The following is a 288,358-nucleotide window of genomic DNA, read 5'->3' as shown; positions in this document are numbered from 1 at the left end:
ATTCTATAAATTGGTGCACAGGGAGCAGCAGTTCTATAACGGCATCGGGGTGCCTTGATGCTGTTACAGAATCCTACCACTCATTAGTGGGTCAAAAAAAAAAAAAAGAAGGTGCATCTGCTTATGCAGGCAAAGAATGGTGTGCCTAGATCTATCAATCAATGTGTGTATCTGATACATAAGTACATAAGTAATGCCACACTGGGAAAAGACCATAGGTCCATCGAGCCCAGCATCCTGTCCACGACAGCGGCCAATCCAGGCCAAGGGCACCTGGCGAGCTTCCCAAACGTACAAACATTCTATACGTGTTATTCCTGGAATTGTGGATTTTTCCCAAGTCCATTTAGTAGTGGTTTATGGACTTGTCCTTTAGGAAACCGTCTAACCCCTTTTTAAACTCTGCCAAGCTAACCGCCTTCACCATGTTCTCCGGCAACGAATTCCAGAGTTTAATTATGCGTTGGGTGAAGAAACATTTTCTACTACTACTACTACTACTTATCATTTCTATAGCGCTACCGGACGTACGCAGCGCTTCACACTTGAACATGGAGAGACAGTCCCTGCTCGACCTTTTCTCCGATTTGTTTTAAATTTACTACACTGTAGTTTCATCGCATGCCCCCTAGTCCTAGTATTTTCCTAGCCGCAGCAGCACACTGAGCAGAAGGTTTCAGTGTATTATTGACGACAACACCCAGATCCCTTTCTTGGTCCGTAACTCCTAACATGGAACCTTGCATGACGTAGCTATGATTTGGGTTATTTTTTCCCACATGCATCACCTTGCACTTGCTCACATTAAACGTCATCTGCCATTTAGCCGCCCAGTCTCCCAGTCTCGTAAGGTCCTTCTGTAATTTTTCACAATCCTGTCGCGAGTTAACGACTTTGAATAACTTTGTGTCATCAGCAAATTTAATTACCTCGCTAGTTACTCCCATCTCTAAATCATTTATAAATATGTTAAAAAGCAGCGGTCCCCTCTTTAGAACACGTCTTAAAGGTAGTGGAACAGTATGGAGCAGTGTCCGGATTCTCCCTCAATCTTCAAAATCATGTGCGATGGCGCCGGATGATGACACTTTCCAAGAATGGAGAGGTCAATTCTCGTTTCGTCGGGAAGATGTAGCGCTAAAATATTTGGGGATTTTTATACCCAGAGACTTAACATTATTATACGAGCAAAACATCAAGGTACTCTTGGAGACGACGAAAAAACAGTTGCTGCTGTGGCAGGTCCTACCATTGTCGCTATGGGGAAGGATAGGGTTGTTTAATATGATGGTGGTACCGAAATGGGTGTATGTTTTCCAGCAGCTCCCTCTCTTTCTAACGAAAAGGATGAGAGAAAGTTGGGGAAAATGCTGCAAACATATTTATGGAAAGGGAAACGCCCAAGACTAAAACTCTCTATGATCTCTACCCCTAGAGAATATGGGGGTATGGGAATGCTAGACCTCCGTTCGTTAACAGTAGCGTGTTCTATGCGACACATAAATGATTGGTTCCGAGGCTCCTCGGACTTTTCCTTGACAGCTATAGAGACTTCTATTTTCCCGGAGACCCAGTTCAGTCACCTGTTACACACTGGGGGTAGCTTACCTAAGGCGGCTTTGAAACGCCATCCATTGTTGGGATCTTTGCGAGCGACCTGGAGGTGGCTTTGCTGTCACCATCAGCTTTCAGCTAAAGTAACGCCATACCTCTCAATCTGTAATAATCCGGATTTCCCACCGGGCCAGGGAGTTAGTGTGTTTCAACAATGGGAAAAGAAGGGTATTATATATTTAGTGCACGTTGTAGACGATGAGGGTCAGGTTCGGCCTTTTGCCACCCTGCAGCAACAATATGGGATCCCAGCGAGGCATTTTTTTGCGTATCTCCAATTAAGACATTATGCTAAGACTTTACGTTGGACGGACCTGACGGAGGATGTGTCTGACATTCTCTCCGAGGCTTATACGTTGGGTGCTCAGCTGTGTGTGCCATTAAGATTTCATCACCAGCAGCTAAAGGACACGACTGTGGAGTTGCATTATGCGTCTTTGGCAGCAGACTGGTCCAAAGATTTAAATTGTGAGGTGACAGAGGAGGTGTGCAGAGCATACTTAAAACAATTATATGCGCGGCGTTTGTCAGTAATACAGCGCGAAAAACTATATAGATTCTTGTTAAGACTGCACATCTCTCCACTTCGGGCATTTAAAGCAAAAATTTCCAGCTCAGGGGTCTGCCCAAAATGTGGGGCGGTTATGGCCTCCCTAGGGCATATGTTCTGGCTTTGCCCGCAGGTACAGAGTTTCTGGGGGGCAGTGCTCCAGACTATAGACTTGTGGTGGGGGTGTACTCTTACCTGTGACCCCTTGCTGCTATTTAATAGCTTTAAATTTACAACACAACCTCCGGCTGGGTTTAAGATAGATTCATGCAATTAGCAATTTTTGCGAGTCCATGGCCATCTTGACAGCTTGGATGATGCCCCAGGGTCCGCACATCTGGAGGTGGAGATCACAGTTAATTCACCAAATGAGAATAGATAGGTGTGGGGTGCAAAACATGGATAGTGTCCCGGGCACCCGGTTTAGAGAAATGTGGGAGCCAGTATGGACCACCTTGCCACCTAAAGGGAGAAGTTAACATCTTGAACATTTAAACATCACACATGAAGGGAGGGCGGGTAGGAGGGGAGGTTGGGCGGTATGGGATAGAGGGGGAGAGTTTCAGTGCTGTACTCATTTAGAGAAGGGGGGAGGGGAGGGAACGACTGGAATAACAGAGCAGTCGGCCCTATGCTTTCATTAGCACATTTGGATAGGGGAGTTTGCCCCTGATATTGGGGGCCGTACAAATGCATTTGGTTAGATGGATTGTTAGGGTTCGGCCCCCTCTTGTTCCGTGGTCGGGGAAGTGGGCTGGAGGTTATAAGAACCAAAGCCTCTGGCCTTATGTGCGAAACACTAGAGCACTGGTCCCTCGACTCATAAGGTGTAAATGGTTCCTTAAGTTTCCACTTGTGTTAGTTTGTCATGTTGTCTGCTGAAGTCCTTGTGGGACTGGGGAGAACAGTGACATTATTAGGGGGGTTACACACAGGGGACAGTGGAGGACATGGAGGCCAGGATACTGTTTAAATTATCGGCTGGATTAGCTATACTATGTTAGTTGTTCTGCTCCTATATCCTAGTAGGTTGAGTTGAATGGGTGATAAAGGGAAGGAGGGGGGGGGGGGAGAAATGGAAAAATGCAAATTTTATTGTAATTATTGAGTGTTTTAGTATCTTGGATGCACACATGTTTTGTGTTCCGTGTTGAGACTTGTACCTACAATCTATGTTGTTGTTTACCAATAAAAAGATTTAAACATAATTCCATAAAAAAAAAAAAAACAGCGGTCCTAGCACAGACCCCTGAGGAACCCCACTAACTACCCTTCTCCATTGTGAATACTGCCCATTTAACCCCACTCTCTGTTTCCTATCCTTCAACCAGTTTTTAATCCACAATAGGACATTTCCTCCTATCCCATGACCCTCCAATTTCCTCTGTAGCCTTTCATGAGGTACCTTGTCAAATGCCTTTTGAAAATCCAGATACACAACATCAACCGGCTCCCATTTGTCCACATGTTTGTTTACTCCTTCAAAGAATTGAAGTAAATTGGTCAGGCAAGATTTCCCCACACAAAAGCCGTGCTGAATTGGTCTCAGTAATCCATGTCCTTGGATGTGCTCTGTAATTTTGTTTTTGATAATAGCCTCTACCATTTTCCCCGGCACCGACGTCAGACTCACCAGTCTATAATTTCCTGGATCTCCCCTGGAACCTTTTTTAAAAATCGGCGTTACGTTGGCCACCCTCCAATCTTCCGATACCACTCTCGATTTTAAGGATAAATTGCATATCACTAACAGAAGCTCCACAAGCTCATTTTTCAGTTCTATCAGTACTCTAGGATGAATACCATCCGGTCCAGGAGATTTGCTACTCTTCAGTTTGCTGAACTGCCCCTTTACGTCCTCCAGGTTTACCGTGAAGTCAGTAAGTTTCTCCGACTCGTATGCTTGAAATACCATTTCCGACACCAGTAGTATTCTATGAGATGCATGTGTTGATGAGTGACACTTCCACATCCCGCCCATGCTCCTCCTAGATATACACCCTTTTTCACTTGTGTGCTATGCTACTTACTTGTGAACTTACAGAATAGCTCTTCAGGTAAGTGCATATGTAATTGGCGCCTAGTCTGCATTTACATGCACCAAATAAATGTGGGTATTATTTATATAGAATTGCCCTCAAAGTTTGTATCTGAGAAAATGGAGGGTGTAGTGTCTTGGTTAACATTGCACAGGAAACCGCTGGGATTTGAAGCATGGTCTCCTTACCTGTGCTTTAACCATTAGGCTGTTTATCCCCCTAACCACCTAGTAAAGATAGGATCAGAATAAGAATTACTCAAAAGATGATGTACATGCATCTAGAGAAGGAATGCATATGGTTTTCAACAGTTCATATGAATTACATTTTTGAAGAATTGTCATATTGGTCCAACAGTAGGTTTTACAAATTGTTTCTAAGGATGTAGATTCTGCCCTGTCCCTTAAGGGCAGTACCCAGGGCAGGGTTAAGGCATGTGCTAGGGCCCACATGGTTAGGTGGAGACCCTCTCAGATGTGCTAATTCAGTGGCTCCCAAGACAAATAAGTCAGCCACTGCCAGAAAGAAGAGTGAGTGGGGAAGGAGGTTGTGGGGGAGGGGGGGGGGGGGGGCAGAACCACGATTGCATTGTCCTTCAGTCAGCAGGAGGAGCTGATGAGTAGAACGTGTTACCTGTAGCTTCCTCATCTGTTGGTTTTTTTTCTCCAGACAGAACCAAACAAAGAGGTTTAATGATAGGAGAAGGCATGACATCAAAAAGTTGAAGCTGTCCCACCCCCCGCAGAGCCGCAATATTGTTGGACACCAAACTATCGCCTGCCGCATCCTTGTTGGTAGCATGTATATTTAATCTCGGTTATAAAAACATGCTGGCTTCTGCAGCATATGGGTATACACAGAGGAACCATCAGAATGGAATAACCTTGCATCAGTTAAAGTAGTAATTACTTCTAAATTGTAATCAGTGTGGCATTTCGAGGGGCTGGTTATAGGGACACCTAGCACGTGTTGTTTTGGTGCTGAGATGTTTTCATCTAATAAAGGGCCACCAAAACAAACATCATGTTATAAGAATCAGGTGCTCAACATTCAAAGTTGCACTACCTTCATGCAGAAGTCCAGAGTCAGTCTAAATGTTCCAGTTCTGTTGTATATATTTATTTCTACTTAAAGTCTGTTTGGATATAAATGCATGCAGCACACTAGTAGCTGCCAAGTTCATGCAAAGGTAATTATTTTCAGTGAAAAATAACCCCCCTGTTTACTAAGCCGTGCGGCAATGCCAACACAGCCCATTCAAAATGAACAGGCTGTGTCAGCATTAGCGTACAGCAGCTGCTAGCACAGCTTAGTAAAAAGGGGTAAATCTGTTGGCTATGTGAATATTCCATCACTGTTTCATGATTGCTACCAAGTGTTACATATTTGGGACATTTGCTTAAAACTTTGAGTGGATGGACCGTACAAGTCTTCATCTGCTGATATTTACTATGTTACTGTTGTCTTAATTCATTTATCCAGATCTTACATGCACACGATATTGCTTTCTGACACAAAGGTGAAACCTAAGGGTGGTTGCACAATTAGGCATAAACCCTCGGATTCTATATAGCGTGCCTTGAGATCCGTGCCAAAGTTGGCATAGATTCTATAACAAAGCACGTAACTTAACAAGCTTAACAAGCGCTGCATACGTCTAGTAGCGCTATAGAAATGATAAGTAGTAGTAATGCTGATTATGTTGCTTACAATGATTACAATATTAATATTCATATTGACCTTATTAATTTTCATATTGATCTTGTTAATATTGGGCTATTTTGGGGCTACTTCATGCTACTTTAGGGCTACTTTTCGCCATCTGGCAACTCACAACCCGCCCTCAGAAACAGGAAATCCATGTCAGAAGGGATGAGACTAGCAGAACCATCATTAGCATGGTCTATACCATAGGAGCATACTTGCCAAGCCTCCTGCATTCAGCGGGAGACTCCTGCTTTGGTGGGCTATCTCCCACACTCCTGCCAAAGTGGGAAAGTCTCCTGCTGAGATGAGGAATCGCTGTTTTTCTCACCGCAGCTGCTGCTTCTCCCAATACAGTAGCGGTGGCAAAACAACAACAACAAAAGCAAGCGCGGGGCCACAGCAGCTTTCAGGCATGCACTGTCAGTGGTCCTCTGCCCCCGGAACTCAAAGTTGACATCAGTGGGGGGCACAGGACCAGCAGAACCGATAGTGCATGCCTGAAGGCTGCTGCGGCCCCACGCTTGTTTTTTTTTTCTGTCGCGGCTGCTGCAGAGGTTGCATGAAAACAGGAGGGAGACGGGATGAAATCAAAGTTGAAGCCAATAGGTTAGTCTCTGTTTCCCTTCAAAACAAAGCAAGCAAACCTATGAGCTACTGCATTCACATTGTCGTTCTTTATTGTTGGTAGCATTTTTTAATTTAATCTCACTTATATTTTCAAACATGCTGGCTTGTGAAGTATACAGATGTACACAGAGGAAGTATAATAAGGAAATAACTTTTCATAGGTAGAGTAGTAATTTCTCAGAAATTGTAATCAGTGTGTCATTTGGAGGGGCTGGTTATAGAACAACCTAGCATTGTTATATTTGTTCAGAGATTTTGTTTTCTCATGGTAAAGGGCTTCTAAAACAGAAGTCATATTATGAGAGTCAAGTGTTCAACATTCTGAGTTTCTATCTATTTATGTATGTATTTATTTACTTATTTATATCATTTATACAGAGCTGTCAAGTTACCCATTCCAAGAGGGAGACCTTTTGGCTGATCCTGGTTTTAAACTTACATCCCAAAGCAGTGTAGTATTTGTAGTTCATGATTTTACCCATTGAAATTAGTGCTGCAGGTCCCATAATGCAGGATGAGGTTGGCAAAAATCCAGGACTAGCCAAAAAGTATCCCTCCTGGAATGGGTAACTTGGCAGTTCTGTTTATATCCCACATTAATCATGAATTGGGTTGAAACCTGGGAGCATTTAAAATCTTTTTTTTCCCTATGCCTACATCAAAAGATAATGATGACATGGACAGAGTGGGCGGTGGCAGGGCAGAGTGGGCTTGGCTGAGGCATGTACTAAAATCTCCCTCTCAGAAGTCGGGACCCCTTGGCAGCTCTGTAGGAGCCAACTTTTCGAAATTATTGGGGTGCGAAACCCTATGGAAATGATTTCTCCCTCGATACAGTCATGGAGGTTGTTCAAGCATCCACACTACCCACAGAGCCAGTTCTTATAGAATAGACAATAGTACTGTGTCTCTATGCTGCTTCTTTTTCACTGCAATGCAGTGGGGCTGATGGGATGGTAGTGAGGGGGGGGGGGGGGGGGGTAAGGAAGCTACTGGACCGCTGTCCACAGAGGGGAGGGAGAGAAGCAAGCAAGCTGCTGGATTGGAGGTGGGGCTGGATACCTTTTAGTCCCAACTCTGAATGAAAGGGGCAGGCATGGTGGTAAATAGTAGTTCTGCTTCTCGGTTTGAGTTAGAGATGGGAGGGAAGATCATGTTTGGTGCTGGGGGAGGCTTAGCCTCTTCAAGCTTCTTATATAGAACACTTGTGGGTAGTAGGAGTGAGTCCTGCGCTCATGATCACTTTTACTTATGGGCCCTCTGTTAAGCTGGGCCCAGGTGCCCCTTTTGCCCATAAGTAAAAGCAGCCCTGCATATGAATGCAAATCACTAAATGACAAATTGCTCCCACTGTAAAAAAAAAAATAGAGTTAAAGTTTAGCTCAGATTTGTGCTTTTCCCATAGTGCTGAATCTAGCTCTGTGCTGCTGTAAAGATGCAGAGAAAGAGAGCAAAAGGGGAATCTTTTTCTTTTTACTTTAATTACCATGCACTAATTTCACAATTAGTGTGTGGCCATTACCACGTGAGCCCCTTACCGCCACCTATTTTGTAAGCGGTAGGGGCTCATGTGCTAACCCCTTGCTAATAGGCAGCACACAGCGATTTGCCTGCAGTAATCAATTAGTGCAGGGCATGCCTATTCTCCCCCAGGTAGGTTTAAATACAATTTTTTTTTTTAATGTAATTTGCCTGTATGTGAAGTCTACAAAAAATAAAAAAGGAGCGCCTGAGTGTATGGCAGTAAATGAAGAGTTAGAAATAATAGGCTATTACCAAATTACAGCAAAATGATAGGGTGGATCAAACTGGTGGAGGGGAAACTTGGGAAGCTCTTGCTAATCCCTGCAAATGAACAATAGTAAATAGATCTTCTGTTTGGGATCTGCTGGGTACTTGTGATCCAGACTGGTCATTGTTGAACAGTGGAGACAGGATGCTTGGCTTGATGGACCTTGGTCTGATGGCATGACTTTTCATGTGGTTTTATGACCTATTTGAAACAACAAGAGATAAAACAAACGTACCCAAGGTTGCAAGGCGTGGGGGGGAAGTGATATCCCTAGCACTCAGCACATTTGTTGTAACCATTGGGTCACTCCTTTTCCTTGCTGGAAAGAACAATAGTGCTGTTCAAGGGTGGGATGTGATTTATATTTCTGCCTTTTCATATGTAGGGTTGTAGTTGTTAGAATTCTGGGAATTGGTACTGTTTTGTTGTGATGGGTTTGATATATAGCTATTAGTGCCGCCCCCCCCCCCCCCCCCAATATTTTGTGTTAACTCACAATGTGCACAGTAATGGTGAGGGTTTGTTTCACAATGACTGAGGTGACAAGAGTTTTTGAAAATGTTTGTGTGGTGAGTAGTAAGGGGAAACATCCGAATTCAGCCCAGCCAGCCATTTCAGAGATTACCTTTACCTATTTTCATATGGATTTCTTTTAATTTATTCACAAAAAAATAAACTAGCACAAAAAAACCCACTGACTGAAAAAGAACTCTGCCATTTTATTTTCAATAATTTGTATTGATGATCAACAGTTTAAATAACACAATAACATTCGTTTATAACCTTTAAAACATTTTACCATAGCCATTTGTGTAGATACAAAAGAGTTCAACTGTGTCATCCAAATTTTACTTTTTTCCCCTCCCTCCCACCCAACTCTGCCATTTTTAAAAATTGTTTATTTTTCATAAGAAATCAGGAGGCTGCCATGGTGAGAAGGGCTAGATAATTGTAAGTTAAATTTTGTAGAATGGTGGAGTTATATTTGTGTAATCAAACAATGTGAAGCATCTATAGCCTTAAAGCATCACAATCTTATCATCCCATTGAAATTATTGGGCTCCATTAGATACTTTCTGTTCACATTTTTTGAATAACCAACCATGAAAATGCAGGTTATATTTTTCTTTTCTATTTTATCTTTGAGTTCCACTATTTTGAAGATACACCTTTGATCCTTTCTAAAACTGCATATGCGTCAACTTGCAGCAATGTGTTACCACTCAGCTGAATGGAAACCTTCAGATTCTTTGTATGTTCTCTATTGTTTATAAAACATTTTCTCTTCAATAAAATGTCTTACAAAAAAAATTATTTTTCATACCAGAACAGATGTCAAGGGACAGGAGTTTGTCACTTTTTATTGAATAGACAAATCACTAAGGGGACCTTCCACTAAGTGGCGGTAAGCATTAATAATGTGTGCTTACCGCAGGCTAAAAGGCAGGTACCATGGGACGCGCTCATGCCTCCCTATAAAGTTAACCAAATTTACAGATTTGTAGGAATCTCCTTTTTTGTGCCATTCATTGTTACTGTTCCCAGACCTTCCTATGTACCCAGGGTATTTAAAAGCACACGGTTCCTATGTACATACAAATCTATTTCTCATCTTTTCCTCAGCTCGCAGCACAGATAAGTGTTCCATTTTAAGTAAAGCATGCATTTAGGGGACCTTTTACTAAGTTGCAGTAAAAAGGGCCATGCGCTAGTAGTGGGGGCCATTTTTGCCGCACGCTGAGGCCCTTTTTACCGCAGCAGGTAAAAAGACTGAAAAAATAAATGGCCATGCAGTAAAACTAAACTTACCATGTGGTGGGGAGCACATACCGTCTGGGGCCCTTGGTTTGGCTGGTGGGGGTTAGGGCTCCCGCCAACTGAAGCGTTTGTCCATCGCTGGTCTCCGCCGCATTGCCGCCCTGCTCTTCCCCTCACATCGTGTACATACTCATTTTAGTGAAACTGCACTTGTCCAGCACTGGTCTCCGCCGCATTGCCTGCCCTGCTGTTATCCTCACGTCACATACCTTGTGTACTTGGAGGCAGGAGGGAGGTCTTCTCCCTAATGGCGGCACTCCGCCCCTGCCCGGTGCATCCTGGGATGTACTTTGGCCTCGGGGGGGGGGGGGGACCTAGAGGCAAGAGGGAGTAGAGCTCCCTCCTGCGATTACACAAGGTATGAGGAAGGGGGCAGGTTGGGTGGGATTACCCACCAGGGGCCAATGTTAAATTGGGGGGGGGGGGGTGTCGGTGGGCCCACTGGATCATAAGGGTATTTATTGTGGGGTGGGGAGACAGGGCTCCACTAGACCCCCCAGGAAGTTTTCAGATTTGGGGGAAATCAGGGGGTCGTCTGACCCCCCCCCCCCCCCCCCCCCCCAGGATGTTTCCAAGTTTTGAGGGGGGTCTAATCGTTACTGGCCATACACACAAGAGCTGCAGAGCTTTTGTGGGCATGTGCCAGAAACACTTGGACCCCTTTACCTACCAATGCACAACATTAACAGCATATATATAATTTACACGCTGTTAGTGCTGAGCATTGATCAGTAATTCTGACTCGTAAATAAGCCGGTGTATCTCCGATGCTGTTCCTTACAGCTCTGGAGTTCTCTGCATTGGGCCCTCAGTCTGCTAGCTGGCTAAGTAAGTGGATAAAGCTAGGACAGCCAAAAAGCTTTCCTAACTTTATCCTCTGAGTAAACTGTGCACCTGTCTGAATATTGGCCGGTACTGGTTTAACTTCCAAGTTGCCTCACTAACCCGGATATTCAATGCTGGAGGCCAGACATGCCCTAGCATTGAATATTCTTGATTAATTCAGCCTGCAGCTGTGAGCATCTTATACACTGCTTACTGCTGTGGGCTGAATATCAGCCCCTAAGGGTGAATTTGCATTCCTCTCATTACTTCCTGGTAGAAAGGCGCTAACTTTCTTAAGGGTCGATGCTCAAAATGTAATGCCAGCGCTAGAGGCAATTTTTATTTATTTGTTACATTTGTATCCCACATTTTCCCACCTATTTGTAGGCTCAATGTGGCTTACATAGTACCGGAGAGGCCTTTGTAGGCTCCGGTGTGAACAAATGCAGGGTGATGTGGTAAGATCGAGTTCATGTGGCACAGCCACATTAGGGAATCGGAGAACAGAAGAGTTGTGTTATGTCCATTACGTGCTTTAGTTTGGTTGTGTTGCAGAGATTATTCATTTAAGTTGGATCTGTGGGGTATGCCTTTTTAAACAGGTTAGATTTTAGTGCTTTCTGGAAGTTTAGGTGGTCGTAGTGCGTTCCACAGTTGTGTGCTTACGTAGGAAAAACTAGTTGCGTAAGTTGTTTTGTATTTAAGTCCTTTGCAGCTTGGGTAGTGCAGATTTAGATAGGTTCGTGTTGATTCGGATGTATTTCTAATTGGTAAGTTGATCAAGTCTGTCATGTAACTCGGGGCTTCTCTGTAGATGATTTTGTGAACCAGGGTGCAAATTTTGAAGGCGATGTGTTCTTTGATTGGGAGCCAGTGTAGTTTTTCGTGGAGGGGTTTTACGCTTTCAAATCGTGTTTTACCAAATATAAGCCTAGCTGCCGTGTTTTGAGCGGTCTGAAGTTTCTTTAAGGTTTGTTATTTACATCCTGCATAAATTCCATTGCAGTAATCTAAGTGGCTTAGTACAATTGATTGTATCAGGTTGCGAAATGTTTCCCTTGGGAAGAAATGCTTCACGCGTTTGAGTTTCCACATTGAGTGAAACATTTTCTTTGTTGTGGATGCCACTTGGCTCTCTAGTGTTAAGTTATGGTCCATTGTAATACCGAGGATTTTCAAGCTGTCTGAGATAGGAAGGGTGTGATCTGGGGTGTTGATACATGTGGAGATGTCCGCACTGTGTTGGGATGAGAGGATGAGGCAATGAGTTTTTTCTTTATTGAGTTTTAGTTGAAATGCATTTGCCCATGAATCCATGATGTTCAGGCCGAGCTTGATTTCGTTGGTGATTTCTGTCAATTTGGTTTTGTAATGAATGTATATTGTGACATCGTCTGCATATATGAAAGGGTTAAGGCCTTGGTTGGATAAGGACTTGGCAAGTGGGATAATCATTAAGTTCTGAGCATCAGCCCATTAGAAAGGCTGCAGCTCTGAGCCATCTACTCAGCTGACATGAGTAATCATGCTCAAGAAGATTCAAGCATTTTATTTTTCCCCTTTCTCCAAGGTTATTTTGGTTGGAAGCTGGAGATAGTTTATCATTTCTCTTCCAGAGGCAGGATTGGGGGAAAAAAAAAGGAGACGTCTAGGGATACATCTTTTATTTCAGGGCCACTCTTTTCATAAATATTGACTAGAATTACTGAATGACAGTTGTGTCACCAGACAAAAATAAGATGACTTTAGAATTACTGACATGCCCAGTGCATATTATGGACAGTGGATCTTCAGTGCCCCCTCAGGGGCCGATGCATAAAGCTTACTGAGCTTGCAATGTTTGCCTTAGACTGGTTGTAGCCAGACTAAAACAAACGCTATTTAGTGAGTAATGCAGAAAGGGGTTTTGCATGGCTCTAACTGTGTGCCGTAGCAGTTACCGAGAATCCTATGCAAATGTATTACAAACTCATCAAACATATAAATGACAAGTGACCGAATCACCCGCATATGCGCAGTAGAGACTTCCCTCTCTGTCCTGCCCTCGCGTCAAGATGTGATGACTTCAGAGGGCGTAACAGAGAGGGAAACGGATGCTGCCGCTGGAGCCTGGAGACGAAGGAACATCACCGGCACACCAACCTCCACCCCCCATCCCGACATCGTGCCACCCGCCGCTCCCGTCCCCCTCTGTATCGGGCCCCCTGCACTGACATGACAGCGCCTCTCACCTCCATGTGGAAGCGCTGCAGGCAGCAGCAGAGCGATCTGCTGCTGCCTGCAGCACTTTCACACGGAGGTGAGAGGCGCTCTCATGTCAGTGCAGGGGGCCCGGCATGGAGGGGGGAGGGAGAGGCGGCAAGGAGGGTAGCTGTACAGGGGGGAGGGCAGGGGGAGAGAGGAGGGTTGCTGGACATGGGGAGAGAGCAGGGCAGAGAGAAGGGTTACTGGACATGGGGGGAGGGCAGGGGAGAGAGCAGGGTGGGGGGAGGGCAAGGGAAAGAGGAGGGTTGCTGGATATGGGGGGAGGGCAGGGGAGAGAGGATGGTTGGTGGACGGGGGAGGCCAGGGGATACAGGAGGGCTGCTGGATATGGGGGGGAGGGCAGGGGAGAGAGCAGGGTTGCTGGACATGGATCGGGGGAGGGGAGGGCAGGGGAGAGAGGAGGTTTGCTGTACATGGATGGATGGAGGTGAGAATTATTACATTTTGCAAAACACAAATGTCGCCCGTTTTAATGGGCTTAACGGCTAGTTAGTATTATAATGAGCATTCCGTGCAATGCACAGAAAAGATTACCTGTCGTTTGCACATTACTTTCAGTCAGCTATTTTGAAGGTACGCGATGGCCTTTTCAAAGGTCTTTTTCAAGACCATCTTACCTGATTAATTTTGAAATGTTTAATTAATTAAGATTTTTTTGAGAATTATTTATTCATAAGAATCCTGAAGTAGGCCTTTCAGGCCGAAACACAGCGTTGTGTCAAATCTTTGATCAATAAATTAATGTTTTTATAAGATTGTCCTTCTCGTCTCTGGAGTTCGTGGTCCTTTTCCCACTTCCTTCTTCTTCATTCTGTCCTTTAACATGCTAGATTTTACAGCAGCTATGGAGCTGTTGGAGAGGAGCCCAACACAGGCAGCTGCAAAGACTGCCTGCTTGTGCTCCCTACCTCGCTGCACTTTCCCCCAAAAAATATTCCTGGTGGTACAGTGGACCCCCTTCCCAACCCCCCCTGTGAACTGGAACCAAGAATCCCTGGTGGATCAGTGGAATCCCATCCGCCTCCCCTCAGGCCCCAAAAATACCCTAGTGGTCCAGTGGACCCCCTCTTGAGCCCCCCCTCACTCTAAACAATTCCATGGTGGTCTAGTAACCCTTTCCCCTCCCCATACCTTACAGCGTTGGAGGCAGGAGCAATGCCTACTCCCTCCTGCCTCTGGCCTTGCCCTTCTCAAAAGGGTGGCACCCAGTCCCTGCTCAGTGCATTGCCAGTTTGAGAAAGATGGGCCCAGAGGCTCCTACCCTCTTTCCTCCAACACTTAAAGGTATGGAGTGGGGTAGGAAGGGTGTCAGTAGACCGCCATGGAGTTGTTTAGAGTACTGGTGTGCTTGAGAGGGGGAGGTCCTCTGGATCACCGGGGGGAGGGGGTTGGGCCTGTGGGTCTTGGGGAGAGTTGGGGGGCATCCACTGGACCAGCAGGCGTATTTTGGAAGGGGATGGGAGGGTGGGAGGGGGGATCACTTGACTACCATGGAGGTTTTTGAGTTGCATGGGGGGCTCAAGAGAGGGTCCACAGGACTCTGGTGTACCCCTTCTCGAGTCCCCTCCCTGTGCAACTCATAAAACTCTGTGATGGTCTAGTGTCAGCATTTGACACTTTGAGTTCCAAACAATGACGGATGCACAAACGGGAATCCTTTGTGCATCAGTCACTGTTTGCAGCACTGCTACTTAACTCACCATAGGTCACACTCAAACAGCAGTGCTGCCAGGTGACTCAATTTCTGAAGAGAGATTTTGGCCCCTCATGATTTTTTAATTTACATGTATTGATTAACTATACTTTTAATCTGGCCTTCCAATAGTCCTCACTCCTCATGTTTGAAATTGGCACTTAGCTTACCAAAATGCGACAATTGAGGATGTTAGAAAGCCAAGACTGGCCTGAGAAGTCTCATCCAGAAACTGCATCAATTAGAAGCTTTGAAGCACCAGGAAGCTGACCAACAAACCACAGAGTAAGTAAATTAACACCTGTTGCATGTTAACTATGGTAAATCTTTGTCAAGGCATAATTACTTTATTTTATTGTTCTATGAATGATTTTACAAAGAAGTCACATAATCAAAACAGAAAGATTAATTAAAAAAAGAATACAGAGAAATACATATGAAGGTCATTTTGTAAGGCCTATGTAAATGAGCATTGCACGTAAAACAGCTATTTTACAAAGCCTCTACACATGTAGAACAACAACATGCACCGTTTTAAGTGGATATGCTATGGGTGGGCCAGAAAAGCATGGCAGCAGTGCACATATACTTAAACAAAAATCTGAATGTTGTCATCTACACCTGCTCTGAGGCAGACATATCTGCTAACTATTCATTTAGACTTACTACTACTAATCATATCTATAGTGCTAGTAGACATATGTAGCACTATACACATTATGCGGAGGTATTTTCTTTGTCCTCAGAGGGCTCACAATCTTACTTTTTTGTACCTGGGTAAATGGAGGGTTAGGTAACTTGCCCAAGGTCACAAGGAACTGTAGTGGGACTTGAACCCAGGTTGCCAGGATCAAAGCCTGCTGTACTAACCATTAGGCTACTCCTTACTTTTACTCAGTACTTTTACTCAGTACTTTTAACAGCAACAGCAGCGGCAGCAGCAGCAGCAGCAGCAATGTACATTCACTGCCTGTGCCAGACCCGCTGGCTTTTGTTCCCAGCAACTTCTGCTCACACCAGCTCCATCGACGGACATCTCCTGCCACCCAGTCTTAAAAAAAGAAAACGAAACAGTGAAGCGCCTCTGCCTCGTGTCTCCTCCCCTCTGCAAAGCAAGCAAATCGCCTCATCGGCCCTTCCCTCACTGTGTCCCGCCCTCTGATGTAACTTCCTATTTCAGCGAGGGCGGGACAATGAGGGAAGGGCCGACGAGGCGATTTGCTTGCTTTGCAGAGCGGAGGAGACGTGAGGCGGAGGCGCTCCACTGTTTCGTTTTGTTTATTTAAGACTGGGTGGCAGGAGATGTCCGTCGATGGAGCTGGTGAGCAGAACTTGCTGGGAACAAAGGCAGACTGAACACTGGAGCAGAGGCGTGTATGCACACCCCACGGATGTTGGCTGGGTGGGCCTGGAGGAAAAGTGGCCGTTCAGGCCCGCCTGTGGCTACATCCCTGCAGTGATTAAGGGCAATTTTGCTTATCTCTCTGGTGTGTTTTTTTTTTTTTTTTTAAAGATTTTTTTCACTCGGCTCCTAAAGTGATCTGAAAATGACCTGAACATTTTTCCATGCAAATCCCTTACAGGACAGGCTGATGCCAGTGTAAATCAATGTGCCATCTTCACCAGTCTACTTGCTTCCAGTGCTGCAGCAGCTGTATATTTTATTACCATGGTAGCACTTTTTTTTTTTGTTTACTGTGTGACAAAAGTAATCAATGTAGATAGTCTTGCCAATAAATGCTGGCTTTCACAGCAGAGCAGGGTCCCAGTTCATCTGGGATGCTAGCTGAATACTGTATAAGCAGAGTTGCCACCATGTATGCAGAGAGCTATCAAATTCTAGAAAAGAGCACAGCATCATTTCATAGCCAAGAATAAGTCACTTAAGATGAATGGAAGTCCAATGGCATTATTATGACGTGTAATAAATCCTCTGGGGGTACAGAGAATTATATATATATTATAACTTTTTATTGATTTTCGATACAAAGGACACTCATTGTAAGGTCAAATCAGAATATGACAAATTATACAAGGAAACTGAGACTTTTCCAAAGCATGGTACGTAAATGACGGTGAAAGAATCTCCTCATTGTATAAGTAAAGTGAGTGATCACCACACAAACAGTGCAGAAACCAAAGGCAAAACATATATTTTATTAACATGTCCAGAAAAAAAAATAATTGTTGATTTATAGTTGTAGGCTTTGCTCTGAGTACTGCCCCTCCTAGCTGGCCTCTGACACCCTCCCCCCTTTCAAGGCAGGTCAGTTTACTGTTAATACACTGTAGATTCTTTCATAGGGTGCATCAAGAGTAGAGAAATTAAGGGGAGCAAAAGGTCTCTAGCTTGTATTGGACCAGAAAACATGAGAGAATATAACAATGCTTGTAACAGATAGTGAGAAGAGCATCAGAGCTGTAACTAGGCATTTGAACACTTGAAGGCAGACACCGCAAATCGAAGCATATTTGCGCCTCCTGCACTCCCTCTACCCTGATCGCCAAGCTTTCCTCCCTCTATTCTCCACTTTGATCTTCTTTTGCTCTCTCCTCCCATCCCCACATTCACATCAAGATGGTAGGAATCAGGACCAGATTTATGCATATTCTGCCGGATTCTATATATCGCACCTTAATTGCTGCACGGAAATCAAAGCATATTCTATAACAATGCGCGCAACTTAATTGGTTAACTAGCTAACTAGTGCTGTCAATTGGATGTTAACAAGCAGTTATCAGCACTAATTGCCATTAATTAAGATTTACAAGCACATCTCGCTAAACGTATTGTGTAACGTGGTGCACGTAAATTCTAAGTTATATAGTTGAAAAGCAGGTGAGGCATGGATGTTTCTAAAATCTAGATGGAAAACAAACGAAGCAGATCGCAAAAATAAAACAGTAATTTATTATTAAAACCTGAAGTTATATATACATAAAGAGCCCGACGGCGATTTCAGAGATAAGAGACTGATCGTTTGACATTATGTCAGTACTCTTTTGGCATCTCTGATAGAGCTGTTTTTCTAAATTAATCAAGGTGATCCCCTATGTATGAAATTTCAGTTCATCTCAGCACATAACTAATATTATCAATTAAACTTGTGAGTAAAGGATTGTTGTATAGCACCTGAAGCAGCCCTGTCGGGCGAAACACGGCCTGTGTCGGGCTATTTATGTATATATAACTTCAGGTTTTAATAATAAATTACTATTTTATTTTTGCGATCTGCTTCGTTTGTTTTCCATCTTGGAGCTTGCAGACCGTTTGCCCTTGTGTTTTCTTGGACCCTGTTTCTAAAATCTATGCACATTGTTATAGAATACACCTGCTTTGCACCTAATTTAGGCATCAGGATTTATGCCAAGTAAAATGTGGTGTAAATGGCTGCAACTAAATTTGGTTGTGTGGAGAGGCACTCAGCATATTCTATATACCGCGTGGAAATTTAAGCCTATTCTATAAAATGTAAACATACTTTAGAGAATACACCTAGGCACATTTTTTTTCTGCATGGAATTTTCAGGCACCATTTATAGAACCTAGCCCATTGTGACCTCTAAGCTGTACACAATAGTAACATAGTAGATGACGGCAGAAAAAGACCTGCACGGTCCATCCAGTCTGCCCAACAAGATAACTCATATTTGCTGCTTTTTGTGTATACCCTACTTTGATTTGTACCTGTGCTCTTCAGGGCACAGACCGTATAAGTCTGCCCAGCACTATCCCCGCCTCCCAACCACCTGCCCCTCCTCCCAACCACCGGCTCTGGCACAGACCGTATAAGTCTGCCCAGCACTATCCTCACCTCCCAACCATCAGCCCTGCCTCCCAACCACCGGCTCTGGCACAGACCGTACAAGTCTGCCCAGCACTATCCTCACCTCCCAACCATCAGCCCTGCCTCCCAACCACCGGCTCTGGCACAGACCGTACAAGTCTGTCCAGCACTATCCCCGCCTCCCAACCACCAGTCCCGCTGCCCACCACCGGCTCTGGCACAGACCGTACAAGTCTGTCCAGCACTATCCCTGCCTCCCAACCACCAGCCCCGCCTCCCGATCTTGACTAAGCTCCTGAGGATCCATTCCTTCGGCACAGGATTCCTTTATGCTTATCCCACGCATGTTTGAATTCCGTTACCGTTTTCATTTCCACCACCTCCCGCGGGAGGGCATTCCAAGCATCCACTACTCTCTCCGTGAAAAAATACTTCCTGACATTTTTCTTGAGTCTGCCCCCCTTCAATCTCATTTCATGTCCTCTCGTTCTACCACCTTCCCATCTCCGAAAAAGGTTTGTTTGCGGATTAATACCTTTCAAATATTTGAACGTCTGTATCATATCACCCCTGTTTCTCCTTTCCTCCAGAGTATACATGTTTAGTTCAGCAAGTCTCTCCTCATACGTCTTGTAACGCAAATCCCATACCATTCTCGTAGCTTTTCTTTGCACCGCTTCAATTCTTTTTACATCCTTAACAAGATACGGCCTCCAAAACTGAACACAATACTCCAGGTGGGGCCTCACCAACGACTTATACAGGGGCATCAACACCCCCTTTCTTCTGCTGGTCACACCTCTCTCTATACAGCCTAACAACCTTCTAGCTACGGCCACCGCCTTGTCACACTGTTTCGTCGCCTTCAAATCCTCAGATACTATCACCCCAAGATCCCTTTCTCCGCCCATACCTATCAGACTCTCCCTGCCTAACACATACGTCTCCCGTGGATTTCTATTCCCTAAGTGCATCACTTTGCATTTCTTCGCATTGAATTTTAATTGCCAAACCTTAGACCATTCTTCTAGCTTCCTCAGATCCTTTTTCATTTTTTCCACTCCCTCCTGGGTGTCCACTCTGTTACAGATCTTAGTATCATCCACAAATAGGCAAACTTTACCTTCTAACCCTTCGGCAATGTCACTCACAAATATATTGAACAGAATCGGCCCCAGCACCGATCCCTGAGGCACTCCACTACTCACCTTTCCTTCCTCCGAGCGAATTCCATTCACCACCACCCTCTGGCGTCTGTTCGTCAACCAGTTCCTAATCCAGTTCACCACTTCAGGTCCTATCTTCAGCCCCTCCAGTTTATTTAAGAGCCTCCTGTGGGGAACCGTGTCAAAAGCTTTGCTGAAATCTAAGTAGATTACGTCCATAGCTCGTCCCTGATTCAATTCTCCTGTCACCCAATCAAAGAACTCAATGAGATTCGTTTGGCACGATTTCCCTTTGGTAAAACCATGTTGTCTCGGATCTTGCAACTTATTGGCTTCCAGAAAATTCACTATCCTTTCCTTCAGCATCGCTTCCATTACTTTTCCAATAACTGAAGTGAGGCTTACCGGCCTGTAGTTTCCAGCTTCTTCCCTATCACCACTTTTGTGAAGAAGGACCACCTCCGCCGTTCTCCAATCCCTCGGAACCTCTCCCATATGCAAGGATATATTAAACAACTCTTTAAGAGGACCCGCCAAAACCTCTCTGAGCTCCCTCAATATCCTGGGGTGGATCCCGTCCGGTCCCATGGCTTTGTCCATCTTTAGCTTTTCAAGTTGTTGATACACAATAAACAGCAATTATTTTTTATTTTTGTTACATTTGTATCTCGCGCTTTCCCACTCATGGCAGGCTCAATGCGGCTTACATATTGTATACAGGTACTTATTTGTACTTGGGGCAATGGAGGGTTAAGTGACTTGCCCAGAGTCACAAGGAGCTGCCTGTGCCTGAAGTGGGAATCGAACTCAGTTCTCCAGGACCAAAGTCCACCACCCTAACCACTAGGCCACTCCTCCACAAAAATATAAATAATAATTATATCCACTAACAATGCCCTCAATTATTCAATGTCTCAATTTTTCTCCCCTTTCCCTCCCCTCCCCCCAACTTCACCAAAGATTATAGTATGCCTCCCCTGGGCCCGATGGGGTTCCTTGCAGCCACTGTTCTGAGAGAGACCAATTATTTAACTACCATAAAGATCAAAGTTCAGCAATTCAGTATCCAGCTCCATTCTGTATGCGGCATGGCCATCCACAATGGTTTCATCTGTTGGCGCAGTGGAGTCCATCCCACTCTGTAGTGCTCTAGAATAAATATTGTATATAGAAGGTTCAGCCATTGGGTAGTAACGGATGTTCACTATGCCATTGTAGCAAGATTACTTTTCTTGCTAACAAAAATAGGGGCTCATTTTCAAAAGAGAAAAACATCTAAAAAATGGCATAAAGTGGTATTTGGATGTTTTTTTTGAACTGCGATTTTCTAAACTCAGATTTGAGATGTTTTTCTCTGCAATGCATCCAAATCACAAGGGGGTATGTTGAGGGCGGGATTTGGGCGTTCCCAAAACTTGGACATTTTTTCTGCCATAATGGAACAAAGCCAAAAAGTCCAGATGTTTTGGTCTAGACCTGTTTCAGTCATGCCTAAGTCACAAAAAGGTGCCCTGCCCTAAATAATGAGAAGACCACTGTAGGGATTAAGGCAGGCCTGTCTTTACACCCCTAGTGGTCATTGACCCCATCCTACCCCTCAAAGAGGTGAAAGAAACAGTACATACTAGCCTCTATGACAGCTTCAGATGTTATGGCCAGTCCTAATTAGAGCAGCAAGCAGTAGCTTAGTGGTCAGTGCAGTGCACTGTAGATAAGGGGATCCAGGCCCATATCCCACTCTAGCTGGTACACTTGTGGAAAGTGTGATGCCTACAAAACCCACCAAAAGCCTACTGTACCTACTTATAGGTGACACCTGCAGGCAAAGGGTTATTGTAGCAGTATACGGTTGGGTACAGTAGGTTTTTGGTAAGTTTTGGAGGGCTCACCATACAATATAAGAGGGTAACAGTGATATATTTACTTGGGACCTATGTGAAGGCTGCTGCAGTGCCCCCTAGGGTGCCCTCTGCTGGGATGTCTGTGTGGCCAGTCTACTAAGAATGCTGCCCCCCCCCCACCCCCATATATCCCAGTGGCTTGTTTTTGTGCATTTTTCCCTTGGACGTTTTTTTTTTTTGCTAAAATTATCCTAAAAAATAGATGCACTGAGCGCTAAAACATCTAGCAAATGGCCATTTTTGAAACAAAAAGTTGGACGTTTTTCTGGTTTGAAAATGGATTTAAACGTCCAAAATCTATGTAGTACGGGTCACAAAGACACTGAATTAGATATTCATTGAGTCAAAATCTATGTTATCTCTAGCAGTAAAGCGAATGCTACATACCTGTAGAAGGTATACTCCGAGGACAGCAGGCTGATTGTTCTCACTGATGGGTGACGTCCACGGCAGCCCCTCCAATTGGAATCTTCACTAGCAAAGCCTTTGTTAGCCCTCGCGCGCCGATGCGCACCACGCATGCGCGGCCGTCTTCCCGCCCGAACCGGCTCGTGTTCGTCAGTCCCATATGTAGCAAGACAAAGACAAGGGAAGACACAACTCCAAAGGGGAGGCGGGCGGGTTTGTGAGAACAATCAGCCTGCTGTCCTCGGAGAATACCTTCTACAGGTATGTAGCATTCGCTTTCTCCGAGGACAAGCAGGCTGCTTGTTCTCACTGATGGGGTATCCCTAGCCCCCAGGCTCACTCAAAACAACAACCATGGTCAATTGGGCCTCGCAACGGCGAGGACATAACTGAGATTGACCTAACAATTTTTCCAACTAACTGAGAGTGTAGCCTGGAACAGAAAAAACATGGGCCTCGGGGGGTGGAGTTGGATTCTAAACCCCGAACAGATTCTGAAGCACTGACTGCCCGAACCGACTGTCGCGTCGGGTATCCTGCTGCAGGCAGTAATGAGATGTGAATGTGTGGACAGATGACCACGTCGCAGCTTTGCAAATCTCTTCAATAGAGGCTGACTTCAAGTGGGCTACCGACGCTGCCATGGCTCTAACATTATGAGCCGTGACATGACCCTCAAGAGCCAGCCCAGCCTGGGCGTAAGTGAAGGAAATGCAATCTGCTAGCCAATTGGATATGGTGCGTTTCCCCACAGCCACTCCCCTCCTGTTGGGATCAAAAGAAACAAACAATTGGGCGGACTGTCTGTTGGGCTGTGTCCGCTCCAGATAGAAGGCCAATGCTCTCTTGCAGTCCAATGTGTGCAGCTGACGTTCAGCAGGGCAGGAATGAGGACGGGGAAAGAATGTTGGCAAGACAATTGACTGGTTCAGATGGAACTCCGACACAACCTTTGGCAAGAACTTAGGGTGAGTGCGGAGGACTACTCTGTTATGATGAAATTTGGTGTAAGGGGCCTGGGCTACCAGGGCCTGAAGCTCACTGACTCTACGAGCTGAAGTAACTGCCACCAAGAAAATGACCTTCCAGGTCAAGTACTTCAGATGGCAGGAATTCAGTGGCTCAAAAGGAGGTTTCATCAGCTGGGTGAGAACGACATTGAGATCCCATGACACTGTAGGAGGTTTGACAGGGGGCTTTGACAAAAGCAAACCTCTCATGAAGCGAACAACTAAAGGCTGTCCTGAGATCGGCTTACCTTCCACACGGTAATGGTATGCACTGATTGCACTAAGGTGAACCCTTACAGAGTTGGTCTTGAGACCAGACTCAGACAAGTGCAGAAGGTATTCAAGCAGGGTCTGTGTAGGACAAGAGCGAGGATCTAGGGCCTTGCTGTCACACCAGACGGCAAACCTCCTCCACAGAAAGAAGTAACTTCTCTTAGTGGAATCTTTCCTGGAAGCAAGCAAGATGCGGGAGACACCCTCTGACAGACCCAAAGAGGCAAAGTCTACGCTCTCAACATCCAGGCCGTGAGAGCCAGGGACCGGAGGTTGGGATGCAGAAGCGCCCCTTCGTCCTGTGTGATGAGGGTCGGAAAACACTCCAATCTCCACGGTTCCTCGGAGGACAACTCCAGAAGAAGAGGGAACCAGATCTGACGCGGCCAAAAAGGAGCAATCAGAATCATGGTGCCTCGGTCTTGCTTGAGTTTCAACAAAGTCTTCCCCACCAGAGGTATGGGAGGATAAGCATACAGCAGACCCTCCCCCCAATCCAGGAGGAAGGCATCCGATGCCAGTCTGCCGTGGGCCTGAAGCATGGAACAGAACTGAGGGACTTTGTGGTTGGCTCGAGATGCGAAGAGATCTACCAAGGGGGTGCCCCACACCTGGAAGATCTGTCGCACTACACGGGAATTGAGCGACCACTCGTGAGGTTGCATAATCCTGCTCAACCTGTTGGCCAGACTATTGTTTACGCCTGCCAGATATGTGGCTTGGAGCACCATGCCGTGACGGCGAGCCCAGAGCCACATGCTGACGGCTTCCTGACACAGGGGGCGAGATCCGGTGCCCCCTTGCTTGTTGATGTAATACATGGCAACCTGGTTGTCTGTCTGAATTTGGATAATTTGGTGGGACAGCCGATCTCTGAAAGCCTTCAGAGCGTTCCAGACCTCTCGTAACTCCAGAAGATTGATCTGCAGATCGCGTTCCTGGAGGGACCAGCTTCCTTGGGTGTGAAGCCCATCGACATGAGCCTCCCACCCCAGGAGAGACGCATCCGTGGTCAGCACTTTTTGTGGCTGAGGAATTTGGAAAGGACTTCCCAGAGTCAAATTGGACCAAATCGTCCACCAATACAGGGATTTGAGAAAACTCGTGGACAGGTGGATCACGTCTTCTAGATCCCCAGCAGCCTGAAACCACTGGGAAGCTAGGGTCCATTGGGCAGATCTCATGTGAAGGCGGGCCATGGGAGTCACATGAACTGTGGAGGCCATGTGGCCCAGCAATCTCAACATCTGCCGAGCTGTGATCTGCTGGGACGCTCGCACCCGCGAGACGAGGGACAACAAGTTGTTGGCTCTCGTCTCTGGGAGATAGGCGCGAGCTGTCCGAGAATCCAGCAGAGCTCCTATGAATTCGAGTTTCTGCACTGGGAGAAGGTGGGACTTTGGATAATTTATCACAAACCCCAGTAGCTCCAGGAGGCGAATAGTCATCTGCATGGACTGTAGAGCTCCTGCCTCGGATGTGTTCTTCACCAGCCAATCGTCGAGATATGGGAACACGTGTACCCCCAGTCTGCGAAGTGCCGCTGCTACTACAGCCAAGCACTTCGTGAACACTCTGGGCGCAGAGGCGAGCCCAAAGGGTAGCACACAGTACTGGAAGTGACGTGTGCCCAGCTGAAATCGCAGATACTGTCTGTGAGCTGGCAGTATCGGGATGTGTGTGTAGGCGTCCTTCAAGTCCAGAGAGCATAGCCAATCGTTTTCCTGAATCATGGGGAGAAGGGTGCCCAGGGAAAGCATCCTGAACTTTTCTTTGACCAGATATTTGTTCAGGGCCCTTAGGTCTAGGATGGGACGCATCCCCCCTGTTTTCTTTTCCACAAGGAAGTACCTGGAATAGAATCCCAGCCCTTCTTGCCCGGATGGCATGGGCTCGACCGCATTGGCGCTGAGAAGGGCGGAGAGTTCCTCTGCAAGTACCTGCTTGTGCTGGAAGCTGTAAGACTGAGCTCCCGGTGGACAAGTTGGAGGTTTTGAGGCCAAATTGAGGGTGTATCCTTGCCGGACTATTTGGAGAACCCACTGATCGGAGGTTATGAGAGGCCACCTTTGGTGAAAAGCTTTCAACCTCCCCCCGACCAGCAGGTCGCCCGGCACTGACACTTGGGTGTCGGCTATATTCTGCTGGAGCCAGTCAAAAGCTCGTCCCTTGCTTTTGCTGGGGAGCCGAGGGGCCTTGCTGAGGCGCACGCTGCTGACGAGAGCGAGCGCGCTGGGGCTTAGCCTGGGCCGCAGGCTGTCGAGAAGGAGGATTGTACCTACGCTTACCAGAAGAGTAGGGAACAGTCCTCCTTCCCCCAAAAAATCGTCTACCTGTAGAGGTAGAAGCTGAAGGCTGCCGGCGGGAGAACTTGTCAAAAGCGGTATCCCGCTGGTGGAGCTGCTCTACCACCTGCTCGACTTTTTCTCCAAAAATGTTATCCGCACGGCAAGGCGAGTCCGCAATCCGCTGCTGGAGTCTATTCTCTAGGTCGGAGGCACGCAGCCATGAGAGTCTGCGCATCACCACACCTTGAGCAGCGGCCCTGGACGCAACATCAAAGGTGTCATACACCCCTCTGGCCAGGAATTTTCTGCACGCCTTCAGCTGCCTGACCACCTCCTGAAAAGGCTTGGCTTGCTCAGAGGGGAGCTTATCCACCAAGCCCGCCAACTACCGCACATTATTCCGCATGTGTATGCTCGTGTAGAGCTGGTAAGACTGAATTTTGGCCACGAGCATAGAGGAATGGTAGGCCTTCCTCCCAAAGGAGTCTAAGGTTCTAGAGTCCTTGCCCGGGGGCGCTGAAGCATGCTCCCTAGAACTCTTAGCCTTCTTTAGGGCCAAATCCACAACTCCAGAGTCATGAGGCAACTGAGTGCGCATCAGCTCTGGGTCCCCATGGATCCGGTACTGGGACTCGATCTTCTTGGGAATGTGGGGATTACTTAATGGCTTGGTCCAGTTCGCCAGCAATGTCTTTTTGAGGACATGATGCATGGGTACTGTGGACGCTTCCTTAGGTGGAGAAGGATAGTCCAGGAGCTCAAACATTTCAGCCCTGGGCTCGTCCTCCACAACCACCGGGAAGGGGATGGCCGTAGACATCTCCCGGACAAAGGAAGCGAAAGACAGACTCTCGGGAGGAGAAAGCTGCCTTTCAGGAGAGGGAGTGGGATCAGAAGGAAGGCCATCAGACTCCTCGTCAGAGAAATATCTGATGTCCTCCTCCTCCTCCTCCTCCCACGAGGCCTCACCATTGGTATCAGACACAAGTTCACGGACCTGTGTCTGAAGCCGTGCCCGGCTCGACTCCGTGGAACCACGGCCACGGTGGGAGCGTCGAGAGGTAGACTCCCTCGCCCGCACCGGCGAAGCTCCCTCCGCCGACGTCGTCGGGGAGCCTTCCTGGGAGGCTACCGCAGTCGGTACCACAAGTGGTACCGATGTCGGAGACCTCACCCCGGGCAAGGGGCCAGCCGGCGCCTCACTCGACGGTACCGGTGGCGCAAGCACCCCCGGTACCGGAGGGGAAGGGTGCAACAGCTCTCCCAGGATCTCTGGGAGAACGGCCCGGAGACTCTCGTGCAGAGCGGCTGTGGAGAAAGACATGGAAGCCGATGCAGGTGTCGATGTCAGAGTCTGTTCCGGGCATGGAGGCTGTACCGGGCTGTCCATAGTGGAGCGCATCAACACCTCTTGAACAGAGGGTGAGCGGTCCTCTCGGTGCCGATGCCTGCTGGGTGCCGACTCCCTCGGCGACCCAGAGCTCTCGGTGCCGACGCGGGAAGGGGACCTGGTGTCGATGCTTCTTCGACTTCTTGGGATGAAGCATGTCACTGGAGCTTCCCGGCACCGACGAGGAGGACGTAGAATCCAGCCGTCGCTTCCTCGGGGCCGAGGCCGAAGAAGGTCGGTCTCGGGGGAGCTGTACCACAGGAGCCCTCAGGGTAGGGGAGAGACCCACCCGAAGGCTCACCACCACCAGCAGGGGAATGGACAGCCCTCACCTGCACTCCAGATGAAGCACCACTGTCCAACGACATCAGCAGATGAGGAGGTCCCGGTACCACCGACGCCGACGCAGCCTTCCGATGTCTCAGCCCCGATGCAGAGGGTCGATGCCTCGATACACTCGATGCAATCGCGGCCGAGGATGAAGGTCTGGACGCTGGCGACGTCGATGCACTTGATACTCCCGGTGCCAATGCCGACGAAGAGCCCGAGAACAAAACGTTCCACTGGGCCAATCTCGTTACCTGAGTCCGCTTTTGTAAAAAAGAGCACAGACTACAGGCCTGCGGGCGGTGCCCAGCCCCCAGACACTGAAGACACGACACGTGTCTATCAGTGAGCGAGATTACCCGGGCGCACTGGGTGCACATCTTGAAGCCGCTGGGAGACTTCGATGTCATGGGCGGAAAAATCGCGCCGGCGAGATCAAAACTCGTAATGGCGAAGATGGCACCACAAAAAGGGGAAGAAAAAACTTCGAACCGAGGCCTCAAAGGGGCCTACCCTGACGACGAAAGAAAACTTCACGGGGCAAAAAACTAGAAATATAGGAAGGGGAACAGACCGAAAAGGTCTCCTTTCGAAAGGATTTTTTTTTTTTTCTTAGCGAAGTCCAAAAAAGACACACGAGGTCGGCTTTCGGGGCGCGAACAGCGTAAACACAACCGTACCGAGCGCGGACAACAGAAGACTGACGAACACGAGCCGGTTCGGGCGGGAAGACGGCCGCGCATGCGCGGTGCGCATCGGCGCGCGAGGGCTAGCAAAGGCTTTGCTAGTGAAGATTCCGATTGGAGGGGCTGCCGTGGACGTCACCCATCAGTGAGAACAAGCAACCTGCTTGTCCTCGGAGAAAACATTTTTCAGAGTTCTTTACTGTCCACTGTAGTCCACTATAGCTGAAGTATACCACTAGCAATGACCACAACCACTATGTCCTATCAATGTATCTGTCATTATAGGATAATCAATTTGCTTATAAGATAATATCTCACCTCTAGTACATCCCCTATTATATGCTATCAAAGCAGCCTCCGTGAAACAATCATGAATACTTAACACAGACCAAAAACTTAAGAAATAGAGCTGTAACTAAAGAAATATGTATAGTATAAGGAAAAAAAGCCACTTTTTTGTCCAACCCCCTCATAGGCTGATATTGTAATAAAGCCTCCCTATGTGCGATCTAATGGATCGTCTACAGACTCTATTATTAAAAAAAGCCTATTATAAGGCCAAGCTATAGTGGGACTACCGTGGACAGTAAAGAACTCTGAAAAAAACTTGACTGCTAGAGATAACACAGATCGTGACTCAATGAGTGTTGTTTATCTACTTCAGTGTCCTTGTCACCTGTACTCAGTGGTGTGCTGGAGCTGGCTCATGAGTGCCGGTTGTTGTTGTTGTTTTTTTTTTTTTTTTTTGTATTTTGCGAGCCTGTTGTTGAGCCCGGTGAGCTGAGGCAGGAGCGATCCTCCTACACTCCTGCCTATGCAGTCTTCACTCAGTCATTGTCTCTCTGTATTGAAAGGACTGCCTGGGTCACAAGTTTCAGCAGCAGGAACTCGCAGCAGATATTTTCAGTACGGTTGAGTGGAGACTGCATGGGCAGGAGCGTAGGAGGATCGCTCTTGCTACAGCTGACCGGGCTCAACAACCGGCTTGCAAGTACAAGGCCCTCATGATCAAAAGCAAACTCTGGCGCTAGAGGCTGTTAACGCCATACTAGCGCCAGAGTTTGCAGCCGACCCATGATCAGAGCCCTCGAGCGCCTGAAACAGCGCACTCGAGGGCTCTCAGCGCATGTAGCATGCAAATGCATGCTAAACAGGGCTTCTAGCGCAATTAGCTTGCAAATGCATGCTAATTGGCGCTTAACGCATTCATACCCAATGATCAGCGACCAGTGCGCCAAAGATTGGGTTGCTGGCCGCAGCAAAATCAACGCCAGCTCCGAGCTGGCGTTAGATTTTGCGGATCATTGGGGAGGAATGGTGAGCCCTGTCCAGCATGCAGTTGCATGCTGGCAGGCCCCCCTTCCCCCCCAAGGCAAACGCGAACGGGGGGCTGGAGGTCCGGTGGACCTCCGGTCCCCCCGACGATCCCCCCCATGTTCACGGAGGGCTGGAGATCCGCTGGGTCTCCAGCACCCCCGAACGCACGCCGCCTCCCGAAAAACGCTATCCTACCCTCCCACCCACCCACCGACCGGGGGGGGGGGGGGCTGGAGGATCGGTGGGTCTTCAGCCCCCGAAACCCCCAGAAATCGTTGATTGGCCGCCTCCGGCCAAAGGATCTCCCACTGTGATCCATCGACGGGGGGGGGGGGGGGGGGCTGGAGGTCCAGTGGACCTCCAGCCCACCCCAAATCCTCCCCCCAGCGTTGTCCTGTTCGCGTTTGCCTTGGGGGGGATGCGCTCCCTTACGTGGTCTGTAGCCCCGCTCAGCGCATCCCAGGATGCAATGGGCAGGTCTGGGCGCCGCCATTTTGGGCGTCGACTGACTGGAAGAGGAGGGAGGCAGGCAGGCTGCGTCCCTCTTCCAACAAAAGGTAGGGGGGCCGGGAGGGGGGTGTCACGACACCACAGCACACCACGGACCACCAGGGAATCTAAGGACAATACTGGGGGGAGGATTTGGGGTGGGCTGGAGGTCCACTGGACCTCCAGCCCCCCCCCCCCCCCCCCGTCGATGGATCACAGTGGGAGATCCTTTGGCCGGAGGCGGCCAATCAACGATTTCTGGGGGTTTCGGGGACTGGAGACCCACCGATCCTCCAGCCCCACCCCCCCCCCGTCGGTGGGTGGGAGGGTAGGACAGCGTTTTTCGGGAGGCGGCCACTTAAGGATTGGGTTCGGGGGGGTGGGGATGCTGGAGACCCACCGGACCTCCAGCCCCCCCCCCCCCCGTCGCTGGGTGGGAGGGTGGGAGACGGTTTGCGCGGTGGTGGCGGCCTCGTTGTTCGGCATGCTGTTTGACAGGTTTGGGCGTTTGACAGCCCAGACCTGTCAAACAAGTACGGGAGGATTGCTCAGCACAATTCTCCCGCACTTTAAACATGATAATCAAAGATTATAGCGCTGCTTAGATTTGCATGCATTATCTTTGATCATCGATGCAGAAAAGCCCTGCGCTGTCCCGGCGCTATTTTTAGGGCGCTGTTTGGAACAGCGCAGGGCTTTTGATCATCTGGGCCCAAGTAAGTGACTGTAGTATTAGCCCCTGCTGTCTCACCCATAGTTACCCAAGCCTTAATGTCTTTCTTGTGCTTTCCAGCTATTCAGGTGGTTGGCAACACTGAAAAGGGAAACGTGAAGGAAAGAGCAAGGAACAGCAGGGAAGGGTGTTAATTAATATAAAAATAAAAAACTGGGAAAAGAGAGGTGCTTTCTGGAACATTCAAATATCACCTGTCTGTTCTTTGCTACCGAGAGTCACTAGCATCTCAAGAAAGATATAGTAGAATTGGAAAAGGTGCAGCGAAGGGATGGGACGACTTCCCTATGAAGAAAGGAGGCTAGGGCTTTTCAGCTTGGAGAAGAGACGGCTGAGGAGAGACATGATAGAGGTATATAAAATAATGAGTGGAGTGGAACAGGTGGATGTGAAGCATCTGTTCACGTTTTCCAAAAATACTGGGACTAGGGGGCATGCGATGAAACTACAGTGTAGTAAATTTAAAACAAATCGGAGAAAAGTTTTCTTCACCCAATGCATAATTAAACTCTGGAATTAATTGCCGGAGAACGTGGTGAAGGCAGTTAGCTTAGCAGAGTTTAAAAAGGGGTTAGACGGTTTCCTAAAGGACAAGTCCATAAACCACTACTGAATGGACTTGGGAAAAATCCACAATTCCAGGAATAACATGTATAGAATGTTTTACGTTTGGGAAGCTTGCCAGGTGCCCTTGGCCTGGATTGGCCGCTGTCGTGGACAGGATGCTGGGCTCGATGGACCCTTGGTCTTTTCCCAGTGTGGCATTACTTATGTACTTATGTACTTTAGCATAGGCGCCCCGTATAAGAGGCTTGGGGAGGCTAAGCCACCCCAGCCCAACCGTGACCTTCCTCTGGCTGCTGCCCCCACATACGCAGGGCTGGTGCAGCCCTGAAGCCAGGCAGCTCTCCGATGGTCCCTCCTTCCTTCCCACCCTCAGCTCCCCAACCGGCAGCCCTCCTCTCCATTCCTCCCCCCCCCCCCACATGTGCGTGTTTTAACCCCTTTACTTTCCATGGCAGTGACGTCATTGACGAAGAAAGCACTGCGGGCTCACCTCCGGCTCCAGCTTCTCCCTTCCTTCTTCACACAGTGTCCCGCCTTCTGCGATGATGCATTTCCTGTTTCCGTGAGGGCGGGACACTGTGTGAAGAGGGAAGGGAGAAGCTAGAGGCGAGTCTGTAGTGCCTCCTTCTTCACTGACGGAGAGTAAAATGGTTAAACGTGGGGGGGAGGAAGGAATGGAGAGGAGGGCTGTCGGGGAGCTGAGGGAGGGCAGGGAGAACCGCTGGACGTGGATGGGAGGGCAGGGCAGGGGGAGAGAACAGATTGCTGGACATGGAGAGGAGAGGACAGGGGAGAGAAGGGGAGGGCAGGGGGCGAGAAGAGATCACTAGAGAGGAGGGGAGGGCAGGGGGAGAGAAGAGATTGCTGGAGAGAAGGAGAGGGCAGGGGGAGAGAAGAGATCGCTGGAGAGGAGGGGAGGGCAGGGGAGAGAGGAGAATTGCTGGACATGGATGGAGGGGAGGGCAGGGGAGAGAGGAGAATTGCTGGACATGGATGGAGGGGAGGGCAGGGGAGAATGGAGAGTTGCTGGACATGGATGGAGAGAGGAGATTTGCTGGACATGGATGGATGAATGGGGGCAGGGGAAAGAGGAAATTTGCTGGATATGGGTGGATGGAGGAGAGGGCAGGGGAGAATGGAGAGTTCCTGGATATGGATGGAGGGAAGGGCAGGGGAGAGAGGAGAATTGCTGGACATGGATGGATGGAGGATGGAGGATGGAGGAGGCAGGGGAGAGAGGAAATTTGCTGGATATGGATGGATGGAGGAGACGGCAGAGGAGAGGAGAATTGCTGGACATGGATGGATGAATGGGGGCAGGGAAGAGAGGAAATTTGCAGGATATTGATGCTGGGGAGAATGGAGAGTTGTTGGACATGGATGGATGGAGGAGAGGGAAGTCAGGAAGGAGATGCACATGGATGGAGGGGAAGGGAGAGAGGAGAAATGCTTGACATGGATGGAGGGAAGGGAAGACAGAGGAAGTAGATGCACATGGATGGAGGGGAGGGGAGTGAGAAGAAATGCTGGATATGGATGGAGGGAAATTGCTGAATTTAAGGGCTGGATCGGAACACTTTGAGGGCAGATGTTGAAACTGGAGAAATGATAAGGACAGGGCTACAGATGGTAGACAGGACGCATAAGGACAGGAAGGTGGACATGGTGAGAGAAAAAAATATCAAATGGAAAGAAGACTCTGCATAAAACAGAAGACACTGGGACCAAAGCTAATAGAAAAACTAAATGCTCAGACAGCAAAGGTAAAAAAACATTTTTTATTCAGAATTTATTAATTGGAATATGTCCGCTTTTGGAAATGTGCATCTGTGATATTTTGCATGTAAGTTTCACATTTTCTAGTATTGCTGCATGCTGAGTCTGACTTCTTGAGGTAACTTTCCAGTTCAGTATTTTGCCAACATACCTGTTGTGTCATGTGTTTTTCATGTGTGATCAAGATGCAGTATTCTGCTAGCGTGCAGTATTTACAGCCCTTTTTTTTGTTTGTTTCACTAGGTTGTGTACTGGTGTTTTAGAGCCTGGTGTAATTATAGTGCTGCCTTTCCACGCATAAGGATGTAGCTCGTCCTGTCTTTGGAATTAGTGCTGTTATGGTTTGGAAGGTTATGAGTGTGTTTTTGCACAAGTTTGTGTATAGTGTTTTGCAGTGGAGAGATTGTATGTTGGCCTTACTGAGGTGGCACCAAAACATCAGAAAGGGTGTAGAGCCTAAATCATGACACACTACCTCTTGAAGGATCTACATATGGTCTTTTATAAAAGGAGCTCATTGTGAACACTATCCACCCTAAAATGGGGATTTCTGGCTCTACATGAGAATTGTGATATTATGATCCTTTGTTTCATATTGTTGACGGTCTGCACTTTCCATATGGGTGGTATATTGGTGTATTAGGGTCTGTCCAGTGTAATATTTATGGTACACTAAGGTTCTGTGTGTGTTTTTGCACAAAGTTCTGCATAGTGTTTTGCAGTTGAGCGATTGTGGTTAGTATATGCTTTGAGCAACCATTTTATTCTTTGACATATGATACATATCTAATATCTAAATTTAATAAAAGGTATTGTGACTATTTTATTTTTACTTTTTTTTTTTTTCCGGTGTGTCAGACAGTTATGTATGTAAGCTCCGCCCCTGACCCCACACTCTTTAGCCTCCCCAAACAGGTGGGCCACCGACCACCTATGGTCACTAGCACAGAACAGACCTTTGGCCCCTTACCTTCTGGTGTTACCTTCAGATGCCCCCCCCCCCCCCCCCCCGCCTAAAAAAAAACAAACAAACCAACTAACCACACCAGGAATCTTTTCCTGTGTGTGAAGGGAAGGGTTTCAATAAATTAAACTACATAAATAAGAAATAGAAAACAAAAGCTAAACCAAAAGAAAACATCAGGTTTAAAAGCCAAAGGAGTGGCAGGAAACAGCAGAAATAACCTTAACAAGGTAATTTTATAACAGGTCGTCTATGTGTGATGGCCAAGTAGGTTCCTATTTCAAGCCTGTTTTATACAGAGCATCTAAACATACATCGAAACCATAGGTGCCCAGTATAAGAGGCTTGGACAGGCTAAGCCTCCCCTGCTGTGCTCTGAGAGGTTTAAATTGTTGATTTACCTCCATTCTCACAGCAGGAGCTGCAGTGAAAGCCCTCTAGCAGTTGTAGAAATTGGTTTATGGTTTGTTTATCTTACTGCTGGGAGAGCAGGGGGAGGGGGGGTTGGCTGGGTTGCCAGGGAGATATTTAACGAGGATGACTTCCTGACCTGCACTGAGAACAGATAGCAGCAGAATCGGACAACCAGACGACAAAGGTAGAAAAGATCATTTTATTTTCATTATAGTGTTTGGAATATGTCCACTTTGAGAATCAGGTGCTCAACATTAAACGTTTATATATTTATTTACTTATTTATGGCATTTTATCCCACATTAAACATGAATTAGGGTGTTTTGTGGCTCTACATGAGAATTGTGATATTATGATCCTTTGTTTCATATTGTTGACGGTCTGCATTTTCCATATGGGTGGTATATTGGTGTATTAGGGTCTGTCCAGTGTAATATTTATGGTACAGTAAGGTTCTGTGTGTGTTTTTGCACAAAGTTCTGCATAGTGTTTTGCAGTTGAGCGATTGTGGTTAGTATATGCTTTGAGCAACCATTTTATTCTTTGACATATGATACATATCTAATATCTAAATTTAATAAAAGGTATTGTGACTATTTTATTTTTACTTTTTTTTTTTTCCGGTGTGTCAGACAGTTATGTATGTAAGCTCCGCCCCTGACCCCACACCCTTTAGCCTCCCCAAACAGGTGGGCCACCGACCACCTATGGTCACTAGCACAGAACAGACCTTTGGCCCCTTACCTTCTGGTGTTACCTTCAGATGCCCCCCCCCCCCCGCCTAAAAAAAAACAAACAAACCAACTAACCACACCAGGAATCTTTTCCTGTGTGTGAAGGGAAGGGTTTCAATAAATTAAACTACATAAATAAGAAATAGAAAACAAAAGCTAAACCAAAAGAAAACATCAGGTTTAAAAGCCAAAGGAGTGGCAGGAAACAGCAGAAATAACCTTAACAAGGTAATTTTATAACAGGTCGTCTATGTGTGATGGCCAAGTAGGTTCCTATTTCAAGCCTGTTTTATACAGAGCATCTAAACATACATCGAAACCATAGGTGCCCAGTATAAGAGGCTTGGACAGGCTAAGCCTCCCCTGCTGTGCTCTGAGAGGTTTAAATTGTTGATTTACCTCCATTCTCACAGCAGGAGCTGCAGTGAAAGCCCTCTAGCAGTTGTAGAAATTGGTTTATGGTTTGTTTATCTTACTGCTGGGAGAGCAGGGGGAGGGGGGGTTGGCTGGGTTGCCAGGGAGATATTTAACGAGGATGACTTCCTGACCTGCACTGAGAACAGATAGCAGCAGAATCGGACAACCAGACAACAAAGGTAGAAAACATCATTTTATTTTCATTATAGTGTTTGGAATATGTCCACTTTGAGAATCAGGTGCTCAACATTAAAAGTTTATATATTTATTTACTTATTTATTTATGGCATTTTATCCCACATTAAACATGAATTAGGGTGTTTTGTGGCTCTACATGAGAATTGTGATGATATGATCCCTTGTTTCATATTGTTGACGGTCTGCATTTTCCATATGGGTGGTATATTGGTGTATTAGGGTCTGTCCAGTGTAATATTTATGGTACAGTAAGGTTCTGTGTGTGTTTTTGCACAAAGTTCTGCATAGTGTTTTGCAGTTGAGCGATTGTGGTTAGTATATGCTTTGAGCAACCATTTTATTCTTTGACATATGATACATATCTAATATCTAAATTTAATAAAAGGTATTGTGACTATTTTATTTTTACTTATTTTTTTTTCCGGTGTGTCAGACAGTTATGTATGTAAGCTCCGCCCATGGCCCCACCTCTAACCCCGCCTCCTTTAGCCTCCCCAAACAGTTGGGCCACCGACCGCCTATGATTGAAACAGATTAGACATCTAGATTACACATGCAAACAGTAATTTTACAATGTCGCTATTTGCATCTGTGTACTCAGTATGCAGAAATTTCAGAGGAGCATGGCAGGGGGTGGCTAGGGCTGGGGGACAAGCTGCAGGTGGATGAGAGGGGGAGAAGGGAGAAATGAGGCACATAGAAGGGGATAGAAAGGAGAGGAGAGGAGAGGGGGACATGCTGCTCATGGATGAGAGGGAAAGGAAAGTACATAAGTATATAAGTAATGCCACACTGGGAAAAGACCAAGGGTCCATCGAGCCCAGCAGTGGCGTAGGAAGGGGGGGGCGGTGGGGCGGTCCGCCCCGGGTGCACGCTGCTGGGGGATGTCGGCGCCTCGCTGGTTCCTTGCTCTCTCTGCCCCGGAACAGGTTACTTCCTGTTCCGGGGCAGAGAGAGCAGGGAACCAGCAACGCGCCGACACCCCCCAGCGGCGTGCACTCGGCGGATTGGCTCTCCCGCCCGCCCCTCACTGCCTTCCAGGTATGTTCTCGGGGGGGGAGGGTTACGCTCCGGAGGGGGGAGGGTGCGCCGCGCTGCACCCGGGGGGGGGGTGCGCACCAGTGACCCGCCCCGGGTGTCAGCTGCTCTCGCGAATCCACTGGAGCCCAGCATCCTGTCCACGACAGCAGCCAATCCAGGCCAAGGGCACCTGGCAAGCTTCCCAAACGTACAAACATTCTATACATGTTATTCCTGGAATTGTGGATTTTTCCCAAGTCCATTTAGTAGTGGTTCATGGACTTGTCCTTTAGGAAACCGTCTAACCCCTTTTAAAACTCTGCCAAGCTAACCGCCTTCACCACGTTCTCTGGCAACGAATTCCAGAGTTTAATTATGCATTGGGTGAAGAAAAAGTTTCTCTGATTTGTTTTAAATTTACTACACTGTAGTTTCATCGCATGCCCCCTAGTCCTAGTATTTTTGGAAAGTGTGAACAGACGCTTCACATCCACCTGTTCCTCTCCACTCATTATTTTATATGCCTCTATCATGTCTCCCCTCAGCCGTCTCTTCTCCAAACTGAAAAGCCCTAGCCTCCTTAGTCTTTCTTCATAGGGAAGTCGTTTCATCTCCGCTATGATTTTAGTCGCCCTTCGCTGCACCATTTCCAATTCTACTATATCTTTCTTGAGATGCAGCGACCAGAATTGAACACAATACTCAAGGTGCAGTTGCACCATGGAGCGATACAACGGCATTAGGGGGATAAGCTGCTCATGGATGTTTGCTTTTTTGGAAATGTATATCTTTTCTAATTTTGTATTTAGCAGAGTATGCAAAAAAATAAATTTCTGTTAACTTTTACCAGTATTTTTACTTCATATAGAATCTGGCTTTCTGGAGGGTTCTTCAGTTTTTGTCTGCATGTTGGGCATGACCTCGCTAGAACAACATTTTGTGGATTACACCCTGGGAGCTGCTCTTTGGGCCTCTCTTTCTAATCGGGCATACAAACAGATGTCATCTAACCCATTTATTTCGCATTTACTCTCCCTGTGGAGCTTTTTAAAAACTAATTTGAGGGGCTCCTGTACTCCCTCCTCATTTGTTCATGATATTCAAGAGCCAGACTTTTCATCAGGCATGGGCCGAGCGGTATTTGTTGACTGGGCCCAACATGGTCTTATCAAATTCCGAGATTTCTTAGATGTCGGAGAATTGCACTCCTTTGAGGAACTTCAGGAGTCTCACTGGTTACCCCCCACAGGTCTATTCTCATACTTACAAGTAAAGCACTATATCTCTAGTCAGGGGTGTTTGAGGGTTGAACCAGATGAAACTGAGTATTTAGAAAATCTATGGGCCTCATTGGGAACGCTTAAAGGAACTATTACTCATCTATACCATTTTATTAGGGGAATTGATTTCTCTAAGCATTCTTATATGCGGGCATGGGAAAAAGATCTGGGATGTGAACTGAGTATGAATGAATGGAAGGCGGTATGCCTGGAGGTGAAAAAAAGCTTCCATCTGTGTTCTGATTAAGGAAAATGCATTTAAAGTATTAATTTAATGGTACTATACACCAGATAGGTTAAGAGCTATGTATCTTGGGTCCACTGATTTGTGCTGGAGGTGTGGCACAAACATGGGCACCTTTTCCACATCTGGTGGGGGGGGGGGGGGGGGGGGGGCATGTGGACAGCTTCAAGGGTTCTGGCAGGGAGTTGTGCAATGTTTGTCCTTGCTCCTTGATATTTATTTATTTGGATTTTGCTCATACCTTTTTCAGTAGTAGTTCAAGGTGAGTTGCATTCAGGTATACTGGATATTTCTCTCTCCCAGGAGGCAATGGAGGGTTAAGTGACTTGCCCAAGATCACAAGGAGCAGCAGTGAGATTTGAGCCGGCCACCTCTGGATTGCAAGACTGGTGCTCTAACCACTAGGCCACTCCTCCATTATGTTTCCTTGGGATCCTAAATGGTGTTTACTTGGATGGGGCAATCGCAGAGGCCTGAAATGGCAGCACCGCCTCAAAAGACTATGCTTAGCTGTGGCAAAAAGTGTTATAGTGGCTCATTGGAAGCAAAACAGAGCTAGCTGGGTTTTGAAAATAAAACTTTTGGGGGATCTGGAGAAATTAACAGACCATAGACTGGGGCGATATGATTCCAATGCTGAAGAATGGGTGCATCTGGATCTGTTACTGAGGGGTACTTAAGGGAGTTGGGGGAGGAGGGGTTGGGCCCAGGATCAGATGGGTATAGGCCAGGGGGATATTTTGGAGACTTAACTGGGGGGGGGGGGGGGTGAGTACTCTGAAGAAACCACGGGGTGCTCAGACTCTGGAGTAGCAATAAAGAGGAGGTGGGGTTGGGAAGATACTAAAATGTTCACAGTTTGTTTAGTGGTGGATAACAATTGAAGTTTGTAATGTCTTCATAAACTTTAAATATAAATTTATTGTTAAAACAACAACAACAACAAAGAGTCTCAGAGGTCCACGGTACATGAAAGGGGTATTGTACCAGTTGTACTTTAATTAAAAAATTAGGTAAAAAAAAAAAAAAAACTCCTCACAGCACAGGACTTGACAGTGCCAAAATTCACTCAGACTGCACACCAGAATAGTTAATTGCTGTTTTCTTCACCACTGTGTAAATCCATCACCTTCTTTTAAGTAACACTGGGTTGACTGACAGCTTCTTCCATACATCCCTCTCTGTGCTGCCTCCTGCCTTCCCCTTATCAGCAACAGCTACCACTAACACATTGTGAAACTGGCACAAAAAGCAAAAGCACAATGCTTGCTGTCATGCAGAGTTTTATTGACAGATCTGGTAATAAATAAACAGTTACTCCATACTAAAAGCAACACACAGAATATGCCAGCCATACCACCAGGCAATAATACCAGGGGTTACATGGAAACTGTCACATAACACAAGTTCAAGATTAAATGGCTTTGTACTAGCACTGGTCTGCTGAATCTGGGAACATTTCCATTGAGAGGCACGCCCAGCAGTGTCATCCTGACTGAAGCATGGTGGTACTGCACAGTGCACACCTCCTGCATAGGGCTCAGCAGCTATGAATCTGATTGAATGCACTGTGGAACCTTTGCATCTGTTTTCCCTAGGGCACAACTTCATAAACTTGTCCTTTGTGACCCCCACAGCCAGTTCACTCTCAGCTTATCCACAAAGAGTATGCATGAGATATACCTTGCCTACACTGGATCTGCAGTGTTTGCATATTTATCTTGTGCATCTTCACTGTTAGTGTTCTGATAAGCCAAATGACTGCAGGATTCCCAGGACAGGTTTGGGAAGTCATTATTCTATGGGATGTGCAAGACTGATGAGTTCCAGAAAGCTCTAGGGTCACCCTGTTTCTAATTATGCTAAGAAGGCAGCAGAGAGGAAGTTGTTGCCTAGTGGTTCTGGTCTAGGCCAGTATATTACTCCATATGCTTTGTCATGTGAGACTTTAAGGTACGCTCATCTCTTCACTCGCTATATTAATTAATACGTTCTGAAACATTCACTCACTTAATCTCATTCAAAGTTAGAACATAAGAGCTTTTTCTTAGAGCCATTATGTTACAGAATATGCTTACAAGCAGGGCTGCCGAGAAGGGGGGGGGGAGGGGGGAAGATTCCCTGGGCCTGGCCTCCAAAGGGGGCCCGGCACCGGGGTCTGTCTCTCTCCTGGCTCCTGTGTGTTGGGACCCAGGTGATTGCATTAACACGATAACCCGGATTCCGGCACGCAGGAGAGTGACAGACTGAGGGAGGAGCAGATGCAGGAAGGTAAGGGTGGGGCAGTGGCTGCTCGAGTGGGGGGGGGGGGGGGGGCAGGGGCGGCTGTGGCCCAAGTGGGAGGTGGGGCAACTGCGGTGGCCCTGCTCCGGGCCCGGCTCTGTCTCTCGGCGGCCCTGCTTACAAAGATGTAAATATCATATATTTTTAAAACAAGGATATATCCTGATTCATAGAGTATGGCTATAGGATGTTTGTGAGCAGAATAAAAAAGCCTCTTCCAAAAATAAAAATATTCTTTCCTGCTTATGTGTGTCAATCTTTATCCTTAGCCAGACTGCTTTATCTGTTTGATAATTTAACACTTGCTAAATTACCTCTTATATGAGAAGGACACAGGTATGCAGGAAAGGCAGATTGTTGCAGGGAATGATTTGGAAGGGAAAGATGGGAGATAGCGAGGTAGATGGACAGATGAATGTGCAGTTAGTACAGATATACTGCTTTTGGCCTTCAGTGTCAGCTTGAGTACAACAGGCAATGCAATATTTTACTGAACTTGTGAAATTTGAAGAATACGGAACTCCTGGCTTTCAAGTGTTTCTTTACCTGTAAAGTTAAGTACACGTGAAGGGAAATTCTGTAACTGGGCATCTATGTTTATACCTGTCTTGCAGGAGTAAACACGGAATACTAGCACTTATGTGCATAAGAGTACACTTATCTGTGAAAGTGGCAGCAGGGCACCTAAGTGCTATTCTGACCCGATTCTATATATGACGCCTGAAAAGTCGGAACCAAAAAAATTTCCACCTGAGCGTATTCTATAAATTGCACCTAAATCTAGGCACGGTTTATAGAATATACCTAAGGAGTTTATAGAATGTGCCTAGCAGCCATGCTGGCACCTAAGTTAGGCACGGGGCAGGTATATTCTATAACCCTGTGCATAGTTTTTCAGAATGCCCACAATCTGCCCATTCCACGCCCATAGCCACAGCCCCTTTTCAGTAGCACATATTAGAATACGCTTGGCAAGTAGTGCGTGTAAATTCTATTAATGTTAATTAGTGCTGCTAATTGATTTGTTAACATCTAATTATCAGCACTGATTAGCTCATTAACCAATCAGCTTACGTGCGTTGTTATAGAATATGCTTCAATTTCTGTGCGGAACTCTTTGCGCTATGTACAGAATCCGGGGGATAGCATGTAAATGCAAGAGGGCATTTACATGGGCGGAATGCAGACATGTCTCCCAATTATGTGAATAACTTACAAGAATACTGTATGCCACACACACCCCTGCTGCATTTACACACCCAGGTTATAGCTGGCCTATGACATGTGATTGCAAGGTACACTCATACCGGGTTAAGCTAGTATTCTACAATGGGCATCCAAATGGCAGATGAAATTTAATGTGGACAAATGCAAAGTGATGCACATCCAAAGCATAGTTACCTGAACCTTGGGGATCAGTACCCAAGAAAAGGATCTAGGTGTCGTTGTAGATAATACACTGAAATCTTCTGCTCAGTGTGTGGCAGTGGCCAAAAAAGCAAACAGGATGCTAGGAATTATTAGGAAAGGGATGCAAAATAAGACCAAGAATATTATAATGCCTTTGTATCACGCCATGATGCGACCTCGCCTTGAGTATTGCATTCAGTTCTAGTCGCCATATCTCAAAAAAGATATAGTGGAATTAGAAAAGGTTCATAAGTACATAAGTATTGCCATACTGGAAAAGACCAAAGGTCCATCAAGTCCAGCATCCTGTTTCCAACAGTGGCCAATCCAGGTCACAAATACCTGGCAAGATCCCAAAAAATACAAAACATTTTATACTGCTTATCCCAGAAATAATGGATTTTCCCCAAGTCCATTTAATAACGGTCTATGGACTTTTTCTTTAGGAAGCCGTCCAAACCTTTTTAAAACTCCGCTAAACTAACCACCTTTACCACATTCTCTGGGAACAAATTCCAGAGTTTAATTACATGTTGAGTGAAGAACACTTTTTTTCCGATTTGTTTTTAAATGTACTACATTGTAGCTTAATCGCATGCCCCCCTAGTCCTAGTATTTTTGGAAAGCGTAAACATACGCTTCACATCTACCCGTTCCACTCAACTCATTATTTTATAGACCTCTATCATATCGCCCCTCAGCCGCCTTTTCTCCAAGCTGAAGAGCCCTAGCTGCTTTAGCCTTTCCTCATAGGGAAGTCGTTCCATCCCCTTTATCATTTTCGTCGCCCTTCTCTGCACCTTTTCTAATTCCACTATATCTTTTTTGAGATGCGGTTACCAGAATTGAACACAATATTGGAGGTGCAGTTACACCATGGAGTGATACAAAGGCATTATAACATCCTCATTTTTGTTTTCCATTCCTTTTCTAATAATACCTAACATTCTATATGATTTCTTAGCCGCAGCAGCACACTGAGCAGAAGGTTTCAATGTATCATCAACAACACCACCTAGATCCATTTCTTGGTCTGTGACTTCTAACGTGGAACCTTGCATGACGTAGCTATAATTCAGGTTCCTCTTTCCCACATGCATCACATTCCACTTGTTCACATTAAACATCATCTGCCATTTAGACGCCCAGTCTCGTAAGGTCCTCTTGTAATTTTTCAGAATCTCCCGCGATTTAACGACTTTGAATAACTTTAAATTTGTGTCATCAGCAAATTTAATTACCTCACTAGTTACTCCCATCTCTAGGTCATTTATAAATATGTTAAAAAGCAGCGGTCCCAGCACAGACCCCTGGGGAACCCCACTAACTAACTACCCTTCTCCATTGAGAATACTGACCATTTAACCCTACTCTCTGTTTTCTATCTTTTAACTAGTTTTTAATCCACAATGGAACACTACCTCCTATCCCATAACTCTCCAATTTCCTCTGGAGTCTTTCATGAGGAAGTTTGTCAAACGCCTTCTGAAAATCCAGATACGTAATCTCAACCGGCTCACCTTTAACCACGTTTGTTCACCCCTTCAAAGAAATGTAGTAGATTGGTGAGGCAAGATTTCCCTTCACTAAATCCATGTTGGTTTTGTCTCATTAATCCATGCTTTTGAATATGCTCTGTAATTTTGTTCTTAATAATAGTCTCTACCATTTTGCCCGGCACTGACGTCAGACTCACCGGTCTATAATTTCTCGGATCTCCTCTGAAACCTTTTTTAAAAATCGGCGTTACATTGGCCACCCTCCAATCTTCCGGTACCACGCTCGATTTTAAGGATAAATTACATATTACTAACAATAGCACCGCAAGCTCATTTTTCAGTTCAATCAGTACTCGGGGATGAATACCATCTGGTCCAGGAGATTTGCTACTCTTCAGTTTGTAGAACTGCCCCATTACATCCTCCAGGTTTACAGAGAATTCATTAAGTTTCTCCGATTCGTCAGCTTCGAATACCACTTCTGGCACCGGTATCCCACCCGAATCTTCCTTGGTTTTTGAACACCATCCACGCCTGGTGTAAATTTTTGACCCTCACAGTCGCTCCTCTAAGTTTTTTTTTTTCACTGTTCTTCTCATTTTATCATAGTCTCCTTTTTTAAAGTTAAACACTAACGTCCCCTCCGAAGGGACACCACCTTGTAGGGGTCGAGGGGCTTGTGTGTTTCAATGACTTAGAGGGCTATGCTGAAGGGCTACTCATATCAGACAGGCCTCTGAGGAGAAACCAGACAAAGAGTGTCCCAAACTGGGAGAGTGGTAAGATGGTGAGTGCGTATGCCCATCGGCCCAGCTGCCCTCTGAAGTTTCGTCTTCTTTACATAAATTTCCTCTCTGCAATTGCAGTTACCTTAACTGTGAGAGGAAGGGGACAACCGGCGGTCAGCCGCCGATGGCCAGCGTTTTATCCCCTGAGCAGCAAGTGCGGGGCCGCGCAACGAACTGCCCACAGATGAAAGAGTTGGCGAGTCCTTAGATTAGCGCCGGCGAAGGAGCGTCGATGCTCTTGGACCTGGAAAAACAACTCCATCGCTCCCGAATTATTCAACCACCATGCCTAAAGGAGTGGAGGAGTAAGTTAGAGGTATATGCTGAAATGCAGGATGTTTACAACAGAACCCGAATCGGCGGAACACTCCTAAATGAGTGTGAAGTGCATCATGGGTAAAATATTTGCGAACGGAACAAAGTTGCCAGAGAGTGAAGAAATAGGATTTCATTAAGGAGGAAACATGTGAGGTAAAAGATAACTGGGAGTCAATGAGCACACCTAAGTAGCAGAATGAGGTGACAGGGGTAATGGTTGTTCCAAGAAGCGAGAGAGCTGAAGACGGATACTGATGCTCACCAGTGATCCAACAAGCAACTGTTTTGCTAAGGTTGAGGACCATGCCTCAAGAAGTTAGCCAATTAGATATTACATCTAATTAAGCTTGAAAAGGAGTGATACAAGGAGTAATAGGTACAGTGTAGATGAGTAAAAGAATGACATCAGTGTAGATGTACACAGAGATGCTGAAGCTTTGAAAGATAGTAGCCAAATGGGCTAAGAAACAGATTAAATAACACCACAGAGGAGGGAGTGAAATGCAGACATACATTTACCAACCGTATGGAGGAACGTGATATGCAAGCTATGCTTCAGCTTTTACATAGGTAAACATGTATTATCCCCATAAAATCTTTTCAAGACTGTCCTCCTTGTGTTCAAATCCTAAACAGCAGGAAATCAAGAAACCTGTGTCACAGCTACGTTTGACTCAGGCCCCCCAAAATTGCAGCACTGTTGCTATGACTTGAGGAGATCCCCAACTAAGCCCCACCAGGGGAAGAGATCCTCCTCTGGTGGCCAGACACTCCCTAATGCTCACATTTGGTGGTTCTTTCATGGGCTGCTGCCGTGTCGCCCCTCCCCATGCATGCTTGGTTTTTGCACTTGTGCAAAAACAGCATGTGTGGAGGGGCGGTGGCTTGGCTGTTGAAAGTGCCACAAACCACCAGTGTTGGGGAGTTTCTGGCTGCCGGAGGACTTCTTCCACTGGCGGGATTGGTAATCTCCGTCAGTTTAGATATTAAAGGTTGAGTTGGGAGTCACAGAGGGAGGGGCAGGAGACAGGGCAAAATTTTGTGGCCACTCACATTGGGCCCAGCTTCCATTTCCCATTTTGAAGGCATGGCTTTGCTACTGCAAGAAACATGAAAAGATGAACTCGAAAGAATTACTATGAGAAGAATTATTAATATAAGCACTGGCTCAATTTGTACTTGGCTTCTGAAGAGAAGCTGAACATTATGTCCTTGGCTCTAGCATGTCCACCTTTGCAGCACCACAAATCTTGCTGTCTCCTTGGTCGCCATCCCTTCCAATCCTGCCTGGCTATGTTCCTTTAACTAATCAGTATGTCACTCTCACAATCCTGGTTATAACCTGCACACATTTACTGATTCAGTAACTTATTCTGGTAACATGTTCCAATACTATGATGCCTTTTGTGTTATATAAACAAAATTATTTCTTGCTGCTCTAGGTGCTATCCACTGCCCCATTTCAAAAATCTGCAGTTCTTTTTATAGCAGAACTACCAAGTTACCCATTCCAGGAGGGATACTTTTTGGCTAGTCCTGGATTTTTGCCAACTTCATCCTGCATTATGGGATCTGCAGCACTAATTTCAATGGGTGAAATCATGGACTACAAATACTACACTACTTTGGGATGTAAGTTTAAAACCAGGATCAGCCAAAAGGTCTCCCTCTTGGAATGGGTAACTTGACAGCTCTGTTATGGTGGTGTTCAAGGATGATTAATGTTTTGTCAAAAGCAACAACTAGCAGCAAGGCAGAAAGAAGATTACCAAACAAATTACAATCTGAAGAGAGTTTTTTTTTTAAACAGAGGAAGCTTTGAAAGGTATCCTGTTTTCTAAGGAAACCCACTTATAGAACAATATAGAAAGAGAAGGCACATACTAACAATAATTACTCTTTCTTTTGCACCTGTTACTAACAAGGTGTTTGCATAAATTAAAGTATATGTGAGGCTGAACATTTCTATTTGTTCATTTTCTTTCTTAATTTGAATTAAGCAGTGGCAAGGCAACTACCAAAAAAACACTTGACACAGTATGTGTATTCACCAATCACAAAGCAGGTACTAAACAAAACATCTGTGATGCACTAACCAATGGCAAAGCAGCTTCCATATACTGTGATACTCCCGCAGACTGAGCTGCCATATGATCCTGTTTCCAGTTTTTGAACTTACATCCTAGGGCCATGGGCATGGGGGGGGGGGGGGGGGAGGGTAGGGTTACCATATGTCCAGATTTCCCCAGACATGTCCTCTTTTTGAGGACATGTCCGGGGCGTCTGGCAGGTTTTGCCTGCCCGTCTGTTTGTCTGAATTTCTGGACAAACGGGCGGGCGGGCAGGCAAGAGGCGCCATGGGTCTCCCCTCCCCTTACTTACTATCTGCCTTGGTGGTCTAGTGACCTCTTCGGGGCAGGAAAGAGCCCCCTCTTTCCTGCCCGGAGTGCTGCCTGCCCTTCCCTTGCATCCTTCTGAGTCTCGGCTTGGGATTCAAAATGGCAGCCGAGAGTTGAAGCGGCCTCGTGAGACGTCAACTCTCGGCGGCCATTTTGAATCCTGAGCTGAGACCGAGAAGGATGCAGGGCAAGGCAGTGCTCCGGGCAGGAAAGAGGGGGCTCTTTCCTGCCCTGAAGAGGTCACTAGACCACCAGGGCAGTAGATAGTAAGTAAGGAGAGGGGAGGGGAATATGTGACAAGGGGGAGGGGAGGTGATGGGAGGGGAGGTGACGGGGGGGGGGGCAGAGGAGGGGAATATGTGACCCGGGGGAGGGGAATATGTGACAGGGGCGGGGTGAGAGCGAGAAAGGGCGGGGCGAAGATCAGAAAGGACGTGGTGTGGGAGGGGCAGGGGTGTGGTGTGGGCAGGGCAGGGACGTGACATGTGTCCTCTTTTTTAGAGGACAAAATATGGTAACCCTAGGAAGGTGGTGGGGGCAATTGTTCCAGGACCAGCACTCTAGAGGTCCCATACTGCTATAGTATCTTTGCCCCATCAGTTTGGGAGAGCAAGTGGTGGGGGAGGGAGGTTGATTGCAGTGGGAGTTGTCCACCCTGCTTTCACTGCTATTTCCTGGTTAACTGATAGGCTTTGTAGTTTGTTGCCCCTGTTTCTCTCCCTCCTCCCATCGGGCTGCTTTTCATAGCAGCAACATGTCCAGGAATTTTTCACAGGGGGGGTGCATCTCCTCAACCTGTGCTCCTCCCCCTTCTGTTCCTTCAAATCATTTCCATTCTAGTCTTGCCCGGGCAGTGGCACACATAGGCTTCCTGTGCCAGGACTTTCACTCTGAACCAGTGACGTAGCTAAGGGAGGGGGGCCTGGGCCCCCACATTGGATTTGGGTCCCCCAAGGTCTGCTGGTTTGGCTGGCAAGGGTCCCCAAGTCTGCCAGCAGAAGACTTCCTCTAGTGCTGTTCGCCACCGTGCTGCCTGCCCTACTTCCCCATCCCCATCCCCATGTGCATGCTCGATTTTAGTGAAATTGAGCATGCGCAAAGCTTTGCACATGCTCAATGTCATTAATGCTGCGTCAAACTTTACTTACTTGCGCACACAGTTATGGAACGAACTGCCGCGCAACTTAAAAACGATCTACGAACTAACCAACTTCCGCAAACTACTGAAGACCCATCTCTTTAATAAGGCATACCACAAAGATCAACAAATGTGAACATACACCACTCCTCCACTTATATTCAGAATTGTCTTATAATATTTGCTAGTTATATTACTGTATAACAAAATTCAAAACTTCACTCCTATATAGTTATATTACTATCATGTTTTATCATTATCATGTTACCCAAGCTTCTTCTATAACACTAAATGTATATCTTCTAACGTATTTCCACCATTCATGATGTATTGTAAGCCACATTGAGCCTGCAAAAAGGTGGGAAAATGTGGGATACAAATGCAATAAATAAATAAATAAAACCGAGCATGGTCTCTGGGGGGGGGGAGGGGGGGAGCAGTGTAGGCAGTGAACTGCACTGGAGGAAGTCTTCTGCTGGCAGGGCTTGGGGATCCCTGCCAACCCAAGTATATGAGGTTGCAGCGGGGGAGGTGGGACATGTGCCCCCCCCCCCCCACTTTGAGTTTTGGGCCCCCTCTCCCCCAACAAAAAAAACTGAGGTCTGGCTACACGCTTGCTCTGAACTGTCCAGCTCTTCACAAACTAGGAAGTCGCACCAGAAGGGGCAGGAGTCAGGACAGTTCAGAGTAAGAGAAAGTCCCAGTGCAGGCACAGGTAGCCTATGAGTGCCACTGCTGCTGTCCAAGGGAAGACTGGAGCAGAGGTGATTTGAAGGTTGGGGGGGGGGGGGGGGAGGAGGAGGGATTGCAGAACTTTGCTGGGAAGGGAAATGAGAGAGGTCAAACAGTTTATCTTCATTCTAGATAAACTGTTTGTCAGGGGGTGCATATGCAACACTTGCACCTTGGTTTCTGGCATCCTCTACTATTGCTTTGTGCCTTGAATGAATACGCCACTGTTTCATAGTACCCTGGGATTGTGGCCAGCCACCATCAATCCTGTGTCTTGACAGTTTCTACTACTCCTGCTACAGGCTAGAAATAAAATCTGACACAAGCAGACCCTTGCTCTTTTGAGGCTGTTGGTTCTTAAAGAGACACCACCCCTTACAAAACAGATTTTAGAAACCCCATGGGCTTCCTACCACTGAAGCCGTGGAGGCTGCCAAAAGATAGGTGCAGTGGTTAAAGCACTAGCTACCAAAGTGAAGGTTGCCCTCCATCTCTTCCTCTTTATATTGGGTGGGAGGCAGTAGATCCCTGGGGGCAGATTTGGTAACCCTAGTGGTGTGCAACCTTTTTTGCTACCTTGTATGAATAATCGCTACCTCACTCTTTATGGTGATAACAGATGTTACAGGGTGCAGGGCCTGTGAGCCACTTGGTGCTCATAAGCTTCACAGTGGTCCTACGTTTTGCCTGAGTTTCTGTACTGAAGAAGTGAACAGGCCCATACTCCATGACTGCTGCTGCCCATAAGGTAGGGTCATGGTTGCTGGCTGTGTGGGTGCTTAAACCCCCTCTAATACTGAGTGAACACTTTCACTGTGTCTAGAGTAGGGTGATTTGTTTTGAGTGTAGTACCACCAATCATTACAAAACAGCCTGCCTAGATTTCTGCGAGATAGGTGGTTTGGGTGACATGTTGCTTCAGTGTGCAGCTCTGCTCAGTCCTACACGTTTTCAGCAAAGAATGCAAAGGACCTCTAAGTCTGCCTAAACTAACATACTCATGCTGTGGGTTCATTTTTTCTGTTGGCTCAATAGGTGACAAAGCAAACTGTGGGGTGAAGGGAGAGTGGAAGGATGTAGGAAGAGAAAATGCAGGCTGTGTTGGGGGATGGTAAATTAAAATGGGAAAATTAGGGGAGAATTTGAGTCAGGGCTAGCCAACTTTTATTTGAAGCTTCTACCTCACTGAGAATAATAATAATAAAAATAAGATTATTGTGAGGACTGAACTGATTGATCACAGGCAGAAGGAGGAGGAAGAAAGACAGAAAGCTCCCTATCTTCTGCCCTCACTAATTACTATTCACAGCAAGGCCAGTGTTGCCAGATGGAAAAAATTGTTCACACCCCAAACCGCACAGTCAATTTGCATATGAATGACAATAAATATCAATGAGGCCATTTGCATATGAATGACATCATTAATAAATATTAATGAGGCCATTTGCATACAAATGACACCATTAAGCCTGCCTCCACTGGCCGTGGCAAAACTGAGCCAACCCGTGGCTGACGGCCGTGGGAAAAAACCGCGACGGGGCAAGAAAAAGCCGCTCAAAATCCCGCAACCCGCATGCGGCATGAAAAAGCCGCAGCGGGTCGCGGAAAGGAGCCCAATTGGGCGGGAAACCCGCAGCTCTGGCAACACTGGAGTAAATGTTCATCCACTGGAAGGGGGTGGTAACTATCCATGCTGAGGTGGCGCTGCCTCCCAGATGCTGGCATCCTTGCAAATACATGAGTTACACTCTCTTTCTCACCAACAATCCTGCTTCTCTCTGAGGTCTGTCCTCCATTTACCCAAATGCATCTAGAGAGGCATAAAATAAAAAGACAAGTGAAAATGTTTCCCAAATCCATCCTGGGAACCTTACAGCCAGTTGGTTATGCAAAATTAATATGTGATGGAGACTTCTGGCCATGTATTTGCAAGATGCAATACATCAGGGCATGGGACCTTTACTGTCTATGAAGACGTGGGATAGTATCTGTATTACTCATAAACCTCAGCCTGCGGAATAAGAGCACAGGGATGCACACCACTGGAGATAAACGTTCTTGCATTCTTTGGAGGAGGGAATGGAGATGGTGTAGACATGAAAGATTCCAGAAATATTCCCTCTTGTCCTCTGTTACTGTGCCAAGGTCTGAATAATGTCCTTCAATAACATGGTACCAATCACCATCTTCTCAGTGTTCACAATCAGCTGTGCCATGCCACTTTCCTTTGCTGTGATGGTAACGAGAACAAGGCTGCCACTGCTCACCGTCTTTGCAGCAAACCTGCAAAATGGAAGCAAACCAAACAGCTGTTCAAAACCAGCCTCTCATAGCAGAGCTCAGCAGGTTGCAAATAACACATCTCACACAGTCAGGATACCAGCACACTTCACAACTAGAAGACTTCATAAGCACACGAGGTACAGCCATCTCTGATGTGGAAAGTTTGGTTAACTGTTAACTGTTTTGGAAGCTGATTTGAGAAGGAAAATACCTCTTAGTTAGTGGAGTCCAACAGACTCAAGCTGTGGAGAAACACAGAATCTGAAACCTGTAAGCTTGGACCAGAGGCATAGCCAGGTTTTGAAGTCAGGGGGAGCAGACTTGTGTTAAATAGGCATTGGTTGGTGTCAGCTAGACAGCAGTGCCAGTGCTGTTGCTCAGGTGCAGTGGCTGTGGTCGGCGATGATTTAACAGAGGCTGCCTCTGCTGCATCCCGCCTATGAGGAATACAGGAAGTTACATTAGGAGGCAAGATGCAGTAGAGGTCCCAGGCCAGCTGGAGCAGGCCCCTTAGATTCAAAACTATATAAAGAGGAAAGGTCCCACTGAACTTTCTTTCTGAGTTCTGAGAGAAGAGGACATTTCTCTGGTAAGTGAACACTATTTTGCTTTGTGCTTTGGGAACTTAGATTGGGGTTTAAAGGAGGAATTGTAGGTTAGTGATAGGCAAAATAAAAATATAAAAAAGCAAATTTTATCAACAAATCTCCATAGTTCCCCTTAGTTTTAAAAACTTTGTACCTCAGCATTAACAGATAGACTCTAGCAGGCACTGCAGGATCTAGTTTAGTCTTCCCGCCCACCCCTAGGGCAACTCTTCATTTATAGTCAGTTATTACAGCGCTGCGTAACCCTAGTAGCGCTTTAGAAATGTTAAGTAGTAGTAGTAGTAATTAGGGTAACAAGCAAGGAGTGCTCTTACAGAGTTTTAAATACATTTCATTACCATCTAAGAAGGAAACACTAAATAAATCATACAATATACTATATAAACTAAAAGACATTTTTATCTTAGGCTAATATCCTTAATACTGAAGCAAGTTTTAAATTATTGAAAAACTCAAAAACGTTAAGATGGAGTCAGCAGTCCAGCAGTGAGAGGGGTGCTATCCAGTCTTTTGCATTGAGTGTCACATGTATGATTATCTCCCAGTTGGTGAGATGTCATATGTGTGTGCCCGATGCAAAGAGCTCCCAGAGAACGTGTCCGATATGTCTCCAAGTGCTGCCCGGGAGGTAAGGGTTAGGACAGCTGTTGTAGCTGGTGATTCGATCATTAGGCATATAGATAGCTGGGTGGCTGGTGGACACGAGGATCGCCTGGTGACTTGCCTGCCTAGATAGCTGGGTGGCTGGTGGACATGAGGATCGCCTGGTGACTTGCCTGCCTGGTGTGAAGGTTACGGACCTCATGAGTCACCTAGATAGGATTTTAGATAGTGCTGGAGAGGAGTTGGCTGTCATGTGGGTGCCAATGTCATAGGAAAATGTGGGAGAGAGGTTCTGGAAGCCAAATTTAGACTCTTAGGTAGAAAGCTCAAATCCAGAACCTCTAGGGTACCTTTTCTGAAATGCTACCCGTTCCACGCGCAGGGCCCAAGAGACAGGCAGAGCTCCGGAGTCTCAATGCGTGGATGAGACGATGATGCAGGGAGGAGGGTTTTAGATTTCTTAGGAACTGGGTAACATTCTGGGGAAGGGGGAGCCTATTCCAAAAGGATGGACTCCACCTTAACCAGGTTGGGACCAGGCTGCTAGCATCAGCATTTAAAAAGGAGATAGAGCAGCTTTTAAACTAGAAACGGGGGGGGGGGGGGGGGGGGGGGGGGGGGGGGGGAAGGCCGACAGTCACTCAAAAGCACATGGTTCGGGATAAGGTATATTTCAAAGATATCACCAAAACAAGGAATATAGGGTATAATGATAGTGAGGGTGCAAAAGAGACCATAGTAGATCAGGTGTCCTTAAATAAAAATAAAAAACAGACAACAGATTGCAAATTAATACTGTCAAGTACTGAGCATGATGTAAACAGGAACAACAAACAGTTTGAAATGTCTATATGCGAATGCCAGGAGCCTAAGAAATAAGATGGGAGAGTTAGAATATATTGCACTAAATTAAAAATTAGATATAATAGGCATCTCTGAGACCTGTTGGAAGGAGGATAACCAGTGGGAAACTGTCATACTGGGGTACAAATTATATCGTAATGATAGGGTGGATCGAATTGGTGGAGGGGTAGCATTGTATATTAACGAGAGCCTTGAATAAAACACATTGAAAATTCTGCAGGAAACAAAACACTTCTTGGAATCACTATGGATTGAAATTCCATGTGTAAAGGGGAAAAGGATGGTGATAGGAGTGTACTACCATCCGCCTGGCCAGGATGAACAAACCGATGCAGAAATGTTAAAGGAAATTAGGGATGCAAACAAACTGGGCAACACAATAATAATGGGTGATTTCAATTACCCTGATATTGACTGGGTAAATGTAACATGAGTTTGATTCCCACTTCAGGCACAGGCAGCTCCTTGTGACTCTGGGCAAGTCACTTAACCCTTCATTTCCCCATGTAAGCCGCATTGAGCCTGCCATGAGTGGGAAAGCGCGGGGTACAAATGTAACAAAAAATAATAACATCGGGGCATGCTAGGGAGGTAAAATTTCTTGATGAAATCAAGGACTGCTTTATGGAGTAGCTGGTACAGGAGCCGACGAGAGAAGGAAAAATTCTAGACCTAGTCCTTAGTGGAGCGCATGATCTGGTGCGGGAGGTAATGGTGTTGGGGCCGCTTGATAACAATGATCTTAATATGATCGGATTTGATATTAGCTTCGAAGTATACATAGGAAATCAAATTTGTTAGCGTTTAACTTTAAAAAAGGAGACTATGATATAATGAGAAGAACAATGAAAATAAAAACTTAGAGGAGCGGCTGTGAGGGTCAAAAATTTACATCAGGCGTGGATGCTGTTCAAAAACACCATCCTGGAAGCCCAGGCCAAATATATTCCGCGTATTAAAAAAGGAGGACAGAAGACCAAACGACAGCCGGCATGGTTAAAAAGTGGTTGTTTTAATCACTATGCACTAAGCACGGGTGTTGTGGAAGCATCACAGACCGCGCACTTACTGGAAACAGCTAAGATAAGTGCCAGTATGATTATATATTTTAATTTTTTTATTTATTCCAGCAGTGAGAGTCTCATGCTGTGAGAATTGGAAGGCAAGGAGGGCTAGTGCTATGATGTGTGGCGGCTGTGGTTCTAATCCAGAAACATTTGGTTTAAAGAACACAACAGTATTACTGAGCACTGCAATTTAAAATAAAATAAAAAGTATTTTAGCTATGTAAGTTTTGATTTGATAGTCTGGTATAATTGTTGGAGATAACAACATAATTACCAACACCAGTTTATTATACTTGAAACCCTCATACTTCTACTGAAAATAATAAGAAACAGCATAAGGAATGTCAAGTCAAACGCAAAGTGCTGATAAGGAACGCTAAAAGGGACTTCGAAAAAAAAGGTTGCATTGGAGGCTAAAACACAACAGTAAAATTTTTTTTAGGTATATTAAAAGAAGCCAGCAAAAGAATCGGTTGGACCGCTAGATGACTGAGGAAAAGGGGCGATCAGGGAAGACAAAGCCGTAGCGGAGAGATTAAATGAATTCTTTACTTAGGTGTTCACCGAGAAAGATTTGGGTGCGATAATGGTGCCAGAAATGGAATTTGAAGCTGACGAATCGGAGAAACTTAATGAATTCTCTGTAAACCTGGAGGATGTAATGGGGCAGTTCTACAAACTGAAGAGTAGCAAATCTCCTGGACCAGATGGTATTCATCCCAGAATACTGATGGAATTGAAAAATGAACTTGCGGAGTTATTGTTAGTAATATGTAATTTATTCTTAAAATTGAGCATGGTACCAGAAGATTGGAGGGTGGCCAATGTAACGCCGATTTTTAAAAAAGGTTCTAGAGGAGATCTGGGAAATTATAGGCCAGTGAGTCTGACGTCAGTGCCTGGCAAAATGGTAGAGACCATTATAAAGAACAAAATTATAGAGCATATTCAAAAGCATGGAATAATGAGACAAAGTCAACATGGATTTAGTGAAGGGAAATCTTGCCTCACCAATCTACTACATTTCTTTGAAGGGGTGAACAAACGTGGATAAAGGTGAGCCAGTTGATATTGTGTATCTGGATTTTCAGAAGGTGTGACACAATACCTCATGAAAGACTCCAGAGGAAATTGGAGAGTCATGGGATAGGAGGTAGTGTTCCATTGTGGATTAAAAACTGGTTAAAAGATAGAAAACAGAGAGTAGGGTTCAATGGTCAGTATTCTCAATGGAGAAGGTTAGATAGTGGGGTTCCCCAGGGGTCTGTGCTGGGACCACTGCTTTTTAACATATTTATAAAATGACCTAGAGATGGGATTAACTAGTGAGGTAATTAAATTTGCTGATGACACAAAGTTATTCAAAGTTGTTAAATCGCAAGAGGATTGTGAAAAATTACAAGAGGACTTTACAAGACTGGGAGACTGAGCGTCTAAATGGCAGATGACGTTTAATGTGAGCAAGTGCAAAGTGATGCATGTGGGAAAGAGGAACCCGAATTATAGCTACGTCATGCAAGGTTCCACGTTAGGAGTCACAGACCAAAAAAGGGATCTAAGTGTCGTCATTGATGATACGTTGAAACCTTCTGCTTAGTGTGCTGCTGCGGTTAAGAAAGCAAATAGAATGTTAAGTATTATTAGGAAAGGAATGGAAAACAAAAATGAGGACATTATAATGCCTTTGTATCACGCCATGGTGCGACCGCACCTCGAATATTGTGTTCAATTCTGGTCACCACATCTCAAAAAAGATATAGTGGAATTAGAAAAGGTGCAGAGAAGGGCGACGAAAATGATAAAGGGGATGGGACGACTTACAGTGGGGGAAATAAGTATTTGATCCCTTGCTGATTTTGTAAGTTTGCCCACTGACAAAGACATGAGCAGCCCATAATTGAAGGGTAGGTTATTGGTAACAGTGAGAGATAGCACATCACAAATTAAATCCGGAAAATCACATTGTGGAAAGTATATGAATTTATTTGCATTCTGCAGAGGGAAATAAGTATTTAATCCCTCTGGCAAACAAGACCTAATACTTGGTGGCAAAACCCTTGTTGGCAAGCACAGCGGTCAGACGTCTTCTGTAGTTGATGATGAGGTTTGCACACACGTCAGGAGGAATTTTGGTCCACTCCTCTTTGCAGATCATCTCTAAATCATTAAGAGTTCTGGGCTGTCGCTTGGCAACTCGCATCTTCAGCTCCCTCCATAAGTTTTCAATGGGATTAAGGTCTGGTGACTGGCTAGGCCACTCCATGACCCTAATGTGCTTCTTCCTGAGCCACTCCTTTGTTGCCTTGGCTGTATGTTTTGGGTCATTGTCGTGCTGGAAGACCCAGCCACGACCCATTTTTAAGGCCCTGGCGGAGGGAAGGAGGTTGTCACTCAGAATTGTACGGTACATGGCCCCATCCATTCTCCCATTGATGCGGTGAAGTAGTCCTGTGCCCTTAGCAGAGAAACACCCCCAAAACATAACATTTCCACCTCCATGCTTGACAGTGGGGACGGTGTTCTTTGGGTCATAGGCAGCATTTCTCTTCCTCCAAACACGGCGAGTTGAGTTCATGCCAAAGAGCTCAATTTTTGTCTCATCTGACCACAGCACCTTCTCCCAATCACTCTCGGCATCATCCAGGTGTTCACTGGCAAACTTCAGACGGGCCGTCACATGTGCCTTCCGGAGCAGGGGGACCTTGCGGGCACTGCAGGATTGCAATCCGTTATGTCGTAATGTGTTACCAATGGTTTTCGTGGTGACAGTGGTCCCAGCTGCCTTGAGATCATTGACAAGTTCCCCCCTTGTAGTTGTAGGCTGATTTCTAACCTTCCTCATGATCAAGGATACCCCACGAGGTGAGATTTTGCGTGGAGCCCCAGATCTTTGTCGATTGACAGTCATTTTGTACTTCTTCCATTTTCTTACTATGGCACCAACAGTTGTCTCCTTCTCGCCCAGCGTCTTACTAATGGTTTTGCAGCCCATTCCAGCCTTGTGCAGGTGTATGATCTTGTCCCTGACATCCTTAGACAGCTCCTTGCTCTTGGCCATTTTGTAGAGGTTAGAGTCTGACTGATTCACTGAGTCTGTGGACAGGTGTCTTTCATACAGGTGACCATTGCCGACAGCTGTCTGTCATGCAGGTAACGAGTTGATTTGGAGCATCTACCTGGTCTGTAGGGGCCAGATCTCTTACTGGTTGGTGGGGGATCAAATACTTATTTCCCTCTGCAGAATGCAAATAAATTCATATACTTTCCACAATGTGATTTTCCGGATTTAATTTGTGATGTGCTATCTCTCACTGTTACCAATAACCTACCCTTCAATTATGGGCTGCTCATGTCTTTGTCAGTGGGCAAACTTACAAAATCAGCAAGGGATCAAATACTTATTTCCCCCACTGTACCTATGAGGAAAGGCTAAAGCGGCTAGGGCTCTTCAGCTTGGAGAAAAGGCGGCTGAGGGGAGATATAATAGAGGTCTATAAAATAATAAGTGGAGTGGAATGGGTAGACGTGAAGCGTCTGTTTACGCTTTCCAAAAATACTAGGACTAGGGGGCATGCGATGAAGCTACAAAGTAGTAAACATGCGTGGGATAAACATAAAGGAATCCTGTTCAGAAGAAATGGATCCTCAGGAGCTTAGCCGAGATTGGGTGGCAGAGCTGGTGGTGGGAGGCAGGGCTGGTGGTTGGGAGGCGGGGATAGTGCTGGCCAGACTTATACGGTCTGTGCCAGAGCCGGTGGTGGGAGGCGGGGATAGTGTTGGGCAGACTTATACGGTCTGTGCCAGAGCCGGTGGTGGGAGGCGGGGCTGGTGGTTGGGAGGCGGGGATAGTGCTGGGCAGAGTTGTACGGTCTGTGCCCTGAAAATGACAGTTACAAATCAAGTTAAGATATACACAAAAACTAGCACATATGAATTTGTCTTGTTGGGCAGACTGGATGGACCGTGCGGGTCTTTTTCTGCTGTCATCTACTATGTTACTATGTTAAAATGAATCAGAGAAAATTTTCTTCACTCAACGTGTAATTCAACTCTGGGATTCGTTGCCAGAAAAAGTGGTAAAGGCGGTTAGCTTACCAGAGTTTAAAAAAGGTTTGGACAGATTCCTAAAAGTCCATAGACCATTATTAAATTGGACTTGGGGAAAATATTTCTGGGATAAGCAGCATAAAATGTTTTGTACTTTTCTGGGGATCTTGCCAGGTATTTGTGACCTGGATTGGCCACTGTTGGAAACAGGATGCTGGGCTTGATGGACCTTTGGTCTGCCCCAGTATGGCAATACTTATGTACTTATGTAAGTACCATCAGATGAATATTACTCTTTAAGAGCATAACACACATTGAGGGGCATAATTGAACGAAAACGCCTATCTCCATGGGCGTTTATCTCCGAGAACGGGTCCGTGAAGGGGTGGACCGAACCGTATTTTGGGAAAAAATAGACGCCCATGTTTTATTCAACAATGTGTGAGCTGGGCGTTTTTGTTTTTCAGCGATAATGGAAAATGAAAGCGCCCAGCTCAAAAACGAATAAATCCAAGACATTTATTCGTGGGAGGGGCCAGGATTCGTAGTGCACTGGTCCCCCTCACATGCCAGGACATCAACCGGGCACCCTAGGGGGCACTTTTACAAAACCAAAAAAACAGGTAAAAGAGCTCCCAGGTGCATAGCACCCTTCCCTTGTGTGTTGAGCCCCCCAAATCCCCCTCAAAACCCACTGCCCACAAGTCTACACCATTACTATAGCCCTAAGGGGTGAAGGGGGGCACCTACATGTGGGTACAGTGGGTTTGGGGGGCTTGGATGACTAATAAGCATTAAGCAGCACAATTGTAACAGGTAGGGGGGATGGGCCTGGGTCCACCTGCCTGAAGTCCACTGCACCCCCTAACAACTCCTCCAGTGACCGGCATACTGCTGCCAGGGAGCTGGGTATGACATTTGAGGGTGAAAATAAAAAGTTGTGAAACATCATTTTTTTGTGGTGGGAGGGGGTTAGTGACCACTGGGGGAGTCAGGGGAGGTCATCCCCGATTCCCTCCAGTGGTCATCTGGTCATTTAGGGCACTTTTTGGGGCCTTATTCGTGAAAAAACAGGGTCCAGGAAAAGTGTCCTAAATTCTAGCTAAAAACGCATACTTTTTTCCCATTATCGGTGAAATGCGCCCATCTTTGTTCGGCAGATAACCACGCCCCAGTTCCGCCTTCGCCACACCTCTGACACGCCCCCATCAACTTTGTCCGCATCCGCGACGGAGTGCAGTTGAAAACGTCCAAAAATCGGCTTTCGATTATACCGCTTTATTCGTTTTTGTGAGATAAACGTCCATCTCCCGATTTAGGTCGGAACTTGGGCGTTTTTCTCGTTCGATTATAAGCAGGATTATCATGCAATGTGCAAGTTACTAAATCAGCCCCTTAGACTGTAAACTCTCTAGAGAGAGGAAATAATGAAGATAGTTACCTGTGGCAGGTATTCTATGAGGACAGCAGGCTTTATATTCTCACAAGTGGGTGACGCCGACTCTCAAGATGCACTCCACTGCACGTGCGCGATTGCCTTCCCACCCGCCGCAAGAACGCGATCGCCTCAGTTTAGTACAATAAGAAAAAATAAAGTAAAAATAACAAAGGATACAACTCCAAGGGGAGGTGGGAGGGACTGTCTGTCTGACTGAGTACAATTTGGTGTTACAACCGATATCTGAAAGACTTTCGAGCGTACCAGATTGCCTGGAGCTCCAGGAGATTGATCCGAAGATTTGTTTCCTGGGAGGACCAAACTCCTTGAGTGTGAAGCCCATCTACAAGAGCTCCACATCCCAGGAGAGATGCATCCGTCATCAGCACTTTTTATGGAGGAATTTGGAAGTCCCAGATTCAAAATGGATCGAATGGTCTACCACTGAAGAGAGCATACAAACTCTGGGTATGCACTGCCAGAGAATACAGTAAAAGCAGTTCGCTTAGTGGAGTTTAAAAAAAGGTTTGGATATCTTCCTAAAAGAAAAGTCCATAAGTCATTATTAAGATGAACTTGAGAAAATCCACTGCTTATTCCTAGGATAAGCAGCATAAAATGTATTGTACTCTTTTGGGATCTTGCCAGGTACTTGTAACCTGAATTGGCCACTGTTGGAAACAGGATACTGGGCTTGATGGACCTTCGGTCTGTCCCAGTATGGCAACGCTTATTTTCTAATGTATCAAGCCCCAAACTCCCTGTGGGTTGATACCACTGAGAAGCCAGGGTCCATTGAGTAGATCTCTCATGTGAAGGCATGCCATGGGTGTAACATACACTGTAAAGTCCATGTGGCCCACAATCTCAACATTTACCAAGCTGTGACCTGCTGAGGATCACGAATCTTGGATGCGAGTGAGACAAGATTGTCTGCTCTCGTCTCCAGGAGTTAGGCTCAAACCGTCTGTGTGTCGAGCAGGGCTCCTATGAACTCCAGTCACTGGAAAGGGTAGAGATGGGACTTGGGGTAGTTTAAAACAAACTCTAGTAGCTCGAGCACCCGAATAGTCATCCTCATGGACTCCTGAGCACCCTCCTCCGAAGTGCTCTTCACCAGCCAATCGTCAAGATACAGGAACACATAGATTCCCAGTCTGTGTAACGCGAAGCCAAAAGGCAACAACACGCAGTACTGAAATTAATGTGTCCCCAGTCGAAATCAAAGATACTTCCAATGGGCTGAAAGTATCGGGCTGTGAGTATATGCATCCTTTAAATCCAGAGAGCATAGCCAATCATTTTTCTGAGTCATTGGAGAAGGGTACCCAGGGAAACCATCCTGAACTTTTCTCGGACTAGGAATTTGTTCAGAGCCCTTAGGTCTAGCTTAGGTCTAGGATGGGATGCATCCCCCCTGTTTTCTTCTGAACAAGTACCTGGAATAGAAACCCTGCCCTTCCTTCTCTGATGGGTTTGACCACATGGGCCTTCAGAAGGGTGGAAAGTTCCTTTGCAAGTACCTGCCTGTACTGAGAGCTGAATGAATGAGCTATTGGTAGGAAATTTATAGGTCTGAGATGCCAACTGAGGGCGTATCCATGATGGACTATTTGAAGAACCCACCGGTCGGAGTTTATAAGAGGCCACCTTTGGTGAAAAAATTTTAGCCTCCCCCCCCCCCCCCCCACCAGCAAGTTGTCTGGCAAGGACACTTTTATTGCAACTATGCTCTGCTGGAGCCAGTCAAAAGCTCATCCCTTGCTTTGCCTGGGGAGCAGGGGCCTTGGGCGCACACTGTTGATGTGAACGAGTGTGCTGGGATAATTTAAAACATGGCAAAATTACAAAAAAATTAAAGGACGGAGGTTCCAACAACAGGAACACAATAAATTAAGAAAGAAAAAAAATAGCCGAAAGGCACAAAAACAGCTCTCTAGGACCGAGCGATGTGAGGAGACAGTAAAAAAATACGCATTCTCACTGTGGAAAAAGGAGACCACATTCTCGTGGTGGGCGGGAAGGCACTTGCACATGCATGGTGGAGCACATCTCGCACTCCACAAAGCTCTGATTTAGCTTTGGTAAATTCCAAATCGGGCGACGTGGGTCGGCGTCAGCCACTTATGAGAATTATAAGCCTGCTTGTCCTCGGAGAAACCTAAAATACCTACTACACCTGATGTAATTTGCCTTGGGCTATCAATGAAAAGGTGTGAGCTAAACCCCCCCAAAATAAAGAAAGAATTAAATAGGAGGGAAAAAAGTGGAAGTGGGGGAAGATATGAGGTAAAGAAAACAGAAAAGTATGGAAGAAGGAATTCAGGATATTGGGAGAGGAGGGGCTTCCTTGACAGAGAGCCAAAATTAGTAATTTCAATATCACCTCAAGTACTTACTATAGAGGGTCTATGGTGGGTTTTGCCACTATGCAACCCAATTATATTTCAATGGGACAAACCCATTTATCCCTGCCTGAGCTAACTGAAATATGCATTTTGCAGCATGGAAAAAAAATTCAGCTGCCTGAATCTTTTCTTTTTTGGGAGCTTATGTGGCTCTGCTTTTCTCCAGAATTAAATTACATTCTGACTCTAGTGAATGGGGCTCTCTGGTTTGATATAGAATTTTTCACATTAAGGTGACTATCCTGCGGATAAGACCTGGATTTGCCACTACCAGGGCACTGGGCTCAAAAGACGTACTCTTCCCCATCCCAGTGGAACTTGCGCCCAAGAATCTGAGTAGCAATGTTCCACTGGGCCTGCTCCTTTTAAGGTATCAGAGGCCTGTGGGCCAACAATATCTGAAGCACTTGAAAACAGAATGGCAATCGATCTACCCCACCACCTGGGGAAGATATAATGAGATGCCGCTGTGCAGGCTGAGCACTGCTTGTGTGAATGTGCCAGCAGAAGAGGAGACACCTCTTTCACTGTGGGGTGTATTCAGAAGAAAACACTTCCTTAAGATGTCTTGCATCTTTGGAACCCTACTGGTCGCCCAGCAGCTATACAGTGAACTGGTAGTTAGGGGTCCTGGATCCTCCTCTGTTGATGCCTATTGGCTAGCAGAAGAACACATTTGTACCTGGCTCTGGAGGCAAGGTTGCCAGGTGGGCAGTTTTACCGCCCAAGTGGGCGGGTTTTCGCCAGCAGCGGCGGGAAAATTTCGCTGGCCGCGGGATGCGGTTTTTTGGGCGGTTTTCCTGTCGCCACTGTGCGAGTTCGGCGGTTTTTTCTGGGGCTTCTATTGGTCCAATTCGGTCCAATAGAAGCTTTTCCGGGGCTTCTATTGGTCCAAATTGGACCAAAAGAAGCCTTTCAGGGGCGGGGTTGACGTCAGGGATGACGTAGTGGGCGGGGCTAGTGATGTGGGAGGCGGGGTTCGGTGACGAGGAAGACGGGGATTGGCTACGGGTGGTTTTTGGGCGGGTTTACGGCTGTTTCGGGCTGGGAAAATTTTTTCCCAGCTGGCAACCCTGTCTGGAGGAAGTGTTGTCTGTTTCTCTGCCAAAGGGATAGTGATGCAATGGTTGGGTTAGGTGGGAGAGGGAAGAATTATGAGGAACCTCTCCCCCTTACTCAGGCAGCAGTGTAATTTATTTATGACATTTATAACCCACTTAAAACAAAGCGGGGATACATGCAAAACACACACTCAAAAAAACATTAAAAGTACACATTACAGTAATAAACAGTACAAAACAATACTGTAATTAACTTTAAAAACCTGGTCACTATAAATGTGCTAAACTGCAGATGCAGATATCAGGCAACAATCGAATATATTCTGGCAAGTGGTTCCATCCCTCATAGCCAGCAAACAGGAAAGCATATATCTAGTTGGGGCAGATTCTGACTGAGCTGGACACCCAAAGGTGAAAACTGTGAGGCAGTTTAACCCCCCAAAAGCAGTGGCGTAGCTATGGGGGGCCTGGGCCCCCACCAAATTGGTTCTGGGGTCCCCAACCCCCGCCAGCTAAAGTGTTTGTCTCAGTGCATTTTGCTAGCGAAAAAGGTGCCGGTACTCAAATGCTGGGCTACCCATAAGGGGTGGGGTGATTACTGGGGGACCCACCCCACAATAGCCAAGCCCCCTGCAACCAGTCACAGAATCTATGACAAGGCAGAATTGGTGTGTAGCCTGAGCTCTTTCATTAAAACTTGGGGACCATGGGTCAATTTTAGTAGACAATGGAAAAGGTGCCGGTACTCAGTACCCCCAAGTACCCCCTCAAAAAAAGCCCTGGTTTTTGTCTTGTGCTGGTCTCACATTGCCTGGCACCCTGTCCTGTTTTCAGTTGCTGTGCACGCTCGTTTTAATGAAGCAGTGTCTGGAGGGCGGCGGTAGTGGCTGTGGGGAGGGGGGGCGGAAGTGGCAACGGGAGGGCAGCTGCAGGGAGGTGGGCCAAAATGTGCCCCCCTCCCGTCGAGCTCTTACTACACCCATGCCCAAAAATACTGAGGGACTAAGGATTTATTGTACCCTAAAAATTGAGCCATATGAAGAAATACCAAGATACCTTGTTCAATGAACAACAGCTAAAACTAACTTTCCAGAAAGAAATTATTTCAGTGCATCAACTGTTAGAAACTCAAAACAAACTGAAACATTTTGCGAACAGAATTTGTTAATGCAGGCACAGAAACTTTCCTTCTTTGGGTCTTAGTGTTTACCAGTGTGCCCATCTTGGAAGTACTGAACAAATTTGCAAGGCCTGAACAGTAGAGAAGCTATTGTCCAAATTTTGGAAACTCATGGAAATAAGTATTTTAAACCAGAACTGCCTAAGCCTGTATCCAAGCACCCCTGATGTCTGGCACTATATTCAGGAATCCGTGCCCCAAACCAATTTTTCTGAGTGGAGGACTAGCCTAGTGGTTAGTGCAGTGGACTTGATCCTGGGCAAATGGGTTTGATTCCCACTGCAGATCCTTGTGATGCTGGGCAAGTCAGGTAACCCTCCATTGCCCCAGGTACAAATAAGTACCTGTATATACTATGTAAACCACTTTGAATGTAGTTGCAAAAACCACATAAATGCAGTATATCAAGTCCCATTCCCTTTGGTGCCACTATAAAGGCCTTATCAACAAACAGGAATTAAATTTTAACTGAAATATAGCAGGGCTATATTTCTGGGGGAAGGGGAATGTATTTGTTTTCAGACTTCAGAACAGGGACAGGGTTGCCAGGTGGAAAAAGTTTTCCCCACCCAAACAAGCCCAAAACCAGTCCAAAACCCGCCCAAAGTCAAACCCCGCCCCTGACACCCCCACCCCCGCCGTCATCAACCTTGCCCCCGCCGTCATCGACCCTGCCTCTTCCGTCACCGGCCCCGCCTCCCCCGTCATCGGCTCAGCCCAGAACGTCACTAACCCCGCCCAAAACGTCACTAACCCCGCCCAAAACGTCACTAACCCCGCCCCCGCGGCCCGAAAAACCACTAAAAAAACCGCCGAAAGACCCCAAAACAAACCCAAAAAACCGCAACCCGCCGCGGGCAAAAATTGCCCGCGGCGTGTCGCGGAAAACCGCCCAATTGGGCGGGAAAACCGCCCACCTGCCAACACTGAACAGGGAGTGTCCTGCTCCAGCCCCTCCCTTCTAGGCAAGCTGCAGGGAAGAGGAGGGGAGGGAGTGAGCCTGGAGCACAAAACAATCATTCTGCTCTCTAATCTAGCTCTTCTGCTCATGTTGCTCCTGCCCCTTCCCCCTTCACAGTTCCACTTCCTATTTGTCTAAAATTAAGCCCTGGCAGTCAGAGTAGAGAAGGTGGTCACCTCAAGAAGAAAGGACAGAAAGAGTCAGGCAGGGAGAGTCCTGCACCATGCAGAAAGAGTCAGGCAGGGAGATTCCTGCCATGCAGTTTAAGAGACCTAACAAAACTAAATAATTCATAACATTTCTTTTTTTAACATTACACTCTTCAAAAGCAGAATGCATACATTCAATATTTTGATGTATGGTCCACAATAATAAGAAAAACAAATTCACACTGCAATAAGTTACCTCAAACCATCTGGAGATGTAGTCAAAATGTGCGGATCCCTGTGTAATGTGGAATGAAAAAAATGGAGAAGCCATGAATAAGGATGAAAGGGCATCAGAGGGCTCTAATGGGTCCAAAGTGAGCATAGATCCAGTCACATGTGTGTGTGTGGTGGTGGTGGGGGGAGGTAAGGGCATAATGTACAAATTTATACAGCACACAAATTCTGGGCTTTTTAAATTCAATCCAGTTTTCCTTATTGAATGGAAAAGTCGTGATGAAATGGGGGAAGAAGTGGTGATAGTGTTAAAGACAAGACTGTAGTGAGCTATAATTATGCCTCCCCCCCCCCCCCCCCACCACTGCTGGGAGCAACTTTTGCACCCCTCCATATTTGCATCCTGTGTGGCTGCACTGTTTGCATAGTCCTTGGTATGGTTGGAGATTTGGCTATTTTTTTTGGGGGGGGGGGAGGGGGGGAAGAGGAGAAGCATAGGTAATCTTTAACAAATTCCATTCCCCTGACAGACACACAGAGAAAGATATCATGACCCAATGTCAGGCAGAACTTGAGGTCATGGAGTCTCTCAATCCAGTTGTATTGTTTAAATCACAGTTGATTATTAATCAAGCAGTCTCTCCCTCTTTCTCTCTTTCCACTTACAATGACTCTTTAAATAATACTATTATCCTTCAAAAATATATATCAATACAGGCAGTGTTAGGTTTCATCATTTTCATTTTACCACAATAAATGATAAAAGCACTATATGATGAAATAAGTTCCACATTCACCTTGATCTCACATCTGATGACAAAATTAGAACCCCCCCAAAACATTTAACTATAAATGTCAGAAAAAAGCTGCAATCATAATCCCACCCTTCAAGATCAATGAGTGATTTAAACTGAAAGCTAAACCAAAATGAGCAAATGGGAACTGAAGATTTGTACATGTTAGGGCAGCTCCTGCTCCACCCATGTTTTGGAAAGTGAAGGAACACAATCCTGCCTGTGCCCTAGTTTCCTCACCTGTACTCACTGTCACCTCCACAGGGGACGCGGCTCAAGTTTGCTGTGGAGGTCACCCGCTGGACGATGGCATGATCACTGAGGCACTTGAATGGCAGAGTCAGCTTTTCCATGATCTCATTCATTCCTGTCAGTTTTCCTGTAAAAGGTAGCACAAGAACCGGGGATGGCACCAATCTCTGCACTGGGCTGCAATGCAGAAGATATCAGTTGCTCATTTTTCCTCACGTTTACCATCTTTTTCTGGACAGCAAGCCCTCCAGTTCGCCTAATTTCTAGGATCAGATCCAGGTGCCACTCTGAGCAGGGGGGGTCCCCTAGCATGATCATCACGGGTCACACCCAGTTGGATTTTCAGGAAGTCCACCATGAATATGCAAGAGGTCTATCTACATACAACAGAGACAGTGCAGGAAAACAGATCTAATGGATATTCATTGTCAATATCATGAAACCAGACTGGTTTGTGGATGTCAAGGACTGGATTTGGGGACCCCAGCTATAGAAAATTCACATTATTTCACACTCCTTTCCAACTCCATGTGTAATATTTTCCTTGTTTACCACCCTTATCTAACACCTGGTACTCTATTTTATCTGTTAGCTGCACTGAAGGAGGGCTATTATCAGCTGGCCAATTTACATGAATCAGGTTCTATTTATTTGCGCAATTGGCTTTTTTTAAGTTGTCCTCAAAACTGGGAAATAAGATATCCATTTTACACTCCTCAGCACTCACCCTGCTCTTTCTTGAACTCATTTTCACTCATGAAAATCGGTGCCATAAGTTCTCCAACTGGTGGCTGAATGGACACATAGAACTGTCGAGTATGGGTGCTGGAAGAGGACAAAATAATACAGTTAGCTTAGCAGGGTTTAAAAAAGGTTTGGATACTTTCCTAAAAGAAAAGTCTATAAGCCATTAAGATGAACGTGGGGAAATCCCCTGCTTATTTCTAGGATAAGCAGCATAAAGTCTGTTTTTACTATTCTGGGATCTTGCCAGGTACTTGTGACCTTGATCGGCCACTGTTGGGGAACAGGATACTGGACTTGATGGACCTTTGGTCTATCCCAATATGGCAACGCTTATGTTATTATTTATTTGTTACATTTGTACCCCACATTTTCCCACCTTATTTGCAGGCTCAATGTGGCTTACATAGCGCCGTGGGGGCGAAAGTCTCCTCCGGTGAAGAAACAAATATAGAGTGATGTTATTTTAAATGAAATAGATATGTACAGACACATTAGGGAAACATAGAGAGGGAAGTTATATAAAGCGAATGCTACATACCTGTAGAAGGTATTCTCCGAGGACAGCAGGCTGATTGTTCTCACTGATGGGTGACGTCCACGGCAGCCCCTCCAATCGGAAACTTCTCTAGCAAAGTCCTTTGCTAGTCCTCGCGCGCACCGCGCATGCGCGGCCGTCTTCCCGCCCGAAACCGGCTCGAGCCGGCCAGTCCAGTATGTAGCAAGACAATACACTTCAAGGGAAGACACAACTCCAAAGGGGAGGCGGGCGGGTTTGTGAGAACAATCAGCCTGCTGTCCTCGGAGAATACCTTCTACAGGTATGTAGCATTCGCTTTCTCCGAGGACAAGCAGGCTGCTTGTTCTCACTGATGGGGTATCCCTAGCCCCCAGGCTCACTCAAAACAACAACCATGGTCAATTGGGCCTCGCAACGGCGAGGACATAACTGAGATTGACCTAAAAAATTTACCAACTAACTGAGAGTGCAGCCTGGAACAGAACAAACAGGGCCCTCGGGGGGTGGAGTTGGATCCTAAAGCCCAAACAGGTTCTGAAGAACTGACTGCCCGAACCGACTGTCGCGTCGGGTATCCTGCTGCAGGCAGTAATGAGATGTGAATGTGTGGACAGATGACCACGTCGCAGCTTTGCAAATTTCTTCAATGGAGGCTGACTTCAAGTGGGCTACCGACGCAGCCATGGCTCTAACATTATGAGCCATGACATGACCCTCAAGAGCCAGCCCCGCCTGGGCGTAAGTGAAGGAAATGCAATCTGCTAGCAAATTGGATATGGTGCGTTTCCCTACAGCCACTCCCCTCCTATTGGGATCAAAAGAAACAAACAATTGGGCGGACTGTCTGTGGGGCTGTGTCCGCTCCAGGTAGAAGGCCAATGCTCTCTTGCAGTCCAATGTGTGCAGCTGACGTTCAGCAGGGCAGGAATGAGGACGGGGAAAGAATGTTGGCAAGACAATTGACTGGTTCAGATGGAACTCCGACACGACCTTTGGCAAGAACTTAGGGTGAGTGCGGAGGACTACTCTGTTATGATGAAATTTGGTGTAAGGGGCCTGGGCTACCAGGGCCTGAAGCTCACTGACTCTACGAGCTGAAGTAACTGCCACCAAGAAAATGACCTTCCAGGTCAAGTACTTCAGATGGCAGGAATTCAGTGGCTCAAAAGGAGGTTTCATCAGCTGGGTGAGAACGACATTGAGATCCCATGACACTGTAGGAGGCTTGACAGGGGGCTTTGACAAAAGCAAACCTCTCATGAAGCGAACAACTAAAGGCTGTCCTGAGATCGGCTTACCTTCCACATGGTAATGGTATGCACTGATTGCGCTAAGGTGAACTCTTACAGAGTTGGTCTTAAGACCAGACTCAGACAAGTGCAGAAGGTATTCAAGCAGGGTCTGTGTAGGACAAGAGCGAGGAGCTAGGGCCTTGCTGTCACACCAGACGGCAAACCTCCTCCACAGAAAGAAGTAACTCCTCTTAGTGGAATCTTTCCTGGAAGCAAGCAAGACGCGGGAGACACCCTCTGACAGACCCAAAGAGGCAAAGTCTACGCTCTCAACATCCAGGCCGTGAGAGCCAGGGACCGGAGGCTGGGATGCAGAAGAGCCCCTTCGTCCTGCGTGGTGAGGGTTGGAAAACACTCCAATCTCCACGGTTCTTCGGAGGATAACTCCAGAAGAAGAGGGAACCAGATCTGACGCGGCCAAAAAGGAGCAATCAGAATCATGGTGCCTCGGTCTTGCTTGAGTTTCAACAAAGTCTTCCCCACCAGAGGAATGGGAGGATAAGCATACAGCAGGCCCTCCCCCCAATCCAGGAGGAAGGCATCCGATGCCAGTCTGCCGGGGGCCTGCAGCCTGGAACAGAACTGAGGGACTTTGTGGTTCACTCGAGATGCGAAGAGATCCACCAAGGGGGTGCCCCAAGCTTGGAAGATCTGGCGCACCACTCTGGAGTTGAGCGACCACTCGTGAGGTTGCATAATCCGGCTCAGTCTGTCGGCCAGACTGTTGTTTACGCCTGCCAGATATGTGGCTTGGAGCACCATGCCGAGACGGCGAGCCCAGAGCCACATGCTGACGGCTTCCTGACACAGGGGGCGAGATCCGGTGCCCCCCTGCTTGTTGATATAGTACATGGCAACCTGGTTGTCTGTCTGAATTTGGATAATTTGGTGGGACAGCCGATCTCTGAAAGCCTTCAGAGCGTTCCAGATCGCTCGCAACTCCAGGAGATTGATCTGTAGACCGCGTTCCTGGAGGGACCAGCTTCCTTGGGTGTGAAGCCCATCGACATGAGCTCCCCATCCCAGGAGAGACGCATCCGTTGTCAGCACTTTTTGTGGCTGAGGAATTTGGAAAGGACGTCCCAGAGTCAAATTGGACCAGATTGTCCACCAATACAGGGATTCGAGAAAACTCGTGGACAGGTGGATCACGTCTTCTAGACCCCCAGCAGCCTGATACCACTGGGAGGCTAGGGTCCATTGAGCAGATCTCATGTGAAGGCGGGCCATGGGAGTCACATGAACTGTGGAGGCCATGTGGCCCAGCAACCTCAACATCTGCCGAGCTGTGATCTGCTGGGACGCTCGCACCCGCGAGACGAGGGACAACAAGTTGTTGGCCCTCGTCTCTGGGAGATAGGCGCGAGCCGTCCGAGAATCCAGCAGAGCTCCTATGAATTCGAGTTTCTGCACTGGGAGAAGATGGGACTTTGGATAATTTATCGCAAACCCCAGTAGCTCCAGGAGGCGAATAGTCATCTGCATGGACTGCAGGGCTCCTGCCTCGGATGTGTTCTTCACCAGCCAATCGTCGAGATATGGGAACACATGCACCCCCAGCCTGCGAAGTGCCGCTGCTACTACAGCTAGGCACTTTGTGAACACCCTGGGCGCAGAGGCGAGCCCAAAGGGTAGCACACAGTACTGGAAGTGGCGTGTGCCCAACTGAAATCGCAGATACTGTCTGTGAGCTGGCAGTATCGGGATGTGTGTGTAGGCATCCTTTAAGTCCAGAGAGCATAGCCAATCGTTTTGCTGAATCATGGGGAGAAGGGTGCCCAGGGAAAGCATCCTGAACTTTTCTTTTACGAGATATTTGTTCAGGGCCCTTAGGTCTAGGATGGGACGCATCCCCCCTGTTTTCTTTTCCACAAGGAAGTACCTGGAATAGAATCCCAGCCCTTCTTGCCCGGATGGCACGGGCTCGACCGCATTGGCGCTGAGAAGGGCGGAGAGTTCCTCTGCAAGTACCTGCTTGTGCTGGAAGCTGTAGGATTGAGCTCCCGGTGGACAATTTGGAGGTTTTGAGGCCAAATTGAGGGTGTATCCTTGCCGGACTATTTGCAGAACCCACTGATCGGAGGTTATGAGAGGCCACCTTTGGTGAAAAGCTTTCAACCTCCCCCCGACCGGCAGGTCGCCCGGCACTGACACTTGGATGTCGGCTATGCTCTGCTGGAGCCAGTCAAAAGCTCGCCCCTTGCTTTTGCTGGGGAGCCGCGGGGCCCTGCTGAGGCGCACGCTGCTGACAAGAGCGAGCGCGCTGGGGCTTAGCCTGGGCCGCAGGCTGTCGAGAAGGAGGATTGTACCTACGCTTACCAGAAGCATAGGGAACAGTCTTCCTTCCCCCAAAAAATCTTCTACCTGTAGAAGTAGATGCTGAAGGCTGCCGGCGGGAGAACTTGTCGAATGCGGTGTCCCGCTGGTGGAGAGACTCTACCACCTGCTCGACTTTCTCTCCAAAAATGTTGTCCGCACGGCAAGGCGAGTCCGCAATCCGCTGCTGGAGTCTATTCTCCAGGTCGGCGGCACGCAGCCATGAGAGCCTGCGCATCACCACACCTTGAGCAGCGGCCCTGGACGCAACATCAAAGGTGTCATACACCCCTCTGGCCAGGAATTTTCTGCACGCCTTCAGCTGCCTGACCACCTCCTGAAAAGGCTTGGCCTGCTCGGGGGGGAGAGCATCAACCAAGCCCGCCAATTGCCGCACATTGTTCCGCATGTGTATGCTCGTGTAGAGCTGGTAAGACTGGATTTTGGCCACGAGCATAGAGGAATGGTAGGCCTTCCTCCCAAAGGAGTCTAAGGTTCTAGAGTCTTTGCCCGGGGGCGCCGAAGCATGCTCTCTAGAACTCTTAGCCTTCTTTAGGGCCAGATCCACAACTCCAGAATCATGAGGCAACTGGGTGCGCATCAGATCTGGGTCCCCATGGATCCGGTACTGGGACTCGATCTTCTTGGGGATGTGGGGATTAGTTAGAGGTTTTGTCCAGTTCGCAAGCAATGTCTTTTTGAGGACATGGTGCAAGGGAACAGTGGACGCTTCCTTAGGTGGAGAAGGATAGTCCAGGAACTCAAACATTTCAGCCCTGGGCTCGTCCTCCACAACCACCGGGAAGGGGATGGCCGTAGACATCTCCCGGACAAAGGAAGCGAAAGACAGACTCTCAGGAGGAGAAAGCTGTCTTTCAGGAGAGGGAGTGGGATCAGAAGGAAGACCCTCAGACTCCTCGTCAGAGAAATATCTGGGGTCTTCCTCTTCCTCCCACGAGGCCTCACCCTCGGTGTCAGACACAAGTTCACGAACCTGTGTCTGCAACCTCGCCCGGCTCGACTCGGTGGAGCCACGTCCACGATGGGGGCGTCGAGAGGTAGACTCCCTCGCCCGCATCGGCGAAGCTCCCTCCGCCGACGTAGTCGGGGAGCCCTCCTGGGAGGTGGCCGCAGTCGGCACCGCACGCGGTACCGACGTCGGGGACCTCACCCCGGGCGATGGGCCAGCCGGCGCCACGCTCGACGGTACCGGAGGCGCAAGCACCGCCGGTACCGGAGGGGTAGGGTGCAACAGCTCTCCCAGAATCTCTGGGAGAACGGCCCGGAGGCTCTCGTTCAGAGCGGCTGCAGAGAAAGGCAAAGAGGTCGATGCAGGCGTCGACGTCAGAACCTGTTCCGGGCGAGGAGGCTGTTCCGGGCTGTCCAGAGTGGAGCGCATCGACACCTCCTGAACAGAGGGTGAGCGGTCCTCTCGGTGCCGATGCCTGCTGGGTGCCGACTCCCTCGGCGACCCAGAGCTCTCGGTGCCGACGCGGGGAGGCGACCGGTGTCGATGCTTCTTCGATTTCTTCCGAAGCATGTCACCGGAGCTCCCCGGCACCGACGAGGAGGACGTAGAATCCAGCCGTCGCTTCCTCGGGGCCGAGGCCGAAGGAGGTCGGTCTCGGGGGGGCTGTACCGCAGGAGCCCTCAGGGTAGGAGGAGACCCACCCGAAGGCTCACCGCCACCAGCAGGGGAATGGACAGCCCTCACCTGCACTCCTGACGATGCACCACCGTCCGACGACATCAGCAGACGAGGTCCCGGTACCACCGACGTCGATGCAGCTATCCGATGTCTCGGCGCCGATGCAGAGGCCCGATGCCTCGATGCACTCGATGCAGGGGCGGCCGAGGAAGATGGTCTGGACGCTGATGACGTCGATGCACTCGAAGATCCTGGTGCCGATGCCGACGAAGAGCCCGAGAACAACACGTTCCACTGGGCTAATCTCGCTACCTGAGTCCGCCTTTGAAGCAGGGAACACAGACTACAGTTCTGAGGGCGGTGCTCGGCCCCCAGACACTGAAGACACGACGAGTGTCGATCAGTGAGCGAGATAACCCGGGCGCACTGGGTGCACTTCTTGAAGCCGCTGGAAGGCTTCGATGTCATGGGCCGAAAAATCACGCCGGCGAAATCAAAGTCCGAAATGACGGAAAAAGAGCACCAAAAGATTTAAAGGGAGAAAATCTCGACCGAGGCCGAAAGAGGCCTACCCCGACGACGAAAGAAAACTTATCGGGGCAAAAAGCTGGAAGTACGGGAAGGGTAACACGAAAACCGGAGCACTTCCCGACACTTTAAAAGACTTTTCCGAAGAAAAAAACACGTCAAAAATAACTTTGGACGCGCGAGGTCGACTTTCCGGGGCTCGACACGGCGAAACACGACCGTACCGAGTGCGGACAAAAGAAGACTGGCCGGCTCGAGCCGGTTTCGGACGGGAAGACGGCCGCGCATGCGCGGTGCGCGCGAGGACTAGCAAAGGACTTTGCTAGAGAAGTTTCCGATTGGAGGGGCTGCCGTGGACGTCACCCATCAGTGAGAACAAGCAGCCTGCTTGTCCTCGGAGAAAGTTCATTAAGTTCATAACAAATTTGGGTTTCTTTGAATTACTGGATTCAGGTAATTAAGTTGGGTCCTTAGGATATGCCTTTTCAAACAGGAATGCTTATGTTCTTATGTTTTTAGGTGTTGCCACTTTAAACGCAATCCGAGAAGGGAATGGTTTTCTAATCTGGACCAGGCAGGTTCAATGGCCTGTTGCCTCAGTGGCCCTATTGCTTCAAGTAGTCAGAATATGAGAACCAGCGTAGTTCTGCTTAATGAACTAGATGGAGGAACAGCTTACCACAGCTGGAAGTTGGCTGCCTGGGTAGAGTCACAGAAGTCAATGCCCATTATTACTGTGGCACTTTCGCCAGATGCCAGAGATTCTAAGAGGAAAAAAGACATATAGAGTGAGAGGCACATTCCATCTATGAATATGTCATGAGAATAAACAGCTCGATAACAGGTCTGGTCATTTGTGTGCTATTCCCAAGTACATTCTAGCGCAGGGCTTCCCAAACTCATTCTGTGATTCCATAGTCAGCTGGTTTCAGGACAATCTGAGTGAATATGCTGCTGGGTCTCCAATGTATGAAGATTGTAGATAACCGTCACAAATTGGCTGCAGTGAAAAACAGGTTCAGGCTTTCTAGCAAACTAGGCCTGTAACTCAGACCTGATATTTCACTGGATTTCAGCAAATACAAGAAATGTGACAGTCTGATTAAGCTAATGAAGCTTCGCAGAGTTACAAAGTTGGCAAGGATTGTGTAACATACAGCTGGACATAGGCATTTTGAGAAACTTTGATAAGAGATAATTGGGCAAAGATAAGGCCAGGCGTAGAAAAGTTGAATTTAGAGGGGGGGCTGAGCGAAGCTTGGAGATAAGCAAACTCACTAAGGTTGAAACTTGGTCATAATTGGATGGGAGATAAGCAAACTCACTAAGGTTGAAACTTGGTCATAATTGGATGTATGTGCCAATTATGATGAAACTGAGGTGGCCAAATGTATAGGCTGACAGAAAATAATGGTAGAAGGAAAGTATAAATACTGGCAATTTGTTAAGTCAGTCGGAGAATACAGTAAACTGTGAAGGCACCTGTTGTGTGTCACAGAGTGCTGCTCTCCCAATATGAGAAATGAAATGACTGATATATGCACTTTGATGGTCTTATGTTAATCCTGTTTTTGGTGAGTAATTAATAAACTGCTTTGAGAGCTAATTTCTCATATTCACCTAATCCCAGTGTCCTTCTGATTATTGACGAGGTCTCATAATTAATTATATATATACAAGATTTATGTCCTGTATATTCATGGTGGGTATCCTGAAACCTGACTGGCTGTGTGATCCCCAGAACAGACATGAGCCGTAACACAAGCATGACACCACTAGCGTAAAGCTCTATCAAAGAGCATGCTAAAATTCAGCATTGTGATTAGATGGGTGATTTACAAGGATTCAACTATAGAACCAATTATGCCTTTTTAAATTGCCATCCTTTTTAGGTGCATTATGCAGAGAGCAGAAGAAGTTGCTACTGAGGCTTTGTCTGTTTGTCTGTCTGTCCATTTGCATGCATGTGTTTGTTCATGTGTTGATAGACAGACACTCAATGAGTTAGGGCAGGATCCAAGAACTGCAGAGGTAGTGGGGAACCCAGGTTCTATCAGCCCAAGAAGGGAAGAATTCATAGCTGAGGCTGAGGGTGGAAGGTAGGCCAGGGCCTGACACCAGAAGAACAGGAGGACCAGTCCGGGAAGAAGAAGAGGAGGGCTGAACAGGAAGGAGGACAGAGAGGAGGAGAGGAGTCAGAGCTGTAGGGAGTGACAGGTAGGGGGTAAACAAACAAACATGAAACTCATAAGACATTCCTCTGTACTCCTTCAATATACATTTTGTACAACTGGCCTCCTCAGACACACACACCCTAATCCCTCCAAACACATACAGTGGTGGAAATAAGTATTTGATCCCTTGCTGATTTTGTAAGTTTGCCCACTGACAAAGACATGAGCAGCCCATAATTGAAGGGTAGGTTATTGGTAACAGTGAGAGATAGCACATCACAAATTAAATCCGGAAAATCACATTGTGGAAAGTATATGAATTTATTTGCATTCTGCAGAGGGAAATAAGTATTTAATCCCTCTGGCAAACAAGACCTAATACTTGGTGGCAAAACCCTTGTTGGCAAGCACAGCGGTCAGACGTCTTCTGTAGTTGATGATGAGGTTTGCACACATGTCAGGAGGAATTTTGGTCCACTCCTCTTTGCAGATCATCTCTAAATCATTAAGAGTTCTGGGCTGTCGCTTGGCAACTCGCAGCTTCAGCTCCCTCCATAAGTTTTCAATGGGATTAAGGTCTGGTGACTGGCTAGGCCACTCCATGACCCTAATGTGCTTCTTCCTGAGCCACTCCTTTGTTGCCTTGGCTGTATGTTTTGGGTCATTGTCGTGCTGGAAGACCCAGCCACGACCCATTTTTAAGGCCCTGGCGGAGGGAAGGAGGTTGTCACTCAGAATTGTACGGTACATGGCCCCATCCATTCTCCCATTGATGCGGTGAAGTAGTCCTGTGCCCTTAGCAGAGAAACACCCCCAAAACATAACATTTCCACCTCCATGCTTGACAGTGGGGACGGTGTTCTTTGGGTCATAGGCAGCATTTCTCTTCCTCCAAACACGGCGAGTTGAGTTCATGCCAAAGAGCTCAATTTTTGTCTCATCTGACCACAGCACCTTCTCCCAATCACTCTCGGCATCATCCAGGTGTTCACTGGCAAACTTCAGATGGGCCGTCACATGTGCCTTCCGGAGCAGGGGGACCTTGCGGGCACTGCAGGATTGCAATCCGTTATGTCGTAATGTGTTACCAATGGTTTTCGTGGTGACAGTGGTCCCAGCTGCCTTGAGATCATTGACAAGTTCCCCCCTTGTAGTTGTAGGCTGATTTCTAACCTTCCTCATGATCAAGGATACCCCACGAGGTGAGATTTTGCGTGGAGCCCCAGATCTTTGTCGATTGACAGTCATTTTGTACTTCTTCCATTTTCTTACTATGGCACCAACAGTTGTCTCCTTCTCGCCCAGCGTCTTACTGATGGTTTTGTAGCCCATTCCAGCCTTGTGCAGGTGTATGATCTTGTCCCTGACATCCTTAGACAGCTCCTTGCTCTTGGCCATTTTGTAGAGGTTAGAGTCTGACTGATTCACTGAGTCTGTGGACAGGTGTCTTTCATACAGGTGACCATTGCCGACAGCTGTCTGTCATGCAGGTAACGAGTTGATTTGGAGCATCTACCTGGTCTGTAGGGGCCAGATCTCTTACTGGTTGGTGGGGGATCAAATACTTATTTCCCTCTGCAGAATGCAAATAAATTCATATACTTTCCACAATGTGATTTTCCGGATTTAATTTGTGATGTGCTATCTCTCACTGTTACCAATAACCTACCCTTCAATTATGGGCTGCTCATGTCTTTGTCAGTGGGCAAACTTACAAAATCAGCAAGGGATCAAATACTTATTTCCACCACTGTATATGCCCCCCCCCCCCCCCCAAAAAAAACAAAAAACACTAACGCTCCACAGTTATCGCCTCACGCTGCTGAATCAGGTGGACATGTCTGAGTCTGCCAATGAAGGAAGGGAAAATGCGCCATTGTGTCAGATTTGTAAGTCTGCATTTCCAACCTGGTAAGCCTTTAAATGCTCCCACTGCAGCCAAGTTCCTGCAGATCCATTAGAACAGGATTTTAGTGGCTGAGAGGGTTGTTTAAATGTTCCACAGCAGTCTGCAATCTCTAATCCCCGGAGGGTGCACTATTACAGCATAGTCATTCTTTTCAGACACAGATTAGAGCAGCAAGTATTTCCCCAGAAGAGCTAAAGTCGCTCTTGCTAACATCTACTAGGATATAGACGCACATATATTAATCATGAATTCACTTCAAATCTTCCTGCCACAAAGCTTCACAAAGTCTTCTATATTAATTATAAGAAAAGACCAAAAACAAACTCTCCAAAAACCAAACAACCCCCCCTCCCCAGTTTGTTGGATTATTTCTGTCTAAATTCCATAAGCAGTAGAATGAGGTGGTCCACTGGCAACATGTCCCTGTCAATTTTTTTGCCCAGCATTGCATCAGCAACTAGAGAGCTTTGCAGCAGGGGTCAGTTTGGTTGGCCCCTCCAGCCATGGCCGCCAAGAGGGGGGGTCAAGATTCCCTGGGCCCGGCCTCCGGGGGGTGGGCGCTGCCGGTAAGCTTCTTCCTGCCTGCTTCTGGGTCTCTCTCTGCTCCTGTGTGCCAGGGAGGACCTGGATGATTGTATTAACGTGATAACCCGGGTGACCTGGGTTATCGCATTAATGCAATCATCCGGGTCCTTCTGGCACACAGAAGCAGAGAGACAGACTGAGGGAGGAGCAGTCAGACACAGGAAGGTAAGGGGCAGCCTGACTGGGAGAGGGGGGGGGGGGGTCGCAGTGTGGTGGCACAGGTGGGAGGGGGGCGGTGGTCCTGCTCCAGGCCCGGCTGTGTCTCTCGGCAGCCCTGCCTCCAGCCAAAATGTTAATTCTATTGCCCGTGCTAAATTATGTGACAAATAAGTTGGAATCCTTTGCAGAACTTCCCAACTCCAATACCCTGGCATGCACCTATCTATAGACAGAAATTGTTAACAAAGAGGGCTGGATCAGTGTCTCAGTGCTGTGTGCTGCCATGTGGAGGGGCCCTGGTTGGATTCCTAGACCAGGTCTTCTCTGTCCCAGGTTAGCCAGGGCTGGGGATACTGCAAAGACTGCATTCACGGCTCCTGCTGCAGCTGGATTTAGAGCCCATGATATATAGAGTTCCTGATGAAGCTCTGGCACATAGCTCCTATCCCCAGGATCATGGCTGCAAAGATCAGATTGGTAAAAGTAAGAGGGAGAGTTTCTCAAAACAGGGGGGAAATCCCTGGCTAGGTATACAGGAAGGCTCAGGATCCTACCTAAGGGAAAAAGAGAAAACTCTGGGGGGAAAAAGAAATGTTTACAGAAGAGGATAAGTAGAGCGGCAATGCTTCCCTGAGTTTAAAACACATAAACATGAACAACAGAGACAAAAGAAAACAAAAACATTAATCACAGCATCTGCTCGAGGCTGCAGACAGAGAAACGCAGTCCAGAAATCCAAGTGTGACTCAGGGAAAACAATGCTGCTGCAGTGAAAGGAAAACACAAGGCACCTGTCATGTGCCAGCCAGTGCAAGAAGAGCTGCCAATTCACCCAGACACATTGCACCAGCTCTGGGTTTATAATTTTCTCCTTACCCCCGACCCACCCCACTCTGCCCCAACTTCCTATTTCGCTACCTTCTGAGAACTGCGGTCTCAAATTCTTTTCCAGTCCTATGCCACATGGAAAAAATCTTGATGAACTTGGTCCTCAGTGTATGCAGCTTTGCCTTCCTCTTACAAAATTGGAAAGAGGGTCTTAGACATGCTTTAACAGTAGCAAAGAATAAACCCTAAGGTAGGGAGTTGGGCATCAACATCAGCTTTTTAAAAAAACAGACTACAATCAGTAGGCCTTTTTTTCACTAAGCACATAAATTCAGGTTTCTAAAACATGGGCTGCTATGGTCGGAAAAAAATGTAGGCACTCTTTCTTTACACAGTTGACCCTAACTTTGGTTCCTAAATCTATTCAAATGAACTGTAGGCCTAAACTTTGATGTAACTCTATAGGAAACCATATCCTGCCCTCAACTACATCAGAAAGTGCAACAGGACTTCACTCAACTATGAAAACAGAAGAAGGAGAACCATGATAAATATCAGAGACCAAACATTATTGTAATTGATGACAGTGGGTTGGAGGGGGGGGGGGGGGGCAGAGAAGAAAGGTCTTGCTGGGGAATATAAGAAAAACAAAGCCCCCCCTCCCTAGCATACACAGATCTTTTATCCCGAGTGAAGGTGTATGTAAAATGTAGCTTTTCTATATTGTTTTCAGGGCCGTGCCTAGGGTCTCTGGCGCCCCCCCTTCAGACTATCAGTTGGCGGTGGTGGCGCCCCTCCCGCCCCCCCCTCCCCCCCGTGAAAATGATCGCTCACCACTTGCCACACTGACAGGAATTGTCAGCAATATTCTTAGAAACAAATTGCTATACATTGCAAAATAAGATAGCAGATGTAAATTCTCAAAGTGGACATATTCCAAACACTAAAATGAAAATAAAATGCTTTTTTTCTACCTTTGTTGTCTGGTGACTTTCTTTTTCTGATCATGCTGACCCAGTATCTGATTCTGCTGCTATCTGTCCTCTTAACTCCGTTTCCAGGGCTTCCTTTCCATTTATTTCTTTCCTTTCCTCCTTTCTTCTTCATTTCTGGTCCTCAGCTTCTGCCTGTTTTCTTCATCCATGTGCAGTTTTTCTCCATTCTTCCTTTCCCTCATTTCATCTCCTTCATCTCTCTTCCCTCCCCTCTATGTCCAGCAATTTCTCCTCTCTCCCTGAGCCCTGCCCTCCCATCCATGCTCCTCTGTCCCCTCCATTCATCCCTATTCAGCAATTCCCCTCTCTCCCTGAGCCCTGCCCTCCCATCCATGCTCCTCTGTCCCCTCCATTCATCCCTAATTCCCTATCCAGCAATTCCCCTCTCTCCCTGAGCCCTGCCCCTCCCATCCATGCTCCTCTGTCACCCTCCATTAATCCCTATCCAGCAATTGCCCTCTCTCCCTTCCATGACCCCCCCTCGCATTCATGCTCCTCTCTCCCCTGTCCTCCCGCTCCCATCATGTCCCAGTTGGCCTGGCCCGCCCTCTTCTCCCCTCCCCCTTCGCATCCATGCTCGTCTCTCCCCTACCCTCCCGCTCCCATGTCCCAGTTGGCCTGGCCCGCCCTCTTCTCCCCCCCCCCTTCGCATCCATGCTCCTCTCTCCCCTGCCCTCCCGCTCCCATTGTTCAACTGCCCGCCCTCTTCTCTCCCCCCAACATCCCTTTTCTTTTTTTCTTTTTAAATTTACCTCCGTGGCGGTCCAGCAGCGCAGCGTCAGTGGAGGCGGGGCTCCCGACGTCTCTAGCCTTCCCTTCGCTGTGTTCCGCCTTCTTCTGACGTCTTGATGTCAGAAGAAGGCGGAACACAGCGAAGGGAAGGCTAGAGACGTCGGGAGCGCCGCCTCCTTCACTGACGCTGCGTTGCTGGACCGCCACGGAGGTAAATTTAAAAAGAAAAAAAAAGAAAAGGGATGTTTGGGGGGGAGAAGAGGGCGGGCAGTTGAACAATGGGAGCGGGAGGGCGAGCGAGGTGAGCATGATGCGGCGGCGCCCCCCAGAGGGTGGTGCCCACCTGCCATGCTTACCCCGCTTACCGTGTTGGCACGGCCCTGATTGTTTTAATAAAATGTGATTGTCTCTGGGAAAAGGTGACTAAAGTTGTAGATCCAAAATGTTGAGAATGACCAATTTGTTTTTCATGGGTCCATAAGCAGTCTCAAAAAATTACGTTTGAACTTCTGTAACTATTTTATGTTTTCACATAAAAGGATGGGGTTTGGACTGTTGTATTACAAATTGTTTGCTCTACCAGAATTTATTAAAAACTCATTTGTTTGTTTCTGGTGACTTTAGTCAGAGTTTCTCAGACATGGTCACAAATATGAATTTTCATTTTTTTATATGCTTTCTGAGTGGGTAACTAGCACACTGCTTTCCAACTATGGCAGTCTTGAATTTTATTAGCCCCGTTTCCAGTGCAGCGACTGGAGTGCCCCAAGTGAAAGAGAAGGGGGGCTCTGATCAGTCCAGTGAGCAGCTCTACAAGGGCAGAAAGTCAAATAAAAGCAGTTAGGAGGCCTTGCTTTCACACAACAGCTCAAGGGTCACTGGGAAATGAGGACAGGAGTGTGAGGCCCCCTGTCTTACTCATCTTTGCCTTGGTCTGTAGTCTGCGGGTGCTTACCAATCTCCTTGAACTCATGGATCTTCATCCCAGATTGAAGCTTCGGCTCACTGATCCGCACATTTTTCACCTCCGAATCTGTGTTGTTGGAGAATTGGATCTGAACTGCGACCATGTGTGGGTCAGGAATGAAGGGCTGACGACTGAAGAAATATTCCACAGAGAGGCCCTCACCTGTCATCCGGTGCAGTAATTCATATGTCTTCACAGTGCTGAATATAGGGCTGATTATCTGGAGTCAGGGGTAGAGGGGGACAGACAGAGATGGGGGGGGGGGGGGGGGGGGAAGGGTAAAAAATGGAGATGGAGGATAAACAGGTCGTTGGGAGTAAGGAGATAGAGAGAAAAGGGACAGATAAGGGAGTTTGGGTACAGGCAGAGGGAAGGTGAAAAAGAGAGTGAGAAACTATTATAAAACTATTAGAGGAGGGAACCTATTAGTGCAAAAAAGGAGTTGCAAAATACACAGACTCTTAAGTGTATGTAGTTTATGGTTGTTGCTAATATATGTGTTTTATTGGTGTGGATATCTAAATCTATATCTATCTACTGTGATTGAATTGAGGCTGATAGCCCAGTGTGTGGGTTGTAGTGAGACAACACTGTGGAGAAATATGTCCTCAAAGCAAGGCCAGCTAATGACCACCAATATAACATTATAGGTGATAGTTATGGTGCCTATTTTAAGCCTGCTTTTCTTTGCAGAATAGTAGTGCAAGCAGCAGAGAACACACATACATCTTGGCATGACCACTTACACCAGCCCTATAGCTGGTATAAATGCCCATGCCTAGATGTTTATTTATTTTTATTTAAAACTTTATATACTACTTACCTTTCGAAAGACCTAAGCATGAATGCTTGTAAATTATACTGTTATATAATTTATGTTATACATGTGCACTGTGCTCAAACTTTGCCCATGTGTATGCATAGGGCCGCTGAGGGGGGGGGGGGGGGGGGCGGCAAACTTCTTCTTGCTGCCTGCTTCTAGGTCTGTCCTCCCCTGCTCCTGTGTACCTCCCAGGACCCGGATGATTGCATTAGCGCGATATCACGTTAATACAGTCATCCGGGTCCTGACTCCCGGCACGGAGAGGAGCAGGAGAGGACAGACCGTGGGAGAAGGCATGCAGGAAGCAGCTTGCCAGCGCTGGGCCCAGGCTCCTACTTGGAAGCAAAGGTAGAAAGGTAAGGGGGCGAGCAGGAGCAACAGTGCAAGTGTGTGTGTGTGTGTGTGTGGGGTGGCTCGAGTGGGGGGAGCGCCATGAGTGGGGGGGGGGGGGGGGGGCGGCTTGCGGCAGTCTGGTTCTCCCCCCGGGCCCGGCTCTGTCTCTCGGCAGCCCTGTGTATTCCCACTGGCAAAGTACCTGCCAGCAAAGCAGTCAATAGTCAGAGGTCATTTGCATATGTGAATACACACTTACACATGTAAATGATTAGAGTACCACCATTTACAAGCATTGCTGCTGCCTAAATTAGGTGTCTTCTTATAGAACCCCTCCATCCCCAACCCATGTGCTTGATATAAGAATCTGAAGAGACTGACTGACACTATTAGGGGATGACCAAATTTCGGTTTCAATTTCAGCTTTTGCACCAAAACTGGTCTAAAAATCAAATTCAGCCTTGCTTTGTTTTCAGCTGAAAAGGCCAATAAATTTTTGGCTGAAACTGAAACTCCCCCCTCCCCCCGGCAACCAAAAGCAGGCCTCCCTGTCCAGGCTTACCTTACAAACCCTGGTGGTCTAGTGGCCTTGTCAAGGCAGGAGCAATCCCCAGTAACTCCTGCCTATGCCGGCTCCACAGTCAAAATGGCTTCTATGAATTCTGATGAGGCCATTAGATCACCAGGGTTTGTAAGTTAGGCCTGGGGGGGGGGGGGGGGGGGCTACAGATGGGAGCCCTTTTTTTTTTTTTGGGGGGGGGGGGGGGAGTGTGATGCCGGAGATAGGCCCATTTTTGTTCAGGAAGAATGGAATGAGGCCAGAGTGGGGTCCAGTTTTTTTTTTTTGGGGGGGGGGGGAGGGATGTGATTTTTGTTTTCAACTAAAACTGCACAGCAAATTTCAGCTGCAGATTTGGTTTTGGCCAACCACTGGAACAATAAGGCAGTGCCTAAGGGCCCACAGCAGAAGGGGGAGGAGGAGCAAAGAAGAAGTGAGGCAGTGGGCATAATTATATAGATATATAAGAAATTTTATTTCAACTTTTCACCCTGCAAGTGAAGGAATGCCAGCTGGATTTAATTACTTAGAAAGTCTAGCTTTGGCTAAGCTAAAGGTTAAAAAGGTCAGAGAGAGAAACTTTCTTTGACCCCTTGTGAGTGATGGAGGGTTAAGGCTAGTTCAAAGATATTACCTTACCACTTACCACATACATCTGTATACTATTATGAACAAGGCATGAGCCAGACATACTGTAGTTTAAAAGTAGGCTGAATGCTGTTTAAATAATTCTAGATATTCTTGATATGTAGATTTTGTTATAAGGAATTCTGATTTCTGTGTATTTTAGAATATGTCTTATAAGGATGCTTATTTTAGAATATGTTTTATTCTGTGTAATTCTATGTAGAATATTTGTTCAACTCTCTGCCTTACTTTCCAAGTAAGATTGTAGTTGAAAAGGTCAGCATCTGGTTTGACTTAGCTACAGTCCTGGCTAGGTGAAAGAGGTCAGAAAAAGTCAACTTACTTCCTTGATGGATTATAGCAAAATGTAGCATTAAGCAAGAATATCCCTTAGCCCCTAAATGAACCCAGTTTAAGCTATAGTTGAGAAATTAATCATAATAAGAACATGCAGGAGTTCTGGTGCCATATTGTCTAGCTTGAGGGGCCCCAGGTCATAGGTCAGTTTGAGAAATATCAAACCTATGTAACTGATATTTTTAAAGTAATGTATAGAGATGATTGGCTGAGGCAAGGTAACCAATCTATTCTTTACCATCTGGAAAGTAAGGGGGGCTAGGAGGGGCTTAGGACTGTATATAAGTGAGAGCAGAAGCAGCTTACGTCAGAAGGAACAGACAGAAGAAAGAGAGCTGAAGGAAGACAGACAGCAGAAGAAGAGAAGAAGCTGAGACAGAAGCCATAACATCCAGAGAGCTGAGAAAGGGAAGAAGAGAGCTAGAACTGATGTCCTACTTTGTTTGCTGGCAAATAAAGAAGATTTCTCCCTCATTCTGGTGTGTGCTGTTTGACTCCTGAAGTACCACAGATTCTGCTAACAATAGGGGTAATTCATGCATCAATTCCTGCAACAATTCTTGGTGGCAGCGGTGGGATCCCGGACCCTGCATCAATCTCTGGCACCCAACTGACTGAGGAACATTAGCCGGGTATGTATTCTGTATTCTGTATTGTAATCCTAGCTAGGAAACTGTAAACCAGCCCCTCAAAATTTGAGGGAAGGGGAGTCTGATCAACTCTCAGCGAAGGCCTTAGTAGCTTCTAGTCGTGGGGACTAGCAGCGAAACCGCTAGAGCTTATCTGTATCTGAGAAATCTGAAATTGTTGGGTGGGATTTTCTGTATGGAATGTGTGTGATGCTTGAATGTTAAATGAGTGCGGACTTCTTATAGCTGCGTTTCCAGTTAACGCGAGTTCAACTGGCCAGCGACGGAAGGAAGCGATTGTTGTCTGTCTACCATTTTGTCTCTGGATCTGTGGACCCCTTACCACAAATCCAAAAATTCCCTCCCTTTGTGTGTTGTAACTGTAAGCATTATGGGAGGGACATCATCTAGAAAAATTGATACTCCCCTAGATTGTATGCTTAACAATTTCAAGAAAGGATTTTTAATTAATGATTATGGACAGACTTTAAGCTCAAGTACTCTAAGAACCTTGTGTGAAGTTGAGTGGCCATCTATGGGAGTGGGGTGGCCCCCTAGTGGCAGCTTAGATATTGAAGTAATCCGGAAGGTCTACAGCATAGTTGTAGGAGAACCAGAATATCTTGAACAACTCCCCTATATAGATTCCTGGGACAGCCTTGTGACTGACCCTCCCTCTTGGTTGAAAACTTATATGGGATCCCCAGTAAAATTCATGTTGGGCCGCGTTCAAAGAAAGATTAGAAAATCTAAACTGGAAGAAGGAAAGAGCCCCAGGAAGCCTACCACCCAATCGGTGGCTTCCGCCCCTACCCTGTCCGAAAAACCCATACTTTCTGATGACCCCTCAGATCTTGAGCCACCACCTTATGGCCCATTGTTGGGGTTCCGTGCCACCCCTAGAGATCCACGCCGTCCAGCCCAAGCCTCTCCAGTACAGGCTTCCCCGGATAGTTCCTCCTCTTCTGTGCCACATCCTAGGGTGGACTTTTCACCCAGCCTCTACCCTTCTGTGCCACATCCTTCCCTGTTAACCTCCCAAGACCCGCTTTGGGCTGCACCCCCTGACTCCTCAACTCCAGACAGCCCAGCCTTTCCTTCTAATACCCCTCCCTACTCATCAGGGGCCCGGCATCCCTTTCAATGGACTGAATCACCTGTGACCACCTCTCAGTCTATGAGTACCCCTCCCCATCCCTCAGGGTTTCAACACACCTCCACTGAATGGGTTAGACCTGCTGCAATCACCTTTGAGCATGATAGGAGGGTAGCTCCTAGCTCTACCTCAGGTTCCATTCCCACCTCCTCGAGAGTTCTGCCCCTCCGTCAGGTAACCACCACTCGACCGGATCCTAATAATGAGGGTCAGGTTATACAGGCACAGGCCTACCAGTATGTACCCTTCACAACCACCGATCTCCTGAATTGGAAGACGCATTACCCCTCTTATACTGAAAAGCCTCAGGCAGTGGTGGACCTAGTGGCTAGCATTATGGCCACCCATAACCCAACTTGGACTGATTGTCAACAACTTCTCCTGACCCTCTTCACAACTGAGGAGAGGCGGAAGATTTTACAAAATGCTGAGGCCATCACGCGAGCGCGTGTCCCCGAGGGGACACAGGACCCAGAGCAATGGGTTAGAACTCGGTTTCCTCGCGCAGCTCCAGTTTGGGATCCAAATAATGGGCAGCACTATGAACTGTTGTCTGGCTATTGCCGGGACTTGCTGGAAGGTATGAGGAAAGGCATAAAGAGGCCCATTAATCTGGCAAAGGTCTCTGAAATTCTCCAAGGGGCAACTGAATCCCCTGGGGCCTTTTTAGAGCGACTAATTGAAGCCTACAGAACATACACCCCATTTGACCCTGAGGCACTAGAAAACCAGAGAATGGTGAATAGTGCATTGGTGGCCCAGAGTATGCCAGATATCCGGAAGAAGTTGCAGCGTCAGGAGGGATTCGCAGGGATGAATACCACCCAGCTAATTGAGATCGCAACCAAGGTTTTCATTAATAGGGATCAGGAGGTGCGCCGAGAGGCTGACCGGAAGATGCAGAAGGCCGACCTTTTAGCGGCAGCCATTACTAATTCCACCCTTAACCGAGGTCGACCTCTAGCTAATGGGAAGCCAAAGTGGGACCCCGGACCACCAGCCAGGCCCCGAGATTCCTTCAATCAATCCTGGCCACGAGGGGAGAATCCCAGACCAAGATTGGAGAGGGATCAGTGTGCCTACTGTAAGGAAAGAGGGCACTGGAAAGATGAATGCCCCCAGAGGCGCCAGGGACTGAGAAGGGGACCAGGAGATCGAGGAAGCCGAGGCCGAGTTCGAGAGGGGAGGTATGAGCCTCCTGAATCTGACATCATTGGGATAGCCGAGATGGCAGAATGGGACGAATAGGACAGACCGGGTTCCTACAAACTGGGCTCCCAGGAACCTATGGTCAAGTTAACTATAGGGAGCCGCTCAATTCCATTCATGATTGATACAGGAGCTGAACATTCTGTTGTGACGGAGCGATTAGCGCCTGTGTCTGGAAAAACTGTCCGAGTGGTGGGAGCCACGGGGGTGCAGAACCGGAGGCCCTTCCTGACGACCCGTAGATGCCAATTAGGCTCACACACAGTCACTCATGAATTCTTGTATATGCCAGACTGTCCAATCCCTTTGTTAGGCCGGGACCTGCCGTCCAAGCTTAGGGCCCAAATTTCCTTTGACTCTGATGGCCAGACTTCAGTCTCCTTTCGGCCCCCGACATCTAGCCCTAAGGGTATATTGAGTTTCTGCTGCCCCCTTGAAGAAGAATGGCGGCTGCATCAGTCGCAGGGCCAAGTTGACCTACCCCTGGCTGATAGTTTCCAGGTCAGTGGGGTATGGGCAGAAGATAATCCCCCAGGGTTGGCCCGAAATATTCCTCCTGTCCATGTAGACTTACTTCCAAGTGCCCGGCCAATCCATCTTCGTCAATACCCAATTCCCCGAAAGGCTCTGGAAGGGATTCAAGCACATCTGAATCGTTTGTTATCCCATGGAATTATTCGACCTTGCCAGTCTCCATGGAATACGCCACTGTTGCCAGTTCAGAAGCCAGGGACTGAGGACTACCGGCCAGTCCAAGACTTACGAGTGGTCAACAAATCCACTATCTCATTACACCCTGTAGTGCCTAATCCATATGTCCTGCTGGGATTGATACCTTCTGGAGCTACCCATTTCACGACACTAGATCTAAAAGATGCCTTCTTTTGTATTCGGGAGGCCCCCGCCAGTCAACTGCTTTTTGCCTTTCAATGGGAAAACCCAGTAACAGGAAGGAAGCTTCAGTATACATGGACCCGCCTGCCACAGGGGTTCAAGAACTCCCCCACCATTTTTGGGACTGCCCTAGGGCAAGACCTTAAGACTTTTAAATCTGAGCCTTCCAAGCGAGTTTTACTCCAGTATGTAGATGACCTCCTGATTGCAGCAGTGACCCAGGAAGAGTGTTTTGAGGCTACCAGAGAATTGCTGGAGCTACTCTTGGATGCGGGTTATAAGGTCTCACGCTCAAAGGCCCAACTTTGTCAGTCAGAAGTGAAGTATCTGGGCTTCTGCATTTCCCAGGGAAGTCGGAGACTGGATGTCAGTAGGAAGCAAGCGGTTGCTGCAATTCCCCAACCCAAGTCCAGAAGGGAAGTTAGGGAATTTCTGGGAGCAGCCGGATTTTGCAGAATTTGGATTCCAAATTTTGCATTGATGGCGAAACCCCTTTACCAGGCCACAAAGGGGGGTGAAAAGGAACCATTTGAATGGGGATCTACTGCTCAACAATCCTTCATTGCCATAAAGAAAGCCCTACTCCAAGCCCCTGCGTTAGGCCTTCCTGATGTGGAGAAACCTTTCTCACTGTATGTCCATGAGCGACAGGGGGTTGCTCTGGGTGTGCTGACCCAGATGATGGGATCCTGGCAGAGGCCTGTTGCATACCTGTCTAAACAGCTGGATGGAGTGGCTAAAGGATGGCCAGCCTGCATGAGGGCCATTGCAGCAACAGCCTTACTGGTCCAGGAAGCTGATAAGTTGACCTTGGGGCAAGAACTGGTTGTTAAAGTCCCCCACGCAGTTCTCACCCTCATGGAGTATAAGGGCAACCACTGGTTTACAAATAACCGTATGGTTAAGTACCAAGCCAGTTTGTGTGAGAATCCACGGATACACCTGGAAACAGTGGCTACATTCAATCCTGCCACTCTTTTGCCAGCATCTGAGGGACCACCGGATCATGACTGTATCCAAACCATGGATGAAGTGTACTCCAGTCGACCAGATCTTAAAGATGTTCCGTGGAGGGACCCAGATGTAATTTATTTCACAGATGGAAGCAGTTACGTGGAGAACTCCAAGCGATTGGCAGGCTATGCTGTGGTGACAGAGGACAAGGTGATAGAAGCAAGGGCCCTGCCCCAAGGAACTTCAGCCCAGAAAGCAGAACTTGTGGCCCTCATACGAGCTCTGGAGCTAGCAGCAGGACTGGTGACCAACATTTATACTGATTCCAAGTATGCCTTCACAACTCTACACGCTCATGGAGCTTTGTATAAGGAAAAGGGACTCATAAATGCCGCAGGCCAACCTGTTAAGTATGGACCTGAAATACTTCAGTTGCTAGAGGCTGTTTGGGCCCCTAAAAAGGTAGCTGTCATTCACTGCAGGGGACATCAAAGGATAGATACTCCAGTGGCCCGAGAGAATCGCCATGCTGATTGGGTGGCCAAGGAAGCTGCTCGAGGACCCCCAGCAAGTACTGTGACTCCCCTGTTCCAAATTCGACTGCAAGAATGGACGCCTATGTACACTCAAACGGAAGAGAAATGGGCTCAAGAGGAAGGTGCAGTAAGGAGACCTGATGGTTGGTTACATCTCCCTGATACCAGAGTTCTGGTGCCACGCCACCTAGCTTGGCCTGTAGTGTCTCAAGCTCATGACCTATCACACTTAGGGAAAACAGCACTAGCCCGCCTACTCAGTCGAGTAGTGGTGCTGGAGGGATTGGATAGTCTGGTTGCCACTGCCTCTGCCCGATGTACTCTCTGTGCTCAGAATAATGCTCGTCAGGGACCCCGTATTCCACCAGGAGTTCAGTCTAGAGGACTAACACCCTTTGAGTCCCTAGTTATAGACTTCACAGAAATGCCCAGGAGCGGTAGGCTCCGATACCTCTTGGTCATGGTCTGTACCTTTTCTGGGTGGGTGGAAGCATATCCTACAGTCACTGAGAAAGCCACAGAAGCAGCTCGAGCCCTCCTTAGGGATGTCATCCCCAGGTATGGACTGCCCCTTGCCATAGGTTCAGATAATGGTCCCGCCTTTGTTGAAGCCACACTTCAGGCCCTGTCCCGCGCATTGCGCATTACCTGGAAATTGCATTGTGCCTATCGTCCCCAGAGTTCAGGGCAGGTTGAGCGGGCAAACAGAACCTTGAAAAATAGCCTAGCAAAGATTTGTCAGGAAACCCAACTGAAATGGCCACAGGCACTGCCATTAGCCCTCTTCCGCCTCCGATGCACCCCAACTAAAGGAACAGCCCTCTCTCCCTTTGAAATTGTGTATGGGAAGCCCCCAGCCATTTTGCAGGGAATTAAGGGAGACATAGGGATTTTAGGGTCTGCCCAGGTGCAGGAGCAGGTAGCCCTCTTGGGCAGGATAATTTCTGAGCTTCAGTCTTACGTGAGAGAAATAAACCCTGTCCCCTTCCAGGCTCAGGTACATTCCTTCCTGCCAGGGGATAGAGTTTGGGTGAAAGACTGGAGGCTCCAGCCTTTGGGGCCCCGATGGAAAGGACCTTTTACTGTTTTGCTTTCTACCCCTACAGCTGTGAAGGTCGCAGGGATAACTCCATGGGTCCATTGGTCTCGAATTAAGTCTGCTGACCAGACTGAGCCCAGCACGGATCAGACGGAGCCTAAACAGTGGAGAGCTGAAAGTGATCCAGCGGAGCCATTGAAGTTGCGCTTGACCCGAACCAAAGAATCTACTAGCTGAAAAGAAGGGTCAACTGCATACTGCAGGAGCTGCTGAACTTCGGCTTCATACTGAGATTCTTTCTTGCCTGATTCTGGCTTTCTTGGAATTTGAGAGCTTGATCCTTGTCAGTTGAGGGTCTATCCCAACTGGTATAAGAACTCAAAGACTGAGAACATTATATTAGAGTAATCTGTGATTAGCATAGACTGTTGGAATATTATTGCTTGATTAGTTTACTGTATTTGTTTTAGATTAGGAAGAAAGAAAATGTTAGTAGTTTGGATGCTTTTGTTGTTTTCTACTCCTTGCCTCCTTTTTCCTAATACCCCAACTCGCTCTAACCTTTGGTTACACTCAGTCCAGGAACTAATTAGCCAGGCAAAGATTACTTCCCCTTGTATTGTGTGTTCCCGATTTTCTCCTTATACTACAGATGTCCCAGCTGTTCCTGTCCCTGTGCAGCTCCCAGCTCTTATACCTCCCTACTTTTCGAGTTCAGGCCCTTGGAGCCAGGATTATACTTGGTGGTCCTTTTATAATGCTACTTCCCCCTCTGAATCTTCTCTAAGGCCAGTCTTTACGTCTCCCTATCCAGCTTCCGGAGTGTTTTGTCTAACAAGAAACATCTCAACTGTTCTTCCCATTCCCTGTAACTATACTAATGTTCTCCCAGAAAAAGGGGAATCTGTGTGGATAGTGTCTTCAGGTACTCCTATGTGCCCTACTACCGTACCTGCAGATTATGATCCAGGTGATTATCTGGCTCCTAACCGTACTATTGAGAAGACTATAGTGTCCCGGCCTATTTTCTACTTTCATAAGTCCCCGGGGTATGAAAGGTTTATAACACATGAGCAGCTTGTCACAATTGGGGATTGGCACCTATGGTGTGCAAAGTCTCCATTTCCTCTTCGTTCCCCCTGGGATAGGGGCTCGCATTATGGGCATCCTAAGCACCTTGTCTATCCTGTGCCAACATTTATTGGGAACTTTCCTCACCCTCTCCTTGGTCATTACTGGCTCTGTGATAATGTCCTCCATATGATTCTTCCCCCCACATATGATTTTTGTGTATTGGTAACCTTGAATTATTTTCCTAAAGTTATTCCTCTCCTCAAACCACTATCCCCGCACCGCTCTAAGCGAGAGGCCTTGTCCTTACCCTCCTCCGTTGCCACAGAGGATGAGGCGATTGAATTAGCCCTCCAGTATATCAATTCTACTTATCCTCTGACTAAAAAGAGACTTGTAGCCCTTTCTGCTACGGCCTGGATTCCAATTGGGGGCCCGGTAGCGGGTATTACTGAACTAGGCATGGCTACCCGGAGACTTCAGTCTCTACTCCATGTTTTAGTTCATGAGCTGAACGTGGTAGTCAATGCATTGCAGGATCAAATTAATGAATTAAGTATAGTTTCTCGGTATAACCGTATGGGTCTTGACTATCTCTTTGCAGCCCAGGGTGGCCTCTGCACAGTGCTAAATTCTTCAGAGTGCTGTACTATTGTCATAAATAGGACGCATGTAGTTAGGCATGCTATGGATAAAGTCCTACAGTTGGCCAGCCTTAATGTGGAGGATTACCGAGGAGGATTAGACCTTACCTCCTGGTGGTGGTCATTGACCTCATGGATACGTCCCTTGTTCATTTCCCTAATAGTCTTAGTTTTAGCAGGGTTGTTGTTTTGTTTCCTGGCCTCATGTGCTTCGGCAGTATGCCGTCGGACCTTAACAAGTAGGGTAATGGTGATTCACAAGCCTATTCCTAGTTAGGATCACTATAATCTCCAGAGTTTGAGTTGTGAGACTTATCTCTGCATAAGCTGATTTTAGTCTCAAAGGGGGGAATGAGGCAGTGGGCATAATTATATAGATATATAAGAAATTTTATTTCAACTTTTCACCCTGCAAGTGAAGGAATGCCAGCTGGATTTAATTACTTAGAAAGTCTAGCTTTGGCTAAGCTAAAGGTTAAAAAGGTCAGAGAGAGAAACTTTCTTTGACCCCTTGTGAGTGATGGAGGGTTAAGGCTAGTTCAAAGATATTACCTTACCACATACATCTGTATACTATTATGAACAAGGCATGAGCCAAACATACTGTAGTTTAAAAGTAGGCTGAATGCTGTTTAAATAATTCTAGATATTCTTGATATGTAGATTTTGTTATAAGGAATTCTGATTTCTGTGTATTTTAGAATATGTCTTATAAGGATGCTTATTTTAGAATATGTTTTATTCTGTGTAATTCTATGTAGAATATTTGTTCAACTCTCTGTAGTTGAAAGGGTCAGCATCTGGTTTGACTTAGCTACAGTCCTGGCTAGGTGAAAGAGGTCAGAAAAAGTCAACTTACTTCCTTGATGGATTATAGCAAAATGTAGCATTAAGCAAGAATATCCCTTAGCCCCTAAATGAACCCAGTTTAAGCTATAGTTGAGAAATTAATCATAATAAGAACATGCAGGAGTTCTGGTGCCATATTGTCTAGCTTGAGGGGCCCCAGGTCATAGGTCAGTTTGAGAAATATCAAACCTATGTAACTGATATTTTTAAAGTAATGTATAGAGATGATTGGCTGAGGCAAGGTAACCAATCTATTCTTTACCATCTGGAAAGTAAGGGGGGCTAGGAGGGGCTTAGGACTGTATATAAGTGAGAGCAGAAGCAGCTTACGTCAGAAGGAACAGACAGAAGAAAGAGAGCTGAAGGAAGACAGACAGCAGAAGAAGAGAAGAAGCTAAGACAGAAGCCATAACATCCAGAGAGCTGAGAAAGGGAAGAAGAGAGCTAGAACTGATGTCCTACTTTGTTTGCTGGCAAATAAAGAAGATTTCTCCCTCATTCTGGTGTGTGCTGTTTGACTCCTGAAGTACCACAGATTCTGCTAACAATAGGGGTAATTCATGCATCAATTCCTGCAACAGAAGTAGTACTGGAACAAAAATGTGAAGAATAATTCTATAAAGGAGCACCTATATTTAAGTACCTATTTGGAGCCTATTCTATAAAGGAAAGTAGGCCTTTATATAATACTTGTGTAACTGAGTATACACACACCATATGTGTTTAGGCATGACCACTTACGCCATACAGCTGGTGTATATGCTCGCATCTAGATTGGGGAGATGCATATGTAATTTTACTATTCTATAAGTTATGCACATGTGCACCCACCCACACTTCACCCAGACTCCACCCATGTGAGCGCCCACCAGCAAAGCTATAGTATTGTCATTTACATGCATATATCTGTTCACCTATACACATTCATGACTAAAGTAGCAGCATTTACGCATGTACATGCTTCTTAAATCTAAGCAGCAAGAAGGGCCAAACAGTCAGCATGGTTAAAAGGTGAGGTGAAAGAGACTATTAGAGACAAAAAAAATCTTAAAAAAAAAAAAAAAAAGGAAAAAGGATCCAAATGAGCAAAATAAGAAACAGCATAAACACTGGCAAGTTAGATGCAAAGCACTGATAAGAAGACTAAAAGATAATCTGAAAAGAAGTTTTACATAGAAGCAAAAACTCATAGTATAGACTTTTTTTCAGGTACATTAAAAGCAGAAAGTCTCCGAGAGAGACCATTAGAGGCATTAGGGATGACAAGGCCATGACAGAGAGACTAAATTAATTTTTGCTTCAGTCTTTATTGAGGAGGATGTAAGTGAACTACTCACACCTGACATGATATTTAAAGGTGATGATACAGATGAACTGAAACAAATCTCTGTGAGCCTGGAAGATATAATAGGCCTAACCGACAAGCTAAAGAGCAGTAAATCACCTGGACCAGACAGTACACACCCCAAAGAATTCAAAAATAAAATTGCAGATCTATTATTAGTAATCTGTAATCTATAATTAAAGTTGTCTATGGTGCCTGAAGATTGGAAAGTGGCCAATGTAATGCCAATTTTTAAAAAAGGTTGCAGGGGTCATCTAGAAAATTAGAGACTGGTGAGCTTGACATTCACGATGGGCCGACAGTCGCTCAAAAGCGCATGGTTCGAGATAAGGTATCTTGCAAAAATACCTCACAAACAGGGAAGATAGGGTTTCTGGATAGTGAGGTTGCACAACAGACCGTGGTAGGCGAGGTGCCCTTAAATACAACTAAAGATCAGACAAAAGATGGCAAATCAGTAGTGTCCAGTACTAAGCATCATGCAAATAGGAACAACAAACATACTCTGAAATGTCTATATGTAAATGCTAGGAGTCTAAGAAATAAGATGGAAGAGTTGGAATATATTGCACTAAATGAAAAATTGGATATAATAGGCATTACAGAGACCTGGTGGAAGGAGGATAACCAGTGGGACACTGTCATACTGGGGTACAAAGTATATCGTAGTGATAGGGTGGATCGGACTGGTGGAGGGGTAGCATTGTATATTAATAAGAGCCTTGACTCAGATATATTACAAATTCAGCAGCACACAAATCACACCTTTGAATCATTGTGGGTTGAAATTCCATGTATAAAAGGGAAAAGGACGGTGATAGGAGTGTACTACCGTCCGCCTCGCCAGGATGAGCAGGTAGACGCAGAAATGATAAAATAAATCAGAGACGCAAACAAAACGGGCAATGTGATAATAATGGGTGACTTCAATTATCCAAATATAGACTGGGTAAATGTAACATCGGGACACGCTAGAGAGGTACAATTCCTTGATGAAATCAAGGACAGCTTTATGGAGCAGCTGGTGCAGGAGCCGACGAGAGAAGGAAAAATTCTAGACTTGGTCCTTAGTGGAGCGCATGATCTGGTGAGGGTCGTTATGGTACTGGGGCCGCTTGATAACAGTGATCATAATATGATCCGTTTTAATATCAACCTTGAAGTAACTATACACAGGAAGTCAAATACGTTAGCGTTTAACTTTAAAAAAGGAGACTATGATAAAATGAGAAGAACGGTGGAAAAAAACTTAGGGGGACAACTGAGAGGGTAAATATTGTACAACAGGCATGGACGCTGTTCAAGAATACCATCCTGGAGGCCCAGGCCAAACATATTCCACTAATCTATATATATAAAAGGCAAGACCAACGTTCTATGAAGCCTCCAGCCGGAAGTGTGAAGCGCCAGAGATATCCGGTTTCCCCATGAGTGAAGGAAAACAGCACAGCACGAAATCCCTCTCTCTGTAACAGTGAAGGACTCAGAGGGGGAGGGGAGAGAGATGCCCTCACTCTCTCTGTAACACAAACACAGAACAGCAGGAAACTTAACACTGAAGGACTGGACTCCAAGGGGGGAGGGGGAGGGAGAGAGAGAGAGGCCAGAGGGCAGGGACACACACTCCCACATGCACACTCTGAAGAAAACCTTGCTAGCCCCCCCCCCCCCCCCCCGTTTCATTTGCATCAGAAACGGGGCTTTTTTACTAGTTAGAAAAGAAAGACGGAACTCCAAAAGACAGCCGGCCTGGTTGAAAAGTGAGGTGAAAGAAGCTATTAGGGCTAAAAGAAATGCCTTCAGAAAATGGAAGAAGGAACCGTCTGAAAATAACAAGAAGCAGCATTAGGAGTGTCAAAGCAAATGCAAGGTGCAGATAAAGAAGGCCAAGAGGGATTACAAAAAAAAGATAGCCATTAGAGGCAAAAAAACATAGTAAAAATTTTTTTTCGGTATATTAAAAGCAGGAAGCCGGCAAAGAATCGGTTGGGCCGCTGGATGACCGAGGGGTAAAAGGGGGTGATCAAGGAAGACAAAGACATAGCGGAGAGATTGCATGAATTCTTTGCTTTGGTCTTCACCGAGGAAGATTTGGGTGGGATACCGGTGTCGGAAATGTTATTTCAAGGCGGACGAGTCAGAGAAACATTACTGACTTCACAGTAACCTGGAGGACGTAATGGGGCAGTTCAGCAAACTGAAGAGTAGCAAATCTCCTGGACCGGATGGTATTCATCCTAGAGTACTGACAGAACTGAAAAATTAGCTTGCGGAGCTACTGCTAGTGATATGCAATTTATCCTTAAAATCGAGCGTGGTACTGGAAGATTGGAGGGTGGCCAATGTAACACCCATTTTTAAAAAGGTTCCAGGAGAGATCTGGGAATTATAGACCTGTGAGTCTGACGTCGGTGCCGGGGAAAATGGTAGAGGCTATTATTAAAAACAAAATTACAGAGCACATCCAAGGACATGGATTACTGAGACGATTCAGCACGGCTTTTGTGTGGGGAAATCTTGCTTGACCATAGTAACATAGTAGATGACGGCAGAAAAAGACCTGCACGGTCCATCCAGTCTGCCCACAAGATAACTCATATGTGCTAATTTTGTGTATACCCTACTTTGATTTGTACCTGTGTTCTTCAGGGCACAGACCGTATAAGTCTGCCCAGCACTATCCCTGCCTCCCAACCACCAGCCCCCGCCTCCCAACCCACTGACTCTGGCACAGACTGTTTAAGTCTGCCCAGCACTATCCCCGCCTCCCAACCACCAGCCCCGCCTCCCACCACCGGCTCTGGCACAGGACCGTATAAGTCTGCCCAGCACTATCCCTGCCTCCCAACCACCAGTCCCGCTTCCCACCACCAGCTCTGGCACAGACCGTATAAGTCTGCCCAGCACTATCCCCGCATCCCAACCACCAGCCCCGCCTCCCGATCTTGACTAAGCTCCTGAGGATCCAATTTACTTCAATTCTTTGCTTCAAACCTTCTGCTCAGTGTGCTGAAAGCGAATAGAATGTTGGGTATTATTAGGAAAGGTATGGAAAACAGGTGTGAGGATGTTACAATGCCGTTATATTGCTCCATGGTGCGACCACACCTTGAGTATTGTGTTCAATTCTGGCCGCCGCATCTCAAGAAAGATATAGTGGAACTGGAAAAGGTGCAGCGAAGGGCGACCTAAAATGATAGCGGGGATGGGACGACTTTCTATGAAGAAAGACTAAGGAGGCTAGGGCTTTTCAGCTTGGAGAAGAGACGGCCTGATGGGAGACATGATAGAGGTATATAAAATAATGAGTGGAGTGGAACAGGTGGATGTGAAGCGTCTGTTCACGCTTTCCAAAAATACTAGGACTAGGAGGCATGTGATGAAACTACAGTGTAGTAAATTTAAAACAAATCGGAGAGGAAAATTTTTCTTCACCCAACGCGTAATAAACTCTGGAATTCCTTGCTGGAGAACGTGGTGAAGGCGGTTTAGCTTGGCAGAGTTTTAAAAGGGGTTAGACGGTTTCCTAAAGGACGTCCATAAACCGCTACTAAATGGACTTGGGAAAAATTCACAAATTCCAGGAATAACATGTATAGAATGTACGTTTGGGAAGCTTGCCAGGTGCCCTTGGCCTGGATTGGCCGCTGTCATGGATAGGATGCTGGGCCTCGATGGACCCTTGGTCTTTTCCAGTGTGGCATTACTTATACGTAAAATGGCAGAGACTATTGTGAAGAACAAAATTACTGAATACATAAACAGAGTCAATGTGGATTTTGCTGAGGAAACTCTTGCCTCACCAACTTGCTAAATATTTTTAAGGCATGAATAAACATGTGGATAAAGGTGTGTGGAGGGGCATTTTCGATATGACCTCTAAGTCCGACTTTGCACAAAATGTCCAAAAATCCAAATAGGAAATAAGGTAATTTTTGAAAAAAGAAAAATGTCTTTTTTTTTTTAATACTGTTTCGAGCAAGGTTTTATCATTTGGATATTTTGTTTCTTGGTCCATTTTAGAAAAAAAAACTTGAATAAGTGCAAAACATAGAGATTCATAACACTGGGGATGTAGGAGGAGCCAGCATTTTCCTCCCAAACATCCCAGGTGAACAATGGGGCACCCTAGAGGGCACTTCCATGCACTTCCATAAAAATGCTCCCACATGCTCATCTCCTTTGCTCCCTTATCTTTGTCCTCTGAGCCCTCCAAACCCACTGTCCCCCCCCCTCACAATAGCCCTTAAGGTGAGGGGGGCACCTATGTGTGGGTATATTAGGGTTTTGGTGACTTTGGAGGGGTTCACTGTTTCCACCACAAGTGTGACAGTAGAGGGAGATAGGAACCTGGGTCCCCCACTGTGTACTGCACTGACCCACTACACTACTCCAGGGACCGCATGCTGCTGTAATAGACCGCACCTTGAGTACTGTGTTCAATTCTGGTCACCACATCTCAAGAAAGATATAGTGGCCAGCTACTGTTCTGGGCTCTAATTGGCCCAGGAGCTCAAATTCAGTCTAGAAATACTGGAGTTTTCTCCAGTCTCAGTTTGGAAGTAGAGAGATAAAGATCTCTTTACTGAGAACCTGTGAGCAGCTATATCTCCTGTACTTCCCAGGCACTATCCAGGTAGTGATAAAATGTTTAGTTTTATAATTGATCCTTATTCAGTTACCTAGTTGCCTGTTATTTTCCATCTGTTTTTTTTTATAGTTCAGTGTTCAATATTTTTTTATGACAATAAACCTTTTTTAGTTTATTGCCTCTGCTTGTCTGGATTGACTAAGAATCCTGGTGGTTTGTGTGTTGGGTCTGTGAGTGCTTTATAGGAACTGTTGGACCACTGGGAGTGTGGCCCCAGTAACCTAGAAATCACCAGGGATAACCTGAGAGCGGGAGACTCGCCCAGAGGCAGTTGAGACCCAGTTGGTAGGAGGAGGGTGCTAGTATAGAGCACATGCCCAGATGCAGGCGAACCTGAGCTGTGCTGGAGATAGACCCTCTAAGTGGCTGAAGGGTTAGCCCCAGGAGAGTGGCTAGGTGTTTCGTGACACAGTCTGTATGAGTATCCTGCTTATTTATTTTCTTTAATCCCATGTGATTTATTGAGTTGAGTAACTCTTTTGTAAACAATTTACTAAAGATGGGCTCCTCACCTATTGATATCGGTAGAATAGTACTGACCCCTCTTCCCAAGGCATCTAATTTGGATCTTTCACTACTTGCTAGCTTTAGACCTGTAGTCAATATTCTTTTTTTTACAAAATGAATTGAGATCCTTGTAAATAAACAATTTGCAGCTTATCTGGACAGATTCTCATGTTTGGATTTCGTCTGGCACACAGTACAGAAACTTTATCATTAGTTCTTATATCCTATGTAAAAAGACAGTTATGTATGGGATATCAAACTATTCTACTCCAATTTGATATCTCAGGAGCTTTTGATGCCATAGATCATGGCCTGTTACTGAACAAGTTGAGCTAGATTGGCCTAACTGGCTCAGTCTTTTAACTGGTTCCATGAATTTTTGACTAACCGGAGTTATTGTGTTAGGAAAAACAATATTTATTCTCGGTACTGGTCTCCGGGATGTGGCATTCTGCAAGGATCACTGCTTTCCCCCATACTTTTCAATCTGTTTATATCTTCATTGGGTTCTATCGAATTAAAAACAGAAGAGTTGCTCCTTTCCTATGCATATGACATTTTTTGTTTGTTTCCAGTAGCCAATACTTTCTCTGATACTATTAAGAAATTAATCTCCTGTATGCAGGAGGTCTGTGATTGGGCATTGAGTAACAAATTAAAGTTAAATACTAATAAAACAAAAATCTTATTGTCCGTAATAGCATTGCTCTTCTATCGTGTAATTCCTTTCCGATCGAGGATAAGTCTCGTGTGCTGGGTGTGATTCTTGATTCAACTTTAGATTCAGAACCTCAGATTAACCACTTCTGGCAGAAGACATTTTTTAAGATAAGACAGTAAACTTCATTTGCTATGCTAGTACAGATGTTGATAATATCCTATACAGCCTATTGCAACATTTTATATTTGTGTCTTTCTTCTAAACTGATGAATAAACTGCAGATTATCCAGGATACTTTAGCAAGGTTGATTTATACACTCATAACATTTGATAATGTCTCATCCTATTTGGGCTCTTTACACTGGCTACCGATACAAATTCTGTTCAAAGCTTTATCTTTATTATTCCAAGTGGTGTACGGCTTGACTTCTAAATTATTTTGTGGCCTACTACAAATATCTTTGTTTAGGTCTTCACCCCCAATTGTGCCATTCCTTAATTTTTCAACCCCCCATGTGTTAGGGGTGTTTGGTTTCTGTGCATATTCAATACCCTCTATTTCTTCTTCACAATCCCTTCATGGAAGAGTTTACCAGCTTGGATATGAGATTCTTCTTATTTAACTTTTCAAAGAAAGTTAAAGACTTTTTATTTGACAAAGGTTATTGACCTAGGTTTGTGGGTTACCATGGTTTATTGTATCATGTTTCTTATTTGCCAATATATATTTTTTAGCTGCTTTGAACCGCGTTGAACCCGAAAGGAGATTTAAGAACATAAGCGTTGCCATACTGGGACAAACCGAAGGTCCATCAAGCTCAGCATCCTGTTTCCAACAGTGGCCAATCCAGGTTACAAGTACCTAGCAAGGTCCCAAAACAGTACAATACAATTTATGCTGCTTATTCTAGAAATTAGATTTTCCCCAAGTCCATCTTAATAATGGCTTATGAACTTTTCTTTTAGGAACTTATCCAAACATTTTTTAAACCCTGCTAAGCTAACTGCTTTTACCACATTCACATGAATTTCACAGTTAATTACACGTTGAGGTGAAAAAAATATTTTCTCCAATTTGTTTTAAATTTAAAACTTTGTAGCTTCATTGTATGCCCCTTAGTCCTAGTAGTTTTGGAAGAGTAAACAAGGAATTCATGTCTACCGTTCCACTCCACTCATTATTTTATAGACCTCTATCATGTCTCCCTCAGCCATCTTTCTCCAAGCTGAAGAGACCTAGCCGCTTTAGCCTCTCTTCATAGGGAAGTTGTCCCATTCTCTTTATAATTTTTGTCGCCCTTCTCTGTACCTTTTCTAATTCCACTATATCTTTTTTGAGATGTGGTGACCAGAATTGCACATTGTATTCAAGGTGTAGTCGCACCATGGAGTGATACAAAGGCATTATAATGTTGCAGGAATGAGATAGGAATTTGGTGATACTTCAGGAGTCAGACAGCACACACCAGATGAGAGAGTAATCTCTTTATTTGCCAGCAAACAAAGCAGGACATCGCATTAAGTCTCTTCTTCTCTTTCTCTCAGCCTCTGTGTCTTTCTCTCAGCTCTCTGTGTCTTCTCCTTCTTCTATCTGTTCCTTCTGTCCTTCTCTTTCTTCTGAGCTCCTTCTGACATAAACTGCTTCTGCTCCTACTTAAATAGGGTCCTAAGCCCTCCTCCTAGCCTAGCCCCCTTTACTCCCAATTGGTTAAGGAATAGATTGGTCACCTTGCCTCAACCAATCATTACTTTTGAAATATCAGTTACATAGGTTTGGTATTCCTCAAACTGACCTCTAACCTGGGGCCCCTCAAGCCAAACAATATGGCACTAGAACTCTTATCTTCTCATCATGATTGATTTCTCATCTATAGCTTAAATTGCTTACTGGACTCTGGCATTCATTAAAGGGGTCAAAGGCTAATCTTATTTAATAGCATACGGCTATGGTCTGTTATTTCTTTCAGGAGGCCAGTCCTACACTTAGCTTATAATTAATCAAGGAGAAGAGAGCTAACTAGCCCTGACCTCGTTCACCTATCAGCTTATACATTGAATCAGCCAGAACTGCAGATAAGTCAAAACACATGTTTGACCTCTTCACTGCAGTCCTTGCAAATACAGCAGAGAGTAACATTAGATTTAAAAAGGTATTCTACATTAACTACACAGAATCAGTATTTCTTATAAGACATATTCTAAATATCAAAAATGTAAAATACTAATCTATTGCCTCTCTCTAAACAGTATTTCTTCTAAGCATTTTATAACTAATCCTAACAAACCGCCTGCTATATACCGGCTCTATAGAATACATGTGTTTGCTTAGCATCCATCACTCACAAGGTGAAAGAAATTCTGTCTCTGACCTTTCTAACCCAGCCGGCAAACGTAAATAACCTAAACCAGATAACATTCCTTCACTTGCTAGCAGAACTGAGAATTAAAATAATATCTGAGCACCTTTAAAACAAAATTAACCCTTCATATGGATTTCTCAGAATTATTCAATTTCTTGTTGCTCACTGCCTCATTCCCCCCTTTGAGACTAAAATCAGCTTATGCAGAGATAGTCTCACAACTCAGACTCTGGAGATTATAGTGGTCCTAACTAGGAATAACATTTTCTTTCTTCCTAATCTAAAACAAATACAGCAAACTAATTAAGGCATAATATTTCAACAGTCTGTGCTAATCACAGATTACTCTCATATAGTGTTCTCAGTCTTTGAGTTTCTTATACCAGTTGGGATAGACCCTCAACTGATAAGGATCAAGCTTTCAAATTCCAAGAAAGCCGACCAGATCAGCAAGAAAGAGTCTCAGTATGAGCCGAAGTTCAGCCGCTCCTGCAGTATGCAGTTGACCCTTCTTTTCAGCTAGTAGATTCTTGGTTCGGGGTCAAGCGCAACTTCAATGGCTCCGCTGGATCACTTTCTGCTCTCCACTGTTGAGGCTCCGTCTGATCCTTGCTGGGCTCAGTCTGGTCAGCAGACTTAATTCGAGACCAATGGACCCAGGGAGTAATCCCTGCGACCATCCACAGCTGCAGGGGTAGAAAGCAAAACAGTAAAAAGGTCCTTTCCACCGGGGCCCCAAAGGCTGGAGCTTCCAGTCTTTCACCCAAACTCTATCCCCTGGCAGGAAGGAATGTACCTGAGCCTGAGAGGGGACAGGGTTTATTTCTCTCACATAAGAACTGAAGCTCAGAAATTATCTTACCCAGGAGGGCTACCTGCTCCTGCACCTGGGCAGAACCCTAAATCCCTATGTCTCCCTTAATTCCCTGTAAAATGGCTGGGGGCTTCCCATACACAATTTCAAAGGAGAAAGGGCTGTTCCTTTAGTTGGAGTGCATCGGAGGCGGAAGAGGGCTAGTGGCAGTGCTGTGGCCATTTCAATTGGGTTTCCTGACAATCTTTGCTAGGCTATTTTTCAAGGTTTCTGTTTGCCCGCTCACCTGCCCTGAACTCTGGGACGGTAGGACCAATGCAAATTCCAGGTAATGCGCAATGCTGCGGGACAGGGCCTGAAGTGTAGCTTCAACAAAGGCGGGACCATTATATGAACCTATGGCAAGGGCAGTCCAATACCTGGGGATGACATCCCTAAGGAGGGCTCGAGCTACTTCTGTGGCTTTCCAGTGACTGTAGGATATGCTTCCACCCACCCAGAAAAGGTACAGACCATGACTAAGAGGTATCGGAACCTACCACTCCTGGGCATTTCTGTGAAGTCTATAACTAGGGACTCAAAGGGTGTTAGTCCTCTAGACTGAACTCCTGGTGGAATACGGGGTCCTGGCGGGCATTATTCTGGGCACAAAGAGTACATCGGCAGAGGCAGTGGCAACCAGACTATCCAATCCTTCAGCACCACTACTCGATTGAGTAGGCGGGCTAGTGCGTTTTCCCTAAGTGTGATAGGTCATGAGCTTGAGACAGCTACAGGCCAAGCTAGGTGGCGTGGCACCAGAACTCTGGTTATCAGGGAGATGTAACCAACCATCAGGTCTCTTACTTGCACCTTCTTCTTGAGCCCATTTCTCTTCCACTTGGGTATATATAGGTGTCCATTCTTGCAGTCGGATTTGGAACAGGGGAGTCACAGTACTTGCTAGGGGTCCTCGAGCAGCTTCCTTGGCCACCCGATCAGCATGGCGATTCCCTCGGGCCACTGGAGTATCTATTCTTGGTGTCCCCTGCAATGAATGACAGCTACCTTCTTAGGGGCCCACACAGCCTCTAGGCAGCTGAAGTATTTCAGGTCCATACTTAACAGGTTGGCCTGCAGCATTTATGAGTCCCTTTTCCTTATACAAAGCTCCATGAGCATGTAGAGTTGTGAAGGCATATTTGGAATCAGTATAAATGTTGGTTACCAGTCCTGCTGCTAACTCCAGAGCTCGTATGAGGGCCACAAGTTCTGCTTTCTGGGCTGAAGTTCCTTGGGCAGGGCCCTTGCTTCTATCACCTTGTCTTCTGTCACACAGCATAGCCTGCCAGTCGCTTGGAGTTCTCCACATAACTACTTCCATCTGTGAAATAAATTACATCTGGGTCCCTCCATGGAACATCTTTAAGATCTGGTCGACTGGAATACACTTCATCCATGGTTTGGATACAGTCATTTCCGGTGGTCCCTCAGATGCTGGCAAAAGAGTGGCAGGATTGAATGTAGCCACTGTTTCCAGGTGTATCCGTGGATTCTCACACAAACTAGCTTGGTACTTAACCATGCGGTTATTTGTAAACCAGTGGTTGCCCTTATACTCCATGAGGGTAAGAACTGCGTGGGGGACTTTAACAACCAGTTCTTGCCCCAAGGTCAACTTATCAGCTTCCTGGACCAGTAAGGCTGTTGCTGCAATGGCCCTCATGCAGGCTGGCCATCCTTTAGCCACTCCATCCAGCTGTTTAGACAGGTATGCAACAGGCCTCTGCCAGGATCCCATCATCTGGGTCAGCACACCCAGAGCAACCCCCTGTCTCTCATGGACATACAATGAGAAAGGTTTCTCCACATCAGGAAGGCCTAACGCAGGGGCTTGGAGTAGGGCTTTCTTTATGGCAATGAAAGATTGTTGAGCAGTAGATCCCCATTCAAATGGTTCCCTTTTCACCCCCCTTTGTGGCTTGGTATAGGGGTTTCGCCATCAATGCAAAATTTGGAATCCAAATTCTGCAGAATCCAGCTGCTCCCAGAAATTCCCTAACTTCCCTTCTGGGACTTGGGTGGGGGAATTGCAGCTACTGCTTGCTTCCTACTAGCATCCAATCTCCGACTTCCCTGGGAAATGCAAAAGCCCAGATACGTCACTTCTGACTGACAAGTTGGGCCTTTGAGCGTGAGACCTTATAGCCTGCATCCAAGAGTAGCTCCAGCAATTCTCTAGTAGCCTCAAAACACTCTTCCTGGTCACTGCTGCAATAGGAGGTCATCTACATACTGGAGTAAAACTCGCCTGGAAGGCTCAGATTTAAAGTCTTAAGGTCTTGTCCTAGGGCTGTCCCAAAAATAGTGGGGGAATCTTGAACCCCTGTGGCAGGCGGGTCCATGTATACTGAAGCTTCCTTCCTGTTACTTGGGTTTTTCCCATTGAAAGGCAAAAAGCAATTGACTGGCGGGGGCCACCCGAATACAAAAGAAGGCATCTTTTAGGTCTAGTGTCGTGAAATGGGTAGCTCCAGAAGGTATCAATCCTAGCAGGGACATATGGATTAGGCACTACAGGGTGTAATGAAATAGTGGAATTTGTTGACCACTCGTAAGTCTTGGACTGGCCGGTAGTCCTCAGTCCCTGGCTTCTGAACTGGCAATAGTGGCTTATTCCATGGAGACTGGCAAGGACGAATAATTCCATGGGATAACAGACGATTTCAAATGTGCTTGAATCCCTTCCAGAGCCTTTCTGGGAATTGGGTATTGGCGCAGATGGATTGGCCGGGCACTTGGAAGTAAATCTACATGTACAGGAGGAATATTTCGGGCCAACCCTGGGGGATTATCTTCTGCCCCATACCCCTCTGACCTGAAAGCTGTCTGCCAGGGGTAGGTCAACCTTGGCCCTGCGACTGATGCAGCCGCCATTCTTCTTCAAGAGGGCAACAGAAACTCAGTATACCCTTAGGGCTGGATGTTGGGGGCCGAAAGGAGACTGAAGTCTGGCCATCAGAGTCAAAGGAAATTTGGGCCCTAAGCTTGGACAGCAGGTCTCGACCTAACAAAGGGATTGGACAGTCTGGCATATACAAGAATTCATGAGTGACTATGTGTGAGCCCAATTGGCATCTACGGGTTGTCAGGAAGGGCCTCCGGTTCTGCACCCCCGTGGCACCCACCACTCGGACAGTTTTTCCAGACACAGGCGCTAATCGCTCCGTCACAACAGAATGTTCAGCTCCTGTATCAATTCATGAATGGAATTGAGCGGCTCCCTATAGTTAACTTGACCATAGGTTCCTGGGAGGCCCAGTTGTAGGAACCCGGTCTGTCCTATTCGTCCCATTCTGCCATCTCGGCTATCCCGATGGATGTCAGATTCAGGAGGCTCATATCTTCCCTCTCGAACTCGGCCTCGGCTTCCTCGATCTCCTGGTCCCCTTCTCAGTCCCTGGCGCCTCTGGGGGCATTCATCTTTCCAGTGCCCTCTTTCCTTACAATAGGCACACTGATCCTTCTCCAATCTTGGTCTGGGGATTCTCCCCCCTTGCCGGGATTGATTGAAGGAATCTCGGGGCCTGGCTGGTGGTCCGGGTCCCACTTGGCTTCCCATTAGCTAGAGGTCGACCTCGATTAAGAGTGGAATTAGTAATGGCTGCCGCTAAAAGGTCGGCCTTCTTCTGCATCTCTCCGGTCAGCCTCCGCGCACCTCCTGATCTCTATTAATGAAAACCTTGGTTGCGATCTCAATTAGCTGGGTGGTATCATCCCTGCGAATCCCTCCTGACGCTGCAACTTCTTCCGGATATCTGGCATACTCTGGGCCACCAATGCGCTATTCACCATTCCTCTGGTTTTCTTTGGGCTTCAGGTGTCAAATGGGGTGTATGGTTCTGTAGGCTTCAATTAGTCGCTCTAGAAGGGCCCCAGGGGATTCAGTTGCCCCTTGGAGAATTTCAGAGACCTTTGCCAGATTAATGGGCCTCTTTATGCCTTTCCTCATACCTTCCAGTAAGTCCCGGCAATAGCCAGACAACAGTTCATAGTGCTGCCCATCATTTGGATCCCAATCTGGAGCTGCGCGAGGAAACCGAGCTCTAACCCATCCCTCTGGGTCCTGTGTCCCCCCGGGGACACGCTCTCGCGTGATGGCCTCAGCATTTTGCAAAATCTTCCGCCTCTCCTCAGTTGTGAAGAGGGTCAGGAGAAGTTGTTGACAATCAGTCCAGGTTGGGTTATGGGTGGCCATAATGCTAGTCACTAGGTCCACCACTGCCTGAGGCTTTTCAGTATAAGAGGGATAATGCGTCTTCCAATTCAGGAGATCGGTGGTTGTGAAGGGTACATACTGATAGGCCTGTGCCTGTATAACCTGACCCTGATTATTAGGATCCGGTCGAGTGGTAGTTACCTGACGAAGTGGCAGAACTCTCGAGGAGGTGGGAATGGAACCTGAGGTAGAGCTAGTGAGCTACCCTCCTATCATGCTCAAAGGTAATTGCAGCGGTCTAACCCATTCAGTAGAGGTAGGTTGAAATCCTGAGGGATGGGGAGGGGTACTCATAGACTGAGAGGTGGCTCACAGGTGAGTCAGTCCATTGAAAGGGATGCCGGGCCCCTGATGAGTGGGTAGGGGTATTAGAAGGAGAGGCTGGGCTGTCGGGAGTTGAGGAGTCAGGGAGTGGAACCAAAACGGGTCTTCAGAGGTTAACAGGAGAGGATTGGCACAGAAGGGTAGAGGCCAGGTGAAAAGTCCAACCTAGGGTGTGGCAGGTTTGGCACAGGAGGGGAAGAACTATCCGAGAAGCCTGTGCTGGAGAGGCTTGGGCTGGGCGGCGTGGATCTCTGGGGGTAGCACGGAACCCCAACAATGGGCCATAAGGTGGTGGCTCAAGATCTGAGGGGTCATCAGAGAGTATGGGTTTCTCAGACAGGGTAGGGGCGGAAGCCACCGATTGGGTGGTAGGCTTCCTAGGGGCTCTTTCCCTCTTCTAGTTTAGATTTTTCTAATCTTTCTTTGAACACGGCCTAACATGAATTTTACTGGGGAATCCCATATAAGTTTCAACCAAGAGGGAGGGTCAGTCACAAGGCTGTCCCAGGAATCTATATAAGGGAGTTGTTCAGAATATTCTGGTCCTCCTACTACTATGCTGTAGACCTTCCGGATTACTTTCAATATCTAAGCTGCCACTAGGGGGCCACCCCCACTCCCATAGATGGCCACTCAACTTCACACAAGGTTCTTAAAGTACTTGAGCTTAAAGTCTGTCCATAATCATTAATTAAAAGGCCTTTTTTGAAATTTCTAAGCATACAATCTAGGGGGGTAGCAATTGTTCTAGATGATATCCCACCCATAATGCTTACAGTTACAACACACAAAGAGGGAAGGAGTTTTTGAGAATGCAGTAAGGGGTCTGCACTCTTCTAACATTCAAGCATCACACATTCCATACAGAAAATCCCACCCAACAATTTCAATTTCTCAGATACAGATAAGCTCAAGCGTTTTCGCTTCTAGTCCCCGCGACTAGAAGGTACTAGGGCCTTCGCTGAGAATTGATCAGATTCTCCTTCCCTCTTTCTTGAGGGGCTGGTTTACAACTTCCTAGCTAGGATTACAATACAAAATACAGAATACATACCCGGCGAATGTTCTCCAGTCAGTTGGGTGCTGGGATTAATGCAGGATTTATCCCACCGCTGCCACCAAGAATTGTTGCAGGAATTGAGATAGGAATTTGTGATACTTCAGGAGTCAGACAGCACACACCAGAATGAGAGAGTAATCTTCTTTATTTGCCAGCAAACAAAGCAGGACATCAGCATTAAGTCTCTTCTTCTCTTTCTCTCAGCTCTCTGTGTCTTTCTCTCAGCTCTCTGTGTCTTCTCCTTCTTCTATCTGTTCCTTCTGTCCTTCTCTTTCTTCTGAGCTCCTTCTGACATAAACTGCTTCTGCTCCTACTTAAATAGGGTCCTAAGCCCTCCTCCTAGCCTAGCCCCCTTTACTCCCAATTGGTTAAGGAATAGATTGGTCACCTTGCCTCAACCAATCATTACTTTTGAAATATCAGTTACATAGGTTTGGTATTCCTCAAACTGACCTCTAACCTGGGGCCCCTCAAGCCAACAATATGGCACTAGAACTCTTATCTTCTCATCATGATTGATTTCTCATCTATAGCTTAAATTGCTTACTGGACTCTGGCATTCATTAAAGGGGTCAAAGGCTAATCTTATTTAATAGCATACGGCTATGGTCTGTTATTTCTTTCAGGAGGCCAGTCCTACACTTAGCTTATAATTAATCAAGGAGAAGAGAGCTAACTAGCCCTGACCTCGTTCACCTATCAGCTTATACATTGAATCAGCCAGAACTGCAGATAAGTCAAAACACATGTTGACCTCTTCACTGCAGTCCTTGCAAATACAGCAGAGAGTAACATTAGATTTAAAAAGGTATTCTACATTTAACTACACAGAATCAGTATTTCTTATAAGACATATTCTAAATATCAAAACTTGTAAATACTAATCTATTGCCTCTCTCTAAACAGTATTTCTTCTAAGCATTTTAAACTAATCCTAAACAAACAGCCTGCTATATACCGGCTCATAATAGAATACATGTGTTTGCTTAGCAATCCATCACTCACAAGGTTGAAAGAAATTCCTGTCTCTGACCTTTCTAACCCAGCCCGGCAAACGTAAATAACCTAAACCAGATAACATTCCTTCACTTGCTAGCAGAACTGAGAATTTAAAATAATATCTGAGCACCTTTAAACAAAATTAACCCTTCATATGATTTCTCAGAATTATTCAATTTCTTTTGCTCACTGCCTCAATAACATCCTCATTTTTATTTTCCATTCTTTTCCTAATAATGCCTAACATTCTATTTGCTTTCTTCACTATCGCTGCATACTGAGCAGAGGGTTTCAACGCATCATCAACGATGACGCCTAGATCCCTTTCCTGGTGACTGCTAATGTGGAACTTTGCATTACATAGCTATAGTTTGGGTTCTTCTTTCCCACATGCATCACTTTGCACATGGTTGCATTAAACGTCATCTGCCATTTGGAAGCCCAGTCTTGTAAGGTCCTCTTGTAGTTTTTTCACAATCCTCTTGCGATTTAACAACTTTGAATAACTTTGTATGGTTGGCAAATTTAATTACCTCACTAGTTACTCCCATCTCTAGATCATCTCTATATATAAAAGGCACGTTCTAATTGAAGCCTCCAGCCGGAAACTTGAGGTGGCATAGATATCCGGTTTAGCAAGTACACAAAGGAAAAGAGAGTCGTAAAACAAGCAGAGAGCTCCTTGCAAGTCAAGCAATTAACTCTGCCCTGGGTGATTAACAAGGTCAGCTGAAGTGCACAGCTCCTTGCAACTAAAACAATTAACTCCTCCCAGAGTCTTAGGAGCTTGCCTTTACTCACCCACCCTGCTGTCATTGCCATACACTGTAAACCAAACAAACCTAGCAGCTTCTCCACATTGTCGTTTTTAAATTGTTGCTCCATCAGAAACAAGTCTACAGCTGTTTCAACTGGGAGGGAAGGCGGCCCTGGAACTGGGACGGTGGGGACTCTGAAACTCTGAGGGGTGGGGGGACCCTGAAACTCGGACGCACCCTGGGACTGGGAGGGAGGGAGGGGATGACCCTGGAACTGGGAGGGAGGGGGGAGGGGGACCCTGCAACTGGCAGGGAGGTGGGAGTGATGGGCCCCTGGCACACACTCTGATTCTCATTCCCTCTCTCTCAAACAGTCAATCTCACACACACACTCTCTCTCTCTCTCTCTCAAACATACACACTCCGAGGAAAACCTTGCTAGCGCCCGTTCATTTGTCAGAAACGGGCCTTTTTTACTAGTTTATAAATATGTTAAAAAGCAGCGGTCGCAGCACAGACCCCTGGGGAACCCCACTATCTACCCTTCTCCACTGAGAATACTGACCATTGAACACTTCTCTCTATTTTCTATCTTTTAACCATTTTTTAAATTCACAATAGAGCACTATCTCCTATCCCATGACCCTCCAATTTCCTCTGGAGTACTTTATGAGGTACTTTGTCAAATGCCTTTTGAAAATCTAGGTACACAATATCCACTGGCTCACCTTTATCCACGTTTGTTTAGCCCTTTAAAGAAATGTAGCAGATTAGTGAAGCAAGATTTCCCTTCACTAAATCCATGTTGGCTTTGTCTCATTAGGCCATGCTTATGAGTATTGTCTACCCCAGCACAGCTCAGGTCTGCCTACACCTGCCGCCTGTGCTCTACACTAACACCCTCCTCCCACCAACTGGGTCCCAACCACATCTGGGCGAGTCTCCCGCTCTCAATTTATCCCCAGTGATTTCTAAGTTACTGCAGCCACACTCCTAGTTGTCCCACATTTCCCAGAAAGCACTCACAGACCCAACACACAAACCACCTGGATTCTTCATCAATCCAGACAAGAGGCAATAAACTGAAAATTTAAAAATTGAACAATGAACAAAAAAATGTGCAATCAGCAAACAACAACAGGTAACTGAAATATGGCAATTATAACACTAACTAAACATTTGTTTACTTTCTAAAAAGTACCTGGGAAGATCAGTAAGTATAGCTGCTTACCAGTTATCAAATATAACTGTTTTTTTTTTTACAGGGCTTCAGCAAAGAGCTCTCTCTTTCTCTCTTCTCCCGGGCTGAAACTGGAGCAAAAGCCAGTACAATCCAAAAGAAATGAGCTCCTGGGCCAATCAGAGCCCACAACGTTTCAAAAATAGCTGGTTACACCACTACAGGCATTTTCTTTATCTGTGTGCTAACTAGGAACGGTCATTCCTCTGTAACAGTTTTAAACATAAACATGCACCACCTGCTGGCCAAACTAGAGAAACACAATTCAAGAAAGATTCAATACAATTTACAGGCTTAAAAACACACTGTTCTGAAGCTGTGCTGAAAGAAGACAACTGGACACAGATCACAAGACCTTGCAGGATAAACACCATGACTCCACCTGCCCTCGAACTGAAGAACCAACATTGCAGCCCTGGAAGTGGAGGAGGTGAGAGCATCCCAGAGAGAGGAAGAATCAGCGCTCAAAATCTTCAAAGTTGCTGGATCAGTGATCACTAAGAGGTAAAAGGTAGTGGTGGTTGGCAATTCTCTTCTGAGGGGTACAGAGGTGTCCATCTACAGACCAGACATGATGTTCCGGAAGGTATGTTGTCGTCAGGTGCCAAAATTCAAGATGTTACAGAGAGCTTGCCAAGACTCATCAAGCCTAATGACTATTAACAATGCTGCTCATCTATGCTGGCACAAATGATACTGCTAGGCACCCCTCCAAATGTATGAAAAATGACTTAATATCTCTGGGAGAGAGGGTGAAGCAGAATAGTGCACAGGTGGTGTTCTCGTCGATCCTCCCTGTTGAGGGTATAGGCCAAGGCAGGGAAGCGTGCATCCTGGAGATGAATATGTGGCTGCATAGATGGTGTCATAAATATGACAGATGGTATATATAATATGTAAATAGCTTTGATTGTAACCACAGAAAGGTGGTATATCAAGTCCCATTCCCTTCCTGGACCCTGGGATGCTTTTCCAAAGGCTGCTGAGCAGAGATGGTGTCCATCTATCAAAGAAGGGAAGACACATCTTCAGCAGCAGACTGGCTAACCTACTGAAGAGGGCTTTAAACTAGAATTGTTGGGGCAGGGTGATCAAAGTCCTAGGTAAGTACAAGCCCTCAGGTAAGTGAAGCATTAAATACCTCTACACAAATGGGGAAAAGGGGCAATATCTGGAAAGCAGTATATACTAATGCCTGAAGTACGGGAAATAAGGTTTCAGATCTTGAGGCTGTGTTGGGTTGATTTGGATTTAGTGGAGATCACTAATTGGGTTTCTGCCAGGTACTTGTGACCTGGATTGGCCACTGTTGGAAGCAGGATATTGGACTAGATGGACCACAGGTCTGACCCAATGGTCCAACTATAATCTGTTCAGGAAAGACAGGTTAGGTCAAAAGGGAGGGGTGTGTTATTATATGTTAAAGGTAATATTAAAGCCACACAATTGCAGGCCCTAAAGGGTAAGGAAGAGGCACTGTGGGTCAATCTGGAAAGAAGGAATGGCAAATGTATTTACACTGGTGTGATATACAGGCCTCCTTCACAGACAGAAGAAATAGACAGAGATTTAATTGAAGATATTCAAAGTATAGCTGTGAAAGGGGAAGTACTACTAATAGGTGATTTTAATAGGTCAGATGTTGATTGGGCATCCCTATTGCAGGGTCTTTTAAAAAGGGAGATCCTAGATTCTCTATAGAGGGAACTATTGCAGCAGTTGGTAATGGAACCCTTGAGGGATGGGGCCATACTGGACTTAGTGCTTAGTTTTTCTGATGTCATAGTAGGTGATCATCTGGCATCCAGTGATCCCGGATGGTTTAATATTAAGATAAGTGTGGAGAGGGTTCATTCAAAAGTGAAGGTTCTAGACTTCAAAAAAACTAACTTTGTTCAGATGGGGAATTACCTCAAGGAATTGTTGTCTGGATGGGAACATCTGGAAGAAGCTGGAAAGCAGTGGGCAAAACTGAAAGAAGATATTGTAAGGGTGGGTTTTCAAGCCTGTCAGTTGTAATAAATAATTTCATGATGTGTATTTCTCCTAATTGGCCAGCAGATGGTATTTGTTTTCAGTGTTAAAGCTGTTGCAGAGAAGATTACTTTTTCAATTTAGTCTTGTAAAAAGGGAAAGGGAAATGGGACTTGATATACTGCCTTTCTGAGGTTTTTGCAACTACATTCAAAGCGGTTTACATATATTCAGGTGCTTATTTTCTACCAGGGGCAATGGAGGGTTAAGTGACTTGCCCAGAGTCACAAGGAGCTGCAGTGGGAACTTGCAGTACCATTGGCCAGATACTTTCAAAGTTGGTGCTCTGGTCTCTGATTGGTCCTGGGGTTCAAATCTAGCCAGGAGGTACTGGATTTCAAGGTTGCCAGGTGGGCGGTTTTCCGCAACCCGCTGCGGGAAATTTTTGTCTGCTGCGGGTCGCGGTTTTTGGGCTATTTTGGGGGGGTTTGTGCGGTTTTTCGGGCCACGGGAGCGGGGCTGATGACGGCGGGGGCGGGGTTGATGATGGCGGGGATGTGAACTTTTTGGGCGGGTTTGGGGACTGGGTAATTGGCAACACTGCTGGATTTTTCTTTAGTCTCAGTGTGGGGGTACAGAGCAGAAACATCTCTGTCCTGAGACCCTGTTCAGACTTGTGAGCAGATAATTGCCTGAAACTCCCCAGGTGCTACCTAGGTGGTAACAAGTATTAGATAGTTTTAATATTGATCCTTGTTCTGGTTATCTGTTATTGCTTGCTGTACTTTTTCACCTGGTTTTTCAAATGTTCACTGTTTTACTATAACAATAAACCTATTAGTTTATTGGCTCTGTTGTCCTAGACTGACTAAGAATCCTGGTGGTTGATGTGTTGGGTCTGTGAGTGTTTTCCAGGAACTGTGGGACCCCTGAGAGAGTGGCCCTACTACCTAGAAATCACCAGGGAATAACTTGAGAGTGGGAGACTAGCCCTGGGGCAAGCGGGACATAGTCAGTGGGAGGAGGGTGCAGTATAGAGCACATGCCCAGGTGCTGGCGGGACCTCCTGGTGGCCCCAGGGTTAACCCCAGGTGGGCGCCAGGAGTTTTGCGATAAAGGGCAACAAACCTTTTTTGAAAGGAAAGTAAATAAAAGTAAGAGGAAAAGGAGGCTGCTTTGGTTCTCAAATGTAGTAGTGAAAAAGAGGTTTGCCTTTATAAACTACAAGAGATCGCAGAAAGAAGAAGTCAGGTGACAATATCTGGAAAAGTTAGGAGAAGCTGGTAAAATAAGAAAACAAAGATGCAAATGGAAGAAAAAATAGCCAATATAGTAAAATGGTTGAACAAGACATTTTTTTTTAGATATGATTGTGATTGGAGGAAGTGGAAAAGTGGCATTGTGAGACTCAGAGGTGAAGGGAGAAATATGTAGAAGCTGATAAAGATAAGGCGGAATTACTTAACAATTATTTCTGTTCTGTGTTCACAGCTGAAGGGCCGGGAGCAGGACCACAGAAGACAAACACAAATAGAAATGGAGGAGTGGTAGTCCTTGAATAATTTTCAGAGGACTGTGTTTGCGAGGAGCTGGCTAAACTAAAGGTGGACAAAGCAATGAGACTGGATGGCATACATCCTAGGGTGCTGAAGGAACTTAGGGATGTTCTAGCAGCTCTGCTGGTTGACCTTTTCAATGCTTCTCTAGAGTTGGGGAGTGGTCCCAGAGGACTAGAGAAGAACAGATAAGGTCCGCAAAAGCAGAAGTAAGGAAGATGTTGGGAACTGTAGGCCAGTAAGGCTGACTTCTGTGGTAAGTAAATTAATGGAAATGCTTTTAAAACAGAGAACAGTAAAGTTGTTGGAATCCAATGGATTACAGGTCCTGATGCAACATGGTTTCCATAGGAGTAGGTTTTGTCAGACAAATCTGATTAATTTCTTTGACTGATTGACCAGAGAGTTGGATCGAGGGAGAGCACTAGATGTGGTGTATTTAGATTTTAGCAAAGCCTTTAACACAGTTCCGCTTAGACGACTAACAAATTAACTGAATGCCCTTGGTATGGGCCCTAAAGTGACTGACTGGGTTAGGAACTGGTTGAGTGGAAGGTGACAGAGGGTACTGCTAAATGGAGTTTATTCTGAGGAAAAGGATGTTACCAGTGGTGTGCTACAAGTTTTGGCTCTTGGGCTGTTTTTTAAAACATTTTTGTAAGCGATTTTACTGAAGGGCTGTTCAGTAAGTTTTGCCTCTTTGTGGATGATAGCAAAATCTGCAATAGGGTAGAAACCCCTGATGGTGTGGATAACATGAGGAAAGTGAAGCTAGAGGAATGGTCTGGAATTTGGCAGCTAAGGTTTAATGCTAAAAAATGCAGGGTAATGCATTTGGGGTGAAGAACTTTTGTGCATGAAAGAGGAGCGGGATTTGGGCGTGATGATTTTAAGGAGGCCAAACAGGTAGAAAATATGATGGCAATATGAAGGATGCTTTTGCACATAAGGAGAGGAATGGCCAGTAGGTAAAAGGAGGTGATAATGCCCCTATATAAGACTCTGGTGAGACATCATTTAGAATATTGTGTACAGTTCTGGAGTTCAAAAAGATATAAACAGGATGCAGTTGGTCCAGAGGGTGACTACGAAAAATGGTCAGTGATCTTTGTCATAAAGTGTATGGGGACAGACTTAAAAGATCTCACTGGCCAATATACAGCACTATTTAACCGGACAGAACAACTCCTGGCCAGTTAAATAGCGCTTAACTGGCTCAGCACTAATATTCAGTGCAAGATAGCCTGTTATCTCTGATGAATATTAGCGCTTACAGCACATCAGCTAACCGGCTATATTGTGCAATATAACCGGCTAGCTGCAAATATTCAGCACTTTGCCAGCTAAGTTTAGTGGCCAAACGGACAGCCTAATAGCAGTCCTATCTTTGGCCACTATAAACTTAACTAACCAGCGCTGAATATAACTTGACTGGTTAACTTAATCCATTCAAAAAAAACCTGGATATTCAATGGTCACTGGAAACAGCCCGGCATTGAATATCTGGACTCAGCGTCGATAACTGGACTTAGCCTGCCTGCCTCCCGCGGGCAGAATATCGTCTAGTGAATATGTATACTTTGGAAGAAAGGCAGGAGAGGGGAGATATGATAGAAACATTAAAATACCTTCATGGCACAAATGCACAGGAGGTGAGTCTCTTTCAACTGAAAGGAAGCTCCGGAATGAGGGGGCAGAAAATGAAGGTGAGTAACCTGAGGAAATACTTCACGGAAAAGGTGGTGAATTCATGGAATGGCCTCTCAGTGGAAATGGTGAAGACGAAAACAGTATCTGAATTCAAGAGAGCTTGGGATAAGTACATAGGATCTCTACGGGAGTGACAGGGAGAATAGATGGCATGGATGGGCAGACTGGGTAGGCCATATTGTCTTTTATCTGTTTACATTTTTCTCTGTATCTCAGACTCTGTTGCCACTCTGTTCTCTAGGTCCTCTGTTTGTCTGCAAACTCCAGCTGCATTTATCCATCCATTTCTCCAGCTCATTCAGCTAATCTGCATGCTCCTTCACTTCCTCCATCCTCCACTCCATCTCTGTCACTTCATGTTGGAGCTCAGCCATCAGGTCAGTGATCTCCTTTTTTTATGCCAGCCAGGTCCCACCTCAACTCACAGAATCAGGCTCCCATTTTGCCCTGCAGCCCCCAATCTGACTCACTGTCCTTGGAGGGAACAGGCGCTGCTGCCCACAGGCGATAGCTCTCAGGTTAAAGCAGACATTGCTACCATCTTTCTTTGCTCACTGGGCAGAGTTCTGGCTCCTTTGAAAGAGAATTCCCCTGTCTTTTTCTGCATGGTCATCCTCCCCTGGTTTTCAAGGTTTCAACAACTGCCTCAAATTCTGCCCAGGGATGAGTGAGTTTTTCCAGGAGAAAACCTATTGTTTAGCCTTGCGCTGCCGTCTCGAGGGGCATCACTTCTTCCTCCTCACAGAATTAATTTTAATGAACTATATTCTAAAGTGTGTGCACCTCAAGGATCTGTTTATAATTATTTGCCACTAGAAGAAAGTATCTCAACTGAAAATACTGCAAGAAGCACCTTCTAGAACCAAGTTTTTCATCACAGACGCGAATGATTTATTATTTTTTTTCAAATAACAGAACTATAAAATACCTTATTTATTTATTTATTTGGATATAGCTCACACATTTTTCAGTAGTAGCTCAAGGTGAGTTACATTCAGGTACAATAGGTATTTCTGTCCCTGGAGGGCTTGCAATCTAATTTTGAACCAGAAGCTATGGAGGGTTGAGTACTTGTCCAAGATCACAAGCAGTAGCAGTGGGATTTGTATCAGGATTTGCTGGTTGATAGCCTGGGGCTATAACCACTACTCCATATCTTAATTTTCCAATTTAGTTAACAGCACCTTATATTCAGTTGTACTAAATGTATCAAAATGGCATATTTTGGAAAGGAGTGACCATTGTTTTCTGATTAATTCAGTCATCACCACTCTCATGACAGAAACAGGGAGATTGATGTCTCACTCATCAAGGTCTTCATTTATACAAGCCACTGAAACTTAGCCTAGACTTACTGCTACAGCACTGAGAATAGCTCAGGCTACAGACAAAGTTCATGATTTTTTTATTTGGATTTTGCTCCTTTTCAGTAGTAGCTCAAGGTGAGTTACATTCAGGCACTGGGTATTTCCCTGTCCCTGGAGGACTCACAATCTAAGTTTGTACCTGAGGCAATGGAGGGTTAAGTGACTTGCCCAAGATCACAAGGAGTAGAAGTGGGATTTGAACCAGCCACCTCTGGATGTCAAGACCAGTGCTCTAACCGCTAGGCCACTTCTCCACTCCAATGAACTGGAGCTGTGTTCATGTGATACACCTGCACACTAACCACTCTCTTTTTGATTACATGGACTTATCAGATGGAGGAAGCTTATGACTGTATACAAAACATGCTTTTTATAGGTTTGCAGGAATTTTTGAGATGCTAGGAAATACTTTTTACTTACGGAAGGAGTTAATGAAGTGTCAGTCAGGGACAGTCCCTCTAAGTCAGTCACCAGGCTGGCAGAGACGATGCTGCTGGGCGATACAGGCAGGGTAGTGGGCGTTATAACTACAAAAGCAAAGTGGTGAGTCAATAGTATGGTGTATTCTTTCACCTTGCCTCTTTCAAGCACCTTTCCACCACTACCTCAGCAACTCAGTTTCCCCTTCCTAACTGCAGGCTGGATGGAAGTCTCTGCTGAAGCTCAACCCCCTCAGTAATACTCTCGGGCCAGCTTCCCTCCCTCCATGAACACTGTTAAATCGTTCAACTGAAGTTCCGCTTCCTCAGCATGTCAACTCAGTGTTCTAAATGAGCACTGAAGCAGTCTTATTTTTGCCAAGTGAATTAAGGCAAGAACATAGACACAATTCTTATACATAATTCAGCTGACAGTGTAAACCACTCAAATCATTATTTTTGGGTAGATTTCTCATGCTAGTCCTGAAGGAATTAAAAGTTCTCTCCTACCATTGTCAAGCTAAGCAATCTGAGATGCTGCTATACAGATCCTTATCAAAAACCCCCATTTTGGTACCATGCCTTTTCTTACTAAAATGTGTGAAAATGTAAGAAGTGAAATAGATTAGGACAGATAAATAAGGAAACTAGAGACCCTAATATTGTCCTCGTCTCCCCTCATCCCATTATTATTTACTATGGATGGCATTGAGCAAGCAGATTGCTGCTCTGGGTGGGGGGAGGAGCTGGGGGGTGTTGAAGAAGGTTAAAGCTCTGTCCTTCAGCCATGAAATGACTTTGATTAAATTACAAGTAAGCACATTTATACAGACTGCTTAAGTAGAGGAGTGTGGAAGCCGTGTTAGTCCACTCTTAAGGTTATCAATAGAAATCAAACAAAATAAAACATGGAAAAGAAAATAAGATGATACCTTTTTTATTGGACATAACTTAATACATTTCTTGATTAGCTTTCGAAGGTTGCCCTTCTTCGTCAGATCGGAAATAAGCAAATGTGCTAGCTGACAGTGTATATAAGTGAAAACATTCAAGCATTACTATGACAGTCTGACAGGGTGGGAGGATGGGGGTGGGTAGGAGGTATGCATGGGGACATCAAAGCATATCATTGATATTCTAACAGGATGGGTGTGGATAGGTGAGGAGTGGGGTGATCAACAGAGAAATACAGCTTTATGGTTTATAATGGGCTAGGAACCCCAGATTCCTTGTTAAGTCCTTTCTGTTGGGTGTTAAAATATTCAATCATTCTGACTTCAAAGGTCTTACGTTCTTGTATGGTTTTAAAGTTACCTTTCAGGATTCTCACTGTGAAGTCACTGGTACAGTGTCCTGGTCCTGTAAAATGCTGACCAACAGGGGTGGGAGCCCTACTGGCACCAGTATTGCTCATGTGATGTCTATGTAAATTGAATCTTGTCTTAAGCATCTGGCCTGTTTCTCCAATATAGCATCCTTCGTTACATTTTTTACACTGAATGATATATACCACATTGGAAGATGAGCAAGTGAAAGATTCCTGTCGCGGCCCTGAGGTCACTCGGGTGGAGGTGAGCTCTCGAGTTCTCCCGAGCTCTATGAGGCCCAGGAAATAACCGCGCACCCCGAATCTTCACCTGCGGCGACCACCGTTCACCGAGGGTTGAGCCCTCAGCTGCGGGCGGCCAGCAGGACTGCTGGAACCACGGGGCGACGGCTGGCCTGGCTGGCTGTGGGTACAGAGTCTTTGGTAACGTGGCTTAACCGGACGGTTCGCTGACAACAGGAACAAACGCAGTCTTGGAACTAGCTAGCAGGACGGCTAGCAGTCATGAGGAACAAACACAGTCTTGGAAACAGCTAGCGGGGCGGCTAGCTGGCTTGAGGGACAAACGCAGTCTTGGAAATAGCTAGCAGGACGGCTAGCCGGCTTGAGAACAAAACACGGTCTTGGGAGGGGCTAGCAGGACGGCTAGCAGGCTTGAGATCCAAACACAGTCTTGGAAGGGGCTAGCAGGACGGCTAGCAGACTTGAGAACAAACACCAGTCTGGGAAATGGCTAGCAGGACGGCTAGCAGACTTGAGAACAAAACACAGTCTTGGAAATGGCTAGCAGGACGGCTAGCAGACTTGAGAACAAAACACAGTCTTGGAAATGGCTAGCAGGACGGCTAGCAGACTTGAGAACAAAACACAGTCTTGGAAATGGCTAGCAGGACGGCTAGCAGGCTTGAGATCCAAACACAGTCTTGGAAGGAGCTAGCAGGACGGCTGGCAGACACGAGGCATGAACACCGTCTTGGAAACCGCTAGCTCGAGGGCTTCGAACAAGGAAACGGAAGCATCGGTTCCCCTCCGTGCTTCCGTTTAAATCCCCCGCTTGTTCTGGCTGGGGAACCGCTGGGCAATCCTCTCCGCCCCAGCCGGTAACGGGGACCGGATTGGTCCCTCTGTCCATGGGCGGAGGTTCCTCTGACGATGCGCCAATCCGGCGCAAGTGGGCGGAGCCTCCTCGCTGGTCCTGCCACAGCAAGGAGGACGCTGACGCCGGCGCCGCCATCTTGTCCGGCGGATCCCTTTCCCCGAGACCGGCGCTAGTTCCCCTGGGTCGCCGGCCTCGGGGCAACCAGCCGTCGCGGCGATCCTCGGGGCAACCTTCCCCCGTCGGCCCGCGCTCCCCGGACGCCCCAGCCCCCCGCTCCGATTCGCGGGGCGCCAGGTAAGGGCCCGGAACGGGACAGTACCCTCCCCGGAAGACCCCCTCCTCCGGGGCCCGGGTTTGGACGGATATTGGGCGTGGAAGGCTTTGACCAGTTCTGGAGCATGAACATTAGACACGAGCTCCCAGGAATTATCTTCGGGACCAAACGATTTCCAGGATAGTAAATAATACAGTCTTCCCCGCCGCCACTTGGAATCGAGGATCTCTTCTACCTCAAACTCCGGGTCCGGCGCCACCTGGAGATCCCTCTCCGGGGCTGGCGGCGGGTGCCACCTGGATTCCCGAAACCTCTTCAGTAGCGAGATATGGAAGGCATTATGTACTCGTAGAGTGGCGGGTAACCGCAATCGATAAGTTACTGCCCCAATTCGTTCTTGGATGGCATAGGGTCCCACGTATCGCTGTCCCAGTCTTCGGGAAGATCCTCGGAGTCTCAGATGTTTCGTGCTTAGCCATACTTTCTGTCCTGGTTGGAGCACGGGGGCGGGCCGCCGATGGCGGTCAGCAAATCGCTTGTCCTTGGTCGCGGTCTTCTGTAATTGCTCCCTAGTCATCCTCCAGACCTCTTGTAGGTCGGCTACAACTTGGTCCCCAGCCGGGATCATGGCGGTAGTCGGGAACGGCCCTGGAAGCCGTGGATGTCGGCCATATACCAAGAAGAACGGGGACTGTCCTGAGGATGAGTGGTCACTTTGGTTATAAGCGAACTCGGCCCATGAAAGTAGAGAAGCCCAGTTATCCTGTCGTTGGTTGACAAAGGCTCTTAAAAACCCTTTCAGAGTTTGGTTTATCCTCTCAACCATGCCATTGGTTTGAGGATGGTAAGCGGATGAAAAATGATTCTCCACCCCCAAGGCCTTGCATAAAGCCTCTCCAAAAGCGGGAGGTAAATTGGGGCCCCCGGTCACTGATGATCCGAGTGGCAGTCCATGTAGTCGAAAGATGTGATGAATGAATGCTTGAGCTAACGAGGCGGCCGTCGGAATGTTAGTGAAGGGAACAAAATGAGCCATTTTCGAGAACCGATCTATCACTACCCAGATCACAGTATGGCCCTGGGAACGAGGTAAGTCAGTGATAAAGTCCATGGATATCTCCGACCAGGGGCTGGTCGGTATGGGCATAGGTTGTAGGTCTCCCACGGGGGGGTCCTCCTACTGGCTTGGTTCGGGCACATACCGGGCACGAGGTAACAAATTGGAGGATATCTTGTCTCATCTGTGGCCATCGATACTGTCTCGCGATGAACCGGAGTGTCTTATGATACCCAAAGTGCCCGGCCCACCTAGACGAGTGTCCCCATTGCAGAACCCTCTTCCGATCCGTGGCCGCCACGAATCTCGGGACTTGGGCAACCTCCCCGGTGGCTGCACTGAGACACGCAGGGTCTAACATAGGATGAGTCTCCTTCGTCTCTTCTGGTACTTCAAAGGCCCGGGAGAGTGCATCTGCCGGGGTATTCTGGGAGGCCGCCCGGAACACTAGTTGAAAATGGAACCTAGCAAAGAATAATGACCACCGGGCCTGTCGGGGATTCAGTCGCTGAGCCTCTTGGAGGTATAGGAGGTTCTTATGATCAGTGATGACCGTGAACCGGTGTTCCGCTCCTTCCAGTAAATGTCTCCATTCTTGCAGTGCTAATTTCAGGGCCAAGAGTTCCCTATCCCCAACCGTATAATTTCGCTCGGCTGGCGAGAATTTACGTGAAAAGAAGGAGCATGGTTGGCGCCGGCCTTCGGGGTTGATCTGAGAAATGACCGCGCCGGCCCCTAGAGCGGATGCGTCCACCTCTACCGTAAAAGGCTTCTCAGGATCGGGAATCAGCAGAATAGACGCGGACTCAAAGGCCTCCTTGATTTGACGAAAAGCCGTTTGCGCTTCTGGCGGCCAATCCCTGACCCTTGCGTCCTTACGGGTGAGCGCCGTCAGCGGGGTTGTCAAGCGAGAATACTGGGGGATAAATTGGCGATAATAATTGGCGAAGCCCAGGAATCGTTGTAAGGCCTTCAGGCTCTTCGGCTGAGGCCATTCTCGAATGGCTTGGAGCTTGTCTGGTTCCATCCGTAACCCCCCTGGAAGCAAGATATGCCCCAAAAATGGTAAAGACCGCTGATGGAAGGCGCACTTACTCAGCTTCGCAAATAGATGGGCTTGCCGTAGGCGGTACAGTACTGCGCGTACATGGCCCGGGTGCTCCTTGGGGTCCTTAGAGTAAATTAAGATGTCGTCCAGATATACAATCACTGTGGAATTGAGTAATTCTTCTAATACACAATTGATAAGCCGTTGAAACACCGCAGGGGCATTACAGAGACCGAATGGCATTACCCGATATTCAAAATGCCCCTCATAGGTATTGAAGGCCGTCTTCCATTCATCCCCTGCCCGGATTCGTACTAGATTGTAGGCTCCCCGCAAATCTAACTTCGTGAAGATCTGGGCTCCTTGCAGTCTGTCCAAGAGCTCGGGAATGAGTGGTAACGGGAACCGATCCTTCACGGTGATGGCATTTAATCCCCGATAGTCAATACAGGGTCTCAGGGTTCCATCCTTCTTGGTAACAAAAAAGAACCCCGCCCCGGCTGGGGAAGTAGACGGCTGAATGAACCCTTTCCGTAGATTCTCATGGATATACTCTCGCATAGCCTTGACCTCTCCTCGAGACAGTTTGTACGGGCGGCCCCGTGGAGGTACCGTATCTGTCTTCAGATTAATAGCACAGTCAAAAGACCTGTGCGGGGGTAATACCTCCGCCTCCTTGGGACTAAACACATCAGAAAAATCTCTATAGTCCCTAGGCAGGGAGCCCAGTTCACTTGGTCCTTCCTCGGGCAACAAATTTAAGGCCGGACAGCTGCCAGGCCGACCCTTACAACAAGTCTCTTGACAGGAATTGCCCCACGCTTGAATCTTTCTCCCGGTCCAGTCAATAACCGGGTTGTGGTATCGTAACCATGGCAATCCCAGAACCACCGGGTGGATGGTCCGAGACAATACCAAGAATTCAGCCTCCTCCCGATGACCCTCCCCCACTTGCAGACCCAACATAGGAGTAATCTCAGTGACCGGCTGAGGAAGGGTAGTTCCCTGGATAGAAGTTATCCGGAGCATAGGTCTCCGGGGGAGCGTGGGCCAGCCCATTTGCTGTAGCAGTTCGAGCCCAATAAAATTCCCCCCCGACCCCGAGTCCACCAGGGCTCGGGTCTGGACCGTGGCCTCCTGCCACTGTAAGGTCACTGGTAAGATGAGCAAGGTGTCTGGTAGGGGAGCGGAGTGCCCCAAGAACCCTCCCCTCAGGGTGCCTTGGGGAACGCATTTCCCGGCCGGATGGAACACGTCCGGAGGAAATGCCCAGCCTGCCCACAATAGAAGCACAGTCCCTTAGACTGTCGTTGCTGTCGTTCGGCGGGAGTCAGCCGTTGCCGGCCCATTACCATGGGCTCCTCTCCGGGCTCCGTAGCGTCCCGGTTCACCTGACGAGGGGCCGGTCCTTTGCTCGTCTTGGAGGAACCTCGTATCCACTTCTGCCGCTCCGCACGGTCTCTGGCTCGCTCCTGGAATCGAGTGTCCACCCGGATACAGAGTGAGATGAGGGCATCCAAGGATCCGGGGATCTCCCGTCCGGCTAATTCATCCTTGATCCGTTCGTGTAATCCCTCCATAAAAATGGCCGTCAAGGACTCCGGATTCCAACGCAGCTCCGCGGCTAAGGTCCGAAACCGGATGGCATAGTCGGCCACAGTACCCTCTCCCTGATGAATTCGGAGCAGCTCCGATGCCACAGAGGAGGGTCTTCCCGGAATGTCAAACACCATCCGGAACCGGCGCTGAAATTCGCTATAATCCTCCAAAATGGGATCATGTTGTTCGTCCAGAGGGACCACCCAATCCCGGGCCTTATCTTCACAAAGGCCCATAATGTAGCCTACCTTACTTTGATCCGAAGCAAAAGCCTCCGGTTGCATCCGGAAGGCCAGATTACACTGATGGAGAAACCCTCGACAACCTCCCGGGTTCCCATCGTATCGTGCCGGCTCAGGGAACCGAGGTCCCACGCGGAACCCTCCCATACGGGGAGCGGCTGCGGCCTCTTGGACCGCAGCGGCCTGGTTCTGTACCTGAAGCGTGGATAGTTGCGAACATACATTCTGGAGAGCCCCCGACAGGGCATTAAGCTGTTCCTGTTGCTGCTGGAGAACCTTAGCCAGGTCCCGTAGATCAGGGTGCGTCGGTGAGCTCATGGCTTCCGTTTTCTGTCGCGGCCCTGAGGTCACTCGGGTGGAGGTGAGCTCTCGAGTTCTCCCGAGCTCTATGAGGCCCAGGAAATAACCGCGCACCCCGAATCTTCACCTGCGGCGACCACCGTTCACCGAGGGTTGAGCCCTCAGCTGCGGGCGGCCAGCAGGACTGCTGGAACCACGGGGCGACGGCTGGCCTGGCTGGCTGTGGGTACAGAGTCTTTGGTAACGTGGCTTAACCGGACGGTTCGCTGACAACAGGAACAAACGCAGTCTTGGAACTAGCTAGCAGGACGGCTAGCAGTCATGAGGAACAACACAGTCTTGGAAACAGCTAGCGGGGCGGCTAGCTGGCTTTGAGGGACAAACGCAGTCTTGGAATAGCTAGCAGGACGGCTAGCCGGCTTGAGAACAAAACACGGTCTTGGGAGGGGCTAGCAGACGGCTAGCAGGCTTGAGATCCAAACACAGTCTTGGAAGGGGCTAGCAGGACGGCTAGCAGACTTGAGAACAAACACACGTCTGGGAAATGGCTAGCAGGACGGCTAGCAGACTTGAGAAACAAAACACAGTCTTGGAAATGGCTAGCAGGACGGCTAGCAGACTTGAGAACAAAACACAGTCTGGAAATGGCTAGCAGGACGGCTAGCAGACTGAGAACAAAACACAGTCTTGGAAATGACTAGCAGGACGGCTAGCAGGCTTGAGATCCAAACACAGTCTTGGAAGGAGCTAGCAGGAAGGCTGGCAGACACGAGGCATAACACCGTCTTGGAAACCGCTAGCTCGAGGGCTTCGAACAAGAAACGGAAGCATCGGTTCCCCTCCGTGCTTCCGTTTAAATCCCCCCGCTTGTTCTGGCTGGGGAACCGCTGGGCCAATCCTCTCCGCCCCAGCCGGTAACGGGGACCGGATTGGTCCCTCTGTCCAATGGGCGGAGTTCCTCTGACGATGCGCCAATTCCGGCGCAAGTGGGCGGAGCCTCCTCGCTGGTCCTGCCACAGCGAGGAGGACGCTGACGCCGGCGCCGCCATCTTGTCCGGCGGATCCCTTTCCCCGAGACCGGCGCTAGTTCCCCTGGTCGCCGGCCTCGGGGCAACCAGCCGTCGCGGCGATCCTCGGGGCAACCTTCCCCCGTCGGCCCGCGCTCCCCGGACGCCCCAGCCCCCCGCTCCGATTCGCGGGGCGCCAGGTAAGGGCCCGGAACGGGACAATTCCTTTATGTTGAATATCTTTCCTTTGTGGATGACTGTGGGGTCCTGTGAAATGTTTTGGCATAGTTTGCAACTGGATAAATTACAGGGAAGTGTGCCCTTCTGTTCCTTTTCAGTCTGTGATGGAAGTTTACTTCTGACACCAAACAGACCGGAATACAGTCTTTAAACAAAAGAACACTTATTTCACCCCACAGGAGGGACAAAACTACAAGCTGGATAATTACATAGAAAGTTTCAGACATAGGGTGAAATCCCAACTTTCCAACAAACAAAAGAGAATCCTGTACAATCTTACCCCACCAGAAAGAGCGACCATAAGAACCCTACAAACTAACGAACGCATTATCATCAAACCTGCAGACAAGGAGGCGCAGTGGTAATTATGGACATACAAAAATACATTGAAGAGGGGCACAGACAGCTCTCAGACAATAAATACTACAGGAAACTAACTGAGGACCCCACACAGGATTACACAAAACAGCTGAAAGACCTTATCAAAACATTTCCTACACAAGCGCAACCTCACCTGAAGAAACTCATACCAAACCAGCCTTCTGTGGGCACATTCTACATGCTACCCAAGATCCACAAACGGGAACCTGGCAGACCAATCATATCAGGTTTGGCACAATCACAGAAGAAATATCTGGATTCATAGAGGGAATTCTGAAACCTCTCGTACACAAACTAACAGCTTCATACAAGACACCACAGACTTTCTAATAAATTGAAAAATATCAAGCAACTACCACCTAACACCCTTCTGGTCATGATGGATGTAGAATCACTATACAGCAACATTCCACATGCAGATGGCATAGCTGCATGTGGAAGACTCCTAAAAAAATCCACACTGGACCATCAATACTCACCAGAAACTATTACAAAATAATCAAATTCATTTTAACTCACAACTACTTCCGCTTTAACAATGATATCTATCTACAAATAATGGGCACTGCGATGGGCACCAGGACAGCACTCCAATATGCCAACCTTTTTATGGCTGAGCTGGAAGAGTACTCCCAGAACTGGACTGGACCACAAGTGACATTAACGGAGGCAGCTTTATTAGTAGCAAAAAACACAAGCTAAAAGAGTAGCCAAATTGCACAGAAAGGAAAACAGGCAGCCTAGCTATACATCTAACCTAGCTGAAGCAAGGCAAACATAAAATAAGGTAAGTAGAACAGCCTAGCTGTATAGGGAAATCCAACATAAGCAGCCTAGCTGCGCATCTCACTACTAGCGGAAACAATGCAAAGCATAAGTATACAGTAAAGGTAAAACAGAACAGCCTAGATGTATAGGGAAATCAAACATAAGTAGCCTAGCTGCGCATCTCAATACTAACAGAGCAATGCAAACATATGGCATACAGTAGAACAAAATAGACTAGGCAAAGGGCCCTCCCTAGCAGGACAAGACAATACTTGGCTGACAGAGGTAACATCGCAAGTGGTTAAGGAAAGGGGTCATTCTGTATTACACTCAGATGAGCCGCTGAACAATCGTGGCAGAGCTCCCTCAAAACCAGAATGGAGCAGAAGCAAAACAAAAGGAAAAAGAAAGAGTTTCTTGAGGACCTGCACCACAGGTCCAGAGCGGGTCACTCCCGCTCACAGGCCTAAGACAAGCAAACAGTCACTGAGGTGCCTGAGCTGGATGCTCCAAAGGCAAGCAAGATAAAGCACAAAGCCCGAGCCAACGCTCCCAAAGCAAGCAAGGTGAAGAAGCCAAACCTGAGCCAATGCTCCAAGGCAGAAGACTAAACGGCCTAGCACAGCAACCAAGGGCCAGGAACAGCCCACACAGACCCCTCCGCACTCCAAGCACTGCTTCCCTCGTCCAGAGATGCCTCGAGACATGGCCTCAGCTGCTGCACCTGCAGCACTCCCCGTCATCCAGCCCAGATTCCCAAACACAGCACAAAGCCATTTGTGTCATACAGCGACTAAGGACTCACAGTGGGCGACTGGAATCTCAACTGAGGCATGGGAGGCTCTGGACTCACAACGCCTGGCAGCAGGCTTCACTGCACCCAAGCAAAGGTGAAAGCTGTAGGCAGAGCTTATACACCTCAGGACTACCAAGCTTGAAAGCAGACTTCACAGGAACACAGCATAAGGTGAAAGCTGTAGGCAAAGCTTTTACTCCTCAGGACTACCAAGCTTGAAAGCAGGCTTCACAGGAACACAGCATAAGGTGAAGCTGTAGGCAAAGCTTTTACTTCTCAGGACATAAGTGTTGCCATACTGGACAGACCAAGGTCCATCAAGCCCAGCATCCTGTTTCCAACAGTGGCCAATCCAGGTCACAAGCACCTGGCAAGATCCTAAAAAGTGCAAAACATTTTATACTGCTTATCCCAGAAATAGTGGATTTTCCCCATTTATAACGGTCTATGGGCTTTTCCTTTAGGAAGCCGTCCAAACCTTTTTTAAACTCTGCTAAGCTAACTACCTTTACCACATTCTCTGGCAACGAATTCCAGAGTTTAATTACATGTTGAGTGAAGAAAACCTTTCTCCAATTCGTTTTAAATTTACTACATTGTAGCCTCTTAGTCCTAGTATTTTAGGAAAGCGTAAACAGATGCTTCACTTCTACCCATTCAACTCCACTTATTATTTTATAGATCTCTATCATATCTCCCCTCAGCCGCCTTTTCTCCAAGCTGAAGAGCCCTAGCCACTTTAGCCTTTCCTCATAGGGAAGTTGTCCCATCCCCTTTATTATTTTCGTCGCCCTTCTCTGCACCTTTTATAATTCCACTATATCTTTTTTGAGCTGTGGCGACCAGAATTGAATACAATATTCGAGGTGCGGTCGCACCATGGCGTGATACAAAGGCATTATAATGTCCTCATTTTGTTTTCCATTCCTTTCATAATAATACCCAACATTCTATTGCTTTCTTAGCCACAGCAGCACACTGAGCAGAAGGTTTCAAAGTATCATCGACGATGCCTAGATCCCCTTCTTGGTCTGTGACTCCTAATGTGGAACCTTGCATGACGTAGCTATAATTCGGGTTCCTCTTTCCCACATGCATCACTTTGCACTTGCTCACATTAAACGTCATCTGCCATTTAGACACCCAGTCTCGTAAGGTCCTCTTGTAATTTTTCACAATCCTCCTGCGATTTAATGACTTTGAATAACTTTGTGTCATCAGCAAATTTAATTACCTCACTAGTTAATCCCATCTCTAGGTCATTATAAATATATTAAAAAGCAGCGGTCCCAGCACGGACCCCTGGGGAACCCACTAACTACCCTTCTCCATTGAGAATACTGACCATTTAACCCTACTCTCTGTTTTCTATCTTTTAACCAGTTTTTAATCTGCAATAGAACACTACCTCCTATCCCATGACTCTCCAATTTCCTCTGTAGCCTTTCATGAGGCACCTTGTCAAACGCCTTTTGAAAATCCAGATACTTATAAACTTTCGTTCTAACCATTCAGCAACGTCTCTCACAAATATATTAAACAAAATCAGCCCCAGCACCGGCCCCTGAGGCACTTCACTGCTCACCTTCCTTCCTCTGAGGGACTGTATCAACGACTTTGTTGAAATCCAGGCAGATACATTTAGCGCATGTCCAATTCTTTTGTCACCCAGTCAAAGAAGTAAATCAAATTTGTTTGGCAGGATTTTCCTTTGGTAAAGCCATGTTGCCTCAGACCCTGTAGTCTGGTGGCTTCTAACAAGTTAACTATCTGTTCCTTCAACAGTGACTCCATTATTTTTCCTACCACCGACTTGAGGATTACCGGCCTGTAGTTTCCCATTTTTGTGAAGAGGAACTACATCAGCTCATCTCTAGTCCTACAGAACCTCTCCTGTCTCTAAAGATCTATTAAATAAATCCTTAAGACTTCTCTGAGCAGGAGGCAGGTGTTTTGCAACTGAAAGGAAGCTCTGGAATGAGAAGGCATAAAATGAAGTTGAAGGGGGATAGATTGAAAAAGTAATCTAAGGAAATACTTCTTTACGGAAAGGGTGGTGGACGTGTGGAGGTAGTGGAGATGAGGACTGTATCTGAATTCAGGAAAGCAAGGGACAGGCATGTGGCATTAGAGGGATAAAACTTGTTCCTGTCCCCGCCCCGTGGATCTGTCTCCATCCCTGCCCCGTCCCTGCAGGTTCCATCCCCGCCCCATCCCGTGGGTGCTGTTCTCATCTGCAGAGGCCTTGAACACTTATGATTTTATATTTAAATCTTTTTATTAAAGTATGAAAATGAATAATATTCATGTTCAACTGTTGTGTATAAATAACAAATAGAAAAGAATAATAACAATGAGCAACTATAATAAACCCTCCCCCCCCCCCACCCTCTACCCTTCCAACCTCAAAAATAACTGACTTCTACTGCTCCAAGGAATCCTAATCCACCCTGTTAAAATGTCCAGGGATACAAATACAACCTGTTCTGTATGCCTTAGAGGGGAGAAATATGCCTTATAAAGCACTGTTAGTGGATGAATAAGAGTCATCAACAATCTCAGGATTCAGTCTAGCTCTCCTGTCTTCTACAGTCCCTCCTGCAATAGAAGATGTCTTCTTAGAAGATGTGCTGGAAGCAGGATGTACAGGATCCCCCAAGCAATTTGGCTAGCTATGGCCAGCACATTTGCTTGTTTTTTCCAAAAAATAAAAATATTGTCGTCTGCATCAATCAAACATAAATAACAGTCCAGTTCATTAACAGGCTTCAAAGTAGAAAGTGACACGGGGACAAAGTTTGTCTCCGTCCTCACTTGCTCTGTCCCCATCCCCACCCCGTCCCTGTGAGATCTGACCCCACCCCATCCCTGCGAGAGCTTCCCCGCCCCATCCTCATCCCACGATTACCACGGGTCCCCGTCACCGTGTCATTCTCTATGTGGATCTCTTAGGGTGATGAAGAGATAGCAGATGATATGGATGAGCCATATGATCTTTATCTACTGTCATTTTCACTGTTCCTATGTTTTTATATAGTTTGGGTTGCTCAAATTAAATTTCAAATTCCATACATGATTATATTCCAGCAGTTTTGAGGTCTTTACACTTATTACGTTCAAAGCATTTGAACCTATAGATTTTTACGATTGGCCCATCAGCTTTTGTAGTTGGTTTCCTCACATTTATGCTTACAATATACTCATGAACGAGCATTTGCTTACATCAGACCTCATTTGTGGTACTCATTAACCTTATATATTCGTTTAGAAACCAATTACTTGAAATTTTGTAAAAGGATTAAATTTTGGCTGTTTCCAGTGTGGATAGATCTCATTAGCACTGAATCTGAAACATTCTGGCTAAACCAGGCAGGGGAGAGAGGAGGGTTGCTGGACATGGATGGATGGAGGGGAGGGCAGGGGAAAGAGGAGAGTTTCGGGACATGGATGGAGGGGAGGGCAGGAGAAATTCTGGACATAGATGGAGGGGAGGGAAGACAGGAAGGAGATGCACATGGATGGAGGGGAAGGGAGAGAGAGAAGAAATGCTGGACATGGATGGAGGAGAGGGAAGGGTGAGGAAGAAATGCTGGACACGGAGGGAAGAGAGGTTCTTATCTCTCCCAGCGTACCTTTAGTGTATACTCTAGTGGAACAGACTTCCTGAGCCGGTACATCAAGCTCCATCTCTGGCCGTCTTCAATCTAACCTAAAAGCCCACCTTTTTGATTCTGCTTTTAACTCCTAATCCTTATTCACTTATTCAGAACCCTTATTTTATCATCCTTACTTTTTTTTTCTTTATTAGGTTTTAACATATCATAATATTCATTTATAAATGATAATACACAAACTATGCAATATTATATACAGCAAAAGAAAAATCATCCTTACTTTAATATTCCCTTATCTCTTATTTGTCCTGTTTGTCTGTCCTAATTAGATTGTAAGCTCTGTTGAGCAGGGACTGTCTCTTCATTTTCAAGTGTTCAGTGCTGCGTACGTCTAGTAGTGCTATAGAAATGATAAGTAGTAGTAGTACAGTGACCCCATACATCACTGACTGGAACTGCAGGTAATTTTAGTAGGTTAAGAAGGAGGAACAGATCACAGAAGAGCAAGGCACGGATGTCGTCGACAACGACCGTGACTTGGAGAGGTTAAGGCATGACCTCTCATGAATCTCCCAGTGAATGCTGTCCCCCTCCCCCTCCCTCGCCCCTGAAAGTGAAACTAGAAAGGAATATCAGATTCTATGACAGCAGCAGATATTATGACCATTCTGAACAAAGCAGAAAATAGGTCTGAAGAATAGCCTGGCAGTCAGTGCAGTGGACAGTAAACCAGGGGGCCCAGGTTCAATTCCCACTTCAGCTCTCTTTTATTTTTTCCTTTAAATTGTGAGCCCTCCAAAAACAGACATATATCTACTGTACCTAAATATTTATGGCACCTGCAAGCCTGAAGGCTACTGAGGTGGTGTACAGTCAGGTACAGTAGGTATTTCCCTGTTCCTGGAGAGTTCAGCATTTAAAATAAATGTGATGTAGGGGGCTATGAACCCAAATGCCCTGGTTTACAGTCTACTGCACTGACTGGTAGGCTGCCACTGTGCTCTGCAAGGACGTCTGTGTGGATATTTCTATAAAAATGCTGCCAGACAGATATCCTTGTCCTTGTATTTTCAGTATTCATTATTTGGATGCTTCAGCTGGTAAAATGGCTGTTCATTTTGGAAGTTTTCGTGTACTTTCAAACAAGAAACTCCAACATATTTTCTGTTCGAAAATCCCTGTGAGATGGACATTTTGTTTTGGACGTTAAGAGTAGGACATCCCAATTCTGACTTGGATGTCCTTTCAAAAATGCCCTCCATGTGTCTTTGTAAAATAGGCTGGAAATAGGCAACTGGTATAAAGTTTTACCCTCCAAAAGTAAAGTGAAACTGTGGAAGGCTGACTATGTTGTTGATCAGATTCCACTGTCTGTCCTTGTCGGTAGCTTTCTCAGACTCAGTCTGAGACGGAAATGACAGCAGCATGCACACAGCTATCCTAGCTAACTCTTATCTCATCCAGGGAATGAGTCACATTTGTGCTCATCCCCACATGACTCAAAAACAGATATAAACAAAATTGTATCTATCTGAACTAGGATCCTTAGCCACATCTTTGGTTTCTAAAATTGCAAAATGCCTTTGCAATTATGTACAGCCAAAATGAAACCATGCCACCATGCTGGAGACTGAGCTGGTGTCCAGGTATAAAATTGCATCTCCCAGCATTAATGGGGTTGAGGATTGTTGTAGAGAGTGTGGGTTCATTCCTGTGCATGTTTGGATTTTCATGAGTAAAGCACTGTGGAAATGGCTTTAAAAATGACTCTCATAACAAAATCTTCATGGACACTTCAGTACCATGGACAGATAATACATGTACTAAAAGCTTGAATGTTGCGGTTCGATATTCAACTGCTGTGGTCAGCATTTCTATAAACACTGGTTGCGACAGTCAAAAAAATATCTGAAGATTCAGCACCACAATCCAGATAGTGGCTGGCATGGAATATCGAGATAAAGCAGTAGGCACCAGAACATATCAAAGTAGTGGCAACATTCAGACAACTATCCGGATAACTTAGGACACTTATCTAACTAAATTATCTGGATATGTTATCTGGATAGCAGACTGAATATTGCCACTATCTGGATAAGTTCTGGGACTGCTATGACTCCACCTATGCTCTGCCCCACCCAACTACATATAGAGAGATTCTATTACTGTGCACCTCCTATTAGGTATGCTGATGTTAAGTCTATAATAGCATCTGTGCACCAAGATGTTATTACAGAATCAAATATAATAATTTGCTCCTCCAACGTTCAAATGAGGCTACCTGCGTTCGTAACCATCTCCTGACGTCACTCTCCGACAGTAGAAGCCTGCGTGCCTGATGTCAGGAGATGTTACTGTGGTCGCCTCTGTCTCGCTATCTTTGGACTCTGCATCGCTGCCGCTCTCCTTCGCAACCCCACGTCCCTCTCGCTTCCTGCTCAGGTATCGATGCCGGTCGTTCCATCTTCGCTTACCAAGTCAGTGTTACGGCTGCCGCCAGCAGCGGTAAAAGGCGTGCAGCCTAGGCCCTTTTCTCTCTCTCAGCTGTGGTCCCACCCTTGCGGAAACAGGAAATGAGGGCGGACCACAGCTGAGAGAGAGAAAAGGGCCAAGACTGCACAACTTTTACGGCTGCTGGCGGCTGCAGTAACCCCAACGAGGTAAGTCACGATGACTTTCAAACTTCGTAGAGAGGGGGCCTGGAACTGGAAAGGAGGGAGGAAGGGAGGGACGACGACCCTGGAACTGGGAGGGAGGGGGGACCCTGGAACTGGAGGGAGAAAGGAGGAGGGAAGGAGAGAGGGAAGGGGGACCCTGGAACTTGGAGGGAGGGGACGACCCTGGAACTCAAAGGGAGGGAGGGAGGGAGGGGTTTGGCACACACTCTCAATCTCACAGACACACTTGCACCCAGTCTCACTCTCTCTCTGTCACACACACATACACACTCGCACATTCACTCTCTCACACAGTCACTCTCACACACAATTTCTCAAACATACACACTCCGAGGAAAACCTTGCTAGCGCCCGTTTCATTTCTTTCAGAAATGGGCTTTTTTTACTAGTACTAGCATAAGTTGGCAACAATACACCTACATTTACACTAGGTCTATGGCTGGAACCTAAATGCAACACTGACACATGTACTCCATAGTATTCTGCAAGTTCAATGCTCAAATATCAGTGCCACCTATGTCCGCCCATGCCCCTCCCCTACAAATGCCTCCCTGATAATTATGTGCTAAACCATTTTAGCACATCTCTATATAATAATTGGTCACTCTGCCTCCCTGGATGGCTGGCTGGGTTCAAAACAGCATGCAAATGAGCTGATGTCAGCTCGCCTCCAGCGTTCCCTTCCCTCTGTGTCCCGCCCTTGCGGAAAGACGAAATGACGTCAGAGGAGGGTGGGACACTGAGAGGGAAGGCTGGAGGTGACATGAGCCGAGCCTGCTGCTGCTGTGACTTGAGGTAACATGAATAGCTTAAAGGCAGGGTGGCAGGAAGGAGAAAAGGGCAGAGGAGGGGAGAATCATAGGTATATGGATGGGAGGGGAGAGTCACTGGCCATGGAAGGGAGGGGAGAATCGCTGGACATGGATGGGAGGGCAGGGTAGGGCAGAGGAGAATCGCTGGACATGGATGGGAGGGGAGAGAAGGGGAGAATCGCTGGATGGGATGGGATGAGAGGGGAGAATCGCGAAACACGGATGGCAGGGCAGGGCAGAGGAGAATTGCTGGACATGGATGGATGGGAGAGCAGGGCAGAGGAAAATCGCTGGACATGGATTGGATGGGATGGGAGGGGAGAATCGCTGGACATGGAGGGGAGGGCAGAATCACGGGACATGGAGGGGAGGGAAGGGCAGAGGAGAATCGCTGGACATGGATTGGATTGGATGTGAGGGGAGGGCAGGGCAGAGGAGAATCGCTGGACATGGATGAGAGGGGAGAATCGCTGGACATGGAGGGGAGGGCCAGGGGAGAGAGGAGAAATCGCTTAGACGAGAGCCTTCCTAGGGCCCGTTTCATTTTTCACGAAACGGGCTTTGTTGCTTGTAATTGTAGAATACTGGTTAGGTGTGTCACTGCCATTTACGTGTGTTAGTGCACATTTACCTGCGTGAATGGAAGTATTCCATACATTTTAGTGCACAAATGGCACTTAAATTTAGCCAGCATTTTACAGAATGAGGGGGGGAGGAGGGAGGAGTGCAATAGCCGTCTAATGATATTCAGAGACATTATCTAGAGAGTGCTGAATATCCCGGTCAACAGCATTTATCCAGATAGGAAGTGCTGTTATCTGGAGAAGTGTTTTTGAATATGGACCCCATCAGCATTTTGGAAGCGTTTCTAGGCCAGGCTAACAGTGCTTACCTCGGAGGTAATATTCAGCAAAGTCAGTCGGCATTGCAATTTAAATGGTGATCTCAGCATTTACATGAATACAGATAGTTAGCAATGGTGCATATATGTATTGGCCACTGACTGCGGCCATCACCATCCATTTTGGCCATGTGATAGCAGCCTACTTTATAAAAGAACCTAAGTTTTATTATTGAATACTAGTGGAACCCGGTATCAATGCACCTAACATCTAGGTATCTGCACTTGCGCTAGCCATACAGCTGGTGCAGTGGCATACCAAGGGGGGGTGGGGGCGGTCCGCCCCGGGTGCACGGCGCTGGGGGGGTGCCGTGCGCCTGTTGGCCGAGTCTGCTCGTTCCTTCCCCGCTGCTCTCTCTGCGCGGAACAGGTTACTTCCTGTTCCGGGGCAGAGGGAGCAGCAGGGAACAAGCGGACTTGGAGCAGACAGGCGCGTGGCACCCCCCAGCAGGTAAAAATGCACCCGGGGGGGGGGGGGGTTCGCGCTGCACCCGGGGGGGGGGGGTAATTTCCCCGGGGGGGGGGGGGGCGCATCAGCCAGCCTAGGAATGCCACTGAGCTGATGTAAGTGCACGCCTAACTATGGCACGGATGCACTTAATTTACAGTATTGTGTACGTCAGGGGCATATCTGAGGTTCAGCGGTAGGGGGGGGCAGGTGCTAGTGTGAGGGGGCACATTATAGCCCCCCCCCCCCGGCCGACGACGACGTACAATGTGCTGCGACGTCAGACTCCGTCCGAAACTGGAAGGGAAGGGATGCAGCTTTTAACAGCACAGCACGAGGAAGAAAACTTAAACAAGACCTTGGCTGGGCTGGTGGGGGTTGGGTCCCCCGCCAGCTAAAGTAAGAGGCACCGGCAGGCAGGAGGAAGCGGACCTCGGCGGGGGTAGGTGACGGCGGGGGAGGGTTGACGGCGGTAGGGGGGGTCCAGGGCGAAATCTGAGGGGGCCCAGGCCCCTGTGGCCCCACACAGATACGCCCCTGGTGTACGTTACATGAGTAATGTGAGAGTCCTGGCTATGTCCCACCCATGCTGAGTCCCTGTGTATACTCCTCTTGAAAACACACACTATGGGGCTCATTTTCACAAGAAAATATGCCCAAAAAGTGTCACAAAGCAGCATTTGCGAGGGAGGATGGGGGGGGATGAGAGGGGGTATGGGGGGGGGGGGGAATGACTTATGGAACTTGTCTACTTAAATGTACCTTTGAATGTTGTGGGAGCTCTTTGCTCCAGAATGCTGTTGACATGGTTGTTTAATAAAATTTATAAATTGCAAAAAAAAAAGCAGCATTTGCATGAATTTCTTCTCAAAACATACAAATTGGTATTTTCAAAACGTATTTTGCAGATGTTTATCTATGCAATTTATATTGGGGGGGGGGGGGCGTGTGTTGGGGGGGGGGGGATTAGGGCATTCCTAACACTTGGATGTTTTTCTTCCATAATGGAACAAAACAAAAAAGGTCCAGGGCTAAAGCTAAGGAGTTTTGAGCTACAGTGCCCTAAATGACCAGATGACCACTGGAGGAATAAAGGAATGACCCACCCTTACTCTCTCAGTAGTCACTGACCCCCTCCCACCTCCACAGATGTGAAAGAAACATACCAGCGTCTGACAGTTTCAGATGTTATGGCCAGTCCTATTAGGGCAGCAAGAAGGTCCCTGGATTAGTCTAGTGGTCGGTGCAGTGCACTGTGGAGAAGGGGACCCAGACCCATAAATGTTACACTTATGGTGGGAAGTGTCAGCCCCCCCAAAACCCACCAAACACATACTGAACCTACATATAGGTGACACCTGCAGGCATAAGGGCTATTGTAGTGGTGTACAGTTAGGTACAGTAGGTTTTTGGTGGGTTTTGGAGGGCTCCCCATATAATATAAGGAGCTAACGGTGAGATGTGTATCTGCAACCTTTTATGTGAAGTCCACTGCAGCACCTTCTAGGGTGCTCTGCTGAGATGTCTGTGTGGTCAGTCTGTTAAGAATGCTGCCCCCCCCCCCCCATACATCCCAATGGCTTGTTTTTGTGCATTTTTCCCTTGGATGTTTTGTTTTCTTTCCGAAAATGGTAAAAGATAGAAGCGCTGAGCACAAAAACATCTAGCAAATGAACATTTTTGAAACAAAAAGTTGGGCGTTTTTTTGCAAAATGTCCAAAATCGAATTTAGACATCATATCAAAAATGCCCCCTTTTGTCTAGCCTGGAATCCATTTTCTATTCTCTCTGTTAGCTAACAGTTCCAGTGAGCTACTTACAGTCATCCAGGTCCAGCAAGGATATTTCCTTGGTAGATTTCTTGGCAGGTTTGGGGTCAGGTTTTGTGGTGGGAGGCTGAAAGAGAAAACCAAACTAGATTCAGCGATGAGCTAGAATGGTCCAGAAGCCTGGCGTGTACAGCAGGCATTGCTAGGCAGTGAATGTTCTTAGTGTTTTAGTTAAGTTCAAGGTCTGAGCTGGGAGCTTTTTGGTCTTTTAGCATCCCAAGGCCCTTACACTACAGCATCTATTCCTGCCGACTGATGTTCTTTTCTGCAGCTGAGTATCATGGGAGACATGATGCAGTATGACCATAGACAAAGTGAGAGCATTTAACCTCCAGTTGAAAAGTTTTCAGGACACTATTACTATTATTTATCATTTCTATAATGCTAACCATGGGTGGACTGACAGTGATCTGGGCCCCTGGGCACTAAGGGTCATGGGCCTAACCACCTTTTAAAAGAAATTAAACTAGATGGAAGCTAAGAGAGAGTGGGCTCTCGAGTACTGCCCTATTATTCTGATAGTCAGTCCACCCTTGGCGCTAATACAATATTAGCACTGTACACAAACACATAGGAGCTGGGAACCTGAAGACTCATTGCCAGTCTTTTCTGTGACCCTGTACAAATTATTTAACCTTCTTGTACTAATAATTTACCCTGGCAGAACCTTGTTGGGGGCAGGATGACAGTATTCCTGTGAGGTAGTTTACACAGTGCTGTTTATGCTGACGGTGCAATACAATTAATTATATTATTATCTGGAATGGGGCAATGTGGGTTATTTGGATCTCACTAGACTGTGCTAATGATGTGCTGGGACATGATGCATACAGAGAAATCTATTAGGTAAGGTGCAGGACAGGAATATGTGATTGCTCTCCAGCTGTCTGCGAGCAGGACATCTGGATGGCCCAGGAGCACTGCTCTCTTCTAGGCCACCTGGAAGGAGCCAGGGACCCTGCAACAGTTGGATGCTGAGTTGTTCCTGGGTACAACCAAAGAACCAAGAGGAAGACATTCACACTCCTAAACCATGGTCTATAGGTCGTGCAACTCCTGTCATGCGCCCTCCATTTAAAAATGTTAGGGGCAATATACTGCCCACAGCAATCAGCATGTTTTATATCCAGATATTTAGTGCTGGGACATACCTGCATACTGGCACTGAATATTCGGGTATTATACTGTCCTAACTTTATCCGGATAGTTACCTGGTGAGTGGACTGCAAATCACCATTAACAAGGTAACTCCTGGTTCTATCCAGTCTTCATTCCCGGACTGCTGCAGCAATGCCTGGATACTCAGTGGCATGATCTAGTTAAGTGCCGCTGAATATTCGGGTTTGCCCTGGTCAATGCAATTTAAGCAAGTATTTATTTGTTTATTTACTTATTTCTGCATTTGTACGCCACATATTCCAATCAAGTTGTCGGTTCAATGTGGCTTACAGTTTACTTCTGTTACACATGTTACATTGCTGCTTGGAGATGACGCATGTCTTATTTGGTTTCAGCCAGTGGTCGAACATCTTGGTGGGTTGGTTAGGGTTCATGTTGAACTATGTGGGTTCGTTGAAGAAGAATTTTCTAAAGAAGTGGGCTTTCAGGTGTTTTAGAAAATTTATGTAGTCATTTGTGTGTCCAAGGTTCTCGGTATTGTGTTCCATATCTTGGAGCAAATGTATGTGAAGCTGGATGAGTATGAAGATTTGTATTTTAGGCCTTGACATCTGTGAAAGTGTAAGGTGAGGTAGGTTCTTGCGCTTTTGGTAGCATTGCGTATGAGTAAGTCTATAAGGTTTGACATGTATTTAGGTACAAGACTGGAGTGGAGGAGTGGCCTAGTGGTTAGGGTGGTGGACTTTGGTCCTGGGGAACTGAGTTCGATTCCCACTTCAGGCACAGGCAGCTCCTTGTGATTCTGGGCAAGTCGCTTAACCCTCCATTGCCCCATGTAAGCCGCATTGAGCTTGCCATGAGTGGGAAAGCGCGGGGTACAAATGTAACAAAAAAAAAAAAAGATTATACTATAGGTCAGAGCGCATATCTTGAAGGATATTCATGCTTTGATGGGTAGCCAGTGAAGGCTTTGGAACAGTCAGCACACATATTGGTTTCTGTGACAGGAGAGCAGGATTGGCAGCCATCCACTCAGACTTTCAAGATATCCCCTAACTGTATGTAAAATTCTCACATATGGTCCTTAGGGATATCCTGAAATCCCGAGTGGAATGGTGTCTATAGGAACTGGAGGTTACTGATCATTATTTCCATTGCTTTCAATGGAAGTAAAATTTGGAGTGGCTCAATCTGTCCTCTTTTTTTCTGGAGCCATATGGTAACCAAATAGGTCACATGCCCCACTTTTAGTACATTTTCGTTCAGCAGGTCACATATAGCGATTCCACTGACTCTAAATGGTATTATTTGTCTAAGGTTTCATCACCTACATGTACAGACATACAAGTTGCAGTAAGATGGAATGTGTTCTGATGTACCAAGGTTTGTACTGATATATCTCACAAGTTGCTTGTATACATGATCCTTTGTTTGAAATTGATATTTACAGGACTAGTAAGGAGAAATTAAACTTTTCTTGCTAATGTTCACTCCTTGTGTACCTCCAGATTAGTCCAGATGCATGGGTTTACGTTCTTCTACTGGCAAATGATGACCAGAAACCACTGGTTTGATGACATCACTCTACATAAAGTCCTATGCAGTCCACAGCCAACCAGTATTTCTGTAACAAAGCAACATAGCATATTCCCTCACAAAAAAAAAAAACAAGAGGGCAAAGGAACCACTGAGCCATAAAGGAACAATAGGGCAAAGGAACTGACTCATAAAATAGCCCACTGAGTAATAGCCATCTAAGGTACCACTCCATCACTTGAGGCCAGCAAGACTAAAACCCCTCTACTTCACAACAACTGAAAAAAGCAACTCACAAACCATTTCAAATATTTGCAGGATGTGCAGCCCAAGGACAGGTTCTGGACTAGTCTAGAGAGACTCAAGGAAGGAAAATTAGCAGGTAAGATCTAATTTCTCCTTTGTTCCTCTAGGCCAGTCCAGATACATGTGACTTACCAAAGCAGTATCTACAGAGAGTGAGACCTAGACAAGCCTGCTTCCAACATGCTTGCTCCAAAGGTTGTGTCCTGCTGAGTCTGAACATCCAACCTGTAATGTTGAACAAAGGAATGCAAAGATAACCAAGTGACCATCCTACAAATAACTTGTGGCAGAATCAGCCAGTTCTCTGCCCATAACAAAGCTTGTGCCCTAGTTCAGTGAGCTCTCAAACCTGACAGCACCATCCTCCCATGAACCACATACACTGAAGCAATTACTTCCTTAACACAGCATGCCATTGACACTTAGACATTGCCTTGCTCTTCCTAGAACCACTGAACAACATGAACAGGAGGGCCAATCTGCCTCTTCAAATAAATTCTCAAGACCCATCCAGTTAGCGCAGATCCTCCCCAAGGAACTGCAACTGTCCACCACCAGAAGTACAGGCAGAGAGACTGACTGATTCATGTGAAAGGAAGACATAACATTTTTATGAAATGAGGGAACTAGCCAAGTCATCACTCTCTCCTTGGTCATCACTAGGAAAAGCTCCTAACACAAAAGAATCTGAATCTGTAATATCCTTCTAGCTGAACTAGAAACACTGGGGTTGATAGTCAGCCCACGGCAGTAAGTGGCTTGTAAACTGCTCAAAGCTGAGGGCTGAATTATCCAAGGATATTCAATGCTAGAGTGTGTCCAGTGTCCAGCCTGCGGCACTAGATATCCAGGTTTGTGTGGCAACCCAGAAGTTAACTGGGCACCAGCCAATATTGAGACTCGGTTGATAAAGTTAGGACATCTTTCAGCTGTCCTAACTTTATCTGCTCACTTAACTTTGTTAGTGGAATGAATATTGCTTTTCTTGCCTGGTTAAACCTTTTTGAATATCAAACTCATTGTCTTCACGGTAACATTCTTCAAGGATGTCTCCCACAGCAGCTCAAGGGATGCTATGGCCAGTGTTGTAAAAACAAGATTAAGATCCCAAGGAAGAATAACTAGGTTGTGAGGGGGGGCAGATGCCTTAGGCCCCTTAGAAACTGCCATATCTGAATGGGCTGCCATGGGATGACCAAGCACTGGCCCCTTGTAATAGATGAACCTCAGGAAGTTTAGAGCTAAACCCCTATTGACCCCATCTTGCAGAAAGGCCAAAATGTCCAAAAGACTGAAGCAGACTGATATTAGTTCCTTGCCCCATGTCTTAACAATCCTTTCCACTTGGACAAATGCCTGAGAAGATGATTTCTTCCTGTTTTGCAACAGGCCCTTTGATTCCAAGAACAGCAATGGGTTCCCCACTTTCAGTCTCATGAGGTCCCCATACCACAGACTTCTGGATCAGTTTGGCGCCATTAATACCACTGAACACACATGACTCTTCACTTTTTGAAGCACTCTAACCACTATGGGAAAAAGCATACAGTACAGCAGACCTTCCAAAGGCTTGCACCACAATATGAATCCCTTCTAACTGATATTCTTTTCTGTAGCAGAAAAACCTGGGTACTTTGACATTTTTACCATTTGCCATCAAGTCCAAGACTGGGGATCCCCATGCCTGGATGATGATTTCAAAGGCTGTGTCTGCTAACCTCCACTCTCCTGGGTCTAGTGTGTTCCTGTTCAGAAAATCTGCTAGTACATTCTCTACCCATGCTACATGGGACATTGACAGTGCCACCAAGTGCCCAGTTCAGAAGTGAACTCACTTTCTCTGCTTCATACTGACTCCTGATGCTGCCTTGATGATTGACATATGCCACTGCCATCATGTTGTCTGACAAAATTCAAACAGCTTTGTTCTGTATGAGTGGGAAGCACCCCTGAAGTAACATAGTAACATAGTAGATGACGGCAGAAAAAGACCTGCACGGTCCGGACACTCACCTCCAGGCAACTGATGAACCACATCACTTCCTCTGATGACCACTGACCCTAGGCCACCTCGCTCAGACAATGGGTCCACAAATTGCTCAGACACACATCTGTTGTTACTAGAGCCCATTCTACACATCAGGTTGGCATTTCACAACCACTAAGCTAGACTGGACCTCAATTCCCCCTGGAAGGGTAAAGCCACTTAAAGATCCTGGGAAGTTTACTAAGTGATATTTTCAAAGCCACATCTTCTAACCAGTTTTTGAGCCACAGCAGTTGGTATACTGCACTACCATTGCCATGTTCTTTGCTGAAGCCTGGATAAGATTATACAAGTGCTGGACAGAAGTGTGGATCTGTTCTCCATTTCTTCAATTCTCCACATTTTCAATCCTTCATATAACTCACCATTTTGTCTCATTAGGTCCACTACTTGGCTCCCCTATGCAGCAAAGGTCTCTCCCTGTTCATTGATGTGGATGTCTGCCTCTTCCACTATCCATCTCAGTTCTACAATGTAGACTTGCAAATTAGCTACCAGTCTAGTCATTTCACCAAGGAAGGCTGCAATGTCTTTTCTCAGATCTTTAAATGGGGAACTGGCTCCTCTATAACCACCCTCATGGTAACTTCCTGATTGCTTCCATTTTCAGCACTCAAACACATGATTTCCTCTGACACCGTGTTTGACAATTCCCTGCTCTCTGCGAGCTGCCCGAATAGGAGAACTCTTATTGGACTGTTTCTTCTTCCTGGTCATCACTGCTTATGGCTGGATAGGTAGAGACCTAAGGATTCTCAAGGGGGAGTGTGAAAATGGACCTGGGGTGCTCAGCAAACTTGTTCTTTTTTAGTGAATCAAGCAGAGCTAGGGGTCCAGGCGGCCATACTGGTTCATGATATAATTTCTGTGATAATGTTTTTAATCATTCTGTGGACAGGGAAGGACTTGGTTTGGCTTCCTGATCTTTTTCAGCAAAGGGGTCCTCTGTGGCTCCGCCTTCACCAGATGCTCCTCACTAATTATCAGCACTGAAAACACATGCAATATCAGGAACACCAACTTATAACTATGAAAAATGTGGACCACCATTGTGTCCTTACCTGGACAGGTCTCTAGATGCCTTCCCAAGTCATACCAGTGAGTCTAATGAGTCCAGGAAACCTGAATTATCCAGTTCTTCCATGGCCAACTTAAGCCTCTTCATGGCACAAGGGATTTCCCTAGGTTGCACATCTGAAGGCTGGATGCTCATAGGTGCTGTTATCAGCAGGCTCTTTTTTTTAGATAGAAGGCCATGTGCATAAGGAGTGCAATCTCTGGGTAAAACTCATCCTCTTCCCAGGATCCTTGCCAGAGTTGGCTACCACAAATAAGTTTATACTGTGTGCACCCACTGGACTCATTACTGGGGGGGGGGGGGTCCTCTACATCAAAGGGCTCCTGGGCTGACCCAGACAACATAGTGGTCATTCCCATTAAAACATCAAAAACACTCTTTGTTCGACGCTCCTCCTCACACACGCAGTATTGGGCCATTTGATCTGAACGAGAAATGGTGCAGTAGGCTGCACAGCCATGCCTTGTGCTGCCATTAACTCTGTTGCCCACACCAGTGAACTCTGGTCTGACTATCCTTCCCCCTCCACCTTGCTCCCCACAGTCTCTGGCATTAGACAGCATCTGTTTTCTTTTTCTTTTTTAAAAATTAGCCAGCCATAAGGGAAATCTACTTTGGTTTCCTCCCAAGAGTACAGGAGGGGGACAGAGGGCACCACAGGCAATATCCTCCAACCAGTTACTGGAGTGAAGGAAGGACCTAGTACCACTGGGGTTTGCGCTCCCGGGCTCTAGGAAATTGCCCAGCCAAATCCAGCCATCTTGTCCCTGTATGTCCTTCTCTCTCTCTCTTTTTAATATATATATTACATCAACTTGGGGCCCTTACTTTCTACACAAAAGGACAACCTTGGCCCAGTACCTGACGCAGACTAACTTGGATCAGTTCTGGTCTGCAGAGGGATATTTCACCACCACCTGCTGCAGACTGAGAAATACAGGCTGGCTGTGGTCTGTACAGGACCATATATAGGGAGATCATGTCATCAAAATAGTGATTCTCAGCCTTCATCTGATGGTAGGGCTCTGTAAACCCAAGCATCTAGACTGATCTGGAGGGATAAACAAGAAAAACAAGCTGAAAATAATACACCTGCAACAAGCATGTGATCAATCCCTCTGCAAATCTGTGATCCTTGCACTGGCTTTAGCTAGCTTTGTGATCAGCTACAGAAACTGGGTGGAGGTAAAGGGGCAGGGTGCAATACTGAGCTAAAAAGGAGAGAAGAGAGCAGAAGTCATGCTAGTACAGGGAAATAAAACCATTTAGAAACACAGCAGGTACAACAAATAAAGACACATATGAGAAAGCCTTTAACTGATGATAAAATTCAGAAAGGTAAAGATGAGAGAAGGAAAGCAGAAAGCTGTATTCATGTAAGAACATAGCCAGGAAAACGCGCTCCAAGTTGGCTGCACTGATTAGAACAACAGTTTGGGACTGGAAGATCCAGATTCAAATTCCACCCTACCACCTTTCCAAGATAACAAAGATAATATCCTTCACAGTCACTGTAAAATTTGCATGCAGTAGGAAAAGACTGTAGCCAGGCTGATAGATGGGGAATTTGCTTACAGCTCAGGGTAGTGACAAAGCAATATAAACTGAAACTGAATCTTCAAGACTGGTTCATCCTTCACAGCCAGTTCCTGATAAATTACTGCTGAGCATCTCTTGCTTTGTTTTGTATATCCTTGTTGCTCCACTACGACTGTAAACAAATGTGACCCACTGAGCAAAAAGGTATCAAAAGTAGGATATGCGACTTATTTATACCGCAAGATAGAGGGATACCAATTGCATAATCCTGCAAAATTTCAGCTTCAGGTATGGACTAATTACATCTTTAAAAAATGAGAAATGTTTATCAATAAAAAAGAAATTAACTCCAGAAATCACATTCTTCACTTTAAGTACCTGCAGTTTTTAGGCTGTAGAACATGAAAAAGCATCAAAGTTGTGTGCTGTGTTTTCAAAATGGCTGCCGAGACTGCCTGCGATAGTCTTGTGGGTTTCGACAGTCTCACAAGACTGCCTTAGGGAATATCGGCAGCCATTTTTTAAAAAACACGGTGGCACTGGAGAGTATAGTGGCAGCGGCCATAGACCACCAGGGCCCGTGAGGGCTGTAGTGTGCAGCAGTGGCTGTGGTGGGCAACTGAGCAGAGCCCCTGGGTCCCCTAGAGCCTCTGGGCCCTCGGGCACTGCCCAGTTGCCCAAATGGTCAGCCGCCTCTGTTACTAGCCCTATAATATACAAAACTTCAAAAAATGAAAGTTGCCCCTCTAAACTTTTATAGCCTTTATCTCTATTATTTGTAACCCCCCACTTTCGGTACCCTTTTGCTCAGCAGGTCACAAATATTGGCTGCTTCAGCATGGAACACCATAGCCCAAATACATTTTGGGTCAATATTAAAATCCCACAGTCAGGACTGGATTCTGTAAATGGTGCTCAAATTTGGGCACCGGAAAAAATCGGCATGGAACACCGTCCTACAAAAGAGTGCTGCAAGTTGAGTGCTCTTTATAGAATAGCACTTAGAACCCATTCCCATGGCCAAATTTGGGTGCTGGCATTTATGCCAGCTGAAACCTGGTGTAAATGCCAGCGCCCAGCTCTTGGCATTTGGGTGTGAGAATGGCGATATTCTATAACTCCACACACACATTGTTGGAATGCCCCTACCATGCCCCTGGCCATGCCCCCTCTTGAGATGCACGTTAGGGGAGTTAGGCGTGTGGGGTTACAGAATAGTATGCAGGAAGATGCATGTGTAAAATCTAATTAATGCCAATTAACTGCAATAATTGATTAACATCAGTTTATTGTTAGTTAATGGCCTGTCAGCTAATTAATTTGCACGTGCATTTTTGATTCATTTGCAAATTTCGGCACACAAATTTGGGCGCCATATATAGAATCTGGGTGTTAATGTAATTTTAAGCACAGCCATGGTGTTTCACTATGCTCCGTATATTCAGTGTGGCTATCTAGATAGTGAATGGCACAGATTTACATAGAGAGTGATGACTGCTACTGGCTCCACAGAAAACAGTAATATTCAGCTGCTATTCATATAGCTATGTGGGTTGTTAGGACAGCCTTTTTGTTGGCCTAAATTTATCGGCATAGCAAAACAGATAGAGCACAATTCTATAAAGCATGTTAAAAGCTAGGTGCCAAAAATCTGAGCATTAAGCTGCTAGCATTCTATAATGGCAAATTGTGTACCAAAAAGAAAAAAAAAAGAAGGAAAACGTCCTCCCCGAATGAGATGAGCCACAAGACAAAAAAAAAAAAAAAAGAAAAGTGGAGTCCACAAGGAGATATGGGAACCAGGAAACACTTTATTACCAGCATTCAATCAGGACCAGACACAGCTGTGTTTCGGCATAAACATATGCCTCTATCAGGGGTCACTAGATTAACTTTCTTATGATATCAAAAACTACTGATGATTTGATCCTGTTCCACATTATGTCTTTGATCCACCTCTGGAAAGAATACTGACACACTCGCGTCTTCAGTACATCTTTCACAGTCATGATAAAATACTAACGTAAGTCAGCAATTACATGCCAACGTTTATGTGCACCCACTTATGCCAAGTCAACAGCAGGCATAAATGTGCGCCTAACGTGGCATCCTGCAACAGTACTCTATAAGTTGCATGTGTTCCTGGTGACACACCCCTGGCCCACCAATGCCCTTCCCACTTGAACAACCTTCCCCTACAGTTACTTGCTGCAACACGTACCTGCTGTTTCACACCCTATTTTGGTGCATAACTGCTGTTGTGGCATGAAATTACGTGTCAAATTGACACCCAGCTTTTGGAGTACTATATAGAAGGAGGGGTATAGTGGCTGAATACTGCCAACTATCTGTAGTTAGGTGAAATATTTTTGCTTTGCCCTTGCTCCACTCCAGTTTTATCTGGATAGTGACTAGGTGGGCTGTAAAAATATTAATGGATAGGGCGCTTATGTGTATAGTGCCTGCCACTATATGATTAAGTGCTTTTAAATATCCAGCCCTTTCTTTTCCAAATTGATGCAAAGAAAAAAACATTCACAAAGCTAAAACAAAATGGATGCACTGAGTGAATTACAGTAATTACACTGGGGTAATTAGCTCTACATAGTTTTCAGAGATGTTCTCATTCAGGCATCCTTAACAGATAAGTACCTGTATATATGAAAACCGCTTTGAATGTAGTTGCAAAATACCACAGAGAGGCAGTATATCAAGTCCCATTTCCCTTTCCTTTTCTAAAACAGCTCAAGCCACAGGGATGGCCCTCCCATCCCATTTTCAGTGCTCTTCACTTTCAAATAAGAAGTACTCTTCAGCAAAATTAAAACCCAGAGGATTAATGCTCAATCCAACCTCTCTGCACCCATTGGTGGTTTCTAAACTATAATAACCAGAAAGCACTGTGACTTTAGCTTCACTTGCATGATACTGAGGGGCCCTTTTACTAAGGTGGCTGAAAAATGGACAAGGATAATTGGTCCCAGGTTAACAGCCTTTTAGGGTCTTTGTTCATTCTTGCCACTATTAAAACTTCCATAGTTCAAAGACACCCCTTCCATACCACCAATGAAGGAGCAGAAGAGGATTTCCAATGCCGAGCTAGGACCCTTCTAGCTGCTAGGTAGTATAAGCCACGCAGACTATTGTAACGGAATCTATGTGGGATGCAAAGAACAAATCATAAAGAAACTTCAAACCACCCAAAACACAGCAGCACAGCTTTTATATGGAAAAACAGGTTTTGACAGCGCCAAACCACTTCAAGAAAAACTGCACTGGCTTCCAATTAAGGAACGTATTTCATTCAAAATCTGTATGACAGTTCACAAAATCATCTACGGCAAGGCACCGGGATACATGACAGACCTCATCGACCTACCACCCAGAAACACCATAAAATCAGCAAGATCATACCTAAACCTCCATTACCCAAGCAGCAAAGGACTCAAATACAAATCCACCTATGCTTCCAGCTTTTCCTACCTGAGCGCACAATTGTGGAACGCACTACCAAAAGTAGTAAAAACAACACTCGACCACATGAATTTCTGGAAAGCACTAAAAACAGAACTATTCAGAAGGCCATACCCCACCGACCCAACATAAAAAACCTGGACATCTGAGACACAACTTAACCAAAGATCGTAACAGACATATCCTAACTCTACCTTTCCCTCTCTAAGTTCTCCCCAATTGTCTTTACCATACATGTATCTCACTCTACCATAATATCACCTTGATATTAATCACAACTTGTATTTGTTCATACCAAATTCGGTTAACGCCGATTACAGTACCATGTAAGCCACATTGAGCCTGCAAAAAGGTGGGAAAATGTGGGATACAAATGCAATAAATAAATGAGTTTGAAGCCTCATAGAGGAATAATTCCCTCCTACCCCAAGCAAACAAGAGGGGATCTAAAGTAAAGGGTTGCTTGAAAATTAATGACATCTCATGTGCTATCATCTCCCATAACACTTGTGGAGCTGGGCATGCCCACCAGAGATGAAATAGGGAACCTATTCCCCCACAAGCCTCTTCAGCATTTGTCAGATGAAGTCAGCTTCATCTTATATAATTTAGCTGGAGAGAGGTGCCATCGCATGAGAACTTTAATATTAACTTCTTTAATGCTGGCAGATACTGAAAACTTGTGAGTGGTCATTAAAATATCTTTTCATTGAGAATCAAAGTATCCCGCTCCCAAGCTAACATGTAGGGAATTTTTAGAAACATGTGGAAACTCATATAGCATAAATAGAGGAAATGAGTTTTCTAGGCCTGGGGTGTAATAAAACTTCCAAATAATTTCACAGGCGTGAAATACAGCCATTTGATGTATGTTCTGGGAATAACCTGCTTTCATCCAGACCTGGCTGGTTGAAAGCAGAGTACCATTGGCTGAACTATGCCCCACAGGATTCACTATCCTGCACCAACCAAGACAAGGGAAGTGGGGTGGAGGGATAGCAGTCCTGATCAGTGAGACAATCAAATTGCGCAGAATCTCCATCCTCCCACCTGTCTGAGTCAGAATGCCTGCTAATCCAGCTGGGAGACAAGGAACCAATGTGGCTGCTTGTGGTCTACAGAGCACCTCACAACATCACATCATCTGTGCAAGAACTGCTGAATCTGCTGACTGAGGTAACCCTGAGCTACCATAGGTTACTGATCATGGGAGACTTTAACTTACACATCGAAACTCCAGACATCACTACTGCTGCCTTCCTTGATACGATGGCAGCTCTAGGATTCATTCAGGCGATCAATTCTCTAACCCATGAAAAGGGCTATTGGTGTTCTGCAAAAGGGTTGACATCTTGGAACACAAGGCTGGTGGCATAGAGATTAACACCCCTATCATGGACTGATCATTTCTTAATCAAATTTTCTATTAAGGACTACATAAAACAGATGGGCCCAATCAAAGTTTGGAAGGAAATCTGAGACATGAGAAATCTAACTGCTAAAAACTTGTCCTATCCCCATGTGGATCAAAAGATGATGACAGTGTCAGAACAGATTGATATCTGGAATGCATAGCAATGGCATTAGAAAAAAATAGCCCCTCTAAAGAAGGTCCTATGCTCCACAAACAAATGTTCCCCATGGTTCTCCCCAGAACTGTGGAACCTTAAGTGTCAAGGATGTCAACTTGAAAGAAAATGGAGAAAATCTCATCTAGATGAAGACAGGCTCAACTGTAAGAAACACATGACAATGTACTGCCAGGCTGTAACAACAGCCAGAAAACAATATTTTTCTCAACACATACAACAAGCTGCAAATTCAACCAAGCAGCTATTCAAAATAGTAAACAGCCTACTGCAAACCCCACAACAGAACCAGCCTTCCCAGTTACAACTAACCAGCAATGATTTTGCTACCAAAATTAAAGGTCTCCTTTGGGACCTACAGACAGTCCCATCAAAGCTCCTACCAGTTAATGAACAGAACATTCCCTCTTCCCCACCATGCACAGCCATCTGGGACTCATTCAACCACACAGAGGAAGCTCTTGAAAATATCCTGAAAGGTCTATGGCCCACAATCTGCCCTCTTGATCTCTGCCCCGCAAAGACCGTAAAATGAGTGAGCACAGGCCTCATTGAAGGGAACACTAAAATTGTTAACTCCTCTCTTATGGAAGAAAAGCTGCCAACAACACTAAAAAGAGCTGTGGTATGCCCCCTATTAAAAAAGAGCTCACTGGACCAGGACAAGCTCAAAAACTACCCACTAGTCTCTAACATTCCTTTCCCAGCAAAACTTATAGAATGGACAGTCTGCAGTCAACTCAACAACTGGAAAACTGAAAGTAATTTGATAGACCCATATCAATGTGGCTTTAGACCTGGGTATGAAACAGAGATGGTTCGTGTGTCACTTCTTGATAATCTGCACAGAAACCATGAAAGGGATCTGCCTTGATAATAGTGTTGCTCGGCAGCCTTCAACACCGTGGATCATAATATCATGCTTACAAGACCGGCAGAAACAGGTATCAGTGCCACAGTATTTACTTGGTTCAAATTCAATATGTCAGATTGACAACAATCAGTTCTGTTCAGCAACAGCACATCATCACCTTGGGCACTGGACTGTGAGGTGCCACAGGGATCCATACTGTCTCCCATTTTATTTAATATCTACCTCAAGCCTCTGGTTGAACGGCTTCAGTCAATGGACACTAAGAGGCTTATTTTCAAAGCACTTAGCCTCCCAAAGTTCCATAGAAACCTATGGAACTTAGCCTCCCAAAGTGCTTTGAAAATATGCCTCAAAATTCTACATCGGTGCTGATGATGTGCAACTACTCATATCCATTGAACAAGATCTACTCACAGCTCTGAGTAAACTGACTGCCTGTCTAACTGCAACTCAGGAATGGGCAAATAACAAACTTTGCCTAAACCCAAATAAAAGAGAGATTCTTTGGGTACCAAACACAAGTGGACAAATACCTGACTTCAAAATACCTTTTGGGAAGTATGAACTCCCCTTAAAAGGTCAGGAATCTTGGGATACTGCTAAACTCATCACTCACTCTGATCTCGCAAGTTCAAACAGCCGCTACTGTCATGCCCTGTACACTGGCCAAACCAAAAGAGTTTGTATCAGCTCCAACTAATTCAGAATGCTGCAGTATGACTGATAGAAGGCTGTCACCACATCACACCCTTCCTGCAAAAGCTACACTGGCTACCAGTACCATACAGGGCTAAATTTAAAACTGTATGTTTAATTTTCAAGGTCCTCAGACAAAATGGGCCAGAATATTTACAGAATAAGCCCTTTACACACCTTTAAGACCTCTAAGGTCCTCTAAAGTATCATCACTATCTGTACCTTTGTCAAAAGAAATTGTACATGTGATATCCTCCAGCGAGCTTTCTCAGGAGTAGCCCCCACGCTCTGGAATTTATTCCCAGAGGGGCTACATATAACAACTCGAGACTACCTCTCCTTCAGGAAGCAGATGAAAGCCTGGCTCTTCTCCCAAGCCTTTAATACATAGGGTGACTGACTATACACTCATTCTGCACCTGGACTAGCTTGCTACACACACTGTAACTTAGATCAGTTCCTTATCTCTTGCTTAACTATATAACGAATTTGCCTTGAGTTTAACTATCAAATTTTCCCAACTTACTCTGTACCAAGCATCTTGTTCCCATCATATATCTGCTCTTAGCACCTTAGCTATATGGTAAGCCATATTGTAGAAAATCTTTAGCATCATATCTATGTTAGTTGAATGTTCTAATGCATGCTTATTAGGTGTATCATTAGTATTATGCTAACATTGTATTATCTCCCTAGTATTTGAACTGCAGTGCTGTTAAATGTGTATATTTTTGATACTGTTTCAAGGTAGTTCTATTATTAGGTTTCAATTTACTGTTTTCAAGTTTACCTCACTTATTGCATTTGTTTATTCTTGGTTATTTTACTATTGTTATTCTGTTAACAAAATTACAAGTTGTATGTTAAACTGTACTTACTGTATTTACCGTATTTTTCGGACTATAAGACGCACCGGACCATAAGACGCACCTAGGTTTTAGAGGAGGGAAATAGGAAAAAAAAAATTTTCCTCTTTCCCTCCTCTAAAACCTAGGTGCTCCGGTGCGTCTTGTCCGGGTTTTGGACCTCCGTCCCGTACTTACAGGATTCCGTGTTCCCTGGTGGTCTAGTGACGTCGGGGCAGGAAAGAGCCCCTTCTTTCCTGCCCATCGCGCTGCTCTCCGTGCTTCTCAATGCTTTCCGACGGTCTCGGCGAGATTCAAAATGCATTTTGAATCTCGCCGAGACCGTCGGAAAGCATTGAGAAGCACGGAGAGCAGCGCGATGGGCAGGAAAGAGGGGGCTCTTTCCTGCCCCGACGTCACTAGACCACCAGGGAACATGGAATCCTGTAAGTACGGAACGGAGGTCAAAAAACGCTACCTTCGGACTATAAGACGCACCCCCCATTTTCCTCCCAAATTTTGGGGGAAAAAAGTGCGTCTTATAGTCCGAAAAATACGGTATTTATTTGTAACATTTGTATCCCGCATTTCCCCCACATATTCATAGTATACCACCTTGGGTTAATAAATACCAATAAATAAAATAAATAAATAACCACAACTCCTCCAACTTATTCAGTGGCCTACCCCATATAGTAGACCATAACTTTTAAGTCACAAAGTGGCAAATCCTTAAATAATTATAAAATTCACAGTGAGGTATACCAAACTCTGCCTTAACATAATAACATAGTAGATGACGGCAGAAAAAGACCTGCATGGTCCATCCAGTCTGCCCAACAAGATAAACTCATATGTGTATACCTTACCTTGATTTGTACCTGCCTTTTTCAGGGCACAGACCGTACAAGTCTGCCCAGCAGTATTTCCCACCTCCAACCACCAGTCCCGCCTTCCATCACCGGCTCTGGCACAGACCGTATAAGTCTGCCCTCCACTATCCTCGCCTCCCAACCACCAACCTCTCTTCCCCCACCTGCTCCGCCACCCAATTTTGGCTAAGCTTCTGAGATTGTAAGCTCTTTGAGCAGGGACTGTCTTTCTTCTATGTTTGTGCAGCGCTTTGTACGCCTTGTAGCGCTATAGAAATGCTAAATAGTAGTAGTAGTAGGATCCATTCCTACTGCACAGGATTCCTTTATGCATATCCCACGCATGTTTGAATTCCGTTACCGTTTTCATCTCCACCACCTCCCGCGGGAGGGCATTCCAAGCATCCACCACCCTCTCCATGAAAAAATACTTCCTGACATCTTTTTTGAGTCTGCCCCCCTTCAATCTCATTTCATGTCCTCTTGTTCTACCGCCTTCCACTCTGCCTTAAGTTGCATAAAAGATTTCATATGTCCTTGCTCCATTAACTGATAACAAAAATCAACTCCATAAGCATCCTATCTCACTTTTGTTTCTGGTCCTATTATCCCACCCCCTCCCTATGCACCAATTCCCAATTAAAAGGGGTGAGCAGTGAATTAGCATCTCCCTGGATCTCTATATCGCTATCCCACACCCTCCACCATGTAATTAAAACATGCTTAGTGTATGGGTTAGGAATCTTCACCTCCCCCTCCTCTGTTGTTCTTTCGTAGCCCAGTAAATAGCAAAGATTAATGGGACCCAATAATGTGTGTTCCATATACATTTATCGTTTCTATCTCATCCCCAATTGACTGTCCCATATACGACGGATTTATGCAGCTTCATAATAGGCCTTCATGTCGGGGACACCTAAGCCTCCCTCCGTTTTATGTTTGCAGAGGTGATGGAGAGCAAAACGAGCAGGCTTCCTCTTCCAGATAAAGCGTGTAATATCTCTTTGCCACTGCTTGGGAATATAAATAGGAAGGGCATGAAATAGAGGAGTGGCCTAATGGTTAGAGCACCAGGCTTGCCATCCAGAGGTGACCGTTTCAAATCCCACTGCTGCCCCTTGTAATCTTGGGCAAGTCACTTAACCCTCCATTGCCTCAGGTACCAACTTAGATTGTGAGCCCTCCAAGGACAGGGAAATACCCAGTGTACCTAAATGTAACTCACCTTGAGCTACCACTGGAAAGGTGTGAGCAAAATCCAAATAAATATAAATATCTAGCTAATATATTCATCTTTACAGCTCCCATTTTACTACTCTGTAAGGGCCCATGTTAGTGGCACAGCACATAAATGTAAGGGGGACGTTCACATGGATGACCCATAAGGGCATGGGCAGGGCTGCTACTTAGAGTGAAGGAGTAGCCTAATGGTTAGTACAGTGGCTGAGAACCAGAAGAACTGGGATCAATTCCCACTGCTGCAACTTGTGACTGTGGGAAGTCACTTAACCATCCACTGCTCCAGGTACAAAATAAAATACCTGCATATAATATGTAAACTGCTTTGATTGTAACCATAGAAAGGTGGTATATCAAATTCCATCCCCTTTTATATATGCAATATAGAATACAGTAACTTACGCGCACCCTTGCACTCTGCTTGCAGTTACACCAGCGCCTAAATGTTAGGTGTGTCGATACCAGTTATAATTATATTCCATAATGGAATCTAGGTGCCCAGATGCTGTTACAGAATAGGCTTTCACCGTGTGGCAGTGAGATACCTAAAAGGAGGCACCAAGTTATAGAATTTCTCCATAGCGTTTGCAAAGAAACATTTAAGGGAGGCGTCAAACTTGTGGGACAAGATTTTGCGGTCTGATGAGACCACATTGGAACTCTTTCGTCTCAATGCTAAGCGATAAGTGTGGCATAAAACAAACACCGCACATCAGCCTGCTAACACCATCCCTATGGTGAAGCATGCTGGTAGCACATTATGTTGTGGGGATGCTTTGCAGCAGTTAGGACAAGGAGGCTTTTGAAGATCGAGGGAAAGATGGATAGTGCAAGACCTATTCCATCCTGCCACAAATCTGGGCCTGGGGAGAAAATTCACCTTTCAGCAGAACAATGATCCAAACACAATGCAACAATGGGGTGACACAGCAAGAATAGTAGGACAGTCAATGCCCAGACCTGAATACAATAGAAGATCTGCTGCAAGCCTTGAAGGCTACAGTCCACAGATTATATCCAGCCAACCTGAAATAGTCTCAGCTATTCAACCAATGAGAATGGGCAAACACTGCACCATCCTGCTGTGCAAAGCTGGTAGACATTTACCCCAAATGACTCATGGCTGTTTTTGCTAAAAAAAAAGGGGCTTACACCAAGTATTAAGTTGTGTGAAGACTTATGCAGTCAAGGTATTTTGGTTTCTTACTCCTAATTACTTTTAGAATATTTCTACAATTGTCCTTACATGTTGAAAGTGTAGAATATGTTGTGGAGATCAGTGAAACAAACTCTGACTTTAATGTATTGTGACCTGTATTTTATAGACTGTAAAATATGAAAAATGTGCAAGATTAAAGACTTTTACAGGGCACTTTATGTCTTGTAATATTGCTGCCTTATTTGCACCCTAGACTAGGCTGCATATTTGGAGAACAATTTTGAAAGTGATTTACTTGGGTGTATTGGCTTGTCTGAAAATTGCACTAATTTAATGCAGCTAAAAGGAGGCATGAGGGGACATGTTTAGGATAGACTCTGAAAACAATTGATATAAAATGGATTTTCACATTTATGTGTACTGCTTTCTAGCAAGCATCTATAGGTCCTTTACACTCATTGCAAATTTAGGGGAAGGTCATGCATGCACCCTTACTGATTACAAGCCCCCCCCCCCCAATATTCAGTACTATTTAACCAGTTGGAAGTGGCCACTGACTGATTAAATAGTGTTTTTGCGGCTATTGTCAATATTCAGCGGGAGATAACTGGTTATCTCCCACTGAATATTCACGATTAGTGCTTACCACTAAACCAGCTATGTTGCGTGACTTATCCGGTTAGGCGCAGATATTCAGCGCCAGACTGAATAAGGTTAGTGGTTAAATCAGACTACATAAATAGCAGTCCTATCTTTAACCACTATAACTTAACAGGTCAGCCGCTGAATATTGGCTTAACCGGTTAAGTGTTTCTTTTATTGCTCAGAGAATCTTCAGTTTTTCACTAGAAATCAGTGAAAACTCACAAACAGGCTGTGGTCCTTCAGTGCTTTTTGGTGTTATTGCCTCTAAATATCACCTGGCTCAGCAGCCCCACCATTCCCTTTGCTTGTCCTCATCTCACCGTTTTCTTTTTCTTCATCTCACACTCTGGCTCTTCTTCCTCAGACTCAGACTCCGATTCGGAGGAGCTGCTCTCAGTGCTGCTGCCTTCTTCGGACGATGACTTGGAAATCACCTTCCCTTTGGACTTCCTCTTTGTCAGCTTTTTCTCATCATCATCCTCACTCTGTTCACTGCCAGAATGAGAAGCCTCAGTTTAAAACATTCTTGTTCTTTGCTTTCCTCTTTTATTTTAACTTTGTTCACTTGAGTTTTTAACAGCAATTAAACTGCTCATACATTTGCATCTGAAGTAAATGTCTCAGGTGGTATAAGAGTCCTTCCACTGTATCCACTGTCTCATGTGGCTTAAGGGTGTCATTTTGTGGTCTCATGCGATATAATAGAGTTATCATGCCCAGGCTGAGGTAACCAGGCATGCTTAGATTAACTTCTAGCATCCTCCCCATGTCCTTAATGCAGATAATCACCTCTTATATCTTAAGAAATATCCTTGCCCCTATTACCAAACAACAAATCTCAAAGTGTAGCAGCAACTGTGCAATGAGGTACCTTCAGACGTGGAGGGGCATTTTCAATATAATGTCTAAGTCCGACTTTGGACGTTTTGCTCAAAACGTCCAAAATCCGAATAGCAAATATATCTTTTTTTTTTTTTCTCCGAAAATGGCCACTTGCTAGATGTTTTTGTGCTCTGTGCATTTATCTTTTTGGTTCATTTTCGAATGAAAATAAGGCCAAGTTAAAAAGGCACAAAATCAAGCCATTTGGATGTAGAAGGAGCCAGCATTCTTAGTAGACTGTCCATACAGACATCCCAGCAGAGCAGTGGGGCAGCCTAGGGGGCACTGCAGTGGACTTCCCCTAAAAGCTCCCAGTTACACATCTCACCATTGCTCCCTTATATTGTATAGTGAGCCCTCCAAAACCTACCAAAAGCCTACTGTACCCAACTGTACACCACCACTACAATAGCCCTTATGGCTGCAGGTGTCACCTATATGTGGGTACAGTAGGTTTTTGATGGGTTTTGGAGGGCTCATACTTTCTACCACATGTAACAGTTAGGGTAGATTGTGAGCCTGGGTCCCCTTCTCCATACTGAACCGCACCAACCACTAAGCTATTCCAGGGACCTACTTGCTGCTCTAATAGGACTGGCTATAACATCTGAGGCTGTCATAGAGGCTGGTATGTACTATTTCTTCTACATTTTTGGGTGGGAGGGTTGGGAGGGGTCAGTGACCACTGAGGGAGTGGGGGGGCATTATTCCTTTAATCCTCCAGCGGTCCTCTGGTCATTTAGGGCACTTTTTTGGGGCTTAGTCGTTATTAAAACAAATCTAACTCAAAACATTTTAGTTTTAGTCTTTGACGTTTTCATTTTGTTCCATTATGGCTGAAAAACATCCAGGTCTTAGGAATGCCCAAACCCCGACATGCTCCCTTGAGATCTGGATGCACTGCAGATGAACATATAAAAATGTCTGGAAAATGGGTTTTTTAAATACTGATTTGGACATTTTGGTGAGAAAAATGTTCAAATGCTGCTTTATGCGTCTTTTTAGATGTTCTTCTCTTTCGAAAATGAGCCCCAAAGTAGAGAGTTGCACGGGGATAGAAATCTTACTCATCCCCGCTGGAATCTTACCCATCCCCGCAAGAATTTAACCTGTCTCCACCCAGTCCCGCAAGAATTTAATGGTACTAAAAAAAAATTCTGGTTGGCTCTCTCAGTCTCTCTCTCTCTGAGTTTGAGCCGTAGCACTGCAGTCTAGGAAGGAATGGAAGTTGGAACTTGAAGCACTCTGGTGCGCACAAGTAAGACTTGTCTCTGATTCACTGGCACTGTGTGCTAAGAGGTTGCCACATACATACAGAAGTAGGTCAGGTGACATCTGATGCTTGTGCCTGTGTCAGAGCTGAGGTCTGCGCATCAGTCCAGGAGCAGAGAGGATTAAAAGTAACATAGTAAGTGACAGCAAATAAAAACCTGAATGGTCCATCCAGTCTGCCCAATAGTCACACTCATTATCAATTCATGATTAAATCAACAATGAACATGATATTATATACTTGATTGTCTTTCTTTGGCATTTCTGGGACATAGACCATAGAAGCCCGCCCGGCCCTATCCTTATGCGCCAACTGCTGGAGTTGCCATCGAAGCCCACTCCAGCCTATTCGTCTTCTCATTTGGGGGACACAGATCGTAAAAGTCTGTCCAGCACTGTCTTCGTGTTCCAGCCACTAAAGTTGCTGTCTAAGCTCATTCCAGCCCATTCTAAACCAGATTGCCATATACAGGACACAGACCATACAAGTTTGCCTGGTATCGGCCTTAGTTCATCAGAGCCGGAGTCGCCATCTAAGTGTCACTCAATACATCCACACACATGCAGCCATTTAAGTTTAGGTTTTTCATAACTTCTATTTTCTAATTAGAATTAGAGATCCTTTGTTTTCATCCCACGCCTTTTTGAATTCCATCACCATTTGTGTCTCTACCACCTCCATAATGGAGACTTTCCGCATCTGTGCTGTTAAAGCACAGAGAAGAAGGAGGAGGAGACAGCACTCAAAGTTGGTACTTGGCAGGTGAGAGGATGGAGAAAGTGCAGCATACACTTCCATGGGAACCCCACAGGAATTGTTTCTGTCCCCATGGGAACCCCGCAGGAACTGCTTCCATCCCCATGGGATGCCCGCAGAACTGCTTCCGTACCTGCTGGAATCATGTGGGTTCCATGGGACGCTTGCGAACCCCATTCCCATGCAGGTCTCTACCTCAAAGTCAGTTTGTATAAATACTAAAGAAATCTAGGAGGCAAATCAGAGCATGCAAGAGAAAATCACAGAATTATGGCGTTATTTTACTTGGGTTGTAGATTTGAGAAATGCTTTAGGAAGTGGTGTGCTGGGAAATTTTTAACAGCAGGCTCTCTCTCTCTGGGTGAAGCCAGCCCTGCAATTTGGGGGGGGGGAGTGCATTCCTCTCTTCCTCCCCTCCCCATGCAGGCATGCTAAGCATACGTTTGCTGGCAGGGATGCCGACTCCCACTAGCCAAATAAATGGACTGCTGCCGATCCCCACTGCTTGTTTCTGGCTCTTGAGCAGCATGCTGGGACTTCTTGTGAATATTAGGTACAGCCGTGGTGGGCACTGATTCTTTGGGCAACCTTCAAAGTATTTTCCATTTGAAAACTATTTTCAGGACTACAGCTAACAAGCACCCACTGGTTTTGCACCAGTGCAGACAGCTGGCAAATTGCCCCCCAAAAGCACGATTAAGTATAAATATGGTACTTCAACAAGCCTTCTAATCTCCTAAACTTCCTGCAGTCTTTTAAGCACAAATCATACAGTACATCACGTGACTCCAGTGATACACACATTTCAAAAGTAAACAACAACTTCTACAGAGTACATCCAAAATTTTATTTTCCAATTTCCATCTTCCAAAATTTCAGACAGCAGATATACAGATCAGCAGGACCCAAAGCACGCCAAAACAAGTAAAATCAGAAACAACACAGTTTGTACCAAATTGTTCAACTACCCTTAGGCTTTACCTTTGGGTTTAAAACCATGTGTATGTAAGGTCTGGATAAAGAAATTAAAACAATCAAAGTTTAAAGCAAATGCCCATAATATGTAATACGTGGTGTAGCAATACTTAAACAATGATGGAATATTCAACATAGCAGGCAGCCGAAGCCAACAGATTTTTTTTTCACCTACTGCACATCCACATCTCTCCGCAGCAGCAGCATCCCGGCATCTGCCTGCCCGTCGCTGAAGCTGTCCCTCCCCGTTGTACTTTACAGGCATCCCTGGCGCCTGTAATGATTCATTATTGCTGCATGTGCCAGCCCTGCAGGCTTACATCAGCCATATTCCACCAAAGGAAACAGGAAATGAAGTCAGCGAGGGCAGGACCCGGCCAATGGAAGCCTGCGGGGCTGGCACAGGCAGCAATAATGAATCACTGCAGATGCCAGGGATGCCTTTAAGGTACACGAGGGAGGGATGGGGTTCAGTGACAGGTAGGCAGATGCTGGGACACTGCGGAGGAGGAGAGATGTTGATGTGGGGTGCTGACACTGGGTGGACCTGAGCCAAGAATGCAGGCCCACCCGTAGCTACGCCATTGTTATATCCTAGAGAAATTGAAAGGGAAATTTAAGGAAAACTCCGCTGAGATGCTACCTACCTTTCTACACTCTCTAGAGTCACTTTGCGAGGACCCTCCTTTCTTTTCTTTCTCTTTTCCTCTTTCTCAGACTCAGATTGGTCTCCACTATCTTCCTCCTCTTCTTCTTCCTCTTCCTCTTCTTCACTTCCGGACCCCGAGTCACTCTCACTGCCACTCTCACTCTCCGATTCACTGACAGTTTCTGGTTCTGAAGAGCAGAAGACATGCAAGCTTTCAGAAGTGTGAGATTGAGCCATTTCTATCATAAACAGAGATTTTACTATTCAAATGGTAGCAGGAAAAGGGATGGCACAAGGCCAGGAAGATATCCATGCTGACAGATTCCCTTCAATGCAAGTCAGCATGATTATACACCACTCAGCTTAGCATTTCAGCTCTGTTAAAAAATGTATGAACTAAAATGTATTGTAACCATTAGTGGTATTCCTACAGCAGGTCTAAAATTATTAAAGGTGGAGTTGGGGGGGGGGGGGAGGGCTATGGCAAGCACAGTGTTATTTTCATAGGCAATATTCTCTTTTCTTTCTTCCACTGGTCCTTACTGTGATTTGATGAACCTAAGCAAGAGTGACCCCACTGTTCCCTGCTTCCTGAAGATTAGTAGGAAGTTTTCTTAATAGGGTCACTGGCGAGACACCACCCCACTATGATGACAGTCAATCCTTTCATTAGGCAAAGTAATTCACCTCTGTAAGGTATCCCTACCTAGAGGGCCTCCAAGAGACGAGAGATCAACCCAGCATAGGCATTTACACCAAGTTTTACTTGGTGTAAATGCCTGTGACTAAATTTAGTCATGCAGGCGGGCGCTAGGTGTATTCTATGAACCGTGCCTAACTTTAGATGTAGTTTATAGAATACGCCTAGGCTTATTTTTTTTTGCACCAATTTTTAAGGCGCCATATATAGAATCTAGCCCTGAATGTGCATAAGATAGATTTGCATACAATGAGTCTTCAATATCAGTAAATCTATCTCATGCACATTCATGGTGGTGATCCTGAAAACCCAAATGGCTAGGTGTGTCTCCAAGACAAGGTTGAAAAGCACTCCCATAATTTGTAACTTCAGGGCCATTATACTAACACATGACAGTTAAGTGAACACATGGTATTATAAAAGTGGTCAATATTTGAGCGGGTGAGAAACTGTGTGTCTTATTTGGTATTTTGCATGTGTACTTTAGAGAGTCAAACTACAGTGCAAAATGTATGAACAACATGGTAACAAGCTAAGAATCATGAGAATCAGCTTTGTACTTATGTTAACAAAGTTACATTTTATACATGAAAACAAATTTAAAGAGGAGCTATTGCCATGCAATCGCAATTGGACTTCAGTGAGGCGTAGGGGTTATGGGTTCGATATTCAAAGAAAAGGGTGAACTGCACGTACTCTATGAAGGGCAAAGAAAGCAGAACGGAGAACAGAGTCAATCTGAGGTTTAAATGTAAGACCAGAATCAAAGGTGACACCCAAGATTCTGACCAAATCCCTAAGCGAAAGGGAGAGTCATTGAGTAGGGGCGGAGAGGACAGACCATGTCCAGGGCACGGGAAAAAGACTGCTTCACATTTAGCTACATTGAGAAATAGAATGTTGTTTGCTAGCCAGGTGGATACTTGAGATAAACAGACATTAAGACGTTGAATGGAGGAGGAATCCGAGATCTTAGAGAAAATTTGAATGTCTTCGGCATAGCAGAATGGAGTGCAAGCATTATTCTGAATGACAGTGAGAAGAGGTGCAAGGAAGATGTTGAACAGAGTTGGTGGCAATATAAAACCTTGAGGTACACCAGGAGCAAAGGGGTGGAGAAATGGTGAAAGGAAAGTCGATAAGAACAATCAGAAATAACTACTGAACCAATAAAGAACAGAGGTAAAAATGCCTATTGAGCGCAGTCATTGGAGGAGAAGAGTGTGGTCAACAAAGTCAAATGCAGGTGATAAACCAAGAGGGACAATGATAACTGAAGTGTGCTGGTCTAGTGAAGTACGAATGACGTCATACAGTGCCAGAAGGAGTATTTCAGTGTTATGGTTTGTTGATAAACCCAACTGATAACTACTACTACTACTACATACGAGAATGGTATGGGATTTGCGTTACAAGACGTATGAGGAGAGACTTGCTGAACTAAACATGTATACTCTGGAGGAAAGGAGAAACAGGGGTGATATGATACAGACGTTCAAATATTTGAAAGGTATTAATCCGCAACGAACCTTTTCCGGAGATGCGAAGGTGGTAGAACGAGAGGACATGAAATGAGATTGAAGGGGGGCAGACTCAAGAAAAATGACAGAAAGTATTTTTTCACGGAGAGAATAGTGGATGCTTGGAATGCCCTCCCGCGGGAGGTGGTGGAAATGAAAACGGTAACGGAATTCAAACATGCGTGGGATAAGCATAAAGGAATCCTGTGCAGAAGGAATGGATCCTCAAGAGCTTAGTCGAGATCAGGTGGCAGAGCCAGTGGTGGGAGGCGGGGATAGTGCTGGGCAGACTTATACGGTCTGTGCCAGAGCCGGTGGTGGGAGATGGGACTGGTGGTTGGGAGGCGGGGATAGTGCTGGGCAGACTTATACGGTCTGTGCCCTGAAGAGCACAGGTACAAATCAAAGTAGGGTATACACAAAAAGTAGCACATATGAGTTATCTTGTTGGGCAGACTGGATGGACCGTGCAGGTCTTTTTCTGCCGTCATCTACTATGTTACTATGTTACTATTTAACATTTCTATATAAGGGTGCAGAACGTTGCTTTGTTCAATGTGATCGACTAGTTGACTGTAACAAGCTTCTCTAGGGCTTTGGAAAAGAAAGGAAGATTGGAAATGGAGCAGAAGATAGCTGGGAGAATGAGGTCTAGAGTGGAATATTTTAGCAGGGGGCGGACAACAGCATGTTTCCAGGGGTGTGGTACTATACCTTCAGACAGGGAGGAGGAACGAATGGGTAAAAGGTGGAGAATAATATCCTGGGAAAGAAATTTAGAGATAAAAGCAAGCCAGAGGTCTGCTCCAGATGATAACAGGAGACAAGTTGTTGTGACAGGGAGTGAGCAGTTGGCAGGTTAAAGGATGACCAAGGAAGAGACAGGGAAGAAGAGAGGGAGAAGCAACAGGAGGGGATGGGGAGGGGGAGGAGAAGAGGGGGGATCCACTAGGAAGGGTGGGGAGGGGGAAGGGGAAGAGGTTAGTGGGGGGAAGAGAGAAGCTCAAAGAAGGTCAGTCTTGGATTGCCATACGGAAGTATTTAGGTCTGGGGGCGGGGGAGGTTAAAGTCTCCTAGAAGTAGGAAGGGGTGGAACAGAGTGGAACATTCTGAGACGAATGCTGAGAGTTCATCAATGGAGGAGGAGGATGGGGGGGGGGGGTGATATAGTAGTGTGGCAAAGTAGTGAATAGTGCGGGAGGAAATACGGAGTAGAAGAGCCTCTGAGATATCAAGCGGTTTAATATTAAAGACAATAGTCTGAAGGGAAGACTGAAAGAAGCAAGCTATCCCACCTTCTCTGCGGAAGGGACAGGGGACAGGGAACATGGGAGGGGGAGAGGGAGGAGAAGAGGGTGGATTCACTAGGAAGGGTGGAGAGGGGGAAGGGGAAGAGGAGAGTGGGGGGAGGAGAGAAGCTCGAAGCAGATCAGTCTTGGATTGCCATGTGGAAGCATTTCGGTCTGGGGGAGGAGGTTAAAGTCTCCTAGAAATAGAAGAAGGTGGAACAATCTGAGATGAACGCTGAGAGTTCATCGATGGAGAAGGAGGATGGGGAGGAGGAGGGGTGATATAGTAGTGTGGCAAAGTAGTGAATAGTGCTCTTGCTTGAGCAGATCCCCGGCAGTGGAGCGATTCTTACACATTGCCTGCCGCTAAGCCAAAAGCCTCCTTTCTGCGACTTCTCTCCCGCCGTCTAGTCAGAAACAGGAAGTTGCGACACAGAAGAAAGGAGGCTTCTGAATTAGTGGCAGGCAGCATGTGGGAATAGTTGCTGCTGCTGCCACTGCCGGGAAACCCTTTCACGCAAGAGTGATGCTTAAGGGAGGGAGGGAGATGCAGGACCGCGGGAGCCCAGCCTGCTCCCTTCTGTGCCAGATGTTAAAGGTGTAGCACTGCTGGGTGGACCTGAGCCCAAACTGGGTGGGCCCTGGCTCAAGCAGGCCCAACCGTGGCTACACCTCTGCTGGCAGAGTCAAGGTTTATGCACATATTTCATAAAACATGCAAATGCTTTACACACTAACATTTACGCCTGCTCCCAACATCACCCTTCCCAGAACCAGGGCTTAATTTCTTGGGGAGCAGCCAGGAACGCAGTTCTGTCATTTCTTTTCAGACTCCAGAGCAGCAGGGGATGTTTTGCTTCATCCCCTCTCTCCAGGGCCGCTGAGAGACAAAGTCAGGCCCGGGGCAAACACCCCCCCTCCCCCCGGGCCTGCCCTACTTACTTGTCCTGCTCCTGTCACTGTGCGTGGCAAAATTCTCCAGGGCCTGGCATGGGTCTCCTGTTCTCCTTGGACAGAGTATCTTGCAGCCACACAAATGAAGTGACTCTCCCGCAACGTCACTGACCCGGACCAATACCAAAGCATTAAGCTTAAAAAGCTATCACAATACGCATGCGTGCAGATTCCCGCTCTAGTCCACACTGTATACCATCAGGTAAGAACCACCCCTTTTCAGTTTATTTCTTTCCGCGCTGACGGTCAGACCCGCTGACTCAATATTCTCCTCACAGTGCAGTTTTCTCACAATTATTTTTATTTTATTTTTAAATATTTTTTCTTTATTTTTTTTCTTCTTCACAATTTCCTCCTTTGTTAAATAATTAAATTTAGCAGCTCTTCTCTTCCCTGTCATGTCAGCAAAGAAACAGGGTTTCAATCGATGCAAAGACTGTAATAGTACAATGTCTAACTCAGATCTTCACGATCAGTGTGCTCGCTGTCTGGGGAAAGCACACTTAGATTCCAACTGTGACAAGTGTGCTAGCATGCTCCCTCGAACACAAAAAATCAGAGATCTTAAAATGAAAGCCGTCGTCAACGAATTACCTCATCAGACGTCTTCTAAACAGCTTGGTAAGAAAGCTACAAGCAAAAGAAAGCACTCCGACGAACCTTTCTGGTAAAAGTTCGGATGGTGCAGTTTCCTTCATGAATCAGCAGCCTGTTTAGCAGCTGTTGATCTCTCCTCAGTCTCTGCCACCACAACTTACAACTGTTGGTGCTGAGACTCAGATTCAGGACACGCCCCTCATATCTCATCCATCGGGGCTGACAAAATCTCCTGCTAAAGGAGCTAGAATGCTCACAGATCTTCAGCACGGCACCGAATCTCCTCACTCTCATCGGCACCGATCTGACTCTTCACTGCCTTATCGTCACAGAGCTCAGGCTCATCAGCATCATCATTCTCAGCACCGAAGGAGCTCTTCTCCTACTCGTTGACAACGACAGAGCACCTCCCATTCTCATCATACCTGAGCTGGCTCCTCCCACTCATCATCATCATCGAGTTAGCTCCTCCCCTTTCATTAGAACCAATCTAGCTCCTCCCTTTCTCACCAGCACAATGCTTCTTCTCAGCAGTTTTATGGCTCCTCTTCTCCTTCTCATACTCAAATCACTCCAAATCAGATACCATCTCTCTCTCCAGAAGGCAGGCAGGATTTCAACAATCAAATTGTCTCCTAGGCATAAATCTGGGGCTTTAGGCACAATGCCTACCGACAATGTCTCCTCTTCTTTTCAAGTGTCACACTCTAATCAAGATATTCTCTATCTCCTTCGTGATTTTTTTATTAAAAAATCAGAACCAGCAGTATCACCAGCAGCACTTGACTTCTCAAGTACCTTCAGACTCGGCAGCTGCCTTCTCACGTTCTGGTCCTTCTTCATCTCATAGGAAACATTCATGGTCAGTGTCTACATCAGAATCCATGGCAGCAGAAGTTTTTTCGGACTATGAATCTTCTCCTATACATTCTCAGGGTCACTCTAGGTGTTCTTCTCCTGATACCCACTCTGATCACGATGCGGGCACTCCGGGTTTACCTTCAGACCCCTCTCCTCCGCAACCATCTAAATCATCTCAACCTGAGGATATTTCTTATCCAAAATTTCTCCTAAAGTTGGTATCAGCTTTGGAAATTCATTCAACTTCTCAACGATCAAGGAAGCTACAAGCTCTTCGCTACAAGGAAGCACCAAAAGAGATAATAGAATTGCCATTACATGATGTTCTTGTAGATCAACATAAACTCATTTGATCTACAGCTTTCTCATCTACGCCAACAAAAAAAAGAGTCTAGATACAAAATACACTTTGGGATTTGGTAAGCCTCAGTTATCTCATCAATCCATAGTAGTGCATTCAGCCATGCGTAAGCATGAGAGCTCACAGGACCATTCTAATTTTCCTCCAACTAAGGAAATGAAGCTCATGGACTTATTAGGCAAGAACATGTATCAAAGTGCCATGCTTAATGCCCGGATAGGGCTTCATATTTTTCACTATACAGACTATCAATTCACCATAATGGCCAATTTATCTAAAGCGGTTGATTCTTTCCCAGCTACAATGCAACCTCAACTGCGACCATTACTCCAAAACCTGGAAGAATGTGCAACTAATTTAATCAGAGCTGCCCACAACTCCTTATGCTACTTCAGTTAGAGGTGCTGCGGTGGGCATTTCCACGAGACATTTGGCTTGGTTAAAAGCGTCAGGTCTACGCGAAGATGTTCACAATCGTGCAGCTGATGCTCCTTGTACAGGAGACAATCTCTTTGGTGACAGGGTTAAAGACATTATCGATAACATCAAACAGGATGGCACAACTCTAGATACTTTAGAAGATGACAATTTCAACTAGCCTAGATCTTCTTTTCAACGTTCATCATATGTCACTTCTAAAAAGAGATACAATTCTCGTAAACCATTCCCTTTCAATAGGTACAACTCTAACTACAAATACAACAATAAGCCAAATAGGCCTCAGCAATCAAAGAAGTCCCTCTAATTACCGACCCATCTCCCTCCTTCCTTTTCTCTCCAAATTACTTGAGCGTGCTGTTCACCGCCGCTGCCTTGATTTTCTCTCCTCACATGCTATTCTTGACCCACTACAATCTGGTTTTCGCCCTCTCCACTCAACCGAAACTGCGCTTACTAAAGTCTCCAATGACCTATTACTGGCTAAATCCAGAGGTCAATATTCCATCTTCATTCTTCTTGATCTTTCCGCTGCTTTTGACACTGTCGATCACAGCATACTTCTCGATACCCTGTCCTCACTTGGATTCCAGGGCTCTGTCCTTTCCTGGTTCTCTTCCTACCTCTCCCTCCGCACCTTTAGTGTTCACTCTGGAGGATCCTCTTCTACTTCTATCCCTCTGCCTGTCGGCGTACCTCAGGGTTCTGTTCTTGGTCCCCTCCTCTTTTCTATCTACACTTCTTCCCTTGGTTCATTAATCTCATCCCATGGCTTTTCCTACCATCTCTATGCTGATGACTCCCAAATCTACCTTTCTACCCCTGATATCTCACCTTGCATCCAAACCAAAGTTTCAGCGTGCTTGTCTGACATTGCTGTCTGGATGTCTCAACGCCACCTGAAATTAAATATGACCAAAACCGAGCTTCTCATTTTCCCCCACAAACCCACCTCCCCGCTCCCCCCGTTTTCTATTTCTGTTGATGGCTCTCTCATTCTCCCTGTCTCCTCAGCTCAAAACCTTGGGGTCATCTTTGACTCTTCTCTCTCCTTCTCTGCTCATATCCAGCAGATTGCCAAGACCTGTCGTTTCTTTCTTTACAACATCCGTAAAATCCGCCCCTTTCTTTCCGAGCACTCTACCAAAACCCTCATCCACACCCTTGTCACCTCTCGTTTAGACTACTGCAATCTGCTTCTTGCTGGCCTCCCACTTAGTCACCTCTCCCCCCTCCAGTCGGTTCAAAACTCTGCTGCCCGTCTCGTCTTCCGCCAGGGTTGCTTTACTCATACTACCCCTCTCCTCAAGACCCTTCACTGGCTCCCTATCCGTTTTCGCATCCTGTTCAAACTTCTTCTACTAACCTATAAATGTACTCACTCTGCTGCTCCCCAGTCTCTCTCCACACTCGTCCTTCCCTACACCCCTTCCCGTGCACTCCGCTCCATGGATAAATCCTTATCATCTGTTCCCTTCTCCACTACTGCCAACTCCAGACTTTGCGCCTTCTGTCTCGCTGCACCCTACGCCTGGAATAAACTTCCTGAGCCCCTACGTCTTGCCCCATCCTTGGCCACCTTTAAATCTAGACTGAAAGCCCACCTCTTTAACATTGCTTTTGACTCGTAACCACTTGTAACCACTCGCCTCCACCTACCCTCCTCTCTTCCTTCCCAATCACATTAATTGATTTGATTTGCTTACTTTATTTATTTTTTTTGTCTATTAGATTGTAAGCTCTTTGAGCAGGGACTGTCTTTCTTCTATGTTTGTGCAGCGCTGCGTACGCCTTGTAGCGCTATAGAAATGCTAAATAGTAGTAGTAGTAGTAGTAGTAAGTCAAACAGCCAAAGGAGAACACCTAAACCAGCACCCACTATGGCACCTAAACCCTTATCTTCTTTTTGACCCGGCAGTTGCAACAGAGCTACCAGTTGGTGGCTGTCTTCAATTTTTCGCTCCTCAGTGGTCCCTTGTAACATCAGACAAATGGGTCCTTTCGACTGTGCATCAGGGATACCGTCTTCACTTTGCGAATCCTCTACCTCACACACGCATTGCCACCTCACAGGTTCCTTCCTGTCACCTTCATCTCCTTCAGGAAGAAATCAACCTTCTCCTGCAAATCAATGCAATCGAACCGGTCCAGGAATCTCACCGGAACACAGGATTTTATTCCAGATTCTTTCTTATTCCAAAAAAGAACAGCAGCCTACGCTCTATTCTAGATTTACGATCCCTAAACAAATTTATCAAAAAAGAAAAATTCAGAATGACAACTCTTCAAATGATTCTTACACTTATAGATCAAAATGCCTGGCTAGTGTCTCTCGACCTTCAAGACGCATATTTACACATTCCTATTTACCATTCGTCCAGAAGGTATCTTCGTTTTCAATTGGATTCTCGCCATTACCAATTTCGTGTTCTCCTGTTCAGCCTCTCTTCAGTGCCGAGGGTGTTCACGAAATGTGTTGTCACGATCATAGCCCATCTTCCCCAACAGGGAATAACGATGTCCCCTTATCTAGATGATTGGCTCATCTCATCAACAACTGCTCAAGATGCTCTGCAAGCACTGCAGAAGATCACCTTTCTCCTCAAGATTCTCGGCTTTCTCATCAACTCAGAGAAATCTCAACTCCTTCCAGTTCAAAGGCTCGAGTTCATAGAAGCAGTTATTCATACATCTCAGAAGCTAGCTTATTTGCATCTCAGCAGAGCCACACAAATTCACATTCTCATTTCTCACCTGAATCAAGTATCGTTCACCACGGCTTGAACATTATTGATCCTTCTGGGTCATATGGTAGCTAGTACCTTTAGCTGGACTACATATGAGGCCTTTACAGTGGCACCTGAGGGACCAATGGATCCAAGCCCTTACTCACAGTCTAAAAACTCTACAATGGTGGACTCACAACCCGCATCTCCTTCAAGGTATGCTGTTTCATCCTGCTCTACCTTCCATTTACCTAACCACCGATGCATCCAAACAGGCTTGGGGAGCACACATGAACTCTTACAAGGTCTTTGGACTCCCAAAGAAACAACCTACAGTATCAATCTCCTGGCACTCCGGCCAATCAAGTTGGCTCTTCACGCGTTTCACACTCACCTCTCTCATCAGTAGATTCATGTTCAAACGGACAATCAGGTTTGCAATGTTCAACAAGCAAGGAGGTACCGGTTCTCGAAAGCTGTGCAGGGAAGCTCTACATATCTGGCATATGATCTTAAGTCTCCAGTCCACAATCTCAGCATCCTACCTGCTCAGGGTGCAGAATGCCCTAGCGGATTCACTCAGCAGGAAGTTCAAACCATACGAGTGGTCACTCAAGACCATTGTTACGCACGCTCTCTTCAGCAAGTGGGATCAGCCTTCATCGACCTGTTTGAGGCCCCTCTCAACACCAAATGTCAGAAATTTTGCTCAAAGTTTCCCAGTCTGAACAGAATAGCAGAGGATGCTGTCCAAATTCCATGGACAGAAGGCCTTCTCTATGCCTTTCCTCCAATTCCACTCATTTCCAAAATGCTCCAGAAGATGAAATCAGAAAGTTTGTCTCTTTTATTGATAGCTCCTTACTGGCCAAGACAAGCATGGTTCACGTTTCTCCTAAACCTCACTTTGCGGCCCCCGCTTCCACTGGAACCAGATCTGATAACACAACAACAAGGCAGTCTTCTTCACACAGACACTGCATCTCTTTCCGCCTCACAGCTTGGCTGATCGGTCCCAATTGAACATGATATTCTCACACGGTGCTCTCAGAGTTCTCCTCGCCTCTAGGAAGGACTCCACTCTGAAATCGTACAGAGCAAAATGGAAGCGTTTCTCCAGCTGGTGTTCACGTTCTCATCTCCACCCTGACACGGCTCCTATGTCTCGTGTCTTAGATTATCTTCTCCATCTTTTGGAATCAGGGCTGTCATACTCCTCGATAAGACTTCATTTGTCAGCTCTCTCGGTGTTCCATGACCCGGTGGATGATTTGACCCTCATGCAACATCCTATTTCAAAAAGTTTCCTTAAAGGATTCATGCACCTCTAGCCTCCCATTCGTTCACCAACACCACCATGGGACCTTAATTTAGTACTCAATGCGCTTATGACTTCTCCTTTTGAGCCACTTCACAGCACAGAACTCAAATACCTTACTTGGAAAACACTGCTCTTAGTAACTTTGACTTCAGCACGATGTATTGGTGAGATACAGGCTCTCGTCCAGATCATAGTACTTCCAACCTTTTATCCTCCTCCACATGTTTCTGAGGATCATAGGAGGTTTCATACTCTAGACTGTCTGAGGGCTCTAACCACTTATCTGGATAGAACCAAATCAAAAATAGATCCTCTCAATTATTTCTGTCACTTCGGTCTACTCTCCAACCGCAACCAGTGACGAAAGCAACTCTGTCTCAGTGGATTGCCAATTGTATCACCTTATGTTATCAGCTTGCATAGGCATCTAATCCCTAAAACATTCCTCGTGTCACAGCACATAATCTCAGGGCCATGGCGGCCACAAGGGCTCACTTGCAAAGAACTCCTTTACAGGACAATTGTAGAGCAGCTACGTGATCAACTGTGTACACTTTTGTGAAACATTATTGCATCGATACAGCTTCATCCACTGATGCAGCTTTTGGTCATGCTGTCCTTTCTTCTGTAATCTGAGGCGTCAACTACCACCTCCTCCTCACACAGGTACCAATTATTTTTTCTTCTATTGTTATTTTCAATAGACATATATATGTTTCTTAATTTGTTACCTGTGTAGCTTGGGAGTCTTCATTTGTGTGGCTGCAAGATACTCTGTCCAGGGAGAAATAAAAGTTGCCTACCTTTAACGGTAGTTCTCCTTGGACAGATGATCTTGCAGCTACACAGTCTCTCCCAACCCTCCCTTGAGTTGCCACTAGCTATTATATCAAACTGAAAAGGGGCAGTTCTTACCTGATGGTATATAGTGTGGACTAGAGCAGGAATCTGAAAGCACGCGTACTGTGATAGCTTTTTAAGCTTAATGCTTTGGTATTGGTCCGGGTCAGTGACGTCGCGAGAGAGTCACTTCATTTGTGTGGCTACAAGATCATCTGTCCAAGGAGAACTACCGTTACAGGTAGGCAACTTTTATTTCCTGTGCACAGCAGCGCCACAGAACAGAGTCCTTCCTTCCTTCCTGCCACGTCCAAAGAGGCTGTTTGGACGCAGCAGGAAGGAAGTACTCTGCGGCGCTGCTGCGCACAGGAACAGGAGAGCAATGCTAGTGCTGGGTGGGCCACCCTTGGATGCTGGGCCCTGGGGAATTTTGCCCCACCCCCCTCTTGGCGGCCCTGCCTCTCTCCTAGGCAGCCTTAAGGGAAGAGGAGGGAAAGGGGTGAGACTGGAGCAGAACAGAGAACAGTCGCTCTGAAGCCAGCTCCTTTTCTTCTGCCGCTCTTGCCATTGGCCCATTCATCCCCCCCACCCTCCCAGCTCCACAGATCTAATTCCTTTTTGTCTACAAATTAAGCTCTGCCCAGAGCAGTCTTGTCACAGCACATAGTTTGGTCAGGTAGAAAGAATGTATCAGGCCACAGATGAAACCACATGGGTAAAAGTACATACTGACCGTTCTTCGAGTTTGTGTGGTGTCAAAGCCTATTGTTTGCTTTGACTGTAGTTGCTCTTTGCTGGCTCCCAGAAGCTGCCACCCCAGGCACCACCTAGTTTGCCTGATGGCCATGAAAAGGCATGGTTTATGGTTTATTAGGTATTTTCTATACCACCGTCTGCAATTCACATCAAGACAAATAATTTTCAATGAAGAGTGGACTAGTGGCAGGAATTTTCATTATCAAAACAGAGAGACATGTCTTACCACTGTCTGCTGATTCTGTGGGTCCAGACTCCCCTTCTGAATCGGAGTAAAATGGTTTCTCTACTTTCTCTTTCCTTTTCTCCCTACTCGTGCACTTGGTCCATTCTGGCACCTGTTCAAGAAGGAACATGAGAGGGGAAATCTCAATAAGCCGAGCTAGAGCAGCAAATCTAGAGAGCAAATGTGACAGAGGTTCTGATGACCTCGCAAATCTTATAGAGAATACTTTAACAGCAGCATTTCTCAGTGATACAAATGAAGCAGACAAAAAAAGGGACCCTCTCCCCTGTCTCCAATTATTATTTGAAAACACAATAACACATAGATTAAAATGAGACAAAGACAAATTCTTTGACACTGATACAGCCCTGTCTGAGGTAGATCTATAAGAGGGAACCACTGGTACTGCAAAGCAGATAGAGGTTATTTTTCTTAAATTCATATGGCATTACTGCTAAAATACTCTCTCCCCCTCCTCCCACCATGCGCCTCTCCTCAGTCCCAATCAAATATGAACCAGGAAGGATTTGAGTTTAAAAGCTGATCAGCTTTAAAATGCTGAGCATAAGGGAAGTGAAAAGTGAACTGCACAAGTAGTTCAAAAGAGCTCATATGGCTGGAAAATGACTCCCTGGCTATGAACATAGACCCCCCCTCCCCCCACTCCACAGGATGCTAATGATAAAAAGAGTTTTTGTACCCTCCCCTATCAGGCACCAACATGTTCACAGGTTCAATTTCTCCATTTCTTCAATTTCTCCAGCTTTACGTTTCTCATTCTGTTCTATGGCTGTGACAACAGTTGTCTGCAAACTGTACTTTGCTCTGTAAGAAAGCCCTCCCTACTGTAATACTGGAGGATCTCAGTCTGGTCTCACTCTGCATTAATGTATCCACGAGAAACCCTCTTGTGAGGATAAGATTGGTGCTTTCTTCAGATTAGTCTTCGTCAAGATTCTGCACCTCTTTCATTAGAATTTCAGGGCTCAATGTGAGATACAGTTCTAAGGGACACCATTATTAAGGTTGACTCTCTTTGCACTATTTACATCACTAGTTGATGGTCCAGCCCCTGGTATCATCCCAGACTCCACCTTCTAAAGTGTCATGCACTGTAGGTAGAAAGGCGCTGAAGGAAACAGAGGTCTGGTTCAGTGGCATTCTTTGGACGGCTGTCAGCCAGGGCGGTTCACCGCTGCTTACCCCCCCTTTCCCGGGTTCAGTGTTGTCCGTTAGCCCCCCCCCCCCCAGGTGTACCACAACACCCTCCATGTATGCAGCATGACAGTTCCCCCGGCGCATCACCGTTCCCCCCTCCCCGGCACATCACCTCCAATTCTTCTTACCTGCAGGGGTGCTGGTAGCATCCGTGTAGCTGTTGACTCCGCACGTTCCCTGCTCCCTCTGCCCTGGAACAGGAAGTAACAGCAGAGGGAGCAGGGAACCGGCGGAGCCAACACCCGCATGGCTGCTCCCTGCACCCCTCCTGCAGCATGCACCTGGGGCGGACCACCCTCACCACCTCGCCCTCAGTATGCCACTGGTCTGCTTCCAACCTAGCTAGAAGTAAGAACCTCATTACACCGTATAGTTCTGCTGTAAACTGATTAGTAGTAAAGTGATTCACTCTACTAGTCCTCCTATTAAAACACTACCTGTCGATATTCAAAAAATTTTAACTGGTCAGAAACTGCTGCTGACTGGTTAAATCACTTGTTCGTGGCTATCTGCTAATTTTCAGTTGTACTTAAGCGGTTTATTGCCGCTGAAAATTAGCAATTAGCGCCTACATGAAAGCCAGCTATTTTGGGGGCATTCTGGGGGAAGAGTGAGCACTTGGCCAGTTAAGTGTCGATATTCAGCTCTTCACCAGCCAGAGTAACCACATAAATGGGATCACATAAAACACAGTCTTATCTTTATGTGGCAACCCATGGCTGCTTAAGTTCTGAATATCAACTTAAGCGGCCCTGTGTTAGCCGGTGCCGCATAAACCGTATATTCTGTACTGAAGCCCGGACATGGCCCGGCATTGAATATCTGGGAACAATGCTGACGGCCGGTAAAATGCTCACCGCCGCTGGCTGAATATTTACCCCTATGGTTTATGACTTCACGTACAAACTTGTCCACTCAGACACCCTCCAGTTTCACAGCCAATATTTTGGCATCTGTGTCTCGGGACAAAGTTTCTTCATATCGTTCTGCTCCTGGCTTCAGTGGTAAGATGTATCAGACTTTAAATTCAGTACCATCAAGTTTTTTTTATTACATTCAATATTACAACTTCATTATCAGTAGAAAGGACTTTATTGTCAATAAAGGTCATTTCATCCCTAGCTGATCCTGTACCCTCTGTACCAGAAGCGTAGCCAGGTTGAGGGCGCGGGGGAGCAGAGAGTGGACTGCTGACAGAGCATATTTTAAACATGACAGATTGAGTGACAAATAGGTGCCGTCGCCATTGGAAGTCCATTTGGGGGAGCGGCTGCTCCCCTGGTGACCCACCTAGCTATGCCTCTGCTCTGTACTAGTGAGGGATTTGCTACTGGAACGTCTTCCTTTTTCACCACTATGATAACTACTAGCCTTCTTAGAGAGTATTTTCCCTCATCCTGGATAGAAACTAGAGTTCATCACCCTTTCACAGTACCAAAACAGTTATTCAAGGTATATCCTATTCCATTCCTGTGAGTTTGGATGTTGGTAGGGATGTCTATCTCGTATCACTTGATACGAGTGCTGCTTTTGGCTTAGTTGGTCACGTCCTCTACCATCTTCACTTTTCTCACCAGCTCTTTCCAATTTGTTTTAAGACTTGGCTTCTTATACAGGCTTTTGGAGTACCAGATTAATAGAGTTCACCAGCAACCCCTCTTTCCTTTTGCTCCCCTTTCTATTATATGAATGTTTTTATCTCCCCTCCCCCAGTTCCTTTTCCCTTCCTGTTTTCTCTCTATCCCTCTCAGTGTTATTGAATTTACTTTCCTATTGAAAAATTGGAGTTCCTTTCCTTTTTCCTGAAAATTCTGTAGTATGTACACTGCTCTACGCTGCATAGTCTGGCAGAGCGGCACAGTAAGCACTATTAAACTATAAACCATTAGAAACTCTAATTTAGTGCCTATGGATGTCACCTGCTTTATGTATGCAGATGTCATTCAGGTGCTGTACATTTGGGACAAACAAGACCCGATTTCAGTTATGCCTTTGAATCAGTGTCTAGATTCTGTCTCTGATTGGCCTAGAGGTTGCAAGCTTGTCAGGGTGTCTACATTCCCTCACAGTCATAGAGACATTCAGGAAGGAGCGAAGGAAGCAGGAGCCATAAGCTAAGAATCAGAGCCAGATCCATTGGGAAGCTGTAAAACAGGTTTTTGTCATTGAACCACAAAATCCACCACAGAGGAAACAGCTAGGGGAAAGATTTCACCTGAGCCCAAAAGGAAAGTCCTCTAGTCCTCCAATAGAGATGCAAGGCAGCGGTCTCTGGGGAGCTTAAAGGAGGAGTCAACTGCATTATAAGAAGCAGCAGTGTAGAGCAGAGCTCAGTCTTCTGGATCTCAACTTGAAGTTACAACCTTTGAGATAAGGTATGGACTTTTTTGTTCAGTTTTTTCTCTCTCTGGATAATTTTTGCCAGACTACTGTGGACTACCAGATTACTTTTTTTTTGTTGAGCATTTATTTGTTTGGGATCAGTTTTAAGGACAAGTTGTTTTCCTGCTGGTGGGAGGAGGTGGTCGCTGAAGGCAAAGCTACATGGGAGGTGGACAGGCTGGAACAAGACCTGACCCAGCTGGATAGATCTGTTTTCTTTTGTGTACCCTCAGTGGAGGGAGAGAGAAGAAGAAAGAAGGGCAATTTCCTAGTGGCATTAAAAAAAAAAAAAAAATATATATATATATATATATAGATAGATAGATATTCATAGTAAACCATTTGAAACTTTACTGGACCTTAGTCTACTGAACTGAACCTCAGAAGGAGGTTGTGGGGTGGGGGGGGGGGGGGGGGGCGAGGCCCACCATTAGTCCTAGTTACAGGATGCCGGACACTCGGCCTACACCATTGGGTAGGTGGTGATGGTACCAAAGGCACTCGGCCTACACCATGAGGTAGGTGGCAACAGGACCACAGGCACTTGGCCTATACTACTGGGTAGGCGGTGACAGGGCCATGGGCTTCCAACTGATGACTCAATTTTCAAACAGTTTGCCACAATAGAGTAAGATAATAATTTTTCAGAAGAGAGGCCTGTGGTGTTGTTTTTTTTTTTAATTCCAACTGAATTGTGTTTCTACAGCACATGCAGGGTTTCAGAATAAGTACACCGCAGGCTGCTGGAGAATTGTGAACATGTTTCACCTAGCACCATGGGCACTTGCTTTGTTCCCCAATAGCTGCACCCACAAATTCTACCACTGTTTAGCTGTCAGTTCCTGCGATGTGAGAACTAACGTGGCCCTGGTAACTCCATCTCTACTGGTCTGGAGCCCCATCAGGTAAATTTCAGAAAGCAGAAATGTCACACAGAAGGGAAAGGAATGAGAGAGGAGCTAAAGGCAACACCGCAAGCACACAAAAGACACCTCTTTCCATTCTCCCAGCAGTCCAATGCGCCCCTCACTGGGGACGATCACTTCCTCCTCCTGCAAACAGTGGATGGGAAAAAAAACATCTGTGTTCAAAATGGAAATGTGACATGCTATCCTAGCCTCTTCCCTCCCCCCCCCCCAAAGAAATCACATGATAGTCCTTGCAGAAGCCAGGTCTCTAGCCAAATAACTGCATTCAGCCAAAGAAAGAATACTCAAAAGAGCAGGGGGGAATTTTCACTGCCAAATTTGACTACAGAGGGCTGTTGATCTCATATAATGCATATAAGAATATATTATAAAATGTCAGAACAGAGGGCAATTAAATTAAAAGTCTATTTCTGCATCTTAAGAAATACAGTAAAGTCCTTCCTGCTGCTTTTTCTCTGTTTCTCCTGTTTCCCAGGACTGCTAATCATGCTATAAGAAAGCCCTCCCTTCTGCAGGACTTCAACAGACAAATCAACCATCCAACCACTAAAGTTTTTCATTGCCTACATGAACACACATTTGACACAGTAAGGCGTCTCTTCTTATCTAAAACAGGAAACTTTGGGGCCTTTTTAATAAACTGTGTTAAGCTCTAATGCAGGCTTAGCATTGGAAAAATGGCCTAACGCAGGCTGTGCTAAAGTGTTGTACATTAGTTTTGTCATTTGCATATACTAAGGGCTAGATTCTATATATGTCACTTGAAAAATCCGCATGGTAAAAAAACCCGCCTAGGCGTATTCTCTAAAGTATGCCTAAATTTTATAGACTTGGCTTAAATTTCTGCACAATATGCCAAGCGTTTCTCCACATGACCAAATTTGGTCGCATCCATTTAGGCCCATGTTTTACTTGGCACAAATCCCGACACTTAAATTAGGTGCCGAGCAGGTGTATTCTCTAATAATGCACATAGAGTGTAGAAATGCCCACACCCCACCCATTCCACACCCATAACCATGCCCCTTTTTCAACTATACGACTTGGAATTTATGCGTATCACATTACAGAATACACTTAGCGAGTTGTATGCATAAATCTTAATTAATGCCAATTAGTGCTAATTGTTTAACATCCAATTAACAGCACTGATCAGCTAGTTAACCAATTAAGTTACGTGCATTGTTACAGAATACGCTTTGATTTCCGTGTGGAAATTAAGGTGTGATATATAGAATTTGGGGGGGGGGTAAGTGTGTGGTATTTATTTTTAGTTTTTTTGGAGGGGGCATTTCAGGGGTGGACAGTAGGCACGGAAGCACTGATCAGCCAGTGCACTGCCAGTACCACGACGCTAACTGGTTAGTATGTCCACAACGTGGGGTCCCTTAGTGCCTGCTGCTGCATTCATTTTTTTAAAATGGCCACATGCTAGTGCTAACATTAGCGTACGGAGAGGAATTTAACAAATAGAACAAAAGCCCTATTTAACAGCCATGCTAGAAAAGAGCTTAGTGTGCAAGAAAGTCCCATGTTAGGATGCGCTAAGCCCATTGTGTCAGGGAAAGTTTTTTTCACCTTTTATGCTTTAAAAATATTAAGGTGAAAAGTCATGAGAGTTTAACTGAGGAGGAGAGGCTCTTGCCCAGTTAAACCACGCTCAGCTGGCTGGCCACCAATATTCAGTGGCACTTAACCAACCATTTCCTAATTGGATAGGTTAGGGACAATCCAGGAGCAGAGGCAGTACTTAGCCGGTTAGTGGTGATATTCAGTCTTCTAACCAGCTAAGCAACTGCATTGAGTTAGGTTAGAAAAAAAGTTTTCCTAACATTATTCACTGATTTAACCAGGTACTAGTGTGAATATTGGCCAATGCCTGGTTAACTTCCAGGTCAGAGCACATACATGGATATTAAATGCCAGGAACCACGTTTGCCTTGGCATTGAATATCTGGGGTTAGCTCAGCCCATGGCTGGGAGTGGCTTACAAGGTACTTAACCATGCGCTGAATATTACCCCCATGTATGGAGCTAGGTTCAATTTCTAGCTCAGGTCTCATTTCTAGGCTTTTCTGGGGCTAGGGATGCTGTGGAGATGGTGTTCACAGTCCCTGCTGGGGATGGAGTTTCAGGGACACCTAGTGGCTTGTTCAGGGCCTTGACTGCAGGGTTTCAGAATGAGCCCTGGTGCATGGCTCCAAGCTGAGCACTTTCACGCCAGTAACTAATTCAGTGAGCTGAGAGAGGATATAAAATTGAAGGAAAAATCCTTGGTTACTTGTGAATGAACGATCATAGCCAGAGCAGGAGGAAACATTTGGTCAATACTGCAGAAGAACTAGGCTGGTCAGTTTTCACAAATTGTTTTTTGGAACATATTGGAACTTGTGTAATGGGAATTAGAGACAAATGATGACGCTGGCTTATGATCATGGTGCACTTGCAAAGACGTGCAAATTTAAGCAACATACTACTACTACTAATCATTTCTTTAGTGCTACTAACGTATGCAGCCCTGTACACATTATATGCAGGTACTTTTTCTGTCCCTAGAGAGCTCACAATCTAAGTTTTTGTACTTGGGGCAATGGAGGATTAAGGGGTCCCTTTTACAAAGGTGCGCTGAAAAATAGCTTGCGGTAGTGTAGGTGTGGGTTTTGGGTGTGCGCCGATCCATTTTTTAGCGTGCCTGTAAAAAAGGCTTCCTTTTTATTTTGGCCGAAAATAGATGTGCGGCAAAATCAAAATTGCTGCATGTCCATTTTGGGTCTGAGATCTTACCACCAGCCATAGACCTAGCGGTAAAGAATCTGGGTGGTAATGACCTATGTGTGTCAAATGCCACTTGGCACGCATCCGTTATGCACACCAGAAAATAAAAATAGTTTTTCAGACGCAAATAGTGGACGTGCGCCAAAATTGAAATTACTGCAAAGGCCATTCGGTAACCAGGCGGTAACTCCAATTTGGCGCATGTAGGCGCCTACATGGCTTAGTAAAAGGGGCCCTTAGTGACTTGTCCAAGGTCACAAGGAGCTGCAGTGGGAATTGAACCCAGATTACCAGGATCAAAGCCCGCTGCATTAACCATTTGGCTACTCCCCCACCTGCTGAGTAGTATGCACGCTGCAAAACTGCAAACATTAGCCACTGCAAAATGGGTTGCCAAGGCTTTCATGTAAAGGTTTCAAATGTACAGTGAAAATAGCTAGACTTCAAACCCCCCCCCCCCCCCAAAAAAAAAAATGTGATTAAGCCTCTCTCTTCGCTGAACCCTACTGGGAAATTCAACACCCTGAAGATTTCACCAGAAAGTTTTTGCACGTTTCCCTATAAATTCATCAATATTTTCAAAATTTCCCTGAATCTAAGAGCTTGACTATTGCTGTCTGGTTATTAGACAGGTCAGTTTCTGCCTCTGATTTTAAAGTTTACCCGTCCTGTTCTATGGCTGCGATACCGGTTAATTAGTCTGTATTCGGTACCTTGCTCTGAATACTCTGGTAGTGGAGTGAGCCACAGATCCTCATAATTATGATAATAAAGGGGCTAACGTTTCTTAATGTGCCTCATTCCTAGGCACAGAAAGCATAACACGAAAGCAAGCTCGTGTCCGATGTTCTTATCTGATACTGGGGTCACCACACGCACAGTTTCCTTCACCTCCACATTCCGCACAGATGGGTCTGGCGCCTCTTCCGGCCAGCCTGGGAGCTCCTGATACCCGAGAGCTTTAGAGTTCAGCAGATGGGAGAGTGAACCAAGCTGGAAGTGATCCCGGTCTTTTAGAATGGGGAGGGGAACAGACAGAGAAATCATTAAAAGGAAAGCTAATAAATGAATAAATATGTCACTGTTCCACACATGTAAAGCAAAGTCATTTCACTGCATCCACTGTAATTATATACTGATAATTCTGCCTTATGTTTAGAAACAGGTGGGACAAATTACTAAAATAATGACAGGTAGAGTAATAGATATTAAAATGTAAAGGATTTTTGCATTAGCCCCTGTAGAATTTACTCATTTATCTGTAACCCTACCTCAGTGCAGATCCTTTCATATGACATATATCCATTCAGTATCCATCCAACCACCATCATCATTCTCCATTTACCATCCCTGTGCCTGTGCACTCCGTTTACCAGCCAACCTCCCAGCTATATCAGTACTTTTGTCCTATAGCCACTTCATCCATTCATCATTTACACTAGACAGTCGTTTGCTCTTTGACATTCTTCATACATCCACTTAATCTTTCTCATCTTTTTTATTCCAATTCCTAATCTTCTACACCATCCATCCGTATCCTATTAAATTACATATTATCTATGTATTCGTTATACTTTATTTAACTTATTTATATTCAGGCACAGACCCTTCATTATTAATCCACCTATCATGCATTCATCTGTACTGTTATATATTTGCCACAAGCTCTCTTGTTCAGTCACATTGTTTCTCTGTACCTTTGAAAGAAGATTCTAGAATGGGTGCCGGCTTCTGTGCCAGGAAGAGTTTCTTGGCATACTTATTCAGTGCACCACTCTTCTCAGTTGGGACAATAAGCTGCCGGATGAAACGCGTCCGATCTCTGATGTCATAATTCTGGTCATACTTGGCCAGGTTTAATACGTACTGGGTAAGAAGCTTGGTCTGAGTTAAAGAAGAATGGCAGAAAGCAGGAAAGGCAGTGAGTGTGGGTGAGGTCAGAATCGAACAGGGCAAGTACTGAGCTGAAATAGATCAACCCTACTAGGACAATGTCTCAGATGTATGTTCTTATAGTGAGCACTTTCAGTTGGTATGTCAGAGATTCATGAGCTTTTTACAGCCCCCAGATATGAGTTCCAGCACTGGCTATGGTCCACAAGAGATTTCTCTGAAAGCTCAGTGCTGTGAAGACAGTCTCAAGGTGTGCATGCAAGCTATATGATGGAAGAATTCCTGATTCCCAAATGAAATCTATTGGAATAAATTAGCATTGTGGAGGACAAGATGAAAAAATAATAATTTATATCCACTACAAGAACAAAATTACATAAAAAGAATTGCCACACTGGGTCAAATCAAAGGTCCATCAATCTCAGATACCGTTTTCAATAGTGGCCAACCCAGGTCACAAGTACCTGCAGGTCTTGCAGGATACCAAAAAGAAGTAAGATTTGGGGGCCCAGTACCCAAAGGATTTATGCTGCTAACTCTGAGAGTTATGCTCATAAATTGGCCTCTTTGAAAAATTTACTAGAGCTGAGTGCATAAATTTATACTCAGAATTTCACTATGACCATTTAAATACTTTGAATATTGACCCCCTAAACTTAGGAGCATAAAACGTGGGTGGCAAGAGGGGCAGGTTTATGATGGGAAAAAGTTAGAGGTTTAGCACTGATTTTCAGCACTAGCCCTGGGATTCTATATATGGTGCCTTAATTTCCACACGAAATCAAAGTGTATTCTATAACAATGTGCATAACTTAATTGGTTAACTAGCTAATCAGCGCTGTTAATTGGATGTTAACAAGCAATTATCAGCACTAATTGGCTTTGAGATTTACACACACAACTCGCTAAGTATATTCTATAACCTGGTGTGCCTAAATTTTAAGTTGATTAGTTGAAAAGGGGGTGTGGCCATGGGTGGGGTGTGGGTCTTTCTAAAATCTATGAGCATTATTATAGACTACACCCAATCTGCGCCTAATTGAGGCGTCTGGATTTACACCAAATAAAATGTGGCCTAAATGGATGCGACCAAATTTGGTCGCTTGGGGAGCCGCTCGGCATATTCTATATAACGTGCAGAAATATAAGCTGATTCTATAAAATGTAGAATACGCCTAGGTGTATTTTTTTTATGCGCAGATTTTTCAGGCACCATATATAGAATCTATCCTTAGGCTCATAAATTAGGCTCATAAATCTAGGTGAATGAATGATAGTAGAAAGTTTACAACCATAATTTTAAGCTTCTAAATTAAGATGAATTTTCAGCTGAAAACTTATCCTTCTAAGTTTCTCTGAAAATAGCCCACAAATTTAGGATCATAACTTAGGAGTATAAATTTAGGAGATCAGCTTTTTTTTTTTAAATTGTGTTTCATGCTATTTACCCCCAAGTCTATCTGAAAATGGTTTATGGACTTTTCCTTCAGGAATTTGGCCAAACATTTTTTAAAGCCAGCTACACTAACTGCTTTTACTATATCATATGGCAACACATTCCAGAACTTAAGTATGAATCAAGTGAATAACTATTTTTTCCAATTTCTTTTAAAGGTACTACTTAGCCACTACATGTTGTGTCCCCTAATCTATGTCCTTTTTGCAAGAGTGTACAACCAATTCACACTTATGTCATCCACTTCACTCAGGATTCTTCAGACCCTTATCATATCGCCCCTCAGCCATCTCTTCTCCAAGATAAAGAGCCCTAACCTCTTTAGCCTTTCCTCAGAGTTCTTCCACCCTCTTTATCATTTTGTTTGCCCTTCTCCAAACTTTTTCTTAAGTGACCAGAATTGCACAGAACCCTCAAGGTCCAGTTGCATCATGGCACAATTTAGGTGTTATCTAGTCTTGCTTTTATCACTCTGGTGCATATAACTGTGAAAGACATAAATGAAGCATTTGAAAAAGAATTGCTGTGCATCATCATCTGACCCTGTGCTGGAAATGAGAAGCATAAATCAGTTCCCAACATAACTCAGCACAAGTAACCTCCACACTGTTTTCACCTGTCGCACTCTCTTTACCTGTTTGGAGTTGGTCAGGTAGAGTTTGGCTGCGAGATTGATGATCTGAAGCTTCACAATGTCTTCTTCATTGGTGAAGGACTTGGCCATCTTCCGCAGGACATCAGGGGCAATCTTTGGAACATGCTCACAGTATTCTCCAATCAACCAGAGGATGCTAGCCCGAGCCATTGGCACCTGGACATACACAGCGACAAAGAAAGAAAAGAAAAAGAATCTTTTAGGCCATGCTTCTTTCATTCTATAGCAGCAGCCAGGAAAACTTTTTAACTCAAGACCACTCTGGCCACTGTGGTTAATTATCGGGCCCTTAATATTTACTAAACCACCCTTCAAACAGTTTACAAAAGAAAACTAAGGCTACAATCACAACAGAATAAAAGCAAACACACTTTATAATAGCATAAATACAGTAGGGATGATCACAGAATCAACAAACTGCCAACACAACACAACTGTGCTCTAGCCTCCTTCAGCTCTCAGCCAGCCTAACTCATGATTGCCAGTTCATAATAATACATTTTTAGACCCTACTGGAATTTCTTGTATTATGTTTCAAGCTATAGCGAAGGAATCAGGAAGAAAAATGCCAGGCATCTTGTAATGTCGAGTTGAGCTTGAGGTACTGTAGGACTAGAAAGAATATTTAAGAGATAATCCCAGCTCCACCAATGCTGTCCTTCCAACAACCACCTAATCTGAAACAAAACTTAGTAAAAAGCCAATTCCCAATAGAAGTCAAAAAAAGAAGAGAATGGCACATGTCCCTGGAATATACCAAGCTTCATACTGTGCCAGTTCATATCACAGGACCCCACACAGGCTTATTTTTGAAAGAGAAGGGCGCCCATCTTTCGACACAAATCGGGAGATGAGCGTCCTTCTCTCAGGGTCGCCGAAATTGGCATAATCGAAAGCCAATTTTGGGCGTCCCCAACTGCTTCCAGTCGTGGGGACGACCAAAGTTCCCGGGGGCGTGTCTGAGGCATAGCGAAGGCAGGACTGGGGCATGCCTAACAGATGGGCATCCTCGAGCGATAATGGAAAAAAGAAGGGTGTCCCTGACGAGCACTTGGCCGACTTTACTTGGTCCATTTTTTCTTACGACCAAGCCTCAAAAAGGTGCGTGAACTGACCAGATGACCACCGGAGGGAATCGGGGATGACCTCCCCTGACTCCCCCAGTGGTGAATAACCCCCTCCCACCCTGAAAAAAACAACTTTAAAAACTTTTTTTGCCAGCCTGAAATGTCATACTCAGGTCCATCGCAGCAGTATGCAGGTCCCTGGGAGGGGAGGTATGTGTGTGTGTCAGCAGAGGCATAGCGAAGGCGTGGACGTCCTTTGAAACATTTTGGACATCCTGAACTGCCCCCCCCCCCCACAGGGACGGCCAAATTTCAAGGGAGTGGAGTGGAATAGAGTGGAGGAGTTGCCTAGTGGTTAGAGCACTGGTCTTGCAATCCAGAGGTGGCCAGTTTAAATCCAACTGCTGCTACTTGTGATCCAAAATCCAAATAAATAAATAACAGGGGTGTTTGAGGCATAGCAAAGGCATGGATGTCCTTCTCACAGAAACATCCACATTTTGGACGTCCTCAACTGCCATCGTTGGGATGAAGGCATAGCAAAGGACGTCCTCAACTGCCGTTGCAGGGACGGAGGCATAGCGAAGGACGTCCTTCACCCATACTCTAAAAAAAAAAAAAAAAAAAAAAAAAAAAGACGGCCCTGACAAGCACTTGGACGTTTTCACCTGGACTTGTATTTTTCTAAGGTTGTAGATGGCAATTTATTTAAGGTTGTAGACGGCTTTGGCATGTGCAGAGCAGCCACGCATAATGCTTGGCTGCCATGCACTGGCTTTTCCTCCTTAGGAAGGAAATCATGTGCAAATGAGCTAACAGTGAGCAGCTCATTTGCATGCGATTTCCTTCATGCATGCCCGTTCCTTTCCGAATCGCTAAGGGATCAGTAAGGGAAGGGCTTTTTCCGTTCACTTAGTGCATCAGTTAGTCCACTTCAGTGCTGTCCTGGCATGTCAGGGGGACCAGTGCACTACGAATGCTGGCGCCTCCCACAACCAAATGACTTGGATTTTGTCGTTTCTGAGATGGACGTCCTCGGTTTCCATTATTGCCGAAAACCGGGGACGACCATCTCTAAGGTCGACTATCTCAACATTTATGTCGACCATCTCTAAGGTTGACCTAAATGCTGAGATTTGGGCGTCCCAGACCGTATTAGCAAAACGAAAGATGGACGTCCATCTTGTTTCAATAATACGGGTTTCCCCGCCCCTTCACGGGGGGCGTCCTGCAAGGACACCCCATTCGATTATGCCCCTCACAGTCACTCACATGGGAAAAGCATTCAGCATAAGGAGATCCTACACATGCTCAGCTTCAAATGTGGTATATATCATTCAATGCAAATAGTGTGAAGAAGGATGCTCTATTGGAGAGATAAGCCAGATGCTCAAGACAAGAGTCAACCGCCACAAATATCACATTAAACACCATAATGCCAACCAGGATGTCACTTCTGTGGGACGAACTTTACAAAACCAGTACACCGCATCAATAACTTTATGGTGAGAATAATAAAAGGAAATTTTAAGACGATCCACGAACATAAGAACCTTTGAAGCCAAAATTTTGACACCCACCAGACATGACTTAACAAAGATCTGGGCTTCCTATCACATGATAAGCCATAAAACTATATTGCTTATCATGTGATCACCCATCTATCTCTCCCTGTTTCTCATCCCCTCCTACCTCTTCATGTGAGACTGTCATTGAAATGCTTTTATGTTTTACTTATATATTCTAATATTTGTCGACATTTGCTAATTTCTGATCAGAAGAAGGTATTGCCTTTGAAGGCGAATAAAAAAAATTTATTAAGTTAGCCCAATAAAAATATCTTCTTTTCTTTTCTTTGTTTTGTTTTATTTCTATTTATTAGCTGTTGGTAGTGTAACCAGCCCACCCCTATCAAAAATACTTCTGTAAAAACGTATAATTCAACATTATATCTTAGTAGCAATAACACAACTTCCTTCCACTGTCTGGCACATTATGAAATAAAAAAACCCTGTAAAAAGCTGTCATACTATAACTCTACTAACTGCCAAGATTCACACAGCAACAACCCTACCTTGAAAAGGCAGATCCGAAAATATTACAGCAGGCCCTATACACCTCTTATTGAGAAAATACAGCAAGCCAGAATGCTACGGATTCTGATACAGGCTGACCGAACTTTGGTTTTGGTCTTGGATTTGGCACCAAAACTGACATGAAATCCAGGATCAGATTTCTGTCGAAAATCTCTCCCCCCCATACCCCCCACAATCACTCTCTGCTACCACCGCAGAAAACAGGGCGTGCCACCCACCGCCTGTGCCCCCCCTCCCCCCGGCAGAGACCTGGCCCCCAAGCTGCCCGACCACCCTGTAGGTCCTCCCCAGGCTTACCTTAACAAAACCTGGTGGTCTAGTGGCCTCTTCAAGGGCATGAACAGAGCTCACTCATTCTTGCCCGCTGCTGCCGCTGAATCAAAATAGCTGCCAAGACTTCCTGCGGCATCTTTGCAAGCATGCCAATCTCAAAATGGCAACTGAGACCTCCCTCGGAAGTCTCGGTAGCCAACTTGATTCAACAGTGGAAGTGGCAGGAACAAGTGAGCTCTGTTCCTGTTCCCAAAAAGACCACTAGATTACCAGGGTTTGTTAAGATGGGCCCAGGGAGGGCCTACAGGGTGGTCAAGCAACCCAGAGGGCAGGTCTCTGTTGGGGGGGGGGGGGGGGGTTAGGGCAGCGATGCAACCCGTTTTCTGCAGGGTGGAGATGAGCGTGAGCAGTGGTGTGTGTTTTCTTCTGGGAGGGCGAATGGGGAGAGCAAGTCATTTTCGATTTTGGTTACGGATGAAACCAAGCTGTGAATTTCGACCACGGATTCGATTTCGGCTGGAACCAAAACCACTAGATTTGGTCGGCCTCTAGATTCCAACACAGAGAGTAACACCAGAAATGATGGAATAACCTAGTACTGTGCTAATCAAACTTTAAGTAGCCACAACACCATTACTGTGGCCACATAAAGCATATGGTCCCCAGAGTCTCAGGCTGATGACGTTTCTATTGGCAGTCCTGCAGGTCGCGACTCCAAACATGGGTTTTGCAACCCTATTTGGGGTTGTGAACTACAATTTGTGAAGCTTTGACCTATTGGTATGTTCGTTCTCAGTTTAAAAAAAGCACTGAAAAATGTTTATTTTTGCAGGCATATTCTTAAAGAGTTACTTTTTAAAGTGATTTCAGTAGGTTGCATTGTTAAGTCTTTTTTTTTTGTTATGTATTGTTTTAATCTGTATATGTATGAATTGTAAGCCACTTAGTTTTTTCTTATAGGTGGGGTATACATTTAAAAAATAAATACAGATTAGAACAGCAATGTAAGGAATAGGAAAAGCCAGGGTTCAAATCCTACTGTCACTCCTTGTGGCCTGAAGTGTTTTGGACTCCCCTCTCAACCACCCCCAAGCCCCAAACAGGATAGGTGCCTCTCCCTCCATCCCCCCCCCAAAAGAAAAGGCCCTATCCTGGACTCCCCCAACCCCCCTCAAGCCTACCTTACAAATCCCTGGTAGTATATGGGTTGGTGGAGCAGGATGTGTGTGTGTGGGGGGGGGGGGGGCTATCTTTCAAATCCCTGATGGTTGGGGAGGGGTCAGATGGGAATGGCAGGGAAGTCAGGTGGGAGGGAGGGGATGCTGATCCTCTTTGGAGTGGCTGGGTGCGAAGAGGACAGAATAGGGGGGTTGGGGTCAGGGGGGAGGGCTGGCCATTAGTAGCTAACCTGATATTCAGCCCATTAGCTCACCGGCTGGTTGATTCCAGAGCCTGCACAAAGGCGGATATTTAGTGCTGGAACCAACATAGGTGCCGGAACTAAAAAATGGGTCCTAATTCACTGATTTTTTTAACCACTGTGGAGGTCTTCTTTTTTTATAAATGCCAGCCACGGCAGTTCAATATCAGGCCAAAAGTATTTCTCATTACCTGGATGTTGTCAGTGAGTTTTGCCATATGTTTGATTATCTCACTGTGCTGGGATGGCTGCATCTGTAGAAGTTTCTTAATGACGACCACAGATTCTGCCACGACCAGTTCTACAGGAGACAGAATACAGCAGCGTAACTGCCATGTCAGGGCATTTGGATACATAGCAGTAAAAAGGTCAGTAAAAAACAAAATATGAGGTGATACCTTTTCACCGGAGAAAGAAACACTTATAGGAAGAGAAGATTTGCCATGCTGGGTCTTTTTTTTATTTATTTATCACTTTTCAAAATACAATCAAGCAATAAATGCAACTTGTACAGAAAAGCCATATGAATAAGAATAAAGAGAGAATAAAATTTCAGAATAAAAGGCAAGTAATACAATAAGGAAATTTTTCCTCAAATACATACAGCTAAAGTCCTCAATATTATATTAGGATCCAAGAGAAGAATAAGGGCGAATTCACATAACTAGAAAGAAAAATTATTTATTTATTTATTACATTTGTATCCCGCACAATTCCCACTCATCGCAAGCTCTATGCGGCTTACATAGTAACAAATCACAAAATCATGAAGTTAACAAAACCACAAAATTATGAAGTTAATAAAATCATGAAGTTAACAATGATTTGAAGTATTATATAAAAATAAAACATAATTAGACTAAGGTAGGTAATAAGGAGTGGAGATTTAGAAGATATAGCTAGCTAGTCTGAGTACAGATCTCCTATATCAGAGCTAAATCCCAGAGGTTACACCAGAACAGTCCCATGGAGGAGGAATTTATTCAGTCCGTTTACCAGCTATAAACTTAGACAAATGAACAGGGTAAAAAAAAACCAACCCAAAACATACTTAGCAGATTGAAATTTAATTACACATTTACATGGAAAGTTTAGGAAAAATAATGCCCCCAACTGCACAACTCCAGGCTTCAGCAACAGGAACTGCGTCCTCTTTCTTTGTGTCTCCCTGGCCAGATCAGGAAACATAGAAACTTGAGTCACCGTATCAATGTGGAAGCAGAACATTGCTCAGATAAAGAAGATTAAGTCTGAAACATTCGATCTATCAACCTCTAATTCTGGGAGCTCAGCATTTAACTGTTGTGATACTCTTTTTTTTCTGTTGGCAAATAATAAACCTGAACCAAAGGTGGAAAATTAGCTTCAGGAGCCATCCACACTTGACGTAAATAACTTTTAAACATTTCCTTTGCTGAGACTGCAGGAGTTTTAGGAAAGTTCAAAACATGTAAATTACAACTCTGAGCTGTATTTTCCAGAGTCTTATTTCTTAATTTTAAAGCAGCTAAATCCTTAATCATTCCATTTGTACATTTTTCATAGAAGAAAGATTAACATCCAATTCTTTTAGCTGATCTAGTTCAGACTTTAATTCCAACACTTGACTCTCCAATTTATCAGTTACATAGAATACATAGGAGTGGAGGAGTGGCCTAGTTAGGGTGGTGGACTTTGGTCCTGGGGAACTGAGGAACTGAGTTTGATTCTCACCTCAGCCACAGGCAGCTCCTTGTGACTCTGGGCAAGTCACTTAACCCTCCATTGCCCCATGTAAGCCGCATGGAGCCTGCCATGAGTGGGAAAGTGCGGGGTACAAATGTAACAAAAATAAAAATAAATAAAAAAAATACATGTTTTCAAATGGTAATTTCCCTTCTGATAAGGGTGACATTATACTTACTCCAACACTGTTCATATTAAGACAGACAGAATCTGGTCCTCCTTCAAAATACCAACAACCCACTCAGTCAAAACATTACTAAAAAAAATACACACATGCCAACTGTCTACTAGATGGCTGTCCCAACTACTTAATGAGAAACCCACCAGACTGGTTCATCAAACGTTTCACTGAACACATAGAATACATGTTCTCAAATGGTCAGTTCCCCTCAAATAAGGGCAAGATCATACTCACACCAATCCCTAAAATGCCACCAGTAAGATCAGTGACCTTACAAATTATAGACCAGTGGCTTCAATACCACTACTGACCAAAATGATAGAGGGCCTAGTAGTACAACAATTAATGGAATATTTGGCACACTTCTCACTGGTCTATAGCTCTCAATCAGGCTTCAGGCCAAAATACAGCACAGAGACAGTCATAACCACATTGATAACAAGATGCAGAAGATTGATATGCCAAGGTCAGAAACTTCTACTACTATAATTTGACATGTTGAGCACTTTCGGTGTAGTAGACCACACTAATGACCCTGCTAGACAATATGGGAATCAGTGGTACAGTAGCAGCCTGGATAACTGGATTCTTAAGGACCAGAACATATCTAGATGGCCAACCAATTTTCCGCCTCATGGACCCCTGAATGTGGGGTACCACAAGGCTCCCCAATATCACCTACACTATTCAACATCATGATAGCACCAATCTGGAAGAAAATAAAAAGCATGGGATTTAACTCAAACACATCCTTTCTATGTGTTCAGTAAAGCATTCAATGAACCATTCTGGTGGATTTTTCATCATATAATTAGGGCAGCTATCGAACAGACAATTTGCATGTGCATATTTTGTTAATAATGCTTTGACTGAGCTGATTGTAGGTATTTTAAAGGAGGACCAGATCCTATCTGCCTTGATATGATCATTGTTGGTTTCACACTCATATAAGTAGAGAGATGTGGTAGCCGTGTTAGTCCACTTTTACAGGTAATCAATAGAAATAGAATAAAATAAAACATAGAAAAGAAAATAAGATGATACCTTTTTTAGTGGACTAACTTAATACATTTTTGATTAGCTTTCGAAGGTAGCCCTGCTGTACTATGGTTGTGTCCTTCAAAAGGCTTGCGTTAAACTGTTGATTTGTGTATATATATATTTTTTCTTGTTCTTTCCCCCTTGAAAGAGACTGGTTGCAAGTTAATTTATTTCCTGATAATCAGTTTTTTGTATTGTTGAGTTTGCTTTTGCTTATTGTTTTAAACTTTCACCTGGCCTACTATCTGCTAGTAGGTCTCTTACCATCTCTGTTGGACAGAAGCTGGACCAATCCATTCAGGCAGGTATCTCGGACTCTTCCGATGTTGGTTGCACAGCGCCCAATGGCCTGGATAGTTGCAGCTACAAAATCCTTATCCATACTTCGAATGTATGTCTACAGACACAGAAATGTGATGGAGAGTTGAGGTATGAAAACAAGAAAGCGAAGTGAATGACCAAGGTGGACATTATGGGGTATAGATAAGAAAGAGAACCTAGAACACTGTAAGAAGTACTAGACTAACACATGTGGAGGGTAATTTTGCCACCCCAAGACACACAAAAACAGGGAGTCATTATACCACAGTGAATCAAAATTGAAGCACAGAGAAAAAGAGCCTAATCTCAAATCATCAAGACGCGCAGATGCTCTCAGTTAGTAGTTAAAAACTCAGAGCAGGCTAAAGGTTTCAGGATGAAGGGCACTGACATTAACATCAGAGGGTTTATCTGGATAAAGCAGGGAATGGCATTATAAGAAGGAGAGGCAATCTGACTCCTCAAGGGCCATCAACAGGTCTGGTCTTGTCTTCAGGATAATCAAAATCTGCCTTATCGGCTTGTTTATATGAGCTGTTGCTAGTCTATGGAAGAAATGAATCAAATGAAATAAACATCAAAATTGGAGTACTGCAAAATATCAGGGTGACCTGAAGCCAGGAGCAACTGAGAGATAACATAACCTCTTCTTCAAATGGTCATTTTGTACTATTGTGTGGAGACCCTTTGGCGGTTTAGCATTTCCAGTGCAAATGGTGGCTTCAAATTTCCTATAGCAATCAATCAAACAGAAATAGAACAACATACTACTGATATTATGTCCTCCAGTAATACTCTGAATCCTTTGGAAGAAGGCAAGCAACATCAAATAGCACAAAATAGGTGTTCTAATCAAACCCTGAGAAGGGAATTGCAGACAAAGCCCTCCCATGACTGACAGCCCGATGCACTCTGAACCCCCCCCCCCCCTTACTATCCCTTTCTTTTTATGTCAACCATGACATCTCTACAGTACCTGGAACTCTCGAAGAATGGTGGAAATGTTGGTTTCATTAGCCAGATTAGTGAGAACCTCTAGCTGTGAAGAACAACAGAGGGAAGTTTGTTAGTCACATGGACAAGAAGGGCTGGCAACTGTAGTTAGAGAAAGGATACACACACAAATATATGTACAAATGTTTCACACATGCTGCATTTTATTATTTCAGTAAAAGAGGAAAAGTGGGTTATGGATGCATTGAAAGTACAACTTCCTTTGTTCTTCACCAGTTTAAACAAAAATTGTACATGAAAAAGATTTATAACAGCAACTTCAATTGTACACAAAATATATTAAAAAAAATCTAGGGTACTACTATCACAGATTGCTAGTTTAGGCATTTCACAGGCACGAATATGATAATACCCCCACACTGACATAAAATCTAAATATCATTCCATGAAAGTAGCAAAATGTTGACAGGTGTACATCATCTGCCTACTTTGGGGAGATGCGGAAGCAAAGGATAAGGAAATCATATTGGTAGTGCGGAAGGGAACAAATTCCGCATTATTAGCGCTATAACATTTGGGACGGTACTTCCCCCTTCATGCCCACTCTGAACTATGCAGATAACTACTTTTTGGAGCAAAGAAATACAATAGAGTATCACAACTACTTTCTAGGGAGCACTGGCTACCTGTGAATTACCAAATACCATTCATGATTTTGGCCCTAGCTCATAGGGCCTTTTATACTTGTCTCATCAACCCCCCTCCCATTTCTGTACATTTCTCTCATTCCTTATGCACTGTCCTCATCTTTGTGCTCCTCTCAACAACATGTGTTAGCAGTTCCTACCTACCGACAATTTTGCTTGGTTTCAGTATGTCATTCTTGTTTTCAAGTTGTTGCAGCCATGCTCTAGAATAGTCTACCATTCAGTGTTTACTCAGAGGCTTCATACAGCAGATTTAAAGTAGCACTTAAAATTTATTACTATACTCAGGCTTTTCCTTGTGAATGATTCTGGGGTTCTTTGCCTCTGTTGTGGTTTAGATATTTCTTTGCACCAGACTTTGTGTATTGCACACCCCTCTACCTGGTGTCTCCACATATTTCTTTAAATAACTGTGTTTACACGGTGCATTAAGAATAAATTGTAACTTCTTCCGTTTTGTTGATCCCTTTGCCTTTGTTCCTTTTCTTGTTTGTCCCTTACCCTTTGCTATGTAAACTGCTTAGATAATTTCCTCGCTGAATATCCTAACTGCAAAGGGCTAAAATACAAATCCACATACGCGACCAGCTTCTCATACATCTGCACGCAGCTATGGAATGCACTACCGAAGGCCATAAAAACAACGCAAGATCTAACCATCTTCAGAAGGCTAATGAAAACAGATCTCTTCAAGAAGGCATACCATAAATATCCATCTTAATTCAATAATAACACTACACACGATCTATACAAGACCGAAATTTTATCACATGACAAACACTACCACCCTAAACCTTACGTAAAACGATGACCTAATGTAGATTATAATTCAAGTTATTATTCAGGAACCTTCATGCAACACCATAATGTATTCTTCTTTACCATGAATGTACACACATGATATATATATATATATATATACACCATGATATACTCCATATATGTGATGTTCCATGTATGTTACCATGTATGTATGTACCTTAACGCAATACCATCTGTAATTATGTTAACTGGAAATGGCAACCGCCATTACGGCAAATGTAAGCCACATTGCGCCTGCAAATTGGTGGGAAAATGTGGGATACAAATGCTACAAATAAATAAATAAAAATAAATAAATAAAATGATAAATTATACCTGTGAAAATACTGCATGGGGTGGAGTTTTCAAGAAGATTTCAGTTTAAAACCTCTCATGTTTTTGGAGTTGGAATTAAGCTCTCTGAGGTAAAGACTCTCCACTGGCCTGGCTTATGGAACTTGAACTGATGAGTCAAGGGCTGAAATGGGATAGATTTCGGCAGTGCTGGAAGCCGACTACTTAAAACTAGTTTAATTATAGTTACTTTACTAAAAAAGTAGTTTAGCTACCTGATTAACTACATTTTTCATGTAGTAGTTTAACTACACGAGACAACTACTGCAAAAGTAGTTAACTTGCAGTTAATTACTTCAATAGTATTTTAATTTGCTTTAAAATCCATTGCACAGCCATTGCACACAGGAAGAAATGTGTTTAATGTTTAAAAACAGATGCTCTGATATTCAGTTGGTGGTGGTCAGCATTTTTTTTAAAACGCTATCATTGCTGGCTAACTTATCCCCCGATAGTCAGTGCCGGGCCATGGCCGGGCACTGGCACTGAATATCATGGATTTTTGGGGGGGCAGACTGGGCGCCTGGCACTTATGCAGGCCCAGCCCATATTCAGCCAGGGCCACATAAAAGTGGAATATCGCTGGTTAGCAGCTAATGGATAGCCGGTTATATCGGCCAATATAACTGGCTATCTGCAGATTTTTAGTCCCAATTGAGCGGCTGTATTTGGCCACGTGAATAGGTGGGAGATCTTTGGCCTGTTTAAACATAATCAGCTAAGTCGACTTAGCCAGTTATGTTCACGCTGGCCAAAACTTAAGCAGATATTCAATGCCTGTCACCGGAAATGGTCTGGGATTGAATATCCGGGTTTAGCGCTGACCGCGGGAGTTAGACAGGCTAACTCCTGTGGTCTCAATATCGGCCCTTCAGTTTCTAAATGGATAAGTTTAGTGGTCAAATATTAACTACTAAAAAGGTTAGCCAGTTAGAACTAAATATTGGCATAACTGGTTAACTTTTTAGCAGTTAAAAAAATTTCAGATATTCAATGCTGATGAAGATGATGCTTGAAGTGATATTTGCCACTGATCTGTCGTACACAGAATTTATTTATTTTGTTTTATTTATTTCCACAGTTTATATCCTGCACTATCCATCGTACTAGGTGTCATACAAAGCAACATACATAGGTCCCCTTTTACAAAGCCGTGCTAGCAGCTGCCAGTACGGTAATGCTGACATAGCCCATTCAGAGTGGGATGTCGGCATTGTCATGCAGCTTTGTAAAAAGGGGGGAGGATAATTATCACATAATATTGCAAGAATAATAAAAATGATAACAGGTTAACATATATACCAAACACCATCGCTCCTTCATTACCTAACAAATAAATAAATAAATAAATACAACCAACCTCAGCAGTCATGCTACCCTAAAAGCCTGTTGAAACAAATGTGTCTTTAACAATTTACGGAATTGTAGATAATGTCTCATATGATGCAGTCCCTTTGGAAGTGTGTTCCATAATTTAAAACCTTCTACGGAGAACATTCTTTGTTTACAATCTCCAAACGTATATGTTTAAATGATGGAACACCCAATAAAAGTTTCTCAGCCAAACGCAGGGGCCTAGGAGAATGGTAAATCCTTAAAGAGGCTGCCAAAGAAGAATTTATAGTTCGCTACAAAATTGTTTTCATCCAGTTTATCACTTTTCAATCTCAGTTTCTCATAAAATCCCCTCACTACTAAACTATTCATTCTGGCTTATTTAAACAGTAACTGATTCCTAAATCAACAAAAAACCCCACTAGTTATGCCATAACACAAAAGAAATGTCCCCAATGCAGTTTCTCATTTTATTATCCAATCACAGACTAGTACTTCCTTCCTAGACATTCAATCATTGTACAGTTTCTCACTTTATCCAATCATAATGCAGTTTCTATTTTATCCAATCCCAGTGCTGTTTCTCATTTTATCCAATCATAGTACTTCATTCCTATCCATCTAGTCACAGTCAGTGTTGCCAGGGGGGCGGTTTTACTGCCCAATTGGGCGGTTTTCCGCGACCCGCCGCGGGAAATTTTTGCCCGCGGCGGGTTGCGGTTTTTTGGGCTTTTTTTTTTTATTTTGGGCGGTTTTTCGGCGGGTATTTCGGCCGCGGGGGGCGGGGTTAGTGACGTTTTGGGCGGAGTTACTGACGTTCTGGGCGGGGTTACTGACGTTCTGGGCGGGGCCGATGACGGGGGAGGCGAGGCCGGTGACGGGGGAGGCGGGGCCGATGACGGCGGGGGCAGGGTTGATGACGATGGGGGCGGGGTGATGACGCGGGGGTGGGGGTGTCAGGGGCGGGGTTTGAGTTTGGGCAGGTTTTGGGCTGTTTTTAGGCTGGATTGGGTGGGAAAAAAATTTTCCACCTGGCAACCCTGGTCACAGTACAATTTCTCATTTTATCCAATCATTTGGTCCAGAACCAAAGACATTGGATCACTACTACTACTACTACTACTATTTAGCATTTCTATAGCGCTACAAGGCATACGCAGCGCTGCACAAACATAGAAAAAAGACAGTCCCTGCTCAAGGAGCTTACAATCTAATAGACAAAAAATAAATAAAGTAAGCAAATCAAATCAATTAATGTGAACGGGAAGGAAGAGAGGAGGGTAGGTGGAGGCGAGTGGTTACGAGTCAAAAGCAATGTTAAAGAGGTGGGCTTTCAGTCTAGATTTAAAGGTGGCCAAGGATGGGGCAAGACGTAGGGGCTCAGGAAGTTTATTCCAGGCGTAGGGTGCAGCGAGACAGAAGGCGCGAAGTCTGGAGTTGGCAGTAGTGGAGAAGGGAACAGATAAGAAGGATTTATCCATGGAGCGGAGTGCACGGGAAGGGATGTAGGGAAGGACGAGTGTGGAGAGATACTGGGGAGCAGCAGAGTGAGTACATTTATAGGTTAGTAGAAGAAGTTTGAACAGGATGCGAAAACGGATAGGGAGCCAGTGAAGGGTCTTGAGGAGAGGGGTAGTATGAGTAAAGCGATCCTGGCGGAAGATGAGACGGGCAGCAGAGTTTTGAACCGACTGGAGAGGGGAGAGGTGACTAAGTGGGAGGCCAGCAAGAAGCAGATTGCAGTAGTCTAAACGAGAGGTGACAAGGGTGTGGATGAGGGTTTTGGTAGAGTGCTCGGAAAGAAAGGGGTGGATTTTACGGATGTTGTAAAGAAAGAAACGACAGGTCTTGACAGTCTGCTGGATATGAGCAGAGAAGGAGAGAGAGGAGTCAAAGATGACCCCAAGAGAACTGTACTAGCTGGGGTGTTCGTAAGTTAGTAAGGGGGCCTTTTACTAAAGCTTAGCTCGAGTTATCTGCAGCAGGGCCCATTTTATTCCTATGGGCCCTGCTGCAGATAACTCGAGCTAAGTTTTAGTAAAAGACCCCCTAAGCAGGCAATGCAGAAGAACTTAAAAACACAACTGAGATTTTAGGATGTTAACTACTTAAAATGTAGTTAAACTACTTAAAGGCCCCTTTATTAAGCCTTGGTAAAAAGTGGCCTACGCTAGTTTTGGCGCATGCTGGGCCATTTTTTACTGTAGTGAGAAAAAGGCCTTTTTTAAAATGGGCCAGTAAATGGCCGTGCGTTAATATTAAAATTAGCGCGCAGTTATTTAGTGTCTGAACCCTTACCGCCACCTAATTAGAAGGTAGTAAGGACTTGCACGCTACTCGTACAGTAATTGGGCTACGAGCAGCAATGTGGCCATGCTGCCAATTACTGTCGGAAACACCCCAGCAGTAGAAAATAGAATATTTTCTAACAAGGGAAACTGCATGCCAACTTCGGAACTACCCCCGGGTGCCCACGCTACCCTGGGGGTAGGGTTGATTTGGCACGTGATACTCGCGTAGTAGCTGGTAGCCCTATCACAATTTAGTAAAAGGGCCCCTTAGTAATTAGCTACTTAAAATGTAGTTTAACTACCAACTATTTTTGACTAGTTAAACTTTTTGGATTAACTACTGGATTAACTACTGAAAAGCACAAAGTAGTTAACTGCTGCTCAGCACTGTATTTCACCATCTTCACTTCAAATATTTTTTGAACAGCTGTAGGCTAGAGCTGAGATGCTCAGCTATCCAAGTTAGAAACTGGCCATCACTGACTGGGTGATCTTCATCATGATATGCAGCCTCCAGGCTACTTTGAAAGAAAATCAATAGGCTGCAAAGCCTGACCTCTTTCAAATGGCCTTCTTCTGATTAATATTTTGTTTGCACTGATTCAGTGGGAAGTAAAATTGACTTGTATAATTTAAAATAACCACGTACCACAAGTAAAAAGCTCCTGACACTGAGCAGGTGATGAGGGCAGATCACTGCCTACCCAACAGAATCTCAATGGCTCTGAATACCGAGTGATGGCATTTTGTTGTAACCATATGATATATCCTACACAGAACTGTGCAATGACAATACATATGGAATTATTCTTCCCAGCATCTCTGATACAGGTGCAGCCCTGGAATAGCCTGGGATGCTGCAAGCCAGGATTAAGGTGACCTAGAAAGTTGCAAGAGGGCCCGGGACCTAAAAGGCAGTTGATGCTGCAGGTCTGCATGCAGAATAAGGTATACTGAACTAGAGGAGCTACAGCAGAGCAGAACTGCATGAATATGAGTCAGGACTCGGTGCATAGGAAGAGCAGTGGGGGATCCCACAGTCCATTTGCATGCAGGCTCATGTTTGGTGGGAAGGTCTAGAAAATGACTGGCTACCTGCAACTTGTCTGAATTTCAGCAATCAACCTCTTGGCTTCACTAACATTTAAAAAAAAATCATAAACTTTAAAGACTATACAATGTAATAAACATACCTTCAAAACTTTAATCTGTGTCGGGTCAGTGGATCTAATGTAAAAGCTCTTCAAATAAGGCTCAAACATTCCCTTAATAAATGGAAAGTGAAAAACACCAGTTATGCACTTATTACAGAACATTTTGAACTGCATTCGGTTCAGCTCTCTTTACTGATTTTTCGTTATGTACAGTGTTGGTGTACTTGGCACTGCTCACCAGGATTACTAGCAGAACATCACACATTACAAAAACATGGAAAAGAAAACATCTCAACAAGTAGGTCAGGATGGCCCTAGAGAGGGTAATTTCAAACAGATCTAGTCACATTAAAAATGTTTGAAAAATGTCTCTTTCCCCATGTAGGTAAAAGTCCATGAATTGTGAGACAGTTTTCCTCTTAAAAGTACCCAAAGTGCTGCCATCTTCCCAACCTGCTTACAGATAAACCAAAGAATGTCACATACAGGAGGAGGTGATGAGCAGGACAAACTGGCATTAATTTTCAAAGGATATGAACGTCTCAAAATGCTTGAAATGTTCAAATCTCGATTTTGCAAAGGCAAAATAGAGATGTCAAACACTGCAGTATGTCCAAATAGCAAAGGGGTGTGTTCTGGGCAGAACTAGGAAGGGTCTGAAATCGTCCAACAGCGATTACCAAAGGGGAAGAAATGTCCATGTCTAAAAGGAAGGAAGTCCTTATTGAAACCTGTTTCAGGAACATCCAGATTACAGAAATGAGCTCTGATTGAGCAGCTGTCCACTGGAGGGATTAAGGCAAGGCACCTCCTTAATCCCCCAGTGGTTGCTGTCCTTTTTCCTCTCCCTTGAAAGTGACACTGGAAGGGGATAACAGGCTGTATGACAGCTACAGGTATTATGGGCATTCTTTAAAAAACAGGAAGTAGGTCTGGGGAGTAACTAGCTTAGTGGTTAGTACAGTGGACTGTAAACCAAGGGACCGAGGTTCAACTCCTACTTTAAGTCTCTTTTTTTTTTTTTTTTTAATTTTGAGCCCTCCAGAAACAGCTGATTCTACTTAACTAGGGGCCTCTTTTAGAAAGCCGTGTAAGCAATTCCTGTGCGGTAAATGGGAGGAAGCCCACTCAATTCCTATGGGCTTACTCTCATTTGCTGCGCGGCTTGGTGAAAGAAGCCCTATGTCTGACTGAATAATTGGTCCCACTGTACCTCATGTGGTACATGTGTAGGCATTCTTGGGAGAGGGGAATGAATGCAGCCAGTGTGGCACTAGCATTTATGCATGTGTTTTATAAAGTATATACACAGGGGTCAATATTCAGTTGCACTTAGTGTTTTGCTGACCGTTGCTGGTGTTATGCCCAGAAATTCAATGCTGGGCCATATCTGGGCTTTGGCATTGAATTTTCAGGTTTGTAGAGCTGGCTAAAACATAACTGGTTAAGTGCGATATTCAGCACTTAACCAGCTATGGAGCACTGCATAAAGATAGGGCTGACTTTTATGTGGTCCTGTTTATTCAGTTAACTGGCCAAGTGCTGACTCCACCTCCTGAATGCCTCTAAAATAGCCACTTTTGAGATAGGCGTTAACTGGACACTTTCAGCAGCAGTAACCAGGGCTGCAGAGGGGGGGGGGGGGGGGGGGGGGGGGGCAAAATTCCCCAGGCCTGGGTGCCAGCAAGGTTTCAAGGGAGCAGAAACTTCTTCCTGCCTGTCTGCTTCCAGGTCTGTCTCTTTCCTGCTCCTGTGTGCCAGAACCCGACAAACAGCAGCAGGAGACAACAGATGGAGGGAAGAGCAGACACAGGAAGGTGAGGGGGTGGGGGCCCAAGTGTGGGTGGGTGGGCGTGGTGCGGCCCAGGTAGGGGGATGGTCCTGCCCCAGGCCCAGCTGTGTTGGTGGCCCTGGCAATAACCAATTAACTGCCACTGAAAATGATCAGTTAGCCCCGAACAATCAATTTAACCAGCCAGGAGTCATTTCTGGCTGGTTAAATCGCTTTGAATATTGACCCGATAAGTGCCAGTTCGTACTAGCACACACACATACACACACACACACACACACACACACAACATTTGTCCTGCTTCAGGCCTGGTATAACTTTGTGCAGCAAATTTTGGGGTTGCTATTTTATAAAACATTGATGCATATGTTGCCCAGCATATGAACTTATGGTGGCAATTCTATAAACGGGTGTTTCCTTTTAGGCACCCTAATGCCACCCAGGGAGCCCCTACTCTATAATGGCATCTGGGCACCCCCTTTAAATTATAAAGTTACACCCTTTACATGTGCTTCTTATTTTTCTGTGGCTTCCCTTTTCTTAATGTTTTTCTGCCTACCTCTGGGGGATAATTGGGCGAGGGACAGAACTGACCTGGTTTACTATGGGGTTCATCCCCTTCCAGTTACCCATAATGCTTATTCAGGTCAGTGCCTTGTCTGTCACAGTTAAAAATAAATGTTTGATTACAATCATCACATGTACTGTCATGAAAAAGAAGCAAACGACCAGGAGGAAAACTTACATCAGTGTCTATCACAGGATATTACTTAAGGACTACCAGTCAAAGGGTTCAAAATATGAGCTCCACAGTGCCTGGGACTTATGTGCTCATCCTAACAGCCTTAAAGAAGATACAGTCTGGCTACCCTAGAACAAATTGTTTTAATTGTTATGGGGTAATTTTATAAAGGTATTTTCACATGTATATGAAAGTATACACATGTTCCAATCCTGAGGCGACTTCAGCACATCCATTTTCTGGAAGGTTTTTCTATGCAGCCACTTTAACTGTTAGAAAAGTAAATCTAGGCCTTTGTAATCATGAGGGATGGAGAAAATTCCCTCAGTACCCAGTGGAATACCATACTCTCAAACACCCCATCCTTGAACAAAACAGATAAAGAAAGAAGAAAGGGCATGTAGTGAACATGACCAGCCACTCACCCTGCGCTTGATGGACATCGTGGCCACGTTCTGTAGCACCACATACTGCACTTCGCTGCCCAGAGAAAGAGAGAGAACAGGAGTGTGAGGACAGGGAACAGAAACTGGTGCAGAAAACTCGGTTACTGTGAACAGGGCAGATAAGGCATTTTTTAAAGCAAAACAATATGAACATGAGTAAAGGTAAAAAGAGGGGATCTGGATTTAGCTCACACTTTTCTCAGTAGTTCAAGGTGAGTTATATTCAGTAACAGGTGTCTCCAGAGGCTCACAATATAAGATTGTCCCTGAGGGGAGGGAAGGTTAAATGATTTGCCCAAACTCACTAGAAGTGCCCGTGGGGTTTGAACTGTGGCTTTTCTTCTTCTTGGTCTGCTGCTTTATTAGGCTACTCCTCCATATTTCGTTTGGCTCCACAAGTTATATGAAAAGACTGGAATCTGCAGCAGGTTTAAAATGAATTGTAAAGGAAGCAAAGGGCAGCTCCTAGGAGCAGACTGCACCTGAGAGCTTCAGGCCATTCATGTTTCTGTCAGCATCCAGCTGTACAGAGCCAGACCTGCCAAATCTCCTGCCTTCAGCGGGAGACTCCTGCTTTCATGGGCCACCTTCTGTACTTCCGCTGGGGAACCAAGAACTCCCATGCAGCAGCCTCCCTCTCCATCAGCATCAGGAGATGCGTTAATAAGACATCATCTTCTTCTGCTGTGGTACTAGCCTTGCAATAAGAGCTGCAAAATCTCACAGCTCTTATCATATCGCTTCTTATCTCTTATCATATCGCTTCTTCCTTTCCCCAGGTCCCTGTCATTTCAGTCGCAGAGGAGTGGCCTAGTGGTTAGGGTGGTGGACTTTGATCCTGAGGAACTGAGTTCAATTCCCGGCCCAGGCAGCTCCTTGTAACTTTGGGCAAGTCACTTAACCCTCCATTGCCTGCCGCATTGAGCCTGCCATGAGTGGGAAAAAGTGCGGGGTACAAATAAAAAAAAAAAAAAAATATATATATATCATTCCTCACATACAGAGCTACTCCGCCACCTTTACGACCCTCTCTATCCTTCCTAAATAGATTATAGCCTGGTATGTTTGCATCCCATTCATGGGAACCATTTAGCCACGTCTCTGTGATTGCAACAACATCCAAGTCTGCCTCAAACATCAGGGCCTGAAGGTCATGAACTTTATTGCTTAGATGGAAAGCGATGACCACAAATGCTCGCAGTCTAAGCAATAAAGTTCATGACCTTCAGGCCCTGATGTTGGAAGCAGACTTGGATGTTGTTGCAATCACAGAGACGTGGCTAAATGGTTCCCATGAATGGGATGCAAACATACCAGGCTATAATCTATTTAGGAAGGATAGAGAGGGTCGTAAAGGTGGAGGAGTAGCTCTGTATGTGAGGAATGATATCACTGCAACTGAAATGACAGGGACCTGGGGAAAGGAAGAAGCGATATGGATCACCTTAAAAAGAGATGATAGAGCCTCTGTCCACGTGGGTGTTGTCTACAGACCTCTGACACAATTGGAGGAATTAGATAAAGACCTGATCGCAGATATTCAAAAGTTGGGAAGCAAGAGAGAGGTGCTGTTGCTGGGAGATTTCAATCTGCCAGATGTAGATTGGAAGGTTCTGTCTGCGGAATCGGAAAGAAGTAGAGGGATCGTGGATGCTTTCCAAAGTGTTTTGCTCAGACAAATGGTGATGGAACCCACGAGGGAGGGAGCGACACTGGATCTGGTGCTCACAAATGGGGATAGCGTGTCAAATATCCGAGTGGGTGCCCACCTGGGCAGCAGTGACCATCAAACGGTTTGGTTTGATATAACAGCTAAAGTGGAGAGCGACCACTCAAAACTCAAAGTCCTGGATTTCAAGCGTGCTGACTTTAGTAAAATGGGGGAATACCTGAGGAAGGAGATGATGGGCTGGGAGGAAGTACGAGAAGTGGAAGGACAGTGGTCCAGGCTGAAAGAAGCTATAAATAGGGCCACAAACCTTTATGTAAGGAAAGTAAATAAAAGCAAGAGAAAAAGGAAACCGATATGGTTCTCCAAGCAAGTGGTTGAGAAAATAAAGGCTAAAGAGTTGGCGTTCCAGAAATACAGAAAAACTCAAGAAAAGGAACACATGGAGGAATACTGGATGAAAATGAAAGAAGCCAAGAGAGAGATACGACTGGCAAAAGCACAAGAACAAATGGCTAGAAATGTAAGGAGGGGTGACAAAAATTTCTTCAGGTATATTAGTGAAAGGAGAATGACTAAAAAGGGAATTGTGAGACTAAAAGATACTGCAAACCGTTATGTGAAAAATGAAGAAAAAGCAAATTTGCTAAATAGATACTTTTGTTCTGTTTTCACAGAGGAAAATCCTGGAGAAGGACCGTGATGGACTGGAAATAGTACAATTGAGAATGAAGAGGATAGAGCACCATTCACGGAAGAAAGTGTGTATCAATAACTTGAAAAGCTAAAGGTAGACAAAGCCGTGGGACCGGATGGGATCCACCACAGGATATTGAGGGAGCTCAGAGAGGTTTTGGCGGGTCCTCTTAAAGATTTGTTTAATATATCCTTGCAGACGGGAAAGGTTCCGAGGGATTGGAGAACGGCAGAGGTGGTCCCTCTTCACAAAAGTGGTGATAGGGAAGAAGCTGGAAACTACAGGCCGGTAAGCCTCGCTTCGGTTATTGGAAAAGTAATGGAAGCGATGCTGAAGGAAAGGATAGTGAATTTCCTGGAAGCCAATAAGTTGCAAGATCCGAGACAACATGGTTTTACGAAAGGGAAATCGTGCCAAACGAATCTCATTGAGTTCTTTGATTGGGTGACAGGAGAATTGAATCAGGGACGAGCTATGGACGTAATCTACTTAGATTTCAGGAAAGCTTTTGACACGGTTCCCCACAGGAGGCTCTTAAATAAACTAGAGGGGCTGAAGATAGGACCTGAAGTAGTGAACTGGATTAGAAACTGGTTGACGAACAGACGCCAGAGGGTGGTGGTGAATGAAATTCGCTCGGAGGAGGGAAAGGTGAGTAGTGGAGTGCCTCAGGGATCGGTGCTGGGGCCGATTCTGTTCAATATATTTGTGAGTGACATTGCCGAAGGGTTAGAAGGTAAAGTTTGCCTATTTGCGGATGATACTAAGATCTGTAACAGAGTGGACACCCGGGAGGGAGTGGAAAACATGAAAAAGGATCTGAGGAAGCTAGAAGAATGGTCTAAGGTTTGGCAATTAAAATTCAATGCGAAGAAATGCAAAGTGATGCACTTAGGGAACAGAAATCCACGGGAGACGTATGTGTTAGGCGGGGAGAGTCTGATAGGTACGGGCGGAGAGAGGGATCTTGGGGTGATAGTATCTGAGGATTTGAAGGCGATGAAACAGTGTGACAAGGCGGTGGCTGTAGCTAGAAGGTTGTTAGGCTGTATAGAGAGAGGTGTGACCAGCAGAAGAAAGGGGGTGTTGATGCCCCTGTATAAGTCATTGGTGAGGCCCCACCTGGAGTATTGTGTTCAGTTTTGGAGGCCGTATCTTGTTAAGGATGTAAAAAGAATTGAAGCGGTGCAAAGAAAAGCTACGAGAATGGTATGGGATTTGCGTTACAAGACGTATGAGGAGAGACTTGCTGAACTAAACATGTATACTCTGGAGGAAAGGAGAAACAGGGGTGATATGATACAGACGTTCAAATATTTGAAAGGTATTAATCCGCAAACGAACCTTTTCTGTAGATGGGAAGATGGTAGAATGAGAGGACATGAAATGAGATTGAAGGGGGGCAGACTCAAGAAAAATGTCAGGAAGTATTTTTTCACGGAGAGAGTAGTGGATGCTTGGAATGCCCTCCCGCGGGAGGTGGTGGAAATGAAAACGGTAACGGAATTCAAACATGCGTGGGATAAGCATAAAGGAATCTTGTGCCGAAGGAATGGATCCTCAGGAGCTTAGTCGAGATCGGGAGGTGGGGCTGGTGGTTGGGAGGCGGGGATAGTGCTGGGCAGACTTATACGGTCTGTGCCAGAGCCGGTGGTGGGAAGCGGGACTGGTGGTTGGGAGGCGGGGATAGTGCTGGACAGACTTGTATGGTCTGTGCCAGAGCCGGTGGTTGGGAGGCAGGGCTGGTGGTTGGGAGGTGAGGATAGTGCTGGGCAGACTTATACGGTCTGTGCCAGAGCCGGTGGTTGGGAGGAGGGGCTGGTGGTTGGGAGGCGGGGATAGTGCTGGGCAGACTTATACGGTCTGTGCCCTGAAGAGCACAGATACAAATCAAAGTAGGGTATACACAAAAAGCAGCAAATATGAGTTAACTTGTTGGGCAGACTGGATGGACCGTGCAGGTCTTTTGCTGCCGTCACCTACTATGTTACTATGTTACTATGAGGCCGGTCCCACGGCAACAGGAGATGATATTCTTGGTGCCATGGCAATGGAATTGATGTGTGCCAAGGGATGGAGCAAGGAGGTGGAGTGGGTGGGGATGGGGTGGGGCTGGGGGGCGTGTCATAAATCTCCCTGCCAAGGGAGCCTGATATTTATCAGGCCCCCTTGGCAGCTCTGCAGAGCAATGTTTAGCAGTACACATTTGTTCTTATTTCAGCATTTCTACAGCTTTACAAAAAATAATAATGTACAGGTAGTATAAGTCTCTTTGCTAGAGAGCTTATGGTCTGGCAAAACAGGAGAAAAAGTGACTTGCTCAATGTCACAAGGAGTAACCCCTTTCCTATTTTCCAGGATGATACTCTAACCTGTGGCCACTCCCCCTTCCTTGCCCAACAGACCTTTAAGGAGCCTTTTTATTAAGGTAAAAAGTGGCCTGCGCTGGTTTTGACGTGTGAAATTGGTGCATGCTGGGCCATTTTTTACCGCAACAGGTAAAAAGGCCTTTTTGAAAATAGGGAAGTAAATGGCTGTGCGATAATATTAAAAGTAGTGCGTGGCTATGTATTGCCGGAGCCTTTACCGCCACCTATTTACTTGGCAGTAAGGGCTTATGCGTTACTTGGGCAGTAATCAGACAGCATGCTGTAATGCAGCCACGCTGCTGATTACTGCTGGGAACACCCCCTGCGATAGAAAAATATTTTCTACTGTTGGAAGCAGCACGCACAAACTTCGGAATTACTGCCAGGTGCCTGCCCTACTGTGGCTTAGTAAAAGGGCCCCTAAGTAAATGTAACAAAAATAAAAATAAAATAAAAAAATCTTGTCCAGCTTTGTTCCAGTTTTGTCCCAGCTATTTTCCTACCTTGAAAATACTGCATTGCTTTCATCGAGAAGCCTGCAGTTGTTGCCTCTCTGTCTTTAGTGGATAAATGATCTCACGTCACGTGGCCTGTAGGCAGCTTTCTGCAGCTGTTACATCTTCTTGGAATTCACATATAAGGGGTCATTCAATAGGACTGGCCAATGGCTATTTTTAATTCTCTCCTCCAGCACTATGAAAAGCTGAAGGCTCTAGCTTGTTGCTGAAAAGGGATGAATCAACCAGTCCTTCCACTCTTCACATTTACTATGGGGTCCTTTTACTAAGGCGCGCTGAAAAATGGCTTGTGGTAGTGTAGGCGCAGGTTTTGGGTGCGCACCGATCCATTTTTTAGCATGCCTGTAAAAAAGACCTTTTTTATTTTTGCCGAAAATGGACGTGCGGCAAAGAATCCGGGTGGTAATGACCTATGTGCATCAAATTCCACTTGGCACACGTCCATTATGTGCGCCCAAAAATAAAAAATATATTTCAGATGTGCGTATCAGGCACATGCCTATTTCAGACCATGCGTATCGGACCATGCGTATCGGACGCATGCCAAAAATGAAATTACCGCAAAAGCCATGCGGCAGTAGGGCGGTACCTTCATTTTGGCACACGTAGACACTTACACGGCTTAGTAAAAGGGCTCCTAAGAAAAAAGGTCTATGAAAGCCTGTAGCATGCTGAAAATGGAAGAACATCATAGCACTGATGAGTCCTATACTGCTGAGGTTGGACTCTATGCTAGGTGTATGGAGCATCTGTACAATGGAGGTAATCTCCTACTGCTTTCCAAACAGCACTTAAATGATCCTCATATATTAAACAGGATTGAATATACATATTTATTTATTACATTTGTATCCCACATTTTCCCACCTATTTGCAGGCTCAATGTGGCTTACATAGTACCGTAAAGACGTTTGCCAAATCCGGTAGAGAAACAAATACAAGTTGATGTTGTGGTCGAATAAGGTTTATGTGTGTCAGACTCAATAGGAATCGAAGAGAGGAAGGGTTATGTAGTGTCCATTACGAGCTTTGGTTTTGCTGTATTGCAGGCTTCAGGCACCTATGTTGGGTCGGTAGGGTATGCCTTTTTGAACAGGGTGGTTTTTAGTGATTTCTTGAAATTTAGATGGTCGTAGGTTGTTTTCACAGCTCTTGGCAGTGCATTCCATAGTGGTGTGCTTATATAGGAGAAGCTGGAAGCATAAATTGATTTGTATTTGAGTCCTTTGCAATTTGGTAGTGGAGGTTTAGATATGTTCGTGATGATCCAAATATGTTTCTGGTTGGTAGGTCTATGAGGTCTGTCATGTATCCTGGGGCTTCGCCGTAGATGATTTTATGGACCAGTGTGCAAATTTTGAAGGTAATACGTTCTTTGATTGGGAGCCAATGCAGTTTTTCTCGGAGGGGTTTGGCACTTTCAAATCAAGTTTTTCCAAATATGAGCCTGGCTGCTGTGTTTTGAGCGGTCTGGAGTTTCTTTGTGAGTTGTTCTTTATATCCCACATAAATTCCATTGCAGTAGTCTGCATGGCTTAGTACCATTGATTGTATTAGGTTGCAAAATGTTTCCCTCGGGAAGAATGGTTTCACTCATTTAAGTTTCCACATTGAGTGGAACATTTTCTTAATTGTGGAGTTCACTTGGCTCTCGAGTGTAAGGTTACAGTCGATTGTAACGCCGAGTATTTTCAGGCTATCTAAGCTATACATATAGGGCCAGATTCTATATATGGTGCCTGAAAAATCCATGCAGTAAACATTTCTGTCTAATTGTATTCTATAAGTGGTGCCTAGATTTAGATGCGGTATATAGAATATGCCTAATTGATATCACTTTGCCTAAAATTACATGCATCCATTTATACTAATAAAAACGTGGCGTAAATCCCAGCAGGTAGATTTACGTGCACTGGGTCATATTCTATAACAATGTGCATAAGTTTTAGAATGCCTATGAAACACCCATTTCCCTGCCCATAACCACGCCCTTTTTTGGCTGTGCGCATTAAAATTTAGGCACAGTGCGCTACAGAATACACTTAGGTATTTGTGCGCGTAAATTCTAATTATTGCCAATTAGTGCTTATTATTGCTTGTTAAGTGCTATTAACAACACTGATTAGCTTGTTAAGCCAATTAAGTTATGCGCATTGTTATAGAATCAATCTGGATTTTGGTGCGGAATTCCAGGCAGGCTAAACAGAATCAGGGGAATATGGGTAAATTCTATATAGGTTGTTAAAAGTTAGGCGCCATAAAACCGGGTGCTAAAGCTAGTATTCTATAATGGCAGAACTGCATGCTAAATCTTTGTTTTACTGTGAGTTTAAATGGTCTAAACCTTTTTTTATTCCATCTTCATGCCATATAGGGAACCTCTGTGTTTATACCACACCTTTTTGAATTCAGTCACTGTTTTCAACCCCATCACTTCCCATGGCAGACCATTCCAGGTATCTACCTCTCTTTCTGTGAAAAAGCATTTCCTTATATTGCTTTAAAATTTTCCATCTTGCAACTTCATTTTGTGTTCTCTAGTTCTATAACCTCTCTGTTTTTTGGAGAAACATTGTTTTGTTCCTTACTATCTTTCAAGAATTTAAATGTCTGTGTCATATCTCCCCTGTCCTTCCTCTCCTCCAGGGAATACATATTCAAGTCTAAAAGGCAATTCTATAAGCTGGTGCTTAGATTTAAACCCAAACAACAAGGAAGGATCCCCTACGGAAACAATATATATGCCAAAAAAGTAGGGAAGGGATGTAGGAGAACTAATAATCAGTAGGACTCCAGATATAGGTAAACAAAAAGTTTTTATTGCCAGAAGGTAGATACAATTCGGCAACAATATGCCTGCCTCAGGAGTCAAAGTATCTGTGAAACTGTTGCCATCTTTCCACAAAAATTATAGGTATATATATATATATATATATATATATATATATATATATAGCAGAAAAACTGCTATGGTAATATATTTGAATCACTGCACAAATAGTCAAAATCTTGCCACAAGAACGTGGGAAAGCCTAAATTTAGACACCAATAGTGCACCCAGTTTATAGAATATTACTGCTTATGCATGTGATTGGCGCTAATAATTGGCAGTTATCTGTGCAAATGTTAGGCACTATTCTATAAACTGGACTGTTATTTATGTTGGAGTTATGCAGATGACGGTATTTTGATTTTTTGAGAAAACACACAAACATGCTGGCCACAAGTAGCAAAATTTACAAGGAGGATCCTGTACATTCCTGCTACCAGAACATCTTCTAAGAAGACATCTTCTACTGCAGGAAGGACTGTGGAAGACAGGAGAGCTAGACTGAATCCTCAGATTGTTGATGACTTATTCATCCACAGATTAAAAAATCATAACACTGCTTCATAGGGCATATTTCTCTCCCGCTAGGGCATACAGAGCCGATTGTATTTTATACCCCTGAACATTTTAACAGGGTGGATTAGGATTCCTTGGGGTAGTAGAAGTCAGCTATTGTTGGAGTTGGAAGGGTAGAGGATAGTGGTGGTGGTGGTGTGTGTGGGGGGGTTATTATAGTTGCTCGTTGTTATTATTGTTTTCTATTTGTGATTTATAAACAGTTGCACAGCATATTGGTCCTTAATATACTTTAATAAAAAGATTTAAATATAAAATCATAAGTGAGGCTTCTGCAGATGAGGACAGAGCCCGAGGGGATGGGGCGGGGACGGAGATAGAACCTGCGGGGATGGTGTGGAGACAGAAACAACCCACAGGGATAAACTTTGTCCCCGTGTCATCCTGTACTTGAGATCTAACTTTATCCACTTACTTAACCAGTTAGCGGACTGAATATCACTGCTAACTGGTTAAGTAGTGGCTCTGCACAAGTCACTTAACCCTCCATTGCCCCAGGTACAAATAAGAACCCGTTTATAATATGTGAGCCAGCCAGTAATTCTGAATTTGGTGCACACCAAATCCCACAGTAGAAAATAATTTTCAATTTTCTACCGCAGGCCACTTACCCAGCGGTAAACAGCAGTTGGTGTGCGCTACCTGCTTACCATGCAGGTAGCGCATGAGACCTTACCGCTAGGTCAATGGGTGGTGGTAAGGTCTCAGGCCAAAAATGGACGCATGCTGTTTTCAATTTTAGCACACATCCATTTTCCGGCCCCTTAAAAAAATGCCCTTTTTCCAAGACACGATAAAAAATGACTCAGCGCGCAGGCCAATTTTTACCGTGGCTTAGTAAAAGGACCCCGAAATGATTCCAAGAAAACAGAAAAAGAAAGAAATGAAAGTGAAGCAGAAAAAATGAGAGACAAGAATCCTGTTTGCAAACCTGTGGCTCCTCAGTAGACGCACCAAAGCCTTTGCGATCACTCCAACCTCTGCTTTGGGGGCCAAGTGGAAATACAGCTGTGCCACTGCCATGACTACCTGTGCGGGTGCAGGAGAATATCATATGTTAACATCCAGAGAGGCTGTTAAACCCAATGTTCAAATATTAGGTCCTATATATGCACTTCCTTTATAAAATAGGGAATACATATGTGGCCAAAACTTAGGAAATTATAATACAGGTCTCATACTGATGCAAAGTTTAAATAAAATGTTAATTCTGATGGAGTTAACTGTATGTACGATGTTTTAATTTGTGTTGTTTGCTAATATCTTTGGGCAAATAATAATAATAATAATATTGAGATTTAAGATGCTAGTATAGCTTGCAGAGTCTTGCAAAATGCTTTGTAAAACATAAATGTCACAATACCTAGCACCTAAATAAAATATGGATATTCAGTGCCACAATCCAGATACCGAGCAGCACTGAATGTCCGAGTATAGCGGAGAGTGCTGCCGCCATCTGGATAGTGGCGATATTTAAATCACTGTCCGGATAGCTAACCCGATAAAGTATGGACTGCAATTTTTCTGCTCTAACTTTATCTGGAGAGTTTGCTGGATAGTGCTCTGAATCTTCCTGCTTTCTGGCTAAGTGCCAGCTCTGCCCAAGCATCACCCAGGCACTATTCAGATAGTGCTGATCTGGTCTGTAAAGATATTAGGTAGCACTATCTGGACAGGGCAGTGGAACTCTGTAAGGATATTCAACAGCGCTATCCAGATAGTGCAGAGGCGGCCATTTATCCAGATACATGGCTTGTATACTGAAAAAACTGCTTTCTTCTATGTATTTTGATATTTTTATTTTTAATTTGCTTTATTATAGACTGGTAAGCCTGACGTTGGTGCCAGGCAAAATAGTGGAAACTATTATAAAGAATAAAATGATAGAACACGTAGACAAACATGGTTTAATGGGACCGAGTCGGCATGGGTTCAGCCGAGGGAAGTCTTGCCTCACCAACTTGCTTCATTTATTTGAAGGTTTGAATAAACATGTAGATAAAGGTGAGCCGGTTGATGTAGTGTATCTAGATTTTCAGAAAGCTTTTGATAAAGTTCCTCATGAGGGACTCCTGAGAAAATTAAAGAGTCACGGGATAGGAGGCAAGGTTCTGGTGTGGATTAGGAATTGGTTATTGGACAGGAAACAGAGGGTAGAGTTAAATGGTCATTTTTCTCAATGGAAAAGAGTGAACAGTGGAGTTCCGCAGGGATCTGTACTGAGACCGGTACTATTTAACGTATTTATAAATGATATGGAAATCGGAACGACGAGCAAGGTGATCAGAGTTGCATATGATACAAAACTATTCAAGGTTGTTAAAACACATGCGGACTGTAAAATATTGCAGGAAGACCTTAGGAAATTGGAAGACTGGGCGTCCAAATGGCAGATGAAATTTAATGTGGACAAATGCAAGGTAATGCACATTGGAAAGAATAATCCGAATCATAGTTACTTGATGCTAGGGTCCACCTTGGGGGTCAGTGCTCAAGAAAAAGATCTGGGTGTCATTGTAGATAATACACTGAAAACTTCTGCTCAGTGGGTGGTGGCAGCCGAAAAAGCAAACAGGATGCTAGGAATTATTAGGAAAGGGATGGTGAATAAGACCGAAAATACTATAATGCCTTTGTATCACTCCATGGTGCATCTGCACCTTGAGTATTGCATTCAGTTCTGGTCACCGTATCTCAAAGAAATATAGCAGAATTAGAAAAGGTTCAAAGAAGAGCGACCAAAATGATAAAGGGGATGGAACTCCTCTTGTATGAGGAAAGGCTAAAGAGGTTAGGACTCTTCAGTCTGGAAAAGAGACGGATGAGGGGAAATATGACTGAGGTTTACAAAATCCTGAGTGGTATGGAAAAAGTAGATCGATTTTTTTACTCATTTCAAAATTACAAAGACTAGGGGACACTCGAAGTTACATGGAAATAGTTTTAAAACAAATAAGAGGAAATTGTTTTTCACTCAACGAATAAATAAGCTCTGGAACTCTTTGCCAGAGGAGGTGGTAACAGTGATTAGCATATCTGGGTTTAAAAAAGGTTTGGACAAATTCCTGGAGGAAAAGTCCATAGTCTGCTATTGAGACAGACATGGGAAACAACTGCTTTCCCAGGAATCTGTAGTAGGGAGTGTTGCCATAATTTAGATTTCTGCCAGGTACTTGTGACCTGGCTTGGCCATTGTTTGAAAAACAGGATACTGGGCTAGATGGACTCCTATGGTCTTATGGTTCTCAACTCGGTCATCGGAATGCATCCAGCCATACTACAAGTCATACAGCCATACCAAGTCTTCAAGATATCCACAATGCATATGCATGAAATAAATTTGCATGCATTGTGTCCATTGTATATGAATTTATCTAATGCATATTCATTGTGGATATCCTGAAAACCTGACTGACAGCTGTGTCTTAGGACTGGGTTGAGAACTACTGGTTTAATATATACAGTACAAGGAAAGGCAATGTAACAAGTTAATAGACTTAACTAAACTTTTCATAGGAGGGCATGTCTTCTAACCTATAGTTAAAGACTTCCAGGCACAGTGTCATGCTGATAGCAGGCTACATGAAAGGAAAGGATCTTACTGCAGCATTCCTGCTCTGCAGGAGGGGCTTGGTGTTGCGCAGAAGTAGCCGATGGTCTGGATCCATCACGTATGGTTTCCGCTTTACCACAGAGGCAGCCTCTGTTTTCTCCTCTTTAGAGTCATCTTCATCAGAACCATAGAAAGCTTTCTCAGGGTTCTCCTCCAGGAGAGATTCCTGCACAAAAATGATAAAGGAGTTTAAATAGTGAGAAAGAGATAGAGATAGAACTAGTGGGCGCTGTAAGTCAGGATACTGGCAGAATGAGAAAGTGAAGGTGGTGGTGGTGGTGGTTAGGGCAGGGGCAACCCGACCACTAGGCAGACTAGGTGTCCATTTAGGACAGCACAATTTGTGAGTTGGCACTGTGGGGCTATAGCCGGACCAATGTTTTCTGTGCCTCTGTGATGCCAGAACCAAACCATCATGGATTCACTACAGCAAAACACTCTGGACTGAAGACATTAGAGAACTGAGTGTAAATTACGAAAGAGATGTTGCTCTTTACTTTTCTGCAGTGAATGTTCAGTGAAGCAGACACCTGAGGCCTTCTCAGCCTCAATACTAGCTGTAAAGACCTTGAAGGTACAACAGTGTTATCATCATTTTCAACCAGCACTGGTACCCCAGCATTCCTCATTTGAATTCTCTCATCACTGAATATGTTGTGCATCTGACTTGCATGTGATAGCAAATGTCTAATTTGCTCTGCTAACATTGGTGAGCTCCAACCAAACCAATCACAGAAACTGTTTCCAGTGTTCAGACATTTGCATACAACACAGATAAAAGAAGACTGAAACTACTAATTGCCTGCTGAGACAAAGACTTTTTGCCATTGTATTTTCCACAGGCTTTTGTACAAGACACTGTGGTGCATCCTGTGTGTCAGCAGAGGCATAAGCGAAGGCGTGGACGTCCTTCTTTCAAACATTTTGGATGTCCTGAACTGCCCCCCCCCCCCCCACAGGGACGGCCAAATTTCAAGGGAGTGGAGTGGAGGAGTGGCCTAGTGGTTAGAGCACTAGTCTTGCAATCCAGAGCTGGCTGGTTCAAATCCCACTGCTGCTACTTATGATCCAAAATCCAAATAAATAAAGGGGGTGTCAGAGGCATAGCAGGCAAGTTAATTAACCTTCCACTTCCCCAGGTGCCACTTGGTTGTACCACAGAATGGTAGTATATCAAGAATCAAATAAAATAGCTCATCATCCTGAGAACAGGGTTGGCTGTAGCCTGCATAAGAAATAAATTATGCCTCACTATGCGGCAGCTGCCTTCCTGGGAACAGACCTGGAGTTGGTGTTATGACTGTCACAAATGGTTGTATAGCTGTTACTTTATTTTCTTTTTGGCTTTGTGGTTAGTTAGAGGAATTTTCCTTTGGTCTTGGAAGTGTGAATCAGGCTTTCTGATACCTTGCTTTAGGACCTTTTAGGGGAAATTTATTAGATGTTATAGTTAAAAGTTTGTAACAAAACTACTAAAAAACCATAACCACCTTATGCGTTTGTTATGTCACAATAAACCAATAAGTGCACAGAACCTCTCTCTCAGCCTTCTTTTGCTAGTTCTTATTGCTAGTGAATGGTGAACCCAAGACAAGAACAAGTGTAAATATTCCCTAGGTATAGCCACACCTCCCTACAGCACCAGTGATGCAGTCAGTGACTAAAACTCAGATTCAGTGCAGCTGGCACAGGGCCTTGAGAATATGCACATGCAGTGGCAAGTGGTTCACTTACCATACAGATAAATTAGTCACCAAGGGTGATAAAAGAAAGGGCAGCATACGATGTACAAGTAACGCCTTACCACACAGCCATTTCTTTTCTAAAAAAAAACCCAGCCTTTTATCTGCTGTGTCAAAAACACACGACGATGCCACTGCAGGCCCCCTTTTACCACAGTTTGGTAAAAGGGACCCTAAGTGTGATATTCAGCATTTAACTGGCTATGGGGCACCACATACAGACAGGACTGACTTTTATGCGGTTACCTTGGCCGGTTAAATGCTGAATATTGGCACTTAACTGGCCAAGTGCCAACACCACTCTTGGAATACCCCCAAAATAGCTGGTTTTCAGTTAAGCACTAACCAGACATTCTTAGCAGCACTAACTGGTTAAGTGCCACTGAAAATGAATGGTTAGCCTTAAACAGGCGATATAACTGGCCAGGAGCTGTTTCTGACTAGTTTAATCGCTTTGACTATCAACCCATATTCGGTTTATATAGAATATACACATTTTGCTAGAGTTTGAAAAAGGTTTTTTTTAATGTCTGTGAAGTTATTCTATCTGTACTTCAGGAAGCAGGTGAAAGCTTGGCTTTTCAACCTGGCCTTTAATGGAAAAAGTAACCAACTTGTTAGTCTCATTCACACACACGATTGACACGGGCTGCACATACTGCAGCAAGACATGTTTATTCACTCCTACCCTAGCTGAGATAATATTTAACTATATCTCTGATCTTATGTGCACCTTTCTTTAAATTAACTCAACTTACTTTCTATCCCCTCTTACTCTCTTACCTATCTATATGTTAACCATCTCTCTGACCTCATGGGCAACTTTATTTAGTCACCTTACTTTCTAACTCCTCTTACTCTCTTACCTATCTATGGGGTCCTTTTCCAAAGGTGTGCTGAAAAATGGCCTGCGGTAGTATAGGCGTGGGTTTTGGGCGCACGCAGAATCATTTTTCAGCGCACCTGTAAAAAAGGCCCTTTTTTTGCCGAAAGTGGAAGTGCGGCAAAATCAAAATTGCCGTGTGTCCATTTTGGGTGTGAGACCTTACCGCCAGCCATAGACCTAGCGGTAAAGAATTTGGGCGCTAATGACCTACGAGCGTCAGCTACGCATACCAGAAAATAAAAAATATTTTTCAGACACGCATAGCGGACATATGCCAAAATAGAAATTACCGCAAGGGCCACGTGGTAACCGGGCAGTAATTCCAATTTGGCGCACGTTGGGCGTGCGTAGGCACCTACATGGCTTAGTAAAAGGGGCCCTTTATGTTCCATTTTTGCTTATATCCTACACTGTCAATTAAAATGTTCTATTACGGGTCACGTGACGCGATGAGCGGGAGAAGACGCTAAGTGCGCAGCTCCTGCCTTCCTTTAGATTCTTTATCAAAAATTCGTCCTAAAAATTGGATACAATACCCCACAAACGAAGGTAAACGAAGAGTGTTTAAAAGGAGAAAAGTTTAATACCACTTTGGAGGAGAATGATATCTAAGATTACCAGAAAAGACAGAGAAAAGACCCGGCCGCCCGACGACAAGATGGCGGCTCCGGCGAGCCCGGGGACATCAGCGGTGGGATCCGCGTGGGCAGCCGAGATTGTTGGGGAAGTTACTCAGGCATTGGAAGCCATACTGGAGAAAAAGCTGGGAGCGCTGGATAACAAACTGGAACAACTACATAATAGCGTAACGCAAATACAATTGGACATGGGACAATATCAACAACGGGCAAGTGATACGGAAGATCGTGTGGACAATGTGGAAACAGAAGTAAGTCGCTTACAAAAGCTAATCACTACTTACACTGATAAAATCGAAGACCTCGAAAATAGATCGAGGCGCAACAATCTTCGCCTCGTGGGGCTTGCTGAAGATCTAGGAGAGCGAGACCTGGCCAAATACCTTGAGACATGGCTTACCAAAGAACTACAGCTACCGATTGCGCTGGGCCCGCTGCGAATTGAAAGAGCGCATCGGCTGGGCCTTAAACAGGGAGCAGAAGGGCGGCCCAGGGTAGTTATATGTCGCATACTTAATTTTGCCCACAAGGTAGCCATTTTGCAGGCGATGAGAGGCGGAAAAGATCTACACAGCGGCAATAGGAAAGTATTATGTTTTCAAGATTACTCTGCCGCGGTAGCGGCGCAACGAAAGAAATTTTCCCCAGTGTGCTCGGAGCTGATACAGCGAAAAGTTAGATTTGCATTGATGTATCAAGCGAAACTGCGAGTAACCCATCAAACGGGAAATAAAATATTTACCACAGCAGAGGAGGCGAAAGAGTTCCTAGATCAACTGGAAGGAGAAAACTGAAGCGCTACTAAGCTCACACGAAGAACATATAAAACTAGAAGAGATAAATAACCAATGCACCAATTGGTGGCACTAAGCTCAAGAAATATCAACAGAAGGACAATAATAATTAATAGTACTTTCACCCTGAAGTTGAGACTGTGTTAAACCAACATAGCAGAACAGATATGGGTGTAAACAGTGGAAAACATCAGTAGAAAGAATAAAACACAGAATTCAACTAAGAACTTGGTCCCAATGGATGACTCTACACTATAAGGGAAGCTGAGCTTACAAAAAATGATACAGTAAGACTGAACTGAAATACAGACTGAGCAATTTTGAAGAGGAACCATGAAACCCATCTAAACTTACTAACTTAACCACAACAAATATCTTGATTCAATCTGACAGCAGTTAATACAGAGATGAAGAAAGGTATGATGAACAAATTGGTCAAGCTGTACTGTTGCTACTATTAAACTGAGCGCAGAATCTTGGATTCAAGATAGGTATAACTCTTGTGGAAATAGTAAGACATAAGAAGCAACTTTAAAGAGAGCTATAAAGAGGATGTTGGGGCTTAGTTGGAAGGACCCACAACATGAACGTGGGACTATAATTGAAATAGAGGATAATGTTATAACTATAGAAGCCCTGGGTTACAAATGAAGTTGTCTCATGGCAGGAACGGGACATAGATGATGAAACACTGATCTGGCCGGTGGAAACCACATAAGTTTATGAGGATGATCATCATAGACTTACTGAACTAACCTAATAACAGATAATACAAGGATGAAGAGAAGAATGTTGAGTAATTATAAAACACTGCATTGATATTTATGTTAATTTGCACTGTATGGTTAAAGTTTAAAATGTGTTAGTAATCGATAGAGGGGTCAAAAACATGATTCATCAGCGAGTTAATATATAGAGGGAAACAGTAGGACGAATATACTGCATATAAATGAGAACAGGGAGGAAAAAAAGGGAAAGGCGTCGAAGGTGACCTAATTCCAATAGGAATAGAAGGGGATAGAAGGGGGGGAGAGGGGATTCACAGGGGAAGGGAAGGGATAGGGGAGGGGAGGAGGAAGGGAGGTTACAGGAGACATTACCAGACAACACGAGGGATACCTGAAAAGAAAGATAGACTATTTGCTCGATTATTTGAACAAGGGGGGGGGGGGGGGCTGGAGGCTGGGCTGGCTCCTCTTGGACATCAAGATCATGTAAATATGGAGATGGAAGGTCAAAACAGATACACTAATTAAGGTTATTACATGGAATGTTGGGGGCATCCCTTCGCCCATAAAAAGATCAAAAATCTTAAGACACCTCCAAAGGCTTAGGGCTGACATAGAGGCTCATTTTCAAAGCACTTAGCCTCCCAAGTTCCATAGAAACCTATGGAACTTAGCCTCCCAAAGTGCTTTGAAAATATGCCTCATAGCCTTTTTACAAGAGACACATTTAACTGCAGAAGAACATACTAAATTGAATAAATGGTGGGTGGGGGAATGTATGTCAACAGCAGCGGTGGGGAGAAAAAGGGGAGTAGCAATTCTAATTAGAAAAGGAATAGCAAACCACATTCATAAGATAATCCAGGATCCTGAGGGACGATATGTGTTAGCTATTGTCACAATTAATAGACAAAAACTCTTACTGGGCAGTATATACGCCCCAAATGTCCTAGATATTAAATTTTACAAAAAACTAGTGGCAAAAATAGCACGCTTAGAATCAATACCAATAATACTGGGAGGAGATTTTAATATGACCTGGGACCCACAAATAGACCGATCGCACCCTCCGGCAACAACCCACCGAACACAAACTAGAGGACTACCTGAATTATGCACCACACTAGATCTCACAGATATATGGAGGACGTTGCATCCTGGGATCAGAGAATATACACATATGTCAAGAGCTCATGGTACCTCTTCCAGGATTGACTACCTATTAACATCAAGCACATTATTTCCCACAATTAGAGACGCTGATATAGGACCGTGCGTTATCTCGGATCATGCGACGGTACATATGAATTGGATGGGGGGAGGGGAAGAAGAGAAATTTCGGGGGTGGACGTTCCCAACGTATTTAGTAAATAATGTGAGATTTCGAGAACATTTACAAACGAAATGGGCAGAGTATAAACATTTTAATGAGGACACAGTACCAACTTCAACTAGTTTTTGGGAAGCCGCAAAGGTGGTCTTGCGGGGAGAAACTATCAGTTTTACTACCCAATACAAGCGTGCAAGAGATAGGGAAATCCTGCGATTGGAGAAACAATTGAGAGAAGCGAATAGACATTATAGCTTAAATCCTTGCCCTCGGCTTAGACAGGAGATATTAGAAATACAGGCGGCTTTTAACTCCTTACTACACGATAGGGAAGTGAAATCCCAAACATATTATAGATTCCAATTGTATAAATTTGGGAATAAGGGAGGGAAACTTCTGGCAAGAGCTATTGCTCCTAGATACGCTTCCAGAAATATCACTAGTATAAAAACACAAGAGGGAAATCTGATACATTCTAATAAAGGAATTAGACAGGAATTTAAAACATATTATCACACTTATATAGCTCCACAGAACAAGAAGGGTTATCAGGCACGCAATATCTTCAAAACCTTACGATCCCACAGATAAATGAACATGACCGCAATCTATTGAACGCGGAGATTAGTGAGGATGAGATCACATGGGCTATAGGACATAGCAAGATGGGTAAAGCGCCAGGTCCCGATGGATACAAAGCAGAATTTTATAAATTAATGGGAGAGTCGATTGTACCTACATTAACTAAAGTGTTTAAAGAATGGATATCAAATGGTACATTACCTGAACATTTAAATCTAGCGCGTATAATTGTGTTTCCAAAGCCCAATTGAGATGCGCAACTAGTAACATCGTATCGCCCTATATCGCTTATTAACCATGAAGCAAAATTATTCGCAAAAATTTTAGCAAATAGACTAGGCTGTATTCTACCAAAAATAATCCATGAAGCTCAAGTTGGCTTTGTGCAGGGTAGGTCGGTTGCTAAGAATCTTAGACGAATTTTGACATCATTGGAATATTTAGAGCACACTAATGAACAAGCTCTAATGATTAGTTTCGACGCTGAAAAGGCGTTCGATAAAGTGGAATGGTCTTTCTTATATGAGGTGATGGAGGGATATGGTATAAAAGGAGAGTTTGTACAGGCGATTAAAGCTTTATATGCAGACCCTCTAGCACAGGTAATGGTCAATGGAAACTTATCTGAGGTAATTCATATAGGCAGGGGAACGAGACAAGGCTGTCCGTTATCGCCCTTACTATTTGCACTATATTTAGACCCTCTAATTAGGGATATTCAAGAATGCCCAGCAGTGCCTGGAGTGGACATACAACATCAGCAGTTCAAAATGGCTGCATTTGCAGATGATTTGCTAATTATTTTAAAGAACCCAAGAGAAGCGCTGGGTAATGTATTAGAGATTTTTAGGGAGTTTGGAGACTACTCGGGATTCACGCTAAACCTTGACAAATCAGAGGCCTTAGCTATAAATACAGATGCCCATAGTCTGTGGCCCATAGATTTCCCTTTAAGCGGGCAACTAAATCTTTTAAATATTTAGGCATTCTATTACCGGTAAATACAAGAGATCTATATGATTTAAATGTTAGCAAACTCAAAGAGCAGACCATGCACCAGTTAAATTCTTGGCAAAACCTTATGATATCTTTGACAGGGAGGATATGTTTAACAAGGATGGTGATAATGCCGAGGTGGCTGTATGTTTTACAGGTTCTACCACTAAAACTCAAGCAGACTGACATAAAATACTTTTATAAAATTCTGAGAAAATTCTGTTGGGCTGGGAAAAGGGCCAAACTTCAATTGAAATTCCTGCTAGGAGGGTGGAGACAAGGGGGAATGGGGATTCCAAATATTAAATACTACAATATGGCTTGCTTGCTAAGACAGGTTAGAGATTGGGTAATGAATACATCGGATCATACACCACTTGAGTATGAGACAGTGTACTTCGCCCCATATAATTATCTAGCGTTATTACATACCCAGAATAAGATACTCCCCCATAGATTTAAACATAGTGTCTTACTCCAGCCTACCATGGAAGCGTGGAGATATATAGGGAAACTTCTGGGGGGAGACCCCTTTAATACCGAGCTATTAACTATTAGGGGCAACCCGATGTTTATACCGGGGATGGAGAATCAAACTTTTGTCACATGGGAAAGAAACGGCATAGCGATCATGCAGGATATATTGGGGGTTGATGGGCATATTAAAGCAGTAACACAAATGCAAACTAATGCACAATGGAGGGATCATTTTGCGCATAGCCAACTCACGCATTATGTGCGCACACTAAATACAGATGAGATTAAGAAACACTTAGGTGAGAAAATTAGAAAATTCTTCGAAGAAATAGCTGAGGGGGTGCCGTCAATATCCAGTATACATCTGAAATTGTGGGGACTGATGCCTGAGAGAGAGTTTAGTCAACTCCGTCAGAAATGGGAAATAGATATAGGCAGAGCATTGACAGGTTGGAATATTGTAAAACAAATACAGGATATACCCAGAATAGTAGGAGGGGCTAACCTTAGGGAATGTGCGTTTCGCATATTGCATAGGGCTTATTTTACCCAGACACGATTATACAAGTCAGGGGGCATCCATACCGCTACCTGCCTGAAATGTCAGAGGGCAGATAATACGCTATATCATGCGATATGGGCTTGCCCTGCAATAAAAAAACTACTGGAGACACATAGCTGTATTTCTATCTACAACTGTCAATTGTGATATAGCATTGAACCCTTTATGTCTAGTGCTAGATAAACATGACGCCTTTCCCAGGCTAAACAAAGATAAATTGGTGCTATGCCGCAAAACATGTCTCATTGCCAAGAAATGCATAATGCAGCACTGGACCTCTGCACACCCTCCGACTTTCTGGCATTGGCGGAACCAGGTACACCAATTGCTTACTTGGGAAGCGAGAGAGGCAAAAGGGACATACAAGCGTAAAGAGCGCTTTCTAAAAATCTGGGGGTGTTATCTGGAAGGGATGACTCACAGAGGGAGAAGTCGAATTCTTAACACTCTGTAATATTTTTTTTTTTGGGTGTCAATTGTGATAACAGAAGACTCATTTATAGGTAAATAGGGGGGGAGGGGGGATCTTATGATCAAGATGTGATATTGGTTATAATATATAACCGAAACTGGAGGATAACAAATGAAAACACATAAGACATTGGAGGTTGATACTATTATACTTTATTATGTAAATGATGTTACTCCTTTCTTTTGTCAATAATATCACAATAATATATCAGCTTGTTGGAGGGGAGGAATGGGGAAGGGAGGGAGGGGAGAAAGGGGAACATGGGGGGGGGGGGGGAAATTATTACAAAAATGTTGTCGATGATATATTTAGTTGACTGCGATGTATATATACTCATTTGGTGTTGTATAATGGTCTGTTATTACGATAATACAATAAAAAAGTTGAAACATAAAATGTTCTATTACATATTGTGTTGACATTGTAAGTAGTATATATTATACAATACTTTGAATATTTTTACTGCTGTAATTGTCTATTGCTTATGTTTGATTTATTCTTATTGTACACCGCCATGAGTGAATTCCTTCAAAAAGGCAGTAAATAAATCCTAATAAGTAAATAAAATAAATAAATATTCACCTCATGGTTGTGGCTATACAACCAATAAGCTGGGGCTGTGAGGCTTTTTCTGCTATTTTTTGTTAAGAGACGTTTGCATATAATAAATTATTTTGGGTCTTTTTCTGATGTGAAGCTTGTTTTGTTTTTGTTTGTGGCAATTGCGTTTTTGCCAGGACTTGAGGAACTCGTATACGGAGCTGTATTGTGAACTCTCTGTGCAAGTTACATTGATGATGTAGACTGGTATGCGGCATGGCCACAGAGGTATGGGGTGATCCTGTAAGAATGGTGGCTTTTCAAGTTATGCCCAGCAGCCCAGATCTCTACAGGACCTTCAGATCCTCATTTTCATCAGCACCGAATGAATGGTGGAGAGGATTTGGGGTAAAAAATGAAGGCGGGAGCAGGCATGGTCTTCTAGTCCTAAAACAGAACTAATGCTTCAGCCATACAAACAAAACAGCAAAAGTAGAGGCTGACAAATGTACAAACCAATAGGGAGATAATATCAAAAACAGTTTATTCAGAATATTCATATCAAGGACCCGATATGAATATTCTGAATAAACTGTTTTTGATATTATCTCCCTATTGGTTTGTACATTTGTCAGCCTCTACTTTTGCTGTTTTGTTTTGATTTTCCGTGGAGGCTCTTCCTGTTTTTTTTTTTGGACTTGCTCAGCCATACAAACTGCATCAGTCACCCAATAATAACATTTACATACTTACTGCAGTTAACACATGGTGCAAAGGAAGTACATTCAACATGTTCAAATATCAAGGTTACCTATCAAGTGCTTATGATTTCCTCATATGTTTTCTTTTCCTCATATTTTTACTCACATTTTGGTTGGGGTTGAGAAACTGAGTACGTGCATAACGGGTCAGCATGTTGATAATCACCACCTGGCCCCATTCCTCTACGTCAATAAGCAGATTGCAAAGTTTCCGATAGTTCTTGTGAATCAGGTCGATTCGTTCAGGACAGACCTCTTCAAAAGCCATCACAACACTGCCAGCCACAAGCTGAGAGGAAGGGGAGAATTGAAGAGAAAGCAGAAGAGAAAAAAAAGAGAGAGAGAACGCAGAGTATAAGAGGGAGAAAAGCAACAAGAGAATAATAATGTGAGGTAGACAGAGAACAGAGTATGAGGGGGATGCAAGAAGAGCAAAAAAGGAAAAAAAAGCAATATATAAGAAGAAGCAAAGAGAAAAGAGATAGAAGAGGAAACGTAAGGAGAAGAAAGAAAAAAAGCAGAGAGAAAGGATGAGGAAAAAGGTAACGGAGAAAGACCGTGAAGGAGATGGAAAAAATTTAAGAAAGTGTTGAAAGAAAGATCATTGACAACAAAGTGATCACAAGAAAAAGGGAGAATAGAGTTAAAAAAAAAAAAGAAAAAAAAAAGAGAGAAAGAGATGAAAAAGATTGTATAAGATAGATTTAAAGGTACATATAACACACATTCTCATAGGTTAGTTTATTTAGGGCCCCTTTTACCAAGCTGCGGTAAAAGGGGCCTGTGGTAGCATTGGTGCTTCTTTTGGACTCGCGTTGAGGAGCCCTTTTACCACAGCAGGTAAAAGGCTGGGTTTTTTAAAAAAAGGAAATGTCTCTGCGCTAATCACAGGAATTAGTGTGTGGCCATTTCTGGGGGGAGCCCTTACCTGCACTAACCCAGCAGTAACCAGACAGTGTGCGGCACTGCACAATTACCGCCGGGTAAACCCCGGCACTACAAAAATATAAAATATTTTGTAGCACAGAAATGGTGCTCATTGGGGGTGGAAACTACTGCTGGGCTCCTGCAGTAGCCCGGTGGTACTTCCAAATTGGCATGCGGCAAGCCCAATGACACACGGCAAGCTCTTTGTAAAAGGGCCCCTTAAACATTTTTCTTTTCCACCTTTCCAAAAATTATCTGAAAGTGAGCACAACAGAACCCAAAATAAAAGCAAAAAATAATTAAATAAATAAACTAAACATAGACAACAAATAAAAACTATGCAAAATGTAAGAATCTACAACTAATACATTTTCTAAAACCTGATAAAATGTATGCTACTGAAAAGTTCAAGGAATATATTTTGGAGGTGTTAAATGTTCCATTTGAAACTGTTCCACTGGTGACTAGAGCTTTCTATTTTTCTTCACTTAAGGAGTCTAAAACTAAGGAACAGTTTGAGTAATTGATTTTATGTAATTACTGTTTATAAATGTTTAACTTTGTTTAGCTGAACATTGTCCTGAACATTAATTTGCTTGGGTGAGTTATAAATTCATTATAGTTTAAGGATTAAGGCTACCCTTGTGACTCTGATTGTGAAATTTATTTTGGAGCCAGAGACTAGATTCTGAGGTTGTTTTTCAGGTACAAGAAAGAACTATTCATACATTTGAAAATTAGGATTTTTCCCAATATGGCAAAGACTACCTAAAACAAAAGGCAACAATTCTTACATGTGGTGCAATTTTATTTGTAGTTTCATGTAAGTGCTGTGTTAAATATCATAAAGTAATGTAGCTGGTTTTTCAATTCAATTAACTTTCTTCTGGAGGGATGTCAATTCAGGAGGCTGCCCCATTTAGGGGGCATTAGTTGTTAACATCTTTGCTGGTAGAAAGATTAAGGGGTCCTTTTACCAAAGGTGCGCTAAAAATGGCCTGCGCTGGTGTAGATGCGTGTAATGGACGCGCGCAGGTCCATTTTTCAGCACGCCTGCAAAAAAGGCCTTTTTTTATTGCTGAAAATGGATGTGTGGCAAAATAAAAATCAGCGTGCACCCATTTTGGGCCTGACACCTTACTTGCCACCCACTGACTTAGCTGTAAAGTCTCACGCATTAACCAGGCGGTAATTGTCACCAAGCATACACTGTTAGCGCCACGTGGTAGAAAACAGAAATTATTTTCTGCCGCGTGTTTTGGACGCGAGTAGAAATTAGAATTACCACCAGGGGCATGCGGTAGTTCTAATTTGACACGCGTTGGCGCCTACGCATCTTAGTAAAAGGGCCCCTAAGTGCTGTGTTAGCTTGAGTTTATCTCCTCCCTTTCCTGTGTTTGGTAAAAAGGCCCCATAGACTTTAACAAACCTGACTACGGTAAAAAGTGGCTTCAGCGAGTGCTTATGCAGGTCCTTCGCACATGCTAACCCCATTTCTCCTGCATGAGTAAAATGGCCAAATTTCTGCTTTTTTTTCTATTAATGGCCAACGCTAATTTTCCCATTAGCACATTAGCTTCTACCATCACCCATTATGTAGGCGGTAAGGGCTCACGTGCTAACCTCGCGCTAACTGGTTAGTGCATGACAATGTAGCTGCGCTAACCAATTAGTGTAGAACACGCCTACTCTCTGCCCCTAGTGGTAAAAAATAAAGTCTATTTTCTTAGCATGCGGGTGGCGCGTGCTGATGCCAAAATTATTGCAGGATGCCTGAGCACACCCCGCAGTAAAGGCATTTTAAGTTGCAGCATGCACACAATAGTGCTTAGTGCAGCTTAGTAAAAGGACTCCTATATTTCTTTAATTTCTAGGTTGCTTTGTCCTCACTCAAATGGGGGACTTCAGAGTGTATTTTTAATCCTCTTGGATGTTATTTCTCTTTTTATTGTATTTTTTCTAGCTCTCTATATATGTAAATGCATAAGAAGAATTTAAATACCCCCCCCCCCCAAATCCCTAAAGTAATTATAAATGATAATAAGAACAATAAAACACAGAACAGATAATAAATGATAGTAATTAATTTTTTCTCACTAAGTGTACATGGGTCTGATGGTGGCTCTAGGAACATTGATTTTTTTTTTTTCTTGCAGGGTCTGTATAATTAGAGTTTACACATGGAATTCTAGGCAGCTACTGCCTCATAAGCATCTGACCTGCTGGGGACTCCTGGACCTGAGCACTTGGAGGAGGCCTAGATGTGATTTGCATTACACTTTGCATAAAATGAGTGGATATGATTTTTCTTGTAGTGTCTTATGGGATCTTTGAACATTTAACTCCTAAAGTCACTGAAAGTAGTTTCTAATCTTGCTTGAATATAAAACAGCCATTGGTATGAATGTACAACACAACACTATGGGGTCCTTTTATTAAGCTGCGGCAAAAAGTGGGCGTGCGTAGACACTTATGCGGCTTAGTAAAAGGGGCCCTATATAAGGTCCCGCTTAGCGTTACACACCAAAGATTCTGCTTCTACAGTGATGCATACAGAGGGAAATAAAACCCTGCTTCTATACTGAGGGATGTAAGACCCTGCTTCTATAGTGCTACATATGGACGGATATCAGATCCATTGGGTTGCTGATACAGAGATACAGTACTCTGTTTCCACAGTACAATGTAGAGAAGTACAAAAGAGCCAAACACACCAAGAAGTGTTCCCTATGAAGGAAGATGCTGCCCCTTCCCTACTCCATAGTGTTACATACAGAGAAGTACGAGACACTCTTCACCCAGGTTGTTCATTGAGAGTACAGTATGCCCTGACTCCTGGTGTTTATGCAAAGACAGAGATGTTCCAGCCTTCCTGGTGTTAATAAGCAAACCAACATCAGTGCTGGTTCCAAGTTTCACTCACCGTAGTTTTATCAGACAGTAATTTTTCTATCACTTCAATGAGTTGATCCTTTTGATCGGCGTCCAAACTGCAATAGAATAAATCATTTCAGGAAGGTCTTCCCAAGTCCACTGTTAATCCAAAGGGCATGATATGTAACCACTAGACCGTCAGCAGTATAAGGCACACCTAAGGAAACGTGTCCTACTGTGGACTGCTTCTCTGTTAGACTGAGGTCTATTCCATCCCCCCCTTCCCCACCCACACACACCTTTTTACGTTCCGCACTGGCTTCTAGGATTTTCTTTCTGGATAAGTTCATTATGTCTCATGAAGAGCACAGACAAAGAGGAATTTTTCCATTGTCTAAGGCAGAGAGGTAGAGGTGAGCAACAACGGTCCTCTAGGGCCACAACCCAGTTGGGTTTTCAAGATTTCCACAACAAATATGCATTGGTTTTCATGTATTGCTTCCATTGCATACAAACAGATCTCATGCATATTCATTGTGGAAAGCTTGAAAACCCGACTAGGTTGTGACCCTCGAAGACTGCTGTTGCCCACCTGTGGTCTAAGGAATTCCAGAGTCTCCAGTGCGGGGGCATAGCCAGACCTCTGCGGGAGGGGGGGTCCAGAGTCCAACGTGTGTATGTGTGTGGGGTACATTTTAGGCCGCCTCCCCCAGCCACCGCCACTTCCGACCCCCCCCCCCTCCACCGCCACTGCCGCAAGGTACCTTTGCTGGTGGGGGTGCCCAACCCCCGCCTGCCGAAGCCTTCTTCAGCGCCGGACTCCGGTGTGCCGCGATCACTGATCTGTGCTTTCTGGAGTCCTGACGTCCTAACCTGTAAGCTCCTTTAAGTGAAACTGAACATACTCAGTTTCACTTAAAGGAACGTGCAGGCACGCCGCGTTCGCTGATCTGTGCTTTTTTCCTCCTGACGTCGATGTCAGGAGGAAGAAAGCACAGATTAGCGAATGCAGCGCGCCTGCACGTTCCTTTTAGTTAAAATTGAGCATGCTCAGTTTCACTTAAAAGGAACGTGCAGGACGGCACGACTCAAGAAAGCACAGATCAGCAAACGTGGTGCACCGGAGACCGGTGCTGAAGGAGGCTTCAGCTGGTGGGGGTTTGGGACCCCCGCCAGCAAAACCAGGGTCCCAGGCCCCCGTGGCCCCACCTAGCTACGCCCCTGCTCTAGTGTTCCAGATATCTTTCAGGGCTTATATCCTTTGCTCATTTCAGAGAATGAGGAAATATTTTTTGTGACGATTGTCCTGTAAGGTTGATTGTACTCAAGTTTCTGAAGCCACAAGCTCTCTGGTACAGATTATAGTGTGGATGCTGGCTTTCTTTACCTGTACAGTTTTGGTATGGCATGAGCAGCTGTCTTGCGGACATAGGGGGACATATCAGAAGCAGCCTCTTTGATTGCCAACATCATAATTGGTACAATGATGGGCACACGAATGCTGGAGAGGACACGGAGGGCACTAGCACGGATCAGCTGGTTAGGATCCTACAAATGAAAAATGAGAAGTCATTCTACTCTGGAATTAGTAGGCTCATATCATTCATTGGCCTCTACCTAGGCTTTGAGTTTGGAAACAAGCAAGCAATCACTGCTGTGATGGAGGGCCGTGAACAGTGCATGAAGTGTCCAAAAGTGAGGCACAGGATCATATGGAAACCAATTTTCAAAGCAATTTCCATTGGTAAAAAGTGTTTTACCCTGTCTGAAAATCACCCATCTTCAATGTGGTTAATTGTGAATGGGTCCAATATTCAGCTGGCAGCGATCAGCGATTTGCTGACCGCCACCAGCGTTAAACCTGGAAATTCAATGTCGGGCCATGTCTAGGGTTTCAGAGATGGCTAAAGGCATAGCGCACTTAACCGGCTATGGGTTACTGCATAAAGATAGGACTGACTTTTATGCTGTACTATTTACGCGGTTAATCTGGTCGGTTAAGTGTGGAATATCTGCACTTAACCGGTCAAGTGCAGACTCTGCCCCCAGAACACCCCAAAATAACTGGTATTCAGTTTGGCGCTAACCAGTTATTTTCAGCGCCACTAATTCAGCTAAAAATTAGTGGTTAAGGAAAGGGGACTTGATATACTGCCTTTCTGAGGTTTTTGCAACTACATTCAAAGCGGTTTACATATATTCAGATACTTATTTTGTACCAGGGGCAATGGAGGGTTAAGTGACTTGCCCAGAGTCACAAGGAGCTGCAGTGGGAATCGAACTCAGTTCCTCAGAATCAAAGTCCACGGCACTAACCACTAGGCTACTCCTCCACTCCCCGAACAGGCAATTTAACCAGTCAGGAGCCATTTCTGGCCAGCTAAATCACTTTGAATGTCGACTCTAATGTTATTCCACAACACCCAGACTTTGAATCATTGGGAGAAGATGTTCCCAGTGGCTTGTTCAGATTGTGGAAAGAAAAGTACATGCACAGATGGCAGTTTCAAAGTCATACAAAATTCTACCCATACAAGTAACAGTGTACACTTGCACTTTCAGAACTGGGGCAAAGCTTGTAGGTAAACTCTATTCATGGCCTTTGTCTCAATGAGGACAGTTTGAAAATCCTCTCCCCATCCCCCATGACTTGTACTGTATTAGACAGTGGCAGCGCTGCGACTGGAACCCAGGAGTCTCAATGCTTCCTGTTAACATCTTATCCAAACAAAATCAGCACCATAAATAAATACTGGACAAACTCATAACTCATAAAATAAACTTATTTAACACATATAATGCTTGAACCTTTTCATTTCATGTAAGAGGTTTCTAATTTCTGTTCAAATTTCAAGTCAGTAAGTACAACAACAAATTATCCAGAGATAAGGAGTCCATGATTTTACCATACAAAGTAAAGAAGCAAACTGGATGGGTCTTTTACCATCATTGTTTTTATCTTATATTCAGTAACATTTTCAATATGCACTATAATACATTACAAAGCCCATACATGCTGAGAAAAGACCAAATTGAATACATTTATCTGATGTCTCATTCTATGTTTCTGTGACTTCTGGGTTACAGGTTTGAATCTAACTCAGATAATTAGTGCCTGACGCCCAGCTACACTAACTCCACAGAAAAAGCCTTTCCCTTACTGATCCCTGGTTGCTGCTTAGCGATTCTGAAAAAAAAAGGACATGCATGAAGGAAATCCCTGCTCGCTGTTAGCTCATTTGCATGCGATTTCCTTCCTGGGGGGGGGGGGGGGGGGGGGGGGGGGGAAGCCAGTTGGTCAACTGAGCATGGGCAGAGCAGCCAAGTGTTAAGTGGGGCTGTTCTGTGCATGCCCAAAGACGGCTTCATACATGCAGACAAGCTGCGTATATAATAGCCGTCTACAGCCTCCAATAAATTGCCACAGAAGTACCGGTTATGCTTCTTCCATTAAAGAAAAAAAGCAGAAGTGCCTGCCAATCAAAGCGCACTTAGCTGTTACTGGTGTCAGCTAAACGCACTGTGATTGGCTGAGAGAGACCTGGGTGTCCCTTGGATCTTTGCTCTCTCCCTCTCTACCTCTGTGTAAGGGGGAAAGTTCTCTCTCTTTCCAGGGTCCCACTCTCTCTTCCTTTGCTGCACAATTCCAAAGATGGCTTCATACATGCAGACAAGCTGCGTATATAATAGCCATCTACAGCCTCCAATAAATTGCCACAGAAGTGCCTGTTATGCTTCTTGCATTTAAAAAAAAGCAGAAGTGCCTGCCATCACAGCGCGTTTAGCTGTCACTGGTGTCATCTAAACGCGATGTGATTGCCTGGGAGAGACTTGGGTCTACCTCGATCTTTGATCTCTCGCTACCTCTGCGTACAAGGGGGAAAGTTCTCTCTCTTTCCAGGATCCCTCTCTCTCTCCCTCTGCTGCACAATTCCGCATTTTTCTGTGTGACTGCTGAAAAAGCTGGAAAAGCAGCAGCTTCCAGGTCGCTCTCATGCCCAGCAAAACCAAAGTATAATCTGGTAGACGATGGCCATCGGGAGGAGCAAGAAGTGGCAGATCAACCACTTCCTTGCACCAGCAACAGCTCACAGCAGCCCCAGCCAGGCATTAACGAAAGGTGCAGACCTCCCGTTAGGTTTTCCATGGTAAAGGTAGGGACTACTTTTGTGCATAGGGTTGGAAAAACGGCTGTGCATCACCTTGCATGCACATTATAATACTAATTAGCTCATTATAATAGCTTTTAGATCATCTGCATTCCGTTTTCGTTAGCTGCTACTGTGACAGGAAAATGGCTCGAAGAACCCTTTTGTGCATGTCTCATTTTACTACTTGCTCGCTAATCCGGCTAGAACTGGTTTAAAACCACATTGCTGGCTTGTTAGGTTTAGTGCATCTGGCTCTGAGAGTTGTTACTATCTACTAGCCTGACAATTCAGTGGCCTTTGTGGTGTCAGCTCCTCTCTCAGTAGACACATGTCCATACCTGCTACATTACGCTTGCTACTTACTGAAGGAGTGAAAGGGTATGGACAAAGCTCCCTGACCTGAGAGGTGATGTCTCCAAAGCATGGCTGAGGCTTGTTGGTGGAGAAGCCTGTGAAAAGTTGAGCTGCTAGTCCCCAATGCTGTACCTGTTCTATGACCTAACACAGGACGTCTGTTACCAACCTGGTTCCTTGGCACAAGAAATCAACTGCACATGCAGAGTTGCAAGAATTTGCAATGTCTGACCTTCAATCCTCGCTGGAAGGTGGAGATAGAGAGGAGCGCCAGGTCCTGCTGTTCTTCTGCGTATCGGACTAGGTAGACATACACCAGTTTTTTAACCTGTTATGACAGATGACAAGGCAGTGTAGGAAACAAGCATCAGAGTAACCTGCATTAGAGTCTCATCAGTATTTGAATAATACATTTACATAGTAACATAGTAGATGACGGCAGAAAAAGACCTGCACGGTCCATCCAGTCTGCCCAACAAGATAACTCATATGTGCTACTTTTTGTGTATACCTTACCTTGATTTGTATCTGTCATTTTCATGGCACAGACCGTATAAGTCTGCCCAGCACTAGCCCCGCCTCCCAACCACCAGCCCCTTGATTTGTATCTGTCTTTTTCAGGGCACAGACCGTATAAGTCTGCCCAGCCCTAACCCCGCCTCCCAACCACCAGCCCCGCCTCTGCTCCTTATTTACCCATTCCACCTCACTTAAATACTGCCAGTTTGTCAAACATCATTCAAAACAGTTAATGTGGCCTAAAAATACATAAAACACACTAGAACACCACAATACCCTTTGCGCCATCTGCTAACATCATTTATAGGGGTAAATTCAATATAGGTCAGTAAAAATTAGGCACAAAAAAACAGGGCATTAAGCTATTACTCTATAACTGCAGAGTTGTGAGCCAAATCTGTTATAGGATGCTAGCGTGAGTCTGCAGTTATGCGGCAAACTTTAGGTGCGACCACCTACACCAAGTCTATGGCTTGTGTGAATGGTTACGCCTAAATATGGCAGTTGGGCGTATAAATACAACTATCCTATAAAGTGCGCACAAGAATAGTCAGAACACCCCTGACACGCCCATGCCCCTCCCACATTAACACTCCCTTTGCATTTGCACACAAGTTAGGTGCCTTGTATATTTATTTATTTATTTAACACATTTATATCCCACATTTTCCCACTTAGTTGCAGGCTCAATGTGGCTTACACAATATCGGAAAATATTATTCTTATAGAATAAGAACATAAGTCTGTTACATACGCAACTGCAAATTAGTGTCAATTGTTTAGTGCCAATTAGTTAATTATGTTATGTGCAAAACTGGCCCTATTCTATAACTATATGTCCACTTAGGCAGTACATAAATTCAATTAGGCAACTTAACTTATAGTAGACTTCTGCTCGACAGAGTGCCTCCGTTTCACATGCGCTTCCTCAGCAGCTGTCAACCAACCGCATGCCATGTTAGTGAAATGGTGAAGGCGGCTTAAGGGCAGCAAATGTGGCAGCAGTTGGTTGACGGCTCCTGAGAAAGCGCATGTGTACTGCCTAAGTGAATATAAACTTTATAAAAAGCGGAACAGTAATAAATTTATAGGAGTGGGAGAAACCAAAATTTGAAGAAGCAAAGAAAAAAATAGTAAAATTATTAATATAATATTGGAAAAAATTACATAGATGAAGAAGGGAGGTTTTTCTCACTAATGAAGAAGCAGCTCAGTCTTTAACAAAAATGTTTACTGGGTTGAGCATCTGAAGTCTTTTCCTCCCATCAAGTATGAGATTGAAAGAATGTCAGTGTGAAAGTAGCTTGCATTTATTATAGTGGGATTGTACCAAAAAAGTAAGTCAGACAGCTACATACAGATTAATATCTAGCCATCTACATTTAGCTGAAAATCATCCTAAAGATAAGTGGCTAAAATTAGCTGGTTATCTTACTCATTCAGGGGCCAATGATCAAATTCCTCGTGCTGTTCCGAACAGAACTGAAAAATTAACACTGGAACAGTGCACTACCCAATGATAAAAACTAATAGCATGCAAAATTAAGTGCGCTATTAGTTTTGATCATGGGGGTACTTCTGCGGGAGGACTGTGCCTGGCCATGCACCTGAGGCACAATCTTCTTACAGAACAATTGTTTGTCAGGTCCAGGCTGTCAAAAAAAAAAAAAGCCTGGAGCTTTTAAACAGACCAGGCTGGAGGTACCCCCCTCCCCTGCAAGCAAGGAGCTACAGGTTTGGTGGACCCCCAGCCCCCCTAACCCCTCAGGACAAGTTTCCCTGGTGGCCCAGTGGATTGTATTGATGCACCAGGCGGGGCACCCCCATTTTGAGGGTGGCACTCCAGGAGGAGTACTACTCCCTCTTCTGCTTCTAAAGGTATGGGGGGGGGGTGTTTGGGGGGCACTAGACTACCAGGGTGGGGGGGTAGGGGTAGGGTTGCCCACTGTGCCACCAGGGAAAGTTTTTTTGGTGTCAGGGGGTTAGGGGGAAGGCGGTCCACTGGACCTCCAGCCCCCTGTGTCCGGGGGGGGGGGGGGGGGGGTAGTTCACTGGGCCACTAGGGAAACTTGTCTGGGGGGGGGGGGGGGAAGGGGGGATGGAGGCCTACCAGATCTCCAGCTGTTGGGTGAGTAGGGGTGGGATGGGGAGGATTGTTAGCATGCAGCAGCATGCTGAACAGGGCTCCTTATTCTTCCCTAATCCTCTGCAAACCTTAACACCAGCTCTGAGCTGGCTTAGGCTTTGCCATGGGCGAAATGCTCTTGTTTGGCATTCTGGTCACTGAGCACTGGAGAGGAATAGTTAATGCCCTGTTTCACACGCATGCCAGCTCTATCATGGGGCAGTAGAAAAAGCGGGCACTAATAGCCTCTAGCGCCTATATTTGCTTCTGATCATCGGCCTACCAGAGGACAATTATATAACAGAGTGCTAGAATTAGGCATCCAGAGTGCAAGTGGTAGGAGCCTATTTTATGTCCCGCCTATGCTCCTCTTTGTGTACATTCCTCTTGTAAATACATGCTATATAATTTAAGTGGGTATTCGCAGAATAGTGCTTAGGCAGAATTTTGGCATGTACACAGAAACTGGTGTAAGTACGAGTGCCTAGGTGCAGGAGGGACACATGTAGTTTACAGTATACTGTAAGCTGGAGCCCTGTCTATGTCCTGCCCATGCTGCACCCTTCTTGTAAATACAAGCCATATAAGTTAAGCGGGTATTTGCAGAATAGTGCTTAAGACAGTGTTCTTCAATACCAGGTGGCCCTCCTATTGTCTTCCTGTTTTTTTTTTTTATGCTACTCTGCCTTTCTACTCATGCTAAGGACAGAAAGGGGAAAGTGAATGGGGGAACAGCTGTACGATTGAAGGACAAGGCATTTCTCAATAGACAAAAGAGAATGCATTTGGAAATGCTCACAACCTTGAGGATATCCCCCAATGAAGTTTGAAGGTGGGGAAGGATGTCAATGATACACGCTAGTCAGCAGTTTCGTGACCCGACAAGGGAAGATATTTGGCAGCTCTCCGTCAGCTCATTAGAATCCATAGTGGTCCCAACTTAAAATTTATAGAAGATCACTGGCTTAGGTGGTACACTGGCATCTATGAACAAAGGTGTGCACATACGTTATTATTCTCAACATTTATGTGCCAAACTGCACACGAAAATGCTAACACCTAGATTATAGAACTTCCTTCTCAATGGATTATGGGAATATTTCTCTCTCAGCATCTTGGACATCTAACTTCAGGCAACCATCTAAGTGGACAACTCTGAAGATGGGATTTTCTTCAGACATTTAATTTCAATTAAAGTTGTCTTCATCTACTTAATGATAATAGACTAATACTTCCCAACCTCTCGAGAGCAAAATGGGAATCAATCAGGAATAATACATTTTACTTCCTGGCACCTGCACTTTGGAATTCCCTACCTCAACATCTTCAATTGGAGAGATCGTAAATCACCTTTCACGCTTCCTTAAAGACGCATCTTTTTCAAGTAGCATTTATTAACTCCTAGGGAATTTCTTTTTTTCCTGCCTGTGGGAATGGGGGACACAGTTATGAGGGGCAGAGGAATCATAATCAAGTATGAATGACCCTTGTTTACTACCTTCTCTGGATTGACTAGAGTTTTCCTATTGTTTTATATGGAGTTCTTTTTAAATTTTCTTTTATTTTACCTGTAAACTGCTTTGACTTGTTTGACAAATTAAGTGGTATATCAAGATTTTAATAAATGATAAAAAAATAAACCATAAGTAGAAAATGGATGGTATAAGATAAAAGTTAAATGACTACATGTGTGCTGATGTGTTGAGTGGTGCTTAAATGGGGACTCCAGCTATGAGGAACTAAGGCCCAGTGCCAGGCAGACTTTTACAGTCTGTATCCTGTATATGGCAACACAGATTAAGATGTACTAAAGTGGGCTTTGATGGCAACTGCATTAGTTGGAATATAAGGACAGTGCTGGGCGGACTTCTATGGTCTGTGTCCCAAAAATGGCAAAGAAAGACCAGGATCAAGTATTTTTACACCACATTAATTATTGGTTTAATCATGAATTGATAATGAGTGTGACTACTATTGCTGGGCAGACTGGTCTTTATCTGTCATTATTTATTATATTATTATGTTACTATGCTCAAAGTCTTATTAATTCCTGCATAGCCTCTGCCAGAATTATTTGGGGGCAATCTTAAAACTGTGTGCACTGGGACAAAGGCTATGAGTATGTCTTCTCAAAGAGAGCAGACCTGTGCTATATTTTGAAATCTGTACAGGTTCAGGGTACTCACGGAAGTTCACACCTGCCTTTACTCATGGAAGATGCAATGTAGTTCTTTTCTGGTCTAAGCTACTAAGAAAATGCTTCCTCTAAATGTAATATACTAAAAGTCTCCATTGTGGAGCAACAATCGGCTGCATCAAGGGAGGGCAGTTTTCAGAACACCATTTTATGCAGGTATAAATGGTTTGGACATTGTCCTTCCCAGGATAGCCTTCTCGAGTCATCTCTCCTTCTTTCCTCCCACTTGAGGAATAAATCAGAACTCCTGCCACACCCTACACACTGTGTTTCGCTGTAATGTATCTTCAGGGGTAGTGACTTTAGCTTGCTTATTACTATATTCTAATTATACATGCTGACCGACCCTGGAGGAATACTCGCTGGGACTGGGAGAAAATGGCGACCAGGCGTCTCTCGACGTCATATCAAGTGGGAGGAAAGAAGGAGAGATGACTCGAGAAGGATAACTGGAAGATAAATGGAAGAACAGCTAAGATATAATAACAAATTAACTTTGATGGAACAGGAATTTAAATTAAGTTGGAAAAGTTGGAACTCGCTTTGAATGCTCAATTCAACAAATGAGAATTGAGGAAATATAGTGATGGTGTATAGCCAATCACAAACAGATAAATGGAACCACACAATCTTTGTGATTGAATTTTTGTCATTGAAGACATTCGAGGGCTATTACACTAGTGCACTTAAGGGGAATAACGGAATTGTAAAGATGTGCATTTTGAGTTGATATGTTAAAATATTACCAGAAAACCGAAGCTGGTGATTTAATTGGAGTTTAAGAGCTAATGAGGGTAGAGCATTAAGAGAGACAACCGTGTACAACATAGCTGGTAGGAAGGAGTGTGAGCACTGAATGAATGTGGTGAGGTTAGGGCCAGAGAGTTTTAGAGAAATGTCATTGATGTATAAAACTTAATTTTTCTAAAGTGTATGTCTAATAAAGAAGTTTGATATTATATATATATATATATATATATATATATATATACATACTACTACTACTTATCATTTCTATAGCGCTACCAGACGTACGAAGCGCTTCACACTTGAACATGGAGAGACAGTCCCTGCTCAATAGAGCTTACAATCTAATTATGACAGACAGACAGGACAAGTAAGGGATAAGGGTTAGGACAGACAGGACATATCAGGGATAGGGGACAGTTGAAGGTTTAGGTTTAGGAGTTAAAAGCAGCATCAAAGAGGTGGGTTTTTAGCCTAGATTTGAAGATGGCCAGAGATGAGGCTTGGCGTACCAGCTCAGGAAGTTTTTTTTTTTTTTTTTTTTTGTTCAATCATTTTTATTAATTTTTAAATAACAAAAAGAAAGGAAATTAAGTACCAGAGACTTAATAATAGTTTAACAAGTTTGATTATGTACACTGACTTGTAGAAGAATTATAGACATTGTTTACATCAACTCTAGGATCCCTGATTCTGTTTCATTACAGGTATTGTATATCTATAGGAATAAGTATATTACTAAATGTTAGAGGTGGAGATAAGAAATTATATATATATATATATATATATATGTAATTAGTACCCATTTATATTTGCATAGATTATAATAATTAATATTAACTGGATGAGTAATCGAGTATAGGAGACCAGGTTTTATTGAATGCTAAAAGGGAGCCGCATTTCTCTGCAGCAGCTTTTTCATATTTAGCGTAAAGACATACTGTATTCCACCACATATCATAAGATAACTTCGTAAAGTCCTTCCAATTTTGACATATCAGTTTAAAGCAACTTGAATCAATATATGTAATAATTTGGCTATTTGAGGTTGTATTACCGTGTTTAAACCAAATTCTCCCGTGATTATGATTTTGTATGTTAGAGAGATCTTAAAATCTAGAATATGGGAAATAGTGTCCTCTATACGAGACCAATACTCATCCAGTATAGGACAATTGTAAATTAAGTGGTCTAAAGTACCTACATGGTTGTTACAAGACCAGCATCTATTTGAGACTTCTTTAGATATTTTGGAAAGTTTGTAAGGTGTCCACATAGCTCTATGCAAGATGTAGAATGATGATTGGGTAAGAGCAGATGATTTTGAGGATTTATATAGTAATGTCCAGATTTTTTCCCATTGTTCTGCAGTTATTTGAGAATTGAGTTCTTTGTTCCAAATGTTTTGTAAGGCTGAAGGAGAGTGAGAAGAGTGTTCTTGGAAGATTTTGTACCATTTAGATGCCGTTTTCTTCCCATTAGACAACTGATGACATAATGTTAGACAACTTGGAGTTTCGTCCTTTAATGAGTTAATATCGAAGTTTGAAGGAATGCAGTGTTTTAGTTGTAGCCATTGAAAGTAGCAGTGATTATGTAAATTATACTTTGCCTGTAGTGTAGAAAAAGGTAGCCACTTGTGATTATCCAATAGTTGATGTAGAAACCATATTTTTGCTTCAATCCATTTAGGCCAAGCAAAACACATTCCATTAATTTTTAGTTTTGGATTATTCCAAAGTTGTATCTTAGTGGTCGAATGGATAGAGATTTTAACACATGAGTCCAATGTGTTGAAAGATGATTGAGAAGCGAATATGATGGGATTATAATCCGAATTGTGTACTGAAGACCATGGTAAGAGAGGTGTTGGGGTTGCTTTAAAGATCTTTGCTTCCCATTTTATCCAAAGTGGGTCAGTATGTTCTTCTTTTGAGGTTATCCATAAAGAACTTTGTCTTAGTAAGAAAGCCTTATGGTAGTCCAAAAAATTAGGAAAATTAACACCACCATTGTGTTTGGGGAGTTTAAGATATTTCAGTGCAATACGAGGAGGTTTATTAGACCACAAAAACTTTGACAATATTTTTTCCATATTTTTATAAGTACTGGCATGTAACATAACCGGTAACATACTTAAAATATAATTCACTTTCGGTGCTATCATCATCTTTATGGTGTCTAATCTACCCCACCAAGAAAGTTTAAGTGGAGACCATTTATTAGTCATATCCTTCACACAATTCAAAAGGTATGTAGAGTTGAGGTTGATAGTTTCATTAATATTGGATCCAAATAATACACCCAGATATTTCAGGCACGTGGGCGACCATTTAAAATGGGACATTGTGAATTGGTATGATCTAGAGGCCGTGTTTAATGGTAACATTTCTGTTTTAGTGGGGTTTAGTTTGTATCCAGATATTCATGAGTAATTGTTAATTACATCTAGGATGTGAGGGATGGATGAAGGAGTAGTATATATTAATAAATCGTCAGCATATGCAGAAAGTTGGCTGTAATATTTTCCAATTCTACACCTTTAATATGATCAGACTGTAAGATAGTTAAAAGTAAAGGTTCTAGAGCAATATTAAATAGTAATGGGGAAAGAGGGCATCCTTGTCTTGTACCTCTTGTCGGCCGAAAAGGAGGGGAATATTGACCATTAATAAACAATTTGTTAGATGGACAGGTATATAATACTTTTATCAAATTAATTGCGTTTTGTGTGAAACCAAACCACTTTAAGGTTTGAAACATATATAGCCATTCTACGCGGTCGAAAGCCTTTTCAGCGTCAAGACCTATGGCCACATATGAAGTGTTTGATTTTTTATTCTAGGCATACGGTGCAGCAAGATAGAAGGAACGGAGTATGGAGTTAGCGGTGGAGGAGAAGGGTGCAGATAAGAGAGATTTGCCCAGTGAGCAGAGTTCCCGGGGAGGAGTGTAGGGAGAGATGAGAGTGGCATCAGTGGCACTGGTAGAGATTACATATTTTTATATACACTCAACCATGTTTGAATTATAATTAAACAAGTTATTATGTTTGATAACCATGGTTTTCAATATTTTATGTGCTATTATGGATTGGTGGTGGTTAAATACATTTTTTTCTGAATAAATTTGGTCCTATTGAATTAGCAGAGGTGCACAGAGGCATTTTCACTGACAGAACACCATCTTTAGCAAAGACGCCCTCACTAACAAGAGTTACTTTGTTTTGGCTCCACTGTTTGGAACAGAACAGCACAACTCACAACACTGTCGTGCTCTCCGAGCCCCAAGCTACAAGATTAGCCAAGCAGCACAGGTAAGAACTGTCCTATTAAGTCAGATCAAGGGTCCATCTAGCCAGTCCAGGTCACAAGTACCTGGCAGAGACCCCAAAAGCAGCAAGATTCCATGCTACTTACCCAGGGATAAACAATGACTTTCTCAAAATCTACTCTAATAACTGTTTATGGACTTTTCCTCCAGAGACAGATGACTTTCTAGGCTGAGAGATTTCTGTTTACAGTGAAAGTAAGCTGTCATCTGCAGGCCATGGTAGCCCTGGTTTTACACCCTCTGGTGTCTATGGACTTATAGTTATTTTTAAGGAAATGGCCTCTACCCAGTTTTTAACTAGATGCAGATGGGCAAAGGGATATACCAGAATCTTGATAATCAGAGGTAGAAGCTTATTGTGGTTATTGTAGAAGTAGCTTCACATGTAAATAGCAGCATTTAAGTAGTAGATCACATACTTGTGTAAACAGATTTCAGAAAGCTGCTATGTGCACAATTATTTATGGATACATTTATACCCCACATTATCCCGAACATACTCGAGCTCAATGTAAATAAACAACAGAAAAGGTTTACAAAGCCATAAACACAATATCAAATATAGATCATTGATGGCCATTTGCAATCTAAGATACTCCATCAATGGATAGAAACCTCTTAAAAAGGAGAGTTTTCAGTTTTTTACAAAATACCAAGTAATCAGGCTGACCCCTTGATTACCATTGGCAGTGAATTCCACCACTCAGCACCCAGGTATCTAAAGTCAGCAGAGTGAACTGATTTATAACGCACTCTCTTGCAATCTGGAAGATGAAGTCTAAGGTAGTTTCCCACTTCTTCCCTGTCTCCACTTTTGTGAAGAGGGACCACAACCACTCATTACCAATCCCACGGAAACCTCTCCCGTCTCTACTGCTAACATGGAGCTGGGTATGACATTAAAATTAAATGTTTTTTAATTTGTTTTTTTTTGGGTGGGAGGGGGATGGTGACCACTGGGGGAGTAAGGGGAGGTCATCACCAAATCCCTCCGGTGGCCATCTGGTCAGTTTGGGCACCTTTTTGAGCTTGGTCTTGAAAAAAAAAAGGGACCAAGTCGGCCAAATGCTCGTCAGGGACGCCCTTCTTTTTTCCATTATCGGCCGAGGATGCCCATCTGTTAACCACGCCCCCATCCCGCCTTCGGTACACTGCCAACACGCCCCCGTGAACTTTGATCGTCCCCGCGACAGAAAGTAGCTGAGGAACGGCCAAGTCGGCTTTCAATTATGCCGATTTGGGCGACCTTGAGAGAAGGCCGCCCATCTCCCGATTTGTGTCGAAAGATGGGCGCCCTTCTCTTTCAAAAATGAGCTGGATAGGCTTCCTGTTTCTCTTGTTTTTGTTTACTTTCCTTGCGTAAAGATCAGTCGCTATATTTATAGCAGCCTTTAGCTTTGACCACTGATTTTCCACTTCTCCTATGCCTTCCCACGCCAACAGCTCCTTCTTCAGGTATTCCTCTATTTTATCGAAATTAATACATCTGAAATCCAGTACTTTGAGTTTTGTGCGTCTGCTCTCTGTCTTTGCCTTATATCAAACCATATCGTGTGCTAATCACTATTACATAGGTGGGCACCCACCCAGATACTGGAAACACTTCCATTCATAAGCACTAAATCCAGCATCAACCCTTCCCTCGTGGGTTCCGTCACCATTTGTCTGAGCAAGGCACTTTGACAGGCGTCCACAATCTCTCTACTTCTTTCCAAATCAGCAGATGGGACGTTCCAATCCACATCAGACAAGTTCAAATCTCCCAACAGTAGCACCTCCCCTTTCAGACCAATCTTTTGAATATCTTCTATCAATGGGACACTGCTACTTGTTTGAGATGCAAGCGGGACAGGGAGTTATGGCTTCATTCATTCCTTGAATGTCTTGTTTGTGGAGTCATGTATTCTAGGCCATAGCTGGGGTTTTGGGAAGAGCTCCATCATATTCTTTCATGCTGCTGTTATTGGGAGACTGATGAAGACCGGCATCGAGAATGTATTGTGTCTATTGCACAGAAAAAGTTTATTCTTTCTGCAATCATGCTGGCTAAGAAGCTGATACTGAAGGACTGGATCAAGGATATTTCCCCAGTGCCTTCGATCTGGACACAGTGGATGTCAAGCTTGGGTGGATTTGAACTCCGCTCTTATGGTACTAAGCCTTGGGTGAAAGTATGTTCTTCTCTGGAAAAAATGTTTGTGTCTTTATGGCTCTCCAGAGACAGTATGATATTGTTACTGTAATGTGTACAGATCTGCAATTTGGTACCTATTGTCTGGTTTAAATTTTCTCACCGTGCCTGCTGGGTGGGAGGATGGGGCTATGGATGTCTATGTGATAGGACTGTTGCGTACTGTATGTATGGTGTTTTTAAAAGTATTATAAAAGTTTCCGTGGAATAAACGCTGTTCGTTGTATTGGAAATGCTCACCATGGATAAGAGCCAACTACAGAGACTGTTCAGTTCCTTTGTGGGTTGGAGGCTGCGTATTTGTGGTATAGGGATTTTATGTAACACTGCCCCTTGTTGCTGGGTCTGATATCGTATTCTTTTATTTTATTTGAACTTGTGTTTAATTCCTGCTCACGGTTTAAATAAAGTATACATAAAAAAGACTGAAATAAAATAGACGTAGTCATGTCTTTGACTTTTACAAGAATGGTCTTAGATCTATATCCATGTTAAGACCATATGGTGTCAATGTGTTCAGTTGATGAATCAATCTCTGCTCAGTATGTAATAATTGATTGTCTACATCACCCCTCTCCATTTTACATTAAGAACTCTGAATACAAAAAACTTTAAATCATTAATCATATGCCCAGCTTTATTCCAGTGTTCAACTAATGGGGATGTCATAATATTACAACTAAGGCAACCATTGTGCTCTATTTTTCTTCTTTTTACCATACGCTTAGTATTTCCAATATTTAAAAGAGAACATGGACAAACAATGACGTAAATTACCTGTCACCTATTACAATCTGAATCATGTTTTAATATATATTGTTTGCGCTATACCTTTTCAGAAGAAGTTATACAGGTTAGTCTTGTTTTGGTGTAATATATTTCAGCCCTCATTTTGGTGTAATATACTTTAGCTCTCATACTTTTTCTCTCACATTCAGTCACACGTTCGTTTGGGATATGAATAAAGTTAAACCCTTGGAATTTTTTGGTAGGCACTAGTATTTACACATTATCACATTAACCCCCCTCCCCCCTTTTACAAAGCCATGCTAGCAGCTGCTGGTGTGGTAATCCCGACACAGCCCATTCAAAGTGAATGGGCTGTGTCGGCATTGCTGTGCGGCTTTGTAAAAGGAGTGGGGGGGTGTTAATGTGATAATTTATATGAGTTTTATTTTTATATTTCAGCTGAAAAATAGCTATAAAGTTGGTTTTGTCCTCTGACATATTTAAAAAAATGTTTTCGCACTTGTCATATTCTAGTATTGTAATTTTTTTTTAACTTCACCTTTTATGGTACCGCACTGTTTATTTTTAGTCTGAGAGGTTTTTTTTCTGAGAGTACGTTTATCTTTAATAGATATATCAAATTTTTGTATCATATATCATTTTTCTTATAATTTGTATCTTTTTATGTTTTTATGCATTTTTCTCGGGATTCTATATATTGTGCCTTAATTTCCGTGCGGAAATTGAAGCGTATTCTATAACAAAGCATGTAACTTAATTGGTTAACTAGCTAATCAGTACTGGTTAAGGCCAAAAGCTCTCTCCTTCTGAGTTCTAAGGAAATACAGTAGTCCTGATGAAAGTGTTTGAAACCCGTGGAGTCGGGTGGTTTCAGGGGAAGGCGTCTGCTGGACACTTAAAGTTCGCATCTATTTTCAGCGAGGCAACTTCAAGATAAGTGCACAGTGTTACACAAATTATTTTTGCAAATTGATTAATGGCATTTATAGCACTTGGGTGATGGGGTGCAAACGACAAAAAACACCCTCCCAAAAAAATCTTTGAGTAACCCGATGAAAGAAATGCTATACCACTAAATAGCAGCTTTACTGTCTGCATTGAACAGTGGGTTATATCTGAGGGTACTCTAAACATACTATATATATATGTAAGTTAAGTTTGGTAAGCTGTGGCACTGAGCTATATCTGTATATTTTTGGTAGCTCCAGTCCTGGTTGTTCTAGTGCTCAACAAGCAATTATCAGCACTAATTGACATTAATCAAGATTTACACACACAACTCGCTAAGTGTATTCTGTAATGTGGTGTGCTTAAATTCTAAGTCGCACAGTTGAAAAGGCAGCGTGGCCATGGGCGGGGTGTTTCTAAGATCTATGCACGTTGTTAAAGAGTACACCTGATCTGCGCCCAATTTAGGCATCGGGATTTACACCATGTAAAACATGGTGTAAATGGCCGTGACTAAATCTATTCACATGGAGAGGCCGTGACTAAAATTTGGTTGCATGGAGAGGCGCTCGGTGTACTCTATATACCATGAGGAAATTTAAGCCTAGTCTATAAAATATAGGTATACTTTGGAGAATACGCCTAGGCATATTTTATTTCCGTGCAGAATTTTCAGGCACCATATATAGAATCTAACCCTTTATGTATGTAGATACTCAGACTCCTGAAGCAGGCATATTGCTGCCAAAACATGGAACCATGTCAAGTTCATTGTATCTTTTATTTGGCAATAAAGACTTTTTTATTCACCTCTGGACTCCCACTTGTTTTGGTTGCCCTATATCCCTTCCCTACTTTGTTGGACAGTACTTCTCCATAGGGAATCCTTCCTTGTTTATCTTGCTGTGCAGTTTTTCTTAATACACATATTCCACAAGATTGGGGGGGCCCTTTTACTAATCGTAGGTGCATACGCGTGTCAATTTTGAACTACCGCCTGGCTACTGTGTGGCCCAGGCAGTAATAATATTTTTTACACGTGTCCACTAAGCATGCCGGACATTTTCCAGCGCGCGGCGCTAACCGAGTAGTAATCAGAATTGTATGCGCATAGACCATTACCACCCGATTAACGTATGAGACCCTACCGCTAGGTCAATGGGTGGCGGTAAGGTCTCAGGCCCAAAATGGACGCTCGCCAATTCTTATTTTGCCACATGTCCATTTTTGGCCAAAAAAAAGCCTTTTTTGCAGGTGCGCTGAAAAATGGACCTGCACGTGTCCAATACACGTGTCTACACCAGCGCAGGTCACGTTTTGGCGCACCTTAGTAAAAGGACCCCTTACGGGCTTATTTTTGAAAGAGAAGGACAACCATCTTTCGACACAAATCGGAAGATGGACATCCTTCTCACAGGGTCATCCAAATCGGTATAATCGAAAGCCGATTTTGGACGTCTCCAACTGCTTTCCGTCGCAGGGACGGCCAAAGTTTGTGGGGGCATGTCGGAGGTGTAGCCTAACACTTGGACGTCCTCGACCCATAATGGAAAAAACAAGGATGTCCCTAACGAACACTTGGACGACTTTACCTGGTCATGTTTTTCTTACGACCAAGCCACAAAAAGGTGCCCGAACTGACCAGATGACCACCAGAGGGAATCGGGGATGACCTCCCGTTACTCCCCCAGTGGTCACTAACCCCCTCCCACCCTCAAAAAACATCTTTAAAAAAATATTTTGTGCCAGCCTCAGATGTCATACTCAGCTCCATCACAGCAGTATGCAGGTCCCTGGAGCAGTTTTAGTGGGTGCAGTGCACTTCAGGCAGGGGGACCCAGCCCCAGCCCCCCCTTCCTGTTTGTGGAGTAAACAGCGAGCCCTCCAAAACGCACCAGAAACCCACTGTACCCACATCTAGGTGCCACCCTTCACCCGTAAGGGCTATGGTAGTGGTGTACAGTTGTGGGTAGTGGGTTTTAAGGGGCTCAGCACACAAGGTAAGGGAGCTATGTTCCTGGGAGCAATTTATGAAGTCCACTGCAGTGCCCCCTAGGGTGCCCGGTTGGTGTCTTGGCATGTCAGGGGGACCAGTGCACTATGAATGCTGGCTCCTCCCATGACCAAATGGCTTGCATTTGGTCGTTTCTGAGATGGACGTCCTTGGTTTCCATTATCGCCAAAAATGAGAAACGACCAAGTCTAGGGATGACCAAATCTAGGGACAACCAAATTTCAGGATTTGGATGTCCCTGGCCGTATTATCGAAACAAAAGATGTACATCCATCTTGTTTCGAAAATACGGGTTTCCCCACCCCTGGTTGGGGACGTTCTGCGAGGACATCCTCATGAAAACTTGGACGTCCCTTTCGATTATGCCCCTCCACGTGACATAACTGATGACATCAATTTTGCAGACAGCTCAAGAAAATCACCAGATACCAGTTAGTTTCTTGACTGATTTGATGACCTTGGTATTGATCAGGAATTTTTTTTCTTATGAAATGGAATATTATCAGCAAATAGATAAGGTAGCAATGGAGGCATCGTTAGCTCCATCTGTTGCTACTCTATATGCAGCTGCCTTTGAAGATGAATATATTTATTCTTCTGTTTACTTTCTGCAATCTGTGCTATTTTGGAAACAGATTTTAGATGATTTTTTTTTTATTTGGAATAGCACTATGGATATGATGCTGACTTTCGTTTCCTGACTGAATTCCTGTGATTCAAACTTACAATTCACTATAAAGTGTGACTGTAGAGCTACAGAATTAATTTTTTCTAGTTTTTGGAAAGAGAAATTCCTTGAATATGGCTCTTTTTTGTTAATAAAAAAAAGGGGGATATAAATACTCTGCTTCATTGGGAAAGTTTTCATCCAAAGGCTTTGAAACAAAATTTTCCAGTGGGGCAATTTTTACACCTCAGAAGAGAAGGACTTGAAAGCTCAGTTGTTTGCTCAGGGATACCCATGGTCTTGTATATCTGAAGCATATAAGTGGGCTCATTTTGCTAGTACAGAATATTTGCCACAGCATTAACCTAATGAAGAGAATGATAAGCTTGTTTATGTGCTTCCTTATGTGGTAGGAGTGAAACAGATAACTTCTTTTTTACTACTGGCAGTTTTTACAACTTCATCCAGAAATTCAAGAGATACTGATGAAAGCCTACGGGAGGGGAAAGTATAGGTGAAAGTTTATCTTGAAAAACGGATAAACAGAAAGAAACTTTTGCTCATAGAGAATGTCCACACTGTTCATGGTGTTCTACTTCTACTGAACAGTATTAATGGACATTTCCTCATACTGAACAAAAAGGTTTGCATCTAAACATAATACGACATATTAATCTGTTTATGTGATTTATCTAATTCTTTGTCCATGTGGGCTGGGGTATGTAGGTTGGACCCAACAATCTGTTAAACTTCATCTTAAGAACATAAGAGTAGCCATACTGGGTCAGACCAATGGTCCATCTAGTCCAGTATCCTGTTTTCCAAACAGTGGCCAAGCCAGGTCACAAGTACCTTTCAGAAACCCAAATTGTGGCAACACTACATACTACAAATCCCAGGGCAAGTAGTTGCTTCCCATGTCTGTCTCAATAGCAGACTATGGACTTTTCTTCCAGGAATTTGAACAAACCTTTTTCTAAACCCAGATATGCTAACTGCTGTTACCACCTCATCCGGCAAAGAGTTCCAGAGCTTAAATATTCGTTGAGTGAAAAAATATTTCCTCCTATTTGTTTTAAAAGTATTTCCATGCCACTTTCTCAAGTGTCCCTTAGACTTTCTACTTTTGGAACAAGTAAAAAATCGATTTACTCGTTCTACACCACTCAGGATTTTGTAGACCTCAATCATATCTCCCCTCACCTGTCTCTTTTCCAAGCAGAAGAGCCCTAACCTCTTTAGCCTGTCCTCATACGAGGAACATCATACCAGAGTGAATACAGATACAACTACAGCTCCACTTGAATCACATTTTCTACAATTCTAGCACAAACAAGATGGCAAATTATTGATTGTGTTCCACCTGCTCCTTATGGTGGTAATAGGCTTCATCAACGAACTTCAGAGCAATGGTGGATTCATAGGTTATATACTGTTCAACCAGAAGACTGAATGATTTTGACTAGTTTTGATTTGTAATGCTGCTTCTGTATTGATAGTTTGTGAATTTTCTATGAGTTTGTTACCATTTTATTTTTTAGAAACACCTAGGGGCCCTTTTACTAAGGTGTGGTAGGCCCAACGTGGGCCTACTGCATAGTAAACAGGCACTATTGTGGGATGCGTTGAGGTGTCCCATGGTAGTTTGGCCAGCAGTGAGCACTACTCCAGCGGTACAAAATATCTTTTATTTTTATGCAGCAGAAGGCATGTCTGGGAGAAGAGAATAGGCAGGTAGAGTGGACACAATACCGCACTCTACCCAATTAGTGCAGGAGCCCTTACCCCCTCCTAAATGAGTGGTGGTAGGGGCCCCTTGCAGTAATGGCCACATGCTAATGGGGAAATTAGCATGTGACCATTAAAAAAACAAACAAACCCCAACTGCAGCCAATTTTCAGATGAGCTAGAAATTGGCCAGAGTGTGTGGCAAATCACATAGCTGGCCATTTTCTAGTACGCCTTAGTAAATGGACCCCCAAGATTCACAGAAAGCAGATTCTTTTTGACGGACCTGAAAGGACTTTCTCTGAGGCAGAGTATGAATACTGGAAACATGAATTTTTGTCAGGCATTGTAGAACAATTGTTTCAGACTGAACAACTGAATCTTCTGGAAATTTTGAATGGCTGACTCATTTTTAGGATATAAATGAAGATGTTGCTTAAAGAGGGATTTTTTTTTAATAAGGGTGGTTTAGATTGCACTTTACATTTATTTAGTCTGATATTATATCATATGGAGCTCTGATGCAAATATTAATGTCTAATTTATGCTTTCTATATATGAAGCTCCTTCCACTATTTTTTAAATTTATCTGCTATATCAGTCATGTTGATTGCGTTTGAAGATAGTATTTTATAAAGGCGATATATGTGTGTGCTTTTATAAACTACACTCCCAGGATAATGCCCAGTAGCATACAAATGCTCTTGCACAAAGTAAGAGGGGAACTTTCTGTGTGTACTCTGTGCAGATATTTCATGAAGAACAAATGTAACTCCTAGCTCTGCTCCTGCTTGGTTTAAACCATGCCTCCAGCAAAGCCTGCTCATAGTCTGTGTAGAAATACATATGTTCACCTTGCCATACGTAGTTATCTACATAAGTACATACGTAATGCCACACTGGGAAAAGACCAAGGGTCCATCGAGCCCAGCATCCTGTCCACGACAGCGTCCAATCCAGGCCAAGGGCACCTGGCAAGCTTCCTAAACGTACAAACATTTTATACATGTTATTCCTGGAATTGTGGATTTTTCCCAAGTCCATTTAGTAGTGCTTTATGGACTTGTCCTTTAGGAAACTGTCTAACCCCTTTTTAAACTCTGCCAAGCTAACTGCCTTCACCACGTTCTCCGACAACGAATTCCAGAGTTGAATTACGCGTTGGGTGAAGAAAAATTTTCTCAGATTTGTTTTAAATTTACTACACTGTAGTTTCATCGCATGCCCCCTAGTCCTAGTATTTTTGGAAAGCGTGAACAGACGCTTCACATCCACCTGTTCCACTCCACTCATTATTTTATATACCTCTATCATGTCTCCCCTCAGCCGTCTCTTCTCCAAGCTGAAAAGCCCTAGCCTCCTTAGTCTATATGCAAGGAATTTTATAACAGCTACTCCCCATGTGTAAAAACATGCTTTAAACATGGAAAATGCTTTACCCCCACATTGAGTAAATAAACACTTTTTTTGATTATTTTGAAATAAGTTCCAAAGCATTAGGGGGGCAACAACCAAACTTCCCACATTAATGCAGCTACTTCAGGTACTTTTTCCCCTGTACGTAGTTTTGTTTTAATTATTGCAGAATCTGTACCTGCATTTTGTGCATGTAGGTTTGAAAATGCAAGCTTATTCTCCTCCTCCCTGACCAAAACAAATGCTCAAGTATGCGTCTGGACAATGCACATATTTTCCCCTGTATTAAGGCACCAAAGTATGCATGCAAATGACTAGAATACTGGCACATATGTGGACACATGGAGGGGCATTTTTGATATGATGTTTAAATCCGACTTTGGACGTTCTGCTCAAAATGTCTAAAATTCATGTTTTGAAAATTGTGATTTTCTAGACATTGCTGTACTCAGTGCATTTATCCTTTCGGGTAGTGCTGCTTACACAATTCTATGGTAAGTGGATTTGGAGCATTTTACTAGTGCTGGCCATTGTTATTTAGTTTTATTATTATTTATTTATTTTATTAGTTAGCTCCACAGACAAGTTTCTTTTTGGTTTTTAGTACACTCCGGTTTGTACTTTGGTGGCGGTAGCAATTTTACTAGACAAACGCTATTGTTTTACTGTTTCATCTAATTTTAATTTTTTATGGTGCCTTCTATTTCATGCACCTGAGCCTGTTTTACATTTACATTTATATGATCCCTCCAGTTCGTTTTATCTGGCCTTCTTACTCCGTTTTTAATGGCTTCCCAGCAGCGAATATTCAATGAATACGGTTAGTCTATTTTATATGCACAGATTTCTGTTTAATTACATCATGTCACCTGGCCCTTATTTTCATAGAGTGGCATGCCTTCGGGCAGTTTTGTTTGCACAGTGTAATCCTTGGTAAGTGTTACTGTCATCCTCCTTTGTATATCCTTATGTGTTCCTTTTCTATGGTTGTTTATCACAGTTTCTTTTGCAGAACCTATGAAGGATCTGCCCAAAGTACATTAAGTTTTTTAATTCTTTAATTATTTAGCCTCCAATAAGCTCCTCTTATTGCTGACTTCACATACAGCACTCTTAGCCTTTTAGTTTCACCTGCCTCTAGTTTTTCCCTTTTATTTTTTTTCTTTATTAGTTTACCAGTTTAACATTTCTATGCACATTATTTTTTGTCTATGACATGGTACACTCATATGGTTGTGTCTTCACTTTTTCGGTAGTCTGTTCTATGCTCCAAATTATAGTATCCTTCCAGCTATTTTGGGGGCCCTTTTACTAAGCCGCATAGGCGTGTATGCGCATCCTACTTGTGTCAATTTGGAGTTATCGCATGGCATAGGCAGTAATTTTGTTTTTTTATGTGCGTCTGCTAGTGCACCAGAAAATCATTTTTATTTTCCTGCGTGCGGCAGAAACCAGGTGGTACTTGTCATTCTATGCGCGCAGATGATTATCACATGGTTACCGCGTGAGACCTTACCACTAAATCAATGGGTAGTGGTAAGGTCTCAGACACAAAATAGATGAGCGCCAATTTTTATTTTGCCACACAAATTTTTTTGGGCAAAAAATTTTAAAAGGCCTTTTTTACAGGTGCGCCCAAAACACGCACCTACACTAATGCAACCCATTTTTCAGTGCACCTTAGTAAAAGGACCCCTTGGTGATTTAAGATTTACTACCGTGATCCATAGATGCCATAAGCACATTAGTTCACACCAAGTCTGCTGGTCTACTGATCTTTTAGTTATTCACATTTTATATATGATTTATGTTTTGTATTGTATATTTTATATATATATTTTTTTTTCATGTGCATGTCTTCTTTTACTACTATTTTTATTTTCATTTTTATTTCTGTTCGTGCATATAACTTTTTATGATTGTTATTATATGGTGTTTATATATATATATATATATTTTTTTTAAATTAAATTTAATTTTATATGCACACTACATATGTATGACACACTTAAATGTTTTTTAGAATACCATTGTGACCCCTGAGGCAGGTGTTTTGCAACACCGAAACACTGACCGTGTAGGGTCCTTTTGTTCAAGCAACTATCTCCAGTGTTGGATTTGCCATTCGGTCAACCTCTACTCTTGTTTGATTGGATTATTTTGGGGGAATTCCAGGGGCAGAGTCGGCACTTGGCTGGTTAAATGACGATATTCAGCACTTAACCGGCCAGGGTAACTGCATAAATAGAACTGTATAAAAGTCAATCTGTCTTTATGCAGTAAATCCATAGCCAGCTAAGTGCTAAATATAACATCATGTTTAACTGGCTATGCGTTACTGTAAGGGCACAGCCAGACAACCAATTTTGGGCAGACATAAGCCCAAAGTGGGTGGGAACAGAAACCCCGCCCCATCCAGCATCTCTCCCTCCCCTACCCCTTACTTCCAGGCAATCGGGGGTCTTTTACCTCCACCACCCCAACCCCCTGGTACCTTTTAAGTCCTTTAGTTCTTCACCTGCAATGAGCAGTGTCTCATACCTGCTGCTCATGCCAACTCCAAGTCTTCTCTCCATCACAACTTCTTGGTCCTGTGAACAGGTGTGAGCACCAGTTATGAGTCACTGGTCACTGCTGGCAAAGAACTGAAGGATTTAACTTTCAACAGTTTTTTATTTAAGACAGAACATAAGTAACATATCAGTCAATAAAATACACACATTATCCAATGTCATGACATGTAGAGTTATATCAACAAAATACTGTCATCCATATTTCCAATAAACTAGCCCCTCAACCCCTTCTCCTCCCCTACCCTTCCTTCCCTCATCATCGCTAAACAATTTTTTAATTGATGACTAAATTATGTTGAAACTACTAGTAGCATCAATAAATACCTTGCCAGAATAACTAACACTACTACCACTACTATTTAGCATTTCTATAGCGCTACAAGGCATACGCTGCACAAACATAGAAGAAAGACAGTCCCTGCTCAAAGAGCTTACAATCTAATAGACAAGAAATAAAGTAAGCAAATCAAATCAATTAATGTGTACAGGAAGCAGGAGAGGAGGGTAGGTGGAGGCGAGTGGTTACAAGTGGTTACGAGTCAAAAGCAATGTTAAAGAGGTGGGCTTTCAGTCTAGATTTAAAGGTGGCCAAGGATGGGGCAAGACGTAGGGGCTCAGGAAGTTTATTCCAGGCGTAGGGTGCAGCGAGACAGAAGGCGCGAAGTCTGGAGTTGGCAGTAGTGGAAAAGGGAACAGATAAGAAGGATTTATCCATGGAGCGGAGTGCACAGGAAGGGGTGTAGGGAAGGACGAGTGTGGAGAGATACTGGGGAGCAGCAGAGTGAGTACATTTATAGGTTAGTAGAAGAAGCTTGAACAGGATGCGAAAACGGATAGGGAGCCAGTGAAGCGACTTGAGGAGAGGGGTAGTATGAGTAAAGCGACCCTGGCGGAAGACGAGACGGGCAGCAGAGTTTTGAACCGATTGGAGAGGGGAGAGGGGACTAAGTGGGAGGCCAGCAAGAAGCAGATTGCAGTAAACTAAACAAGAGGTGACTATAAGGCAAATACAGTCATCAAACTTTTAACCGTTTTAACCTCTCTCCCCCCCCCCGCCCCCACTACAACCCCACACCAAATTTTGTTGCCCTGACCGCACACTGATCAACTGCGCATAACATACAAGGCAATCTTGAAAGAAACAAATCAATATCTTCCAAAAAATTAACACTCTTATCCTAAACCCCAATCATTACTACCCCTCCCTCCTCCTCACCGAACTGAAGGATTAAAAAAGTATTGGGGGGTTAGGGGAGTGGAGGTAAAAGGCCCCCGATCATCTGGAAAGGGAGGGGAAGGAGAGATGCCAAGAGTCTTCAGCTGGTGGGACTTGGGGGATCCCCGCCAGCCATATCACAGCTGTACCACTTTTGGGTGGGCCTAAGCTCAAAGTTGGTGGGCCTCTGTCCAGTCTGGCCGCCGATTAGCTGATTCCAAAAACCCAGACATTCAATGCCAGTGCCCGGACATGACCCGGCACTGAATTCCTGGGTATAACACTGGTGGCGGTCAGCAAAATGCTGATCGCTGCCAGCTATCAGGCCCATAGTTTTGTCAGCTCCTCATCCAGATCACATAAAGGGTAATTTTATAATTAGGTGCATGCAGTTTTGTGCACCTTCTGCACGTATACGTAGAGAAAATTAACACATGTGCATAAGTGCTCTAAGCTCTCTTCTACACAGGCGCAAGAGTGTGTACACATAGGCAGGGCTCCCAGTTACACATGTAACTTTTTAAATAGCTGTAAGATATGCACAGCCTTACTGCATATACGCGCCAGCTCTAAGGCTGGTGTAATTGCTGGTGCACAATTTTACAGTATGCTGACAGCAGCTAATGATAGTATTTTAAAAATAATGTCTTAACACACAGATGCTGTTACAGGATAAAACTCAATGCATGGCTTCAGCGCACTGAAAAGGAGGTGCCACTTATAAAAGTGCCACCTTAGTAGTTTGGAGAATGGTAAAGGGGGCAGGTAGAGAAATGGGCAAAGATAGAATAGAAGTGGAGAAAGCAGCAGAGCCCAGGTATCAACTCTGGCCTGGGGGAATGACCCAAAAAATGTGAAACCATGACAAAGATTCAGCAAATGCAGCTCTCTTGTGCAGGTAGAATGCTTGATACCACAACATGTGAAGTTAAACATCAACTGCCAGATTCTATAAATCGCATGCAAAATTGCTCACTATTCTGAGTTGTGTGTGGAACTAAATTGGCTAATAATTGGGTGCTAACTTGCAAGAATTTGGATTTGTGCGTGCAACTTGCTAGGTGCTATTCTATAAAGATCCATGGACAAATCTTATGGCGCACAACTCAAAAGGGAGTGTGGCCATGGGAAGAGCATGGGTATGTCAGGGGCATTCCCTAATGATGTGCGCAGTATTACTGAATATCAGGGATCATGCCTAAATTACACCCCAGGATTTATACCAGGTTTCAGCTGGTTTAAGTACACTTGGAACAGCTCTAAGTGCTGTTCTATAAACGGTGTCCATCTTGGAGCTCAGTACGGATATTTTCAGCACCCAAATTTGGGAGCCATTTGTTGAATCTAGTCCCAAATGACTAAAAAGTACAGGGAAAGATGCAGTGAGTGATGTAGAGTTGCAGTGCCAGCCACTGACCAGAAACAAGTCTGGCCTGCTCTACAGATTGTTCATTATGCTCAGTTTCAAGTTGGATAGTAGATGGTAGGGAAAGTTAATGGTAGAAAGTTTCAGACCCAGAAATATTTAGCATACTAATGACATATCCTCTCAGTCTGCCCTGGACAGAGGCTCTCCACTGTCAGGGCTAAACTCCTTGGTGAAATGGGACTTACCTCTATGTTCTTGCAAGCAACATTTTTGACGACAGCTGGAAACAGGTCGGATGCATTCTTTCCTCGGGCTATCATCTAAGAACATGAATGAGAGCAATGCCTTTCAGAATAAACTTATTCAGCCATCCAGGATCAAGTGCCAAGATTAAACTATTCAGCTAGTTGAAACTTGCTCACCGCAACAATCCTCTTCATCGCCTCCAGCTTCAGGGAGTCCTTGTTACTGTCCAGCATCTCCTTCAGGTCATCATGCCTGGAAATCACAAAAAAACCCCAGTAAAGGTCAGAGAGGAGACATATGGGAGGGGGCCCAGCTGCCCTTGTGCATGGGGAGCACTTTTTGATCCAGATAAGAATGAATCCTACACATACTCAGAACATGCACCAAGCTTGATTCCACACAAGAAACAGAACACATCATTACTTGTACTTAATGGTAAATTTCAGGTTAGAATCAGCAGTGCAACTGATTGGAATAAAGCAGTACAGTACTTCCCAAATTTTAATCCAACACGACCCCATTTTAACACTTTAAAAATTCATACAACCTCAAATAATGATGAAAAGAACAAAACAGATCTATACTCCCCTCCCCAACTTCATTCACTTTCTCCTCCCCCCATTTATTCACAGCATGAAGACATCAGAGTGCTGGTGGCAACAGCAGCAGCAGTCATCACAGGGTCCTGTGCATCATTGGGAAGTTCACACATGAGGAAGGGGAAGGTCCTGTCAATGTTTACTGACTCACAGGCCCCAAGTTGACTGCCACTTTTGGGCATAGGTCACAGTGGAGGCCCAGAGGGTAGGGGAGCAGGCCCTTGTTTCAGTTACCCTATCCATTGATGCTGTGACCCTATTTGGGGTTCCAACTCAGAATTTGGGAGCTATTGAGGTAGTGTTTCAAAATGGCTTGGGTTTGTACATACTATGATAGGAATGAAAAATCAAGGTGTACTTTCCCTTCACTCCTGGGGTACAGTCTACCACTACAACTGGGTGACATTACCTGAGTACAATCAGTCTGTATTATTACAAGGTTGCACAGTGCTTTATAGAAACATATAAGAGACCGCTTCTGCTCCTTGGAACTTACAATCTAGTTAAGACCCATAGGCAGAAAAACCAGTAAGAGGCTCCCATGTTCAAATGGTCAAGCCAAGATACTGACATAAAGCAGAACATTCCTGGAGCACTATTAGCACAGCAGGCCTGCATTTATGGGGCTATAGGGTATCAGTAGGAACAAACTGCATCTGGTTATGTTCAGTAGATATCTTCATGGAAGCACAAATATTCCTCCAACAAGGAGTAGCCTAGTGGTTTGTGCAATGGACTTTGATCCTGGGGAACTGGGCTTGATTCCCACCACTGCAGGTCCTTGTGACTCTGAGCAAGTCACTTGACCCTCCATTGCCCCTGGTACAAATAAGTACCTGTATATAATATGTAAACCGCTTTGAATGTAGTTGCAAAAACCACAGAAAGGCAGTATATCAAGTCCCATTCCCTTCCTCTTCCCTAAGGGAAAGACCATGTCCTCCACCAGCCCATCCAATGCACTTTCAATAGGATTCAAAATCCTTTCTGATAGGTAAACTGGGTAGGAACTGTTTAAAAGAACAAAACATTTTACATACAGTAGAAGCCTAACTATATTACACAAAGAAATATGATAAAGATCCCACTCATGAATATGCAATAAAAGAATGAAATAGCCATTCTTGTGGCAATGCAATACAATCAACTATAAGCTCTGAGGCTGGTTTCTGCCCCTTAGGCCTGCCAGGGCTAGGAATGGCATGGAGCTAGTGTTCACTCCCGTTTGAAACGCAGGGGAAGAAGCCCCAGTCATCGCACAATGCCATACACATAAGGGTGGGGAGGTAGGGCACACCAGAGCAAGTGCTGAAGGGTGCAACAGCTGTGGACTGCTGCAGTGATAACTAGGCCACATGGGGCACGTGAAAATTGGGGGAAACCCTCAGAACAGAACCAAAAATAAATTTCAAAACATGAATTTCCAGTGCTCTCAAACAGGGACTAGAAAAGGAGCAGAGTGCAAGGACCTGTCTTTATCAACTTGTTAGCTCACGAGCCAACCTGTTGCTATAAAAGTATTTAAACAATAAGCTGCATGAAACCACTTGATTATTTAACTTCAAAAAGGCAAAGAAAACAAATACACCAGAGGAACTTTCATTGAAAAAACAGGATAAGAAAATGAGGATAGTAAGCCTTTCTGAGGAAGGAAAATAATCCAACAGTATGCTGTGAAATATTTATCTCCTGACAGGAATTAAGTTACACCAGCATGAAAAGAAGCCCTTGGCCCAAACGGTTGTTATGGAAACCTTAATGCTAGAATTCCAGCATTCTCGATCACACTGGAGCTGCTAATTCCATTCAGTGCTACAGAAGAGGGAGGTCTGTGGAGGCAGACAGACAAACACCTTCCCTCACGGACAGATGTATGGAGGGGGAGGCGAGGAGAGGACAGAAGGGTGTGAAATTACCCAGATTTACCATCATCACAGATTATCACACATCACTGACTAGCCCATAAATATGCTAGAAATATTTTTGACTGCAATCTGGCAAATATTTACAGTTTTTAGGTTTACATTAAATCAGGTTTTCACAGAAAATAATACCAACATAATTCTAAACCGAACAACCGAGGAAAGTAACGGCAGATCTCGTATACAAAGGAAAACATGTATCCCAGCACTCAGTCAAAGGATATGAGAAAGCATATTTCCCAAATACTGGTATAGAAAAGTAGCATTTCAAAAGATGGGCAGTTCTTTCTCTTCCTTATTTTTCCTCAAACAAAAATTTTATAAAAGATAGTACTCAGAAATCATTTTTGCATTAAATTCCCAAGTACTGAAAACCCCCTGATTCACTCTCAGGGACTCAAGTATGAAATAAGTTCCTTTTATGGGAAAATCCAAATCCAGCGCTCATTTCTACCCGACCGCCAGCCCGGCATCAAAAATAACATAAGAATTTCTATACTGCTTCTACCAAGCAGTTTACAACAATGGAAATATTAACATAGCAAAAAATAATCACATAAGATAAAACTTGAAAAAATTTTCAAAGTTGAGCAAAAAATATTTTTAAAAGCCTCTTCTTAAGAAACTTCTTAAAAGGCTGATAATTAATCTCAGTACGCAGATCTAGTGGTAAAGACAGGCGTGCTAATAAGTGCATGCTAAACACTATGGACGCCCATATATTCCTATGGGCATCTTTAGCTATTAGCGTGCTAAAAACACTAGTGCACCTTTGTGTCGAGTCTAAAATATTGCAATGTACTTGATCTCTTAATACAAGTCACGCTGAACTCAGCCTGGGAATGCTTGTGACTAATAAGAAATAAAGTAAAAGGACCCTTAATTTTCTTAAAGCAGCTGGTGTCATAGACTCGCTGTGAAGAGCTAATCAGAGATCACAGATATGAAACCAGAAAGAAAAGAGGGACAAAATGCAGCTCTGACGGAATTGTGATTAATGTCTATGTTGAAAACAAAACAAAAAGTCAACTTATTTGATTGGGGGGAGGGGGAACTGGAGGCTGTCTTCCTGTTCCCTTGTCACAGTTTTACTTGACAGTCACCCTATGTTTCTGAAAGGTCAACTCCTTCAGACAAGTGCCGCAAGAGGCTGTCATAACAAAGTGAGCTCAGCTAAACAGCACAAAGGGGAAACTCCAATCTCTTTCCCATAGAACTTGGGAACTTGGAAAGTCTTTTGTGTTCTACGATCTGGAGAAAAGGATTTGGAGACAGGTGTTGGGGATCGTAATTAAAACAAAATTCTGGAAAGGACATTCGCCTCTAAACTTTCTATTGTCTATGGAAGAATTTGAAGATATCTCCCACTTGGATGTATCCTCTGTTAAAACTGAGAACACAGGCAACTGAGACCGTAGATTTCTCTTATAGTTTCCTACAAGGAAAACTGATTTTTTTTCACGGCACTTACTCCTCACTTGAAGGCTTTTGATTTAAAAAATTGATAGTATATACAACAAAAAGGGAGCCAGTACAATGGAAGTGCGTGATATCAAAATAACTTCTCAAAAAATTACAAAAATAGGGAGGATGACATCATAAACACAAGTAGTAAAGCCATGGGACCTCTTATAGCGCACAGCAGTTCTAAGTCTGAAGCTGTAAGGCAAAGTTGTAATCATCTGTCAAACCTCCACCACCCTAATAAAAAATGTATTTAATTTTATTATAATCAGTAAAAAAAATACAAAACTGCACAAAAACTAGTAAAACCTTGATTCACTCACACAAATCAATCAAAACGTTTCGGCAAGAAGCCGGTTTCCGGGGTTAAGATCAAATAGAGGTATTCACCAGCATCATCAGTTGACTTTTTTTTTAATCATTTGGGAGAGAATATAAACTGTCATATGCCAGAATCACCAGGTCTATTTGGTCTGATGCTCAAAACCTAACGCTGGTGTTAGTGTGCGCTGAACATTCAAAGGGCTGTAGTGCAGGGATCAACATGCACACCAAAGATGGCCTCAAATTATATTTAAACGTATTCAAATGGATATTAATGATGTAATTTGGTATTCCCTCCCAATACTCAGAGAATAGCGCACAAACGGTGCCCTTAACGCCAGAAACTTACCACCAGCTCGGAGGTGGCATTGAAGGTTTTGAAGAAAGGATTCATTCTGGATTTTTCACTTCAAAGTGCCAGTTTTGACTTTTTTTTGTAAGTGGAGAAAAGCCCGTGCAAACCTCTAAGCACTGGTCACAAGAAACAAATGTGTGCAAGTCTGAACAAAACTGAAAGTGAAAGCACATATTGGCACCTGTTTTCTGCGCTTAAATATAAGCTTTTCAAGTGGAAATAAACTTGAGAAGCTTATGTTTACAGGTATAGAAGAATGGCACTGATGTGTGCTTCACTTCCAGGTTTGCATGGGCATGTGCACAAGAGCTGCTCTTACCGTGAAATTCTTGTGCGCATGTGCCAGGCACATTCCTCCCCCTTACCTTCAGTCTCATAGTGTGATTACAATTTGAAAGCCATTAGCTCTGAGTATCAGAAGGTTATGTTTTTGTGCTGTTCCTGCGGTATGGGGTGGCCTGTGGGTTAGCAGCTCACATACAGACTAGGAAACTAGACAAGTTAAAAAACAATTTAAACAACTTTAACCATTAAAGGGCTAATTTTCACTAGGTTGCATCATGGCAAGGTACACGGATACTTCTGTATGCATGTAAGTTTCAAGAAATTCTTACACATAATACTGGTGCAAAAATATTCACGCACTTTCTACCTGCCATATTCGTGAGTGACATAAGACGGAGCTGTGCAGATACATTTGAATATGCAGAGTGCGGTTTACTCTCCAAAATGCACCCCAGGAAATGCCTCTTTTTAATGTAGTAAATAGTGCATGTGTTGTAGAAAGCATGCACATCCTAGAGCTGCTATGCGAGGGAAAAGTTTCAGCCCTGAAGACCTAGGTAGTCTGCCAGATAGATCTATTGTAAAATCATCTTGGAAAATCCCAACTATGGTTCCTACCCCATGCAGAGCCATCTTTTTGGGAATGGCAGGTCAGTAGAAGTGACGTGTGTCCTAGAGCCTATTGTGTGGGGCTGTGGACCCCAACGAGACAGTAGCAATGGCCCTCTCCAATCACCCACTTTGAATGCAAGTAAGTCACATAGCCTGCCTGGGCTTATTTATTTAATTTATTTATTTGTTACATTTGTATTCCACATTTTCCCACCTATTTGCAGGCTCAATGTGGCTTACATTGTACCGTAGAGCCGTTCGCCATCTCCAGTAGAGGAACAAATACAAGGAGTTAGTGTGGTCGGATAAGGTTCATGTGTTATCCCACAATTAGCACTATACTCATCCTACCCAAGCACATGAAAACTCTTATTACCTTCCAGTTTCCTTCCTGTTAGTTAAAGTGATTGCTTAAGGGAGTGATGGAGATGGGGACCCCAGTGGAGGTGAAGGATATGTCTTTTTATATCCCCGTTACCCATGTACTTTGGGATATGAATGCCATACAGAGCAATGCATGTAACCCCCCAGCCCGCCAGCTCCCAAATTGCCCTACCGTAGTGCTTGAGTTTGGCTTCCATTGCTGCTGTTCTCCGTGGCAGGTTCCGACTCGAGCGTCGGTGACTTCAGAAGACGCAGCTCATCTGCCTGTACGGTGCTGTACCATGTCTGTGGGCTCCCATCTGGTGAGAGCACTGGGCTCTTGGCTTCCTCGCTGTTTTGGGACTTCACCAGATTCACCGCGCTTACCGGTAGCTGCAGCAGCTTCTGCATCGGCTTCATGTTGAACTGCTATTTACTTACTTTTTCCCATATAAATCCACTGACATAAAACCCACCCTAATGCTTCCTGTACCATCCAATACGCAACAGGTTACTACCAGGGCAGATGAAGGGCTGCAAGCCAGGAAGCAGGAGGTGTTTTTCTACCTATCTACTCCTTTGCATACTAATCTCCAAGCCTATGGATGTATGGGGAGGGGTCCTAATTTTCAGAGCCTCCAACACTTTCTCTCCATTCCTTTTCCTTGCTCTTTAAGGGATGGACCTGTTTGATTAACCTGAGGCAGCAGGTTGGAAACAGAGCAACTGGCAAAGAACATCTTTCAAAAACCGGCACAAGGATGCGAACAAAGCCAATTAAAGACAAAGCCCAAGTCTCTCTCCCTTTTCAGACCAGATATATACATGCATGGTGAACTCAGTATACAGCATTTACACTATGGGTCAGAATTACTAAAGGGCTTTCCTCTATTTGTGCCTTTAGTAAATACTTAGTATATCTGGCCCCTGTCTTTATTTCTCGCTTTTTACTTTAGAATAAGAATGGATACAAAGAAAAACTGCACTGCAAAGGATTAATGGCTATGAAATTGTATTACAGGAAAGGCAGACTGTCCCCCTTACTCCTTCCATACAGAACACAGCCTGCTGTCGTTCTCCCTCTCGATTTGGGACTGCACAGAACAGACTGTTCCCTCCCCACACAGAGCACACAGCCTGCAACCTTCTCTCCCTCTCAGCTCTCTGGGATCCACAAGTCCTTCTGCGATGAGCCCTAGCCCAGTCTCTGGCCCTGCCTCTCCTGCACTGCCTTGCCAGAAGGGAGGTGCGGCTCAGTCCCTGAGCCACGTTTGCAGGTCCCCGCTTCCCCTTCTCACACACCGGGTTCTGATGTATGACTCAGCTGACACACACACACACACTCCGCTGACAGCCGCCTTCTCCCCTCCCCTCCTTGCCTCTCCTCCGCCTCTTCCTTTCCCAGCTTGGCATGGGGATGCTGCTGAAACCTGATGCTGGAAACAGAAGTCAGCGAACAGCAGCCTTTAACTGCACAGAAAACTATTGCTCTCATTTTCATGAAAGAATGGTCTTACTTACTAGGACAGAAACATGTCAATATGTATATTTCTATATGTATAGACACTAGACAGACGTGCAGACACATGTAAAAGGCAGAGGTATATACATGTCGATATATATGTGTGTATGTGTGTGCACATTTACCTGTTTATGTGTCTGTTTGTCTGTGATGATCTCAGGGTTGGTGCTGGACATACAGGGGACCAGGGCAGAAACTGGGAAAGGGGGCCCAAAGCTTACCTCTGGTTGCCACCCCCCAGGATAGACTTATCTATTAGGCAAAGTAGGCATAGTGCCTAGGGCCCACAAAAAAATAAAAGTTTAAATTGTTTTAAACCCAGAAAGAATAGAAATGAAGTAGAAGTTATTTATTTTCATGACTTGTCTTTTGGCCTTGAAAATATACAAAATACACAGAACATAAATACACAACAAATCAAATACAAATAAAATATAGATATAATTCAAATTACAGGCTTGATGCTGCTTTGTTAAATTTTTAAATTGTACACTGTCTTGACACAACTGTGAAAGGCAGTATAGCAAGCACAGAATAAACCATAAACCATATTAATGGCCACCAAGGGAGGGGCCCACAAAAGGTATAATGTGGCCCTGGTCATCCTCTAATGCCAGCCCTGGATGATCAGAGATGGTGGGATACGGCAGAGGGAAGCCTGGAGGAAGTATTGGATGCGTGTCGCTGCTGCTGTCCATGCAGAAACTGAGATACATGGGGGGACAGTGGTGATGGTGATAGTGCATCTCGTTACAATACAATTTCTACAGGAATCCCTCATCTGCATTCCGTTTTCGTTAGCTGCTACCCTCGTCGGAAAATGTCCTTTAATGAATGCCACTGTTCAAAAATTGGTCGTTAAAGGGTCATTAAAGTTTAGTGCATCTGCCTCTAAATCAAACTCCCAAGAGGCCAGACCTTGCATTTAGCACAGCACAGAGAAATACAAAGAGATGCATTTTCTCCTATACTGTGCAAAATGTGATAGTACATGCAAGAGACACTGTTAGGGGGAGGTACAACTAGGGCAATTGCGTTTGGCCCCCTAGCCAGAGAGAACCCCAGTCCAGCTGGAAGCTGAAGAAGGTGCAGCCTGTTAGTAAGCTTTTGTGTCCCCTCCCAAATGTCTGCCTTGGGCCCCAGCCATACCTAGCAGGATGTACATTTCAAATATGACATATTCTAGTCACAAAATAGAAAAATAAAATTCTTTTTTCTACCTTTTGTTGTCTGCTCATTTTATTTTTCAAGTCATATTGGTCCCAGGCTCTGGTTTCTACATCCTTCTGTCTTCTCTTAACTCACTCACCAAGGTGTTATGTCCATTTGATATTTCTACTCTCTCCCCATGTCCACTATCCATCTTCTTCCACCTCTGTACGGCTATCTTCCTCCATGTTTAGTATCTCCCTTTCTCTGTGTCCCTATATTTCTCTGTCTAGCTTCTCCCCTCTCTTCGTCCCCAGGGCCAATATATCTCTACCCTCTCTGACCCTACCCCCATCCTGCTTCTCTCCCTCTCATTCCCTCCCCTTTCACACAGGCAGCTCCGCTCCCCTTTGCCACGTCCATCTGGCCCTCTCTGATGCACTTCCTGTTTACACAGGGCCAGATGGACGCGGCAGAGGGAAGCGGAGCTGCCTGTGTGAATGAACGGCAGTGCTGCCGGTGATGGGCGAAGAAAAGAATGATGCAGTGCTGGCTGGGAGGACATGCGAGGGGATGTTGGGTGTGTGGTCCTGAAGGGAAAGTGGCTGGGCCTGGTTTTATCCAGACTGGATTACTGCAACATTTTGCATATAGCGCTGCCTGGTAATATTTCAAGTAGGGCTGCACTTTAACCACAGTTAACTCTGCAATTAATGCATTAAACCATTAATCGTGCTTTTAAAAATAATCACAATTAAAAAACAATAATCACATTGCAGTGCCTCCTGTCTCCTCCAAACATCCCTTCTGCTCTCTTCCACTCCCAATCCCTGTCCTCGGTGCAATCCGACATCACCCCTCCTCAAGCCAGTCTACCTTAAAGGTGGTCTTCTGCTGATCCTCGCCAGCAGCAGCGGTGTACATATGTTTATATTTAGGCTTACTATACCGCCTTACCTAACTGGCGGATCCGGGCGCTTCACAGACTACAATACATCAAAAATGAAAAGGAAAAGAACTACAACATTCATCTGTACACAATGATGGAATGAATTACCAACCACTATGAGAAAAACACACGACTTGATGACCTTCCGGAAACTACTGAAGACTTACTTGTTCAAAAAAGCGTACAAAATGGATCCCTCATAACGATCTGACTCCTAAACTACACCAGACACAATTTTATATTGGAACTCTTTTATTTTGCCTATTTTATTTACACACTAATTACTGATAATCATACCTTGTCCTGATATCACTATATTATGTTGTTATCTACTTACCCACTTCTTAATCAACATAATTTTCATATGAACCTTAATAGCAATAATTCTGAAATTCTTCTCCGTTAATATGATTGCCATAATATTCCTATGCACCTTATCTGTTATATATACTCTGATTCTCTATTCCATCAATGTGATTGTAGTTATATCAAACATATAAACGGCGAGTGACCGTACTCACTCACAAATGCGCAGTAGAGACCTTCTCTGCCCCGCCCCCAGGTCAATACGTGATGACGGGGGCGGAATACAGAGGGTCTCTACTGCGCATTGCTGAGGGAGGGACACCGCCGCCTAACGCTCCCCCTACCCGAGTCGCCGCCGCCACCCACCTTCTACCCGGTCGGGCCTCGCTCCACTATTGAAACAGCGAGGGTCCTGGAACGCAGCACTGAGCTCTGCTGAGCTGCCGACATCGCCCTTCCTTCTTCTTCTCTGCCTCTGTCCCGCCCTCGACGACGTTACGTCACACGAGGGTGGGACAGGCAGCTGCAGGCAGAGAAGAAGAACAAAGGCCGACGTCGGCAGCTCAGCAGAGCTCAGTGCTGCGTTCCCAGACCCTCGCTGTTTCAATAGCGGAGCGAGGGCCCGGCCGGGTGGAAGGTGGGTGGTGACGGCTCGGTGGGGGGGCGCGAACTCGGAGGGGGAGGGGCAGCGGCGAACTCGGCGGTGGGGGCGGGCCTTTCAACCCCCCCTTCCTATAATAGCCCGTTTTTACGGGCTCAAAGTCTAGTTATATTGTAAGCCACATTGAGCCTGCAAATAGGTGGGAAAATGTGGGATATAAATGCAGCAAAATAAAATAAATAAATAAATAAAGATACGAACTAACCACAAGCAAACACAAACACTAAGAGAGCAAAGAGACAGAGGAGAGGGGAGGAAAACCTAAAACGGTTAGGAAACGCAGTCAGCAAGGAACCAACTGAGACCGTCAATGCACATTGGGGGAAAACCAGTTTTGGGAGAACAAAAAAACTGGGAGAAAGGAATTAATCATTTACATCAAATGCAATACAGAAGATCCAAGCTTTTAGTTCACGTTTAAAATTCATAAAAGACAGTTCTGAATTAATTAACAAAGGAAGCAAGTTCCAATAAAATGGGGCTGCAAAAAAGAAAACCTGATGTCTAGTTGACTCGAGTTGGGCAGAGCAAGGGCCAGGAAGAACAAGAGAAAAGTCATTTATAGATCAAAGCAGATGGGGTGGTGAATAAGAGATGGTGAGTGTAGCTAAGTAAGAGGACAGACCTAAGTAAAAAGCCTTGATGTTCAAAGTAAGAGGTTGTAGATTATCCGCTTCTCCATGAGAAGCCAGTGGTTTTGCAGAAAATAGGGAGAATTGTGATCATGTTGCGGAGGTGACATAGGAGACACATAGCAGTATTTTGCAATGACTGAAATTTTTTTTCAAAGTAATTGAGAACACACTAGATACACAACATGCTGCCTGGTCCAAAGCTTTCAGTCTAACCTGTCCTGCCTAGGCAGAAACAGGAAGTGATGTCAGAGGAGGCAGGATGGGCCATAGGGAAAGATTTGGAGTAGGCCACAGGCAGCATATATGCTTGGTACTGCTCACAACCAAGTTTGTGTCACTGCTCATGGGGTAGAGGGGAGGGAGAGAGAATGGACCCCAAGAAAAAGAGATAATGGTCCTAGGGGGAAGAGGAAAGGGAGGGAAGGTTGAGAAAGGGAGAGACGTTGGATCTGGGGGTGGGAAGGAGGGAGATTATGTCCTTTAGGGAAGAGAAGGGGGATGGGATTTGATATACTGCCTTTCTGTGGTTACAAAGCAGTTTACATATTATATAGTTACTTATTTTGTACCTGGGGCAATGGAGGGTTAAAGTGACTTGCCTAGAGTCACAAGGAGCCACAGTGGGAAGTAAATAAATAAATAAATAAAATACCTTTAATTGTGCAATCATGATTAAAATTTTGAATCGAAATGCAACCCTAATTTCAACAGCATTACAGGTTGTGCAGGAGGCGGCTACTCAAGGCTTGACTGGAGTGAGAATGCTGGAGCGTATCACGCCATATCTGTTATCATTACATTTGTTGCCAGTAGGTTGGTGAATAAAGTGTTACTTACATTAATTCATCATGCATTGAGTAGGGATGTGCCTCAAAACCTAAGTACAGTATTGAATGTTTATAAAGCATTGCACCCTCTTAGATATGAGGATATTTGAATGATGCATATTCTGTCAGTTAGACTCTTTCATTTAGTCCAGACTCACAGCCAAGCGTTTTCGCTGGTGACACCGACAGAGTTAAGAACACTATCGCTGCAGCTTAGATTGATAGATGAAGTTTCTACTTTTAGGAAGCAATTTAAAATATTTTAAGTATGCTTTTGCACTGAATAGGAAAGGTCATTTTCAAAAAAGAAAAATGTCTATCTTTTGTTTTCGAAAAGACTGTTTTGAACAAGGTTTTATGATTTGAACATTTTGTTTTTTGGTCCATGTTTGAAAAAAAAAAAAAACAACCCAAGTGCAAAATGCACAAAATCAAGCCATTGGGATGTAGGAGGAGCCAGCCTTTTTAGTAGACTGGTCCCCCTGCATCCCAGGACAGCAATAGGGCACCCTAGGGGGCACTGCAGTGGACTTCATAACATGCTCCCAGGTATACATCTCACCACTGCTCCCTTACCTTGTGTGCTGAGCCCCCCAAAACCCACTACCCCCAACTGTACACCACTACCACTGCCCTTACAGGTGAAGGGGGCACCTATATTTTATTTTTTTATTTAGCACATTTAAACCCCACTTTTTCCCACAGTTTTGCAGGCACAAAGTGGCTTACAATGTACTGATGAGGCTAACACCAGACCAGTTGTTATACAATTACAATCAAATTTGATAGGATAGAAGGAACAGGGTAAAAAAAGAAAAAGGGAAAGGTTAAAGTATATATATATATATATATACTATATGTGGGTACAGTGGGTTTCTGGTGAGTTTTGGAGGGCTCACAATTTCCTCCTCAAGTGTAACAGGTAGCGGGAAGGAAGTAGCCTGTGTCCACCTGTCTGCAGTGCACTACACCCAGTGCCGGTGGTGGGAGGCGGGGCTGGTGGTTGGGAGGCAGGGATAGTGCTGAGCAGACTTATACGGTCTGTGCCAGAGCCGGTGGTGGGAGGCGGGACTGGTGGTTGGGAGGCGGGGATAGTGCTGGGCAGACTTATACGGTCTGTGTCAGAGCCGGTGGTGGGAGGCGGGGCAGGTGGTTGGGAGGCAGGGATAGTGCTGGGCAGACTTATACGGTCTGTGCCAGAGCCGGTGGTGGGAGGCGGGGCTGGTGGTTGGGAGGCGGGGATAGTGCTGGGCAGACTTACACAGTCTGTGCCCTGAAGAGGACAGGTACAAATCAAAGTAAGGTATACACAAAAAGTAGCACATATGAGTTTATCTTGTTGGGCAGACTGGATGGACCGTGCAGGCAGTTTTCTGCCGTCATCTACTATGTTACTATGCTAATAGACTACTCCAGGGACCTGCATGCTAATCTAATGGACCTGAGTATAATATCTGAGGCTGGCAAGTAATGTTTTTCATCACATTTTTGGGGGGGTGGGAGGGGGTTAGTGACCATTGGGGGAATAAGGGGAGGTCATCCCTGATTCCCTCCAGTGGTCATCTGGTTATTTAGGGCACCTTTTTGCATTATTCATTATAAAAACAGGTCTAGCTCAAAACATCTTAGTTTTAGTCCTGGATGGTTTTGTTTTGTTGCATTATGGCTGAAAAACATCTAAGTCTTAGGAACGCCTAAGTCCCAGCTTGAACACACCCCTGACCAGTGGCGTTCTGAGGGGCGCTGACACCCGGGGCGGATCGCCGATGTGCCCCGCCCTCCGGGTGCAGCGCCCCCTCCGTGCAGCATGACCCCCCCCCCCCCCGGTGAAGGGACACCCCCCCACCCCGGCGAAAGAACCCCCCGGGTGCATGCCGCTGGGGGGGTGCTGCGCACCGGTCAGCGTCCTTCGTTTCCATGCTCCCTCTGCCCCGGAACAGGTTACTTCCTGTTCCAGGGCAGAGGGAGCATGGAAACAAACGACACTGACCGGTGCGCGGCACCCCCCCAGCGGCGTGCACCCGGGGCGGACTGCCCCCATCGCCCCCCTGACACGCCCCCTTGAGATTTGGGCACACTTCTGACGGACTTCATAGAAAAACGTCTAGAAATAAAAGTTTCGAAAATACTGATTTGGAGGTTTTTTTGAGAAAAACGTCCAAATGCTGCTTTATGCCACATTTTAGTCATTTTTCTGTTTTGAAAATGAGCCCAATAATGAAATTAAAAGGATGTGATGTGGTTTTAGCAACCTTTTGAGTGTTTTGCATGACTGTAGTGTTTTATCATATATTTAATTTGTCATTGTTAAATATTTTAAGCTATTTTATGTGAAATTAGTGGGAGGCTCTTTGGGGGGATGGAAGGCTTGATCGGGTGGCAGGAGGGTAGGAAAGGCATCAGCCTTTCAGTCTCCGGCCTAGGAGCATTGAGCTGTAGCTTTCAGGTCTGACGCTCTCAGCACTGTAAAATAACCCCAGCCACTGTAACCTCTAAGCTGAACAGGAATCCTCCACCTACAGTCCTGCCAGTAGGGGGTGCTGTTTCACTATAACATTTTCAATAGTGAGGGACAGGCAAGTTCTGCAGGACTCCACGGAAAACGCCTGCCCCTAGTGACTGAAAACACAATATTGAATCACCACCTCCTACTGGCAGCAATGCAGTTGGAGGACTCCCGCTCATCTTAGAGGGAACAGTGATCCCAGCTTTCTAAAAGATGTTCTTTTGGCTCTAATAGGCTCCTTCAACCATGCCAGCAGTCATTTGGCTTTCTTTCCTCCTTTTTTGATATGTGGAATACATCTGGTCTGGGCCCGATATTCAGCACGATTTAATCAGGCAGGACAGGCTCTTGACCACTTGATCGTGCTGAGCTGGGCAGAAGGAGATGTTCAGCAGAACTTACCCAGACAGTGCCACTGAATATTCCCTCTGGCCACTGTGGTACTCCCCAGTTAGTGCTGGGGTGGCCCAGGAGCAGAGTCTGGTTAGAGCCATGAGCTACGTGGACACCTGCGATATTCAGTACCAGCGCTCCCATAGTTAACTGGGCTATTTAAGCAGACCTACTTGCCTGGCTAGCTATGCAGGCACTGGCAGTGAATATCAGCCATGCCCACATAATTTTCAGGTGCTACATTCAGTGTCAGTGCCTAGATATGGCCTGACACTCAGTATCCGGGTCTATTTTAGTCAATGGCAGTCAGTGTTTTAAAAAAAAGCTGACCGCTGCTGGCTAATTATTGACTTGATACTCTCTAATCTCCTATCATCCCACCTACCCAATGGTGAAAAACAGGCTTTATCCCAATTAACTTTATACCCTGATAACCCTGAAAACTGCTCTATCAAATTAAACAAATAAGGCAAGGACCTCACATGCACATAGTACAAAAGACCATCTGTAAGCGCAGACATCTTACAACTTACTAAACCCTACCACACACCCACAATGCCCCTAGCTTTCTGAGATTAATTGCAAGAGGCACAACAAGGGTGATAACAGACAGCCCCTATGAAGGGGGAAGGAACTTGAGAAAACCCCATTAACAAACGCTCTAGCAAGGGGTATAGAATATAAAAAAACTGGATCATTTTATTAAAATGGAAAACCAACCCAAACTATCTCAACACCTTATACAAACAACTCCACTCTATTGTATCAAATGCCTTTTGCATCCAATGACAAAGCAACCAAAGAATCAGGCAACTTAGCAATTGTCAAAATATTCCAAACAGTACAAGAATTATCTGAAATTAACCTTCCTTGAGTAAACCCACTCTGATCTCTATGCACCAAACAAGGTAAAAATACTGAAAGTTTCATGGCATAAATTTTACAATCCATTTCAATTTAAGAAATACCTTAGCAGGGTTTAAGAAAGGCTTGGATAATTTTCGAAAATAAAAGTCCACAAGCCATTATTAAGATAGATTTGGGAAAATCTACTGCTTATTTCCAGGATAAGCAGCATAAAATCTGTTTTATTGTTCTGGGGATCTTGCCAGGTACTTGCGACCTGGATTGGCCACTGTTGGAAACAGGATACTGGGCTTGATGGACCTTCGGTCTTTCCCAGTATGGCAATGTTTATGTTCTTTTATGCCTGTAATTACAACCTTTCAAGTGATCACAACCCAGCTTGGGGATCACTACTGTTTTTGATTCCCCAAAGGACCCATCTACCCCCTCCCTCCAACAAAGCAAGATAATACCGCACTAAACAGGAAACTAATAAATTCTGAAAAGCCACATACAATTCCACAGGCCCATCAGGGCCAGGCGCCTTACCCAGGGAAAGAGCTTTAATTGCTCTTTGAACCTCAGCTTCTCCAATCTGTGTGCCCAACCCTATACTCTGCTGCAGTGCAATATTCCCCCCAAATCTATTAAAGTCAGCTTTTGAAAAGTTAATCTCTGAAGCATATAACATCCTATAAAAGTTTTGAAATTCTAAAACTATATCCTGATCATACATGCTTAGGCTCCACAATTGATCAATAATCACAGGAACTCTTGCACTGCATCACTGCTCCTTTAAATATAGCTCCAACAAGCACCCAGACCTATTATTCTCGGAATAGTAAAGAGATCTGCACATGCAGATTGACCACCTTACCTCTCTACTTAGTACTGAATTATATGTGTACTTCACACACTGCAGCCTAGAGATCTGAACATGGAAACTGACTGCCCTGCCTCTTTACTTAGACTGAATTAAATGTGTACTTCACAGGCTGCAATCGGACCGAAATGCATAAATCTTTGTTCCAGCTGTTGTATTTCTTCTTCCAATCTTTCCAATTTTCTTCTCCTCTCCTTGGCTTTTCCACTACATAGTTTATAATAACCCCCCATGTAGTTACTTTATAAGCACCCCACCAATCATTAGGGGAATAGTCAATCAACAAGTTATGTGCAAAATAGTCTCTTGTAGCAGATTTAACCACATCAACAAAAACCTCATCTTGTAACAAAGCAGAGTTAAAACGCCAGAAGGAGTGCTGCCTTTATTTTAAAAAAAAGTCATCCTCCAATCGCATCTCAACCGCCGAGTGATCTGAAAATATAATTCTATGAATCATAGACTCCTACAAAAAAAAAAGCAAAAGTGATTTAGAAATAAAAAACAAATAAAGACACAAATATGATTTGGGTACAGGTGAGAAAAAAAAAAGTACACTCCTTAACTCCAGGGTGCTGTACCAAGGCTCTACCAAACCTAGCTGTGTCATCATTGATATAATGACCTTACTAGACTAGGGGGTCCTTTTACTAAGGTATGCTAACAAATTTAGTGTATGTTAATGATTAATGCATGCTAAATTATAAGACGCCCATAGGAATATAATGGATGTCTTATATAAGCACACTGATCATTAGCACACGCTAAATCCATTAGCGTACCTTAGTAAAAGGACTCAGTCTGCTGCCTCAAAATTGTTGATTGCCTATCAATATCAATATTCTGTAGCTGATTAAAATCCCCCCCCCCCCACACATTGAAACATGTAGATCCAGTAGCCCCATTCTGGTTTATCAAGTCATGAAAAAATTAGGAGAATCTAAATTTGGGGCATAGAGGTTTATCACATTAAAAGAAGAACCACCCAATTTAAAGTGCACTGAAACCCACCACCCCTCCCTATCCGAAGCTTGAGAAATTTTTACAAACTGATGTTTTTTCCTTATCGATATCCATGCACCATTATGCTTATCCACAGCAGGAGAGAAAGCTATTGGCTCAAAATTATTGTCTGTCAACTTTAAGGAGTCATTATAAGACAAGTGCGTCTCCTGGAGAAGCACTATATCTGCATTTAAATGTTATAACTAAATAAGCATTTTTTTTCCTTTTAGAGGTTTATTCAAAACTTCTTTTGTTAAGGGTAACCAATCTCATTCAGCTACTGCTACTGAATATTGCTACTGAAATCTCACAAAACTTGCACAACCGATAAATGCAAAAAGGAATCCCAATTTATTATCACCACAATTACATTCTATAAGAACATAAGTGTTGCCATACTGGGACAGACAAACTGAAAGTCCATCAAGCCCAGTATCCTGTTTCCAACAGTGGCCAATCCAGATCACAAGTACCTGGCAAGATCCCAGACCAGTAAAACAGATTTTATGCTGCTTATCCTAGAAATAAGCAGTGGATTTTCCCAAGTCCATCTTAATAATGGCTTATGGACTTTTCTTTTAGGAAATTACCTAAACCCTTTTTAAACCCTAAAAACCCCAAACAATGAACCCAACCCATAACCACCATACCTCTAAGTGCTGAAACTGCGCTATACCTACTGTACACTGGTGAACTGACCCAAATGAAATCCCAAAGAAGAACATTAAATCATTAGCCCTCTAAACAGCTGAAATTATTCTACTCCATAAACTTGCACATCAAGTATGCATATCTTCATACACACAGCACCCCAACCATTCAATCACATTGCAAGCATTCAACTCAAACATTGTAAACTGCCTACAGATCTGTAAAATTATTCAAGCAACACACAACACACCACGAACCAGGGCTGCTGAGACAGGAGGGATGGGAGGGGGGCAAGATTCCACGGCCCTGGCCTCCAAGGGAGCTCGGTGCCAGGGTCTGTCTCTCTCCTGCGCCTGTGTGTCGGGACCTGGATGATTGCGTTAACGTGATAACCCGGGTCCCAGCACACAGGAGCAGAAGAGTGACAGACTGAGGGAGGAGCAGACACAGGAAGGTAAGGGGTGGGGTGGGGGGCGGCAGCTGCGGTGGCCCTGCCCCGGGCCCTGTTCTGTCTCTCAGCAGCCCTGCCACGAACACACTCAAAAAAGTCCCAAAAAGAGTTCCAGTAATACTTCTAGCCACCTGAGCTGACAACCGAATCCATATAATTCTTCAAATCTTCAGGGTCTTCAAATGTTCTTGTAGAGTTGAACAATGTAATCCTTAGCCATGCTGGGTATAGCAATCCAAACTGTGCCCTCAAATTCATCATATGCTCCTGCAGTGCCAAGAATTCACTTCTCTGCTGCACCTTTGCTTTACTGAAATCAAGGAAAATCATAATCTTTTGACCCTTATACTGTAGCGGTGCCTTAAGTTTGGCTCTCTTCAGTATCACAATAACATGTGAATAACACAGCACATGAACCACAAAGGGACAGGGATAACGTAAAACTGCTGACCAGGTAGCTGGGCACACACATTCAGTTTCAATAGTCTGTTAGGCTTAAAATCCAACAGCTGTGGCAATAATTTTTCGAGGAACTTAACAGACTCTAGACCGTCAGCCTCTTCCTGGATACCCAAAATGCACAAATTATTCCTCTTTGCTTGGTTAGACTGACCTTCCACTTTCTTCTGTAATGCATCAATCAGCTTCAACTTCCATTGGGTCTGAGCCAGATTATCTTTTTTTAGCAGCGTATCACTGTATTAAAACTGCCATTTGCTTCCTTGCTCTGCTCATCTGCGCCTGGATATTATTAATCTCCAACCTAAGGTCCCCCAAGGCAGCAGAGTTGCCCCACAGAATATCCTTCATACTCAGGAGGATAAATGTGATATAACATTATTCCCTGACCCTCTTGCGATGCCATAATGACCGAAGAGGCAAAAATTGACTTCAAGTGCTTGTTTGCAGGTAACTGAACAGAACTACTAGGATCTTGTTTATGCGATTTTGACATAGTAAGAACTGTAACTCTAACCGTGGTTGCAAATTCAGTCAATGGCGAGGCTCTGAGGGTTGCAGATTCTTGATTTAACTGTGAGGAGCTTCCCGTTTAGGCAGCCATCTTCCTCACTGCTCACTAGCACCCCCCCCTCCGAAAACTAGATATTTTGAAAGTTGTGATGAGCCATTACATCAAGCTCCATCCCTGATCGCCTTCAAATCCGGGCTGTTTGATGCTGCTTTTAATTCCTAACTTGTCACCTGCTCGTAACCTTTATCTTGTCTTCCTCTCGTCAACAGTCCCTTTTCCCTATGTGTCCTATCTGTCTGTCCTACCCTTATCCCTTATTTGTCCTGTCTATCTGTCCTGATTTAGATTGTAAGCTCTTTTGAGCAGGGACTGTCTTTTCTTCATGTTCAATTGTGAAGCGCTGCATACGACTGGTAGCGCTATAGAAATGATTTGTAGTAGTAGTAATAGTATCATATGTTCTCCATTATTTTATTCAATTTCTCACTTTTAGCAGTGCATGATAGATTTATAGTATTGACTGTAGTACGATAAAGACAGGGCTGCATAGTGCTAAGCACGCTGGGATCTCTACTCTTACTTTTTTTAGTTTTCAAAAACTGAAATTCCAGCACGCTTAGAGACGGCAGATTTAAAAAGCCAGGTCTGTGGTTTGCATGAGACCCTAAAGGTCACAGACCTGGTGCGTGCTCTGCTGTGTTTCACTTCTGGGTCTCTTTATATTTTCTCAGAGATGGATATTCAAAATTGGTTATGTGGATAGCAGTACCTTCTAGCTGCATAACCAGCACTCAGAAGGCCCAGGAAGTAATATTAAGTAGCACTATCTGGATAATGCTGCTGAATATGATGTCTGACTACCTTGGCATGATCCTTGGTCCAGGCCAAGCTAAGATGGAGCCAGAAGTTATTCTAGCTAAAACAAAAAGGAGGTAAAAACCCTCACGAAACCGTGAGATATAAAACAAAAAGTGAGGAGAGTGAATGAGGATACCAAATAATTTGTTTATTCACATAAAAAATGACGTAATTCGCATTAAAAATGACCCGACACGGCCGTGTTTCGGCCCAAAGGCCTGCCTCAGGGGTCTTTGTAACCTAAGTAAAACAATAAAACAAATGAAGGATTTTGTTACAAATATATCATGGACATAATGTAATGGATGAAACAACAGACAATAGCTAAATGTATAGCATGAATGAACTAACAAACAAACGGAAAATTGTCTATAACTCAATCTAAAAACATAACTTTAGGTGATAAAAGTCAAATATATGTGGGCAGTTTAAAAAAAAATTTTTTTAATTTTTTTTTACCAATTATGGATTATTAAAACACATGGATTATACTTTGAATAATACATCAATCTGTATTAAAAATGAACATTGTGTTTATATACAGATTATAACAGAGTAAAAAATGTGTGTTATCTATGTAATTAAAAAATATAATTAAAAGATATATATAGATTATTATATATATATATATAATTTAAATAAATGAATATAGGAATATTCGTGCATTTATAGTAAACATATATTAGTCTTAAATAATCGATGACAATGAACGAAATCTTATGTATTTATCACAACAAATTTGAATTGCTACAAACTGGCACATGAATATAGTAAATTAATCGTACCCAAAAGGAAACGTTTTTTTTACATAACTCATTTTAAAGTGAAGGATAAAATAAATGAATTATAAAGTACCTCAGAGAATATGACTTGAAATGTGTACTCCAAGGGAAATAATAAGACAAAACTCTCTTGGGTCTGTATGTATAAGGATAAAAATAATGCAAAAATAGTTAATAAAATACGGAAAAACAAAATGCTTGTGTGAAATAAATCGTATGAAATAATGCTGAATGGAACAGTAAAAAGGTATTTGTTGTAATGTGGTGTACCTGAAAAAAGGTTAATGTGAGACAACGCAGATATTGAACTAGGCGCTAAAATAAAGGAGCTAGGCACTAAATAAAGGAACATTGAATAATTACGATAAATAATGTAGACTCTTTGTTGAAAACTAAATGTGATAAAATTTATGTATATGAACGGAAAATTCTGTGTGTAGATATGCTAGTGATGTAATAAATCAATTATGGAGAAGCTGGGCGGGCTTACCTCCTCTCTTCTAAAAAAATATTAAAAAACAGAACGAACTTGTTATACTGCAAGAGAAAGAAAAAGCATAGACTTATGGTGAAATCAGTCTAAAGAAGTTTTAAATGACATGATTTTATGAAATAGACAAAAAGACATAATATAATGGGCACTGAAATCTCTGTTGAAACATCTACTGAATCAGTGCCTCTATGTTATTTTGTATATCAACAACTGTTGCAATCTAAATCACCAGGGGAATTATCTATGTTATTCAACACTAGTACCCAAATAACTATCCTGGTAAGTTAGGTCAGGCTAATAGATATCTGGCTCTGAATATCGGTGGTACCCAGATAACAATCTGGAAGCATACTCCTACTACCCTCCTTCTCAAGAAACCCCACGTTGACTCTTCCATTCCATCTACTTCTTGCCCAATTTCCAACCTTCCTTTCTTCTCAAAAATTCTAGAGATGCTGGTCCTCCTGCAACTTGAATCTTGTATAGAGAACATCAATGCTCTCCACCAAGCTGGCTTCCGCTGAGGCCACAGCACAGAGTCTCTTCTTTTGGCATTCCATGACACCATCCACACTTGTCTGGACCAAAACAGATCTCTTGATCTCGTTGACCACTCCCTTCTTCTCCACAGACTTCACTCCCTTGGTATCTCTGGTACTATCATTTCATGGCTCTTGAACTACCTTTCCACATGCACCTTTCAACTTGGTACATAATCATTCTGTTTCGTCTATCTTTGATCTTCAGTCTGGCATTCCACAGGGCTCCATTCTTGCCTCCTCTCTTTAATATCTTCTTAGTATCATTGCTCACTATCATCCAGGAAAATGCTGTACTCGTTTCTTTGACACAGATGATATCCAGATCTTGTGGCATGTGTCTGATTCCTCGTCATCTCTCAGCTCTCTAAACTGCTGCCTTTCCCACGTCTCCAGTTGACTCAAAGAGAACCTCTTTTTTCTCAGCAGCTCCATATGTGAGGCTATCCTCTTTTCAAACCCCTACATTATTCCTTCTCCTCCTTCTATTGACAACCATCTGCTGCCATTCAAAGAGTCAATAAAAATTCTGGGTATCACACTTGACACCAAGCTTTCCTTCAAACCCCAAATCAACTCTGTTGTCCGCTCCTCTTTCTTTGTTTTGCAGTGCACGTGTGCTGTGTGCTCTATTTTTCCACTCTCTCTTATTTATTTATTTATTGCATTTGTATCCCACATTTTCCCACCTATTTGCAGGCTCAGTGTGGCTTACAATACATTGTGAATGATGGAAATACAATTTGTTACAGTACGATTATGGGTTACATTGTGAAGTCAAAACATCATTTGGGGAGTAGAACAATGGAGTGTAACAATGGGGAAATGATAGGGCGATAGAACAATAGCAAGAGAACATTAGGGTATAACAATTTTATCTGTGGGTAGAGTTTTAAGTGTGGTGAAAATATGGGGGAAGAGAATTCAGAAGAGAGTGTATCGGTGCATTTCTGTTAGTGTATGGACTTCATGTGTTTTGATCCTTGCAATAAATTTTCTCAAAGAGATGAGTTTTCAATAGTTTGCGGAAGTCGGTTAATTCGTAGATCGTTTTTAGGTTGCGTGGTAGTGTGTTCCAGAATCGCGTGCTCATATAAGAGAAGGTTGATGCATGCAGTACTTTGTATTTTATGCCTTTGCACTTAGGGAAGTGGAGATTGAGGAAAGTTCTGGAAGATCTTTTAGCGTTTCTGGGTGGCAGGTCTATTAAATCAGACATGTATGCAGGGGCTTCACCGTGAATGATTTTGTGAACCAAGGTGCATACTTTAAAGGTGATGCGTTCCTTGAGCGGGAGCCAGTGTAGTTTCTCACGTAGGGGTTTTGCACTTTCGTATTTTGGTTTTCCGAAGATGAGTCTGGCTGCTGTATTCTGGGCCGTTTGAAGTTTCCTTAGTATTTGCTCTTTGCAGCCTGCGTAGAGTGCGTCTAGTTCTTGCCCTTGTGATTCCTCATCTAGAGTATTGTAACTCTCTCTATACTGGTCTTCGTCTTTATTCACTCAAGCATCTTCAGCTTGTTCAGTCTACTGCAGTAAAGTTTCTCCATTGTGCTCAGTGCTTTGATCACATTTCTCCATTCCTCTGTTCCGAACATTGGCTCCCTATTTCTTTTTGCATTAAGTTCAAAGTGCTTCTGTTAATGTTAGGATGGGAGGAGTGGACTAATGGTTAGTGCAGCGGGCTTTGATCCTCAGACCTGGATTCAATTCCCACTGCAGCTCCTTGTGATCTGGGTAAGTCACTTAACCCTTAACCCTCCATTATGAGCCCTCTAGGGACAGATAAAATACCTGTATATAATGTGTACAGCACTGTGTATGTCTAGTAGCGCTATAGAAATAATTAGTAGTATTCTTTAAAGGCCACCTCCCCACTGCTCTTGCCTACCCAGCATAATCTCCTTTCCCTCCCCCCACTTTCCTTCATTTAAGTATTTCTAGAGAAACTGCCTTCAGCTACCTAGGGCCAAACTCCTTCCCCCTCCCCCCCATAACGTAACATAAACGCTGCCATACTGGGACAGGGATCTGTCCTTGGACCCCTTTCTTTTTTCAATCTACACCTCTTCCCTGGGCTCCCTGATCTCATCTCATGGTTTCCACTATCATCTTTATGCTGACGACACCCAGCTTTATCTCTCCACACCAGACATCACTGTGGAAACCCAGGCCAAAGTATCGGCCTGCTTATCCGACATCGCTGCCTGGATGTCCAACCGCCACCTGAAACTGAACATGGCCAAGACCGAACTTATTGTCTTCCCACCCAAGCCCACTTCTCCTCTCCCTTCACTCTCTATTTCAGTTGATAACACCCTCATTGTCCCCGTCTCATCTGCCCGCAACCTCGGTGTCATCTTCGACTCCTCCCTCTCCTTCTCTGCCCATATCCAGCAGATAGTCAAGACCTGTCGCTTCTTCCTCTATAACATTAGCAAAATTTGCCCCTTCCTCTCTGAGCACACCACCCGAACTCTCATCCACTCTCTCATTACCTCTCGCCTTGACTACTGCAACCTGCTCCTCACTAGCCTCCCACTTAGCCATCTATCCCCCCTTCAGTCCGTTCAGAACTCTGCTGCACGTCTTATCTTCCGCCTAAACCGATATACTCATATCACCCCTCTCCTCAAGTCACTTCACTGTCTTCCAATCAGATACCGCATACAGTTCAAGCTTCTCCTACTAACCTACAAATGCACTCGATCTGCAGCCCCTCCTTACCTCTCTACCCTCATCTCCCCTTAAGTCCCTACCCGTAACCTCCACTCTCAAGACAAATCCCTCCTTTCATTACCCTTCTCCACCACCGCCCTTTCTGCCTCACCTCACCCCATGCTTGGAACAAACTCCCTGAGCCCATACGCCAGGCCCCCTCCCTACCCATCTTCAAATCATTGCTCAAAGCCCACCTCTTCAATGTCGTCTTTGGCACCTAACCACTACACCTCTACTCAGGAAATCTAGACTACCCCAAGTTGACATTTCGTCCTTTAGATTGTAAGCTCCTTTGAGCAGGGACCGTCCTTCTTTGTTAATTTGTACAGCGCTGCGTAACCCTAGTAGCGCTCTAGAAATGTTAAGTAGTAGTAGTAGTAGACCAAAGGTCCATTGAGCCCAGCATCCTGTTTGATCCCCAGTTCCCCAGGATCAAAGTCTACTGCACTAACCACTAGGCTACTCCTTCACTCACACTCCACTCCCTGACGTCAGAGGGCTTACAGTCTACGCAGGAATTGCTAAATCACAGCTAAGAAATGACAACTTATTCAGAATACTGTGGCTCATCTGATTTTTTTTGATGCATAAATTTGATAGTGCAACTTCTTTATTGATAAAGTTGTACTGGCTTTCTATGGAAGCTCATTGCTGCTTTAAGGTTTGCATGACAGTTTATAAAATATTCCATGGCTTGGCTCCAGCTTACATATCTGAGTTAATTTGTGTACAGTCTTCTAGATATTATATTCGTGATGCTGTGCTTCTGTATTTTCCTAGCCCAAAGAGCTTGAAATGCAAGAACAGTCATAATGCCTCTTTTATGTATGAAGCTCCTTTTATCTGGAAGAACTTCCTTTTGAAATTAGATTATTGTGGTTACCTCCTTTTCAGGAAAGCTTTCAAAAGTTGCCTATTTAAGGGGTCCTTTTACCAAATTGTGGTAAAAAGGGCCCTGCGCTAGTGACGGGGCCATTTTTGGTGTGCGCTGTAGCCCTTCTTACCACAGTGGGTAAAAAAGGCGGAAAATAGCCATGGCCATGTGGTAAGATTGCTCTTACCGTGTAGCCATGCGAGGGGGAACACATACCGCCACCTACTGAGGTGGCAGTAAGGCCTCCCACGCTAACCTGGTGGTAACTGGGTAGTATGTAGTGCCGCCCAATTACTGCTGGGTTAGCTCTGCGCTACAAATTGCAGCCCTATTTTCCCCAGCATGGTAAATGGCGTGGGCTGGGGCTAGAACTACTGCTGGTGCCACATTGGGCAGGCAGTAGCTCCAGATTGGCGTGCGGTAAGCCCGCGTTGGGCTTACTGCCGCTTTGTAAAAGGGGCCCAAAGTGATTTCTAACTGGCTGTTAGGCTATGATTTTTACAAAGGTACTCTCCAGGTATTGCTGCATTTTATTTTATTATGTAATCTACATAAAACCCAATTGGTATACAGCCAGACTGTGGAATATAAGAATGCATGTAATGTAACGTAAGTTTAAAAATATAAGAATTTTTCATACTGGGTCAGACTGAAGATCCATCTTTCCCAGTATCCTACTTCCAACAGTGCCCAACACAGGTCACAAGAACCTGACAGAATCCCAAAGTGCAGTAATGGAGAGTTAAACTCTTTGTCATCTTGGATAAGACACTTAGCAAATAGAAACAGAACAGCAATAAA

At 44.6% G+C, this 288,358-nt stretch overlaps 1 protein-coding gene across 1 annotated transcript; it reads right to left on the bottom strand.

Annotated features, from left to right (window-relative positions):
- Positions 1-50,351: 50,351 nt before the first annotated feature.
- Positions 50,352-267,946, bottom strand: AP3B2 (adaptor related protein complex 3 subunit beta 2). Its single transcript, XM_030190380.1, has 28 exons — positions 267,729-267,946; positions 261,788-261,863; positions 261,611-261,685; positions 237,805-237,900; positions 234,455-234,615; positions 233,117-233,183; positions 229,373-229,555; positions 218,748-218,924; positions 216,077-216,174; positions 206,466-206,520; positions 203,546-203,617; positions 196,887-196,949; positions 195,854-195,986; positions 192,834-192,943; positions 187,766-187,942; positions 185,480-185,666; positions 184,662-184,792; positions 176,479-176,590; positions 163,888-164,077; positions 159,675-159,846; positions 140,328-140,403; positions 119,918-120,024; positions 82,222-82,453; positions 74,564-74,648; positions 67,564-67,661; positions 66,825-66,963; positions 65,813-65,851; positions 50,352-51,170 (listed from the first exon to the last, which is right to left on the bottom strand). The coding sequence occupies exons 1-28, from the start codon at positions 267,944-267,946 to the stop codon at positions 51,020-51,022; spliced, it is 3,480 nt and encodes a 1,159-aa protein (XP_030046240.1). The 3' UTR covers positions 50,352-51,019.
- Positions 267,947-288,358: the final 20,412 nt, after the last annotated feature.

Source organism: Microcaecilia unicolor, chromosome 1 (genome assembly GCF_901765095.1).
Source record: "Microcaecilia unicolor chromosome 1, aMicUni1.1, whole genome shotgun sequence".
NCBI lineage: Eukaryota > Metazoa > Chordata > Amphibia > Gymnophiona > Siphonopidae > Microcaecilia > Microcaecilia unicolor.
Note: the sequence above shows the minus strand (reverse complement) of the source record. Positions and strands in the feature narration are given on the sequence as shown.

What these genes read in the sequence shown, in the direction of transcription:
- AP3B2 (XM_030190380.1), bottom strand. Translation starts at nt 267,946, where the DNA reads ATGCAGAAGCTGCTGCAGCTACCGGTAAGCGCGGTGAATCTGGTGAAG. An exon ending in TGCAGAGCAGGAATGCTGCA is followed by an intron (nt 216,175 to 218,747) that starts GTAAGATCCTTT and finishes GCACCCGCACAG; the next exon opens with GTAGTCATGGCAGTGGCACA. An exon ending in GCAGCCAACTTCCAGCTGTG is followed by an intron (nt 67,662 to 74,563) that starts GTAAGCTGTTCC and finishes GTCCTCTTCCAG; the next exon opens with CACCCATACTCGACAGTTCT.